The sequence below is a fragment of the Lissotriton helveticus genome, chromosome 5_1, assembly GCF_964261635.1.
Source record: "Lissotriton helveticus chromosome 5_1, aLisHel1.1, whole genome shotgun sequence".
NCBI classification, from domain to species: Eukaryota; Metazoa; Chordata; class Amphibia; order Caudata; family Salamandridae; genus Lissotriton; species Lissotriton helveticus.
This window is the reverse complement of record NC_136065.1, coordinates 1,209,968,040-1,210,256,397: the sequence shown is the minus strand read 5'-3', so window position 1 is coordinate 1,210,256,397 and position 288,358 is coordinate 1,209,968,040. Positions and strand designations below refer to the sequence as shown.

The 288,358-nt window shown below is 46.3% G+C and overlaps 2 long non-coding RNA genes across 2 annotated transcripts; one reads left to right on the top strand and one right to left on the bottom strand.

The window, feature by feature from the left end:
* Nucleotides 1-119,224: 119,224 nt before the first annotated feature.
* On the bottom strand, nt 119,225-153,253 carry LOC144753547 (uncharacterized). Its single transcript, XR_013594405.1, has 4 exons — nt 153,161-153,253; nt 141,839-142,211; nt 134,839-134,882; nt 119,225-120,714 (listed from the first exon to the last, which is right to left on the bottom strand). It is a non-coding gene; the product is annotated as an uncharacterized LOC144753547 (long non-coding RNA).
* Nucleotides 153,167-277,610, top strand: LOC144753546 (uncharacterized). Its single transcript, XR_013594404.1, has 3 exons — nt 153,167-153,569; nt 275,637-275,695; nt 276,569-277,610. It is a non-coding gene; the product is annotated as an uncharacterized LOC144753546 (long non-coding RNA).
* The last annotated feature ends 10,748 nt before the right edge of the window (nt 277,611-288,358 follow it).

Below are 288,358 nucleotides of genomic sequence, written 5' to 3'. Positions count from 1 at the left end.
GGAGGCGTTTTTCTCGTTCTCTGTGCAGCACACATGGAAAGAGGAAGAAATGAGGCGAAATGTAAACATTTCTCCTCGTTATGCCTGCTCTGGGAAGGCGTTAGTTTAGGCGCTGTCTCAGATTTAAGCTATGTTGTAAATCTGGGGTAGTGTCAAAAACCATGGGTGTTACGTGGGAACTCAGACAGCAACACCCATGGAACACCCCTTCTACGCTGAGTAAGGCATTGCCTTACTCCATAATTACCAGGCCATGAAAAGCCACGCAGGGTGGCTTTGCATTGCCTTGTAAACATGGGCTGGCATACTGCACCTCCAGAGCGTCACAAAAGTGACACTCCAGCGGCGTAAAAGTGCTGCAAGGGCATTGTGAATATGCCTGTAGATTTTCTATGCTTAACTGCACATGTATGTACCTGCACGGTACATATATCTTCAAGGTATTTAAATGCATTGTTAGGAATAGTAAATCTATACTTCCCTATGTGCGTATGTCTCGATATTGTTGGAGCGATAATTCAGTAGTACAATCCCTTTGGTTGTGGTGTACCCAGTGGCGTAGCAAGAGGGGGCCGTCCGCCCACGTTTTGGGGGCGGCGACTACCCTCCTTACTGGCGGCCATTGCAAGAATCGCCAGCACACCCTGCCCCCGCTCCTACATGGGTAGCAAACGCAGGGACCTCCATGAGCGACACAAGGTCTAGCTACGCTACTGGGCGTACCGTCCCGGATTGATGTATAATACTGTAGTGACAAGTGAAGTGGCTGGGTCCATCATACTGTGGCCATAAACTATATGCTCCAATTGGTGCCATTTCATCCGAAAAGTACTTGTGTCAGTTAAATTGATACAACCTGACAATGTAAAGGTGCTCTAGCCCGTCCTCTGTGCTTCTCAACAGGCTTGATGTTGCACGTATACCTTCCTGTTATTGAAACTGTTTGGTTTGGAGGCCCTCTGAACACCATTGCTGAGATTACATTTCCGATTACCGAGTTGGTTTACACTTTGGATTGCAGCAATTCAGGCTATTCCTCTTCATCCATGATATTAATGGTTACCCCACGAGGCTTCCGGGAACATAGTGGATTGCTCTTGCACTAACGTTTTTTCTTTTCTTTTTCAGATTGATGGATTGTGTTAGCCCAGCCCCACCTCTTAGTGTCCACGCAGGAGGAGGTCATTCCATCTCTTTGAAATGGTGTGCTTGTCTTTCTCCTCGGGAGGAGATGTCTTGTTGTTTTAGGTCATGAATAATGATTGATAGGTTATTGTGGACGTCTCTCCCTTATAAGAATACTCAGAATAATATTAGTAACCTGTTTATATTTCTCTTTATACTGCATTTATGACATTTCTTTTTTTATATATATATATATATATATTTATTTTTTTTTTAAATATAAACATTTTATTTTCAAGATATTACAGTTTCAGGGCGTGCAAGCACTATACAGGATAACAAGTGATCAATTCAAATATTGAAGTAGCAAGGACAATAGTCCAGGTCATCAAACCTCTCCCCCCACCTCCCACCCCTCACCCCCTCTCCAGACATCCGTTGGCATATACAATTGCAGATTCAGAATCAGCAAATCCAACCCAGCACCACAGGAACTATCCCTACATGCATAATAATATTAGCAATGCCTGGCTCTGTCCGCTACCCTCTTCCGGAACATCCAAAGAGTAGTATTGCACCCAGCTTTCACACTCTTTACGGAATTTTCTAGGGCAAGCCCTGCTAATATTGGTGGTTTTCTCGGCTACCTGTACATATGCATTCCGTCAAAGTTGGACTCCGGATCCCCCACGTTTAGCAACGTCTCTTTTGGCCCCAACAAGACCAAGGCTGCAGAAAAGCTTAGCTCGTGGTCGGTCAAGGTAATTAGGGCTCCCCAAAAGGATGAATTTAGGATCAAACAGGATCAATGCCAAGAGTATCTAGTTGAGTTCTTCAATAATGGCCACCCAGTATCCCTGGATCAGCGAGCAGGCCCAAAGCTATATACAACTTTTCAAATAAATAAATAAAGTAATTGAAAGAAGAGCCCATCTTCTCTGTAACATCTCAAACAGCTAGGGGGACTGCGCTCTCCCTATGGCATGCAGTCTCCTCCTATCATAGCACACTCTATGAGGTATTTTAAGTTGCACTTAGCGGAGCCGTGCCGTTTTAGACATTTCTACGCGCTGACACTGTAACTAACAGGTTTTTCCATAAATTAATAGCACCCACTTTTCCAAGCCTCAGAAGGATAGAAGGCTGAGTAGATCTTGCGAGGAAACAACTTAACGTCCGTGTTTTAGATGAACATTAGTCCACTGTAGGTTACATCAGATGGTTTTATTTTCTATTATTATTGGTTAACAAATCACTGAAATTGGCAATCCCTTTAAATAATAGCCAAATCACATATACCAAGCAGTGCATAACCGGTATGGAAAAAAAACCCAAGACGAAAGGCATCATTGCAGCACAAAAACAGATTAAAAATGCTCATCGTATCGGGATCATCACCCGGAATAAAGATATCCATAAACAGATAGCGGAGAGTCTCTGGAAGGGAAGAATCCCGCTTTAAAGATAATGCACATTAATCTCCTTACAGAGTGAATAGCCACTGGTAATGGCGTGTAATCTCCGAGAGCAAAGCTTTCCCGCCAACACCCCACGCAAGTGATGATGCTGCAATGATGGAAGAAACCGAAATGCCTTTTTAGAGGCGCTTAAGTCAATTTCCGTCAAGCGCCAATGGAAAGTGGTGGACTGGAGTACTGGATGAAAATAGTTAATTTTCGACAGACATTACAATTTCGTTCCATATCTGGTGCGAGCACCTCATCCCAGCGTGTTTTGCTTTGCATTATGGTACCCTTAGTGAATGATTTAAAATTGGGGAAAAAACGAGAAATACTAGGAAAGGGAGATACAAGATGAGCATCTTACCCAATATAAAACCTGATATTCCTTTCAAGAATTTACAGAGTGACTACTTTAAACTGCTAGGACAGTAGGGCAACACAAATGGTTTAGGATTGAGCCCTAAACTGTGCTGGGCTGTGTGTCACTCAGAGAGGGTGCACCTCCCAACTCGACCCAGGCTGAAGTGGGATCTGCTGATCTCACCCTGTGACGAATTGGGAAAGAGGGAAGAGGAGATGGCAGGAGGGTAAACCAGGGTGCATGTAAAAGGCATCATTAGTGGCATCTGGTGGTTGCACGTTTTAAACAGATTAGTATGCTGGTGATTGTCTTGCTGGCTTGGATTACTGGTCAAGATCACGTGACCTGCTCCTTGGGTGAGTAATGTAGCTGGTTCTCATGTTAAGTGCTCAATGCCTTCTGGTCGATGTCATGGTACATGAAAGTAAAAAACAATAAAATACCCCTCTGCAAATACCCTGATAACTGTAACTATTCTGAAAAGCTGGGGCTGGTGGGGGCTTGCAAAGAGGCCTCAGGACAGTGAATGGTGTTCTGAACAAGCTGTTACCAATGTGAGCCTTACACTTCACAAAGCACAGTGTTTGCTGTCCATGACCTGCTGCCTGCCACAGAAAGTGCTCTTTTGTTATGCTATTATGTCATTCAGGAAATCAAGCTCAAAACATAACTCATGAAAAGGTTTGAGTCAAGGCGATTTATAGAAGGAAGAGAAGATATTCTTGGTTCGCCGTGCAGTTTACTTTCTAGCATTGTAAAGCAGTGGCAAGATGATTTTTTTTCTGCTGCAGTTGTTCCCTGCAGTCTGGCAGCTGGATCATCCCAGGTGTAGGAGGAGAATCACAGTGAAAGAGACAAAGGGATGGAAGTAGGGAAGAAGTGGGAGAAGTAGACTGGAGGAGTGATGGGAACAGAAGGCAGGTACCTTGAGAAGGAAATGCATACATAGAAAAAAAGAGAAAGGTTAGAAAAAATTGGAGGTAAGGTGAGAAGGGATTCAAAGAAAGAGCCCGAAGGAATTTGTAGACAGCTGAGGGGCAGAGAGCTGAAGTTCTACCAATTGATGAGTGCAAGTAATTCACCTCGTTTTCCTTTGCATTCTGGTATTTGTAGTATTCATTATTCATTTGTAAACAGAATCCGAATGTAAACAGAACATGAATAGATGAACTGATTGCACCTCACACGTGGCCATTTGAAATCACAAAAGTGAGAGATCTAATGGAAAAGGGCAGAAGATTGTTGACAAGGGTAAGTAACTGAGTGGAAGAGGTACTAAGTGAAGGGAGAGAAAGATGGAGATGAAGTGGGACAATGAGGATAAGGGAATACAGAGGATGTACTGAAGGTCAGAAAGAAGGGAGGCAGAGGTAGGGATCTGAAGTTTTGTCAAACCTGGTGCGAGGAATTAAATTGCTACAATTTTTGTCTTTGCATTTTGGCATTTGTTTTTTTGCATTCTAAACTAAAATTCACTGCTAACTTAAAATTTTGAAGAAAAAGGATTGGAAAAATGGCAAGTAAAGGCAAGGCAGAGGGAGTGGGTGTGAAAGGGAACATACTGGGCAAGTAAAATGGAGGGAAGGTAGAGTCATGTGGATTGAGAGGAAAAGGAATGGAATTAAATAGTAGGGAGATGCATGGGAATATACAGAAAGAGAGGTATAGAGGAAGGGAAGGAACAAAAGAAAAGAGTGTAAGGGTCACAGAAGAGGGAGGGTGGCCCTGTCGCCTAAACCCTTTTCAATCACACAAGCATCAATCCCATAACTCCTTTCTCCTCTATACCATACCCCATGTCCATTTGTACCTGTCTGCTAATACCAGCCACTGAGTAGCATGGCAGAGGGAGGGTCACTGCACTACACACGGGCCATAATATGGGCACTGCACGTATGACCCAGGCATGGCCCCTCAAAAAGAAAGGACATTACGGGGATTTATGATAAATAGATTTCAGACATTATTGTAAAATATGCACTACTTTACTCCATTTAAAAAAAAGAACTATTCTCAGCAGGAGATTTCCCATGAACGTCTCTTGTGGCAGTCATGCTCACTTTCTCCACTTCCTCACACAGTATAATTCATGACTTGGGCTTACATGCCACCACTTTCAAAGTTCACCAACCGCCACTGCAGTTTTAGATCTTTGAAGTTTTAGGATTTCCAAAAGCTTACTATACAGAAGCATTTGCGTGACAGCTCACACTTTCTTGTTATGCCCTTTGCAGTGGCAGCATAAAGAATACTGATGAAATGAGGTAGACGCATGGTTTAGGGTAAAACGTAGGCTTATTAGCACCCACCGGGAGGCACAGCCAGCAGTCAGTCCAGAGCTTCTCACTCTGCCTGTTGCCAGGTTCCTTCCAAAGGTTCTAGTGATGCATCTAACATTCCCATGGATGCACCACTCTTAAAGGGCAAGTTACAACACATTCTAAACAAAAAGCTTTACAGCAGGACAAAGGCAACGCAAAACAATCAATATACATTTTAGGTTTGCAGGATAAATATAATTGCAAGATACAGGTGTAACTTGACAAGTTGAACAAAAATCCTAAATCTGATTTCTGATTGTACAGAAGACAAAACCATAAAGACTAGTTCCCTGCAAACGATAACCAAGCTGTAAAGTGTAGGAGAAGATAGAATATTAAACGCACCTACGTTTACCAAGCGATGTAGTGACAGCATTTTAGAGCATGTAAGTAAAATAAAACATTCTCTTGAGAATATGTCCTGCCAAAATACAAGGTGGATTCGCAGTATAAGAAAATGTTTTACGGCTGCAAAAGTAAAGAATATTTTACAAAAAAGCGTTGTAGAAGGAAAGTGGCCAGGGCAAAGACGTAATTATGTGTTCTCTTCCCACAGTTCCGTCCCGGTCTGTGGGATTAATAAGCAGAGAAAAAGTCTTACCTAAAATCATGAACACATTAATGGGAAGAAATATTTATGAAAGAGATCCAGTGGAAAAAAACATTGCCAATGTCAATAGGTCTAGCCTATGAACGCCTCTTCAGTCACTGGTGTGTATAGTTACTACATAAGTTGCGATATACGCACTCTGCCACTTATCCATGCACTTATGCCTCCATTCATTCATCCACTGACTCATGTTTGCTTTCACTGGTTTACCCACCCACAATAAAAGTCATGCATAAAGTTAACTATCATATGCAAGATAAATTGAAAGAATAAAGTATTTAAAAAAACCATGCCGCAACCTAAATGTGGCATTCAAATGCATGCAATCAAAATCAAATTGAAAATAACAGCGGTCAGTGTTTTTGAAATGGTACTGTACATAGTGTATCGTTTTACATTTCTAACAAAGATACCGTGTTTAGAGGCAATGTGTAGGTCATCTTGAAATGGTAAAACAGTGATACACAATGTATAATACCATTCCATGATGACTAGCTGGTTTAGTAGCAGTGGGCGCTCGAGATGCAGGATACTGCAAATGAAATGAGGGACACGCAAGCATCCCAAAAGCCCTTTCTGGGTAGTTGCAATAAGCTCTGAAAATCAAATACAATTAAAAAAACAAGCCCTAGCACAGCCTAAAGCTGTTGGTTGCTGACATTCGGGCTTTGCCAATGCTTATTTTATTTGGGAATGATTTTTGTATGAAGGCACACATTGCATGAAAGCAAGCATTCTCTACGTGTGTGTGTATGTGTGTATGTGTGAAAACACTCATTACACAGAATGGGACTATTTATTTATTTGGTCCTCATTTTCCACCATGGTTTCAAGTGTAAAGACCGAAAGAAGTCGATTTGCTGTCAAGACTGGGAGGGATCAATGTATAAGATTACGTCACCCCTCAGCAATGTCGGTAACTCTAAAAGCCAACACTGAAGAAACCAAAAAAAAACTAAAAACAAAGATGTGCTGCCACCAGAGTACCGCAAACCGGGAAGAGTTAAACCACAGCAGCCTAATAATTGGACCAGGGGGAAAAAAAAAAACCCCGGTCGACCTATTGGACCCAATTCAGCAAATACCAAAAAGCTCTTTTATTTTAGTTCCCTGCCCTAACCAGATCCAGCTTTGATACTTGTAGGGCCGAAGCAGGCCAATCCATCAGGGATGATGGTATAGGATCTTTCCATTTTTTGCAAATTTCCCTTCTGGCCAATAAGATGGAATAGAAAAGAAGGTTTTTAGCTGGGCTCCGGACCCCGTCGATAACTCCATAGATTGCAAGAGGGAGATCGATCCGAACTTGAAAGCCCAACGAGGAGGAAAGTAGATTGCTTAAAGAATCCCAAAACGGGGTCAAAAGGCGACATTCAAAAAACATATGAGCATCTGAGGCAGCTACCAAGCCACATCTGGCACATGCCACCGGGGCTCCTTGAGAGAATTTTGACAGTCTTTGTGGGGAATAATAAGCTCTCTGTAGAGTAAAAAGATGATTCCTGCGTAGCCAGGCCGGCTTAACAATATTCCACAATACCCTACATGAATTAAGCCACAGATCTTGCACATTATGACCGGCCAAAGTGGAACCCCACAACAACTCTGGCAGTTGAAAATCGCCATCAAGTTCTTCCTGGATCAGGTTGTACCACAGTGAGATCTCCTTTTTGGCCAGGGGCTTGTCTAAAAATAGGGACTCCAAGTGACACCCCCCCACCTAATAGATATCTACTACTACGATAGGGCTGTGAGGTGTAAGAGTGGGCCCAGATGGCTATCTGTATGTATTTAAATTTAGAAAAATTTGGCCCAATTAGATTTTTTTAAACTTCACATGGAAGCAAACACCCCTCCACAAACAGGTCCCCCCAAACCTCCAAACCTGCATCCTTTAAGGGCACAGCCAAACTATCTCTCAACCATCCAGGACTCCCAGGTCCGCCCCACAAAGGTGACCTACTAGAAAAGTACCCCAATTTTATTGAGTTCCTCAGTTTAGACCATGTTCTTGCCATTCCCTGCAAAATCATGGGACTATTTATTGCACACATTGTGCAAGAGTAGAATGCCCCCACTAACAATTACGGAAACCAGTGACTGAAGTGGGCTAACCCAGTGCTCCATGCTGTTTGCTCTGGTGTGCAGAAGCAAATATTGACTGACATTGCAGAAGAACTATGTACAAAAAGGGCTGAGGGAATGCTTAGTAAGTATATATACTATATATATTATCACTAAAAACAAAAGGTTTTGGCTAATGCCAGTCCTAATATAAGGGAGAAAATGGAAATATAAAGGACTGTCACTCCAGTGAGGGCACTGAAGCATTAGCGTGTGGAAATGCACATGATTAGACAAAATATTGTCACTCTCAGGGTATTAGAGCAATGGCTGAAGTGGGTTGATCCATTGGCCAGTGCTGTGTACTGTTATGGATGGAAGCGGAGTGTGAAAGACTCTCAAACAAACCAAATGGAGAAGAGGGCTGACCAATGCCCTTCTACAATTATATTTTATAACAAGAACCTGGCAGACGACAAAACCTACCAGGCCTTCCTTAGATGGCTTAGCAAGGATTATCTGAGTGCAAATCTTCTACCCCTTGTTAAAAGGGGGAACTCAGCACTAAACTCTCGTCTAATAAGGACATATGTGAAATGCTTTGTAACAAAATACATGTCTACATGCTTTCACAGTGTAATATCAATCTACCCATCAATGCTTATTGTCGTTTCACAATAAATAGGACAATAAACAGGTCAGGCCAACTACCCTTGTCGTAAGTATTCCTAATTAACAGATCAAACATATGTCCCTGAGATAACTTTTCCCAGTGAACCAATCTGGTTAAAGGATTTTAACTAGGCCCGGGCAGAGGTTTCAGATACGCCAGCAGAATCAGAGGAATGTTGGCAATTCCATGTTACTCTTGTAAAGCACGATTACTGAATAATTAAGAATTCCGGTGCTCTGCCGGCCAAATTAAATTATACGGTGGCTTCTAAAGTGTAGAAACCACGGTATACCACTTGGCGCCCTTGTATACTCTGCAGTGCAGTGGTTTCTAAACTTTAGAGACCGCTGCATACCACTCAACGCATTTACATACTCTGCAGTGATTATAGCTTTTAGCCACTACAGAGTACGCAAGGGCACTGAGCGGTTTTGGCCGCGATATTTCCATGGTGCAAAATGCACCCTTGCATCCACTTGTGGACACAAGTGTGCATTTTACACTATGAAAATAGCATCAAATGCCCATTTTGCAACGTCGCTGAATTTGGCAGAATTTTTATGCAATTCCACAGAATCAAATTCCGCCAATTCCACTAGCCCTTACTTTTAAAATCGCCTTGCCACAATAACCAACTTTGGTCTACAGTATCAGGCATAAACTTTCCCAGAATACAACCATCAAGCCGAAAGTTGAAATATTGAATGTGTGCAAAAAATAAGTCTGGAAAAATAATATACAACTCCAGCTGAGAGGAGTTATGGAGGTGGATGCAAAGCCCCGTTCTCAGTGGTACGTCTGAAAGCTGTTTTTCCCTTGATCGCATAAGACATAGAGACAGCCGAGCTGTCACGCAAGATGTAAAAATAGGGTGGTCTCTGAAGAATTAGAGCTGAAAACACTGAAAAGCCTCCCAAGAAGATCGCTCTCTTCAGAAAGAGGATGACTGCTCACGAGGCCCCCCCCGTAGAGCAGCAGGTTCAAAAGCACAAACAGACCACCAGGACCCCAGGGAAAGCAATGAATCAGAGGCCCAAACTAGGTCAGCAGCCAGAGAAGAGACGCCGTGCCTGACGGTGACCTGACAAAAAGAACAGTGCTCCAGCCACAGGTACTCCACAGACGCTCAGTGACTTGCCACTGGGGAAAGCTTGGAATATCAGTAGAGATACAGCCACCCGGGGCTGTATTACGCAAAGTGCCCTGGGGTGCAATGGGTATTTGTGTCCACTTTGCGTGCCCCTCGGGCAGACGCTTGTGTGGCCCTTTCTGTAATACCAATAGTGCTGGTACACATAAACCGCAAGCCCTATCGGCAGGGGGTGTTCCCTCATTTGCATGGGGGCTTGCCCCATTCAAATGAGGGGATCCCTTTGCCTCTGCGCCCAAGCCGTATTACAGACGCGGGCACAGAGGCAAAGGCTAAAAGGCAGCACACTGTCAGTGGGCCCCCTAAGAGGAGCCCTCAGGAAGGAAAATAAGGGGTCCTAAGGATCTCCCAGACATCCCCTTGCAGGAGGGTGCAGTCACTGACTGCACCCGGTTGCAAGTGGATCTCTAATCCCCCTTCAAAGTGCAGACGGGTTGCTGCCTGCACTGTGAAAACACGGAGTGGCTTCAAAGCATATGAATGCTCTGCCCCCAGGGCAGCGCGAGTTTGCGGCTGTACTGGGGGCAGCACCTTCATCATAACGAGGTGCATTTTCCTTCATTCTGCTGGGCGCACCTTTATAAAGGTGCGCCCAGCACAATGAAGGACAATGTGCCGCAGGTATAATGCGACCCCTGGTGTCCTCAACAGGAGGCACACATGCCTGAAGAGAGTTTTGCAATGAGAACGGAGTAAATCCTAAATGAAACTGTGTGAGCAATGCATACCCAAGAATCCCTATATCCTATCTTGAAGAGTTGCCGGTCGAATTTTGTTGACCATCACCTAGAGAGGAGGGCCAGAGCACACCATTTTGGGACTTGTCAGGACTTTGGGGGACAGGCGAAAACCCAAATTCAGAGACAGCAGGTTATACATTCTGGACAGTGTCTCAGTAGAAATTCTGGTGGCACAGCAGCAGTTGGTGGGCTGGAGACATATGGTAGTGTATACTGCCAGAATATCAAGTACTATACATTGTGCTATAAAACTGGAATATCAACTAAAACAAATTGTGAATGTAACTAGGGATTTATTCCACATAATTCCATCCATATATATAATATACCTTGCAGATTGCTATATCTTCAAGTTACAAAGATGTTGAACTAAGAATAGCAAATTTATACTTATCTTTATATGGTGATCACAATATTTTGGTATCAATATTCTGGCTGAAATATTTTTGTAGCACAATATTCTTTTGTCATTAATCTGACATATAACCATAATATATATATATATATGGTCCTAAATGTCCCCCAGATCATTAGATAAAATATCAAAAAGTAGATTACGTAATACCTTCAAAATAATTGTGTCATTAATTTGAATGTTATTTAATCAGTATTTTTATATTTTTCTAATGACTAAGGGCCTCGTTTAGAGTTTAGTGGACTAGTAGTGAAGTCAAAATGTTGTGTTTCTCCCACACCACGAAACTTGCACTTCCCCACGTCATTTCCAAGCAGGGTAATCCCTAGGTTTCCGAAGACAGATCCTCAGCTGGCTCTGCAGTTGGAAATCCTTGACCTGACAGCTCATCAACCACTGGACTATCAGGTCACAGTGGGGTCACCCAGCCCTGTTTAATGTGAGGGCACCATCAGTGCTGCTCTCTGTCGGATTTGCCATAAGACGTATGGTGGATCTGGGCACAGAAAATAAACAATGGTCCCCAAGTACATGGAAACAAATCCCTCAAGATAGGGTCAATGTTTTTTTTTGCTTTTACTCAAACAAGCTCCTACTTTGGAGTTTATTTCAGTTAAACAACAAACAAATTCTAATCAGGCAAAACACATATGGTGCTCACTCGCCATCCTGCTCGATCTTTGGTGCATCTGCTGCAAGGGTAAATGCGCTAAAGGCTTAGAAACCCCATCAGGGATTGCAAAATGTGGTGGGTAGCTCTCCTCCGTGGGATGGTATGCTTTCCCTGCTTGAGTACAAATATCACGAATTACAAAGTTTTGCTTTTCTTGACATTTTTAGCAACCAAACAAATCTAATCAGGTTCTTCTGCACCCCAAAAACACGGTTGTGGAAAAACCTCACAAGTAATAAGGAAAACATGAAACCACAGACTGCACTCCTCGCCACAACCAACGACATCTGCTCCCTCCCCGATGGGGCGAGACTGCAGCCCTCATTCTACTAGCCCTCTTGGGCGCCTTCAACACCTTCTCCCACCGCATCCTAATCACAAGACTCCACGACGCCGGCATCCGCGAGAAGACTTTGGACGTGATCTACTCCTTCCTCCCCGGCCGATCCCAGTGAGTCAGACTACCACCGTTACTCCCAGAACCCACAGAGATCAGTTTTCGAGAACTCCAGGGTCCGTCCCTGAGCCCCACCCTCTTCAACATCTACATGACCCATCTTGCAGCCATCGTCAGAAGCCACGGACGTAACATTGTCTCCTTCGCCAACAACACCCATCTGACCCTCTCCCTCACCAATGAACCCATGACCGCCAGAACCAACTTCCACAGTGGAATGAAGCATGTTGCTACCTGGATGAAAGACATCTGCCTCAAGCTCAACTTGGACAAGACCGAAGTACACATCCTGGGACCTACCCCTTCAGCCTAGGATGACTCCTGGTGGCCAGCAGCTCTGGGATCTCCCCCCACCAAGACGAACCATGCACGCAACCTCTGCATTGTACTGGACTCATCACTCACTATGTACCGTCAAATCAACACAGTTTTCTCAGCCGGCTTCCACACACTCCGCCTGCTTCGAAAGACATTCAGATGGATCCCCAAAAAATCCAGACAGATGGTCACCCACGTACTCATAACCGGCAGACTTGACTACGGCAATGCACTCTATGCCGGCGTCGCCCAGAAACAGCTCAGGAAACTACAGAATGTCCAAAACGCCGCAGTCAGACTTGTCCTCGACATCCCCTGCCATAGCCACATTATGCAACACCTCCGACAACTTCACTGGCTCCCTGTCAACAAGAGTCACTTTCAAGCTCCTCACTCACGCCTACAAAGCTCTACATAATGAGGGGCCAGCATACCTGAACCACAGCCTCACAGTCTACGTTCTGGCCAGACAACTATGATACTCCCAACTTGCCCTGTCCTCTGTCCCCAGGATCCACCAGACCAGAACTTGAGGAAGGTCCTTCTCCTACCTTGCCACCAAGACCTGGAACACCCTCCCCCTCCATCTCAGGCAATCTGCGTTTCTGACCCAATTCAAGAATTACCTCAAGACCAACCTCTTCTAGTGATCTTCCACGCAGTCCGACCAGCAGCCCCCCTCGCTCAGTGCCTTGAGACCCTCACGGGTGAGTAGCGGCGCTTTACAAGTCCCTCGTTGATTGACTGAATGATTGAACGCATGCATTAATTTCATTCTGCCTGACTCCTAATAGGGACCGAAGTCCATAGAAGAGGACAAAATCATAGAATTGGTGTGCCTCTAAAACTACTACAATATTTCCACGAGGTGTTGGGTTCCAAAGTCAGCATGACACAATCTGAAGCTATAAATCTAACAGTACTACAAGCAAACGTGACATTTCTGAAGTGACTGATACCTTTCAGATAGTACTGTAAACCCGTAAAATATCTGGGAAGATTCTTGACACTATTATTAAATAGAATTTACGAAGCTAAGTACTTTTAGCGAATTGGCAATTAGTTTCCGGCATGCAACAAAGTCTTAACTCATATATTTTCACAGTAGATAGAATAGCCACCATGAAAATGATGATATAAGCAAAAAACCTTTCCTATATCACAGTCTCCGAGAAAAAAGACAAGCTGTAATGAGAGATGAGTCAGGTGCAGCACTTTTATAGGGATGGGTAGGAAAAGACCTCGAAACAAAGTATATTTCATCCCGAAGAGGAGTGTTTGAGAATCCTAATCTTTTCTAAATCTTAACATATGGCTCAACTTCGCTGTCCCTCCACTTAATGAGATAGGATATAGAGAAATGTTGGTATTTCATAGACCACAAGATACCATGTAAGCCTCTCTGAGAAGTTTCTTGGACCAAATAAGAACATCGGACGGAGGCACCGAATGTTTCACCAAATACTACAACCACTCTCCAGATACAGAACAAGGTTTGGGAGAGGATGAGTGTCACTAGTTTTTTACCTTCTTTCACCCTATTTAGGTCTGGATTGGTAGGACAGCTGTCGCTGGATATAATGTTATCAACCTGAAAGAAAGGCAACATGTTGGTAGCCAGGAGTACATTTTTGATTGGGCAGAAGATGTGTGCTTCTGCAGTTCCACAGAAATAAATGCTTCCCCTCCATGCATCTATGACTATTTTGTTTTTTTATCCAGCTGCCTAAGCCAGCAGCAGTATAGCTGCCTGAGCGTGAATTTTCAGAGGCACTAATGACATTGTAATACTGTTATAATGTCTTGGATAAGTAGATCTTTTAAGGTGTTTGCTTTTCTCTGGCAGCAGCACAGTTGGGCGCAGGGCAGTCATGAGAAATGTATAACATTCCCAGCCCCTTTCTCATCACTCATTAACTTTAGACTTCAGAGTTCAGTTTTGTGTTTGAGAGCACTATGGAATACCCAGGGCTACAATAATCTACACAGATTTTTAGGTCTGGCTTAACAGTGAAACTGGCACTTACTTCTAGTGATCAACGAAAGGAGATTTTAGATTACTATTGAGAGAAGTGCATAGACTCACTCCACCTACATGTTGGTTCCTCTGAGTACATGATTTGATTGGGCTGAATTTGTGTGCTTCCACTAAAAAGATTGCTTGTATTACACTTTTTTCTTGTGACAAAGCTTTAAGCCTGATTGGTGCATTTGGAAACATTATGTGCGATACCATAGATCTAGTCTGCTTATTATGAAACGTTAAGACAAAGGTAGCTGTTCTAACTTATTAATTGTGAAAAGCATTTGTTAAAGCCAGTAAACCTTTGACAGTTGCTTGTTATCACATTACATAACAGGTATTCTGTTACCTGTAATCTCACAGATTACCATAGTAGGCAAGGGTTTTGGTGATGGCCACCCACGTTACAAGCTGTAGCGGGGTGTGGAGGAAAGGGCAAGAGGCGGGTTTTAGTGACAGCAGGTTTTATTTGACTATAGAGAAAGTCGGTACAAGTTTTCCTCAAAGGGGCCCTTCTGGGTGATCGGCTCCTGATCGTTCTCCTCCTTGGTCGAGTGCTGTCTTCTTCCCTGGTGTTGCGTCGGGGGTTCCTGCGTGAACGAGATGCCTCCGCCTCCGTGATGATAGCAGGAGATCCGTAAGGAAGGAAAGGAAGAAAGGACAGGTATCAGTCCAATGTCCTGACGTCGAGAATGCTGCAAGGGATGGGGAGTGCGGGAACACCACTCGTGCTACTATACAGGTTACGGTGAGGGGCAAGGGGTGCAATGGAAGGGATTACCGGGGAATTCAGGTCAGGGGACTGGTCTACCCCTTCTCTCCACCCAGCCCGCGATACGGCTCCGTACCTCTGAGAGCCACACACCTTCTGGCGTGCGGCTGGGCGGCTTGTGTTGCCGATGGCCTCCTGGCTCCCGCGCCGCCAACGGGTCTCTCCTCCTCTCTGCCGGGGATGTTACAACGGTTCTTCCGGTCTCGTCTGCTTCTCTCTCCTTTCTCTTCGCCTCCTTTCTCGACTCCACTCCGCTCTCGCCTCCAACGCCTCCGGTGAACAAGCACACCTGTGTGTTTTCAGCTGCCGTACTTGACGTCGTTGTAGGCTCCTCCCCTTCGCCTGGCGGGTGCCAGTTAAAGAAACCGCCATCTTCGTCTCCCTCGTCTCGGGAGCAGCATTGCTCCATAGAATACCCCCAATCGTTCGTCTGTGGAGACAAGAGGGGGGGTCACATAATGAATCCCCACATGGGGGTGACGAGTTCCTGGGCTGCTGGGGTGACGGCCTCTCCTCGCTACACAAGCCTTGTGGGTTTTCACAGTGATCATTCTTGTTAAGACCTGTTTCATTGGTTTGATCTGTTTATTATGAAACATTAAGAAAAAGTCAGTATGCCTAACCTACTTATTGTCAAAAGCATGTGTTAAAGACAAAAGGCTTTTAAGGATGGATTGTTTATTATATTTAAGCCTGGGTGGAGTCCGCGGAGTTCCGCAACCAAAAAACTGCGACTCGCTACACGGAGTTCCACAAGTGGCAGAATTTTTTTAGTTCTTGCGCGTTCGCAATGATTTTCCAGCCCGGGACAAACACCCGACGGTAAAAATCACTGCAAACTGCACCTTGCGCAGTGGAAGAGGGCGCTGCTTCTTTCTGCGTCTCTAGATTTTCTACTCGAGTGGCAGCTTCCCCAACACTAACGGATGGCTTCTCAATGCAAGCGGTCGTGACCACCGCAACCGCCCGCATTGAGAAATCTTGCTGGGAGGTGGTCTAGCATTGGATTCTCCTTGCTCGTGCTCGCAAATGTTGGTGAGCAAGGAAAAAATTCTGCTCTGCGAGTTTTTCACAACTCCATATGCTCCGCGGAACATAGAGTGCAGAAAACTCCACAAACTTCCTGAATGGCATGGAGTTCACCACACACCCCTAATTTCTTTGTGGTAAAGCCTGTAGGCAGACTTTTTTTACATGGAATTTCACAATTACAGTAGTAGGGAAGGGTTTTGGTGTTTGTGATCCACCCAAACCATTAGGATGCAATAATCCTTTTTAAGCTCATTGAAGAGAGGTAGTATTTTACTTTGCCAACTATAACTTTGTATACATTTGTACTTTTATGACTGTATGCCTGATGGTTGCCTTGTGTAAAGCTTAGGCTCAGTACAGTAGGCTTGAGTTGGTATGGTGACAAGCCAATGATAAAGACGGATCACTGACATAATATAGAATGACAAAATATAGACTTACCAAAATATAGTCACCAAAATATAGAATGCCAAAATATCAAATTCCTATCTACAAACAGGTAAGTACAAAAATATCGAATCCAAAATATAGTCTGTAAAAAATATAGTCAGTCAAAATATCGAATTTTTTTAAATGTCTTAAAAGTAATTTAAAATTAATGAAATAATAAATATAATTAACTAAAACATACTTAAAAATACTCAAATGACCTTAAAATTAAGATATAATTAATTTAAGTTATTAATAAAAAATGTACAATATTTTACTGTAGGATAGCAGGAGGGTAACATTTAATATTACCACTCCAGTGAGTGCAAAAGTAGGGAAAGCGTTGGATAGCGTAGGGGTAAAAAATACTATTCCCACTCCAGTGAGTGCAACAGTAGGGAAAGCGTTGGATAACGTAGGGGTAAAAAATACTATTCCCACTCCAGAGAGTGCAACTGTAGGGAAAGTGTTGGATAGCGTAGGGGTAAAAATTACTATTCCCACTCCAGTGAGTGCAACAGTAGGGAAAGCGTTGGATAGCGTAAGGGTAAAAATTACTATTCCCACTCCAGAGAGTGCAACAGTAGGGAAAGCGTTGGATAGCGGGAGGGTAAAAAATACTATTCCCACTCCAGTGAGTGCAACAGTAGGGAAAGCGTTGGATAGCGTAAGGGTAAAAATTACTATTCCCACTCCAGAGAGTGCAACAGTAGGGAAAGCGTTGGATAGCGGGAGGGTAAAAAATACTATTCCCACTCCAGTGAGTGCAACAGTAGGGAAAGCGTTGGATAGCGTAGGGGTAAAAAATACTATTCCCACTCCGGAGAGTGCAACAGTAGGGAAAGCGTTGGATAGCGTAGGGGTAAAAATGACTATTCCCATTCCAGAGAGTGCAACAGTAGGGAAAGTGTTGGATAGCGTAGGGGTAAAAAATACTATTCCCACTCCAGTGAGTGCAACAGTAGGGAAAGCGTTGGATAGCATAAGGGTAAAAATTACTATTCCCACTCCAGAGAGTGCAACAGTAGGGAAAGCGTTGGATAGCGGGCGGGTAAAAATTACTATTCCAACTCCAGAGCGTGCAACAGTAGGGAAAGCGTTGGATAGCGTAGGGGTAAAAATTACTATTCCCACTCCAGAGAGTGCAACAGTAGGGAAAGCGTTGGATATTGGAAGGGTAAAAATTACTATTTCCACTCCAGAGAGTACAACAGTAGGGAAAGCATTGGATAGCGTAGGGGTAAAAATTACTATTCCCACTCCAGAGAGTGCCACAGTAGGGAAAGCGTTGGATAGCGTAGGGGTAAAAAATACTATTCCCACTCCAGAGAGTGCAACAGTAGGGAAAGCGTTGGATAGCGGGAGGGTGAAAATTACTATTCCCACTCCAGTGAGTTTAACAGTAGGGAAAGTAATGATTTAATATATATTATTAAAAATAAATTAAATATCAATACCAATTAAACATTAATTGAAATTAATAACCAATTTAATAGTATGTAATAATTAATTAGAAATACAACTACATATTAGTTATTAAAAATTAATAACCTATTCATAATTATTTAACAACTAATTAATTTTCAATAACAAAAAATAATTAATAATAAAAATTAATACCAATTAAAAATTCACAGTAAATTAATTATCAATACACAAAACGTATTTTTAATATGTAATTAATTACAATTACATTACTTCCCACCCTATTCCCCTATAAACCCACATCCCACTACAGAAAATACATTAATACAATTATCATAATTATCAAATATTTAATTAATACAAAATAATTACCAATTAATACAAATTAATTGCCAATTAATACAAATTAATTGCCAATTAATAGAAATTAATTACCAATTAAAAAATAATTAACAATAAATTTAAAATCAATACCAATAAATGAAAAAAATATTTACTTAATTACAATTAAATTACTTCCCACCCTATTCCCCTATAAACCCACAACCCGCTACAGAAAATACATTTAGAAAATTAACATAATTAACAATTAATCAATTAATACAAATTAATTGGCAATTAATAAAAATTAATTACCAATTAAAAAATAACAATAAATTCAAAATGAATACCAATAAATAAATAAAAATATTTAATTAATTACAATTAAATTACTTCCCACCCTATTCCCCTATAAACGCACAACCCGCTACAGAACTAAAAAGCAAAATTTAATTAAAAATTAATAATAATTGCTAAAAATTCATATTTAATTTAATATAATTAAATTACTTCCCACCCTATTCCCCTATAAACCCACAACCCACTACAGAATTAAATTACGCAAAAATTAAATAACATAAAATTCATTACTTAAAATACATTAAACATACATTACAAAAATTAATATACACTTTTCACACATATACTAACATACAAAACACTTAAAACCTTGACTTGGGGGTACTTCCCTGTTCCATGCGGGAGTCAGTGATCGTCACCTTCCCCAAGCCCCACAGGGACCCCCGTTACATGGGTTCGTATCGCCCCATCACTCTCCTATCAGCGGACTGTAAGGTCCTCGGGAAGATATTGGCCGACAGATACGCTCAAGTCGTCTGTCCATTGATCCACCCCGACCAATGTGGATTCGTTCCTGGGAGAAGCACCTCACAGAACATCCGCCGGGTCTTCCATGTCCAGGACCAGGTGCGGGATAGATTCCCTTGCGCCGCTTGCTTCATTATGGACCTAGAGAAGGCATTCGACACCCTAGCCTGGCCGTACCTGTTTTCGGTCCTACGCCGTCTCAACGTTGGCCCGACGCTCACAGCATATACGCGCCTTCTGTATACCGATCTGAAGACGCGAGTCCGGATTGGGAAACACATTTCCCCTGCATTTGATGTCCGACGGGGCACCAGGCAGGGGTGCCCCCTCTCACCTCTTCTTTTCGCCCTAGCGGTCGAACCGCTGGCGATTAGACTGCGTCGGGAGGGACTACACTGGGGCATCCCGCTTGCAGACGTCACACACTGCGTCTCAATGTACGCGGATGACCTCCTCATCTATGTCCAGGACATTGAACTGGATCTCACCCCCATTGGAGTGGCGCTCGCTGAATTCGCAGAAGCATCGGGTCTTCGAGTGAATTGGGACAAATCTACGATCTACCCCTTCCACCCGGAATTGCCACCCCGAGTCGTTACACTGGGGACCCATAGCCTCGCATGGTCCGCGGAGGCCCCCCGGTACCTCGGTGTCCGTCTGTACCACTATCCGGCTGACATCTTCGATGGTAATCATCGCAGAACACTGGCCAGCCTCCGACCGGCCGTCGCCTTCTGGGCTAAGCTCCCGCTCGCCCCAATAGGGCGGATAGCCCTGGCTAAAATGATAATGTTACCCCGGCTCCTCTATCATTTTACCAACCTACCGGTTGTGCCCCCTGGATCCTTTTTCAGGGACCTCAACTCACTATTAGGCACCCTTATTTGGGGCCCGGGTCGACACAGAGTGGCCTTGAAAACCCTCCAACTCCCTACAACACAAGGTGGGTTGGGAGCCCCCTCCTTTGAATCCTACTTCCTGGCGGCACAGCTCCAATGGCTATCGTACTGGACGGCAGACAGATATACCCAGGAGACTGGCACCCAGACCGGTCGAATTACGACCCCGGAGTTGCTCCGTCTCCTCCTCCCGGGCACCCAGCCTCGCCGTACATACCCCCTCCAGGTCACGATGGCGCGCCGGTGTATGATGCGGATCCACCGGATTTCCCCCGGGAGGAATCCATACTCCCCGGCACTACCGCTGGTCGCTGCCCCAGGCGGGAACTCTACTTCTCGGCTCCTATGCTAACAGAATGGACGCACCGCGACGTCACGGACATGGAGTCGCTGTTTGAGGAGGGTCAACTGAAACCGTTTGACCGCCTAGTCGCGGAGTTCGAACTCCCCCCAGGTCAATTCCTCAGATATGGACAGCTGCTCGAGGGCTTCCGCCCTTACCATAACCTTCAAGCGGGCGAACCGGACACGCATCCAGTTATTCACGCTATTCTGCGCATGGGCGTGGGACGCCACTTGGTCACCTGGCTCTACAAAGCGATCAGGGAACTCTCGTACACCCCCTTGTTGGCCCTACGCGCCACCTGGGAGGAGGACATCAGGCGCGCGTTACACGACTCGGAATGGACCAAGGCGCTTGAGGCCCCGAAACGAGTCTCCAGAAACGCCCGCTTCAAAAACATCCAATATTACCTACTACACAGGGCTTACCTCACACCAGCGGGTCTGCAACGGTTTTTCCCCGCCACACAATTCCTGTGCCCCAGATGTCAATCCCCCGATGCAGACTTTCGCCACATGTTTTGGGACTGCCCTGGCCTCCAACCCCTATGGCGGAGGGTGCACGACACGCTGACAGACCTCACAGGCCTCACGACCCTAACCTCCTGGGAATCCAGCGCGCTAGGCGTTTTTCACATATCTAAGCGGGCCCCCACACACAAACGCTTTGTGTCCTTGGCGATGCTCCTGGCGAACAGATGTATAGCTATGCACTGGCGTGCTCCGGAAGGTCCCCCCATAGCGGCGTTGACAGGGGCAGTTTGTAAATGGGCGGCGGCCGAAGAGGACGCCATCCGAGAGGAGGAGGCCAAGGGAGCACGTAAACACCCCATCTCTATGGACTGGGCCTTGCTCCTACATGGCTTCCGGCAGGCCACACGCGCTGCTGTCCCACCCATGCCTACCCCCCTGCCCCCCCTGGCCCCCCTCCCCCCCTCCCGCCCGCCTGAGCACACCCGTAATCAATGGCTGTTACCGTCCCCCTCTATATCTGTGCCGGACCCGGTGTACCGCGCCTCCCATCAACTCAGCCCCCCCCATGCAGACCACTCCGCCACCCCCATGCTCGGACCGGTTCCACCCCCTGACCGCTCTACCTCACTGTGCATGAATATTGCGGACCCCCCGCTACCTGCTGCCCGACATCTTTTCCTCCTGCTATGCTCTTGCTACCGCCTACATTCTCCCCCCACAGTTTTGTCCCCCCAGTTTTCTGGCACCATCACCCTGCGAATTGCTCGGACCCCGACCCGACGTCCCCCCCAGCGGGGACCCAAATATCTCTTGTCCCTCTCCGTCCCCCGTACGGAGTTTAGTTTCTGTGTCCTAGCCTAAATATTTGTTTGAAGGATCTGTGATATTCAGTAGATGAAATGCCATATTGACCAGTTTATTGCAGAAAAGTTGCGTGAATTGCTGACCGCGGCTGAATGTTGACGCCACGCCAGCAGGTGATTCTTCCTGTTTTATCATGCTTGCTGATGCAACAATAAAAACATGTTTTAAAAAAAAAAATACAAAACACTTAAAAATCGATATATTTAATGCCCATATTGTATACTTCGATATTTTGACTTCTATATTTTGAAAATCGATATTACTTACCTTAAATTCGATATTTTTAACCACTATATTGTGTCCATTCGATATTTTGTCCATTCTATGTTTTTACTTCGATATTATGTCCATTCTATATTTTGGAATCGATATTATGACTGTTTACCGATAAAGACTATAGATCTGATTGTTTATTATAAAAAGTAATGATAAAGGCAGTAGGCCTAACATGGTTATTGTGAAAATAATATGGTAAAGTCAATAGACATGTAAGTGTGGATTGTTATTACTCTATATTAAAGGCTACAGATAGGTATTTTGGTACAAAGAATCTTACGGATTACCTTAGTAGGCAAGAGTTGTGGAGTTGGTTGATGCCTCTGACAAAACATAGGTATAGGAGATTTATAATTTGCACATTTTCAATTTCATGACAGCATGCCATGATTGTTGCCTTGTGGGAAGGCTTATGCTCAGTACAGTAGGCCGGAGTTGGGTATGGTGACAAATCAATAATAACATCTATATGCAGGGAAATGTTACACCAGATGTCATAGGTTTCGCCTGTTTATTATGAAAATGTACTGCAAAGGCAGTAGGCCTGGCTTAATTATTGTGAAAAGCATGTGGTAAAGTCAATAGGCCTCTAACACTAGATTTTAGCACCTTATGTTACAGGCCCTATAAAGGTATTTAGTTACATGTAATATCAAAGATTACCTTTGTAGATCAGGATTTTAGTATTGTCACTGCCTCTGACAAATCATAGGAAAAGAAGATTTGCACTGTGATCATTCTTGGTAGAATCTCTTCTAAGCTGTCTGCCAGTATCTTGGAATAAAAAAAAATCATTAACCGATATATGCATCAATTTATATAAATATATAACCATATAGATGCATAGAGGGCCTTTAGAACAGCTCTGTTTTGTCATTGCTCTGTCCGAGTGTCAGTTACACTCTACTTCCATTTATGAAAGAATATTGCATAGGATAATGATTTCGCCGGCATCACTTATTTTCTCATCACATGTGTACATCCACCTGAAAATCAATGTGCTTCAGTGTAAGAGCTGGTTGGCCAGTCCTTTAGTTTTCAATTTTCTCCTTTTATAGTTCCCACTTCATTTCTTCTCCTCTTTTTATTTAAATTTTTCTTAAGAGGATAACACAGCTCTAACGGGTCACGTGCCTGTTGCTTATTTCATCTGCGGTGTACTGCATCTCAGGTGGCCTTGTCCTCTAAACCCAGATTCCTTTATGAAATGCGGTTGTCCATAGTGTATCATTGTTTTACCTTTTCACGATGGCCAATTCTTTGGTAATTAATATGACTGCCATGCTGGAACTTTGAAACCATGATGGACTATTTACATTACCTTTGCAGGATGGACACCCGCTGCTAAGTTTTGTTTCACTATTAAAAGCAAATGGGTGCTATGTTTAGAGGGCAGAATGTTTTCTTGTTTCTACTTGTATTTTTTAAAATGTATCTTACATATGTTGTTGAGTTTGTGTGTGTTTTTTGTGTTTATTTCACAAGGTGAATGCAAAAATGAGTCAGTGGCTAGATGAATGGGTGCATGAGTACAAAGACGTGTTACAGAGTGTATATATGATGACTTGAGTGCCTAACCCCATCAATGACACAAAAGGCACTTTCATTCATAAGCCAGTCCTATTGGTATTGCCAGTACTTGTTTTGGTACGTGAGGTACTTTTGAGAGGTGGAAGCAGGGGAATTGACAAAGACAGTCGACCTCTTTCAAAGGGGAAGTATAAAATATTTCAATCAGATTAAATTAGAATTTGCTTTAATTGCAAATGAAAGATTTAGAAATGTGTAGCTCATGCAAGGGGCGCTATTTGTACTAACACCCTCTTTCAGGTCTCCCTGAACTCTGCTATTGCAATGTAAATGTCTGCCGGGGCTGCCTCCTTCTTGGAAACCCTATCAGACCCTGCATCCTTGTATTTTTTAGCCTCATCACTGTGATGGCCTCTTACTTAGCCTGAAGTAACATTGCAATTGGGTGTTGCAAGCCAAAGCCTCCCATTCTACAGAGAATTTGCCGGTAGTCCAAGGAGAGACGGATTCTGAACCCAAAAGGAACTCTCTCACTTCACTGTAACGGGCGGGGATGGTACTTTCATCTTTTGGTAGAATTCTTCAAGCCCCTCTACTGGAACAAATTACATCCACGTTTGAAGTAATGCAAAAGCAATGGTTGACAAGGAAGGATCAATCAAATGTTCCTCTTCTCCTCATAAACGAAAGGTGCTACCATGGAGTAGTCAAACCATATTTGTTGATATTATATCCCCGTCCGTTCAACAGCACAGCATAACAAGGTGCATTTTTTGGAACAGTGCTGGGCTTTGCTAAATACAGTTATGGCCACTGATACGCTGCTTCTTCTGAATAATTATGGATTTCACTATTTTGCTGTATAAATAATCCATCAGCTGACCCTCCCGCCGGGACTCCACCTGCCCGGGGAGGAGTGGATGACCGAAAGGCAGGGGGGCGGGGGGGAGGCCCTCTGTGACTACGGGCCGCCCTTCTGATGGCCACCGGGTGGCCTCGGGCAGCCGCAGATTAAATGGATCAAGTTGTTAAAACTGCACCACACTTAGCATTTTCTTGCAGCATGATTTGGTCAACCAGTTTCACTTTATTTGGCCCTCCACTGTCGCATATTCCAGTGACCGTGAATATAGTCCACCCAAACTAAGTTTCAGGACAAACATTTGCTTCATTCATTTTTAAATGAGCATAAAACAATTAGAGCTAAATACATTTGGTCCACTTTTTTCACAGTGCTTTGCAGTATATCATATACACTGTCTCTAGTCTGTTTTTCAACCATGTAACAAACTCATTTATCATACATTCCAACATTTAGTTATAGCTAATGGGCAGATTTAGAAAAAAAATCTAAGATTTTATTTTTTCCACAAACTAGTATATTTTTATACGTGAGGAAGCTAAAAAAGAAAAGCATCCTTTCTCTTGAAAAATATTGTCTGCCTTTTGTCTTACTCGGAAACGCTGACTTGAAGTTTAACACTCTTGCAGACAGGCACCACGCATGAGTCTCACTTCTGCCGCTGGCAGGCTTCTAGGGCGCGTTTCCCCAGGACACTTACGTCAGCCTGACACAGACGCTGCCGTCAGTGAGATTCCCGCGAGGAGCCGAGGAAATGGCTGACTGGCGGCACGTGCCAGGCCACCGGGACAAGGGCATCTATGGAAATCGAGCAAGTGGCGCTGCTTCGAACAATTGTCGCTCTCTTCAGCCAGGAGATGACACATTTGGACACAAACCGTGCCCACTTAGTTTTTTTACGTCTGTTGTCTTGTGTCCAGCAGTGACAGTGACAACCAGAGTTGTCAAAGTCCGTGGCCTTGAACTCGTAAGTGAGTTTTCCCTTTATCTTTTGGAATTTTGTTGTAGGTGTGTTTCCACCTTTCCAAGGCATATTGACTAACTTTATGAACAATGAATACACGTGAACGGGGTGGTTGGACAATTTTAGGTCCATACTGTATAAACCTTACATTAGTGTAAATAAAACGGAGGGCAAAATGATGCAAACGTATTTGCTTCTGTTTACTTACAAATGATAAACGTTGCAAATATGGCACCATAACTGAAAAATATCCCATGTGCGGATGTACTAAACTGCACTGTGTCAATTGCTGACTTTGTTGAAAAAATTGCAATAAGAAGAGTTATAACAAGCATTTGCAATGCAATAGGTCTCGCATTAGGAAAGTTTGAGCTATTGGCATTGTAAATGACACATTTTTTAGTAATGTGTTGGTTTTGAAAATAGCGAAATGAATAGCTTTGTCATTTACAATGCCAATAGTTTTAACTTTCGCAATTGTGACACATATAGCATTTGTAATGCAATATGTGTTGTATTTACATGACTTAGATGTATTGATATTACAAATAACAATGGCTTTTAATTTTTTTTAATAATTAATACTTAAATAAAAGTTATTGGAATTTATAATGGCAATAGCTCAAACTTTTGTAAATAACTTTTGTGAAAATTATGTTCAGTGTATATTATTGTGACGAAAATCCAAGAACAGAAGTGAAATATTAACATCTTTTTGTGACATTTGTTATAAAGCTTGAAACATTGAGAGAACATATTTGAACCAGTTGTTGTTAAATGGTTGCACAGATTGATGCTGTGGTGGGGCTGAGTGATGTTGTCGTGGCGACGAGTGATGCTGTGGCGTTCAGTGATGCTTTGGTAGCGCATAGTGATGTTGTGGTGCCCCTGAGTGATGCTATGGTGGTGCTGAGTGATGCTGTGGTGATGCAATTGCTAGATAGAGTGAGTGCGATAGATCGATAGAGTGAGGGCGATATATAGAGCGAGGGTGATAGATAGAGGGAGGGCGATAGATAGTTAGAGGGAGGGCGATAGATAGATAGATAGAGTGAGGGCGATAGATAGATAGATAGATAGATAGATAGATAGATAGATAGATAGATAGATAGATAGAGTGAGGGCGATAGATAGATAGATAGATAGATAGAGGGCAATAGATAGATAGACAGATAGAGTGAGGCGATAGATAGATAGATAGATAGATAGATAGATAGATAGATAGATAGATAGATAGATAGATAGATAGAGAGATAGATAGATAGATAGAGTGAGGGTGATAGATAGACAGATAGAGTGAGGGCGATCGATAGATAGACAGATAGATAGAGTGATGGCGTTAGATAGATTGAGTGCGATCGATAGACAGATAGAGTGAGGGCGATAGATAGATAGACACATAGATAGAGTGAGGGCAATAGATAGATAGATAGATAGATAGATAGATAGATAGATAGATAGATAGAGTGAGGGCGATCGATAGATAGACAGATAGATAGAGTGATGGCGATAGATAGAGTGAGTGCGATCGATAGACAGATAGAGTGAGGGCAATAGATAGATAGAGTAAGGGCGATAGATAGATAGATAGAGTGAAGGCGATAGATAGATAGATAGATAGATAGATAGAGTGAGGGCGATAGATAGATAGATATGTTATGTTATGTTATGTTATTAAATTTGTATAGCGCGCAGATGCCGCAGCCAAGAGGCGTCCCGGCGCTTTTGGAGATAGAAGACACAACACAACATGATGACCAAAACACAGGGCTATACAGCGGAGAACAGATGGGTTTTTAATTGTTTCCTAAAATGAAACAAGTCGTGGATGGAACGGAGTGAAGCAGGCAAAGAGTTCCACAGCGCAGCCGCCATCACCGAGAAAGAGCGTCCACCCATTCTGGACTTTTTAAAACGAGGAACAATGGCCAGATTAGACCCTGCAGACCGAAGAGCTCTTAAAGGGACATAGTGGCGGATGGTCTGAGTAAGAATAGGAGGGGAGGCCAAGTTGAGAATTTTAAAAGTAAGGCACAAAGCCTTAAACTTAATTCTTTGGCCCACTGGGAGCCAGTGAAGGTCATAGATAGTGCTACGAGCCGAAACAAATTTAGGGAGGCCGATAGATAGATAGATAGATAGATAGATAGATAGATAGATAGATAGAAAGAGTGAGGGCGATAGATAGATAGAGTGAGGACAATATAGAGATAGATAGAGTGAGGGCGATAGATAGATAGATAGATAGATAGATAGATAGATAGATAGATAGATAGATAGATAGATAGATAGATAGATAAATAGATAGAGTGAGGGAGATAGATAGATAGATAGATTGATAGATAGATAGATAGAGTGAGGGGGATAGATAGATAGAAAGATAGATAGATAGATAGATAGATAGATAGATAGATAGATAGATAGATAGATAGATAGATAGATAGATAGATAGATAGATAGATAGATAGATAGATAGATAGATAGATAGATAGATAGATAGACTGAGGGCGATAGGCTCTGTCGTCAGTTCTGGAAGGAGCAGATCACAATTCTAATCTTCACTTCCGTGCCAAAATTGTGGTCCTCTTAACAAAATGTGTCATCTCTCTGTGCTACACATTTTCATTTCATAGATAGAATGAGGGCGATAGATAGATAGATAGATAGATAGATAGATAGATAGATAGATAGATAGATAGATAGATAGATAGATAGATAGATAGAGTGAGGGTGATAGATAGACAGATAGAGTGAGGGCGATCGATAGATAGACAGATAGATAGAGTGATGCCGTTAGATAGATTGAGTGCGATCGATAGACAGATAGAGTGAGGGCGATAGATAGATAGACACATAGATAGAGTGAGGGCGATAGATAGATAGATAGATAGATAGATAGCGTGAGGGCGATCGATAGATAGACAGATAGATAGAGTGATGGCGATAGAGTGAGTGCGATCGATAGACAGATAGAGTGAGGGCGATAGATAGATAGAGTAAGGGCGATAGATAGATAGATAGATAGATAGATAGATAGATAGATAGAGTGAAGGCGATAGATAGATAGATAGATAGAGTGAGGGCGATAGATAGATAGATAGATAGATAGATAGATAGATAGATAGATAGATAGATAGATAGATAGATAGATAGATAGATAGATAGATAGATAGATAGAAAGAGTGAGGGCGATAGATAGATAGAGTGAGGACAATATAGAGATAGAAAGAGTGAGGGCGATAGATAGATAGATAGAGTGAGGGAGATAGATAGATAGATAGATAGATAGATAGATAGAGTGAGGGGGATAGATTGATAGATAGATAGAAAGATAGATAGATAGAGTGAGGGCGATAGGCTCTGTCGTCAGTTCTGGAAGGAGCAGATCACAATTCTAATCTTCACTTCCGTGCCAAAATTGTGGTCCTCTTAACAAAATGTGTCATCTCTCTGTGCTACACATTTTCATTTCTGAAGTGCCGAGATGTGGGTTAACACAAAGTATTAGAAACTATAAAAACTGGTCATTGGCATCCAAACCTTTCTAGTGGGTCGCACATTTAACCCAAAAGCAAAGAGTTCATTAGCAATAAATCTCCGCATGTTTCGTTACGAGTCCACAACAACGTCCATAAAGCAGAAATACCAGCAAGAGGCATTTCCCAATTAGTTGAGAGGAAACACACACAACATGTCACCCGACTTGTGTACTTTATTTGCCCATACTTCAGTTCTACTGTTAAACAGGAAGCAAACACCAGAGTTGCGTATGAAATGCAGTGATGCTATATGTAGCCTCGGAAGAAAACTAAACTTGTAACACATTGTTGTAAAGTCAAAGCACAAACATAACAAAAAGACACACACGGAGGAATAATCGAAGCATGCCTACTATTCACAAAACATTATATATCACACACTAGTTCACAAAAGCTACAGAGGCCTACAATAACTAGCAGGACCTACAAAGCAAGTAGACTGAAATATAATAATAATAATAATAAAGCCATTTTTAAAGCGCCTGGCTGCACTAAAAATAGTGTGTCCCCGCGCTAGAATGCAACTACATCTCAAGAGACAGAAAGTGGGGGAGAGTGAAGCGGGGGTCGGAGGGAGGGGGGAGAAATTAGGTGACTGGAAACAGATGAGTTTTGAGTTTGGCACGGAATCTAGTTTCTGAAGGTTCCATTCGAAGATCAAGTGTCAATCATTCCAGTGTTTAGGGGCCAAGTGTCTGAAGGAACAGCCACCCATCTTGACTCTGCGGGTGCGTGGGAGTTTGAACAGCATAGCTCCGGCCGACCTCAGGTTTTTGGTGGGGCGGTGGATTGTGAGGAGCTTTTGCAAATATCCGGGGCCTTTGCCCTGGGCGATGCGGTGCGTAAAGCATAAGGCTTTAAATTTGATACGATCCTTGACCGGGAGCCAGTGAAGCTTCGCTAGAGCATTCTTCCCAGATGCTCTACGAGGCAAGTTGAGTACCAGGCGGGCAGCAGCGTTTTGCACGTACTGTAGTTGGTGTAAGCCTTTTTTACTTAGACCTCGGAGTAGGAAATTGCCGTAGTCAAGATGGGGTGTGACTAGGGCATGGACAAGTGTCTTTCTGGCGTTGATGGGGAGGAGGTCAAGGACTTTGCGGAGGGTTTTTAATGTGCTAAAGCACCTTCCCGTGATTTTATTGACCTGGGACCTGAAAGAGAAATCTGAGTCAAGCATTACTCCAAGATTTCTGACTGAGTCTGCGGGGGAGGGACAATTGCCCAGTTCCGCCGGCCACCACATGTGCGACCAGGCAGAGGGTGATTTGCCGACAACTAAAAGTTCAGTTTTTTCGCCGTTCAGGCGTAGACAGTTATTATTCATCCATAATGCCACTGATGCCAGGCATTTGGAGAAGTTAATGGCATCTTCCGTATGGTCGAGCATAAGCTTGATCATCAGTTGGGTGTCGTCGGCATAGGTAACAATATCCACACCGAAGGCTTCAACTATATGAGCCAGGGGTTCCATATAAAGGTTGAACAGGGTAGGGCTTAAGCTGGAGCCCTGTGGAACCCCATATTTCAGCTTCCGGGGGGAGGATGTGAAAGGGGGACAGTACATCTGAAAGCTTCTGTTAGCCAGGAAAGATTTTAACCAGGCAAGGGCGGATCCCTCCACTCCCATGTTGGAGAGGCGAGACAGCAGCGTTGTGTGCAGCACGGTGTTGAATGCTGCACTGAGGTTTAATAAGACCAATGCTGCTGTCTGTCCTTCGTCCGCCATCTGTCTGAGGCACTCAGTGGAATAGAGGACGGCTGACTCAGTCGAGTAGCCGGCTCTGAACCCCGATTGAGTAGGGTGGAGGAGGGAGTTCTCTTCCAGGTATTTCATGAGCTGCCCGTTCACCACTTTTTCCATTATTTTAGCACAGAAGGGAAGAAGGGAGATGGGACGGAGATTTTGAAGTTGGGAGATGTGGACATTAGGTTTTTTTTCAGAGGGATGACCTGGGCTGTTTTCCATGTGTCTAGAACATGGCATTCTTGGAGAGAGAGAGTGATGATATGAGTGATCTGATCAATCATACTCTCCAAGACTTCCTTACAGCGGTTGGGGGGGCACACGTCACGGGGGGAGCCAGACTGTATGCTTTTAACAATGTTCAGCAGTTCCTGTCTCTCAGGTACTTTAAAGCATGTCAGACGGGGTTTGACAGTGGAGTTGTCTTTGATTGCCATTTGTGTGCTAGGGGAATCAGCCTCGTCTGTGAAGGTAGCATATATTTTGTCGACCTTGCCGACAAAATGATCAGCTATGGAGTCGCATAGCTCGCTGGAGTAGGTGTCTTGCGCTTCGAGTCTGGTCGGGACCGTTAACTCTTTATAGATGGCAAAGAGTTCTTTAGTGGGGTTGTCGGCAGATTCTATTCTGCCCTTAAAGTAGGTGCCTTTTGCTGCTCTTACTAGTTTGTGATACTTTTTTAGTTCTGTTCTATAGTGTGATTTGCTTTCTAGATTGTAGCTTTTCCTCCAATGCCTTTCCAGATTTTTGCATTTTGCTTTAGCTTCTTTGAGTTCTTGAGAGAACCAGGGGGCAGTTTTGGTCGATCTTGCGGGAGGTTTGAGTGTCCCGGGTGCTACCTTATCTAAAGCATTGGACATCCAACTTTCATAATTATTCCACGCCTCTTGCAAAGTGTTGCTGGGGGGCGGTGGTGTCTCAAGTAGGGCAAGCTTGAATGTCTCCTGCATGAACTTTTTCCAATCTCCACGTTTCTGGGGTAAGGGGTTGTTGGTTCTGTTATTAGGAGGAATATCTTCTATTTCAAACGGAATGATGAAGTGATCAGACCAGATAGTTCTGATCGGGGAGAGGACGTTGACACCCTCCCAGTTGGCAAAGATGGGGTCCAGAAGATGCCCTAATTGGTGCGAGGGGGATCTGGATTGAAGGTTGAGCTCTAGTGATTTTAGTGCTTCTGCCACAGCCTGAGCCTCCTTACAATCCGTATTATCGAAGTGAAGGTTTAGGTCACCTAAAATGAGAAATGTTTTGTACCGAAGTGCTGGCTGGGTTATCAGTTCTGTTAGATGTTCGCCGAACTGTACAGTCCCTCCAGGCGGACGGTATATAAGTAGTCCGTTAATGATGTTTTTGGATCCTGCTTTTATAGTAAAAAAGCCGCTTTCGCTATTAGGTAGTGTAGCTTTTAGTAAGGTGCACTCTAGCTCAGTTTTATAGATGAGAGCTAACCCTCCACCTTTCTGTTTCTGTCTATCTAATCTGAGTAGGCAATATCCATGAGGAGTGGCTTCGAGAGCTTCAGGCGATGAAGCATCGTCTAGCCACGTCTCGGTTAGAAATAGTACATCAGTACTTCTTTCCAATGGGAACTGGAAATGAGCAGATTCTAGTACTCTTAATGCCACCCTAGTATAATAATTAAGGCTTTGTTTAGTGAAGGCAGAGAACAGGACCAGTATAGTGAGAAGATGCAAATATAAAGTGGAGAGGGCAGGCTGGGAGGCAGAATCAAATGAGTTGTGATACTCTTACTGCCATTCAAGTGTCATTTTTTATTGCTTTGTTAGGGAGAATGGAGAGTAGATGCAGACATTAAAATATGGAGATTATAGTTCGAATCCAATTGCAAGTAGATTTGGCTCTATTTTCTGCTAAAAACACAGCACTAAGTAAAAGGTCACATACAAGTATTACGTTATATAAATAAACAAAGCTGAGTAAGATGACAGGAGGAGGAGCAGAAGAGACGCAACGATCGAGGCATGATGAAAGGACAGGTAACCAGAGATGATTGCCTGCCACCTCGTTTATTAAGTAATTGCCTCATGCATGTCCCGTGACTTCCGTCCTGCCTGCAGCCCGTTAAATAAACAATGCTAAGGAAGACGACATGGGATGGGGCAGGAGAGATGCAAGATCGGGGCAAGATGCAACGCGTAAATAAAAATTAAAAAATATTTTCTATCCAACCGGCTGTGAGCACTGTTTCTTATGGCACTTACATGAGGTAAAACCTCCATGTTCACAGTAGAGCGTTCGAGGAACTGGATGCGGCTTGCAGGACTTTGCATGCATGCAGCATGACAGCGTGACTGGGACATTATGAATACATTTTTTAGTCTAAATAACCACAAACAAGCCCATTGCCGCTTCCCCCCCCCCACCTCCATAAAAAGAACAGCACAAGCTGGTTGTGATAGTATAAAGAAACAGTCCTACCTGGTCCCAGTCCTGGCTACTTGCCAAGTGTGCACGGTTTCTGATGGCAGCACAGCATGGCGGGAACTGTGGTTTTACTTTGCGAGTGAAAGCTGCGTTAGATGCCGCCGAAGGACAGGGTCGTAATCAGTGGCTAAGACGCGTAGTGCTTTGCTCTTACTATAGTAGCCGTTAGTATTACTCGCTCGGCCATAATTGTTACCAGATACGATTGGCTGCCATGTTTATTTGTTTAATTAATAAACGCCTAATGTACGTTCGTCCTGCCTGCAGATAGTTATGTAAATCAGATAGATTACGAGGTCTCAGAGAATGGCAAAGTGGTAAAGAGGTGACAACAGTGAAGTAAATTATATCCCGCTCCGCCAAAAGTTTAACCAGAGATGAATGCTGCCATGTTCTATAGTAATTAATTGCCTCATGCACATCCCGTCCTGCCTGCAGCCTATTAAATAAATTAAGATTCCTGGGAAATTATATGGTGAGTAGCCCATCAGGCAGCGCAGTACACTAGTTACGGTGCTCGGGCACTTAAAGCTGCTTGTGACGGCGGACTCAGTGTTGCTCGCTGGTATGTTGTAGAAATAGAACAAGAATGGACAGGAAAGGAGACGCAAGAGAGGGTAAGGGCTGTCTCTTGAAACAAGTAGAAGAAAATAAAGCATCCGCTCTTTATTTTCCTGGGAGCTGGATCAAAATAGTCGGAGAGATAGACGGCGCTTGAAAGGTGCTGAGCGCTGCGATCTGCCAGACTTATTTTTTGGAGCATGGATAAAGAGTGCTAATGTGATAATCAGCTCCATTTACATTCTGCTATATAAAATAACCTTCTCAGTTCTCGAACTCGTACTGCGCTGCTCCGAGTCCGAGCCCAAAACACGAGACAGGGAACAGTTAGTTTATCAATTTCCAAACCTATATTTGTGTAAACAAAACCAAAAAGAGAACCAGCCTGATGTAGGCATAGGCATGAGGCATCTGTTTCTAGATGGCAAACCCCATTTGAATACTAAACCGAAATATAAAATGTATTCAAAAGCGCACAAAAGCTTTTTGTGAAAATGGGGCGGTTAAGCAGTAAATGCCGGTGAAGTTGCACACAAGAGAGAGCAAGAAATCAAAGAAAAAGAAGCAGGACGTGGGATAAGGGAGGGGGTGGCAGATGGTGAGCACTTTTGCGGCCGCTTTGATGTTCTCAGTAAGCCGCACATCAAAGCGGCCGCAAAAGTGATCACGAAGTCTGCAGGCGGACAAATGGTGCCCGCGCCCGGCGCACATGCACTGTACCTGATCCGCCTGCAGACTTTGGGAGCATTTTTTAAAGTTCCTACTTTATATCTCGCCAAAGCATTGCTAACACAATGGCTTAGGCGAGACCTAAAAATGGAGAGAATCTAGCTTTTCTCATCACTCTCCTGAACACAGAAGATGTGCCAAAACTGAGAAAAGACAAAGGAAGAAACGGCAAAGTATAGAGGACTGCGTCTGCAATGTGTTGTTGAAACAGGCTACAACAATTCAAATCCAGCTCAGCAATGTGGAAAACGCCTAATAAACTAAAACATAGGCTGACTCTTTGGGGTACTCACTGATTATCTGTTCAAATCCCTCAAATATCCCCTTCATCATTGACTTTAAGTATTGTGATATGGTTTCTATCATTCTTTACCCTTTTGCCACCCCTGCTATTCAACTGTCTGTGAACTTTGTCTCTTTCTCCAACTTACTCTTTTGACATCACTTTAGAAAGGGTTCTTTTTCGTCTCCATCTCCCTTTACAACCACGATAAATGACGAGCATTAATCAATCACCGCCTGATCTACCACCAACCCTCCAGACACCTGCGATCCGCCTCCCTTGCCCTCGCTCGCACTCCTCTCACCACCAAATCCTAGATCGACCTTCTCCTCCACCTCAGAACAGCATCCTTTCTCATAAAATTCAGAAAGGGACTCAAGACCTGGCTCTTTGACTAATTGCAACAGGATCCTAAAACCTGGATACCTTCACAGGTGATTAGCCGCGCTCTACAGATCCCGATTAATTAACTGATTTTTCTCTCTCCTTTTTTCTGTCCCACTCTCTCTTTCGTGAATTTTTCAGCTCGTCGCTTTTGCTATCCCTCACTCTGCTTATTGTATATGCATTACATATTATCACATGCTCTCTCCCACTTCAAGTGCCTAGTTCTGTACGCATTTAGCTTTCCCCTGCTGTCTATCACTTGGTATCAGTATTCATCTTTTTTTGTCAGTGCCTCTCATTCACTTTTTGACCACATTTGCGTCTTCTTTCCAGTGGCGGCTGGTGACATTTGAAAGTGGTAGGGCGTAAACTTTCTAATCTGAATGAGTGCCCGACCGCCATATCGAAGAGAAATTTACCAGTCCAGTGCCTGTAGTAAAAATGTAATAAGTGCAAGCAGCATAAGTGAAAATCTGCAGAATGCCTAGGTGATGCCTCCAAAAAATCTTCTATTGTGCATCTGCAGAGAACATGTACACATGTGCATGCATTGATTTACAACCTTCACAGGCACCAAAGTCAGGGGGATTGGAGTGGACGACTGTAAATGACTTCACATCTGGTTCATGTACAGATATTGTCCTAGACTAGAGCCTTAACACCCTAACCACATTCACCAGTGTGTCCTTCAGTGGTGTGTATGTACACCACAAAATTGCAAATGGTTTGTGTCGGACTAGCGGCAGCACCGTTATAAATATTTTTACCTATTGAAATAAGGAAAACGTAATTTCTATTATGTACAGTGCTTGATATGAGACCAGGATGTATAGCGCGCAGAATCCGTCATTGGTGTGGCCCCGTAGCGGGGTGTGTTTTTTGGAACGAGCATTTGCGCACTTGTCTGTGGGTTTGTGTTATAGGTGGAAACATTCTGAGCACTGCAGCCTGCCTGTGATGTCTGTGACGTTTGCAAGCTTCAGAGCGATGTCTGGGAGTGAAACAGACATAGTGCCAAATGGATGCAGCTTGCGTGTCTGTTTTAATAACATTAATCCATTGTATCTGGATAGAGACTGCGATGATACGTCCACATATAGTGCGTAGTTCTACGTTTGGCGGCTCTGTAAATATTGGGCTCTCCTTCAATAATTCAACTTTCATCAACGACAGAAGGATAAAAGGCACCTCATGCTATCAATTCATTCCAGGCCAGGGCATAAGCTGTACGAGTGGAAGCCGACAATGAACCTACACCAACTGTATAACCCTACGTTGACTACATACCACAGATGTTCCGGCATTGGGTCAGTGTCTTGACCGCCTCCTTGGCCAGCCCATGGAATCTCTCCCACTGCGAACGAGACAACGTGTCCGCAATGTCATTGTCCTCACCAGGTCTATGCAGTGCCCTGAACGCAATATCATGTCTAAGGCAGCCAAGAACAAACACCTGCAACAACTTCAAAATCTGCTCATCTCTTGCTGACTGCCTGTAGATGATTTCCACCACTGCCATGTTGTCAATCCTGAACAACACCTTCTTATGTGCCAGAGCCTCACCCACAGCGTCAGTGCCACTAGCACTGGAAAAAGCTCCAAAAAGGCAATGCTCCACCCACCATCCTTCCACTGCTCAGGCCACTTCGCCGCACACCACTGCCCTGTCAGTATATGCCAAAACCATCACTGCCTTCTGCATCTGAAAAATGTTTTGAACTTTCCACTAAAAATCATCCTCTCTCTTGCCAAATTGTATTCCATCAAAGAAATGTAGAAATGTTCTCCACATGCGCAGATCCTCCTTCATCCCAGCCGACAAGCGGATATGGTGGTGATGCTGATGGTGTCCTGACAATGCACGTCGCAGCCTCCTGCAAAAAGTCCTCCCTGCTCTTAGTACCCTGCAGGCGAAAATTGAGACGGCCCAACAAAACCTGGATGTCCTTCACCATTACCTTATGTTGTGCAAACATTTCTTCCAACATACACAACATTTTTGCTTTCATATCAACCGGCAACCATGCCTGCATTCCTACTGAATCAATTTCAGTGCCTAAGAATGACATGGTCGTACATGGACCCATTGTTTTTTCTGGTGCCAAGGGCACACCCAGCTCCCCAAGAGCTCATGGACGTGTCCAGCCCTACCTGGCACTCCATGGAGCCCGGGGAACCAACAAAAAAGAAGTCGTCTAAGTAGTGTGTTACCATCAAAAACCCCCAACAGTACCTGTTTTGCTTCCAAATCTCCATAATCCCTCCAACCTATCGCCAATGCTGCCAGTCTAAACTGGCGTAGGAGCTCTTGGGCCCAGGCCCCTGAGATCCCTTACCTCCCCTATAACTCTGGAATTGCTGTGATAGCCAGATCTGCTAGCACATGTCCGTTACCACTGCCGACTTCCTTGCGACTTGACTCCCCAACACCTAACCAAGGGGTGTTTCTTTCCACACTGAGATCACTTGTGCCTGAACAATACACCCTTGTGCACATGCCCTTATTAAACTCCCAAAACGCTCCCGATGCAGACTGTGTAGCTGTTCTACTCCACACCCCTCCCGGGGTGGGTTTCCCCTGAAGGGCCGGTACACTAAAGGTAAACCACTTGCGGTAAATATAGTCTTACCCCCTGCTGGTGCACCCATTGAGTGTTGCCAAAATCAGAGTCCAATTGCCCCCACTTTGCCTCCAGACCCCAAGCCATACGGGCCCAGAACTCCTCATCATATTGCGTCCATGCCTACCCACTACCCGTGATCTGCGCTTTCCGAATTACATCCATATATTCAAAAATAGCCACGCAGCGCTCGGGAAATTTTTCGGAATATACGCTGGCATATATCAAAACGCTGCCGTCCCATTTTTACTTGTCAACGGCACCTTAGGTCGCTTGGCCAGCTCATACTCCTCCTCCTTAGACCCTCCTTTGGACCGCACCTCCCTGTGAAGTAGCTTCAAAATGTCAACGTATTCCCTCTTCCAGATGCGCTCTTTAGTGGCTAACATCAAATGCGCACCCAGGGGCTTCGTCCCACCCATGTATGGCAGCTCTTTAACTTTTACTTTTACTCTGTAAATGCTCTATACCTGGCACTCTCCACTTTAGTGCCTGGTGCAACCACCTCACCAGTCCCCACACCTAGATCTTTAACATATTTACCCTTATGGAGCTTACCACCCAGCTCCTCCCGTACGTTTTCACCTTGTGATCTTTAACATATTTACCCTATGAAGCTTACCAACCAGCTCCTCCCGTACGTTCTCACCTTGTGATCTTTAACATATTTACCCATATGGAGATTACCACCCAGCACCTCTCGTACGTTCCCTGAAAATACTCCTGGCGGGGGAGCCGACTGTACTCACCGGTACTCCCTCCTGCGTTAACTGTCGTGAGCGTTCCATGTGCCGCTCAAGGCTCCACCCTCCCTTCTCCTTGGCGCAGTTGGGCCGCACCACGCCCTACGAAGTCTGCTGTCCCGCGACGTTCCCTACCCTGTGAAGGAAAGTTTTTGGACTGGTGTGCTGGGACCTCGTAACAACTGACTGGCCTACTCTCCTGCCCACCCAAAAAAGCACCCTCCCCTGCCCCCTCACTGCCCTGACCTGCGCACTGAGACCTAACCTTACTTACCCGGGAGCAAACGGGGGGAAGGGGTCCCCTCCATTTCGTCCCCCATTCCCTTCCAACATCGCCTGCGCCATTGGTGCAGAAGCCGCCGCAACCTGGCACCCCTCCTCGCCCCCCCCTACAGACCCCATGGCTTCAAACCCCGCCTGTCCCTACCCCCTGTGTTCCCAGCACCCCCTAATGCACCTTTGCTCCGAGGGGGGGGTTTGACAAATTCACCGTGTCCACCCACCACCATGCCCCGCATTCCCTCCGCCCAAGACGGGAAAACATCCAGGCCCTCTCACGCTTGACCCCCACTGCCGGGTCCAGTTCCACATCGGAAATCCCATAGGCCCTCGCATTACACTCTGCAACCCCAGTGACCTGACCTTGATCCACCCCGGGGGCTGTAACCCCCCCACCCACCAACCTGCACCCAATTCCCCTCCCCAGGCGAGCTGCCACCCACCGAAAAGCCTTCCCCTCTGAGCAAATAAGGAGGAGAGAAAAGAAGAGGGCTAACCCAAACCCTTCCCCCTACCACCTCCAAACCCAACCCAGCCCTTTCATGTCTTCCCCCTCGCTCTGATGAGGTGGGACCTGCCACTGGCGATGCCCTCACCCCTGTAGCCAACTCCCCCCCTCTAAAAAACTCAGGGACCTCCATTTCCCCCCCCACCACATGGAGGGGGGCAATCCGAACCTGTTGCACACCCACTCCCACCCTGTTCGATGTATCCGCCAACTGTATGCTGACCGAAGGAGCCAACAGCCAGGGCTGCTCCCTAAACCTTGCCTGACACAAAACAGGTGGCGCCGGGACCTACATCCTAAGCCCCCCCCGCCCACCCCTTGCTGCCGCCGACAGAGACGCTGAGCGCCTCTTGCTGCCTCGGCCCCCCCCAGCGCTTACCAACACGCGCGGGGTAGACAACGCCCCCTGCTCGCACACCACAGGGCAAAAGACTCCGAAGCCGACAACGCGAAGCACTCCCTCCAGCCGCACCACTCCCGCCCTTCCGCTCTCCAGGGCTTACCTCCGCTTCCATAACTTGCTCGCCGGACTGTAAATGCCGCACCGGGGCCGACTTCCGTGAACAAGGGCGGCCCCGTTCTACCGCCGCAGTCATTCTTGGCCTCTTGGGGGAAGTGCAGGCAGCCCCCGCTGGTGCCACCCCCGCTGACGCTTGCGGGGCCGGGCGCAGCGGCCCGGCCATATACCCCATCAAAGGACCATACACCCAGCTTCACTTATAAGCCTAAGGGCTTCAAGCACTCTAATATCCTCGGCAGACATTATAGAATCAAAACGCTACTTAAACACGCCACAAAAGAACAACAATACACCCACTTTTAAACTGAAAAAATTTCCCTGACTAAAGCTCCCAGCCACCAGGTCACCAAATACAAAATGGTGGCTGGGAGCAGTAGCCCAATGCATTTGTACGTTGGGCTACAATTGTGCTACAAAAAAGAAGCCCAATCACAAAATTCCCGCCTGCTTATCTGCGGACCCCCTCCCCCCTGCCCCTCCCAAGCAGCCCGGGGGGGGGACCTCCTTGCGGTCGTCCACCCCCCAATCTCCCCTTCTCCGTGGCTGACAGATTTGAATTCTAGAAAGAATGGTCCTGGTGGGAGCTCTCAGTTTATCTTAAACCATGTGCTGCTTCTCCCAGTCCTGTGTCCCCCTCTCTGGGCCTTTTAGCCCTTCTGGGGCCATTGTCAGACACAGTGGAGGTGAATTATGGGCAGGGTGGTCACCCTAAAGCCAAATCTAGAATTTCTGAACACATTCCATGGTCCCTGCATCTCTGCAGGGCTGGGTAAGGTTTGTTGCCTAACTCGATCCGTCGTATTCTTTTCAGAAGCATTGGGCTGGCTGCCTCAGATTCTCCATATTTCTGCCACCATGACAGTCTCCGGCAGCCCTCTTGCATGAGCACCAGTTATGTTACACAAAGACATTCATTTATGTTTAAGCACAGGGAGATTTCGATTAACTAAGTGATTTGCCCAGGATCACAGGAGGTTGAGCGGATGCGGAGACCCAAGCCTCGTTCCCCTGCTTGTAAATTATAAATAGTAGTCACAAACACTATTTATTATTAGCACCCTGAAAAATAAATAGCACTAGCTTACAGACACATATTCGAACACTGGCGATGGTGGCGGCATTGGCATACCATAGGAACACTGTCTTAAACAAAGAAAATCAACCAAACGGAGTTTACCTTTTACTCTGTGGCCCGCCGCTTCTGTGACTTGCTTGTAATTTTGTCCGTCCCGGGACATTTCCAGTGGCGAGGGGACTCACGAGGTGATGGAATGGGGGTCTTGCCTGCAGCACTCCCTCCTCATGTGCAAAACTGTTAACACTAGCTGATAAGTGATAAATCCCAGAATTAGGAAGAAGAGCTGAACTGAACCAACCCACGCCCCCTGCACGCTATCCAATGAAAAAGCCGCCTAACAGTGCGAAGGCGAAAGCAGTGCAGCAATCGTTGCCACCCACTGAACTGTGTTCCTGTTGGCCAGCCCTCACCCTATTCTCTGCTCCGAAGCTGGGAGGGCAACCCCCCTACGCCCGTTAATATCAGCCGCCACTGCTCCTTTCTAGTCTCCCGTTCACATTTTTTTTCTCTCCACCTTCTTTTCTTATATTGGCCTCATTCTCCATATCTTTCAGCTTCTTCCCATTTTTTTCTGTCTGTCACTTCCTGTTCTCCTTTATACGTTTGTCTTTCTTCTCTATTGTTTGTCTCTTTTTCTATCCCGATTATACATGTGTAAATTCTCTGCATCTTTGTTCAGCCTATCTTACCTCTTGCTTTGAACCTGTCTCATTATATCCCTATCCATTTACAGCAGGCTCATTCCCCCAGTCAATGGTTACACCATTGCCTTTGTTAATGCTCAAATGTTGGAGGCAATTTTGTGACCAATGTGGACCCAAGCACTTACAACAAAAGCCTCCTTTCTTTGGCTATTCCTCTTCTTCAAGCCAACACATCTTTTCCTTCGTTTCAGAATGGAGCTGTAACAAATTTCCTTGCAAATATAATCATCAACTTTCAGAAAACTTAAGGGCCTATTAGGATATCTGCCACCACTGGGCCGGCGGTGGTGATCCGCCCGCCAAATATCCTTTTTCACCCCGCCATATTAGCATGGCGAGGGGCACCGCGGCAGACGGAAAGACTGTCTGACACTTTTCCGCCGGTCGCATTGCCAGCTGGGCAGAAAAGGCAGCCAATATGGTGACATGCCGTTCCATGGCGGAGACTCCGCAATGGAAAGGCATGCGGAGAATGCCTTTGGGGGCCCCTTGCGGGCCCCCAAGGTGTGGAGGGGAGGATGCCTGCACTTGGGGGGTACCCATGGAACCCCCCTTCATTGGCATGCACAAGGTGGCAGGCACTGCGCGGTGCTTGTCATGTTGTGCATGCATGCCAATGCGCAACATGCATATTGTGCATTGCGGCGGTGCAGCTGAAAGCACCGCCCGCCGCAATGTAAAATGTGCTGGATGTGACCGCCATGGTGGCGGTTGCATCCAAATTGCCATAGCGGGACCACCCCACCACTGGCGGTCGGTCCCGTTTACCGTTACGGTGGCTGGCGGACAAAGTCCACCCGCCATCGTAATAGGCCCCTTAATGTTCAGTCAATGGTGAGAGGTTTGGAATAGTTTTCAAGGTTTTATGTTTCATTAAGAGGTTAGTATTATTTTTGTCATTTTATTCAGATTAGTAAATTTACAGAAATATCAAGAAAAAAGTTTCAGAATTCACATAATATAGACAGCGTGTTCCATAAAGGAAATAGTCCTTATCTTAATTTAAGAGTCCTAACCTAAATAAGAACCATAAAGAGTTCTCTTGGAAAATAGCAAGATTCTTGACCATTTATTTATTGATAAGGTTTTTTATAGCACAAACATGACCAGCTAAAGAAATAAACTTCCCATAAATAGTAATTCAGGAAACTCAGCCGAGTTTCCTAACAAGTCACAGTAGCAACTGGTTCAGTAGATCAAAGAGAAATAATCACAGCTGTAGCTATGAGCGGCTGTAGAGAAAGTCTCTCCACCCAGAGATCAGGATAATAGGAAATCGTTGTTAACAGTAGCACACAGCAATAAGGGCAAAAGTAAGGGGAAAAAGGTGCATAAAGCATCAAGGATAAGGTGGCATATCTAGGAAAACTCAATGCACCCTCATTATCAGTAATCCTACTTCACTGTCAAAGCCAAAGATGTGTTTAAACCATGTTCGGTAGTCATAATGTATACCAGAGTACCCTCGGGTGGTGCCTCCTCTCTCTTACATACTGGAATAGAAACAGCTCCTCTTACCAATTTCTTAGAATCCTTAAAACATTTCATGTTAACAATTTGGTTTTAGACAAATCAGTTATGCAAATGTTATGGCTTTTGTTCTGTATACGTAACATTTTGACAACCTGATAAAATTTCACCTGTTATTTCTCATGAAACAAATTACCAATTCAAAAACCATATTCACTTTTTAAAGATCCGATCCCAGCGCAAAACCACTCTAACCGACCAATCTCAGTGCGAAAAACAATGACATACAATCTCACTCCTCACAAAGCTCATCCTCCTCTACAGTTTTCCTCCACATTCACAAATCTCCGTCAGATAGCTCCTTAAATAACTTCTTCTTTGCCCTGCTAGAAGATTTGAAGTATTTCAACCACTCAAGAAATTTTCCACAATCGCAAGTGAATTTTCGATCACTGGGAAATCATCCAAATCAATGCAGTTTCCCCCGTTTGCACAATTAGGTTCCACTAACCTCAATTAATATTAGTCAATCACAAACAATTCCCGAACAACTACATTACTGATGTAGGTGATTGTACCTCACAGTCTACACCTAAATCCTACAAATAAGTTTGAATTGCATATTACCATCCCGGGATCTTTCGGCCATGACAAACCTGAAATCTTCAATCTCCTTCTTCTTCTTCAACCTCTTTTCTGACCATTCACTCCAAGAAAACAGAATACAACTCACTCACAACCACAACATTTGCCCTATTGATACTCACACTTTCTAAACTGCAATAGCCTCCGAGTACTGCTGAGTACCGCCTTGTCGCATCTTTAAGTTCTGGACGTTGGAATCAGGACTTTTAAATAAGATTTGGGATTTATTTGATAGTTCCTCTCAGGACATAACTCGTCCCTTTGCTACCAGATTGTTAAAACCCACATTTTGGAGGTAATTTTGTGACCAGTGCCGACCCAATCAATAGCAACAAAAGCCTCCTATCTTTGATACTTCTTTGTCTTCATGTCAACAGATCTCGGCCGTTTCAGAATGTAATAAATAATCATCAACTTTCAGAAAACGCAATGTTCAGTCAATGATGAATAGTTTTCAAAGTTTTCTTACTCATTAAGAGATTAGTATTATTTTTGTCGTTTTATTTATATTAGTATATTTTACAGAAATGTCAAGAAAAGGTTTAATTAGAATCAGCATAATATAGACAGTGTGCTCCATAAAGGAAATATCTTAATTTAATAGTTCTAACATAAATAGAACCCATAAAGAGTTATCTTGGAAATGAGCAAGATTCTGGAGCATTTAGTTAGCTAAAGAAATTAACTCCCCATAAAGAGTAGTTAAGGAAACTCAGCTGAGTTCCTAACAATTTGCAGTAGCAATTGGTTCAATAAACCAAAGAGTAATGATCACAGCAGTAGTTATGATTGATTGTAGAAAGTCTTTCTGCCAAGAGATCAGGATAATCGGAAATTGCTGTTAGCAGTTGCACATAGCAATTTGGGAAAAAGTAAGGGGGTAAAAAAGTGCATTAGCATCAAGGGTAAGGTGGCACAGAAAAGGTAGAAACATGTCTACTCCTCTCTAACTAGGAACACGTATATATGAAAACATAAAACATTTGTAACATTTAACATGGCGTTGTCCAATGAAAATGGGTATTTTGATGGTCTGTCGTCTCTTCTCCCATTTCCCACGGTAAACATTCACTCCGGTGAGCAGTTATCTAAAGATTTCGAATATGGATTCCATTAGATACATGAGGGAAGGTTCTCATGCACCACAGTCTCTTTCTTGGTGTACAAAGTCTGCTAAAACTTCTCACCAGGACTGTCATACGTGTAATGGGCAGTGTGGACCATTTTTTAACGAAAGGAACATACTTTTGAAGGTACACTACCAACACTTCTCTGCATAACAGCTGTCATTTAAATAGGACTGTGTAGCACTTTTGAACATCATTGCATGTATTTAGTAACATGACAATTGTATCCTCAGTTTCTAGCACTTGAAATGCTCAATATATACATATATAACACATTTTTACATTTTCAGAATGATAACGTATTAAAACTTCCCCATTTTTAGAACCTATCTGTGTTTGTTCATACTTCAGAGGTTTCACTCTGACCTACTCCTCTTTTAATTGCATTCTGTGGCTTGTAGACCTACATTTGCAATAGCTAAAGTGTACCTAAGCATACCCTAATGCAACGAATGTGATAAACTGCTCATGCCTGACAGGAGAGAATTTGATTATGATTTGTACACATGTTCCACATAGATTTGCAAAAAAGCCCTATGTTTTAGAAAGGCACTCATGAAGCATTTCATGGTGTACAGGGCTAGAAAAGACTTTTGTTCCACTGTCATTCACTGCTGGGCTCTGTAACAGCTGTAATTAACAACTGGTTGTCAGCAGGGCCTCTATATATAATTACTAGGAGCCCGTCCCGACGTTGTCCGGGTATGAAATAGAATGTGTGTTATGTGTGTATTCAGATACGCTCATTCGCGTGTTCCCCCGCTTGAGGCCCAGCTGCAGCCCTGGTTCATGTTAGCAGGCGCATGTAATTAGTGTAGTGATCCGCCGCCTGAGCCCGGCTACAGCCCTGGCTGATGTTAGCAGGCGCGTGTAATTTGGTTTAATGTGATAGTTCAGTAACAGTGCGCATGAGAGGCTACAGTAATTGTTCCCGTAGACACGCTCAGTCGTGTGTGCCCCCGCTTGAGGGCCAGCGGCGACCGTCTAACAATTAGAATTGTGTGAGTCTTGAATGATTGTTTCCCGCTGTTCTTATTTTTTTATGACCCACACCGACGCTCTTCGGCCCTGAGTGCTTTTTAGACACACCCAGGCCAAGCCACACACTGCGTTCGGCCCTTTCAGACGCACCCAGGCCAAGGCACACACTGCATTCGGCACCCCCAATATGTATGAGACAACGGGCAGTCCCCCAAGGGAGTCTTGCGAATGGTTACTTACCACTCTTCGAGGCGAATGCCTTTGTGACGCCCCCATCACATGGCCACAGCAGACGATCTTATTAATGTACGACCCAGATGGCATGAAGTGTGGAACGTAGCACACGCCCCCAGCGTTTGTCACGCCCCCAGCGTACCCCTTGATGCGGCGCAATTGCGTAATTGGCGCTTCACATGGCATGAAAGGTGGACACACGCCCACAGCGCGGACACACGCCCACAGCATTTGTCACGGCCCGAGCGTGTCACGCCCCCAGCGTGCCCCTTGATGCGGCGCAATTACGACTCACATGGCATGAAGGACGGAATGTACCACACGCCCCCAACACACGCCCACAGCAGAACGCAGACACGCCCACAAGGGACTACTTTGCTGGCACGGTTCTTTTACCTTTTAAATGTATATGGTGGCCGTCTGCATAGCCTATGTCATTCTGCTGCAACTGCCCTTTCCAACGCTGTAGTGGGTGTTGTGATTGGTGCTGTGGTTACTGAGATTACCCACCTCAAAGGTTTGGGCTCTCTCTTTATAATATTGGTATGGATATGGATATGGATGGATATGTATATATATATATATATCCACAACAAAGGTTACCCCATTTGGAAGAGCCAACAGGCAGAGAGGTAAGTAAATCTTCGTATTTATTTGCAAAACACAGCGCAGTTGAAAGAAACTCAGTCCAACAAATCACCATAGCCTGACGCGTTTCATGCTGCTTTCGCATTTCTTCAGAGGCTTCAGAAACACTGCCTCGAGCATCAGTAATTCATAACTCAGAACACCTGCCACAGTGGGCGTCGGCTCTCCCGGAGCCTGCTGGTATTCGTAGTGCCGCTTTAAACACTCCAGTGAGCTGCTCAATTACAGTGTACAATTCTTTCAAAATAAAACCCCAGTGGGTCTGGAAAGCGTCCTTTGCCCCTGGGCTGCTAGTAAAGTCTTGCAAACACGACCTGTCTGCCCTTGAGCGCTGCTAGCCGGTTGACTGCAGCTCTGTCCACTTTTAAGTGGCAGGGCTCCTCCACGACCGGGCTGGCCGTAAACAAATCCACAACAAAGGTTACCCCATTTGGAAGAGCCAACACGCAGAGAGGTAAGTAAATCTTCGTATTTATTTGCAAAACACAGCGCAGTTGAAAGAAACTTCCAAATGGGGTAACCTTTATTGTGGATATATATATATATATATGTATATATATATATATATCTATACTAATATAATAAAGAGAGAGCCCAAACCTTTGAGGCGGGTAATCTCAGGAACCACAGCACCAATCACAACACCCAATACAGCGTTGGAAAGGGCAGTTGCAGCAGAAGGACAGGCTATGCAGACGCCCACCATATACATTTAAAAGGTAAAAAAAACGTGCCAGCAAAGTAGTCCCTTGTGGGTGTGTCGGCGTTGTGCTGTGGGCGTGTGCTGGGGGGCGTGTGGTACATTCTGCCCTTCATGCCATGTCTCATATCGTGTGCTGTGGGCGTGTGCTGGGGGCGTGGGCGTGTGCGGGCGCGGGATTATGGGAACAAATAAAACCAGCATTGTGCCCAATATTTCATTGTTTTTTCTTCCCAGGTTCTGTACATTCCAGCTCCTGGTGTCCACCCTGCTCCCTTTAAGTACCCCTGCACCCCATTAACATAACCCACCCTTACTCCTTAAAATACCCCAACACCCTTAAACACTAACCCATCTTAACCCTATAAATATACCCTGTACCCCAAAACCCAAACCTATCCCTAAACACTAAAAATACCCCTGTACCCCAAAACCCAAACCTAGCCCTGAACCCTATAAATTCCCCTGTACCTCAAAACCCAAACCTACCCCTGGACCCTAAAAATACCCCTGTACTCCAAAACCCAAACCTAGCCCTGAACCCTAAAAATACCCCTGTACCCCAAAACCCAGACCTACCCCTGAACCCTAAAATACCCATGTATCCCAAAACCCAAACCTAGCCCTGAACCCTTAAAATACCCCTGTACCCCAAAACCCAAACCTACCCCTGAACCCTAAAATACCCCTGTACCCCAAAACCCAAACCTAGCCCTGAACCCTAAAAATACCCCTGTACCCCAAAACCCAAACCTAGCCCTGAACCCTTAAAATACCCCTGTACCCCAAAACCCAAACCTACCCCTGATCCCTAAAAATACCCCAAAACCCAAACCTAGCCCTGAACCCTAAAAATACCCCTGTACCCCAAAACCCATACCTATCCCTAAACCCTAAAACTACCCCTGTACCCCATAACCCAAAACTATATCTGAACCCTTAAAATACCAAAACACCCCAAAACATATACCTCAGTACCCCAAAACATATACCCCTATACCCATACTTACCTTATCCAAACATTAAAAAAACATGCTTTTACCATTCATGCATTTACAACGAATTTCGTTGTAAATGTATGTGTGGTAAAAGCATATAAAATGTAATGCCATGCGTTATAATGGCATTGTCGAGTCATGATACTTCCATAATGAAAGTATGCGAAGTGATGGTATTCGGAAAGAAAGTTGCGGAACAATGGGTGTTTACCCTCCCCCGGTAAGTACATTGGTGGCACGGCGGCCCACATCTCCAGCAACATACTCATATTTTTTCACCACCGATTTGAAAAATGCACAGGTCTCTCTCATTGATGGCCAGCACCGACATACACTTTTAGACACACCTCCCGCCACAACCTCTAGAATTGCGAACTTTGGAGCAGGGGAGCTACGTTTGAATCTCGGCATCAGCTCAACATCCTGTGATTCCAGGTAAATCGCTTTGTCTCCCCGTGCCTACCACAAATGAATGTGTTCTTCTGTAATGTAAATTGTGCTCATGCCATGTTGTCGAGTTTGCGCTATATAATATTGCAAGGAAAAATAAAGTAGGGAAACTCGAGTTCACACACTACTGAACGCGCACTCTTAAGTGCATCAGCAGTGCACTGTGAATCGGAGCGTTTCACGGGCCTGTCACAGATAAGAAAAGCTATCAAAACGAAATCCTACAAAACAATATACTACTGGCCGGCAGCAATTCATACCCGGACAACGTCGGGATGGGGTGCTAGTATATATATATATATTGATACCCCTCGGTTCCTTTTCGCCAGAATTTGCAGCGCTCTCTCGCCGGTTCGTAAATCCCCGCGGCAGAACCACGCCGCATTTAAATCCACAACCAATTCCCCCAGCTGGGAGAAAAACGGTACGAACTCGCGTTTGTCTTCACTTATGTGCTTTTTTATTTAATCCTCACAGCATAGAGTTTCTCAAGCAGGCAGGCACAAATCTACGCGTTTTGGGATAGCATATCCCTTGTTCACGATCAATTTGGCTCCAGGCTCTCAGTCTCAATATAGTGAGTCACATTATTACATAATTTCCTGTTTGATGTAATTTTGCCCTCGGCCTTCTGGATGATGTAGTTTTTTGCAATTTTTTTTATACATTTTTTTATCCTTCTGCATAGCCTATGTCCTTCTGCTGCAACTGCCCTTTCCAACGCTGTATTGGGTGTTGTGATTGGTGCTGTGGTTACTGAGATTACCCGCCTCAAAGGTTTGGGCTCTCTCTTTATAATATTAGTATGTATTCCGGACTCAGTTTACTGGTGCTCTTCCTTTGAAAGCTCTCCCCAACTGTACTGTATATATTCCACTTCCCTTCCACATTCTAACACGAACATTCCATTACATCACAGTGCATCATTACATTTCTCCTCCTTTTTAAAAAAGAGAAGAAAGAAGAGAGAAAGAAAAAGAATTTAAAAAAACAACAGAAAAATCAAATGGTTTCCTGATCAATGTGACATATTAGGTTCACTTGCTGTTTCTGGGGCAATTTTCTTTATCCTCCCTGGCTGCCATACCTGAAGCTGGGCATCGTGTTTGGACTGTCGTCCCCCCGCCTCCACACACACCAATCCCGCGGCCGCCGAGTGGAGGACTACCAGTCCCAGGGTGCTTAGCGGCAGAAGCCGCCCACGCCACTTCCCGCGCCCGGAGGCGCTTTAAATCGCGCTGCCTCCCGGTGGAGCGGGTGTTCACTTTCTGTTTCTGGGGCAATTTTCTTTATCATCCCTGGCTGCCATACCTGAAGCTGGACATCGTGTTGGGACTGTCGTCCCCCCGCCGCCGCACACACCAATCCCGCGGCCGCCGAGTGGAGGACTACCAGTCCCAGGGTGCTTAGCTGCAGAAGCCGCCCACGCCACTTCCCGCGCCCGGAGGCGCTTTAAATCGCGCTGCCTCCCGGTGGAGCGGGTGTTCACTTGCTGTTTCTGGGGCAATTTTCTTTATCCGCCCTGCCTGCCATACCTGAAGCTGGACATCGTGTTTGGACTGTCGTCCCCCCGCCGCCGCACACACCAATCCCGTGGCCGCAGAGTGGAGGACTACCAGTCCCAGGGTGCTTAGCGGCAGAAGCCGCCCACGCCACTTCCCGTGCCCTGAGGCGCTTTAAATCGCGCGGCCTCCCCGCATCGCGGGAACGCGCGCGGGACGCGCCGGGAGAAACCCGGGACAAGGGCGGGACCATCTGTGGCCGTCAGGGGCCGGGCTGGGCCACCCCTCTAAGCTCTCCCTTATCAGGCTATCTAACTGCTGGGCGAGCTCTAATGCGGCACCTTGTTTTAACGCCATTTATATTATGCAGTCGAAGTGATTTTTTAACACTTGGTGTTTTATTAGATATTTTTCTTTGGGCCACCTTGTCATAACTTCATATTGTTCCTGCATCTGGTTTAATTGTGTATTTTAAGTATTTTATTTTACCCCCCATTTGGTTGTAAGTGGCATTTAGTAGCAGTATGGGTAAAGTTGATAAGACGACTGCTCCTCGCCCCATGACTCGGCAATTAGCGGCATCAACCCAACCCCTTCCTAGCCTTACGGCCATTGATAAAATGCTTCAAAAACGATAGGGGTTGTGGCTAATGCAATAGAAAACACCGAAAGGTGCCTTTCAATCACCCCTGCTAGGCCCTTTTCTACCATCTTGGAAGACTGTTCTGTAGCCACAGCTTTCCCTGTTGACTTTATGTCTTCCCTCATGCCTTCATTCTCAGACCTACCTTGTGCCCAGATTGAGTCTGACTTGAATTTTGTAGCGGAGATTTCTCAATCTCCATCTCCTTCGGTCCTGGCACCTCCGAAGGAGCATTTATGCCGTGCCAGATCCAAGAAGTCAAAAAAAACTGGTAAACCAACTAAGACACCAGTATCTATTTCTGCTCGTGGTGATTGTGATCCTGGCCCCCGAGTTTCTAATCTGGGTCCCCCTCTCTGGGCTACCCACCTTTTGTCCGACCTCCAGGCGTATATGGAACTGGTGATCAACACTCATTTTAAATCTCTATCTTCTAAGATTGATAGACTGTTTCATTGATAAATAGCAAAGGCCCGGGGAAAGTACAGCCAGCCACTGCTCTGGGGAATACTACCTCGGCAGCAGCTTCAGCACTAATCCAGGTAGCTGCGAAGGGTCAACCTACGGGTGATAGTCTTGGCCCTAATTTCTCTACTTCTGCTCCGATTCCCCCTAACACGCTGATTTCTACACTAGCCACAAACAGCCCAGGCCCCATTGGTTGCCCTATCAAATCTACAGCTGTTCCTGGATCTAAAGCCCAGGAACTGTCACGGTACACAAAGGTAGCCGGGTCTTTACAGTGCCCGTCTAGGAATAACAACGTGCTAGGCTCTCCTAAACCCCCTCCCCTACCCCAGCTTCCTCCGGAAGCCTCGCCATATGTGGTGGTGCTCACAGGTGTTCCTCCCCTTTCTAGTGATCTAGGGGAATCCTTTCCGGAATTGAAGAACAAAGTTATTTTCTGGTTAAGTAGGCACAGACCCCTAATGGGTGTTGGGCAGGGGGAAATCCTGTTCGCACGTAGAGTTAGTTGGCTGGGGACGAGACCTAAGGATATTATTAGTGACTGTGTGATTGTACATTTTCGGGATCCAAGGGTCATGGGACATGTATTACGCAATGGAGAGTTTTCCCATGTGGATACCATTAATACTGCCCATTTGGGGTATTTTTACTCACAACCTTCTGTTATAGGTGGGCCCGAACCATTTCACCCCTTTCCTGCAGGATGTGCCTATGAATTTAACATCCCAGTGGGTAACAGAATCTCTGCATTAAGTTACATAGATTGACCACCACCAACATTGTGTCCAGCAGGAACTGTTTTGTTTGAATTGGCGAACAAGGGCGTGAGGAACTCTAGTAGAGAGGAGGGTTCTCCTGGCCAGACAGCTTGTTTGTACGGGGTAAATAAAAATACACCTCCATCCTCCCCTAATCGTGGGCTAGCCAATTTTGTAGAGGAAGTGGGTAGCCCCCTACATTCAGATTCTTCTTGCCTTATCGAGCCCCAATCGTTGGCAGACACTCCGGCCCATGTTCTATCTCATTTGCCACTTATTGGATCCTGGAACGTAGCAGGGTTGGGAACAAAGCTGTCATACCCGGAGTGGGGAGAGCTGATGGACTCCTATGATTTATGTCTCTTTCAAGAGACTTGGTTGCTGACCCTTCCAGTTAGGGAAGGTTATGCGTCCTTTCATGTCCCGGCAGTCCAGGGTTTAAGGGGCAGACCATCTGGGGGGCTATGTACCTGGGTTGCTGTCCACTTGGGATGCTCAGTAAAGGTCATAGATTTTCACTGCCCAGACATCCTTTGTGTGCTATTGAATTTTACAAATGGCACATCAATGGCAGTGTTCAATATTTACTTGCGCCCCCATCCGCTCCAGCTGGGCCTATCAGCTCTGGAAGCTTTGGAGGCCCTTTTTCAATCTCTTCCACCGTTGGCTCATGAAATCATAGGTGCAGACCTCAACTGTCATTTTGAACCACTTTCGGGGATCCCCTCTAAATCCTCGGATGAGGACGAAAGTTGGTTGATCCCGGACTGCACCATGTACCCTGAAACCTACAACCATTGGCCCTTGCGATCAATAAGATGTTTTTTTTATACTCACTAAGGGCTTGCAATGGTAGATTGGCCCCAGATGTTCCAGGTACTAGCACTTTTAATAGACCAGGGGGAAGCAGTAGAGTGGTAGAGTTCTGGGCCTGCCTTAGAGCTTTTTCTGTGATTCCAAGGGTTGACAGTGATCATAATTTACTGTCATTAGAATTATAAGCCCCCCTGGGTTGTCACGCGGAACTTGGGTGTGAGGAGACTGCCATCGATCCTAATTTAATTTTAGCAGCAGGAGGGAGACGTGTTAGATGGGAGAGGATTGCGTTGGTGCCCGACAAGCTGGCAGAACTTTACCAACTCGTTGTAAGCTCCTTTATAGAGGTTTTCAACCTCTTGGGTTCCCCCAGTGATCTTCCTCATCCCTACTCCCAGGGGCTGCAGTGCATTCATAATAAGCTTTTTGGCTCCCTGGCCAGTTATTTCTATTCTAGTGATCCCAAGTGCCGTAGGATAAAAAGCGAGATCACAGGTTTAACAAAACATGTAGACACACGAAGAGGTGCCTGATCAGGGAGGTAAAATCGGGCACAATCTCCAGTATTAGAAAGGCGAGGGAGACGTACAAATGCCTGACTAAGGAGGCTAGGTCTGAGTGGGAAGCCGCAAGGTGGGATAACATCAGGGCGGCACTGGGAGCCCGAGATTTCAGGTCATTCTGGAACCTTGTGCGAGTTGGGTCGGCCTAGGGGAAGACTGCCATTATCCCTAACCTCAGTGAAGATGTTTGGCTAGACCATTTCAAGCCCCTTTATTCACTTAGCCATAGTGATCACCATGGAGAGGCCGTAACCCAAACTTGCCTCACAGAACTGGCTCCTCTGGAGGCCTCGGTCCCAGTCTGCCCACCTTGCTCTATCCATGAAGTGCAGGTGGCCCTTGGAAGCTTGAAGTTAGGGAAAGCCCCGGGCCTTGACAGGATCCCTGGTGACCTCTACCGCAGTGAACAAAAGGTCTGGGCCCCCTACATTTGTGTCTATTTTAACGCCATCCTTCAGGGCCTGGAGATCCCTGGTACCTGGTTGGGAGCCGAAATAATCCCCATCCACAAGAAAGCCTCCCCCCTCGACCCGGCTAACTACCGCCCCATAAGTCTCCAGAAAATCTTTGATCGCCTGTTGTTATCAAGGTTGCAGAGTTGGATGGATGAACAACACATCCTAACCTCCCTTCAGGCGGGCTTTCGTACGAAGGTTTCCACCATAGACCAACTGTTTAGATCACAGTTGGTCTACTGGAAGACGGTCACCATTGGGGCGGGTAGTTTGTTCTTGACCTTTGTGGACCTTAGGTCCGCATTTGACCTGGTACACAGGGACAAGCTTTGGGTACTACTGCTGGAGATGGGCGCTCCAGCCTATCTGTGCCACTTACTCAAACACCTGCACCAGGGCACATACGCAAGGGTGAGGTATGGGAGGAGAGGGGAGTTGTCGGCCCCCTTCCCGGTCAAAAGGGGAGTAAGGCAGGGGTGTGTCTTGGCTCCTACCCTCTTCTCCCTTTTCCTTAATGGGCTAATAGATCATCTCTCGGGGGCAAAAGATCTGGACTCTCCCAGTCTAGCAGGGCGAAAGATACCTGCCCTAATGTTCGCTGACGATACTCTCCTGGTGTCAAAATCGTCAGGGGGTATACAGCGCACACTAGAGGCATTTTGTTCTTTCTGCCGACTGAGAAATTTGGAGATTAATATCTCCAAAACAATGTTTATGGTCTATAATAACAAATCGGCTAACTGCCCCGCCCACATATGAATGGAACGGTGTTGGACCGAGTGTCTACCTTCGAGTATTTGGGGGTCACACTCAATGATAAGGTGGACTGGGGGTCTCACAAGGCTAGGGCCAACCTAAAGCTGGCCCAATCATCGGGTGGTATTTTAAAGGTTTTTAATGACACCTCATTGAAATTGCTCAGCCCGCCCCTCGAGATTTATAAGGCTCAGGCAAGAGGGAGCGCGCTATATGGCGTAGAGCTATGGGGCCATACTAGCGCTGCCCCCCTGACGCTCACGGAAAACAGCTTTATCAGGCGCCTGCTCCGTTTGCCTGTGAGTTCTCCCCTGATTCCACTGCGGTTGGATCTGGGCCTGGTACCTATTCAGGAGATCGTAGAAAATCGCCCTCTCCTGTATTGGAGACGTCTCTGGGCGACTCCTGAGCTTTCGAGCTATAGGGAGGATCTGAGAGACATACTGCAGAGGGGGACCTCGGGGAAAATACCTTGCCTGAATTATATTAAGCACCTCTGCCATGCCCTAGGTAGAGGAGATCTGTGGTTGTCTCCCCAAGACACCTGTCCATTGCTTTCCAAGAAATTACTGAATGTGGCCTTAAGGAGTCACCGATCGGAGTCTACAACAAGCAATCTCTCCATGGACAGGTTGACTGACACTTTTTTGAATATTAAGGCCCATCCTCTTTTTGAAGTCTTCCTGGATGATATCCAGCCTCCCTTGGCTAAGAAACTTTTTACCCAGTTTAGACACGGCTCATTGCCACTGAGGGCTGTAACACACAAATGGCGGAATGCCCCCCCAACTGCGAGCACTTGCCCGGGGTGTTCGAGCTGCAGAGAGACAGATCTGCACGTTCTGCTCTTCTGCCCCTCCTACGCCAGGGCAAGGGAGAAATGGATTTTGCAGCTATGTAGGGCTATGGGCTTTAGGGACTACAGAGAGGTTTTTAGGATTCTTAAATATGATACCACCCCCTGATAGTGTTCGCCACAGTCAGATTTCTTCAGTCTATGTGGTATACGAGATGTGCAATATTAAAGTTGGAAGCTCATACTCCGCTCTAATGGTTACCTTCTGGGGGTGTCACACTTCTTTTATAATAATTTTATATATTGACATTCTGGTGTTTTAACTGATGTTTTTAACATTTGTAGGAACTGTTTATATGATATAAATTTAGTATCATTAGTTCTAATTGTTATTTTGATATGTATTCTTTGTATGGCCTTTTTATGGTATGTTTACCGAAATAAAGTTCTTTGACTGACTGACCATATTAATATTTAACTATGTTCTATTAGCTAGTCTGGTGTTCGTGAAACTCCCTCAGATTTCCTAAGTAACTGTTCCAGATGCTGATCATCTAACTGCATATGTTCTTGTTCACTAGCTCTTAGATTGCGTTAAAAAAAAAGTCTTTCTTGTTTTCATTCTGCAATCATTTTTTGCCGTAATTGCAGTCCCATGAATTTGTGTCACTTCAAAAGGAGCTTCATGAAATCTACTTTATGAGTCTCTTACTTGTTGTTGCTTTACTAATACTAAAACCCTTACATTGTAGTCTCGGTCTCGAATACCTTTCTTGCTATCAGCATAGTGCTTCATTTTCTCTTTAGCTTCTCCTTCTCTCTCCATTATCTCAGCAAGATCTTTTGCCGGAACTGGTGGAAGATGGGGCAAACGTGTTTGCCTCGAATGACCAAACATCAACTCAGAAGGACATTTGCCTACAGATCCTTGAGGAGTATTTCTATAATCTCTCAAACCTTGACATAATGCCTGCTTTATTGAAATCTGAGAAAGTTATCTTCTGTTTACAGCTTTTTTAATAGTAGCCATTAGCCTTTCCACCATTCCCTTTGCTTGGCGGCACATTGGTGTAACTCTTCTATGAGTAATTCGTAAGTAATTAATTAACTTTTTTAACTCATTTGCACTGAAAGGTGGCTCATTGTCTGTTTTCAACACATCTGGTATTCCCCAGGTAGAAAAAAGTTCATCAAGAACAGGAAGCACAGCTAACGTTGATGATACTAGTTTTACAATCAGAAAACTAGAGTATTCACCAATTAATGCCAGTAAGTAATGCCAAGAATCTAGTGGTCCATAAAAATCCGCTGCCACATTAGACCATACCATTTAGAGCTGGGCAATCGTTGTGTATTTATCTATCTCAAATGCATGCATTCAGCACTGTCTTCCTTCTGGTCACACTTGGCGTTGTTCTAATGTGATTTTGTGTTCATTAAACCATTTGAATATATATGCATATATTTTTTGTTTTGATTGTAGAATTTATTGTTCACCCAGTTCCACTGGTCCTGATGAGGCTTTGAACACATCTAAGGCCTAATTACGCCATCCAGCTCTCTTTTGGAGACCAACTCTCTTTTGGAGAAGCAAAATGAAAGCTGAACATTGCTAATTAATTGATGCTTTTGAAAAACACCAGTTGAAAGTTGTCCTTAGTGACTCCCTTTTTGGTGGATTGTATATTTCTATGTATGAATAATAGAACCACCCATTTTTAGTAGTCACAAAAGATGTGTCGGGAGAGTCCAAGATTGCTCTAATTTTTGTTTTGATGTCAAAATTATGTTTGTGCTTATATTTGTGATGTTTAAATGATGTGGTACGTAATTGTTTGTACTTGTGAGTTCACCAGATACAGATTAAAAAAAGAACTGTTTAAAAAACTTTCAGTTAAATAAACGGCAACAACTATTGGGCTTCTGGAAATATATGATTTCATTATCTGTTTTGTCTAATGATGATTGTCATAATTTAGTTAGCTAGCCTCCCAAACAAATTTGTAATGTTTGCATAATTTTGTAAATAAGTAATTTTTCCCTGCACCTATCTATTTTCTTATGGATATATAGTTAGCCCAAGAGCAGCAGTAAATTTGGGCATCCCCCTATTTTTGTAATAACATTAGACTATACAGCATCTGGTAATCTGGACACGTGTTGTTTTTCCATTACTCTTAGTAGGGCATTGACATAAATGACTTGTTCTTACAGTTTCCTCTACTTGACTATCCTGCCTTGGAAAACACATTTTCTCTCGCAATATTTTTTTTGTCTCTGACACACCTTTCATGTGCCAGATCAATCATACATCTTTGTAAACTTGTAGGATTGATTAGGTTATTCTTTCTTACAGGCACTGCAAAGGATGCTATTGATAATTCTGAGTATGTATTCTTGAATGCAGAAATGTTAATTTTTCTGATATTTGCTTTAAAATGCATTGAACCATTTATCAGGCTCCATTTGTTTTCAGGTATAATTTTTTTACTTCTTGAATTGTTTCATCATTTTCTGTCATTTCAACTAGTTCTTTTTCTGATCTAATGCCTGGCACTGTTGACCTGATAAACAAATGTATTCCTCTGCCTCCGACTGTTGTTTTATCTCAGCTTTAGATGAGTGTCTAGACAAATAGTCTGATGGATTAAACTCCTTTCCTGGTTTATGAATGATTTAAAAAACAGAATCCATCAGTCTCATTCCTTTCAATCTTTCAATGTGTGGTGGCATTTAATTTTTGGGTTTCCAAAAATAACAAGTGCTTGATTATCTGTTATTGTAACAAATGGCTTCCCATGTAGGAAATCATGATAATGGCTCTCAAGCCCAGACTACAGCAAGACATTCTTTTTCTGGCTGAGGGTATCTCTGCCCAACATCAGATAAGCTTTTACTGGCATGTGAAATCACATACTGAGGAGTTTCACTGCCAGGCTTATGTTGCACCAACATTGCTCCAAGTTCCACAGGACTAGCATCCACTACTACTTCAGTGCACAATTCTGGAACAAAATATTTTAAATTAGCTTTGTCACTATAAAAACTCTGTGACAAATCTTCCCCAATTTGGGATTTCCACACAAGGTCCAAGCTACCATCTCCCTTGTTCTGTCCAAACTTGATAACGCCAATAGCCTCTACCACGGATCACCTTTATCGACCATGAAAAGACTACAAGGGATTCAGAACTCGGCTGCCAGACTACTCTTGCATATCAGACCGTGAGACCACATCTCACCTCCCTTGAAAGCCCTGCATTGGTTACCAGATGCTAGAAGATCCACTTTCAAGCTGCTTTGTATCACCGACAAAGCAATACATGGAATGGGACCACTCTTCATCAGGAATCGCATCATCAAACACATTCAACAAAGGAATCTCTGCTCTAGAGTGGCATCTCGCCTCAAAATCCCAAGATGCAAGAAAATAACAATGGGGGGCCCATCATTCTCTGTTCAAGCAGCCAAACTATGGAACTCTTTACCCCAAAACTCTTTACCCCCCAACATAAGATCCATGGACAACCACCTTATCTTCATAATACTACTCAAGAATTGGCTTTTCCCCACATAAGCACCATACACAAACAGAAATATACAGCATTGCAGCGGGTTCGGGCGGAAGCGTTACCGGAGTGAAGGGCAACAGACGGGTTTTGGTTACTGTAGGTTTTATTGCTGCCAAAAGGAAATCAGAACAAGTTTTTCGGACAGGTGTTGGTCTCCGTGGGGATCGACTCCGTGAGGGCCTCTGATGCCTGTGCTTGTCGGGATCAATCCTCCGATAGCCTTCCGGGCTCCGTCGGGGTCCTCTGGTCCTCTGCGTCCGTCTTTGCTTTCAAGACTCGGGACCAAAACGAAAGAAAAGAAAACAATGGTGAGATCACTATCTCACGTCTGACTGTGATCGGGGAAGGGAGTGAGGGCACAACCACCCGTGACTTGATTCCTATGTACAAGTGCAAACTGCGGGGGATAGGTAGTGCTCGGGTAAAAGGGAACCGGGACTAGGGAATACCACTAGGATACTCTGGCACCGCCTTTCCGTCCCACCCAACCCCTGAGTTTATCACGCACCTGGAGAAGCCACACACCTCCCCCGGGTGAGTGGCTGGGCGGCTCGTGGTAACGTTGGCCTCCAGGATTTTCCTCCGTCTCAGGGGTCTCTCCGGCTTCCTCCGATCTTCTGGGCTCCTGCTCCGTAGTTCTTCGTTCGCTTTCTTCCTCCTTCTGACCTTCCACGCTCTTCTCCCTCCGGGTGTACAAACACAATGTCTCTTCCGGCTCTGCCGTATTTGACGTCAGTACGTTGTCCTGTAAGCCCGCCCACTCGTCCTCAGCTCCTTCGTTAAAGGGCCATACACACTCATCGTCCATATGAGTGTCCACCTCATAGTCGGTCCCTCGATAGTCCGCTTGCTGAGAATGACAAAAGGGTGATGTAGTGAGTGTGTGGTTCCTTAAGGTACTGCCGATTCGCACAGCACCATCATGGTTCTCATAGTAATCGGGGTGGGTCGGCGAGTCCGCCCCGTTACACACACCCCCCTTAGGACGCTCACGTTCGGTGAGTGGATGTCTCGATAGAAAGTCTGCTCCCACATTCTCGGATCCCTTTCTATGCTTCACTGTGAACGTGTATGGTTGCAAGGACAGGAACCATCGCATAACCCTGGCGTCGTTTGATTTATTCCTAGCCATCCAGAGTAGGGGGGCGTGGTTAGTGTACAGGGTAAACGGGTGTCCTTCCAGGTAGTAGGCAAGTTTGTCTACGGCCCATTTAACTGCCAGACATTCTTTTTCTATTGTGGCGTACTTGAGTTCCCTGGGGAATAACTTACGGCTGACGTATAAGATCGGGTGATCTTGCCCGTCAGATCCTTCTTGGCAAAGGACAGCCCCAATGCCATAGTCCGAGGTGTCTGTGTGCAGGATAAAGGGTTTGGAGAAGTCAGGGGAGGTAAGTATTGGGGTGGACGTGATGACGTGTTTAAGGTGTTGAAAGGCGGCTTGTCTGGCTACGGTGGGCACTATGGGAGAGGAGGACTTCCCGGGCATTTTTAAGGCATCCAAGAGGGGGGGCGGCTATGTTTGAAAAATGCGGAATGAAGCGCCGATAGTACCCCACTAGCCTCAGGAACGCCCTGACTTCTTTTCTATTTACTGGAAAGGGAGTGTCTGCTATAGCTCTTATTTTCTCTATCTGGGGTTCTATAAGCCCATGACCGAGAACGTATCCCAGATATTTCACCTTCTGATAAGCCACCTTCGATTTTTTTGAATTAATCTTCAAACCAGCTTTTTCCAGGGCTTCGAACACCTCTCGTAGGTGACGGATGTGGTCCGACCAAGAAGGACTGTGGATGACTATGTCGTCCAAGTATGCCGAGGCAAAAGACGATACGTCCCGCAAGACCGTGTTCATAAGGCGCTGGAAGGTGGCAGGGGCCCCGTGTAGCCCAAAAGGAAGGACGGTGAACTCATAATGCCCCTCACTGGTGCTAAACACGGCCTTTCATCTGTCTTCCTCCCTGAGGGGCACCTGCCAGTACCCCTTTGTGAGGTCCAGCGTTGTAATGTATTGGGCATCCCCTAGGTGCTCGATTAACTCATCCACTCGAGGAATGGGATACGCGTCGAATGTCGAGATGTCGTTTAGCGCCCTAAAATCCATTCAAAAGCGTCGTGATCCGTCCGGTTTAGGAATCATGACGATGGGGCTGGAGCAGTTGCTCTTGGAGGGGCGAATAACGCCCAGTTCCATCATGTCCTCCACTTCTTTCTTTATGGCCATACGTCGGGAGGCTGGTACACGATATGGCCGGATTTTGACAATTTTTCCTGGGACTGTGTCAATACAGTGCTCAGCGAAAGTGGTTCTTCCAGGGAGGTTGGAAAACAGTCTGTCATGTTGGAGCAACATGTCCTGTAGTTCCTGTTTCTGCTGATGGGTCAACTCGTCGTTGACCACTAATTGCTCGCGGGTGGACGTGGAGGTCATGGGAGTGGCTACATGCACTCCCGAGGGAAGGGGACCCAACCATTTCTTTAGTAGGTTAATATGGTATACTTGTGTTTTGTTGGGTCCTACCTGTAAACGATAGCTCGTCCGTCCGATGGACTCGAGCACTTTATGTGGTCCTACCCATTCAGCCTTGAACTTCTGGGACGATGGGGGGGAGAAGGATCAAGGCCCAGTCATTGATCTCAAGACGTCTCCACTTCTTGCCTTTATCATAGGTTGTTTTCTGTCTCTTCTGGTTTGCTTCAAGATGGGTATGGGGCCAGGTCTCGAAGCTTACCCAGCCGGGATTTCAGATTCTGTGCATATTCCAAGGTATGAGCCGTCTCTTCGGGTATTTCGTTTTCCCATGCATCTTTGGTCATCTCCAGCAGGGAGCGTGGCTGTCTACCGTATAATAATTCAAATGACGATACGCCCCAACTGCTTTGGCGTTGTCCCCTGATGACGTATAGGGATAGTGGTAAGATCTGGTCCCATTCAGACCCAGTAACCTCCAACATCTTTCGGAGTGTCGTTTTGAGAGTGCGGTTGTAGCGTTCCACGAGACCATCCGTCTGAGGATGGTACACCGCAGTGCGTATCTGATGAATGTCCAGGTTTTTACACACCTCTTTCATGAGTCTGGAGACAAAGGGCATTCCTTGGTCGGTGAGGATTTCTTTTGGGAACCCCACCCTGCTGAACAACTCAATCATCCGGTCCGCGACTTGTTTGGAGGTGGCTGACGTTAAGGGAAAGGCCTCCGGAAAACGGGTAGCGTAATCCACCACCACTAGAACATGTTGATAACCTTTACGGGTCTTGGGCTGTGGTCCAATGAGGTCCATCCCCACTCTCTCGAAGGGTTTCCCGATGATGGGTAGAGGTTGTAAGGGGACTGCTGGGGGTTTGGTCATATTTTTCCTCTGACACACACCACATTCCTTACAATACACTGATGTGTCTTTGTATATACCCGGCCAGTAGAAATGTCGGAGGATGTTCTGGGTGGTCTTCTCCGTTCCAATATGTCCGGCTATTAGGTGGCTATGAGCAAAAAACAACACTTGGTTCCGGAAGGATACGGGAACCAACAGCTGGGCTTCTTCCTCAGGGCTTCCTTGTCGGTACAGGAGCTCCTGTTTAATCAAGAACCGGGGATATCTGTCCGGGTTATATCCGTGTCCTTGATGGGCTTGTTCCCAGGCATTGAAAAGAGTATGGTCGTTGGCCTGGGCAAAGCGAAAACTCCTATCTAACACCCAGGGATCCGGTGATAGCATGGCAGAGCAGGGGCCTCTGGACGGGCTGTTATATGTGTTTGTCCCCCTATCTGTTCTACACTGTTTTTTAACATAGACAAGAACCTAGGATTATCTGTTCCTATAATTAGTTCTTCGGGTAGCGAACACAGGACCCCCACCCTCACCGTTTGGGTCTCTCCTGTCCTAAGCTGGATGGGCAAAGTCACCAGAGGATAAGGACGTACGTCCCCATGCACACATCTGATGTTGACCATTTGCTTTTGTAAGTATTGGGAAGGGGCTACATGTTTGCTCTGTATTACAGACTGCCTACACCCGAATCTAGTAAGGCCAGAACATTGCTCCCGTTTACCCCGACACTTACTCTGTAGGAGCCCCCCATCTCAGCCGAGAAGAGGACAGACTTGGGGAGGTACCCCACCTCCATGGGTTCTTCTTGGGGTCTTCTTTTGGGACAATGACGAGCGATGTGTCTCCAGTTGCCGCAGTCAAAACACTGCGGTCCAGCAGCTCTGGGATTCTCAGGTCTCCAGGGACGGGGCCTAGGGGGATCGGTTGGACGTAAAGGCCTTTTCTCGGTTTTGGGTGCCGGTTTATGCTTTTTTTTCAGAGTCCCACCCGGGGATTCGCGGTTGGGCCCGGGAGAAAGTAGCGGCCATGTCAATGGCCTGGGTGGTCGTTAAATTATGGTGCTGCCGGAGCCATTTTTGCGTGGGGTAGGGGAGGGCCTCGAGGTACTGCTCCAAGTAGATGTGGTCCATTATTTCTTCCTTGGTACTGCTGGAGGGAGTTAACCATTTATCAGCTGCCATTTTCAAACGCACAAAGAGCGTTTTGGGGTTCTCTCCGGGGGCCCCCCTTTCTTTACGGAACCTCAATCTATAGGCCTCCGCGTCCAGTCCGAGATGGTCCAATATGATCCGTTTAACCTCGGCATAAGGAGTGACACCCGTGGGATTCGCGACCTGGTAGGCCGCTTGTGCTTCTCCCACCAGGAGTGGGGCTAGGAAAAATGGCCACTTGCCTATGGGCCACCCACACGCTCTGGCAGCGCGTTCAAAGTTTAGTAGGAAGGAGTCAGGGTCCTCCCCTGGTTGGTATTTCTGCAGGGATATCGCGGCGGAACCATGGGGTATGGTGCGTTCCCCTCCGCTTCCCAGGGGGGTGGTATCCACCCATGGTTGTTGGGCTCTGGCCGCTAAGGCTTCTTTCAATAAATCACGATCTGCTTGGGCCGAACTCAACTGTTGTTCTGCAACCCACCCCAACCTTTCTTGTCCCTTCGTCAGTGGTTCAATGACTGTCTCCATCTTCTGTGTGCAGATGGCGCCTATGCCTGCATTCTCCACCACTATAGCGGGTTCGGGCAGAAGTGTTACCGGAGTGAAGGGCAACAGACGGGTTTTGGTTACTGTAGGCTTTATTGCTGCCAAAAGGAAATCTGAACAAGTTTTTCGGACAGGTGTTGGTCTCCGTGGGGATCGACTCCGTGAGGGCCTCTGATGCCTGTGCTTGTCGGGATCAATCCTCCGATAGCCTTCCGGGCTCCGTCGGGGTATTCGGTCCTCTGCGTCCGTCTTTGCTTTCAAGACTCGGGACCCAAAACGAAAGAAAAGAAAGCAATGGTGAGATCACTATCTCACGTCTGACTGTGATCGGGGAAGGGAGTGAGGGCACAACCAACCGTGACTTGATTCCTATGTACAAGTGCAAACTGCGGGGGATAGGTAGTGCTCGGGTAAAGGGAACCGGGACTAGGGAAAACCACTAGGATACTCTGGCACCGCCTTTCCGTCCCACGCAACCCCTGAGTTTATCACGCACCTGGAGAAGCCACACACCTCCCCCGGGTGAGTGGCTGGGCGGCTCGTGGTAACGTTGGCCTCCAGGCTTTTCCTCCGGCTCAGGGGTCTCTCCGGCTTCCTCCGATCTTCTGGGCTCCTGCTCCGTAGTTCTTTGTTCGCTTTCTTCCTCCTTCCGACCTTCCACGCTCTTCTCCCTCCGGGTGTACAAACACAATGTCTCTTCCGGCTCTGCCTTATTTGACGTCAGCACGTTGTCCTGTAAGCCCGCCCACTCGTCCTCAGCTCCTTCGTTAAAGGGCCATACACACTCATCGTCCATATGAGTGTCCACCTCGTAGTCGGTCCCTCGATAGTCCACCTGCTGAGAATGACAAGAGGGTGATGTAGTGAGTGTGTGGTTCCTTAAGGTACTGCCGATTCGCACGGCACCATCATGGTTCTCATAGTAATCGGGGTGGGTCGGCGAGTCCGCCCCGTTACAAGCATATCCCTCTGTATATAACCATTTATTTAAAAAAAAATTATATATATATATATATGTTTAAGTACAACAAGTACAACAACACTTGAAAACCAGAGTTTATTTAATGCATCTTTAATCTACATATACTTACTTCCTTTATGCATCTATATACCTTCCATGTACTTGGATATATACATGTATTACTTTTCTCCTAAAAAACATATTCAATGCACTACCCTATTTTTCATCCTTTACCTCTATCAATATCTTTAATCTACATATACTTACCTCCTTTAGGAGTCTATATACTTTCCATGTACTTATGGATCTATATATTTATTACTTTCTTCTAATTCAGCATATCCAATGCACTACCCTATTTCTCACCTTCTACCTTTCTCAATATATCTACTACCTCAACTCTCTGACGCATCTCAAACTTCTTTCTACTACTCTTTACAATGCACTATCTATTTCTCACCCTATATCGCTATCAATTTATCCTCTACATCCACTCTTTCATTCATCCCAAACCCCATACCACTACTATGATTCCCAAAATAACCCTTTCTAGACTCCCCTCTACTCTACCCCTCCTTGCATCATCTAACACCTCTTTCACTATACCGATCCCGTAAAACAAGCCTTTCCAAACTTTCTCCTCTGACTCTTCCCCTCCACATCCCTTTTTACTCATGCTACTCGCTGAAAAAGAGATTTGATGCCTCGTCAGGGGTAGTAAGCGCTATATAAATGCAATTACAATACGATAAATACAATGTCGTCTTTTATCTGTTTTAAAAGAATGCTCACAGTCCATACCCCAACTGAACTTTAGATTTTTTTGATAGTTCACTAAGAGGCGTACTTATAGTGGCTTATAGTTCTTTATGTAAATTAAACAGTATTTGTCCATTCCTTAGAATGAACGCAGTTCAGACCGATCTAGAGGGGGTAACTATTGAATTCAAAGTCAACACCTTTATTCTGTCAGGTCTCATTCCTTCTCGAGAAAATATATGATCATAGAATGTTTATTCAGATGCATTTATTTCACGTTTTCCTAAATTGAGCGTTATACCTGCTTTTATAGGTTAATGACAACACTTCATTTAGCTCTTGATCATGTTCTTTCTGTGTTTTTCCAAACAGCAAAATATAATCACTGTAGTTCATAGCATTCTTTAATGGCCTTTTTATATTCCTTATGTTTTCCTGAAACATATTTCAGCAACTGAGTGTATGGCAAAATTCAAACTTAAGTACCAAAATAATTCTAAATGTGTAGAAAATGTTGTTATATATCAGGACAGATCATCAATTTCCAATTCATAATATCCCTTATATAGATCCAATTTTGAAACGATAGTAGCGCCACTGATACTACTAACCATGTCATTTAAATGCGGTCTCGGATATCTCTCTCTTTCAGTCGCTGTATTGGGCACTCGCATATCCACACAAATGCTGATGCCCTCTGTATTTTCTTCAGAACTGCCACAATTGAAGATATTCATGGTGTCGGACCAGAAAGTGGTTCAATGATACCCTGCTGAAGAACTGAATTTATCTCTCTTTCTGCTTTAGTCTGAAAATGTATTGGAACTCTTCTGTGAACTTGCGATATGAACCGCTTCATGAATATGCTAAGTTATTGTCTTATCTTTCAGCTGTCCTAATCCTGTAAATAATTCTGGATACTGTTTTAGAACAGGATGATCTGTTGTGAAATAAAAATTCACTGCTAGTAGACCCATAATCTGAGCTGTGACTTTGCTTAACAAATATGGGTCACAAACTTCACCCTCCAACACATGTATTTCTTCTGTGCTGGATATCTCTCCACATTGCAAAACTTCATTACATTTCCCAAAACATGAAACTGGATGTTTGGCTCCCCATTGGAAAACACTGAGATGTGATGGACTTGGAGATGGCCGTTCTTCCATTTTCTGATACTCACTAACGCACATGATGTTGCAAGTTGCTCCACTATCCAGCACAATAGGAACTTTTTGAGAGCCAACTATCCACTGATGTTTTTTTGATATTATTTCCTCTGATCTTGTTAATCTGTTTAATTTCGCTTTCTTCACGCATCATGTATAATCTTTCAGATTGTTCAGCTCCATCCAGACACGTTACATCTGCCTTAATTATTTCACATTCCCTGTTTGCGTTTTAGCCTTCCATATTCTTTGTTTGTTCCAACTCTCCTTCTTATTCCAGGTTTCTTTTTGGTCTCTTTTGAACCTGCATCCACTTGCAAAATGATTAAATCTTCTGCATTCTCTACATTGTTGACCTAACGCAGGACAAACTTTTAAATGCGAGGATTGCAACCCACATCTATAGCATGACTTATTTTCTTTGTTTTGCCCATCTGCCTTTTCTGCACTATTATAATTTTTTAACATTTGTCGCACTTGGTTTACAGTTTTCATGCTGCCTTGTTCCATATTGCTATCATGATTTGAGCTTGCATCTCTGGTTTAGCCATGTGTAAAATCGTTTGTAAGTCAAATGTCTTTTCTAGCAGTTTTTTCCTAAATCTTACAGAACAGCATGCTTGAATTATCCTTAAGCTTATCGTTTCTTCGTTGTTAAACTTCTAGAATTCACAAAAACTGGCCAAATTCCTTAATCTTGTTATGTATTCATCCATGGACTCATCCTCTTTTTGCAAACATTATACCTTTCAAAATCTAAATTTATTTGCGGATCAAACCTGTCATTCAGACATTTCATGAGCCCTCTATATGTAGTCTTTTCTTGTTCGAGAAATGTGACTATTGAATCCTCCACATCATCACCTACCAGATTAAGCAGCAGGTCTTTTGCTTGTTCATCTGAGTACTTTTTGCATGTAGCCTTTAAAAAATTCTAAAATCTCCTCCATTTTCCTAATCTCTGTGAAATAGTTTGTTGATTCGAAAAATCTGTATATTTCTGTATCCTTATTTATTGTTGCTTCACTACTCGTGCCTGCACTTGACATTTTCCTACATTACTTCAGAAATATTTCTGGGAAAATCATTGTTGTTTTCTTCTTTTAAAATAAATAAATAATGTATACCATAAAATATTATGCTTGACTTTAAAATAAAATGTTACTGTATAATCCAGGCTCAATTCAGGTGTGCCTGACTTAAAAATGCTCACCATTATTTAATTCCAGCAATATGGTAATACTACTTGTATCAGAATTTCATTCACTTTTTTACAACGCACATGTCCCCACATATGCCAACACCTTGTTTCTGTTGCCGCTGGATTGGTAGAATTTGTTTCCTTGTGCATGCAACGCGAGTAGCATTTGTGTCTGTAACTGAATCTTGAGGGAACACGCACACCCAAGTCAGCGCCCTGCTTTTTAAACTTCTACTTTCAAGTTTATGCACTATCTGGAGAGTGCGATGCTTTTTAACGCACAGTTACTCACAGCGGGATGTTCACAGGCAACTCCAAATCATCACACGCTGGCTCCGGGTTTTCCTTTTTTTTCTTTTTTAAATTTTTTTTTATTGAGAGTTCATACCAGTAAATTACAAATTCACAAATACATACATACATACATAGAAATATACCATCAATAAAAAGGATAATAGACAGGTTAAATAGCTACAATACCAATGAGTCATTCATTTTACACTCTTGCTGCCCTCCAGGCAGCTACTGGGGCCCAAAGTCGCATACCCATTTCCCTTATCTTTGCTCCCTTTAATTCATATAGTGCTTCCTCAATATTATGGATACCCAACATTCTACACATCCACATTTGAAACGTAGGTGCTTCTATATCCTTCCGAGCTGCACTAATTAAAATCCTAAGGATTGCTACAGAGATAAAAACTAAAGCTTCGGCCTCAGTGCACATATTTAGTTTCACATCGCATCCAGTTATTATCAGGGTTGGGGATAGATTAATTTTGACATCAAGCAGCCCCTCTAAAAACCGCTCTATTTCAGTTTTAATGCTTTTTAGTTTTTTGCAGCCATAGAACATGTGTATGATATCAGCTGGGCCATTTCCACATCTGGGACAATTGCTATCTGCCGCTTTCCCCCAAGAGAATATTTTTTCTGGCGTATAGTATAGATTGAATAAAGTTTTATAGTGTTGGGCCCTGAGATTCGAGGAACGCAGAAATCTTTTATCCATAGCTAGAGCCTTATCAAGATCTACTTCCGGATCCCCCAATTTTTTGGACCAGGCAGCTTCCATTTTACCCATATCATCCATTGATGCTTCACTAAATATTTTATATATATCCCTAATTCTATGCCCCCCCGACTTCAGATACTCGAATAATTCATATCTCCTTGTCAAAGTGATACATGGCCTAATTGACTTAATTCTGTTGACAAGCTGTAAGTATTTAAACTCTTGATAACCTTGTAATGAATAATGTTGCGTAAGTTCTTCAAGTGTTCTACATTGATCTCTAATCATTATTTGCCCCAACTCTACAATACCCTGACTCTCTGGGAGGCGGGTAATCTCAGTAACCACAGCACCAATCACAACACCCAATACAGCGTTGGAAAGGGCAGTTGCAGCACAAGGACATAGGCTATGCAAACGGCCACCATATTTTATTTTATTTTTTATTTTTTTTGCAGAGTTTTATATAGCGCGAACTTGACCCGAACTGAATCTGGTATCAGAGCGCTTTACATAGCACCAGTTACGTTACATGAGGACACACATTCATTTTTGTTAGGCACGGGGAGATCAACCCCCAGATTCATCAAAATCATGTTTTGCGAGTCCTTAATAGCGAATTTTAAGGATTCGCTATTAAAGACTCGCAAAACAGGATGCATGTAGGAATGGCAATAATTTTTGCGATTTCTACTGATTCCTTATTTGCGATTCGCTAATCGCAAATAAGGTATGGCTTTCCCATTCATTCCTATGGGCCTAAAGGCCCATAGAAATGAATTTAGGAGTCATTCCTTATTTGCGATTAGCAATTAGCGAATCGCAAATAAGGAAGCAATTTCAAGGGTGCCAGGGTATCCAAAGGACACCCTGTTGCACCCCTGAAATGGTAATGTTGACTGGTGTTGCGCACACACATGTCCCAAGGACATGTGTGTGTGTAACATACAACTTAGAAAAATGCACTAAAGTGCATTTTTCTAAGTTTTTGCTATTTACCACGTAGTTTGACTTCGCGGTAAATAGCTGCCCCAGATTGCGAATTCGCAATCTAGGAATGGGTTATGCATTGCATTTAAGGAATCGCAAATTGCGATTCCTTAAATGCAAATAATCGCAATTTAGCGATTTCTACAATTGCGATTTTTGCATTTGGGATGATGCATCCCAAATGCAAAAATACCGCTCGCAAAGGGCCAGATTCTCAGAATCTGGCCCTTTGCGAGCGGATTTTTGTTTGATAAATCTGGCCCCAAGTGATTTGCCCAGAATCACAGGATGTTTGGCGTTGTTACCAAGACTCGAACCCAGATCCCCAGGTCCGAGGTCGAGCGCCTTAGCCGTTAGGCCAACTCCTGTATAGATTTAAAAGGTAAAAGAACCGTGCCAGCAAAGTAGTCCCTTGTGGGCGTGTCTGCGTTGTGCTGTGGGCGTGGGCTGGGGGCGTGACTAACGCTGGGGGCGTGTGGTACGGCCATCACATCGTGGGCTGTGGGCGTGTGCTGGGGGCGTGACAAACGCTGGGGGCGTGACACACGCTGGGGGCGTGTGTCCGCCCTTCATGCCATGTGAGTCGTACATACAAACGCCAATTAGGTTGCTGCGCAGCATCAAGGGACACGCTGGGGGCATGACACGATGGGGGCGTGAGAAACGCTGGGGGCGTGTGTTCGGCCTTCATGCCATGTGAACGCAATTGGGCTGCATCAAGGGGCACGCTGGGGGCATGAGAAACGCTGGGGGCGTGTGCTACGTTCCGCCCTTCATGCCATTTGAGTCGTGTATTAATCAGAAGATCGTCTGCTGTGGCCATGTGCTGGGGGCGTGACAAACGCGTTCACCTGGAGGCCTGGTAAGTAACGTTACTGCAGCCTCTCCTGCGCGCTGTTACTGAACTCTCTCATTCAACGAAATTACACGCGTCTGCTACCATCAACCAGGGCTCTAGCCGGGCTCAGGCGGCGGATCAGTATACTAATTACACGCGCCTGATAACATCAACCAGGGCTGCAGCTGGGCCTCAAGGGGGGGAACACGCGCCTGCTAACATCAAACAGGCCTGCATCTGAGCCTCAAGCGGGGGAACACGCAAATGAGCGTGTCTGCGGGGACAATTACTGCAGCCTCTCCTACTTGCTGTCACTCAACTCTCTCATTAAACGGATTTACCCGCGGCTGATAACTCTTTCATTCAACGACATTACACCCGCATGCTAACATCAACCAGGGCTGTAGCCGGGCTCAGGCATGAAATAGAATGTGTGTAATGTGTGTATTTGGCAAGGGCAATTTATTTTAAAATCTCGCGGTAGACAACATTTTTGGTTTCATTAGAATAGGGACGGAGAAGGCCCAGCTGCAGCCCTGGTTGATGTTAGCAGGCGCGTGTAATTGGTGTAGTGATCCGCCTCACTTCTGTTTGGAACAGAATTCCATGCTGCTGGTTCTCATTGTTATCATTGGCGATAGTTCAGGGCGGTGGCAGCGCCTGGAGCATTGCTTTAGTGGCGAGCCGACTGCGAGGGTCTCTCCTCTGCTTTTTAACCCAGTGTATTGTTCTTAAAACTTTTTAAAACTTTAACTGTGACTGTGTATTTACCTGTATTTCCACTGCATCCTTATTAACTTGCTCAGACGCCTTCTGCCCCGTTCCACCGCGGCTCCTCTGTGCCGATTGTTGTGGAGGGCAGGTTCGGACCCCATCTTTTCCGAAGTCCCGGTTCCCCGCCTGACCGTAGGCAGCGGTCTAGCCGGGGGAGGGGCATGGGCTTCAAATAGCAATGCTCTCGCGGACGCGCAGCGGGCGCGCCGACTGCGCGCCGAAGGAGCGCCAAAGGAGCGCCAAAGGAGGGCCCGTCTGTACCCGTCCGTGCTCCGGACGTGCCTAGTGCCAGACCCCCTGCCTGTCCACATTGGAAGCAACAGCCCACTAGATTAAGGTACTCACGTGATGATCTCACCGCACTTAATGTTCTTAGATGTGGATACGAAAACCCCTGGGGGGTGGCTGATAGCTTATCTCGGGTGTGCTTGGCGTGTAACTTTCACTTTCATCCCACGATTAGTTGTTCTAAACAAGTAAGCACTGACCCTATGCTGATTAGAGCGGGGTTAATTAATGCTAGGTCCCTGGTGAAGCATGCCGCCGACGTTTTTGAAATCTTGGCGGAGAACCAACTTGATCTTTTTTTTATAACCGAGACCTGGTTAAATGATACTTGCGCCCCGGTGGTGGAGCTAGCTATCCCGCGGGGTTTTAAGATCTCGAGGGCGGACCGCCCGCTCGGCAGAGGGGGTGGAGTCGCAGTGATTTATAGGGACAAATGGGTCTTCTCCTGTGGACCCCAGGGCGAGCTGGGGGATGCGGAGTTGCTCCATTTTTCGCTTGTGCTTAACCCACATTTTACTCTGGGAGGCACTCTGGTATATCGGCCTCCGGGTAATGCTGGGCATTTTATTGAGGCTTTGGAGGAGGTTATTGTACCGCGTGCCCTGAGATTTTCAAAGTTTTTGCTCCTAGGGGATTTCAACATTCATGTTGATGTGTTGGATTCTATTGAGTCTAACCGCCTAGGTGAAGCCTTAACTATGGCCCACCTCATACAATGGGTCAAAGCTCCAACCCATGTGGGTGGCCACCTCTTAGATCTGGTATGCTCTAATTTTGATATTGTGATGACTTGCCCCGAGAGCGTGACATGGTCGGACCATGAGCTGATTAGGTTCTCCTGGTCCTTGGAAAGAGCTGCGGGGGTTGAGAGTACTCTCCCATTCGCGCATTTCCAGAGGATCAATCTAGTGTCTCTGGCCGAATCCTTACCCCGAGACTGTCCTATATTGACCTCGGAGATTTATGAGGCGGTCAGTGCTTTTAACACATGGGTGGAACAGGGGTCAGCTGCCTCTATCAACCAAGCTTGTTTCCGGTCCAGGGAAGGCATGGCTTGGCAGTTCGGGCTGGACTGTTCCCATGAGGCACAGGGTCAGACAGATTTGCATATAGCCATGTCTGAACTGGGGTGGCAGAGTGGGCTAAAGAACGGTGATGGGTCAAACCTAGATCTTTTGACTGGGTGTAAGTGTTTGATTGGTTCAGATGCTCCGTCCATCACCACCCCCTTTTGTACCGCTTTTGGCCGCCATAAGTGTGGCAGAGTATGCTCAGACGTGAGTCCCTTGCTCACTTTGCCACTGGATTCAAGCAAGCCGGGCAGAAGACGGCTGTAATGCCAGAAACCGGTCCTCGGAAGCTTGTTTCCGGTCCAGGGAAGGCATGGCTTGGCAGATCGGGCTGGACTGTTCCCATGAGGCACAGGGTCAGACTGATTTGCATATAGCCATGTCTGAACTGGGGTGGCAGAGTGGGCTAAAGAACGGTGATGGGTCAAACCCAGATCTTTTGACTGGGTGCGAGTGTTTGATTGGTTCAGATGATCCGTCCATCACCACCCCCTATTGTACCGCTTTTGGCCGCCATAAGTGTGACAGGGTATGCTCAGACGTGAGTCCCTTGCTCACTTTGCCACTGGATTCAAGCAAGCCGGGCTGAAGACGGCTGTAATGCCAGAAAGCGGTCCTCGGAAGCTTGTTTCCGGTCCAGGGAAGGCATGGCTTGGCAGTTCGGGCTGGACTGTTCCCATGAGGCACAGGGTGAGACTGATTTGAATATAGCCATGTCTGAACTGGGGTGGCAGAGTGGGCTAAAGAACGGTGATGGGTCAAACCCAGATCTTTTGACTGGGTGTGAGTGTTTGATTGGTTCAGATGCTCCGTCCATCACCACCCCCTTTTGTACCGCTTTTGGCCGCCATAAGTGTGGCAGGGTATGCTCAGACGTGAGTCCCTTGCTCACTTTGCCACTGGATTCAAGCAAGCCGGGCTGAAGACGGCTGTAATGCCAGAAACCGGTCCTCGGAAGCTTGTTTCCGGTCCAGGGAAGGCATGGCTTGGCAGTTCGGGCTGGACTGTTTTCATGAGGCACAGGGTCAGACTGATTTGCATATAGCCATGTCTGAACTGGGGTGGCAGAGTGGGCTAAAGAACGGTGATGGGTCAAACCCAGATCTTTTGACTGGGTGTGAGTGTTTGATTGGTTCAGATGCTCCGTCCATCACCACCCCCTTTTGTACCGCTATCAACCAGGGAGGCATTCGTAGGATGCGGTCTTCCCCTTCTAAACAATGGTTTTCCCACACCCTACGGGAATTGAAACTTGGATGTAAGAAACTCGAACGGGTGTAGAGACAAGCCTACCTGCCTGTGGCAAAGAGTGATCTGCGAGCCGCACAAAAGGATTACTATGCGGCGATTAGAACAGCCAAGAGTAGCTACTATGCAGGGAGAATTGAAAAGGCAAACAATAATAGCAAGGAAACTTTTTTTCCGGCTTCCGGTGGCTCACCGGATTATGTTTAAAACTCTGGTTCTCTCTTTCCGAGCTATCCATCAGCTCGGACCTGGGTACCTGAGGAAACGGTTCGCTCTTTATGTTCCGAATCGTTGCCTTCGATCGGCTAATCAATGCAAAATGATTATGCCTAGATTTAAGTACTCCAGACTAGGAGGCCAGTCTATCTCTGTCAGGGCCGCCAGGGCCTGGAATGCTCTTCCTTTGTGTCTTAGGGCAGCTCAGTCCATTACCGCCTTTAAGAAAAGATTGAAAACTCATCTGTTTAATAAGATCATGTAACTGTCTTCTCCATCTCGCTATTTGTGCCACTTCTTTTTCCGTGCCAGGATACTTGTTAGTAATAGAGCGCGTTATAAAAGTCTTTATAACATAACATAACATAACATAACATAACATATTCACAATACGCCTGGTCTGTTTTGCCTATTTATTTCCAATTTATTGCTTAAGTTAAACTTGGGAACTAGACTCCAGTGGAAAGTACTGGCACATTTAAATAAAAAGCTATACGTTACTTAGGCCAGACCTTTCACACTGCCACTCTCCTGGTCAAACACATGACTGAAAATCCAATGCAAACTAAAACTAACTTTTTTTAAATGTCATGCTCATGTCCAGAGGCTGATGATGAATATGGAACCTGGCTTGAAATTAACTTTGAAACCTACATGCATGCACCTGCCTCTTACAAGCTTTTAAGGGACCTTCAGATGCTACTTCGGTCTCTACTGAGCAGTAAAGGCACCGGCACTCCTGTCTACGGACCATGTCTCTCGCCAAGGGTCCTAGAAAGGGATAGCAGTTCATGGGATAAGACTTTCTATTTGCTTAAACAAAATGCCAACAATGCGGCGTTTGCCCACTTGCACCATGCAAGATACAAAGATCAGTGTTTACAGCGTGTTTAAGGGGGAGACTACGTCAACGACAATCATCTGGTATAGTGTTGTGTTTAAGTCTGTCGGTGTGTTTAACCAAACATAAAACACAGATATTGCACTGCTGGCATTTCTATATCGCTATTTGGTCAAAGTTGGTAATACCAAGGGGTAGACGATACAACATTTCGGAGAGGGACACAAACAGACTTGGGGAGACCCCAGCCAGGGTCTGACTTGGCCCTGAAAGCCAAAGCACGATGAGAGACATCAAAAGATGTAAATCTGGCACTAAAGGTCATGAAAAATGTGCAAATAGGCTATTGAAAATGAAAAAAATGCATTTTGTTTTTACATTTCTCAGTGTTCGATTAAGTACGTACGAATATACACTTAAGTGATTGACAGTTATTAAAAGTACTTTTTTTAATGAAACATTCAAGAATACCTCCCTGCCCTGACTACGTTGCCACAAGTTATGCAAATGTATCAGTTTGTCATATGCTTTATTTATATGGCCAATATTTGTATTAAATGTGGAGTAAGATTATTTTATACTAGCAGCCCGTCCCGACGTTGTCCGGGAGCAATCAGGCTTCTGGGCCCCCGCCTGCCCCGACGTTGTCTCAGGTTGCAGGGCCCCCGCCCGCCCCGACGTTGTCCGTGGGTCCCCCGGAGCGCACCCGCCACTTTCAAGGCCCCCAATGAGCCGCACACGGGCCGCTTCACCTACCTCAGCCGCCGCTCCTCCCCGCTTGTCCGCCGCTCCTCACAGCCTGTCCGCCGCTCCTCACCGCTCCTCCCCACCTGTCCGCCGCTCCTCCCCGCTTCCATGTCCGCCGCTCCTCCCCGCGCTCCAGATGTCAGCACGCACGTCGCGGCCGGCGCTACTTCCAAGGGACTACTTTTTTTTTAATCGTAAATATTTTAAAGAACGTATATTGTATTTTTTTATATAGCCTATGTCCATCTGCAGACCCTGACAATTACAACGATGTATCGGGTGTTTGGATTGGTGCTGTGGTTCCTGAGTTTACCCGCCTCAAAGGTTCAAAGTTCTCTCTTTATAATAGTAGTATAGATTAACCGTACACAAGTGTGGTTTTTGTAGAGCACAAAACCTGTCTGAATTATTTCAATGTGCCCTCAAACTAGGTGGTTAAGAAAATGTATGGTGATGTAAAGAATGGCTGATGGAGCACACCATTTGGTCAAGTGGGAAAGCAGGGGTTTAAGGCCAGGTTTCCTGTTTGCAGATTGTGACATTCAGATACCGTAGTGTTACATCCTTCTCTCATCCGTCTAACATCAAAGATCAGTGCTTTGTGTTCAGTAATTTCATGAATTAGTGTTAGTACAAGGAGTTCAATAGATACCCTTATCACACCTTGAATCAAACTGACACTATACACACATATACATGTGTGTGGTCATAACATTTAAAAATAATGTTTTGGTTTGGAACGTTTCCACAGACAGTGAAGATCAACCGTAGTGTCTGAAATCATGCTGCACGTCATATGTGTCTCTTTGAAGCGCTGCAACCTATGGAATACATTCTGTGGGGACTCTAAGACCTATTCGTTTTTGGTAATAATTTAACTGCTGATTGTTGAGCAATTCCTAAAATCGTTCTTCTTCTCCAGAAGTCGAAGTGGGCAGGGGAACAGGGAACTACAGTCCAAAGCTTTATTAATTTGATCGCAGCTTCAGTGCCGTATGGTGTAAATGGAGAATGCACTCAGCACTTTAGTTTGAAGAGAGGGATTCACCTTTCTTGTTATCCTTCCTATTAATCGGCTGGAATTTTTTTTTAATGAACAAGGGATGGACGTACTGAGGGGGGACGCTCGCTGCCTGCCTTTTTATTAGGTCTTGCCTTCGCAGTGGGCATGCGCTGCAAAGGCAAATTACCTTTTGCCGTTGCTCTGGCTTTTAAGCCAAGCACGTGCACGCGTTCCATTGCCTTCAGTGGCAACGCGTGCACGTCAGGAGATTTACTTGCGGAAGCGCGCGGCCCATCTGGTTGCAATTATCGCTCCCGGGAGTGAATCGCACCCGCCCCTCCTCCCTTCCCCCCGCCGTGCGAGGCCAAAGGATGCCAGCAACGCCTTGATCTTCTTGTTAGTTTAATGGATGTCAAATCCCATGTTTTTTTTATTTGAATCTGTTTATTGTCATTTTGATTATTACATTATAAATTGCAGCGAAACAAAACAGCTCACACGTTTAACAGAACATCTAATATGTACCTGACATGTGAGTACGATAATGTTGTCCATAAAGGTGATCATACATGTTAAATAAGCATGCCATAATCAGAATAATTGAATAGAAGTATGGGTACATTGTATATCACAAAGGTAGGATTCAAACAGTACTTAATTGAAGGAAAAAAAGGAAAACAGGGTGAGTAGTTAACCATTTAAACTCTAACTTGTGAGATCCACACTTGCTATTTCTCAGTCCAGTTACATGCTACTGGGTACGACAATGATTCAATTAAGGGTGGTTTTGTGATCTGTGTGAGTGGTCTGATGATGGGGGGGGGTATGCATCGCACGGGGTGCAGAGGACAAAGTGTCTCTTGTGTGTCCACCTGGCTGTGCTGGGGTCCGGTGAGTGGACCAGTGTATTGTTTATGAGATTTAAAATCGACTAATATGGTGTCCCAATGGGATATTTGCAAATGCCTTTGGTATCTTCGTTGTGCAAGGCTGTACTATCCGTTTGTGCCCATGTAATGGTGGATAGGACCCAGACTGTTAGTGCAGGGGCCATAGGTGATTTCCATTTTCTGGTAAGCAGATGCTTGGCCAACAGTAACCCCAAGTCTATGAAGCGGGAGGTAGCTCTGTACTTTTTGTCCCTGTGTTGCATCCCCAGGAGGCATGCCTCTCAGGTGTTCCGTGAGGGACATTCCGTGCATTTGGATAGATGTGTGATGACTCCTTGCTAGTACTGGTCTAGGAACGGGAATGACCATAGCATATGTAGTAAGTCTGCATCCAGTAGGTTATACATTTATAATGGAGAAGAGCAGTGTCCACACGGTGGAAATATTGGTTAATCTTGTCGGCGTAAGGCAATCTCTGTGGATAATGTAGAATTGGCTAAGCCAGAAGTGAGCATTCCATGGGACACAAAAAGGGCTTTTTAGTATGGTGGACCATGCCTTGTCTGTGCAGGGGCAGGTCATGTCTGTTTCCCATCGCCAGCGCAGGGTTGTGAGCTCTGGAAGTGCATGTGTGCGCAAAGAATTAGCAAGCCAATGGGTTAGCTGTCTGCCTGTCACCATCACGTGTAAGTATTGCAGTGTAAGGTGTGTTGGTTGTTCCTGTGTCAGGTCACCCCACTTGCACCCCAGACCACCAATTAGTGAGTTATATAGGAGGAAGTGGAAGTGACCTGGAGGGAGCCCCTCAGTATCCACCAGGGAGTCAAATGGGATGTGTGTCCCGTCTCAGTACAACTCCCCTAAGGTGTGGAGACACATCTCGTGCCAGAGGACTAGCTCTGTGGCTGAGGTAACAAAGTTTTCCCTAGGTGTGCCCAATAGGGCCATCGCTGGAGCATATGGAATGGTGGTCCTGGTGACAGAAAGGCTTCAGCTATCACATCGATGTGTTACCCATTGGAGCGTGAGTGTAGGCAACGATACCTTTGAGCAAGTATGGCATAGTGGAAGGATGGTGGTTAGGGACCAGCAGGCCGATTTGTTTGAGGTGTTGTCAACGATCTGTTGGCCCACAAGCCATCTGGCCACCCACTGGAGCTGGGATGCCAGATAGTAGCCTTCTAAGTTCGGGACCACTACACCGGCTACGTCTGTGGGTAAATAAAGTTTCAAGAGTGCAACCCTGCAGTCATAGTTATGCCAGATGAAGTCTCTCAACAATGATTCTAATCAATGGAAAAGGGGTGTGAAATGTAAAGGGGGATTTTGGCAAAATAATATAAGAGGCGAGCGGACATGACCATTTTAATGAGAGCCACCTGACCAGCGACCGGCAATAGCAATGTTTCCAGAAGGTGACTTGTGATCGTAAAAACGTCATTGTGCGAGCGAGTTTACCATCGAATAGGTCCTCGGATTAATGATATATTCGAATGCCCTGGTACCAGAACTTGGTGGGCTTCCAGGTCATCGTGACTCCACTAAGGCTGAGAGCGGGGTTCTGAGTCGCAGGTGTGAATGCAAAAAGACATGTTTTCATCCAGTTCACCTTTAGGCCGGAGAAGTTGGTGAACGTGTTCAGTGACAGGGCCACTGCCTCTGGGTTTGAGCTCACATCCCTGAAATACAGGAGTAGATCATCGGCGTATAGGGAGACTCTGTGGACTCCGCTCCCAAAGGTACTTCATAGCACCCCTTCTGCCAGCCAAGTGTGAGTTGTTCTATTGCCAGTGAGAAGATTAGTGGGGAAAATGGGTAGCCCTGACAGTACCTCTGTGTATCTGAATCGGGTCAGAGATGAGGGCACCATTTTTGACCCTGGCAAGTGGTAGGGTGTACAGAAGTTTTATAAATTTGATAAAGCAACACCCCAGGCGTGTTGTGGCAGTGTCTCTAATAGAACGGCCCATTCTAGTGAATCAAAGGCCTTCTCCAGGTCCAGTACCAGGCATCCACTGGCAAAGAGCATACTCCAAGACTTGGAAGAACCTCTGTAGATTGAGGGAGGTGCTACGGGCTGGTAAAAACTCATTTTGGTCCGGGTGGACCAGTGTCTGTACCAATGGTGCCGGTCCGTCAGTCAGTATCTTGGCCAATACCTTATAGTCCTTGTGAAGTATTGCCAAGGGCCTATATGAGCCAAGTGGGGTAGGGTTTCTGTCTGGTTTCAGGAGGGACATGAGTAGTGCTTCCCAAAGGAAGGAGGGGGCATGAGGCAATTAGAGACTCGTCCTATAGGTTTTTGCAAATGGGGGGCCAACAATGATGCTACACTTTGTAGAATTTGAGCCCAGGGGTCTTACCTGTTGGGAGTGCATGCATGGCCTCTTGGATCTCGAAGGGTGTTATAGGATCATTAAGCTCCGCTCTCTGTTCTGTAGTGACCTGGGGTAAATTAACAGCGGAGAGGGAGGAACCTATATACTTCAGCGGCAGTGAAATAGCATGTCAGTTTGTTTTGTATTTCATGCTGGGTGTGGAGTAGTTAACAACAAGGGGTGGTGATGGACAGAGTTTCTGAATTAATCAGAATACTCTCACCCAGTCAAGAGATCAGGGCTAGATCCAACACCGTTTTTTAGCTCACTGCACCATCCCAGTTCAGAACCTGGCTATATGCAAATTAGTCTGTTCCTGTCCCAGTGCATGATGGGAACAGGGCAAACCAAACTACCAAGCCAATTCTTACACTGGGAAGGAAACAAGCTTCCGGGGACCGGTTTCTGGCATTTCAGCCGTCGTCGGCCCGGCTTGCTTGAATCCTGATGGTGCAATGAGCAAGGGACTCACATCTGAGTATACCCTTCCACGCTTAGGGTGGACAAAATATTTAACAACAAGGGGTGGTGATGGACAGAGTTTCTGAATTAAGCAGAATACTCTCACCCAGTCAAGAGATCAGGGCTAGATCCAACACCGTTTTTTAGCTCACTGCACCATCCCAGTTCAGGACCTGGCTATATGCAAATTAGTCTGTTCCTGTCCCAGTGCATGATGGGAACAGGGCAAACCAAACTACCAAGCCAATTCTTACACTGGGAAGGAAACAAGCTTCCGGGGACCGGTTTCTGGCATTTCAGCCGTCGTCGGCCCGGCTTGCTTGAATCCTGATGGTGCAATGAGCAAGGGACTCACATCTGAGTATACCCTTCCACGCTTAGGGTGGACAAAATATTTAACAACAAGGGGTGGTGATGGACAGAGTTTCTGAATTAAGCAGAATACTCTCACCCAGTCAAGAGATCAGGGCTAGATCCAACACCGTTTTTTAGCTCACTGCACCATCCCAGTTCAGAACCTGGCTATATGCAAATTAGTCTGTTCCTGTCCCAGTGCATGATGGGAACAGGGCAAACCAAACTACCAAGCCAATTCTTACACTGGGAAGGAAACAAGCTTCCGGGGACCGGTTTCTGGCATTTCAGCCGTCGTCGGCCCGGCTTGCTTGAATCCTGATGGTGCAATGAGCAAGGGACTCACATCTGAGTATACCCTTCCACGCTTAGGGTGGACAAAATATTTAACAACAAGGGGTGGTGATGGACAGAGTTTCTGAATTAAGCAGAATACTCTCACCCAGTCAAGAGATCAGGGCTAGATCCAACACCGTTTTTTAGCTCACTGCACCATCCCAGTTCAGAACCTGGCTATATGCAAATTAGTCTGTTCCTGTCCCAGTGCATGATGGGAACAGGGCAAACCAAACTACCAAGCCAATTCTTACACTGGGAAGGAAACAAGCTTCCGGGGACCGGTTTCTGGCATTTCAGCCGTCGTCGGCCCGGCTTGCTTGAATCCTGATGGTGCAATGAGCAAGGGACTCACATCTGAGTATACCCTTCCACGCTTAGGGTGGACAAAATATTTAACAACAAGGGGTGGTGATGGACAGAGTATCTGAATTAAGCAGAATACTCTCACCCAGTCAAGAGATCAGGGCTAGATCCAACACCGTTTTTTAGCTCACTGCACCATCCCAGTTCAGAACCTGGCTATATGCAAATTAGTCTGTTCCTGTCCCAGTGCATGATGGGAACAGGGCAAACCAAACTACCAAGCCAATTCTTACACTGGGAAGGAAACAAGCTTCCGGGGACCGGTTTCTGGCATTTCAGCCGTCGTCGGCCCGGCTTGCTTGAATCCTGATGGTGCAATGAGCAAGGGACTCACATCTGAGTATACCCTTCCACGCTTAGGGTGGACAAAATATTTAACAACAAGGGGTGGTGATGGACAGAGTTTCTGAATTAAGCAGAATACTCTCACCGAGTCAAGAGATCAGGGCTAGATCCAACACCGTTTTTTAGCTCACTGCACCATCCCAGTTCAGAACCTGGCTATATGCAAATTAGTCTGTTCCTGTCCCAGTGCATGATGGGAACAGGGCAAACCAAACTACCAAGCCAATTCTTGTAGTGGTGTGGCAGGGTATACTCAGACATGAGTCCCTTGCTCACTGCTCCATCAGGATTCAAGCAAGCCGGGCCGACGACGCCTGAAATGGCAGAAACCGGTCCCCGGAAGCTTGTCTCCTTTCTGGTGAAGAATTGGCTTGGTAGTTTGGTCTGCCCTGTTCCCATGATGCACTGGGCCAGGGACAGACTAATTTGCATATAGCCAGGTTCTGAGCTGGGATGGGGCAGTGAGCTAAATAACGGTGATGGATCAAGCCCTGATCTTTGGACTGGGTAAGAGTGGTCTGCTTAATTCAGACACTCTGTTCATCACCACCCCCTTTTCTGAATCGTTTTTGGCCACTTTAGGTGTGGCAGGGTATACTCAGACATGAGTCCCTTGCTCACTGCTCCATCAGGATTCAAGCAAGCCGGGCCGAAGACGCCTGAAATGGCAGAAACCGGTCCCCGGAAGCTTGTCTCCTTCCTGGTGAAGAATTGGCTTGGTAGTTTGGTCTGCCCTGTTCCCATGATGCACTGGGCCAGGGACAGACTAATTTGCATATAGCCAGGTTCTGAGCTGGGATGGGGCTGTGAGCTAAATAACGGTGATGGATCAAGCCCTGATCTTTGGACTGGGTAAGAGTGGTCTGCTTAATTCAGACACTCTGTTCATCACCACCCCCTTTTCTGAATCGTTTTTGGCCACTATAGGTGTGGCAGGGTATACTCAGACATGAGTCCCTTGCTCACTGCTCCATCAGGATTCAAGCAAGCCGGGCCGACGACGCCTGAAATGGCAGAAACCGGTCCCCGGAAGCTTGTCTCCTTTCTGGTGAAGAATTGGCTTGGTAGTTTGGTCTGCCCTGTTCCCATGATGCACTGGGCCAGGGACAGACTAATTTGCATATAGCCAGGTTCTGAGCTGGGATGGGGCAGTGAGCTAAATAACGGTGATGGATCAAGCCCTGATCTTTGGACTGGGTAAGAGTGGCCTGCTTAATTCAGACACTCTGTTCATCACCACCCCCTTTTCTGAATCGTTTTTGGCCACTATAGGTGTGGCAGGGTATACTCAGACATGAGTCCCTTGCTCACTGCTCCATCAGGATTCAAGCAAGCCGGGCCGACGACGCCTGAAATGGCAGAAACCGGTCCCCGGAAGCTTGTCTCCTTTCTGGTGAAGAATTGGCTTGGTAGTTTGGTCTGCCCTGTTCCCATGATGCACTGGGCCAGGGACAGACTAATTTGCATAAAGCCAGGTTCTGAGCTGGGATGGGGCAGTGAGCTAAATAACGGTGATGGATCAAGCCCTGATCTTTCGACTGGGTAAGAGTGGTCTGCTTAATTCAGACACTCTGTTCATCACCACCCCCTTTTCTGAATCGGGTGTGGAGTAGGGCACCCAACTTGGCGTGCAGTTTCAAAATAAATGTCTCGGCTGGTCCTGGTGTATGGGCCATGTCAATAGTAAATAGGTCTTGTCAGCTCTGGCGTGTTTTTCTAGCAGACTACACCTCGTAATTGAGGCATCGCAGCCTCTTCATCAATTCAGCGTGTTAATGCTGTGCTGCTGTGAATAGGGGGTGGCTTGTTGGCTTGTGCATTGCCTGAGCCTCATGATGCAGGAGTTTACTCTCGATGCGCGGAATGCCCCCGTCTAGTTGGCAGCGCGTTTTCCAGTTGATGCCCAGACAGTGGCCTCTAAAGGACATCTTGAAAACATACCATCAAATTAGCCTAGATGTTTCCATTTCCGAGTTGATTCAAAAATAGTCGGTAATGGTAGTATCAACGACAACCGGAATGGTGAATCTTCCACTTCTCCAGGTTGCTGCTTCCAGGTGGAAATGGTGGAGGGGGCCGTGTCCCAGTTGAGTTGTAGGTGTTGAGGCTTATGGTCAGAGTGGGTGCGGCCTAGAAAGTTGACTTGCATGACTAAAAGTATCAGGTTGGTGGTTCCAACTATTGTGTCGATGTGGACTTGCAGGTTGTGTGGGGCAGGTAAGAAGATGTACACCCTCGTAGTGGCATTGCACAGGCACCAGATATCCGCCAGGTGCCAGTGTTGCAGAAAGTCTGCTAGTGCCTCAGCGTTGGGTGTAGCAGGAGTATGAGGCAGTGGGGGAAATGATTGATCTAATTTTGTATTCAGTACGCTATTGTAATCCCTTCCGAGGATCCAAGGGATCCAGCTCCATTCAGAGAATGCTCTGGACAGTTTTTACAGGAACAATCTTTGTTCTCTGTTGGGAGCATACCTGCTTACAATCTATATATGTCTGCTGTCCAATCAACCCTTAACAATGATGTTATTACCATCTGGGTCTGTCAAGGCAGAGTCTTCAGTGAAGGGGGTGCCAGGTTTGATCCAATATTAGCACCCCGCATGCGTATGAGGAGTATTGGGTAGTCTGTACCTGACCCTTCCTGCGTCTCTGAGGATTTTGTGATTTGGCATGTATTAAATGAGCTATGTGTCTACTACAGTGTTTGAGGTAACAGTAGACAGCGTATCGGTGGGATGGGGTATGCAAGCCCCAAACATTCCAGGTGATAAAATTAGTGTGTATCATGTTGTATGGGTATTTCTGCATGCATGGGGTGGGCATAGCGAGGGGGCTACTCACAGGGCCAAATATGATAGAACTAAAAACTATAACAAGAACATCTAAAACAATAAATACTTTCAGAACAGAGTGACATGTGCCAGGTGAGGAATGACAAATTTGGGGTGGGTGGGTTAGGATAGTGTGCAAGTACCAAGTGTGCATTAAACCCCAGGTGTCAAGTGTGGTCACCTTGTGGCAGCGCTCGGCGTATTAGTGCCTGTGACCATCTATAGGAAAGGGCCCCTGGCCAGATGCTGAGGGGAAGGGGAAGAGAGAGGGAGCGACCCACCCAGTCCAGTTCGTAGCCCCTTGCCCAGCTTTCTAACTGTAGGGAAAGATGAGGTGGAGTGATTAAGCATAAGATCAATAATTATTAGCAAAGGAATACAATAGGCAGCCTGGACGTCCACCCAGGAGAGGCCAGGGACAAAATTCAAGTCCGTTCAACGGTCGTCTGCTGGGTCACTCAAGGGAGAGCCAGCAAGTCCAGTGTGGAAGGCCAGGTCGTGGAGGAGACGTCATCGCTGGTGGATTTAGCTGAGTCATTGTCTGCATCTGAGTGTGAGACACTGTCCCTTAAAATGGCAGCCATTTGCAGGACCTGACGATGCTCTTGTACGATCTGTTCCAGGTTGGGTGTGGTCTGCGTGGGGCGCTTCGTCCTGCGCCACCATCCCCTCTGTCTGCCATTGCCAGGTGCATGAGAGGCAGTCGATCCCAGTTGGGTGGGGGGGGGGCGGCAGTTCTGTATCCGGACTCCTCCAGTCAGTCCCATGCATACTTGGGCTTGTCAAAGAAGTGCGTCTTCCCATTTGCAATGTCTCGGAGGCTTGTGGGGAATAAGAGATAATATCTCATGTCTGTCCCTCTGAGTTACACTTTAGAGCCAAGGTGTAGTCCAGAAAGAACATTATACATGCATTGTTTACCATCATGTCGCCCAGTATAAGTGATGGGGTCATGATCACTGTAGTGTAGTTGGTGGAACACTAGCAGTCTAGGGTTGGTGCCTGGTAGGGCCCTCCATGCTGGGACCCAGTTGGCCCTTTTTTTTTTTTATAACTAATTTTATTGATTTTAAATCGCTACAAAGATAACAGCACCAATCAGGATTACGATGTATAAGACAAGGCAAGGCAGAAAACACATCACAGAGGCATACAAAGGTAGACATATATAGGGAAGATATCGGCATTCCCATTCCAGTCCTGGACAGCACATTAAACCCATTTAGTCCTCCATCACTCCGACCCATTTGCCCCACATGCAACAAAACTTCTTGGGGCAACCTCTGGCCGCATATAGAGGCCGTTCCTGTGTGGCACACCAGTCCACTCCCCTGCGCCAGCGCACCAATGTAGATGTAGTTGCGTTCAGCCAGTGAGCTGAAATGTCCCTCTTGGCCACCGCCAGTGCTGTGTTAAGAAAGAGCTTCTCAGCCCTGGTACCATCCAGCCCCTCGGTGATGCCCAAAAGTACGTTCAGAGGGTTAAGGGGAATTTCCTAGCCCAGGACCTCAGCGGGCTCTCCGGTCACGGATTCCCAATACCTCTTGATCGCAGAACAAAGCCATACCATGTGATAAAAATCCTCCTGGGGTAAGGGCAGTGGGGACAGGAAGCATCGGGCCGAAGCCCGTGCAGTGGAGGCGCAGTGGTGTGGTGTAAGGAAGTATATTTGGACTAGTAGAAGCCTCGCTGAGACTGCAATTATTTTGGGAGCCATAAATGCGTCCCTCCAGTCAGCGTCCTCCAGGGCCCCAAGCCAAACCTCCCACTTGTCCCGGAGTCGAGATAGTGAGTTGGGGGTGTTGTTTGTAAGAGAACAATAGATGCAGGAGATTCCTCCTTTACCCCACATTACCAGTCATGACCTGACCTTCAGGTGGGCTATATTCAGGTAAGGACGTGCCCTCTGAGATATGAGAGCGGAGAGGCGTAGCTGCAGATATCTGACGAACTGGGAAGAGTGGAGAGAGTACCAGGCCTGTAAGTCCTGGAAGGGAGCGTAAGTGGGTTCCAATCCAGACATCACCCAATTGGGAAATCCCAATGAGATCCCAAGGTCGGAATCCTGAAAGAGTAGCAACCTCCGGAGTCTGGTGCCGCACCACAAGGGAGTATACTGGGTTAATTTGTCCGACCAGCATACATGGTGCAAGGAGGCCTGCCAGGCCAAGAGTACTCTGCGTGTGACCTCCGGGAGAGCTTGGGAAACTGCACAGCATCCCCTGAATATTAGACGGACCCAGGGTGTGCAGTTCCAGATGGTACACCGGGTCAGTCCAGTCGCCATTAAACCAGTCGTGCATGGTAAGGAGCTGAGTCACTAAATAATAAAGATATAGGCTCATCATAGCCTCCGCCCTCCCCATAAAAACTTGATGGCTAAGCTGTCCATCTCACAAAACCAGGATCTGGAGAAGGAGAGGTGCGTATTCTGGAGCATGTATAGAAATCTGGGCAGAATCATCATTTTAAATAGGGCTATTCTCCCCAGAGGGTTCAGTGGTAGCATTCACCATTTGAGGAGGTCAGCGCTGGCTCGCTTAACCAGCGGGGTGACATTAAGTGACCAGGCGAGGTCGGGAAGAAGGGCCACCCAGATCCCCAAGTATCTGAAGGACTGCAGCCGAAGAGGGATTGTCGACTGCCAATACAAGCACTCCCATGAAAGGTGAAGGGGAACCAGGACGGACTTGGTCGGGTTTAACCGGAGGCCCGAGGTGCGCTCAAAGAGATCCAAGACCCGAAGGCATCGGTATCCCGACTGAGCAGGGTCCTCCAAAAATAACAGCACGTCGTCCGCATATAGCACGATCTTGTCTTCCTTGAAGCCGGGCCATCTCCACCCCGTGAGAGACTGGTCAGAATGGACAAATCAAGCAAAGAGCTCCTTTGCCAAAGCAAATAGAAGCAGTGAGAGGGGGCACCCCTGCCTCATGCCCCTTCTGATAGGAAAGGGATGGGACAGAGCTCCGTTGACAAGGACATGAGCCCGTGGCTGACAATACAACGTATTAACCAGGTTGTGGAAGGGGATTCCAAAACCCATCTCTACCAACACGCCTCCAGGTAACCCCAATCCACCGAATCGAAGGCCTTCTCAAAGTCTACGAGAAGGAGAAACAAATAGGGGAGAGCAGGTGTCGATTCGCGAGGGCAAGGTGAAGGCGTCTGAGGCAAAGCCTGGTCCCTCTGAGAGGCACCTGTTCGCCCCTTCTATTGGGAAGAATTGCAACAGTGTGGCCTGCGGGAAGATGTCACTAATACATTGTTTAACGTAGGCAACAGCGTTTTGCCCTTCAACTCCCTCTGGAAGACCTACCATGCAGACATTATTTCACCTGAAGGGGCCCTCCAAGTACACAACTCTGTCCTCCAGCACGTGGACGTGGTCCATGAGGGCGCGTATGGAAGCATCTAGTTCTTGGGTTTGGTGTTGGAGTGAGACAAGATTTTGTTCCACAGTGCGGACTTTCTCGGATATTTTCCGGTGGTCCCTGTGTAGTAGTGATAGATCTACCACTACAGTGTCAATTTTATTCACTAGAGAGATGCAGAATTCTTTATAGCTATCAGGACCATTTTGAGTTTGTTTTCAAGGTTTGACTGGTGTCTGGGTTGTTCAGACAGATCCAAGTTGCCGTCATTAGGTCTTGAAGTAGTGGTGGAGCATGAAAGCTTGTTTTGAGTGCCTGAACATAGGCAGCCCATTGTGACTCAGGGACCAGGGCTGGTGTGCGTGAGAGACCTGGAATGTCTGATCAGAAGGCCCGCTTGCTGGTGCTGGTATCATGAGTAAGGCACCACAGTATGTGCAGCCCAATTCATGTGGATTGGTGTCCGGCAGCCTCCACCACCGTAGGGATAGACACTATCCCAGGGCATTTCATTATGCCCATGGGGACACATTTGATGTGAGAGCTTAGGCACCCTATTTTGGTGTGTGTCCAGTTGATGCTGCCTGTGAGTGCAGGTGCATGCTCCTCGACCTAAAACTGACAAGGTGCCCTGAACAAAGCTGGACAGGCTTCACGAGTGAACCCCAGTGCGTGCTAAATTCACAATGGTGAAAAATAAAGGCTCAAAAGCAGAGCAAGTCAATACCATTACCTAGTATACTGTGCCTGGACTGCAACCACAGGAAAAGGGACAAGGGAGCAAGAACGTACACTAGACACAACTGAGATACTGTCTATTATACAGGGATCCAGGCCGGCATTGGAATCCAAAATGGACGCCATGTCCATGGACATAAATCACCTGAGGCAAGACCTTCGTAAGGTGGCCGAAAGAGTCAAAATCACTGAGGAGGACTCACTAATCTCAAAAAAGATGTCAAAGAATAACAGGCTGCTGTTGGAGGACCTAAGTGTGGTGGACCACATATGGAGGAATGCATTGAGGATGCAGAGGAGAGCTCAAAAAGGAACAAATTGCACTTCCTTGGATTCCAGGAATGTGTGGAGGGCCCCCACACAGAACTTTTCCTTGAGGACCGGATTGTTAACACGCTCAAAACCAGAGGCTCTCTAAATTCTTCTCTATAGAGCAAGCACACAGAGCACAAGCTGCAGTCCCATGCCCAGGAGCTCCCACAAGAGCAATTATAGTTCACCTGTTTAATTACAGGGATCCCAACATAATCCTCCTACATGTCCGTGCACATAGCCCTCCGCACTATGAGGATAAGCAGATACAGATCTACCCTGACTTTACAAAGACCTTCAGAAGGCTTTCTTGCCAGTTAAGAAACAGCTGTGAGATAACATAAAATACAGCCAAATGTTTTGGGCTAGGCTCTGTGTCCAGTATGATGTCAGGGTCCATATTCATGAATCTCCACAGGAAGCTAGGACCTGGCTCGAGTCACTGGGCCTGGGTAGAGGACAATGTGTATCCGAATGGCGTGAACCACGATATCACGGAATGCGGCGCTCAGCACGGAATCGTACACAGGCAAAGAATCAATCTGGCTCTCCTGAATTGGCGCAGCAAGAACGTATCCTGGTTGGCCTGGATGGCACATTACAGTCTGCGCTAGTTTGGCTAGAAATACAGAATCCCTTTTTGCAGCTAAGTCCTGTTCCTGAGACTAAGATCGATAGTGCAGGGGGCTATTTGGTGGGGCTCAATGACAACAATCAGGTAACGCCTTATGCACGGGGGCAGGTGTCCTGTTTCGGCGGGTTGAGGTCTGCAGTTCCGGCCGGTAGGCGATGAGAAGCCGCTCCGTACTGTTTCAAAGTCGGCTTCTCACACACTTACGGTCCATCAGGAGTCAGTAGTCTAGCTGTTCTCAGAAGGCTGCCGTCGATGATAGCGCTTCCGGGGGAAACCACTTAAAGATCTGTGGTTTCCACCCGCTGAGCGCTTCGAATTCCGGATTGGCGTTCCTTCCCCAAGCCTGCCTGCTTTCCCTCGGAACGTCCGCTGACTTCAGGTACGACTCGCGTTGTAACGCGCCCCTGTTCCATTCTATTGCTCACATCAGCGTGAGGGCTCTACCGGTCTAGACTTACTGGGGACGCTCTGCCGGTAAGCTGCTCTCTTACTCCCTTCATGCGCTTATGCGCACAGTTGGATCTCCTTCACGCCAGTAAGCGTCTTAGTGGTATTGTAGGGGTACCTATACGCTCCGTTTTACACCACGCAGGAGCGCATTTGCTTTGTTTTCCTGTTCCCCGCCAGCCGGCGCTTTGCTGATTTTGTGGGGGTTATTCCGCACCGCGCAGGAGCGCATTCTGTTTGTTTCCTTTCCGCGCCAGACGGCGCTTTGCTGATTTTATGGGGTTTATTCCGCACCCGCAGGAGCGCATTCTTTTTGTTTTCCTTTCCGCGCCAGACGGCGCTTTGCTTATTTTGTGGAGGTTATTCCGCACCGCGCAGGAGCGCGTTCTGTTTTGTTTTCCTTTCCCCGCCAGACTGCGCTTTGCTGATTTTACACGCCACGCTGGGACTAACTTACGTACTTCTTTCCAACTCCTGCAGGAGAACTGATTCCTAAATTACGCCTGATGACTTCCTCCACAGGTACATTCCTTGCATGATCTTCGAGGGAGGAATAAGGAAGGGGCTAGGCCATGGGCTAGGTCATGTGCTTGTGTTTGTTGTAACAAGGGTTCTTATTTCTTCTTTTATAGTGACCCATATACACGGTAGTTTCCAAACGGAGGGAGGTTCCTTACCAGTACGTCCCAGCATTCTTTTTGGCTTCCTTCCCCGTGCCTATCAACATCCTAAACCACGGGTACTCATAGTACGGCCCGCGGGCCAGGGGCGGCCCGGCAAGCCTTCCCTTGCGGCCCGCGGACCGTGCTGTGAGTACCCTGTTTGTTAGTTTTTTATAAGATTCTCAGCAAACACCCCTGCTGCAGCGCGATTCAGAGACTCTGTGTGGGCCGGGCGATTTCCGTCAGAGTGGGGCTGCAGGGGCCTAAGAGGTGAACAAAGCCTCATTAGCATGCGAATGGTCTTTTAAAGACCTGTTAAGTGCTCGGGTGCGGCTGGCTGGCTTGCTGAGTGTGTGTGTGCCCAGAAGCTGTCTCAGCCCGGGCACACACAGGCAGGGTGAGATGAAGAGGGAGAGGGAGGGAAAGGGAAGGAGACAGAGATAGACAGACAGAGGGAGAGCAAGGGAGGGAGACAGGCAGACAGAGGGAGAGAGAGAGCGAGGGAGACAGAGCTAGACAGAGGGAGAGCGAGGGAGAGCGAGGGAGGGAGACAGGCAGACAGAGGAAGAGGGAGGGAGAAAGAGGCAGAGGGAGAGCGAGGGAGGGAGACAGGCAGACAGAGGAAGAGTGAGGGAGTGAGACAGGCAGACAGAGGGAGAGCGAGGGAGGGAGGGAGAGGCAGACAGAGGGAGAGCGAGGGAGGCAGCGCCAGGGAGAGCGAGGGAGACTGAGGCAGACAGGAAGAGCGAGGGAGGGAGACAGGCAGACAGAGGGAGAGCGAGAGAGGGAGACAGGCAGACAGAGGGAGAGGGAGGGAGAAAGAGGCAGAGGGAGAGCGAGGGAGGGAGACAGCCAGACAGAGGAAGAGTGAGGGAGTGAGACAGGCAGACAGAGGGAGAGCGAGGGAGGGAGGGAGAGGCAGACAGAGGGAGAGCGAGGGAGGCAGCGCGAGGGAGAGCGAGGGAGACTGAGGCTGACAGGGAGAGCGAGGGAGGGAGACAGGCAGACAGAGGGAGAGCGAGAGAGGGAGACAGGCAGACAGAGGGAGAGCGAGGGAGGGAGACAGAGGCAGACAGAGGGAGAGCGAGGGAGGCAGCGCGGGGGAGAATGAGGCAGACAGGGAGAGCGAGGGAGAGTGAGGGAGGGAGACAGGCAGACAGAGGGAGAGTGAGGGAGGGAGACAGGCAGACAGAGGGAGAGCGAGGGAGGGAGACAGAGGCAGAGGGAGAGCGAGGGAGGGAGACAGGCAGACAGAGGAAGAGTGAGGGAGTGAGACAGGCAGACAGAGTGAGACAGAGGGAGAGAGGGAGTGAGAGGGAGTGAGGCAGTCAGAGTGAGTGAGACAGAGGGAGGCAGAGAGACAGAGGGAAAGAGAGGTAGAGATAGGGAGGGAGAGAGAGAGGGAAGGAGGGAGACAGAGAGAGAGAGAGAGAGAGAAATGTGTGTATGCCGGGTCTGGTGGCTCAGTGGACGAAGGCGTCCGCTGCAGGGACCTGTGATCAACTTCATGGTCACTTTTTTTTTCTAGCCCCGCCCCCTCCCCCACTGACCCCGCCCTCACCGGTGCGGCCCTCGGACACAAACCTCACTGTAAATTTGGCCCCCGAGAGAAAGTTTGTGAGTACCCATGTCCTAAACTGTGTTTAGCCAGCTTGGGGGGTAAGAGAGGTTTGGTGGTGGTGGCTCATGTTGTCTCTGCAAGATAACTTCGCAAGTCACAGGTAAGACTTGTGAATTCCTTGACAACAGAAAGCACCACAGACACTTAAAGTACATGTCACCCTTCTTTTATGGAGACTCAAACTGATACTCTAGGACTATTGAACTGGATGCTTTTGTACACACTGTACCCTAGTGTTAGGAGGGACCGGGGATGGGACAGCCGTGGGTTGCTGTGTGCCATATTGGGGATTGCGAGTCATGGAGGTCTAGGAACTCGGACTGTTTCTACACCTAGTGCTTATAGTTAGTTTGTTGGGAGGGGGAAGGTAGGGGAACTAGGGTGGGATTTGAGGTCCCCTTCGGCCCTTGATTGAGTTGGGGGGGCATAGATTCTGCCTGTGGGAGGGAAGGAGAGGTAAGTTAGCTGTTGGGGAGTGTTGCTCCTTTAAAATTTTATTTTGCTGTGACCATGGTTTTAAAAGGTTTTTTATTTGTGGGGGTAGCTTCAATCGATGATTGGCACCTAGGACTGGGGTGCGGGCTGAATGAATGGGTGGTAAGCTACGGGACACTAACACAAGTTGAGTATCCCGGGCCCGGGAACCAAATATAAATTGTTGACCTGGAATGTGAGGGATCTGCAGGGTCCGGTAAAATGAAACAGAGTTTATGCCTACCTACGGAGATATGGTGGATTGGTGGCATTTCTCCAGGAGAACCACCTATGGGGGGACTGTATTAAATAACTAAAGAGAAGATTGAGGAGAGAGGTATTTGCTACATCATATTCTATAGTATGCACGAGGAGCCTTAATATGGATGGCCCTGGGTGCCCCATTTAAATCCATGCAGGTATAGACTGACTGTGACGGATGATATGTTATTCTTCAGGACACACTGGATGCACACGAGTTGTGTTTTATAAATGTTTATGCTCCAAACAAAGGCAACGGTCCTTTTTTGGTACTCTATTAGCTGCCTCACAGGTGTCCCTGATGGGGAAGGTAGTCATCGCAGGTGACTTTAATGGTGTTCTAGATGGAAAGTTAGACAGATTGCCAGCTCGACTAACCCTTACATGACATCAGCATTATTGCAGGCACTGACAGGTTTGGGGCATATTGACATATGGTGGCGTTGACACCCGCACACAAGAGCATATTCATATTATACCCTAGCAGCATAGCAGGCTTGACTATTTTTTATCCACTTGACCGCTATATATAGGGTGGTAGATGTGCACTATTTGGCCCGTTACCTATCAGACCACTCTGCTCTGCTGCTCACATACTCACTGGAATGGCAAACGCCGAGGGTGCCACTGTGGATACTCTGTGCAGACACAATGACTGATCAAGTATTTCGAGAAACGCTATTGGAAGTCCTGATTAAATATTTTCACCAAAAATGGAAAAGTATGAGTAGCAAGGTGACAGAGTGGGACGCCATGAAAATGGTACTTCGTCGGGTGGGCATGGTGACCACTGTCTGCATACGGTGCACCTTAGAAGACGACTTGAGGTAGGGACCCTCGAACTGGCACTGTCTGGTAATCCAATGGCCTTGCAGGACTGGGACAGACAAAAACATAGGGTCTGTGAATTGGGGGACAGCCTGGAGAAACATATTCGACATATTGGATGTAGGAGGTGCTACATAGAGGGTGATGTGCCTCTTGGCAAGTTTAATCAGATCTCAAACTGCAAAGCAACTAGTTTTTGCAAACAGAGATAAATGAGGATGTGTGGTATGGTACTCACCCAGCAAGCGATAAATGAAGTCTTTGCGGGCCATTTCTGCGAAATATATACAGAGCTCGGGGGGGGGGGGGGTTAGAGGCACATCAGCTTCCAGGGTATTTGGTGTAGTTGTCATTGCCGTCTCTCTCTATGGGGGACTGTGACCAGCAGGGGGCGCAGTTGACTTGACAGGAATTGATGGGGGTGATGGATGCCTTGAAAACAGCTAAATCGCCCTGGAGGGGATGGGTTCCTTGCAGAAATGTATAAGGCCTTTTCAGGAAATCTCGTGTATAGACTGTTACCGGGCATATGCTAAAGCGTTAGAGAAGGTGCTCCAGGACTCTATGAGGGAAGTGCATATAGTCTTAATGCTGAAACCTGGCAAGGACCCCCTTGAGAAGGACTCCTATCAACAGCTTTCCATGTTAAATGTGGATCAGAAACTCCTTAGGCATGTTTTGGCAACCAGAATGTTTCCCTGTCTCCCCCTCTTTGTCCATACGGATCAATCAGGGTTTATACCGCATCAGAATATGCTAAGAAACCTGCATCAGCTGTCGCATGACTTAGATGCAATTGAACTGGATGCCGATCCCTATGTACTTGGCTTTTTAGACGTAGAACAAGCATTCAACCCAGTACGATGAAATTATATATGGCAGGGCTTAGACAGGATCGGACTGGTTCTAAACATCATCCAGTGGGTTAAATTGCTTTATATCCTCAACTGCGAGGGTACGAACTGGGCACTAAGTGTCGGCAGAGATCCTATTACAGAGGGGTACACATCAGGGATGCCCATTATACCCATTGATCTTTGCTCCTGCAATGGAGCCACTGGCTTATCGCCTCCGGTAGGCATTACATGACTGGGGGTGCAGGTCAGCCATACTGTGCATGTAGTATCACTGTATGCAAACAACGCCATGGATTATCTATGCCAGCCTGAAATATCGGCCCGGTCCTGCTCAATGTCCAATGTGAGTTCTGGGAATTCTTGGGACTGAGGGTTAACAGACCTAAATCGTCTCTCTTCCCACTGGGGCAACTGAAAGGGCTGCCAATGGACCACCTACCAGCTGAGGGACAGCCATAGAAGACGGATAGCGTCAAATACCTTGGGATGCATATCACCCATTGGAAACAACGGGCGCACGAACTGAATATGGGACATGTGATCTCTAATCTGGGCCTAATCATTGCTTTCTGGGACACACTGAAATATCACTAATGAGTAAGATAGCACTTGTAAAAAATGGTGGTCCTACTCGATGTTTCTATGACATGCAGGGAGCCATGTCACAGATCCCATACAGGATGTCCCGTGACCTCAGTCGCTTATTGTTAGAAATTCTTTGGGCGGGTAAATGCTAAAGAATAAGCCTACATACCCTTAAGAGGCAATGGGGCAAGGTGGAATGGGGGTTCCAGACCTGGAACTTTGTTATTTGGCAGGCCACTTGTAGCATGCTATACTCTGGCTGGACGGGGAGTCTTACTTGGAAAGGGCACTGCTGGATGGTACACATGATGAATACAAATGTGGAGCACTGCTGATGAGAGAGAGGGATATACCTAACACATTTCCACACCTGATATGCCTCCTGGCTCATCTCTGGGAGAGAGCAGTGTGGAGGGTGTTGGGCATGCGCCGTATGCCCCGGACTTGGACCTACGGATTGTGAGACCCTTTGAACAAATAACTCAGGCAGTGGCAATCGACTGCTGGGAGGCGGGGGGCTATATCCAGGCCCATAGCCAGGAATATTTGTTTGGGGGGGAGATGGCCCCCAGCAATGACATCAACATAAGAGTGGTTCAGTGAATGGGAAAATAAGCTTTCTCATAGAATTTTATATAATGGTTACATGTTGGTAAGATTGTAAAGACTGCTGGATAGTGTAGGAAGGGCCCACAGAATGTTTTTGGTTTGAATAGTGAACACAAGGACCATTTCTTTATTAACCATCACAGAAACACTAGATTACCAAGCACTCCCTTGCCAAATCACAAATAAGGGTTTAGAAATGCATACCAAATCGAAATTTGGATGGGGTGGGTCCAGCATCCCTGTTGCTTTTAAAAATGCTATGTAACAATTGTTTGCGCACATAATTGGATCGCAAACCATTCTTAGGTTACCAACTCTTCAAAGGTGGTTGCAACCCATTCACAAAGGTGAAGTGGTCATCTTAAGACACTTTCCTGTTGTGAATGTAAAAGAAAAGTTTGGAGTTGGAAGTGGTCCAGTGGAACTTTAATAAACAAGATTTTAAATGCAGCACTGTTTCTTTCAAGACAAAGGGGCTACATTTAAAACAAAGAAATAATGAAAAAAAGATCAGACATGGTAATCTGCTGACAGCAGGCAACCATTCCTCTAATGGCCATCCACTGGAGTAAATTTTTTCTACCGAATTCATTAAGAGTAATGGGGTAGGTAGGATTGTGCCTCACTCCAAATCCTTATTGTGCAAACCAACCTATTAATACATAGGTCAGTTCACCCAATAATTTATCTGCCACAAAAATATATGTTGCAAATTATGTACTTCTGGCCATACATTTCTGTTATGAATTGCTACTAATAATTGCATAGTAAATGTCCTTTGCAGAGGGTTATAAAAAAGAACAGATTTCTATTATTATCACTCTTCTTTTTGTTATTCATTCAAAGAGATAGGGAAACTGTTCCTTCCCCCCTTAGATCTCAACATAACATACACAAAGAACAGGGGCAGGGTATTTTGCAATGCTCGCTGTTGTTCCTTGGGGGGTCTCTCTCCTTGGGACGAACATTTTTATATTTCCAGCACCAGAAAACAAATAGGCCTGATGCAATGGCCTTTTATCTGCAACTAAGTGAGGAGGTGGTCAGGACTGCCAACTGGCCCCAAAATGCAGTGCTGACTTCCTTTAGTTGTTCTTTTCAGCCAACACCTTTTTGGTATTCTGGAATTTGCAGTCTCACTTTTCCAAACAATGTATGAGTTGCGTATTGAAAACTGTTGTTGGCTATAAGGTGGTCTGGCTCAAGATGTCAATGGTGACAGTTGACAAGTGTTTGTGAGAAAGTGTGAAATAGATAGGCTAGCTTATTCTAATTAGACAACTTCAATCCATGTAATGAACTAATCTCATAGAGTCCTCAGGTTTTGCTTTTGACTTGTGCACTCTTGGTGTTATGTGTGAGTGGTCTTAGGTACCCCCACCTATGTTCGAGAAAGTCGGAATGTTTAAAGGCATCCTTTAGTTGCGATTGTGCATCTACAGTACTTTAAGTTCAAAATGTTTCCTCCTCTGTTTTGTGCTGTTTTTCCACCCATGTGTATAACATTGTGTTCAGGTTAATGGGTTATGTTCATACCCTGTAGCCCCTTGCTTTCTCCCTGCCTTACGCTGACTACCTCCACCTTAAGAGCTGGTCTCTTAATATCTCTATTGACCTGCAGGTGAAGTAGTTGAGCCTGCTGCAGACCAGCCCTTCCTTGCTCCCCCTGGTAAATGTTGCTCAGCTCACTTATTTTGTCTCTCCCTTCAATGTGTCCATCTCGGCATCCAACTAATAGGAAGATGGATACAATTGTCTGTCTGTAGTGTATTCCCAGTTTGTGCCTGATAGATGCGAGGGCTTAAGCCAGGGTTTGGTTCCCTTCCATCTTTGTTCTCTTATTCTTTGGGTCCCTCCCCACGCCACCCTGGGTGAACTCCATACACTACTGTTTTGGTGGTTGATTCCATGTCACACATTGACAGACTCCTTTGTAATTTAACAATCCCTACAATGGATTACTCCTTTCTTTCTACTGAGTGAACATTATACAGCAATCTGTTGATCTTTTAGCTGCACCTCCAATTAGTTGCTCTTCTGTTTCTCCCTGATGCTTCTAGACAGACTTCACCTAATACTCTGAAACCTCCAATCCCTGTATAAATGCCCATGCCACATTTCTTTATAACCATTGAGTTGGTACACATCTAGCCATTTATAATAAAGAAACAATATAGCTGCTCAACTATATGTTACTACAGTTGAGCTCAGACATAAGAATGCCTGCTGCCAGACCCGAGTATAAAAGGCAGTTTAACCAATGAAAATGGTAGCTGGCTATTCCTTTTAATATATTTTTCTAAAAAGAAAAGGTGAACAGCAATGAAGAGCTATTCATGCAAAGGTGTTTATCTTTTTCCACACTGTAGGTAATTGCATGAAAGTAGGAATCTCTACAATTTTCTACACAATATGATCCACAGCCTTTTTAACCTGACTTGCATTAAACTGATTCTATTATATTTTTGAAAAAAATTAGTATGTGCATTTGATATGCTTAATTTCGCACTACAAATTCTGCTTTCATATTTCTTATCTGTATTGAACATGAAAGAGCATGAAACAAGGCACGGATAACCAAACATTTTGTGCTGCTTTTGTGTCACAAAAGTGATGCAACCTTGTGCAATTAGTTTTTTTTTAATTTACTTTCCAGCACAAAAGTTTAGTTCCCTCAAAATAACCCATGGAAGCCCTTAGTTTTGTATTACTCTGCAAAGAGGGAGTTGCATGGGTTGTAGGCATTAAAAAGGAGAAATTATTTTATTTCACCTAACTGTTCCCACTTGGCATGTGTGTTACACTGCAAAGGGATTATTGCATGGGTTGTATATGTGCATTCTCATGCAACCACCCATGTTTTTTTAATGGAAACCCCCTATTTACTTACAATAGAAGGCAGGGTTTTGTGCTACGGATAATGCCATTTTGAAACAGGCATTAAAAGGAGAAATACTTTCATATCTCCTAACATTTCCCACTTTGGATATGAACTCTACTGCACAGCATACATCCGAAGTGGGACAAGTTTTAAAGTTAGTCTATGCATAGTATTTTGTACTGAAAATGTGCCCTTCCAGTACATAACATATGCAAGGCTCATGCAGATGCCCTTGCAAAATGATGCAAATGTGTGTGCATGGCCCTCAGCAGCCTGATTGTGCATTGCCACTAGGAAGAGAGGAAGAGAGTCCAATATCTCCTTAGATATTTTGCTTTTCTCGTCTCTCCTTGTCACGTGACACGGTGCAACAAATTTGGTTGCTGTGCTGCATTTTGTAACATCTCTGATTATCTAGGGCCAAGGTTTTAAGTTGTTTTCAGGAAGGGGGATGTTATACTTGTCCTTCGGCTTTGTTCCTCCATGTAGTCTGGGAACTCCTCGGAGACTTGCAATATCTTTATAATGTAAGGCAGGGAAAACGTTATCCTATTATTAACACTACTTGTGATTTAACAATGCCTCCAATATACTTATGGTCTCTGGTTGGTAGTCGGCCAGCGCTGTATTCCATGTCCATTCTGATGGACATGAACAGTTATGTTATGTTATGTTATTATGGATTTCTTAAGCGCACTGTCACCGGAGGTTTCCTGGCGCTGATTGGATTGGAAAAGAAGGGAAGAAGAAAGGGAGCGGAGATTTTATTGAGGGAAGAGAGTTGTTTTTAAGGATTTCCTGAAAGAAGGGAGAGAACAAGATGATTTGAGTGCGAGAGGGAGGGAGTTCCATAGCTTAGGAGCTAAGCAGGAAAAGCTGCGGCCACCAGATCTTGCGAGTTTGAAACGGGGAACAACAAGAAGCGAGAGATGGGTAGACCTCAAGGTGCGGGAAGGGCAATAAGGGGTGATGAGAGATTTAAGGAAAGCAGGGGCAGGGCCAGTGAGAGCTTTAAAAATCAGACAGTGGACCTTGAACGTAATTCTTTCATTCACAGGTAACCAGTGAAGATGGCGTAATAAAGGTTGGGCCGACTGCCATTTGGGGATTTTGAAGACCAACCGGGCGGCCTGGTTTTGGATGATCTGCAACCTCGATAGTAGAGATTGAGGGAGACCGTGATAGATTGAGTTCGAGAAGTCCAGCCGGGACATCACCAGGGCTATTAGGACTTGCAGCAAGGCTTCAGGTGAGAGGAGGTGAGCGACTTTCCGGATCCTGTAGAGTTGAAACATACAGGAAGATGTTACTGCGCTCACCTGTGCCTTGAGGGTGAGTCCAGAGTCGATCAGAATTCCGAGACTCTTAACACATCCAGCAGGAGAAGGTGGTGTTCCAAGCTCAATCGGCCAGTACTGAGGGCCCCAAAACTGTGCGCTTCTCCCCGGGAGGAGGAGCTCAGTCTTGCCTGGATTGAGCTTGAGCTGATTTTGATTCATCCAAAGCTGGATGTGTGTCATGGCAGTCTGAAAATTGGTGACAGCGTCAGGGGAAGTGAGGGGAAAAATAAGTTGTAGATCATCCGCGTAATTAAACACGGTGATATCCCATTTACCCAGGGAGTGAAGGAGGGGTTGAAGGTACAAATTAAAAAGGAGGGGAGACAAAGATGATCCTTGAGGAACTCCGCAGGACAGTGGGTACCGTCTGGAGTGCATGGGCTGAGTGTTTCCTATACCCTCTGCAACACTTATGTGCAGCTAAACCCCATGTGACGGGCCCACTATGTCATCATATTTGAATTCATTTTTTAATATTTTTTAATTTTCACATTTTTATATCTCGCAAACTCAACCCGAAGGTATTGGAGTGCTTTACAAGAGCACCAGTTGCTTTAAACAATGTCACATTTATTTATTCATTTTAGGCACAGAGAGATTAAGGGCTAGATGTAGGTAATCTCCTTTTACCGATTCCTAAATACAGAATTTTACCGATTCGGTATTTAGGAATCGGTAAATATGATGTAGGTAATAAATCGGTAAAATTTACCGATTCGGTAATATTTCTTATGACCGATTCGGTAATACCGATTCGGTAATACCGATTCGGTAATAAGAAATACCTTCGCATTCATTCCTATGGGCCTGGAGGCCCATAGGAATGAATGGGGAGCCATTCACTATTACCAATTCGCTATTTGACCAAATCGATAATAGCAGGAGCATATTCAAGGGTGGCAAGGTGTCACATTGACACCCTGTTGCACCCCTGAATCGTGCATGTGTGCACATGTGGCACACATCCATGCCCTAAGGGCATGTATGTCTGCCACATGGCACCTTGAAAAAAGCAAATTATTGCTTTTTTTAAGGTATTCGGTATTTACCACCAACTTGTAGTGGTAAATAACTAATCCTTAAAGCAAAAATACACTCACTTGAGTGCTACCTACATAGGTTTTAAGGATTCAGTAATTTACCGATTCCTTAAAATAAGGAATCGTTATTTTACTGATTCCTTAAAATAAGGATTCGGTAAATTACCGAATCCTTAAAACCAGCCTCCTACATTAGAAAGGGCTAAATTAACGGGAAAATTACCGACCGGTATTTAGCTACCTACATCTGGCCCTAAATGATTTGCCCCGAATCACAGGATGTTGAGCCGATGCCGAGACTCGCGTCTACAGCACATCCTCTACTATTATACCTCACACTCTTCTTCACCTAACATGTCCAATAAAGGTCAAACCACAAAACCACCCTTTCAACCATGCACCAAGCAGCCGATGCAAATTGAGTGCTTCAATATCTTTCTCACTGGTATGGAGCAGTATATAAAGAATTACACTTGATATAGACATTGCGAGGGACAGGCTCCTTGATACGTAAAAAAAAAGTACAATTCGTTTTCTAGGTTCTAATTTACATTTTATGAATTCTAACATTGTGTTCCAAACTACGATTGTTTTCATGCTTTCATTTATCTTGTTTCTTGATTTATTTATATTTAATGTAGCCCTGCCTTGCATTTTTATGTTTAAAGTATTTTATTCAGCACAACATACAAGTACAAACACACATCATCATGAAGCGTCTCGTTAGGGCGGGCAAAGCCTCATCCCCGGCGAAGATCTATCAGGTGCAGTTCGTGTGTGCCAGTCCAGCACCACAGCGGGTAATATGCATTGTTGCAGCATGAAGTGACATTTCCATTGCAAACACCCCACCAAAACCCCAACTCCCCAACTCCCCGGCCTGACACCTCCCCCCCCCGTTCCCCCCCCCCCCCATCGTCCAGTGCACAGACCCATCCAGAGCATACACCAAAGTTGCCTCCTACAGGGAAAGGGAACCTCACATCAATTCAAGGGCCTGGCGCAGCTGGGCACGTGAGTCGCAATAGGCGGAGGTATTTGGGACAGGTAAGTTCTTTAAATTCCGTAAGCAGCAAGGAATGAAACGGTTGCCAAATCTCATTAAACTGCTCAATATCCCCCGCCACTGTGAGCGACAACTTCTCCATGCCCAACACATGCCACAATCTATGGAGCCAGCCTGTGATAGAGGGTGTCGTGGTAGTGTGCCAATGAATCAGAATGTTTTGGACCGCTGACCCTAGTGCGATGGCTATCTGCCTACCCCTACGGGAGCGGAGCGGGTACATCAGTCCATTCGGGAGCCCCAGCAGGGTGTATGCGGGAAAGCGTGGCAGTTCAATGCCAAAGTGGGAATCAATTTCATCCAGCACTTCCCTCCAATAGGTTTCCAAGAGCGGACAATCCCATAGAATGTGTGTAAGTGTACCCCGGTGCCCGCACCCCCGCCAACATGTGTCCTCTCTGCTATGGTCCAATTCGTGAACCCGCTCCGGCGTGTAGTACCAATAGGTGGAGACCTTAGTCAGCGTGTCTGTGAGGCCCATGTGGTACGCTGAATGTCTCGCTCTATAAGCTATGTGCTCCCTTTCTTTGGAGCTCAGTGTCCTACCCAGCTCCCGTTCCCAGTGTTCTCTCCCCGGGTTATAAAGATGTGTAGAAGGCAGTTGTAAGAGCCTATAAAGATCCGTAATCAATTTGGAATCCGACGTACGCGACATAAGCCATTTTTCATAGGGTAGGAAGTGCCTATCGGCCGTCTCCCGCACCTGCGGTTGAAGAGCCCAGTGGCGAGCCTGCATATAGTGGTGCCTCTCGGTTTCAGGCAGTGAAAAATCTTGACGAAACTGTGAGAAGGGGACAACTCCTTCTGGGCCATACATGTGACACAGGGCTCTGCACCCCGCTTGCCTCCAGTGAGTGAAAGCTCCCCTTTCCATACCTGGGGTGAAGTCTGGGTTGTCCACCAACGGTGTGAGTGGCGACGGGAACGAGTTAAGGCTGTACATGGCGTTAGTGGCGTCCCAGACTCGCATGGGCACTCTTGTAACAAAGGAAGCGTACAAGTTCTTGGGCCGGTGAGTCCGGCGCAGAAATGGGATTTCTTGTAAAGGTCTGCCCGCCACCGCCTGGTCCTGGAAGAGCCAATGCTTGTCGGACTCCCACCTACTCCATTCCACCAGGTAACGCAACTGCACTGCGTGGAAATACTTACAGAAGTCCGGTATTCCCAATCCTCCCGCCTCCGGGGCCAACAGTGAGAGGGCCCTGCGCATTCTGGGTTTTTTCCCCTGCCAGATAAAGCGCGAGACGTCCGCCTGCAGTTGCGGGTTCCACCCGACCAGTGGCTGGAGCGGCAGGGTCCGGAACAAGTAAAGCGCCTGAGGCAGGACCGTCATTTTGACGGCGGCTATCCTACCCAACCAGGAGAGGGTGCCCTGATTCCAGCGGCCCAGTTCCTCCCTGATCTTCGCACCCAGGGCTGTGTAGTTGGCCGACACCATAGCCGGTAAAGTGGGAGCTATCTGGATCCCCAGGTACGGTACCGCCTCTGACGACCAAAGCATGGGGAATTGGTTTTGTAGGTAGGTCCTAGTAGCCGGGGCGAGGGAGATATCCAGAGCCACCGACTTTCCCATGTTCATTTTAAAACCCGCGACCGCGCCAAAGGAGGCCAGCTCCTCGACGCAGGCCGGCAGGGCCGTCCGGGGTTCATCAAGTGATAATATGACGTCGTCCGCGTAGAGGCTTATAGCGTGCGTGAAACCTCCCATCCGCACCCCCGTCACCGCCGGGTTGTCACGGACCCGTTGGGCAAACGGCTCCATATAAAGGGCAAAGAGCAAGGGCGAGAGCAGGCACCCCTGCCTAGTACCTCTCTCGATGTCAAACTCCTTAGAGTTATACCCATAAACCCGAACCACGGTAGTTGGCCGTCTGTAGCAATTAAGGATCATGGAGCGGAACTTGTCCCCTATGCCCGCCTTCACCAGAACCAGTTCCAGGTAAGGCCAGGGCTCCCAGTCGAACACTTTCTTCGCGTCCACCCCCAGCATCATTCTTTCCCCCGGAACCCGGGAGGCCTTCTCTAACAGGTGGACGGTCCTTTTAGTGTTGTCAACCGTCTGTCTCCCCGGGACAAAACCAGCCTGATCGGGGTCTATAAGACCTGGTAAGTGAGGGGCTAGTCGAGCGGCTAGGATCCCCGTGTACAATTTTAAGTCGACATTCAGAAGAGATATCGGTCTATAAGAACCGCATTGCTTCCGATCCTTCCCGGGTTTGGGGAGAACTGTAATGGAAGCCCGTAGAAGATCAGGCGGAATGGCCCCCGGTTCAGCAAATGAGTTGAAAAGACGAGTAAGGACAGGGGCCAGCGATGTACAGAACGTTTTATAAAAAAGCGTAGTGTACCCATCCGGGCCCGGCGCTTTGCCATGTTTAAGCCTGGCGATAGCAGAGACCACCTCCTCCACCCTGATATCCCGACTCAAGTGCTCTACCTGCAAGGGATCCAGGGAGGGAAGGGCGACCGAGTCCAGATATGCGGCCATGGCCGTCTCGTCCGGCGGCTCACCAGTATAGAGATCTGCATAAAACCTGCGGAATACGTCTGCAATGTGTGCGTCGTCCGTCGCCACCGACCCTGAAGGGTCAGAGACCTCCTTCACCAGCTGACTCTGGCGTGCCACTCGGAGTCTGTTGGCCAGCAATTTGCCACAACGATCCCCCCCTGTATAAAAGGTATGGCGCAGCCGGAGTGCAGCGTATTCCGCTCTGTCCAGGTCCAGGGCCGCCAGGAGCTTCCTCGCTTCCTTAAGCTGCCGCCAAATTCTGGGGGCCCCTGTCCTGCGATGTATCTGTTCAAGCTCGCGGACCCTGTCTGTGAGTTCATCCCTCTTGGCCTGTCGCTCTCTGTTTTCAGCAGAGGAGATCGCTAAGAATTCCCCCCGGAGGACTGCCTTCAAGGCCGCCCACTGTGTGGCCCGGGTGGTGTCAGAATTGTCGTTGTGAGTCAGATATTCCCGGATCGCATCCTCAATGCGGTCCACCACCACCTTCCTGTGCAGCAGGGTATCGCGGAGGCGCCATGTCCTGGGAGGACAAGCTTCCGGGGGCAAACACAACGTAGCCTCAACCAGGGCATGATCCGACAGAGACAGCACTCCCATGTCCGACCCCGACACCAACGCTTGCACTGGGGATGTAACCAGAAGGTGATCTAGCCTCGCATACGTTTTATGTGCGTGGGAGTAATACGAATAGCCCCTGTCAGTAGGATGCATGTGTCGCCAAAGATCAAGGAGGCCTACCTCCGCCAGTCGTGCCCTACAGCCGGCGGAAAACTCCCCGACCTGCGGGGAGCGCTGCGCCGACCTATCTAAAGCGGCATCAAAAACCATGTTAAAATCTCCTCCGAGAATAATGTGCCTGTCCTGCGAGGCGGTAACATCTTCAATCGCTGAATGCAGGAAATGTTCATACCGTTCATTAGGGCTATACAGAGACCCGATCGTAAAAATGGGACCCCCAATCCTAAACCGATACGCCAGCAGTCTGCCTTTCTGTTCGGCGAATTTGTGGAGGACTTCCCCTTTAAAGTGTCTGGCCACCAGTATTGCCACCCCCGCCATCTTAGTGGTACAGGAAGAGAAGAATTGTGATGGGAACTTATGGGAGCGCAGCCTGTGTGTGTCCTGTGGCAGCAGATGCGTCTCCTGAAGGAGACATATGTCCGCACGTGTATTCTCCAGGAGAGAAAGCAATGCCCGCCGTTTAACCGGATTATTCAAACCCCGGACATTCAGGGTCACCACCCTAAAAGCAGCAGGAGGCATAGGGAAAGATGTGGATTAAAGCGTGAAAACCCCGCTCAAAAGAGGCGGAGTGCATGAGCGCCCGTGCCGTGACCAGGAGCTGCAAGGTAGAGAAGAAAGTGCAAGTGATCGCGCAGCTTCCCCGCCTGGGCAAACTAAGGTGTGTGAATATCGCCATAGTATCTAGTAGCCGCACAGTGCACTGGACCACCCTCCCCCCCTTCCCAACTCCGGGTTCCCCTCCCCGTACCCCCATCCCAACTCCCCAACTGTCCCCGACCCCACCCCACAACTGGAACAACCACAACAACCCCTTCCCCTCCCCCCTTGCTCCCTCAACTGTCCCCAAGATCCCATTGTCCCAGTCTGGTCCTCAGCGGACAAGTCTGCGGAAAGTTACTCAAGTGGACGTCCAGCCACTGCCCACCCCCCGCCACCCCCCCTCCCCCAAACCCCCAAACCTGCATCGCCAGACTGGCTATGTCGATCTCCCCCCGGAGTACATTCAGGCCGTCAGAGTGACCTCAACAGGCACCGTGTCTCTAGCCACTTCTTGAACTGCATTGGCCATGTCCATTCGAATAGTGGGTGAGTCTGGACGAGCCAACGAAGCAGAGGATCTGCCGCTGGGATCGATTGCCAGCCATCTCTGGTAGCACGCCGTCTGCGGGGGGTGGGGGCCGCGTCGTCCGTTGCGGTAATTCCTAGTACCCCGCAAGTGTCCTGGAGGGAGCGAAGTTGATGCAAAGTCCCGTTCCAACAAAAGATCAGGCGAAAGGGATGGCCCCACGAGTACTGCGTGTTGTGCTCCCTCAGGAAGTCCGTAGCGATTTTGAAGCCCTTACGTTTCTGGAGAGTTATCATCGAAAGATCCTGGTATAGAGCAACCTGGTGCCCCCGGAAGCACAGGGACTGCTGCTGACGTGCTTCACGAAGAATCCGCTCCTTCAAGGGAAAGTCCGACAGGAAAGCCAAGATATCCGGGGGGGGTGCAGAGGCCCTGCGAGCCGGGCCCACCCTGTGGGCCCGGTCTATTCTGATGACAAAATCCTCCGGCACTCCCAGTATCCCTCTGAAGAGTTCTCCGAGATACCCTGCAACGTCCTCGTCCTCGTCTCCAGGTGGAATTCCCCGGACCCGTATGTTGTTGCGACGGGCCCGGTTCTCGAGGTCTTCGGTGTGCGATTGGAGATCGATTTGCTGATCCCGTAAGCGGATCACCTCCTGCTGCAGTTGTGCAATCTCTTCGTCCCGGGAGTGACCCGCTTCCTCCACACTGGCCACCCGTTCACCAAGGCCATCGACCTCTCTCCGCACCTCCCGGACTTCCCCTGCTACTTCCTGCTTGAGCGCTTGGAAATCTTCCCTGAGCGAGCTAAAGAGGGATTCGAGGAAAGATCTAGTCACTGGGGGTTCCCCTCCTGCTGCCCCTTGGGAGCCGCTCGAGTGGCGCGGTGATTGTTGCCCCCTGTCCTGCCTCGCCGGACCCCTGGCCAGCAGTTCAGGCAATGTCTGGTCTCCTTTCTTGCTCCCCCTGTTGCCGGCCATGCTGCCGGTGAGGACCCCTAGGGGGTGCACCGTCGTCCTCCGAGCTCCGCAGGTAGCCTTGCTCCGGGCACCGGTTACCACAAACACGGCTTGCAGTGTAGACTGGTGGCTGGGCGAGGAGACTTCGCGTCGGGGGAGCCCCGGACCAGGCCCCAACCCTGATATCTCAATTGGGGCTGCGCCAGCGCTCTGTACCAGAGTCCGTCGTGTCCGAACGCCAGGCAAACGTTCCCCCCAACCAATGGCGGAGTCCGCCCTATTCCTGCGACGGGCCACCAAAACTGGCAGGGGATCGCTGCAGTGCAGTCTCTGCCAGGCCTCACTCCCGGCCTCGCGTTGCGATCCACTCTAGCACTCCGGGCCAAATCTCTCACCTCCGGTCGCACCTCCTCAGTCAGCGCTGTAGTCAGCTACGAGGATACCAATTCCAGTCGTCCGGCCAGCAGTCGCCGCCGGAAGGGGTCAGCCACAAGGGAGCCAGCCGTTAGGCCCCAACCCCGGCCTCTCGTAGTGGTCCACTGCGGTCTCCACCAGGCCTCATTCCCGGCCGCGCGTAGCGATCCACGCCAGCACTCCGGGCCAAATCTCTCACCCCTGGGTCCCGGGTAGTCGCCCCTCCCAGTCGGCGCTGTAGTCAGGGTATGAGAACTACAAAGCCAGTCGTCCGGCCAGCCGCCGCCGTCGGAAGGAGTCAGCCGCAAGGGAGCCAGCCACTAGGCCCCAACCCCGGCCTCGCGTAGTGGTCTGCGCCCGTGGCGGGGTCTGGCCTCCCACCTCTGCACTTCACCACCCGGTGCTGTATACTGTCGCGTGGAATGCCGTTCTGATTCCACGACAACCTCCGCCTCCCGATGAAGTCTGCCTCAAAGGCGCCTGCTGCTAGGCCTCATCTCCGGCATTGCGTAGCCTCCTGCGTCAGCGCTATGGGCCCCAGTCACAAACCTCCGGGCCTCGGGCGCCTGCACTCAACTGCTCCGAGCCGCGGCCAGCTACAGGGACTCCCCCTCCGGGCCCCCCGCGTACCTCCGCCTCCGGTGCAAGTTCACTTCAGGAGGGCCTGCTGCTGGGCTGCATCTCGCGTGACGATCCTCCCCGGGGTTCCGGGGTAGTAGTCCTTCAACTCCGAGCGCCGGGTACGCACACCCCTCCGTGTGGGACCGGGGATCGCCGGGGCAGTCCCGCCGCAGCACCCCAGCTGGCTGTTCCACCACAGGACGGCCCCGGCCGGCACCGGCCTCGTGATCGCTGCCCTCAGTCCTCTCACGGCGCCGGCTCGGCCTCCGGACGCTCACTTCGGGTTCTAGGGCAGCGGCCCGGGAGCTGATAACGCCACCGGAGTCTTCGCTGGGAGATCCCGTAACAGATCCCCGGCCTTTGGGGGGGAGATCTGCAAATAAAAGGGGTAAAGGGGCTCGGGATCACGGGAGCTCGCAGAGAGTGCGACCGCTCACTCCGCCATCTTGGCCACGCCCCCTGCCTTGCATTTTTAATTCTAATCTGCTGTATATTCATTGCTGAAAGTGATTCCCAGCAACACACCTGCATTTTAATTTCCAGATGCAATACCAATTTGAACTTCTTACTTTTACTCTAGTCCAGGTTGCATATGCTATACTGGTGAATTGTACAGTTCCCCAGCCACTTATTGGAACACAAACACAAATCATCATGTTCTGAAGTTGGAGTGTATAAATGGAAGAGGAAGTTGAATTAATCACTCTCATAACAAAAATGCTAATTATTTTTCTTAAAAAATATTTATTCTTAATTGGAGCACACTTTAACTTACATTCTGGGTTTCTCCCGAGACAAGAAATGCATGGATTGTACTAATCATTTCTTTTAAGATCTCCTTTTCACCTGCATACTCCCAAGGATGTTTGCGGGGCCAAGTATCAAGATGGGGGTGCCGGGCAATGCTGGGCCCCCCGTTGCTATAGCCCTGGTTGTTATATGCTGTCAGATCAATATCTTGCAGGCTGCTTTATAACGCTGCAGGTTGCGATAGAGACGTACGACCTGGGGAAAGGACAATTTATCCAATATTTCTCCAATTTTCCAAAATAGCAGCCACGGCAAAACGGTTGTGGCCATCCTTTCTGCAGTCCCCTGAGCCCACACAAACACCAGTGACCATGCTCTCAATGGAATCCCAGATTCATAACGCATATATATTTATAATTTATTTCTCTATTAAATTTCTAAGGCGCCGGAGACCGGTTTCAAGTACTTGGGGATTTATGTTTCCTTGGACCCCTCCAGGCGTTATGAGCTTAATTTATTACCCCCCCTTCAGCGGCTCACGCTTGATGTGGCTCGCTGGCGTAGGTTGCCGCTGTCGCCCCTCGGTAGAGCGGCGCTTTTCAAAATGATGTCTCTGCCTCGATTTTTGTACGCACTTCAGAATTCCTTTGACCCGATTGCCTCGGGCTATTTTCGTGAAGTGGAGAGCCTACAGAGACAACTGGTCTGGGACGTGCGTGCTCGCATTGCTCTTTCTAAACTCACTCTTCCGTGGTATGACGGCGGTATAGCCCTCCCGGACATCAGACGTTATTACTGGGGTTCCCAGTTAAGTGCGATTAATCATGCGACCTACGCACCAGGCCCTGCCCCGGCGTTCTCCATGGATAGATTTATTTTGCCAGGGGGGACCTTTAGCAGAGCGTTGTACTCTGGTGGTCTCCGTGGAACACTGACCGGTCCCACTAAGATTGCAGTGAGAGTGTGGCGTGATGCGAATGCGGCCTTGGGTTGGTGTGGCAGGCTTACTCGGGCCACCCCTTTGTATGATTTGGAATGCTTGGGTCATCTGTGGAACACGAAAGGCTCTGATAAATGGGATATGATTGGTATCAGCAGAGTGGGCGATCTGTGGTCGAAGGGTACTGTCAAGTCCTTTGATGTGCTGCGAGTGGAGTATGAGCTTGGTGACAATGAATTCTTTAGGTACGCCCAGATCCGTCATGCTCTGTTGTCTGTGTTTGCTTCGGGTGCTGATATTTCTGAGTCTTCCCCTCTGGAGGACCGCATTTTGGATGGTCATGCGCCCGACAGCACGATCTCATTGATTCATAAGAAACTCATCAATAACAGAGCTGACTTGCTGGTCCGCCTCCGGGCTGTGTGGTGTGCGGACGGACTTGAATTGGACGATGAGGACTGGCAATCTGCTTTGTCCTCGTCCAAGGAAGTCGCCATTCCTGCTCGTCTGAGGTTCGTCCAGCTTAAGATACTTCACCGAGTGTATGTAACTGGGCCTTGTCTGGTTCGAATGGGTATTTCCTTGGATGGATTATGTAAGCGTGGCTGTGGGATGTCTGGTTCCTTTTTTCCACATATTGTGGGAATGCCCGGAGATGGTTCGGTTCTGGTCCCGAGTACATGATGTCATGGAAAGTGTCACGGGTGTGTCCCTGCTGCCCGAGGCCAGGCGTTGTTTGCTGAATGTTTGGGAGCCTAATGACTACAGCTCTGCACAGATCATATGGGCGACCCTCGGAAATATGGTCGCGAAGAGGGACATTGCCCAGCTCTGGGGTTCACATAGACCACCTACCTTATCCAAATGGAAAGAAAACATGGACTGGTGCATGTTCCGGGAGAAGACTGTGTACCTTTCCCGGGGTCGGCCCAGGAAATGGGGTAGAATATGGTCCCAATGGAACGCCTATCGTGGTAATATATGTACTCCCCCACAGGATGTAACCATTGATGTGTCTTCGTCCCCCTAACTGGCATTCTTTTTTTTTTTTTTTTAAATCTTTATTTCGGCACGAGTGCCATAAAAGAGCAATGCATATATTACATTACATCATTATGTTAAAACATTACAATAGATAAAAACATTAGTTTAAAAGAAAAACAAAAATACAAGAAACTTATGCAATAATTGGAGCGGAAACATTACATTCATAGGACAAGTTAAGCAACATCTTTCAATTCCAAGCAGATCAATTCCATTACAATCGATGCCCCAATTTTTTCCTTAAATAGAATATAGAAAGTAAGAATCTACTAACACTAAATATTATTTGTTGGGATGTGTTAGTTGTTAGGATTCTCAGAGCCTGTGAACTTGACCTCAAGCCTAAAAGAAGGCAAATGGGTTTAATCCATCTCTTTCTTGCCTGAATATAGCAAGGACAAAAAAGGAGGATATGTTGCTCGTTTTCAATCTGGTTATGGTTACACATAGAGCAATTTACATCCATTGACGAGGTTCCTGCATCACGGTTCCTAGCCCAGCGAGCCAAAGTGGCTTTTATTTGTAAGTTCCCATATCTGAACTTTAAAAATAAAGTTTTGGCAAGCGGGGGCTCTATTTCATCCATGAAGGTCTCATACAAAGGTTCGTCCTTGAAATTTAAGAACCTTGATACCAAGGTCCCACTACTTCTATTACTTATGGTCCTGTTTAATATGAAGCTCCAAAAGGCCCTTTTCAGTATTAGTTTGGGGTTGACGGGTAATTGTTCAGGGTTCTCCCAGAAGTGTTTCAGCCCTATATTACTCAACCAAATCTTGATATGCCTTAACCATGGGATGTCAACCTGACTATCAAGTATCATAACTTCTTTTAGCCCGTCTCTATAATCTTGAAGTTCAGGAACATGCCATAGTCTGACCCACAGCATCAGAGGTCGAATCAAAACTTGGTGATCAGTTCTTTTGAAGTTTAGGTCAAGCTCCAGGGGCACTAGTGGAGTACCTCTCGGAACCCTTGCCAAACTTCGCATGAAGTTGTTATCTAGGAGACTAAAAGTTTCCTTTGAGCCGGGACCCCATATTTCTGCCCCATAAAGGACCGCTGATTGGACCTTGGCCTTAAATAATTCCATCACAGGAGAAGCTGCTTTACTTGTACTTAAACTTTGTTCCCTGAGAATAGGTTTGATGTTCTGAGCAAAGATTAGTTTGCTTTTATCCATTTGGGCTTTCCAGGTAAAGTTTGAATCCAAAGTCACCCCCAAGTATGAAAAATGAGGGACGGATTCCAGCTTTTCGCCGTTTAATGTTAGACAGCCTCTGTCTGGTTTTATAGGATTTAGAGCCATGTATTTGGTCTTCTTCACGTTGATTTCCAACCCCTTCTGGCTACAGTATTCATTAAAAGTATCTATTATTGTCTGCAAGCCATTTTTCGTTTGGGAAATCAAAATGGTATCATCAGCAAATAGTAGCGATGTCACCTTCTCACCATTCAATTTAGGAGAATCATTCTTGCATCTCTCCAAAAATAGGGGAATATCATTTACAAAAAGAGAGAATAGCGTGGGGGCCAGGACACAGCCCTGGCGAACTCCACGCTCAATGGGTATCTTCTGGGTTAATTCACCATTTGGACCCCATCTGATTCTCGCAAAATTCCCTGCATGTAGCTCCTTAATCTGAGTGACAAGGTTATTTGGCATACCTGCTGCACTCAAGGTTTTCCATAGGAGATTACGAGGCACCAAGTCGAATGCTGCCCTTAGATCGACAAAGGCAACATATAAGTGGCACCTCCTAATCACCACGTACTTCCAATAGAGGCAGCAGAATCTGAAAATCTGATCTATTGTGCTGATTTTAGATCTAAATCCTGCTTGGAATTTGGTCAGTATTGCATTTTCATCAAGCCAATTGTTCACGCGTAATAAGATATGGCGTGAATACATTTTTTGTAAAATATCCATTAAACTTATTGGCCGGTAATTACAAGGGTCCATCCTATCGCCCTTTTTAAAAATTAAAACAATTTCCGCTCCCTTCCAGCTCTCAGGAAATTCTAAAGTGCAGGAAAATACATTGCACAAAAAATTAATATAGGGTGCCCATACAGCTAAATCATGCTTGTATAGGTCCCCCGGGATTTTATCCAAGCCTGGAGCTTTTCCTGATTTAATCTGGGTTATTGCCAGCTCTGTTTCGCCTAAAGTAAAAGACAGCTGGTCTACCGGGGATTCACAGTTTATTCCATGCATATCCAAACCTGGGTCATCGTATTTTTTATATAAATTCGTAAAATGGGTGACCCAAGTTTGTTCGTCTAGGAAAACATCCTTGACCACCCTGCCCACGTTGTTCCCATTTGCCACCAGCCTCCAGAAAGTGACATTATCACGCGCCCTGGCGGCTAGCAGCAGATCGGCCCATTTATCTTCCTCCCATGTCATCTTTGCTGTCCTTTGGACAGATTTGTATTTATTCCTTGCCTGTTTTACACCTAACTGGCATTCACTTGTCATCTATGGTCAATAATTCCGCTTGTTTCCTTGTCCGCCCCTGTCCCCGTCATCTCCGATTGCATTGTATTCATCTAGCCTTTGAGCTCTGCCCACACGGACCCACGACAATGTATTACTATGTTTCTGCCTTGTGAGGTTTGGTTTGTTTTTCTGTATGTCTGTTTCTTTTCAATAAAAATAAAAAATAAAAATAAAAAAAATAAAAATTCTAAGGTGCAACAGCTACCTAAGAAGGGTTTCCCGGCGCCAGAGCAGATCAGAAGGATGTATAGCAGCTGATTGGCTACTGGCTGAAAAGGCAAGTCTTAAGGGATTTGCGGAAAAGTGTGTAGACCGCTTCGTTCCATATGGCTGTGGGAAGTGCATTCCATAGTAAGGGACCAAGATGTGCAAACGATCTGCCTCCAGGGGCGGCTCTAGAGTCATGGCGGCCCTGGGCAGGGTGCGTAGGTAGGGGGCCCCCGGAGGAACGCAGGCCCAGAGGGCAGTGAAGTGGGGTGGGTCAGGGTGTTTGGAAGTGGAACAGAGCCGGGGGCCGCCAAATCCCTGCCAGGGGCCGCCACGCAAATATGTATCCATCCTCAGAGGATTATTATGTTAAGGATATATATTGGCGTGGCGGCCCCTGGGGTTTCTCCAGGTGCACAGCTTGCACATGCCTAAGGCCGACCCTGCTGCCACCCATCCGAGATAATTTAATTCTCGGCACAGAAAATTTCTCTTGAGTGGAAGAGCGAAGGCACCGGGATAGTACGTAGGGGCTGACCAGAGACTGCAGATATTGAGGGGCAGTTCTATTTTTGATTTTGAACATGTAGCTGAGGTCTTTGGACTTGATTCTGTTCTCCACCCTGGGTCAAGGAAGGTCCCACAGATGACTTGAGACAGAGTAGTCTTGCCACAGAGTTCTGCACCATCTGCAGTCTGCGACTCACTCTCTTGTTAGATCCGAGGTAGAGATCGTGTCCGTAATCCAGTCTCGAGGTGATAAGAGCCTGGGCTACTGTTCTTGGAGTAGACTCAGGCAACATCCAGATGATCTTTTTCAGCCACTTCAGATGGTAAAGCAAGTGGAGGTTACTTTGACTGCCTGATTGTGCATAGTGAGCGAGTCGTCAACGATGACACCTAGGTTGCGGACTTGACTGGAGGGTTGAGGAAGTGTTCCCATTTCACTGGGCCAATGTTGTGGGCCCCAGAGATCTTTATTTTTGCCAAGGATCAGGATCTCCGTCTTCTCTCCGTTGAGCTTAAGGCGGTTGACCCTGATCCATGATGCAATTTTACCCAGGCCTAGCTGATGGAGGGATGGCCCGGCTACCGCGCATTGCGTGCAGATAGGCAACTAGCTTTGCTCCAAATAGAGGACACTTGGCATCACGTGTGTGAAGAGCCCCTTGGGCCCACAGACTGGCTCTAAATACCTGTAGGAATGTGCACGATGGTGTTTAGATTTAAGTTGACCCAATACTATATGTTACATATGGTGCATCTCTCCCCTAAAATACTCCACACCATATATCCAAGAAGAGGTTAGAGCTCGGCCAGGTGTGGTGCACCTGTGGCAGACTTTCTTCACATAGTATGGCACTGCCCGGATAAAGCGGGTGACTGGAAGACTACATTGCACCTCATTAGGCACACGAAGGTCTGGGAGGTACAATATACGATTTAACAGTGTGTGCTAGGACTCCCTTCAGATAACCCAAAGAGGAAACTAAGTAGCCACTTTGTGATGTTAGGGTTTATAGTGGCTAAACAGCGGACTGCAATAAACTGGCTGAGTGCTATACCCCCTGCACAGAGAGACTAGAGAAAAGACATGCTAGAGTGGGCTGGTGCTAAAGAGGCCCATATGTGGAGAACCCACAGGGACGAGAGGGTGGCAGATGACCAGTAATCTTGGTGTACTATGATGACCAGTTATCTTGGAATACTATGATGCTGGTGCTATTCCTCAGATGGAGACCAGACTGAAACATCTAAATAGTTGCGCAATGAGCTGGCAGAGTCGGGAGAGGAGAAGAAGGGAGACAAGTGATACCCAAGGACTCCCCATGATACGAAGGATGAAAGAGAACCCTAGACAGTTCCTAATACTGTTTATTTCACTTCGGCCTGCTAGGAGACTGGAAGCTGCAGCGGGAGTATGTGTGAGAGAAATTACGATGGGCATGCCATTGACTATATGTGGTGTTGTTAATAATGTTGGATGTAGAGCTATCCAGTATCGTGTTTCTTATTTTCTTCAACACTTTTAGACCTGGACTGAAAAGAACTGCAACACATACCTGTTGTATTGATGATAGCTATAACTTGGCCGATAGGGTGAAAATGTGTCCCATACTTGGGGAAATAAAGTCATGATCTGTGGAATGTATATTGGGTAGCAATGCTACTGTCATAACATGTCCATTGCTGTTGGTCACCCGAAATGTTAATAAAGAAATTCAAAAAATAAAGTGTACTCCCAGTGAGATTGCTTATGAAGAACTGGGGCGGGATATATATCAGATTTTAATTGTCTTCGCCCCATTCTTTTATGGTTTTTCCTCCGACTAAAGGGTGAATTAAATCTTAGTAAACACGTTGTGCGAGACTGCATGAGTCTGGACAATATGTCCCGAATTCAGTGGCTGCTATACATCAGGAAAAATCTCAAAGAGTTGGGCAGACCTGAACTTTTTTCTCACCCTGACCGCCTAATGAAGGGAAATATTGCTTGGCTGAGGCAGGCTTTTTACTGTAGAGTGACAGCGGAGCCAGAGGCTTCTGCTTTGACTAAGTACTCGATGCGCCAATTTATCTTGGTAAAATCAGTAAGTGGTATAGAACCATATTTGAACTTGGCCATGTCTGGTTATCATCGCAGGTTGCTCACTTTAAGTTTAATTTGTTCCATCTTTGCATGTTTTCTATAGGGGGTTGGATAAACGAATCGGAAAAGCAAGCACGTTCCTGTGACTAAATCTCCATCCCCGACACCCTGCATATTGTGATGATCTGCCCCAGATTTGATACCTTAGGTTACGCTATTAATATATGCGCCCGCGGCTTTTACCTATTATTTTGGACAGGTGAGACCTGCGTTTTTGTTTTTACATTTCTTACCCACTCTAAATGTCTGTTTTTTTCTGTCATGTTTTTATCTGGGATATTACATTGGCGATGAGTATGTTAATTTGGGTTTTATATTTCTGTTTATATTTATATTTCTGATTTGAATGTTCTTTTTTTTTGGAGTCTTCAGCTTGTTTTAAGAAACGTTTTTCCATATGCACTTTAAATATTTCTACCTGGGAGGATATTATTAATAAGTTAGAGGTTAAGCTGCGGTGGCTTTATGTACTATTTCTCAGCCTTGGTGGAACAGAAAGCTTTCCGTACAAGTACTGTAATTTCCATATTTTTGTGGATGCATCTTGTTTTTATGCAACGAGTTGTTATCTTTTTTTTATGATTATTTTTATTTCAGTGTGTACTTTTATGATTTTGTGAAAAAATCGAGTCAATTTATACTACTACTACTACTATTAATTTTATCAAAAGTGTTCGCATACTTTTTATTTAAAAAACAACCATGCCTGAACGTTCGAGTTGCTGCAGGTTAAAAGGGAGGAAGGAGGGTCTCCTCTCCTGAAGGGAGAGGCAGCTAAAGAAGAAGCAAGCTACAGGGCCCGTGCTCTTGATAGAAACATAAATATGTGCAAAGATTAGGAAGCAAATGTAGAGGATGTTTGGCAGTCAGTTTAGGCTTTAATTAATAGAATCTGGAATTTGTCCTTTTGATGGAAACCTTTAAAAACTATTTGCACTAGGTATAGTCAGCATATTACTAAAACATAACCTTTGAAAGCACTGTAAACATTTAAACAATCTTTTTGCAACCGCTCATATATACCGTGTACATTCTTTGTTATACTTTGTGTAATAAATATTTTTTTAAATATGGACTTACATATTCACAGTGCTTTCTCCCACAGGTGTGAACCGCTTAGTACTATACATACACGCCACTGTTTCCCCAGTGCACCAACCAGGATTCAAGTCAGTGACTGTTTGATTGCACCCTCAGACATTTGAAGTAATCACATTAACCAACCGAGCTTTCCTGCCAGAAGAATGCATTTCCCACAAATACATTTAAATTGCATTTACTTTTTCATTTGAGGTCTGTGCATTATGTTTTATATGCAGTTACCTGTAGGTGAAAGGCCAACAAAATAGTTATTGAATATTTTGTGCTTTTTAGCCACGCCAGTAACCCCCACCCCTACACTCGCAGACCCCACCCTCATTGTACTCAGAATCACAGGTCCCATACTTGCTTTATGCACTTCAAACGATGGTCGAGCCAGAATAACATTACCATAAACTAGCATCTCCTGCCTTCCCTTGCTCTGCTGGCTTGACAAACAGACTGATTTTAGGAGAGGCTGAACAAATCAGTGAGCTAAATTATATAATTAAGAAATAAAGATGTCATAAAGCCCCCACGGGGTTTGTTCCTCAGTTTAAAAGGCTTCAAGTAGAGATGCTTTGTCTAGGGCTGTTTAATCTGCAGATTCTACTTCTAAATCTGGGGGGATATTGTCATTTGCATCTCCCCACTAAAGAATCTGGGGGGATGAATAGTACCCCTTCCCACCTGAACGGTTCTTGAACCCATGTGTAATATGCGGGTTGCAATATTTTCTACTTTGTACATATATCGCTTGTGTGTGTCAGTGTCTCTTATTATTTCTCCCCATTGTCACCTTTTGGATGTTTTGGGGTACTTCGTGATTCGATTCCCACTGCCCTGCCCCTTTGATTGGCATGCCAGTCTATATCTATTGTTTCTGTATGTCTCCTTTTCTGTATGTCTCTGGTTCCTCTCCTCGCTGCTCACTGCCTGTCCTGACCCTCTGTTCATTCTCCTTGCCCTCGCACCCCTTCTGATCTATCTTACCTTTCTCAGCTTCTAACAGGCCCTTCGTTGTGGAATAAGTTTGCTGAAGTGGTGCCGGGGTTCCTATGTAACTCAGTGACACTTGATAAGCAAGACGTCTAATGGGAGTATCATGACTTCCCTGCTTCTGAATCATGCAGAACCTCATGCGTGCATACCCAGATAATAATGACGTGTGAATTATATAGTGCTTGTCGCCACTGATGCTGTTTTAAAGCACTGGAACCAATGAAATACCTAAGTTAGCAGACCTAGGAAGGCTGTGATTGCAACTATATGTCTGAGGCAGACTGCAGTGCTACAGGCTATTCCAGCTGCCTCTATCTCTCCCTGCCCATACACCTTTAACGCTTACCCTCCATCCATTAATCCCTTAGCTACTTAACCCCCTCGCGCCCAAGGATATTAAGCAAGTGCCTAAAAACCTACGGTTTTGGGTGCTATAACTATAAAGACTGATCATCTGCAGATGAGATACCACAAAGGAAACATGTGTGACTGGACCCTAAGAGTTGTGGGAGTAAGCCAGTTAGGGGGTAGGGAGGAGCAATAGGGAGTTGGGGAAGGTTACAGTGTTCCCAGTTGGACTTCTTTGCTACAGAGTCATCAAGATTGTATTTAGACACAACATCCATAATTATGGAAATACACATACATGCAAATTTTGGTAGATTACAGCGCCTAAAACGAGCAATTGTATAACTATGAACATATTATTGGAAGACAAAATGTGTATACTAGATGACCTCTGAAATGTAAGATAATGTCACAATAGATTGTAATGCATATACCTAGAAAATCAATAAGACTGTGTTTAAAAAAAAGACTGATCATCTGCAAACATTTACTGGTTCTTTAATCTTCTTCACCCTCCTGCTCTCCCCTCTCCTCCAAGTCTACCTCCCATAACCTAGGTCACCTTCCCACTCTTCCTCCAAACTGACAATGCAAAACCCTAGGGAATGTGCCCAGCAGCTCACTCGTATTGTCCACAGGCCCAGAGATCCAATAGAATCAGAGCCCTTGAGCTGCTGGAGGGACAATCCCTCATCCCCAAACACGCACATGTCATTATTGGGCCCAAGTAAACCCATCTCTAAACACCATCGCAGAATCAGCACACAGAAGAACGAGAGGGCATAGTAGCCAGAGCTCTGGCCGGCATCCACAGGTCCATCTTTCATGACCCATGAGGGTCGTTGGGAAGTCTTGAGTATGGGCTGTGATGTAAATCCACCCTTCTCCACCAGAAGAGACCTGCAGGCGGAGAGATGAGTGAACGCATGTCAATGGGCTCTCATAAGGGGGGATGGGGTTTGGGAGGAGAAAGAGGAAACACATGGGATCGTGTTTTTGGTTCTCGAATGTTGCGGGTTCATGCTTGCCATTTGAATAAGAAGGGGTACCATTTATGCTAACCCTCACACAGGCAGTACAGCAGATATATCCTGTAAAGCAAGCACACACAGAGTACATATACTAAGAAATGCTCCTCGAATGTGATAATATTGCAAGCCAAATAACCACTGCGTCTCACCTGATGCTCCAATTGGAAAGGATGGTAACTAATACAGGAAATACCCACAGGTGCATAACTTCGTCAGTGACAATTGAGTGACAGCAGGAGTCTTAGATTTCCCAGCCATCTCCGCAGTGAACTACAAAATAAATGGTGTGCCAAGCAGAGGTTGGGGGGCTGATGATGGGCTTTGGGAAAGTGGAGGTTTTGGCTGTTAAGGGTTTTGAAAACAGGTACAGCAATACTCTTAAAACTAGCAAACATTCTTGAAGCTCTTAAAGTCTATGCAACTATTGTGTGGTGTATAGGAAGGGCGTTGATATAAGATGGCCAAGATGGGTGAGTTGGGCACATGCTAAGAACTCGCTTCTGCTAAATAGGGTGTCACGCATAGTATACAAGTTCTGATGCCAATGATGGTTGACTGCCTGCAGTGATCTTGAGTGTAACAACTTTAAGGTCATAGATTCTAATGCCGGTGAGATAATGAACCAACTGAACAATGTTTGTGTTGTGTGTTGGTGCATGCATGGATGTGTGTGAGACATCAAGGCAGTTTTATTTTTCATGAAGTATTTGCTATTTAGGATGAATATGAAATATTTTAGAAGAGTGAAGTGCAACATAGAAGACATTTTTGTAACAGAAGGAGTATCTCAAGCCTCAAGAGGTGCTGTTCAAAAACAGTGTACTCTGGCTGTGGACCAACAGATTGACATGAGAAGGTGGGAAACAGTTACATCACAAGAATCAGAGGGTAATTAGCATGACACATGTTCCAGCACTCAACTTTCCAGCAATAGAAGGGGCTGTTCATTATTTGCAGAATTACTTTTATGTGCATCCAGATTTAGAGTCCTGAATGTCAGCCTTGCCTTGTTTAAATAACACTGCTTGGAATTATTAACACAAGTTTGGCAGGGATCTAATTCTAGCACATTTGCTATTTCCTGCTGTTAAACAAAAAGGTAAAAGGAGAGATGTTGTACACTTTTTCCCTGCTGTCCCACTCCACAGCACTGTCCTTTCATAAAAACAGAAACAGAAGAGATACTAAATAAAGGACCCTTTCCTTCATGGCAAACGTGTTTTGACATAGTCTATAAGACCCCGAATACCCCATCAAAAAATAAACAAGTGAAAACTTCTTCAGTTAGGGGTAAAAAAGTGAGAAGCACAGTTTTACCCATGAAAATGTTTTCTGAATCAGATAATTTTAGACTCATCAGCCTAATAATTGCTTTTGTTTATCTATGCCATGTGGTGTGTGGGAGGAAGAAAGCGGGCTAGTCAAAACAAGTTCTTCACAAGCAAGAGGGACATTTGCTTGTGCTGTTAGTGTTTATGAGCCCAATGGAAATCCAACACAGACACTGCCAAACCCTGTTTATAGTCCCTGGACCCAACTAGCAGCCGGATGATGCATTTATTTGGGGGGGTGTTACCCCAAACATCCCCGCCTGAAGCTTCGCCCCTGTGTACCTGGAGACCTTCCCGGTGCTCGGGAGCATCAAGCACCACTGGGGACAGGAGAGTGGCCACAGGTAGCATTAAACTGCCGATGGCCTAACGTTGACACAGGAGCTGCCGTCAAAGTAAGCATCAATGAGAGGATGGAAACACAAGAGAGGCATATAAAAGAAACAAAGGTGCAGGAATCACACAATGGTGAATGAATTGAACAAACAGTAACCGCACAGCTAAGCAGTTGCAAGGTAACTTGTTCCCTCTTCTCTGCTGTCTAAATTATTCCTGCTACTCTGATTGGTCCTTCATGTCTGCCTGACCTGGAAGATCCTGCCTTGTATCTCTATCTCATTGACTACTGTCCGGCCTTCCATAGCCTCCAGGTATCAGTGTGTGTGTCGGCCATGACTGCACCAGGATCAAAGCACATGGCAGAAAGAGAAAAAACTCTGAAGGTCTGGCATGCCATACCTCTACTTCCACCCTGTCTCGTCACTGGTTTGAGACATCACACTTTGTCCATTCCCAGGCTTTCTCAGGCTCCCAGAACTACACCTCAAGAATGCCACCAATCACACAGAGAAAGAACTCCTGCCCCTAAGTTTTGCACAGAGACCCCATGTTAGTTCAGCATAACCCAATTCCTACTTTCTAGTTCAGGCAGTGGGTGTGGCAAACGGCATTTCCTGTACCACTATTTTGCTGCCCCCTACCAACCAACCGCATTCTCACGGCAGTGGAGGGAAAAAGCTGGGTGTGAAAATAACTGCTTCATCTCACCATCCTCTTCAAGGCCTCATCTGAAGCAGCAGCAAGATCCCAATCAGCTCTGGGTTACCACTGCAGCCCGGGTGACTCCCTAAGGACGCCTTCGAGTCCCAGAGGATCTCCTTTGAGAATGGATCCTGCTGTCATCACAACATTTTTCAACACAATTGTTTTTTTTGCTTTGTCCTGAAAAGCGCTCTGTCACCTGAAAGGGTCTTGTTCGTGCTATAAAAAACTCTAAAAATAAAACAAAACAAAAATGAAGAAGAGCCTGCAGGCTGGGACAGGCCGGGTAGGTGAAGGCTGGGAAGGACAGACCCGGAAATACTGCTTGTGCACTGCTTACTGGGCCGTGAGAAGTACATTGGACACACAGGGAATGTGTGAGCAGACATGAAGCACCAGATTAGAGCAGTAGGAAGCAGTTAGCTGGTGGTAAGATCTTAAGAATTTAACAAATCTGCTCCTGTTTCCACCTGGGGACAAGGATCTTGGGTGAACTGCTGCAACAGAAAGAGTGAGTCATTGATACATCTGATGGGGCACCAGTTGCCCATGAAAGTGCTGCTTTACTGCCACAGCCATAAGTAAATAAGCATTTGCAATGCAATAGGCCTCACATTTACAAGAGTTTGAGCTATTGGCGTTGTAAATGATAATGCCTTTTATTCATGTGTTTTTTTTAAAACAGATGAACAAAAGGTATTGTCGTTTACAATGCCAATAGCTTGAACTCTCTCAAATGGAGACCTATTGCATTAAAAATGCATTAGGAGAGAGTGTGTCCTGCCTTTTCCAGCCGGCAAGAGCAGGCAGGACAAAGCTGTCTGAGAAAATAGTGCCCGGATGCTGTAATTAAACCTACCAAGCAACAACACATGTAACAGGAGGTGTCCTCATGGGAGGTTACAAAATGGGAAAAGGTGGTCCTAAGGAGGGAATACCAAGCCTATTGACCAATGAAAAGCCACAGTTTACAATGGACAATGGCACTAGCCAATGAAAAAACTGGGCGGAGAGTAGGCAAAGCTTCACGTCCCCCGATGACCATCCACACAAATTACCACTGAATGTACTAATGTTATCATATGCATTGATAACACTAAATATGAGTGTACATTGATTGGGAAAATTAAATTAAGAACCAAAGATACATCATTATTATTTCACTAATCCTAAAACAATCATGTATAAACGTAAATAAAATGGGCAAATAATAAATATCGATGCAGATGAAGATGTCAAAAAAAATAAATGCTATAAAACCGGGAGTCCAAATCATACCGTACTTGGACAGTTGTGAAAGGCAGCGAGTCTTCTAAGACCCTCATTGCTGCCCGGTGCAGGGTTCCACCTCTAATTCACTTAGGGTTCACTTTCAAAATAATGTGGCAGGCGCTGGAACTGGAAGACAAGAAAAAGGTTTATTTCTCATGAGGAGATCACGTCAACTGCAGACACCGGGATGTCGGAGGGAGGTGCTCTGCTGATAACTCCTTTGGCTCTTCCTTTTATACAGGTTTTACATAATGCATTTGTTTCATCAACATGGCTACACAAGCTTGGAGTCCCCACCCCGGGCAGGTTGCCACACAAGCCCAACAGTAATTCTCTTCCCACCCAGGTCAAACAGACAATCTTATCTTGCAGCTGGACCTTGCTTCACTGTCTAAAACATGTGAGACCGGCCAGATCTAAGAGTCCGTTCTGTTGATAAAAACACGTCCCATTGTTGGTAAAAACAAGTCCTGCTGTTTGCAGTGCAATAAATCATGTTTGCAAGAGTCTTTTTGGTATTTGGAACCTATTTGTGTAACTAGTTGCAGTGAAGGATAGAGTGTCCAAGGGTTTGCCTGTAAACAGAGATGAGAGGAAAAACGAGTTTGTGGCAGCAAGTGGCGCTGAGTTTGTCGTGGCAATAGAGTTTATAGCCCCTAGCATACATACCCGGTCGGTCAGAGGATCAGAGGGATGCTAGTAAGGGCAGGGTAAAACAAAGGTGACCAACAGAGTACAAATTGACTGCGATAGATTAAAATGACGGCAGCTTATGTGCACATAGAAATTTCCACCAGACAACATGCGCAGGTAATGTTCACGATTGTAATTTTGCTTTTAACAGTCGCCCCTTTGAACATAACTAGCCAGCTTGTCAGTCTATTTCGATCTCCATAATGTCCTGTATCTCTTGATCATACATTACTCTCATTTTTGTTTGCTGAGTGTCCATAGTCTTAGGGTGCAAGGTAGTTATGCAAAGAGAACACAAAGGTGGTATACAGTGTATACCTAAACAACAACCACATATTGCCAATACTGGGACCAAGAGAATCATTGATATTTTCCAACCCCACTCCTTCAAGATGCCCCAAAGCCAACTTCCACTTATCCAAGTCCCTGATCCTTGATGAATTTCTGTAGATAGCCTATGGAGATGTTCGATTGCTTCATAGACAGAAGGTGAATTATAAGGAATGTATACACAGCAGCTGGCACTGATGATGCGGCATGCTCCTCCACGGTCCGCTAGTACCACGCCCAGGACCATGCGATTTAGCAGGGCAACCAGACGGACCGCTTGGAGCTCAGCAGTGTTGTTGGTGAGGATGCCAGCTGTGACATTCAGGGTGGTCTCTACCGCTTGAGACAGATGTCTGATGGCTCGGCTGTTTGCCATCGGTCCCCATAGCGGGACGAGCCCTTTTGCTGTGTCGAAGAACTGTGATGAGGCAGAGTCTGCTTGATCAGTGTCTTTAGAACGCTTTTCTCGATGATGCTCTGCAGGGGCTGTGTAGGTTGGTGGCAAAACAAAGGCAATGTAGCACGTGCCCCCCCCCCCGAAGTTTCTTGGGAGCCAGGTGTAGGCTTTGGTTCTACAAACAAAGTACATATTGGGTGATGCAACAAGTGCTGGAGGGTTGGCAGTGTTCAAAGCCCTTACAATGCTACAGGTGCTGTGACCCACATTCTTAGTCCCACGGCCTTCAATGCATACAAGGCCAGAGACATTCACCACAGATAGGGCCACAGTCAGCGTTGCAGCAGTTCTTTTCTTCAGGTAAGAAAATGTGGCTCTGTTAGGATTATTGAACACTTGCATTTCCACTCGTTCTTTGGAGGGCACATACATCGGGAATGTCGCATTGGGGGTGTTAGGGCAGAAGGGGGTGGCTGTTCTTCCTGTTTTATTTCACCAGAACTCGGTGTAGAACTGGGCGATTGTTCTGTCGGAAGTGGCATTGTCTTTGTAACTTTCCTGTAGGAGCATCATCCAGGCAAGGCAAGATCCGTGAATAGAAAAGGGTGAAGGGATGAAAGGGATGGAATGTTCAGTGGCATGTGGTAACAGCCCACAGACCCAACAGTTGGTAGCATTGGTAGCAAGATGGTGCTGCTGCAACATCTGCACGAAAGAATTATTCCAGAATTCTTTGAGTCGTTCTCGGAGATGTAGCGGTAGTGATACAAGGTAGTGTTCTTTCTTGGGGGTTGGTTGCATGGTGGGTGACATTGTTCTGTATGCGGGTGCATTCTCTTCAATTGCGACCATTTGCAGGAGACAGGTGAGAAATGCAGCTACAAGTGCAATTGTCTTTGTGCTGTGCAGGTTAGCAGTCTTGGTGTTTTTGCTGTGGCTTTGCAGATGTTCAGTTTCTTCCATCATCTTCGAGGAGCTCAACAACTGTTAGGACCACAGACTTTTGTCTGGTGCTTTCCTGGTAGCGTTGTGTGACTGTGCTACCGATCTGAGACCTTGACTCAGTTATTGGCCTGGTCATTGGAGCTCCCTTCTTTCGTCGATCTTAGGTTGTATCCTTTCTTGGATGGCAATGTGGGGTCGGGAAATTTTGATAGTTCGAGGGAGTCTTCTTGTGGGTAGCAAGTCAGAGCTGGTCGGTCCTTCGCGAGTACTTCCTCTTGCACCTCGCCCCCTTCACAGGTTGCCAGGGTTGGAGGAACTCGCTTGCAATGATGAGCGTGCAGCCAGTTTCATTTTCCTTCCACTCGGAGGGCAGTTCAGGTGGTGATCAGGACTTGCCGGGGGCCCGTCCACCTAGGCTCCAGATTCTTCGTTCTTTGGAAGTTGCGAATCAATACATGGTCGCCTGGCTTTATTTCATGTCCCAGGCCCCTGATACGTCAGGCAAGGCTTGCTGCACCTGTTGGTGGATAATTGTTAGCTCGTTTGTCAATTCATGCAAATAATCTGACATTAATATGTTCGGGACATCGTTAATGGAGGTGGGTCTTGGTGCCGCCCAAATGCTCATAGGCCTGCCGAAGACCACCTCATACGGGGTAAGTCTGTGTTTGGTTGGGGTGGAGCGCATCGATAGCAATGCCAATGGGAGGGCGTCGGGCCATTTCAACCCGGTTGTGGCAACTATTTTGGCTAGTTTTAGTTTCAATGTTGCATTGTGCCTCTCTACCAGGCCCGCTGATTGGGGCTGGAAGACGGCATGGAACTTTTGTTTTACCCCCAACCCTCTCAGTATGCTCTGTATCACCTCGGCTACGAAGTGGGGGCCGTTGTCGCTCCATAAAATTCTGCAAAGGCCATATCGGGGGAAGAATTCTTTCAGCAATACTTTTGCAGTGGCTAAGGCGGTATTGTCACGGGTGGGATATGCCTCCACCCATTTGCTAAAAGCGCATACAACTACCAGGACATATTTTAGACCACAGCATCTTTCTAGTTGGATGTAATCCATTTGAAGGACTTCAAAGGGGTGATCAGGGATTCCAAACCCTCCCTGTGGTACTACTGTCCCCTTCCCTGGGTTGTGTTGTAGGCAGACTATACATTGTTGTACTAGGCGTTTTGCACATTCTGCTATCTTGACATTATGCCATACTCTGGTGATTAGTCTAATCATGGGGGTGGAGCCTATGTGTGCTGGTAAATGTGCCATGGACAATATGGGGATGAGGTAGGCATTGGGTAACAGCCATTTATTTCCATCTTTAGTTCTCCAGCAATCTTCTTCGTCTTTTAGTCCCGGCTTTTCCCTCTCGGTCAATTCGTCTTGTGTGCCTGTAGTCTGTATGTCCCTTACAGTGGTCCTAGCGTCAGTCCATTGTTCAGCTTGTGACTTGGTCACATACATTCGTGTCGTAGTTCTGTCTCCTGCCGTGGCTCGGGCAGTAACTTCTGCTAGTGCATTTCCCTGTCCAATGAGATCAGTCACTTTCCTATGTGCTTGGCATTTTATCACTGCTAACTTCTTGGAGAGGAGGACTGCTTGCGTCAAGGCGGAGACTAAATCTCCATGCAGGATGGGTATACCGTGTGAAGTCAGGAACCCTCTTTCCTTCCATAAGATCCCAAAAAGGTGAACCACCCCGAAGGCATATTGGCTGTCGGTGTATATGTTAACTGTTGTGTCAGTCGCTAAGATACATGCTTGTGTAAGGGCAATGAGTTCTGCAGCCTGGGCTGAACGTTGGGGAATACGGGCTGTTTCCAGAACGGTTCGGGCTGTGGTGACAGCGTATGCAGCTGAGGTGGTGCGGTCGGGGAGTTTGATGCACGAACCATCCACCCATAGTTCCCCATCTGGTTCTAGAAAGGCGGTGTCTCTGAGATCTATTCTACTCTTTGTTTGTTCATCGGTTAGTGTCACACAGTCGTGTAGTGGAGTCACGGTAGGATCATTTTTGGGTAGGGGTAACAGTGTGGCTGGATTGAGGGTGGTGCATCGCTTTAGGGTAATGTGTGGTGCTAGCAGGGTCAACTCATATCCTGTCAGTTGGGCGCTAGTCAAATGTTGGGTTTTGGTCTGGTTTCGTAGTGTGTCAACTGCATGGGGTACTAAAACAGTGACTGGATTGGAGAGCACTATTCCTTCGCTCTGATGTATCGATACTGCTGCAGCTGCCACAGCGCGCAGGCACGCTGGCAGTGCTCTGGCTACTGGATCGAGGGTGGCAGAGAAATATGCACAAGGGCGTTGTTTGTGACCAATTGATTGTGTTAGGACAGACAATGCATATCCTTCCCTCTCGTGCGTGTAGAGGAAGAATGGTTTGGAGTAATCTGGGGTTCCTAGGACAGGCGCTGAACAAAGGGCATTGCATAGTTCTTTGAAGGCTGACTGGCATTCGGGGGTCCAGGGGAGAGGTGAGGGGATGTCTTTAGCTAGGAGGGAGAGAAGGGGTTTGACAATGAGGCTAAAGTTCGGTAACCACTGTCGGCAAAATGAGGTGAGACCTATCAAAGAGCGGACTTGCTTCTGATCTTTGGGGACAGGGGTGTCTAGAATTGTCTGGATCCTGTCAGGCGTGAGTTTCCTCCCTTCGTTTGATAAAAGGTGACCCAAATAGGTCACTTGTGATTTACAGAACTGCAATTTCTTTCGGGAGACCTTGTGACCATGTTCAGCAAGGCAATGGAGTAGTTTGATGGTGGCTGTGACGGCTATTGGTATGGTGTCTGCTGCTAGAAGGATGTCGTCTACATATTGTATTAGTGCCACTCCATCTGGCAATTGTATGGCGTCCAACTGTCTTTTAAGCGCCTGGCTATAGATGCTTGGGCTCTCAGTGTACCCCTGAGGTGCTCTGCAAAATCTGTACGAACGGGAGTTCAGGGTGAATCCAAATAGATAGCGGCTGTCCTTCTGTATAGGTATGGAAAAGAATGCGTTTTTGAGGTCAATTACCGTGAAGGTGGTGGCAGTGAAAGGGATTGAAGTCAAAATGATCGTGATGTCGGAAACCACTGGGTATTGTGGCACTACGATTTTGTTTATCTCCCGCAGGTCAATGATGAAGCGGTAGGGCTTTCGGTCTCCCTCCCCCTGTCTCTTTACAATCGGTAGTATGGGACTGTTACAAACGTTGCTCACTACTTCCTCTACCACCCCTGCCTCTACCAAAGAGTGTATGATCTCTGTCATTGCCTTCTCGCTTCTGGCGATATTTTGTACTGCTGTACTTTCGGTAGGGTTGCGTCCTGTTGTATTGTTACGTGTACTGGGTCAATCATCATTCGTCCTACGTCTCAATCAGCCCTAGCCCATAAGTGTGATGGCAAAGTGTCCAGTAGGGGTGCGTCAGTCTCAGAGATGGGAAACATGTGCTGAGAAGGGTTCTTTCTATGGTGCTGGGGATTGTCATACAGGATGACACGCACTCCATCTGGTGAGCATCTGATAGTCGCAAGGAAGTGTTTCAAAAGGTCAAGACCCATAATGGCATCTGGGGTGTTAGAAGAGTGGAGGAATGTTATTTTGATGCTATTGTTGTCAAGGTTAAAAGGGTTCTGTCGGGACAAAGGGTTGGTGGAGGGCGTACCGTCAAATCCTATTGAGGTCACATGTGAGCCTGACAAGGGTGCCCTTGGAATTAGTCGTTTGGATAGTGCACTACGTATTGCTCCCGTGTCTACCAAAAATGGCGACTTTGTGCCCAGGACCTCAGCAGTAACATAAGGGCCTTGCTGATCAACATAGAGCTCGACTGGATCCCTCCCTTGCCCCTGGCTGTCCTATGCAAAGTTGTACGTATGGTCATAGTCTGTTGGTACTGATTCTGTTTGGGATGGTCAAATGCGTTCACTCTTCCTGGCCTTTCCTCTCTTGCCTCACTCGCGAACCCTCTCCCACGTCCTCTTCCTCTCTGTCCACTTGCAATTTCCCTCGCCCCTCTGCCCCTACCAGCTCCTAACAAAGCCGGGCATTGGGTTTTCCAGTGTCGATATTCTTTGCAAAATGCACATTGATCCTGTCCTAGGTCTTGGCGTCCTACATATGGTGTTGATGAATTGTTTCTAGGTGGCTGTACTCTAGAGGTATTCTGCTGGTATCCTCCCCTATATTGCTCCCTTCCTGTATTCGCCCCCTGGAGTTGTGCTACCATTACCCTTTCCTTCAAGTCCTTCTTTTTCCTTTCGGTAGCCCTGTCATTTTCGTTTCTCTGGTGCTCATAGTTCTGGGCCATTTGGAGAATGGCCGCTGGTTTAGATGCTGCCCAACTACGTTCGCTGGCTTGTAATTTCTGGGATACATCTGGCAGTAGTCCTTTGACATAGTTCTTCACAAATAAGTGGTGTCCGGTTGCGATGGACATGTCTTGTCCACTGTAATCAAAGAACACCGTTTCAAATCTGGAGAAATACTCTGAGACATCCTCTTGTGGTTTCTGGCGGCACGCAGTTACTATGGACCAGTCTATCTTTTTCACTAGGATCGGTGGCACCCCTAAAACCTGTTAAAACGCGGCGAAATCATGACGCCCATAGGTGGTTCACCGAGGAACTTAAGGCACTGAAACTGAGCCTCCGTCAGGCCGAAAGGCGCTGGCGTCGAGATTATTCCTCACAGTCCAAGGCTGCCTTCTCCTCCCAGCTGAGAGAATACAAGTCTGCTATAGCCAGGGCTAAATCTTGTTATTTCTCCAATAAGATCTTGAACTCCACCAATAAGTCCAAAGACATCTTTTCGATTGTTGAGGAATTATCGAACCCGGCGAGAGTCACCATTGCCCCTCTTCCTTCCCAGCTATTGTGTGATTCTCTGAATCAATTTTTTGTGGACAAAATCATTAAAATTAAAACCAGCATTGTCCACGCATCTTCTGTTTCCACCCTTCCCACTCTCCCCCCTTTCCATCGCACCGATACCCTCACCCAGTTCCCACTCATTTCCAGAGACAAATTCCGTTCCCTTCTGTTTAAAGTTTCCTCTGGATCTCCCAGTGACTGTTGCCCCCCGTCGGCCCTACGAGAAGCCTTCACTTCATGCCCGGACCCCCCTTTAGCTCTTTTAAACAGCTCTTTGACTACGGGGGTGGTCCCAGGTTCTTTTAAACGGGCAGAAGTGGTTGCTATCTTGAAAAAACCCACGGCCGACCAGTCCAACATGAGCAACTACCATCCAATTTCCCTCCTCCCCTTCCTTAGTAAGGTCCTGGAGTCTCACGTCACCCAGACCCTTACTTCTTTTGTGGAGGACTCCTGTGTTTTGGACCCCCAGCAGGCTGGATTCAGACCAGCACACTCCACAGAAGCAGTCATCCTCTCTGTGATGGACGAACTCCGCAGGGGCGCTGACACCAACACCTGTCAGGCCCTGGTCCTTTTGGATCTGTCAGCCGCCTTTGACACGGTCGACCATGACATCTTGGTCGACCGTGTCGGAGAGGCCGGCATCCAGGGCATTGCCCTGGACTGGGTGCGCTCCTTTCTGACCCACCGCCACCAGGCCGTCAGATTGTCTCAGTTTTCTGCCTCTCAAGTCGAGCTGACCTGCGGTGTCCCTCAGGGCTCCTCCCTATCCCCTCTTCTTTTTAATTTGTATTTGGCCCCATTAATCCGTTCCCTCCACTGTTTTAATGTCTCCGCATTTAATTATGCGGACGACATTCAATTGGTTTTCACCATTGACTCTGGGCCCGAATCTATCTCTACCTTTCAAAATGCCCTTTGTTTCATCAGTGATTGGATGGGTGCAAACCACCTGAAACTTAACCCCGACAAGACCGAGTTGGTGCTTGTCGGGGGACCCTCCAATCCTTGGCATCCTTCCTTCTGGCCGGCCAGCCTGGGCTCCCCGCCTTGTCCGGTCAACTCAGCAAAAAGTCTGGGTGTTGTCATCAGCAACGATCTATCGATGACACCCCAGATTAGTGCTGTAGTCTCCTCTAGTCATTTCCAGCTCAGGAAGATACGTAAGATCTCGCGCCTACTTACCACCGATGCCCTTATTTTGGCTCTACTCGCGTTAGTCATGTCTAGGCTTGACTACGCGAATGCATTATATGTAGGCATTCCTGCTTATCAACTTAGGAGACTACAGCTGATCCAAAATCAGGCTGCCCGTCTGATTTATCACCAGCCGAGAGACCAACATGTCCAACCGCTTCTAAAGGACCTTCACTGGCTTCCGGTCTCTGCCCGTTGCAAATTTAAGCTGGGCTGTATCACCTTTAAATCTCTCTCTGGTCAGGGCCCCGCTTTCATTTCTTCCCTGCTACATCATTACGTCCCCTCCCGTACCCTCCGGTCCTCCCACATGGCTCTTTTATCTATCCCCAGATTCAAGCGGAAGAAACACGGTGGTCTTAGGTTCTCTTTCCTAGCCCCGTCCTTTTGGAATTCTTTACCTCTCCCGCTTAGGTTAGCCTCTCCCTATTCTAGTTTCAGATCTTCCCTTAAAACTCATCTTTTCACTGAGGCCTATTATTAACTTTTGCTTTTCTGTTATGTTAGTTCTGTCTCTCTCTGCTCTCTCCGAACAGCGCCAAGAAACCTAATGGTGTTAGCGCGCTCAACAAATTAATTTAACATAACATAACATAACATAACATCAGCATTTTCACTTTCTGTACTATTTTGTCAGGGAGGTCCAATATTGCTTTAACCGTTTTTTGACCAGGGTTTCGCTGTTTATCTAGTGTGTTGAGTTGTTCCCAGGTATGGCCAAGCAGTTCGGTATGGTCTACTTTCCTAATCTGTTTCCACACATCTGCTGGCAAACATAACCTGAAGAACAAGTCTATGTCGGCAAGTGTCATTATTGTTGATCCCAGAGCGATACCTAGCTCGGAGGAAAAAGGCGGTGGGGTTCTTTCGTAAATTCTGTAAAGATTTACGGAAAGTCAAAATGTCCTGTCTGTCCCATGGCTGATACACCCAATTGTTGCGTTATGTAGCGCTATTCCAAACGTGGGTAGCGTCACCAAATGCACTCGATGAATAAAGTTTCAAAAAAAGTTGTTATGCATTTTTGTATCACTAAAGATTTATTGAAAAAAAGGGTTTTTGGTCTTGACGTTGTATTCACATCTTACAGTTCATAAAGTTTCAAAAAATCATCATTCAATTCTTAAGATTCATTTATGATTTCCCAATGCATTTCGGGCCGAAGGAGCTTCATCAGGGGATTAGCGGTACTGTTAATAAAGAAAAATACACAAAAATGAATATATGTCAGGATCCTTCCTAATGAACGGTCAGCAAGAGTTCTCAAAATGAAGCAACAGAACTGGAGTTTGGCTTCTTCCTGGTCCAAGGCGTGGAATTCACGGAATTCCAAGATGGCGGGCGAGCAGGACAACTGCCAGCCTAAGTTGCCAGTCTAGTTTTCTGAACATTCCAGAACGGAGTTCAGGTGAGGCGCGCGCTCTATCAGAGCTGCGCACTTCACCGAGAATTCAGCCCGAGTCAGTTAGAGAATTCCTGTCAGAGTAGAAACGTTTGTAGAGAAAAGTTATTTTCAGAATTTCAGAGTGGCAAGAGATATATTCCTAGTAGCAACTCAGTATAATAGTTTCCCTGCAGAAATTGCCACGTAGGTGTCTAGCAGCGAAAAGAAAAGAGACATTCAGAGAGACTCCGTCAAGACAACGTGTCGCCGCTTCAGGAGCAGTGCAAGCTGTCATCACGTTAAGGAAAACAGTTTTCATAGAGCTAAGTGACAATTAAATCTAGACTGTATTCGGCAGAAATTGTATTACGCTTACAGCCTGTGACATTTATAATTCAAGAGATAACAGTAGCGTTAATGAAGCAGGTGTTTCAAGACACAGCAACAAGAAATTAAACACGTCCTACAGAGAAATGTAAATAGTTTGTTTAAATGCAATTTAGACAATTACTTGAAGTAAAAAAGGAAAGAAAACCTTACCTGAATCTAGTGAGGCGAATAACTCGAGCAGGAAAGCAACAGTCCTAAAAGAAGAAGAAATACAAGAACAGAACACATTATAAGGATAGCGGAATACAGTACTGGTAGGTCAAAAGAGATAAAGGAAGATAACAGATAATAGGAAGAGATAGAGCAGGAAATTAATCGATTGACTGTTTTGCAGATGAGGTATTCACAAGCCAACATACAACACAAGAGGAAGAATAAAAGACACAGAGTTGCATAGCGTGGTAGGTTTTATAGTCTAGAAAACACATATTCTAAGAGAATAGCTAGAGTGGAATATTAAGAGAGTCATTTCATTTTAGTGAGATTGAACACAAGGCAACTCCAGTTAACGAAACCTCACAGTAGAAAGAAGAGCTACAGGTCTATGCAGTCCCATGGGTATGTAGGTTTAATACCAATAGAAGCAGGTAGAACAGAGTTAAGATTTATAGGCTAAAAAATATTGTATGTGTTTAGTATTCACAGGAACCTAGTTTGGCTGATAAAGTCAGAGGAGGATTTGCTGGAGTACCGAGGGACCGGACCAGTCTCTTCTGTGCCTTTCTTTTCTTATGGTTATTTTTTCCACTTTTCCCCTTCTCTTTTTCTGATTGCTTGGAGTTATGATTTTAATCTGACTCCGACTGATTGGAGAGAGGGAGTTGGAAAGCAAGCATCTTCTGTTCCTGTGCAAGTCGAAATAGAGACAAGAATTGAAAATTCGTGGAGCCCTGACAATATATGCAATAATTTGTTGCGAATGTTAAGAAACATATCAAGATAGAACAATCCTGTCATTATCTGTATTATTCTAAAGGTCATTGCTGTTTCTGCATTGAACATTGTGACCCACGTGTAATACGAAATTTTTTCAAATGAATACACACATAAGCGATATTAGCAAAAAACAGAACATTCAACAGCGTGAATTGGGTTGGATGGTGCCGGGAGCAATAAATATTTTGTGTGACTGGTAACACAAAGCTTGGGAGCAGTGTGTAACTGGGTTCGAAGAGGGAGTGTAGATCCTACCTTAAGGATCACAAAAGTTAAGCTGGAAATTCGGCTTTTTCCAAAACGATCAGTCCTAAGAAACGAAAATGTAAAATTACTCTACAGCGTAATACAGTGCGAAACGTGATCGAGGTGTCAAGCCCTTACTACTAAGGTAGGTGGTGGGTTGAAAGAATGGTACCTTCTAAACGTGGATCGGCATTCAGTTACGCAGCGAGGCATAAGATGAATCTGTAAAAGAAAGGTGCGATCTATGTAACCGTGGGCGTTTTAAAGCGAGTCGCCCTGCCGGTCTAATTTCTGGTCTCATGGTGCTATCGGGGTTACTCACCACGTAAATCGCGAGTGCTCGGCTCGCTGTATTCGGAGAAGGCTGGCGGGATGGAATGCAGAAATCCCGGTTACCTATATGGGTTGAAAAATCACGTGACAAGACGTGACTGAAAGTGAAAAATCGAATACGCGAGAAGCGTGGGGCAAAGGACAGACTTAAAACGATTAAAAATCCATCGTTCTTAAAACGTGATATCTCTGTGTGAAAGTTGACAGGATAAGAAAAAAGCGTAAATGACTCCGTATCCAAAAGGAAATGTGGAATGCAAAGATTGTGGTGACGGGGCTGAATATCCGTGGGTCAAAGTGGGGTGGGGCAGGGACGTTAGGCACTACGAACATGTCCAAGGGGTGTATGCCAGTGTGGGCTATTGATTATTAGATAACGGACTGTGGGGTGGCGTGGCCAGGGTGTTATGAAACGGTGGTGTCGTACAAAAACATCAATTGATCCTCTATAAGAAATATACTGCAGTTGGTAATATATGTACATCATCACATCAATGGGTAATAATATCATGTTATAAGTTTTATAGAAAACAATTCAGGTCCAACCGATCATTGAGTCCTTTCGGTTGAATCGTGGTTAGGCGGTTGATCCAAAATATTTCCCGTCTCAAAAAATGTTGGCCATTGTCTCTTCCGGGTAAGATGGTGGGTTGCTCCAGCACAAGAATCCTGAGTTGACTGGGAGCATGGTTATGAGTGTTGAAATGGGTCGCCAAAGGTGATTTTGCGCTCTTGGTGCGAATGTTAATTTTGTGTTCCGTCAGTCTTGTTTTATTTTGCGTTCGGTTTTACCAACATAGGCCAGGCCACAAGGGCATTTAAGCATGTAGATTACGTTGCGGCTGTCACACGTGGCCGATACTTTTAATTTGATGGTTGTTCCTTGGCTGGGGTGACGAACTTCATTGCCTTTGATAATTGCGTTGCAATTGCCACAGTTGTGGCATGGTATGGTACCTTTGTATGCGAGAGATTTTACTTCGCTTCTTGTATTGAGTATTTCTTTTATGTTTCTTGTCCACTGATATGCAAACCTGGGTGGAATAGAAAAGATGCCATTAAAATCTTCTTCCATTGACAATAGTGGCCAGTGTTTGAGTATTATTTTTTTGATGCGATGGCTTTCCGTTGAGTACTTAGATATAAAAGCTGTTCTTTCTTGTTGTTTGATACTCTCTTTGGCTTTTAACAGGGATGACCTGTGAATGGTCGATGCCTTGGCCGTTGCTTGGTTGAGGATATCAGTCGGATAGCCTCGCTCCCGAAATTTATTGATGGTGTTCTGCATGTTTTCATTGTATATTTGATCCGAGGACGAAATCCTCTTGACTCGTAATAATTGAGAATACGGAAGATATTGTTTGAGTGAGGGCTGATGAAAACTTTGAAAGTGTAGTAAATTATTTCTGTCTGTGGGTTTGGTAAATACTGTAGTTTCAAGTTTGCCTTGTTTGTTTTCAATCATGACATCCAAAAAGGGTTGTGTTGCGTTTGTATGTTGTGGGTGAATTGAATTCTGTCATTGACCTTGTTCAGATCCAAGATTGCCTCAGTTAGAGTTTGTTTTGATCCTTTCCAGAGGATGAATATGTCATCTATGTACCTTTTGAATAAAATTAAGTTGTCTGTCCATGTGTTGTTATTCAGTATATGGTCCAGTTCATATCTGTGCATGAACAGGTTCGCGTACGCCGGCACCGCGCAATTTCCCATTGCTGTACCTGAGAATTGGATGAAATACTCCTGGTTCCACTGAAAGTAACTGTGGTACAACGTGAAATTTAACAATTCTAAAAGGAATATCTTGAAGTTTTCTTCCATTTCAGTTGACATGAGAAATGATGCAACTGCTTCCGTACCAAGGTTGTGGGGGATTGAGGTGTACAAGGATTGTACATCTATGGTACAGAGTAGCATCTCCTTAGTGTATGTGGTGGTGTGCTCTTCCAGGATGTTGAGAAAATCGGTTGTATCCTTAATATATGTGGACATTCTTTGCACTATGGGTTGCAAATGTTTGTCAAGGTACCTTCCTACAGTTTCGTGAATCGAATTCACGGTGGAAACAATCCTTGTACACCTCAATCCCCCACAACCTTGGTACGGAAGCAGTTGCATCATTTCTCATGTCAACTGAAATGGAAGAAAACTTCAAGATATTCCTTTTAGAATTGTTAAATTTCACGTTGTACCACAGTTACTTTCAGTGGAACCAGGAGTATTTCATCCAATCCTCAGGTACAGCAATGGGAAATTGCGCGGCGCCGGCGTACGCGAACCTGTTCATGCACAGATATGAACTGGACCATATACTGAATAACAACACATGGACAGACAACTTAATTTTATTCAAAAGGTACATAGATGACATATTCTTCCTCTGGAAAGGATCAAAACAAACTCTAACTGAGGCAATCTTGGATCTGAACAAGGTCAATGACAGAATTCAATTCACCCACAACATACAAACGCAACGCATACACTTTTTGGATGTCATGATTGAAAACAAACAAGGCAAACTTGAAACTACAGTATTTACCAAACCCACAGACAGAAATAATTTACTACACTTTCAAAGTTTTCATCAGCCCTCACTCAAACAATATCTTCCGTATTCTCAATTATTACGAGTCAAGAGGATTTCATCCTCGGATCAAATATACAATGAAAACATGCAGAACACCATCAATAAATTTCGGGAGCGAGGCTATCCGACTGATATCCTCAACCAAGCAACGGCCAAGGCATCGACCATTAACAGGTCATCCCTGTTAAAAGCCAAAGAGAGTATCAAACAACAAGAAAGAACAGCTTTTATATCTAAGTACTCAACGGAAAGCCATCGCATCAAAAAAATAATACTCAAACACTGGCCACTATTGTCAATGGAAGAAGATTTTAATGGCAACTTTTCTATTCCACCCAGGTTTGCATATCAGCGGACAAGAAACATACATTTACGCTTTTTTCTTATCCTGTCAACTTTCACACAGCGATATCACGTTTTAAGAAGGATGGATTTTTAATCGTTTTAAGTTTGTCCTTTGCCCCACGCTTCTCGCGTATTAGATTTCTTCACTTTCAGTCACGTCTTGTCACGTGATTTTTCAACCCATTTAGGTAACCGGGATTTCCGCATTCCATCCCGCCAGCCTTCTCCGAATACAGCTAGCCGAGCACTCGCGATTTACGTGGTGAGTAACCCCGATAGCACCATGAGACCAGAAATTAGACCGGCAGGGCGACTCGCTTTAAAACGCCCACGGTTACATAGATCGCACCTTTCTTTTACAGATTCATCTTATGCCTCGCTGCGTAACTGAATGCCGATCGACGTTTAGAAGGTACCATTCTTTCAACCCACCACCTACCTTAGTAGTAAGGGCTTGACACCTCGATCACGTTTCGTACTGTATTACGCTGTAGAGTAATTTTACATTTTCGTTTCTTAGGACTGATCGTTTTGGAAAAAGCCGAATTTCCAGCTTAACTTTTGTGATCCTTAAGGTAGGATCTACACTCCCTCTTCGCACCCAGTTACACACTGCTCCCAAGCTTTGTGTTACCAGTCACACAAAATATTTATTGCTCCCGGCACCATCCAACCCAATTCACACTGTTAGGATTTTTCCTACTCTTGAATGTTCTGTTTTTTGCTAATATCGCTTATGTGTGTATTAATTTGAAAAAATGTCGTATTACACGTGGGTCAAAATGTTCAATGCAGAAACAGCAATGACCTTTAGAATGCTACAGATAATGACAGGATTGTTCTATCTTGATATGTTTCTTAACATTCGCAACAAATTATTGCATATATTAATTTTTGTGTATTTTTCTTTATTAACAGTACAGCTAATCCCCTGATGAAGGGCCTTCGGCCCGAAATGCATTGGGAAATCATAAATGAATCTTAAGAATTGAATGATGATTTTTTGAAACTTTATGAAATGTAAGATGTGAAAACAACGTCAAGACTAAAAAACCTTTTTTTCAATAAATCTTTATTGATATAAAAAGCCATAACAACTTTTTTTGAAACTTTATTTATCGAGTGCATTTGGTGACGCTACCCACGTTTGGAATAGCGTTACATAACGCATTGACTGTTCCTTCAGCCCTCAAAGGATTACCAAATAGCACCTACTGACCTCAAGTTACAAGACTTACCTTCTCTCTGAATCAGGAGTGCGATTATTCTACTACCACACCATTATTACACCCAATTGTTGGCCACCCTTCATCTAGCGTCTTGATGGTTCATATCGTCATGAGCCCCTTGTCCTCTAGGAGGTACCCAATAAGCGGCAGCTTCTTTTATCGGCATCATGCTATCTGGTTTTTCCACTGGGGGTCCTGCTATTTTAGATGTCCGGTCCTTATCTATACGTCCTTGTTCCACGAGGTGACGGAATACTTCCAGTGTGGATAAAAAGAGTTCTGTAACATCGTTGTCGCCTTCATCTCCGGTGTCTACCTTCCTATAGAGAGCCACTAGTCGCTCGTGCCCTACCACTTGGTACTTCTTTTCATATGCAGTAAGAGTGTGGTAACAGAGACGTACAATAAAGTATTGTTTGTGGTTTTCAACATAGGAGTTGCACATGTCAGTTACATACTCTTCTGTCTCCTTCCTATCTATGAGGGATTTAACTATTTTATCAATGCCTGCTCGCTCATTTTTACTTAATTGCGGGACCCTGGGCACTCCTTTTTCTTTTGATCCTACCTCTACTACTGTATCCTTTGATGAGGCATTTGGTGTGAGTGACTCGGTGGGAGCAGAGGCGGTGGAGACTGAGGCGATCGTGCCATCTCCGGCTATACTTTGGTGGTCCTGGTGTAGTACCACGGGATGAGTAGGGGTTTAAGGGGGTGGCATGTATATGATTGGGGGACCTAACAATAAATCATCATCTACCCTTTGTTTTGCTGGTAACTCGGGGTAAAGAGTCGAGGACGTTCTAACAGGGCATTGACCTGATATTTTTGATTCCTGTTCCTTTTTATCGATTTCCTTTTCTTTTAGTTTTTCTTCTAACCTTTTACAGGCTTGGTAAGCTGATTTTCGTGTTTCTTTATCTTGTCTAGCTTCGTCTCTTTTCTTTCTTTGAGCTGCCTCTTTTCGTCGTAAACCAAAACTGTCAAGCATGGCTGGTCTAGTTTTTTTTTTGTGGAGAGCTAATTCTAACGTTTCTATTTTAGCGGGATCGAAAGATCCCATCAGTGGCCACTGATTTACCCGGTCCTTCCTAGTATATTTATGCCATAGTTTGCTATAAGCTATGGTGGCTAATCCATACTTTACGTACATGTCCTTGTTAGGGGTGCCTTCCTACAGCGCCGGCTGACTGACCTCTAACAAGCGGTCCGGTCCAAAACAATTACAGTCAAACAATCTAGGAAAACAGGCATGACGTCTTTATCGGTCAAAAATGAATATCTCAATCAATAAATTTAGACAAAAAGTCTGCACTACCTGTCCTTCGCTGTCTGCAAAGAGAGAGAATATTCCTATTCTTCGTTGTTTGCAAGCAGGAAATGTCTCAAATAACTCAATATAAAAAGGAATACTAGTACTTCAATCAAACTATTAATCAATCAATCAATTCAAGTCGTTCTTTCAAGACCTTACCCGGACTGATGGACAGTTCTTCGTCTTCCCCTTCTAGCGCGTGGTTGTCCTCTCACTCCAACAATCAATGCGGCGTTCCTCTAAAGTCCCAGTCAGGACCGCAGGTCACTCGAGAGAGGTCCGTTCAGAACCCGTGAAGTTCAGTCGATCGGCAGCCAGACGAGGGTCTTCTCAGGCAGGTATACCTCAATTGTTTAGTCGTTCACTCCGTCGTCAGGACCTCTCTACCGGACCCACGCGTCGCTGATGGGCCCCAATGTTTGGGCGCCGATTTGTGAAAGGCAGCGAGTCTTCTAAGACCCTCATTGCTGCCCGGTGCAGGGTTCCACCTCTAATTCACTTAGGGTTCACTATCAAAATAATGAGGCAGGCGCTGGAAGACAAGAAAAAGGTTTATTTCTCATGAGGCGATCACGTCAACTGCAGACACCGGGATGTTTGAGGGAGGTGCTCTGCTGATAACTCCTTTGGCTCTTGCTTTTTTACAGGTTTTACACAATGCATTTGTTTCATCAACATGGTTACACAAGCTTGGAGTCCCCGCCCCGGGCAGGTTGCCACACAAGCCCAACAGTAATTCTCTTCCCACCCAGGTCAAAAAGACAATCTTATCTTGCAGCTGGACCTTGCTTCAGGGTCTAAAACATGTGAGACCGGCCAGATCTAAGAGTCCGCTCTGTTGATAAAAACAGGTCCCATTGTTGGTAAAAACAAGTCTTGCTGTTTGCAGTGCAATAGATCATGTTTGCAAGAGTCTTTTTGGTATTTGGAACCTGTTTGTGTAAAATGGATGTAGAGAGAGGTAGAGTGTCCAAGGGTTTGCCTGTAAACAGAGATAAGAGGAAAAACGAGTTTGTGGCAGCAAGTGGCACTGAGGTTTGTCATGCCAATAGAGTTTATAGCCAAAAAAACAAAAGAGGGGCCCTGAATCTAAAAATGAATACAAAGAGGGAAACAACCCGCCAGGGCGAGAACACTAGAGAACAACATGGAAGGGGGTGTTCCCTAAATATCAAAAGAGCAAACAATCTGATCATGCATTCAGCTTACCCACAACACCACAAAGAGAAAAAAGATATTTATTCAGAAAAAGCTTTTTATTATTAATTTTTTATATATATATAATTTTCATAGAACATTAATTTCATTTAGTCTGTAAAAAAGTATCTGTTGAGTTTTTTATACAAACAAACAGTACAAAAACTAGGACACGCAGAAATAATTTCAAAAAAGGGGGCACAGAATCCATTCACTCAAACACTCAAACAACCTTTTGTACAATCAGATTCATACACAAACATTCACATACATATCGTCACACACAGAAAAGCGCCGACGCGCGTTTCGGACAAGTGCCATAAAAGGCTTCCTTCATCAGGGCGCACTTGTAATGGAAACAAGACAGACGCAATGAAGGACGTCTGACACAGTATGCTGGAAGGCGGTCCTAGTAGCATCAGAGACTGAAGGTAGGTGTTCTAAGGGCCCTTAGCGGCAGGACCAGTGGACGAATTTCACATACTTGATAGGAAATAGACTTTCCGGAAAACATTTTTTTTATTAAAAAGCAGTGTCCAGTGTGTGAGAGCGCTCAATAGACGATCATAATTTGGAGCATCACATTTTAAAGGGCCTGTAGAGTATCCAAACAACGTTTCATGGGGGGAACTTGACCACCAATATAGGTCAAAGGGGCAGAGCATACCATCCAGGTGTCTTTTTAACTGTTCCACGCCAAGTCTGATAAAACCTCTCCCAGTGGATAAGAATATGATCTGAGGGACCAGGAATCTGTATTCGGGTGACCTTAATAACAGGGTCGGGTCGTGTCCGTAAAAGATACCAGGACAGCGTTGATGTTCTCACAGTTTAGGCAAGGTAACAGATGCAAAGGCAATGTGCCTGATATTAGCCCGTAGGTCCGAACTCGATGGAATCCACGATGGACTCGGCAGAACGTGCTCCTTCCCCCTGTGACTGAAAAAATGCGCCGTTTTTCTCTTTGTGGTGTTGTGGGTAAGCTGAATGCATGATCAGATTTTTTGCTCTTTTGATATTTAGGGAACACCCCCTTCCATGTTGTTCTCTAATAGAGTTTATAGCCCCTAGCACACATACCAGGTCGGTCAGAGGATCAGAGGGTTGCTAGTAAGGGCAGGGTGAAACAAAGGTGACCAACAGAGTACAAAATGGCTGCAATAGATTAAAATGACTGCAGCTTATGTGCACATAGAAATTTCCACCAGACAAGATGTCGCAGGTAATGTTCACGATTGTCATTTTGTTTTTAACACAGTGGTGGTTCCACCATTCCCCAGGTGGAATGCCATAACTCTGTCCGATCCTGTCCATAAGTTCATTCTTCTCTTGCTCCCTTGCACATATCACTTTCTGATTCTTAGTTTACACTTCCTGTGTTCTCGCTACTAATACAAATCTCTTTCTCTTCCTCTCCATTTATACTTGCCTCTTTCTCTAGCTTTTTTTTGCAACAGTGCTTCAACCGGGCAGGTACTCAGTACCTACATTTTTTTTGTTTGAAAGGGAGAGTACAGGAACTTCTCAGCACTGATGCAATATTTTTCATGGGAGAGTACAAGCACTTCCCAATAACAAATAGGTACTGTGGGACAATGAATACCGTCACTTCTATATTTCAATTTCAGACACTGGGTTATACCTGTCCCTCCCTCTCTTAACATGTTTATTTATTAGCCTTTGTTTCCAGCTTTCACTTTCTTCATCATTTCATGTTTCTTTCTTTCGTCTGATTATACTTGCCCTCTGCATATACTTGTTTTTTTTCTTCCTCCTGATGACTAGGCCTGTCAATTTTCCAGTATACAGAAGTCCTGCATCCTCTTCTCTCTATTACCGCTATCTAGTCCTCCCAAGTGTCACTCATCAGGGGTTACACTAATTCATTCTGGGAATTTCCCATCATTACCACAAGGTTCCAAGATGCTCATGCAAATCAGATGAGCTGTGGCATATGTCCCCACCTCTGATTCATCTGTTCTGAGTTTGCATTATTCCCATCCCTTTTTGCCATGGGCAGTCAAAGGGCAGAGGGTATTTTGAATCCTCGTATGATGACAGTTGAGCCCATGAGGTTATCCTAATTGGATCTCACTGTCATGCAATTTGATTGTTGCTTGCTGCGTGGGGCTGGGAGTACATCCTGTGTTACGTGTGGCGCTACCTAACTCTTCTTGACTGTCCTCGGACTTTTACTGGGCTATAGCTGTGCTCCAATGAGCTATGTTACCCTCACACTGTGAGGGGGCAGAACAGCAGCACCACCGGGCTGGCACTCACAGGCATAGTTGCTGAGACTGCTTGGGCACTCCAACCTCTCCCTAATAATGTTCGTCTCACAGTGCTAAGGCCTGCTGATAGCTGCACCAAACCTGGCCACCTGAACAGTCAGACATCAGCATTGAGCTTGCTCTGCCCTTGGCATAGTGCTCTGCACCCTGAGCTCGTAGTGCTTCTCAACTCCTAACCATCAGTGCATGCCCCCTGATCACCTGTAGGGTGTGACTGTGACTGACTGGGCGCAGACAGATCCATTGATGCTCAGCTGATACTGACGAGCCAGTCCAGTCAAGGGCTTGGCTCCGGGAACATGAGCCGTTCTCCTAAATGCCATAAAGTCACTGAGGCAAATTGCTAGTGTGTGTTAAAACACACACTTCATGATAGAGGCGTGGCACCTCTGCACGCTGGACCCTGGAAGAGCCCTACTGTGGAGGCCATGTATAGGCCTGTGCAAAGGTTGTGTATAAAGTATTGTACAATTATTGTTTACTCGACTAGAGTGCACAGACATTGAATATGCCCTTTTTAGGTCTTGCCTGGTGTTGGAGCGCACATGCGCTCTTCGCCTGCGAGAGCTATAGTAAACAATATGAAGAAGAGAACTTTAATCCATGCCCCTCTGTCACAACCTTTTTCCATTGGCTTAGGTAGTGATTAATGTATTTTCTGTACATCTGGTTTGCTGGCTGTCGCTTTTGTTGACGCCCTTGCAGTTTTCGGATGCCTCCCGTGACGAGCACATCTGTTTTCACTCAGCCCTACGGCAATGCAAATAGAAGCGGCTGAATGAAAACAGATGGCGAGCGTGAAGGCAGCATTTTGCGCCTGCACCACTCGTTTTGTTTTACAATCGCGATCGCTTTCACTGACGCTTGTTTTTCTCTTGCCTGACCCTCAGTCTCCAGATCCACCCAAAAGGCGCATCAGTTTGTCGCGAATCAACATGAATATTGTTAAGAGAGTGCAGGGCGAAATGCGTGGTCATCGCATTGTTAATAGCATTTTGAAGCATAGAAAACACGGTTTTGGTTTATTCATTGTAAGAAGTATAACTCGCTGCTCGGCTGTGTGGTGATACCTGCTAGGATGCCAGGGAGAGGGGAGAGCGGGTTGAGGGTGATGCTTTAAGTGGGCACGAGATAAGTTGACAGAACAAAATGTGTGCGTCTGAGCAAAACAGCTTATTTTTCTGTGGCGCAGTTCATTTCTTTGCCAAACTTGGTAGCTTTGAAAACGAGATACGAAAGCACTGGGTGGGTTTAACAGTGTTACATAAAGACCGAGAGATCCTGGTTTTGCTTTAAAAAACAGCTTTTCTGTTGGCACATTGGCACCGTTTGAGGGCAGCTGTTTTCGTGCAGCTACAATCAGCTTTTTTGTGTACTCTAGTCAGCATTCCGTACTGTGTAGCTCGCTACATGTCTGATAACACGCCTCGGTGCCTCTCCGGGGCATGACGAGCTGCATGTACCAATGCAGTCTCAATTACGGAAGCCAGCAGATAAGTGAGTTAACTTCAGGGCCCTCGCTCATGGCGAGGCTTCGAAGCGCTGTGGTTTGGAGATTCTCATAATTAATACACGTGAAATGTGAAACTCTTGGTAACAGCATTACTCTTTTATGCTAAAGCTAACAGGCAGGGCTGCCCAGGGCTCCCTTTTTGGGTCATCGCCGTCGGTTACATAACTTTTGTGGCTTGGGGGAGGACTTTGTGTTTGTTTGAGGCCTCGACAAAGATGTGTTTGTGAACAAGGGACGTTTTGTGGGATGAATGAGGGGCCAGCCAGGGAGCAGCTTTTCACTGGGGCGCCCTCCGTGACCACTCATCTGAAGGTGCCGGACCGCAGGGCATGGCTCGGAAGGACTCATCTGCATGTAAAAACATGTGAATAAACTTGATTTTTTCGTGTGTTGGAACAGTTGGCCCCTTGATTGTGCCCCCTTTGCGGGCGTTGAGGGTGATTTCAGGGATCAAATTGAAAAGACACAGTTACACCTCCCATCCCATTTCCAAACCGTTGACGGTAACTAGAATGATTCAAAGGCTTTTGCATGGCCCTTCCTGGGTATAAATGTGCTGTTTCATATCATTACACCCCCTAGCGCCTGGAGTCCTCTTGTATATATTCAGCATACAAGATATCTGATGATATTGAAAAATAAATCAATGGGGCCTCTCAATTTAAATGCTAGTTAGGGTTATTTATGTTCAATCCATGTAATCAGCAGAACCAAATGAGTTCCACCCATCTGGTCAAGACTGATTTACATACGGCTGGATCTGAACTGAGGTGGCGAATTGAGCTAAAGAACGATGATGGATTCAACCCAGATCTGTGACTGGAGTGAGTGTCTGAAAAGTTTCAGCGCTCCGTCCATCATCTCCTTGTGTTTGCCTTGTTCACCCATCTGGCAAAGCCAGAATATCTGGGCTTCTATTGCAATATGTTTTTTTGGTGTTTCAGAGCTCATTTATTTACCATAATTTTTCCATCCAACATCACCATTAAGGGCACTCCTGTTCAAGGCGGAGCAGTCGCAAGGCCTACCTTTTAGTCAGGATTCAACCTGTCTCTGAAAGGATTCAGGGGGCGGCATTGACTTTAACTCAAGGTCATGCTCTAGTGACCCGAGGAATGACTTTGTAAACACCGGCAATTACTCTTTCTGGGGTATCTTTTTTTCTTCAGGGGTGCTTGGAATCTCCCTGTAAATTTGTATTGCAATGTTTAGTTTGAGCCTGGGCAGCGCATGCGCTGCTCTGCGAGCCATGCTGTATTGGAGAATACACCGGAAGCCCCGCCCACTCTCACCCATATTTGTCATTCGCTTGTGTCATTGTCTTTCATAAATGCTGGCTTCTGATTCGTGTATAGGCTTGTTAGTTCCTCCTTAGTACCGCCTTGTCTTCATTTGTAACCTCACATTGGGACTGGCCCTTTTACTTTGGTTGTTACACAACACTATTTGCTTTAATAGTTTCTCCTACTGCAGGCACTACATGCTTTCCTGCAACATTGCGGTACAAAAGGGGGTGTGGCAGGGTATGCTCAGACGTGAGTCCCTTGCTCACTTTGCCACTGGATTCTAGCAAGCCGGGCTGAAGATGGCTGGAATGCCAGAAACCGGTCCTCGGAAGCTTGTTTCCGGTCCAGGGAAGGCATGTCTTGGCAGTTCGGGCTGGACTGTTCCCATGAGGCACTGGGTCAGACTGATTTGCATATAGCCATGTCTGAACTGAGGTGGCAGAGTGGGCTAAAGAACGGTGATGGATCAAACCCAGATCTTTTGACTGGGTGTGAGTGTTTGATTGGTTCAGATGCTCCGTCCATCAGCACCCCCTTTTGTATCGTTCCTGCAACATTGAGCACATTCAGCACGCTTCCACTGGGCGATTTTACAAAAAAAAGCATTTGTTTGTCAACATGACAAACAAATGCTTTTTTGGGGAAAAGCGCTGACCTTTCTTTAGACATGGCTCGTCTAAAGAAAGGGGCGTGGCCTCTAGTGAAAGCGCAGCATGGGGCGCTTTTAAACAACAAGCATTTGCAATGCAATAGGTCTCGCATTAAAGAAAGTTTGACCTATTGGTATTGTAAATGACAATGCCTTTTATTAATGCAGGGTTTTTAAACACAAATAAAAGGCATTGTCATTTACAATGCCAATAGCTCAAAATCTCGCAATTGCGAGACCTATTGCATTGCAAATGCTTGTTATTTGTATTGGAGTAATTTACAATATCCATGTGTCTCTCTTTGTAAAGAAGAAATGCAGCAAGCAAGATTGTTTGTCCTGCAGTGCAAGTGAAATACTAGAACATTAACAAATGTTTTAATGTTTATCGTTTTATTATTGCATCCTCTTTTTGATACCTGTGGTTCTGATTAAAGCCATCATGACCTTTAAGAACCAGAACACAAAGTAAATAAAAACGGACTGGACACATATGGCAGATTGACAGCTCAAGGGATGGCAGTGGAAGGGAAGAGAGGTTGTATCACTGATCCTCTTAGAGGCGGTGGATCATAGGATGCCATGACTGGGACTCAGAAGTTTACTGAGCACTTTAGCTCAGCACATGCATCCTTCAGTGTGGTATAGTCAGACTCACACTCACATGCAGTCAGCAGGAGGAACACAGGGGCAGCTGCACTGATGACAATCTCCTATTGTGCGACCTTGCCAGGTTATCCTCTTTCATGGCGCGATTTTGCCCGCGTACCCATCTCCTGTGCCTTACTGTGCCAGGGTGCTAAGACTGGCTGTGATACGCTGCTCCATCAGACCTGTCAATTGCGTACCTTAACTAAGCACTTCGAAACGCCACAAAATGTTCTTTGTAGACCAAACTGGAGAGCGATTATTTAGACACATATCTTTTTTGCTGCTCGTGACAATGTGACATTCAAAGTATCGCATGTAAGGCATGTAAATGTCATACAGAGGGCAGGCACACTCCAAGCTTGGACATGTCACACATAAGCAGCCTTAAAAGGTGGCAGCGATGGGCATCTCCCTCACGTCTGCTCTCGATGGTGTCTTTCACCTTTGTTTACACCTTTTTTTATTTTTACACCTATCTTTCCTTGAACTCGCCACATGATGCTCCTCTCTCGTTCTGTTTCCGCCTTTCTCCCACTTATGCTTCTCTCTTTCCCTGTTTACACCCCCATCCCTTTACCTCTCTCTCGATTTGCACACTGTTCCATCTGCTCTTTTCTTGCTTCTCCACTGCACATGCTCCACCCGGGCCTCCCCGACAGTTTTACGTTTAAAACATGCGTGTGTCATTCCCTACTTGCTTCTATCCCTGCATTTTCCTCCCTTCTTATCCCTTTGCCGCCCCTCCCCCACGTGCCTTCCCCTCCCCGCCTCTCCTTGTAAAGCTGCATAGCATGAGGATAAATAAAAGATAAGGGTATCGAAGCAGAGCCGAGAGTGCTGCTGCTGGGTGAGTCATCAACAGCTATGACTCACCGGGGTGGGCTCCGCCGCTGCACAGTCCCGGGGCTCCCTCCCCGCCAGGCCTCGGCCGAGCAGGCAGTGCGATGCAACACGATTTACTTGCTTGGCATGCCACGTCAGACATAGTAGCGTAACAAGGGTGCCAGGGGCCCTGTGCAAAAAATGAAAAGCAACCCCAGCCCCGATCCAGTGTTTTGGTAGTAAAATAGTGTCAGCATTTCATCATTTGGGTGAATTGGGTCCCTTAAACACCTGGGCCTCGGTGCCACTGCGCCTGTAGCACAATTGATAGTAATACCTCTGGTCAGACAGGTAATATCCGTCGTGCTTGTAAGAAGTACTCATCCACCAAACCCTAAACCAGGTCCTTAGTTTGCACTCCATGTTATTATACACAGTCTTTCTTGCGGTGACGCGCACACTCTGCTATCTGTGAGGTTCTTCTATGCCCAGACGTGGGACCAGGCTCGCTTTGATACTGGATTCAGGCTAGCCTGGCTGATGAGGCTTGATACCCCCAAAACCAGTCCCAGGATGCTTGTTTTGGGTCCAGGGAAAACCTGGCTTGGCAGTTTATGCTGAACTGCCCCAATGAGGAACAGTGTTAAGACTGATTTGCATATGGCTGGGTCTAAACTGGGGTGATGAAGTGAGCACAATAACGATTGATTAAACCCAGATCTGTGACTGGGGGTGAATGTTTGATTTGTTCTGCATTCCGTTCATCATTTGTGTGTCTTTTTAGCTTTCTCTCCTATGAGAAGGCAGAGTTTTCCTTTGGTGTCACCGCTACCATTTTAAGGATAAAGGATTCATATTTGGAAAGATGAAGTCGTATAAAATTTGTATCTCCATGACGCTATATTTCATAATGATTCTGGGACATGGAACGAGGACTCCAGTTTACAAGAGTCCCTGAGGTAAACACATACATATGCAGGTCGACAGATATAAGAGATACACTGGCAGTGTCTCCTTCAGTACTGATATTGGCTCAAAAATGAAATAAAACACACGAACGAGTACAAGAACGCAAAGAAAGTAATCAGGGCTCTATTACCAACTCAAGCTTGAAATGGGACACTGGCGCTCTCTCAATGATAAAAACATTTATGTTGTTCATCAACTAAAATAGATACAAGACTAAGGGCCCCATTAGGATGTCGCGCGGTTCGCCACCGCCATGCGGGCGGTGGCGATCCGCCGGACATCGTTCCCCGCCCGCCACCCATTTCCCCCCGCCATATTACTATGGCGGGGGGGACCGCGGCGGCAGAAAGACCGTCCTCTGCTTTCCGCACGGTAAAGGAGTTGACCAGGCGAAAAAGGGTTTCATATGGTGGCGGTGTCTGTTAGACACCGCCATCCATATTAGGGTATGTACGGGGACATGCTTTGCCGCCACGGAAAGGCATGCGGGAATGTCTTGTGGGGGCCCGTTGCGGGGCCCCAGGGACTCCGGGGGTTTGGGGGGTGCACATGGGGGGTACCTATGGTACCCCCCTGCACTTCACTGTACAACGTGGCAGGCACCACGTGGTGCCTGTCACGTTGTGCATTGAAGTGCACAATGTGTATTTTTAGCATTGCGGTGGGCGGTGCTTTCAGCACCGCCTGCCGCAATGTTAAAAATGCGGGATGCGCCCGCCAGTGTGGCTGGCGCATCCTAATGGCCCCCACGGGACCGCCACCCTTATGGCGGGCGGTCGCGTTTTACGTTGGGAGGGCGGGCTACGGTAGAATTTCAAGAGTTTAGTTTAATTCATTTTTGAAAAATGTGGGTAATAGCTCAGCATTGAGGGAGCATTCTAACTGTAACCTGTTTTTCAATTGCATCTAGTTTGGGTCAACACAGATGTCACCCGCTCAGATTGGAGAAAGATTACAGGAGATAGAAGCAAATTTGATACACCAGCATAGTGATGCGCTCCTCCAGAAAGGTCTTTTGATCTTAGAGGAAGAGAGATGGAGGGTCAGCTGAACGTTTGAGACTACTGTCTGCCCAGTCCGTTCCGTGGCAATGAAAGCATCTAAACACGCCTGCAGGAAGCATGCTCACCGCTCAACTCATAATGGCAGTAGAATAAAGGGGGGTAGCCACATGGATTTAAAAGTGTTATTAGGAATTGATGTTAGGGAGAGACTAAAAGAACAGGTGAACATTTGAGCATCTGATGCTCAAGAGCTCTGAAACTGCAAGGGTGTGCCCCTATTAAGGTGTAAAGTGGATGAACAAGGAAGGCCTATTCATACAAATCAGGGATCTTAAAGATCTAGAACCAATCTGGCCAGACAAAGTGCCTGCAGCAAAATGATAACTTACCTTTAAAAACTCACATTTGCGTTTGTTGATTATTTTTTTTATTTCACTCCTTAGTTGAAATAAAGAGAAAGTGCTACCTTATGGGGTACACTGGTCAGAACCATGGGAAAGAAAAATAATTCAGGCACGTTTGGATTGTGGGCAATTTAAACACAAAACGTTATTCTAAGATTATTAAATTTGAAAGTAGGCAGTCAGTTACCTAGTCTGGTACGTGGCACATTATAAGGGGGTTTAAACTAGAAAGTCCACCATCCACCGGCACAGCTATCATTGGCGCAATAGGTGCAATGGCACTAGAGCCAAAGGTTGTGAGGGGCCGATTGTGCCCCAATTTTTATATATATAATAAATGCATGTTAGGCATTAAGAAGAGATCGGAATGGAAAAAGGCCGGTATTCCTGCCAATAAACTGCAGTGGCGTGCGTCCTTGCTAGTGGATACAAATGAAATCATATTTTACACGGCAGGCCAGCCATGGAGGGCAGCACCACCCTTGGATCAAATATGGGGCTGTAGAGGTATGAACTATGCACACCTCATTGCGGGGCAACAGTTATGGAATTATACCAGGCATTCTTCTTTTCTGAGGCCCACTGGAGGGTTTTTAAATGTGTGTAAAATAAACTGATTTTGCAGCAGAACCCCCCGAAGGGAAAGAATGTTCCCAAACACTACAAGATCCAGCACGCCTAATAAATACACTCACCTGCGAGAGGGAAATGATGTCATCAGTAAAGTTAAAGGTGCTTGGGGAAGTCTGCGCATTCTCAGAAACAGCCTATGATTAAGGAGCAAGCTTGCTCCGAAACGCGTCAGGCATTAAGAAGAGATCAGAATGGAGAAAGGCCGGTTTTCCAGACTATAAATATTTGGAGGAATCAACTGCTGTGGAGTGCGTCCTTATATATAGCACAACATCCTCAGTTTACCGGGGGGCACCGACTCTGCAGGGCGGGCTCAAAGGTTGCAGGAGCAGAGAATCTTGCATGTTCAACACTTCAGGAAAATAGAACCCCACTCCGACTTCTGTGCAAACAAGAAACTTTATTCGTCTGAGGCAGCAGTAAATAACTAAAATCCTGACCGGTTTCGGCGTCACCACGCCTTGCTCACAGGTGAGTTCAATATTTCCCATGTGGTCACGGGGCCATAGGATCAACTACAAGCCCCAGCATGCATCATCATTTCTTTGTAATCACGAGGCATTGCATAATATTTATGTTGACATGAATATTATGCAATGCCTCGTGATTACAAGGTAATGATGATGCATGCTGGGGCTTGTAGTTCCCTCATTTTCAGTTCCACCATTCTGCTCCTGCACAATATGCACATATGTGCAAAAAGAAGTCCGCTTCATTGCCAGTGTATACTGTGCCAATGTATGCATCTAATTTTAAAACATTGCCTTTTACATGTTTATAAATGTATTTTTACTTTGAGGCGCGCCTCGCAGCCCCTCCCCAACACAGCTTGCATGTCTTCATATGCAGGCATCACATGCCTACTTAATTAGCTTTAAAAAGGGCCACACATGTGTGCTCATGTGTGAACATGCATCCACACGCATGTGAGGCCCTTTTCATATTATTTTTACGTTTGTAAAAACATTCACATGCTCATAAGTAGCCAGCCATCTTTTAATGTTTTTTGTAAAACTATATCACAAAATGTATTCCATGTAAGTGCACATCTATGTGCTTGAACATACATACACAGGATGCAATTTTGAATGTGTTTTGTAATAAAGTGTTAAAAAAATCAAAAACAAAAAGTGCATTATCAAGGCCAAAATGTCTGCACCCAATGCCAGAACCATTAGCTTTTCCAGTGGTTGTTACTTTATCAGAGAGCGTGGAATGGGGTTTGTTTTACAAATTGATTGCCACAGATTGGGTCAGATTTATAATATAATACATGGTATTCTGCAATTCGTGTATAAAAACCTGTCTCTAATTTCTTTAAAATAGGCAACTTGTGATGCACCCAGTTGCTTATTATAAAGAAATGACATAGCCGTTCAACTCTACTAACTTATTACAGTTACGTTCTGAAGTCACAATGCCGGCTGCCAGATCCAGTAGTTGAGGAGAAAGGCAGGCCAGGTCATGAATCATAATTAAAGCAGCTGTTTTAAAAATGAAAATGAAATGTAGGATTTCTTGTTCTGCTCAGTTTTTCTAGATTTACAGTGACCAGAAAGGAGATATTTATGGAAACATGTTTATTTTCTGCACTCCTTAGGTGATTACAGTGGCGTTGCTAGGAAAGAGAGGGAGCAGTCCGCTGTGGGTAACACTCTTTTTGGGGGCAGCATAGGTGAGCAAGTCATGTCTGCCAACTATCACCATCCCACCGCCTCTGAGAACAAGTCACCCGTCGGCCCCACCCCCTCCCTGGAACAAGTTGTCCCCGTCGGCCGCCACCCCTCCCCCGCTCCTACCTGCACTGGGTGGCAAACGTAGGGCCTGCCCTGGGTGGCAGTAGGCCTAGCTACGCCACTCGGTAATAATATATATAAGTTAGAATTGTTCTGCAAGTTTCCACTAATTCCGAGCTACTGCACTTTTATTTTTAACTGACTTGTATTAAACTGATTCTAACATCATTTTGTAACTAATATCTGACAGCTTTTTTCATGTGTATAATTTTGCACTAGAGATTCTATATTCTCTATGTTTTGTAATATGCTGTCTCTTTCATATGAAAGAGCTACGCACCAAGAATATATGACGTTACAACGCAAACAATTGCAATGCATGCCTTTATAATGTGGTTTTTACATCACAACTCCCATTACATCGTATGATTTTACAACGAATGCTATTACAACGCATTTTTAGAAAATACCATTACAGCGCATAATACTTTTAGGGCAACAGCGGGGTAAGTGTTGGATAGTGTAGGGTTAAAAAGTACTATTCCCACTCCAGTGAGTGCAACAGTAGGGTAAGTGTTGGCTAGTGTAGTGGTAAAAATTACTATTCCCACTCCAGTGAATGCAACAGTAGGGTAAGTGTTGGATAGTGTAGGGGTAAAAATTACTATTCCCATCCACCCCAAAACCCATACCCACCCTAAAACTAAAAAATCTCCATTACTTACCTTATAATGCGTTGTAATGGCATGCGTTGTAATGGTATGCGTTATAATGGCATGCGTTGTAGTGACATGCATTGTAATGGCATGCATTGTAATGGCATGCGATGTAAAGGCAGTTGTGCTGTAACAGCTGCATTGTAAAAGTAGTGCGTTGTAATGACTGCGTTGGATTGGTTGTTTCCCACGTACCAAGGATTTGAGTTGTTTGTGGGAAAGGTGATGGCGTGATATGTGTTATAATGGATAAAGTACCCTCTGCCATACATTAAAAGGGTATTGCAAGTCACCTCGGGGTGCCATGATCTTATAAAGGAACTTGGTTGTCAGCTTTGTTCCTGTATATGGTCATGGAACTCCTCTGTGACTTGTAATATCTTTATAATGTACAACAGTGAGTACTTTATCTCATATATATTGCATTATATAACGTCCCCAGATGCTCTTTTGGCCATGCAAATTGTCTTCTCTATTTGTTTAAGGACCCACAACATTCTATTGATGTGTCTGCATCATGGACACAGGAAGACGTTGCTTCTGGTAACTAGTCGAGTATGAACAACATTAATTTCAGCAACTAGGCAGTTGAACTGTTTATTTGATGCTCAAAGGAAAATTAAATCTGTGCGGAAATATGCATCTCAAGACACGAAAGGTTTATACTACAATGTTCTAGTACGTTTTAATCTTGCATTTCAAGGGACAAAGACGCTAAACACAGAGCTCGAGTTTAGAAAACGTTTGTGCACACTTTACTGTGACAAAGAACACAGACCACAACTCTTCTCTGTAATGTTTCTACAACCGAGCTTAATAAATGCCTACCTTCTAATGATAGAAAAAAGCGTAAGAAAACGAAATCTATGCTTACTTCAAAGTTGACCTTGCTACATAAGAATGGCAGCATTATGGCCGGGGATACGACAGTCAGGTGAGGAAAGTCCACACAGGGACAGGGGTCTAGAAAAGCCGTGGCCCTGTATCACACCTCACTTTGAGCATTTCATAAAACGTCACCTGCTGCTCTTTGGCCATGCAAATCATTTTCTCCATTTGCTCAACAGCCCATGATATTCTTATGTCATAATCACATTTTAACCACTGTGTATATTTTTCGATTTTTACTGAACGTGTATGAGCATTGCCATCGGCATGGATCTGGGGTGGTGAGGCAGGCGGGGAAAAGTGTTGTGAAGGTAAGGGAGTCTAAAAAAAGAAAAATACCCTTACCTTCTACCTACCATGTCTCTCCCACGTCAGGCCGAAGTTGCAGAACTGGAAGCACATCCAGGGTCCCCCGAGCTAATCACAAAGCTGCAATGGAGCATTTTGATTGGCTCCCCTAAGCCAATCACAATGCTGCAATGCAGTGTTGTGATTGGTCTGAGTGCCATAGTTCAGTGCTCAGACGGGGACTGGGAGAATGAGCATGTTCTCCACCCAGTCTGTAATGCAGCCTGGGTGGAGAACCTGCTAGTGCACATGATTGTTTGGCCGGACTTCTGAGGCCCACTGGGGCCGACCAAAGTGTCATGCGTACTTCAGTGTGCCCACCACTCCTCCCCCTGCTATGATTTGTGAACAGAGCAGCCCGACCCACCCGCCAACCTGATGCAGCAGGACAAAATAAAATGACAATAACATCAAGTTATTATCATTGTATTTATTCTTTCTTTCACTGCTTCAAATCAGTGGGGTAACGCTCCTCCGCCTTAGCGATAGAGCCATCACTTTGTATAAGTGTCTACCGTTTCAGTTATTACTTGTCGGCAACCACGTTCCAAGGCAGAGACAAAGTCACCTCTTTTTGCTCAATGGCTGACGGCTGACCTTCTCGACCTTGTGCAGACGCTGCACTTTAAGTGGCCACCGTGCATCACTATTGCACTGGTGTCTAACGTCTTTCTTGAAGGCCTCAGAGGAGTGATACTCAAAGTATATCAGGTTATATCAGTGCATTGAGAAGTATTTTTTTATAAAGTGATAGTTTCCAAACATGAAATCAGAAACATTTATTCTTCTCCCCACCCTGACAATAATGCCAATATTAAACTACGAGGCAATTCAGTTGCTTTGTGCACTCTTTGGGTGGCTGGGGTTCCTATCATACATGAATAACATTATAGTCAGGGCTCCCTGTTTTCCGTTTTGACTGATTTTTACAGATAAATACAGACAGAAAACACTGTCTTTCCTATCTGTATTTATTTTTAAAAGTGGAAAAATACAGATAATTAGGCTTCTTTTGAGTGACTCTCCATGATGAGATTAATGACTGTCAGGCCAATGGCTGTACATATTGGCAGCATGGGGAGTTCTTTTTTTTTTTTTCTTGTCAGTCAAACCACTTTATTCGGTTAAGTTAAAACCATAAAAGTACAAACACAGAAGGACAAACATATATGTGCAAAAATACAATATAAAGTGTCCACAGTATAATACAATCCGGCAATAACAGTCTATGTGCAAGAAAACCCGATACAGTACTGATCAGGTAAAGTGCATTCCAGGACAAAAAGTGACAGTGCATCCAAGAAATTTGATATGAACCTCATTAAAAATATCAATCATAAAAGCAGTTTTCAAAAGATAAATTCAAATAGTCTAAAACCTCGTTAATTATGGGCTCTCATCGCGGCTATTTCTCAACCGCACAGCTGCCATAAGGAAGCTTGCTATATAGAAAATCTCATTGGGATCATTTAATAGCTGTAAATACAATAAGGCTGGCTTGACTTGGATAAAACCCTTTCTTTTTAGTAAGGGGAAAAGAAACCTCTTTCTGATGTCACTATACAAATCACAGAACATTATTAGGTGCATTGTATCCTGGACTGAGAAGTTATCGCAAGTGCATGGCCCTAGCTCTTTCAGCCTGCACCACCCCTTAGAATTCCCTAGCGAATGGTGAATTAAATTAAAACGGAAACGTGTAAGGAGTATACGATGAAAAGCTCTAGTCACAATTTTCAGATAAGGTTCCATCGACGGTGTCGTTTTTAAAAGATAATGTGCTTTTACCGTTACTTTTGTCAACTCCAGTTCTTCACGTTGTACTGCCCATAAATTTAAAAGCTGTTTCTTCACCCCGCTGGGATCCGTTCTTGTGATCGCCCCGGGATCATCAAAGACATCCTGTCGACCAACTGTTGTCAGTGTTTCCCTTACATAAACAAGCCACCTGATTTTGTGTACATAATCCAAACTGAGACAATCCCTGATCAGTCTATGATTTAGATCTAATTCGGGATTTATCCATAATTTAAACCAAAAAATACCTGGGGCCAGCCTGAGTGTGTCAGTTATATTATCCGCCCCCAATTCCTGATGTACGGCATAGGTGGGTGTTGATTGGGGAACCGATAATATACCCCGTAAAAATGTATTCTCCTCTAGCTGTATCCCCTCCATGGGTCTATACCCCCAAATAGAGGAGCCATATGTGGCAATTGCAATACATTTAGCTTTATAAATGTTCATCATTGCCTCAACAGGTTTGGTTCCCAACCGTTTTGCAAACCCATTTACAGCCGCAATTGCCCTAGCCATGCTATTAACCTTAAGTTTATGTTGAGCAGCCCATGTGCCATTCTCATCAAAGAGAACCCCCAGGTACATAAAAGAAGTTACCCTGGTAACTTCAGAGCCTTCACAATAAAAAACCCGGCAATTTCGTTTGCTCTGGCGACCTATACTCATCACATGTGATTTGGCTATATTTACCTTTAGATCCAGGGATTTCATAAAGTTACCAAATCCCACCAGCAGCTTCTGTAAGCTGACTGCTGTGCGCGATAACAGAACAGCATCGTCGGCGTACAGAAGCACCGGGCAACGCTCCTGACCAATTTTGGGGACATCTAAGCTGGCTATATCTAAAAAACTTGCCTAAATTATTAATATAAAGAGTAAAAAGCAAAGATGCTAAAATACAGCACTGTCGGACTCCACAACACTTTGTATAAGTGTCTACCGTTTCAGTTATTACTTGTCGGCAACCACGTTCCAAGGCAGAGACAAAGTCACCTCTTTTTGCTCAATGGCTGACTGCTGACCTTCTCGACCTTGTGCAGACGCTGCACTTTAAGTGGCCACCGTGCATCACTATTGCACTGGTGTCTAACGTCTTTCTTGAAGGCCTCAGAGGAGTGATGCTCAAAGTATATCAGGTTATATCAGTGCATTGAGAAGTATTTTTTTATAAAGTGATAGTTTCCAAACATGAAATCAGAAACATTTATTCTTCTCCCCACCCTGACAATATTGCCAATATTAAACTACGAGGCAAGTCAGTTGCTTTGTGCACTCTTTGGGTGGCTGGGGTTCCTATCATACATGAATAACATTATAGTCAGGGCTCCCTGTTTTCCGTTTTGACTGATTTTTACAGATAAATACAGACAGAAAACACTGTCTTTCCTATCTGTATTTATTTTTAAAAGTGGAAAAATACAGATAATTAGTCTTCTTTTGAGTGACTCTCCATGCTGAGAATAATGACTGTCAGGCCAATGGCTGTACATATTGGCAGCATGGGGAGTTAAAAAGCTCTCTGAGATTTGCTTAAATTACTGCATATCTCAACATGGATATGTGCTGTTATACTATTTATTATAATGTGGGATCATTATTTTATTATTTTTGGCTGTGTAATGTGCAAAAACATGACAGGCATCAATGTATGGGTGCACGTTTATCCGTTAAACAAATGCAAAAATATACAAGTGATCACCTTATCTGTTCACAAAACACAAAATAAATATGGATAAATACCAATTAGATGGCCGAAAAATAAACATGGATAAATACACACAGAAAGCGGACTACAACAGGCGCACACAACAGACAGCAGCTGAAATAAGACACCGGGCTGAGTCCCAAAATACCCGGGGCTGCAGTATAAAGCGTATAGGAGAGAACGGGCGGGTGAAAGGCACGGGGGTTTCCAATACTGGTTAAGAAGTATGATAAATAACCAGTCTGGAGTGCTAAGCAGAAGACAATGGGACCGATTCACAGAACTAACTTAAGACAAAATCCTAAACTTACTACTTTTGGTATTCACAGAAGTTAGAATTTTGTCTTAAGTTTGTCTTAGGACAGACTTAAGACAGACTTGAGACAAAATTCTAACTTCTGTAAATACCAAAAGTAGTAAGTTTAGGATTTTGGCTTAAGTTAGTTCTGTGAATCGGGCCCAGTGTCAACTAAGCACTGTTGCAGCCTGCTTGTTTTCAAATATATATACAGATTTTATTTTTTTACAGTTATCTGAGCACTCTCATTGGTCACCCAAGCTGAAAGGCAAGTAGTTCCAAAAGAATCAAAATTCTATGTATAAGATATAGTTCCTCCTGATGGTTGCACGAAACAGAGTACGCAATGGTCCATTGTTAATATCGGACAGTTCCTTTAATGATAGAAATGAGCTGTCTCAGAATGAGGTATAACACGCATTAGCACTGATAACAAAGGAGTAGACATACACATTCCAAAAAGTAAGCCGTCTCAGAATGTGATATAAATGTTGCGAAATAGTACTTTAATTAGATAGGAGTAGTGGATGTGCTGCGTTCCCATGTTGATGGCGATAAAGCGGGCACCCTCCTGGCATGGCTCTCGAACCCCACAAGACGCTGCGCTCCCATACTTCAACTGAGGGATGCGGCGGGCGTGCTACAACACACTCAACTGGGCATAGTCGACGGCTTCCGGGAATATTACGAGGGCCTGTATAAGAGTGCCCCAGGGGACAGGATGGGGCTGGTAGAACCCTTCCTGGCTGACCTACCCCTACACCGGCTGGGAGATGAGCAGGCGAAAGACTTAGGGTCGGACATTGCTGTGGGGGAGATACGATCGGCGGTGCGGCGCATGGCAAGGAACAAATCGCCGGGAATAGACGGGCTCCCCATAGAATTCTATAGCAAATATCTGGACGCACTGGCACCACGACTCCTGACCGTCTACAAGGAGGCCAAGGCGACGGGCCGACTACCACAGTCGATGAGGGAGGCGTTGGTGGTCCCGCTACTGAAGCCCGGCAGGGAGGGTAGCGACCCAGCGTCCTATCGACCACTCTCTATGCTCACCGCGGACTATAAGATCCTCAGCTCCATACTAGCGGCGAGGCTCCTACCTCACATGGCGGGGCTTGTGCACGACGACCAGAACGGTTTTATACCAAAGCGCAACACCACAATAAACATCAGAAGGCTTGTCCGTCTCATGAACGGGCTGGACGGCGGGGCAGGGACGGAACTGGTGCTCTCGGTCGACATTGAAAAGGCCTTCGACAGCCTCGAGTGGGACTACCTCTATGCTGTCATGGAGCACTTTGGGCTGGGAGCTGGCTACATTCATTGGACGAAGGTCCTATATGCGGGGGCGATAGCAAGGGTGAGGGTGGGACCGACGGTGTCCATACGCTACTCGGTGGAGCGAGGCACTCGACAGGGCTGCTCCCTCTCGCCGCTTCTATTTGCGCTGGCTATTGAGCCGCTGGCGGCTGCGGCCCGTACGGGGCGGCACATCCGCGGAGTGCGGGCCCGAGACGGGCAACATTTCATCTCGCTATATGCCGATGATTTACTACTATTCCTCTGCGACGGTGTTGAGGACTTGCAGAGAGCGGAGGCCCTACTGGAGAGCTTCGGGGAGATGTCGGGCCTACGGGTCAACTGGCCCAAGACGAGTTTGTTCCCACTGCTGGAGGGCGCTGCCCAGCCGCTGCACCGGTCGGAGGTGGCCTGGAACCCCACCTGTATTAAATACCTGGGGGTCCATATTTACCATAGGCAGGAGGACTTGCTTGAGGGCAACCTGGGGCGCTGCGTACGCGGATTGAAGGGCTGCATGGCCTTCTGGGCCACGTTGCCACTGTCGGTAGCGGGCCGGATCTCCCTATTGAAGATGGTTGCCCTACCGAGATTATTGTACTATTTTCGGACGCTCCCAATTTGGCTACCTAGCTCCTTCTTTAGATTATTTAAATCTCAAATTACGACGTTCATTTGGGGTGCGGGACGGTGCAGAGTGGCGCTGGCCACGCTTTCTCGCCCGAAAGATGAGGGGGGTCTGGCGGTGCCGGACTTTGAGCTTTATTACCTAGCGGCCCAACTGCAGGCTTTCACGCAGGAGGTAGCGAGGGTGTTTCGGGGCCCAGAGGATGCCAGCCTGCGGGGGACGCCCAGACACGTCCTGGCATATATAGTCCTCCGGCAGCGGTTGGACAGTCGGGATCTGTCGCTGGAGCAGCGCACGTACCGTCAATGTTGGAACCGGGCCCACAGGAGGGCGGGTGTCCAGCGCCCATATGCGCCTGAGATCCCCCTGGGCATGCTAACGGCCTTACCACATGGCGGCGACTGGTCGCGCCTACTGGAGTGGGAGGAAGCAGGTATACAGATGGTGGGAGACCTCTTTGAGAACGGCGCATTGCTCCCGTTCCAGGAGCTAACGGAACGCTTCGGCATCCCGAGAGGGGGATTTCTGCTTCATGCAGCAGTAACCAGGGCGATGCAGGCCCACTGGGGTGCGGGACTTGAGGAACCTGGGACGGCAGCGGTGTGCCAGTACACCATGATGGCGGCGGGCACGATCAAGGCGGTAACGTGCCTCTATGGTCGAATGATTAGAGAGAATATCCCTCCTCTCACATCCCTAAAAGCCAAGTGGGAGGCGGACCTGGGAAGGGACGTACCTGACACGACGTGGGCACAGCTCGTCCGTCGGGCTCGCAACAGCACGAGAAACGCTAGGTTTCAGTTGATCCACTACTATGTGTTGCATAGGGCGTACATGACCCCGGGAAGGATTAGGCGGTATTTTGGCGATGAGACGGCGACCTGTCCCCGGTGCCCGGCAGAGGGGGCCGAGCTAGTGCACATGTTGTGGGCATGCCCAGCCCTGCGGAATTATTGGCAAGAAGTTGGGGAGGTGCTGAATGAGGTGACTGACAGATCCGTAGACTATGGTCCGGCGGAATGTCTTTTGCACTGGTTTCCTCATACCCCTAAAAACAAACTTACGAGTAAGTTTATCGACATGGGCCTGATGGTGGCTAAGAGGGAGATCACTAGAAACTGGAAGTCGACAGTGGGGCCAACTCCGCGGAGGTGGCGGCAGGAATTTCTAAAATGGGCTACGGCTGACAGCACGCATAGGTACCAGCTTGCGCGCAGGACCCCTAGCCAGACAGCAGCTGACGCCGCGACCTCATGGGAAGTAATGGTGCAGGCGCTCAGGGACAGCGAGGCTGAGGACGAGGAGGGGACCCCCGGGGCGGCTGGGGCAGAGGAAACAGACTGAGGCCCGAGGAGCAACAGGTATGCAGGGGGGCTGGCACCAGCAATCCAGTAATGACAGTAACGTGGCCTTAGGCGGGGGGTGGTGCAAGGGGCGGGATAGGGAGGGGAGTTTTAGGTTTTGCGCAGGGGATGGGAGTTGGGGATTAGCGCGTAGTTTGGTAGGACTCTAAAAGTAGTTATGCACACATTCCGGACACTAACCACTCCTCATTCTGGAACGTCCGGCATGGAAGAGCTGAGACAACATCGCCGCCCAACCCCCGGGTTGTGGGCATGACGGCTGTGTACTGGTTGACGAAGTATATTGTGTATCTGCTCGATTTTATGAAGCAACTACTACATGTATCGACCTGTACATGCGTAACTACAATAAAAATTCTTTCAAAAAAAAAAAAAAATAGATAGGAGTAGTGGAAAGTTATTGTGAAAGCGCGAGGCGCTATGAATGCCTGAAACTCACGGGTAACAAACAGTGAGATTAGCCTGGGCCACAATTGCCTCATCTTTGGAATCTGCTGTTTGTACATCCCAGGGTGATGTGTAAGGAGGGAAATCGGTGAAAAACAGGAAATCGGCCTGCCTGGGGGGGCCCCAGCATATAAGTACAGAGGTGCTGGTGGATTGTAGCGCCCAGCCACCACATAGCGCTTACAAACTAAGTAGGTCAAAGGTCTAGTCTAGACTCCTATTTATAAAGTTATGTAGCTCTCCACAACTACACAAACTGGCACCAGGGCTGAGCACACAAAGCAGCATGTTGAAGACACCCTACTATAATTTTCCGCCCCTACCCCCACAAAAAAACTGTTTACCGTTCTTCAGTTATACACTTGAGAATTAACAGCGACATAAATATGAACCTTTTTTCTGCCATCCTCGGTGCTTGGAGGTTATTGGCAGTCACCTCAGGTATGTATGCCAGAGCTCACTCTGGCTTCTAAACCGGACAGGACCAGCAGGGCCCGGCTAGAGACACACCAGGTCCAGTGGAGAGTTCATCGCTCAACAACTTCAGAGGCCCAACGGTGCCACTTGTAGGTAACAGCACAGCATCTTTATAGCACTTAGAATGGCCTGAAGGTCGGTGGAAGACGCTATGAGAAAAGGTAAAGACGTCAGATCGTGCTGGTATCCGTAACCCATGGACACAGACCGACGGTAGGATGACTGTCTATGCATCACAGATTGAGGCAAAATGTAATATGAAAGGGCTGTGTGGGTGCCTAGAGAGACCATTGGAAGGGTGTTACTACTAGCCCTGCATTACACAGAGCAACAACCTGAGCCCCTCCGACCCTGTGCATAGATGTAGGGGGCATGGAGACAAACTACGGCGTTTCATATATACGGACTACAAAGCCCGGGTTTTACCTGGCGCTGAACAGCAGACGTTTATTGTTACCCGCCTCAATGGTACTTATTTTACACCATACTTGATGCAGTCACGTCACTATGCTGATAAAAAGACTGGAATAAATCATCGCGGGTGCAACGCTGTAACTCCTTATCGTGTGTCCAAGGCCGAGAGAGGCTAAGAGTAGTGCTGTTTCACTGACACCGGTACTGCGCGTCGGTGGGTGAGTGTGAGTCAGTGATCTGCTGACGTCACAGGTGTGATGGAACGCGGCTCCTCCGTACACATTGCTCACTGCCCGGTATCACTGCTCTGAGGTCTCGTGGCTCACTATCGCCTTCTGCCAGGCGCTCTTCCGGGCCCAGCGCGCTCCAAGGTAAAGTGTACACTCCGCAGTCTGCCCGAGTTTCGTTCCATGCAGCATGCGGACACCACTCATAAATAAAAGCATGATACAAGTACGATTTTCCTCCCGAACACACAGCGTAACTCTTGTAAGTAATTTAAAGCCAAGCCTCTGATTCAGCTTCCGCCTTCAGTCTAAGTGAGACATCGAGAGAGCCCGGAGCCTGCTGCGCGGTGGTGACAAAGTGCCGGCCAGCACGCGCTGCCCCGAGCCTCCTCCGGGACTCGGACTGCGGCCTCCTTACTTGGTGGTAGTAGAGAGCGTCCCGTCTGCCCCACTTTACATTTATTATCTGAAGTGCTTCAAAGACTCATCAAGGGACGTTACCGCTATATGAAAACAAGCCGGGGAAAAGAGTAAATGCTTACCGGTCGTATGAAGTCCCGGCAACAAAAAACGCCCAGAAAGGCATGACGACAAAAGGGGCGGGACTTAAAAAAAGACCGAGAAACGCCCCCAAATCGCGTCGTGACGGGGGAAAGAGTAATTGACAACGATGTCTTCCAATGGCTAGCCTCCATTTATGGAGCTAGCCAATGGAAGAAGGGGCGGGTTCAAGTCCCCAATACTGAGATAACATTAAATTTCGCCTGCGCGAGCACTGCTGCGCAGTGCTACGGCCAGGCGAAACCTAAAAAGGGGAGAATGGATAGAGTGAAATGATCGCTCGGGTAAAGGGTGATGAAAGATGACGAATAGGCAGATAGGGAAGAGTGAAAAAATGGACGATAAAAAGGATGATACACTGACAGAGGTATTTACAGGTAATTGAATGGCAGGGTGGATGTATATGTGAAAGGGTGAATAGATGGATAGGTGACAGATGAATCAGATGAATGCAAAGGTTAAAGTCTGGACAATGAATGGATGAATACATAAAAGGGGGAGGGAGGGTGGAAAGAGGATGAAAGGGTGAAGGGAACATTCCTGAGGGTTGGGTCTGCTCACTTCACATGCTCTGTGTGATTAGTGGTATATGGTTCAAGTTGGGGTGGGGTGATTTGAAGTTTCTGGCTACTCCTCAGCTTAATATATTCAAAAATAAAAGTATCCTTCGTGTTTCTGATCCCCGAGGGTCGGGACCGATTGCGCCATAATACCTGCAGTTTCTATTAACAGGTTCTGCGGTTTCCCAAAATCCAATTCGCAGTGAAAATGTCTGAGGACATGGTGTATCTTTTTCGAATATGGACTTGTTCTGACAAATAGAAAAGTGGGTGAGGGGCTACCGTCCAATTTCACACGAAACCTATTAAAGGCTTGAAAACATGAGATGCTAAATTCGCAGGGGGGGGCGGGGGAAGGGGGGGTGTTTACAACTATAGCCAGGACGAGCCAATGAAGGGTTGCGAGACGATTGTACCGTTTGATGTCCAGCGAGCAGCGGATTTTTTAAAAGGCTGAAAGACACGAAGATGGAGGGAAACATGCAATCAGAGCCGCGTGCAGCATGTCCGAGAGTCATGACTGCACAACGGGCGCTCTTCATGAAGGACAACAAAAAAGAACGGAAAAGCTCATTTCGTTTCGGCGGCGAGATAAAGCGCGACAAACCCCCACTTTTGCAGAGGCGCTCGGAGGAAGACAAAGCCCACAATGGGGCTCTCAGTGGACGAAGCGGAAAGGTCGCGCCGGCGCCCAGCGCGGACAGATACGCCATTGTTTGGTTACTGTCCCAATCTACATAGTTCGGATGCTAAAGGTTGCCGCACACTGGAGAGCGCTTTCAGCCCTGGCCCCTGGGGCCACGGCTCGGCGTCAAGCACTGTCCCCATCCGCGTCACCGAAGGTTAATAAAGTTTCCGAACTCGTCGTCTGCGGACTGTGGCCTTTCAACTACAACATGGATGCTTGGCTTCTACCTGAAAAAGCTGTCGGCGATGAGCGTGTCAGTCTGTCAGCAACATCCCGCGGCTGGTCAACACACTCCGACCGAGTGTGGCGCATTCATTCATGGATGAAATAACAAAAGCTAGCCACACCTAAAAATAAAGCCACAATGTGCAGCAGTCGGAGGAAAACAGAATACGCTAGATAAGAAGGTCACTCTGGCCACTGGCACGACACGGAAACGATTTCCACAGACTCGCCGCTAAGACAGCATTCATCCAACCACTCAGTCTCACAAAGCAGTGCTAGTCCAGGGAGGCACCTCAGCGGCCCACATAGGGGTATGAAACACATTATTAACATCCATCAATGACATAGCCAGAAGGGCTCACTTTATGTTCACAGTTAAAAAAAAAAACAAGCAAACAAATCCCCCCGGCCCTCACTTACCACATGCCGTCTACCTCCGGCCACAGAAACGCTGGAGCACGCACACCGCAAGTCGGCCTGGAGCGCGCCTCGGAAGAGACACGGGAGGACAGGAGCGTGACGCCGTGAGCGTGCACGTTGGCGTTCCCGCGCGTTCACAGACCTGAGTCGGCTCGTGCCCAGGGCTGGATCGGCTCGTGCACAGCTCTGTCTCCCTTGGGAGAGAGCAAGGCGACTATAAGTCTCGTTGGCGACAGCGCTTCGCGCTGCAACGCCAGAGAGACCTAAAAATGGAGGCCCCTGGGATAATGTTTACGAGTACCCATGTCTTAGGTCATTGCCATTCTATGAATAGACGCTAGATGTCCCTGCTGCATCAGCACTCGTCCTTGCTTGCAGACCTCGGCCAGCGCACTCTGTCACGGGCTCTTCGGGCCGCTGCTGCATCCATGCCTGTCTTTTCCCTTCAAGCCCAGTCCGTTCTATTCTTATTTGTTTAACACTGGGGGTGGACCCTATGAGCTACTTCCAGGACCTCCGCCGATTACATACTGATACCGGTCACTGGATGTCGCTTCTGTTTGCTGACTTCAGAATTTCAGCCAATGCAAGGCCATACTGTGGCTGGTCGCAGGGGGTCACCGCAGAAATGTAGTCTCCTTGCTCCCTCAAGGGCCGTGGTTAATTTAATTTACTTTATTTCTGTAGCACGAGATTATCTGAATGTTTATTTGCGACGATGCCATGACGTGATGTATTTCCCCGAGATACTTCCCCTAGATGTCATAAGGGCTGAGGAGATGAAAACTAGATGTTCTCCACTGTAATGATGCCTCTCCTTCATGCCCTTCCATTTACAATTTTGGGATAGAGCTCTATCTAGTGGACAGAATCAGAAAGTGTGACAAAGCAGTCTGTAGGTAGAGCAAAGAGGATACACCACTGCCGCTTCGCGTATACCTCCTGTCTGCCTCATCTCTCAGTTATTTTATGCATTTATTTATTTGTACGACTTTATATAACGCCGACTTGGCCTAAAGGCATTGGGACGCTTCACAAGAGAGCAGGAACTGCATCTTGGATAACAAACATGATAAAATAAACGATTAGCACCAAAGAAGGACCAGGAACACATACTTCCAGTTTAGGCCAAGGGGTATTTGAATTCCAGTCACAACAGAACCACTACACATTACCAAGAAAACATGAAGAACAAACAGGTAGTTCTCAGAGTAGACAAGCCAAGTGAAGAGGGGAGATGTGAAGTGTCACTATAATAAGAGGAATCTAATTTCCCTTTTAAACGTGTTCATAGAGGAGGTTGTGCATGGCTGGTGGAAGGGAGATTCAGAGTCTTGCTAACCAACCTGAGACTGCCTGCTCCATATAGTGTTCTTGCCTGAAAGCAGAGGCGTCTCTACAAGTCAATTTTAGGGGGGCACACAATGGGCCACAGATAGAACTTGTGGGCCACCTATACAAGATCTATATGTGTGTGTGTGTGTGTCTGTGTGTGCATGTGCGTGTATGTATATATATATATATCTATATGTGTATATTTATATAATATACACTAATCGAAATCAAAGCCACATACTTCACAGGGCTTCCATTAAAAGACCTCAAAATGGATTTCGTCAAAAGCAGCAGGGTTGCCTATCAGATGTGATGGGCATCTCTGTGCTTATGGACTGCACCATACAGATGCATTCACTACTGTATGCGTGCTTCCTAGATTTCGAGCATATCTCAAGGAAGCTCCTCTGGGGAAATCTGTGATCTTGGGGCATTCCACCAGGGCTCCTGAGAGTGATAGAACTCCTATTCAGAAACCTAGCTATGGATAAATGTGGGCGATGGCAGCTCCCTCTGCAGAAAAATTCAAACTATTGAAGCCTTAAAGTAAGGTTGCATTTTGGGCTATCTGCTTTATAATTAGGGCTCCCGGTTTTATGGTATCTGTATGTATCCATATTTATTTATTGCCTAACTTATTGGTATTTATCCATATTTATTTTATAGAATAAAGGGAGTCGCACCCAAGAACCCCAATTTTCAGTATTTTCCGCTTTTAAAAATAATACAGACAAGAAACACATTGTTTTCGGTCTGAATTTATCTGTAAAAATCAGTAAAAACAGAAAACTTGGAGCCTTATTTTTAATCTGTTCATCTCTGACCGGGATGCTGGATAAAGTCAATCCGCATTCACCGATATTGAGGAATACTTATGCGGGTTGACCTGGTGCGGCTGAGTTGAACAAGAGTGGGCCTGGAAAGACTGCTAACTGCCCTTTCTGAATACATGGAGCTGAACAGGTTGGAGATGAACCTAAAAAAGACTAAAATAATCACCCTATAGAAAAAGTTTGAGTAAGCCGGGTTCATGTCGGATGGGTGGCGATTACATTGAGAAAGTCCCAAAATACAAATATCTGAGGGTCTGGCTAGACTCCAGAGGGTCCTTTCAAAAACAAAATGATTTTATCAAAAATAAGGCCCACGTCCTTCAGGCTGCCTTTCTGAGCTAAGCAAAAATGTTTTGGGACCCCAGTATGGAACTGATTCTTCAAGTCATGCAGGCAAAGTTCGTCCAGGCTCTACCATATGGAAGTAAAATCATACTGGGAAAAGATGCAGAGCTGGTAGGTGCCTTGACCATAAAAATGTACTATTGTATCCTCTGACTACTGAAATCTGCCTCACCAGTCCAGCTTTGTTTGGAGTTTTGACTTCTCAAGCAACCTGTGGACAGTAAAACTAGATTCATCAATCTGTGTCATATGAATAGAGCAGTAAGCCCAAACACACTGAATGGTGTATTATGGAAGGAGCTAAAGAGAGTTGGGGTAAGACTGCTCATGTGCGATATATGGAAATCTGCTTGGATGTCCTACATATCTGGGAGTTAAGGTCCTTTGGCATTAGTTAGAATAAACAAAAAAAGTGGTTAATAAGAATGCCTGGTTAGCAGACTTCTGGATAAAGAAACACTGGTCCAGCGGTCTCATGCATGGATGGCTGTACCATTCTACTCCCCAGGGAATGAATTACTCAAGACAAGCAAAGAGTCGACTAATTGCTTTCCACCTGAGGACCTTGCCATACTGGACCTCATCCCTAAGTGGCAGAATTGACTGCCTGAGGCTAATTGTAGACTCTGTTGAAAGGCCCTGGATACAATCGTACATGTAATATGCCTGTGCCCTAGTGGTGTAACCCAGGCCCCCTCAGCCCCTTCGGTGCGGGAGGGGGGCCCGAGCAGCAGGGCCCCCCCTCAGCACAGTACTCTGGCCTGAGAGCTCCTGATTAAATCCGTGGCAGGGTCCCCTCCATAACTTTCATGCGGAAATGTGGATGATATTGGTTATATTTTATAACTTACATCGTGAAAGCAATTGCTAGGATTATAGGCACTAGACCTTGAAATCAAGTCGCTTTCACGCTAAGCTAGAGACAACTTGTTTGACAGACGGTAGAACAATAATGTGACGGATGTACAAACATTGTTAATGTTAATGTTATTTGGTATTTGTTGAGCGCTCGTACGCCCGGAGGCTTCATGGCGCTATAGTAAGGAACAGGCGTAGCCATCGGAGGGTGGAGATAAGGCAGCTTAGTGATGCGCCTGACAGAAGAGCCAGGTCTTCAGAGAATGTCTGAAGCTGAGGATGTTATCACTAAGTTTCAGGTGAAGAGGAAAAGAGTTCCAGAGGACAGCGGCAAGGTGGTCGAAGCAGCTGCCTCCGAGACGCTTTTTCTTGTACGGAGGGATAGTCAGAAGGGCTTTGTGAGCAGACCGGAGGTTACGAGGGGGGCTGTATTTTTTAAATAGGTCTCTAATGAAAATGGGACCAATGTCGTGTAAAGATTTAAAAAGGATACACCCAGCTTTGAAGGCCACGCGTTGCTCGACCGGGAGCCAATGCAGCTGTTTCAAGCCAGGTCTGACTGATTGCCTTCTAGGAATGTTCAAGAGGAGTCTGGCTGCCTGGTTTTGAACCAGCTGGAGGCGTTTAAGCTCTCCAGTTTGGAGCCCAAGGTATAGACTGTTGGAAAAGTCCAATCTGGACAAAACCAGGGAAATGACAATCTGAGTGAGGGCAGTTTGGGAGAAGAAGCGGGCAATTTTTTTTATTTTCTTTAACTGAAAAAAACTGGAGGAAACAACAGCTCCAACTTGTTTTTTCAGAGAGAGGTCCTCACTAATGAAAATGCCGAGGCTCTTGACCGAGGATGATTTGGATGGGGGGGTGCCCATGCATGAAGGCCAGAAACTGGGGTTCCAGCTGAGGGTGCTCTGTCCTGGCAAGACCAGTTCGGTCTTGCCTGGGTTAAGTTTCAGATGATTGCAGCTCATCCAACTCAGAATGTGGGACATGGTGTTTTGGAGTTCTACCACAGAGTCCTTGGTGTTTAAAGGAAAGATGAGCTGCAAATCATCGGCGTAATTGAAAATGGTGACCTTAGCGTGCCTGAGGGAGTACAGAAGTGGGCGCAGATACAGATTAAAAAGCAGGGGAGACAGCGAAGAGCCTTGGGGTACTCCACAGATGGTAGATATGGTAGGGGCCGTGAAGGGGCCTAGTCTGACCGATTGAGTTCGGTCAGTGATAAATGAACGGATCCAGCTCAGTGCAGGGCCCCTGAGACCTGCCTGTTCGACACGGTCGACCAAGATGGTATAGTCGACCGTGTCGAAGGCAGCAGAGAGGTCTAAAAGCACCAGAGCCTGATGGATCCCTTCATCCGCATTCCGCCTCAGGGTGTTCTGCACCGAGAGGATGACCGCCTCCGTAGAATGGCAAGGACGGAAACCGGCCTGATTAGGTGCAAGATATTCCGATTTTTCAAGGAATGTGGAGATGCTGTCGCATACATGAGACTCCAGAAGTTTGGCGCAGTATGGCAGCAGAGATATGGGCCTGTAATTGAGTGGGTCTAGTGGATTGGCTCCTGCCTTTTTTATGAGTGGAATAAGGAGGGCTTTTTTAAAGTTGTTTGGAACTTTACCCTGAGCAAGTGAACCATTCAGCATGGGAAGTAGACCCCCAGGGATGCTGGTACCTACTTCTTTCAGGATGTAAGGGGGGCAGATGTCATCAGGGGAGCCGGGTTTGATCTTAGAGAGAAGTTTAGATAAGTTGGTGTTTTCGATGGGGGGGTAGGAGTCCAGGGTGACAGGGTTATAAAAGATGTCTGAAAATAAAAAGGGAGGCTGAGTAGTGGGAATGTTTTGTTTAATGGCACAGATTTTGTCAAAGAAAAAAGAGTTTAAAGAATTGCAAAGTTCCTGAGTGGGTACTGTCGGGAGGGAGGTTCTGTCACTGGTGCTAAGATCTTCCACAATGTTGAACAGTTCTTTAGATTGGTTCTGAGCTTTAAGAATTTTTTCCGAGAAATAGTCAGTTTTGTGTTTTAAAATCAGCTTTTGATAGTTTTTGCGAGCCTTGCAGTAATTAGCCCTGTCCTGTTCTGAATAGGCTATGCGCCATTTTCGCTCCAATTGACGGACTTCAAGTTTGTGAGTTTTCAGAAGGGGTGTAAACCACCTATGGGCGTCATTGGGGCGGGAGCGAGGAAAGCAGGTACAGGGGGCGTGAGCGTCCGCAGCCTGGAGAAGCCACCCTGAGAAAGCCTCTTCCATCTTTTCAATGTCCTGATCAAACGGAGGAAGGGAGGAAGTAAGTGAGCCAATAAGAGCGGGGACATCAACGTTCTTCCACCTTCTGGTTTTTCCTCCTGGCATGGGCAGGGGATTTTTATTTCTCACGATGGTCATAGTAAAGTTGATCAGATAATGATCCGACCAAACACAGGGCATGATGGACTTAATAGCCAAAGGAATGTTTTGAGACCAGATTTGGTCTAGGCTATGCCCTTTTTCATGAGTGGGAAGGTGAATATGTTGGGAAAGATTCATATCGAGGTCATTGGTCTGTCGTTGTCCTTTTTAGCTTTCTGAGCCCAGCGTACTATGAAATATTATGATATTAATATGTTTCTGGTGGCGTACGCATGACAATGGTGTATTTCAAACAATTATAAATGTACATGAACATGAAATTTATTGACTAATACACCAGTCCAAAATGGCGGATCCATTAACCTTAAGCAGGAACGAGCCAAAACATGTGTATGTTTTCACTGTCTATCACACCTTTCCTTTGTTTGTGTTTACTTAAGCAAGCAAAATGTCGTGTTGGGTAACGTGTGAACAAGACACATTTTGGTGTCGAAACGCGTAACGTTTTCTGAGAATAAAGAAACCTGAGCATCTGTACTACCGAGTGCGCGTGATGCTTTTGAGCACACTGTGCATTTATAATTAATCTTTTCGGCTCTTGGGTTCGCCGAAAACGCGCCACCTGACTATGGGAGCAGGATCCCAGAAGGACCCTTTTGTTTGTAAGATTGATATATATATATATATATATATATATATAAATTTTAGTTAATAAAATCCTACGTTATAGATAGGCTGTGATTTCACAAATACAAAACCATAGAAATTCAGCAGTTATAGTTGCCTGAGCTAACAATAACGTATGCCCTGCAATGCACTGCTCATGATCTCACATATTACATCCCTCATGACATGGTCAGTGACATCACTGATAACATCTCAAATTATATCACTGATGATATCACTGATCACATCATCCACAGAACCACTCACTCACCCACTTACACCCCTATACAACCTCATACATCCACTCATACAACCACACAACCATTCACATATCCATTCACAGACCCATACAAGTACTCACACAACAATTCACTCATCCATACAGGCACTCACACACCCAATCACTTAAACAGCTACTCACACAACCACTCACTCACTCAAACAGCTACTCATATTATAACGTATAACGTAGGATTTTATTAACTAAACACATCTAATGGAAAACATGTTCATCATGGGAATTTGAATTGCAACCACACACTCACCCATACAGCAACTCACACACCCACATGTTCACCTATACAGCCACTCACACGGCCATTATTTCATCAGTCATTTGAGATGTCATCAGTGATGCCACTGACCATGTCATGAGGGATGTAATAGGTGAGGTCATAAGCAGTGCATTGAGAGGGTGTAAGTTATAGTTTGCTCAGGTAACTATAGCTGCTGAATGTTTATGGTTTTGTATGATTGAAATCTCAGCTTAACTATAACGTACCTGTAACCTTTGTTTTTTCAGTGAATTTCTAATGTTTTTTTTCTATTCCCTAACTATAACCTATAAACTTTGAGACTGAGTGTGTGAGTGAGTGCATGAGTGACTCAGTGAGTGAGTGAATGAGTGTGTGAGTGTTTCAATGGGTGTTTGAATGGGTCTGTGAGTGGCCATGAGAGAGTATGAGTGGGTCTGTAAGTGTCTGCATGAGCCTCTGAGTGCATCTATGAGTGAATGCATTAGTGTCGGTGTATGTCTCTGAATGTATTTATTTTCTTCTTTTTATCACAGATATTAACGAATTTGTCATAAAGTTACATGGTGGGCTGCGCTGATGGTCTCAGCAAATACGCACATATTAGACGTAGAAAAAAAACCTGTTTTTCAACATATTAAAAACAGGAGATTTGTGAGTGGGTGTGTGAGTCTCTGAGTGGGTCTGTGAGTGGGTACATGACTCTCTGAGTGGCTCTATGAGTTAATGTGTGGCTGTCTGAATGGGTCTGTAAGTGTGTGCGTCAAGTGTGTGAGTGGGTCTAGAAGTGTGTGTGTTAAGTGTCTTGGTGTGTAAGTGGATGCACGAGTCTCTGAGTGGGTCTGTAACTGGGCCTGAGTCTCTGAGTGGGTCTGTGAGTGGGTGTGTGAGTGGCACCCACTCAAACACCCACGTGTCTGTGACTGGGTGCATGACTGTTTGTATCTGTGAGTGGGTGCATGAGACTCTGAGTGGGTCTGTGAGTGGGTACATAACTCTGTGAGTGGGTGTATGAATGGGTACATGAGTCTCTGAGTGGGTCTGTGAGTAGGTGCTTGAGTGTGTGAGTGGGTATGTGAGTGGGTGCATGAGTCTATAATTAGGTCTGCGAGTGGGTGCAATAGTCTCTAAGGAGATCTATTAGTGGGTGCATGATTATGTGAGTGGGTCTGTAAGTGAGTGTATGAATGTCAAAGGGGGATCTGATTAGATGACTGTATGTCTGAGTGGGTCTGTGAGTGGGCGCATGCATGTCTAAGTGCATTTATGAGTGGGTGTGTGGATCTCTGAGTGGGACGGTAATTGGGTGCATAAGTCTCTGAGTGGTCTGTGTGTGGGTGCATGAGTCTCTGAGTGGGTCTGTGAGTGGGTGCATAGGTCTCTGAGTAGATATGTGAGTGGGTCTGTAACTGTGTGTATGAGTGTCAAAGGTTGGCTCTGATTAGGTGTCTGTACATTTGAGTGGGTGCGTGTTTCTCGGAGTATCTCTCTGAGTGGACGCATGCATCTGTGAGTGGGTGCATGAGCCTGAGTGGGTGCATGGGTCTTTGAGTTAGTTTGTGACTGGGTGCATGGGTTTCTGATTGAGACTGTGATTGGGTGCATGAGTCTCTAAGTGGGACTGTGGGTGGGTGCATAAGTGTCTGAGTACGTGTTTGAGAGGGTGCATGAGCCTGTAGGTGGGGGTGGGTATGTGGGTCTCTGAGTGGGATTATGAGTAGGTTCGTGAGTCTCTGAGGGGGACTGTGAGTTGGCATATGAGTCAAAAAACGCTTTTCCTATGGAAACATGGTCCTAACTGTAACTACCTACTGGTGACTGCCAGAAACCAATTTATATATAAGGCGACGTGAGGCTGTCGAAACGTGTTGATGTGATCCTCACTGCAAATAAAGAGATCGAGTGACCTTTACCCCTTGGGGTGCTGGATAATTATTACTGAACTGTGATCATTTTATGCCGATATATATATATATATATATATATATATATTGACTACGGCAGCACGAACCTCTGTGGTCTTCCCAAATACTCCCTGGCTCCATTAAGAGCATTCTCTCACACAATGGAGGGGAGAGGGTCAAGCAACTACTCTACCACCCCGAACACCCTAGAGTCAACATGATACACACATGAAGGGGTGGAGAGGAAAAAAACACAAATACTGAAGTGTACAAACAGTGACAAATTTGTATGTTTGAAAAAACTGCCCTCACTCACACACAAATGTGTGTGACATGCTTCATCATCGGGTCAGCTACGATGCCCTGGCGTAGCCACGCACAGAGCGGAGCATAGGGAAGGGGAACATAAAACATAAAGACAGCACAAAAACTCGACGTGACAAACGGTGTTCAAAACAGAATGTGTCAGTCCAAGACAGGGTACAGTGATAGAACAGAAAGTGCAGTCAAAGTGATGAATTTAAAACTGGCTCATGGATACCTAATGTACCTTTATTCGTAAGTTCCAAGGTTAGGATTAAAAAATGAATAACGGATGGTGGTGTTAAGGAAGGAAATTTAGGAACCTATAACACCCCTCCTAAACTCCTGGAGTCAACATGTTTCGACCTGGGCATGCCCCCAATCAGTAGGTCACATTGGTCTTCTTCAGGACGTCTATCCGTCCCAGTCCCATAAGAAACCTCCTTACCGTAATCAGTTGTCAAGGAGATGGTGGTAGATCTAATTGATCTTGACCATGGGGATGGAATTCCGCCAACACGGAGTACACATACTGCGGAGAGATAAACAACATTCTAGGAAGTGTGATCAAGGCACGTATTACCCATATCACGATGTTCAAATTAATTTACCCTCCAGAGTTAAGTACTGTCATTGTATGAAGAATACTAATCTCTTGTCCCCATAGGTGACTGCTAAATAGTCAGTCTGTTCCATCTTAACTTAATGGTTCCAAAAAGGTTAAAACATAGAGGTGTGTCCATAAATTCATTGTAGGTGCAAGCGTATTTAATGCATGGTTGAGATTGACGTAGAAAATTATTAACTGACATGAAGTTCATAACCTAATAAAATATTCATACTCATAATCATAATCAAGAGCATATTTCCGACCCAGTGAATCCTCGACCTTCATCATATTTAGTATGAACTCACTGAGTTTATTGGCAGATTAAACTCGAAATGACGTCAGTGGGATGGAGTTCCAAAGAGCACAACCTGTGTTATAAAGGGTACAAGAACAAGAAATGCGGAAAAACATGTATAGTTGTACCCATAACCAGAAGAGAGAGGTTGTGCAAGAGTCTGACCGTCCCGGGTTTCAATAAAGGGCAGAATATGACCCTGCAAGTTCTATCAGAGTCGTGGTTGGCCTTACGTATTTCAAGATGCCCCCGTGCTGGATGGTAAATCCCAGTGTTAAACCCTGCTTCAATATCGCGTATGGGAGTTATTAATAAGTTCATACAGCGTGGCATCTTTCTCAATTATGCTCACGTAGTTGTTATCAGTCTTGAACTGACACATTCTGCTTTGAACACCGTTTGTCATGTCGAGTTTTTGTGCTGGCTTTATGTTTTATGTTCCCCTTCCCTATGCTCCGCTCTGTGCCTGGCTACACCAGGGCGTCGTAGCAGACCCGATGATGAAGCATGTCACACACATTTGTGTGTGAGTGAGGGCAGTTTTTTCAAACATACGAGTTTGTCACTGTTTGTACACTTCAGTATCCATTAAGAGCATCACTGAATACAGCAGCTAGACTGGTGACAGGCTCCAAGCGAAATGAGCACATATCCTAAAATCTCTCAAATGGTTGCCTTATGAAGCACCTATTCAGTTAAAGATCACTGTTCTGGTGCACAAAGCCCTTCACCTCAATACTCCCATGTACCTTGCTCAAAAACTTGAGCTTTCTTGTGGTGTAAGAGCCTCAAGAAGCGCCAATACTTTCCTCTTGAAACCATTCATCCTTAGGAAAAAGAGAACTTGTCACAGAGCCTACTCCGGCGCAGCCCCAAAGATATGGAACTCTCTTCCACCGGAAGTATGCCGAATCTCTTCAACGATGGCGTTCAAATTGGAAGCCAAAAAATTCTTTATGAATAAATTCTTACCCTAATGGGGCTAGACTCACCTGCTCGAAGACATTGTTCTTACTTCCATTGTACTATCATTTGTTATTGCTCTTTTTTTTGTGCAACTGTCCCTGAATCTGCGATCATTCCAGTTTTTTACTCCTACTTGATGTCAATTTTGCATTCATGTCCTTCCTCCCATCCTACTGTAAAGTGCTCTGATATCCCTTGGGATCTTGTTCACTCTATATAAAAATGTATAAATAAATAAAATTAAAATAAATAAATATATATAAAAAAATATATGGGAGAAATTCTAGCTCCAGTTGTACCTGGATGGGTGCAGGCAAGGGAGCCAGTGGTGCTAGAGGGGCCTTGGCCCTCCCCCACAGCTCCCAACGAGGGACCAGATGTGGGGTGCCCTGGGTGAGCAAATCCAAAAAGAACAATTGAAGGACAGAATGCTGCACAATGTCAATCATTCACCCCAGTACAGAGATCTAGGCCTAAATCAATCATTGTTTTTCTCCCCATGCCTTTCCAGTTCAGACCCAGCCATATGCAAATCAGACGTGACCCTGTTCCCCATGGGAACAATCCAGCCCGAACTGCCAGGCCAGGTCCTCCCTGGACTGCAAACAAGCGTCCTGGGACCGGTTTTGGGGCATCACCCCTCATCAGCCAGGCTAGCTTGACTCCAGTGGTATGCCCATCCCACTCAGGGTGACAAATGCAAAAAGTACAATTGGTGGACAGAATGCTGCACAATGTCAAACATTCACACCAATACAGAGATCTGGGCCTCAATCCATCGTTTTTTTGCACCCCATGCCTTTCCAGTTCAGACCCAGCCATATGCAAATCAGCCTTGACCCTGTTCCCCATGGGAACAGTCCAGCCAGAACTGCCAGGCCAGGTCCTCCCTGGACTGGAAACAAGCATCCTGGGATCGGTTTTGGGACATCAGCTCTCATCAGCCAGGCTAGCTTGACTCCAGTGGCATGGAGAGCTTGGGACCCACTCTCCATGGTGGGCACTGGGGCACCCCACTTAAAAAATAAGAATATGAGAGAGGCTCCTGCAGGAGCAGGGATTCAGCGGGCTGTAGTGGTCCTGGGGCTTCCCCTGCATCCCCAAAGAAGAATAACGGTCTGGGGTGCCAATGGTGGGCACAGGGGCACCTCATAAATAAAAACAAAATGCAGGCACCTGTGAGGCTCCAAGAAATGGGGCTTCTGGAGGTAGCCGGCAGCGCCAAAAAATTAATAATAAATGTCCAGACATAACTGCTCATTTTATATTCACTGCTATTTCTTAATTCCCTACGAGGGCTATTTGCATAGTTTTGATTTAAGTGATCTCCCTAGAAAGGTCAGGGGAACCACTCAATTTTTGTAATGTTGTTGTTGGGGCTGCAGCTCCCAGCAACATTACAACAAAAAAAACAGTAAGACTCCTGGGTCGCAAAATTACAAAAATAGGGCCCTCGGATTGACAGAGGGAGCTTTTCTCCTATTGGCCTTTTGGTACTATGGAACAGGACCAGTTTCGAGGTCAGACCTACCTGATTCACTCACCTCAACCCAGAGAAAAATGTTGTGACCACCATTACTTGACATGGTAACTATGTCCCCTTGTCCTAAGTTTGTAAAAAAAAAAAAGGTCCAACTGAGTCCAGCGGAACACCCCCTTCCCCATGCCACCGAACAAAATGGAGAAAACTTTTTTACAAGCATTGGTACCTCAGCACTCCTGATGGACCCAATGTGGCCCTCTTGTGATGTACCCCATACTCCTGCAGGAGCTGTCACTCAAGCTTCACCCCCATGATACTGTGGAACCGTAGGAGTGATGTATGAGCAGTAGGTACCATGAGAATATTGCGATACTGGCCAAATAATAAATGAAATATGGGTTGGGGTCCAAGGGGGGCAGGGGGGCGGGTTGGCCACACGCAGGGGTTGGGCGCAGGGTTTTTGTGAGTAAACCCCCCACTGAAAACAACCTGGTTGGAGGCCAGGCCTTGCTGCCAACCCCTTGCTTCACTCAGCTAAAGACAGCAGGCAGCAGCAGGCCGACCGACCACGGGTTGCTTCACATGGCCAAAAGGCTATGATCACTTATGGGGGGTGGGAGGACTGGGTGTAGGTCCAGGCCAGAGGGCAGGCTCTGCAGCCACCCCCTCCCCCCACACCCCCAGCTGTACAAAGGACATGCACAGCAGGTGGTTCGTGGGTCTAGTGGGATTGGCCACAAGGGGGGTGGACGCAGGTCTGGCTAAAGGCCAGGCCCTATGGTCAACTCCCTGCTGAGCATGACTTAAACATACATTATATTAGAATATATTTTGCTGTTCATATTGTTTTTATAGATTACTATTATTTTCTATTTCTTTTTCTTGTAGTTACAATTCATATAATGTGCACTAGGATTAGATTTTCATTTTAAAATACATGTTTAAAATCTATCCATTGTTTCCTAGCCTTTTTGAGTGTGTGTTTTCATCATGAAAGATGGTTTGGGTTCTACTAATCATCCTTGTGATATTTCATGGAATTGATTGTTCCCTGAAACACATCTCACTCAAGTACTGCTCAGTAAGTTGCGCGGTAGTTGCATCCCACCAGGCTTTCTGTCTCGGGTTGGCACATTGACAAAATGCTTACTGCCATGGGGTCTAGAAAGCCTACTTTCAAGTGCCTGCATTATAGAACATCTAGAAACACCTCACTGGACCCCTAAAAGCATATTTACCTGTGCTCGAACGGATTTCCTATTCAATGAAATACCATTTGCTGACGTTACTTTCTTAGATATATCAAAGGTAGAGAACAGCTTGAGGATGGCATTGGATAATGGTATCTGGCATGCTGGAGGTGACCCTGTTAGTTAGTGGGGCTGGAGGTAGTACTCTCTGCCTAGCATAGTCTGAGTGTGAGAAAGCAGTGCTTTCAAGCCACTCAGGCTGAGAGCCTTTCAGTGCCAGAAAGGCTTGTGGTGACAGGATTTAGACTGTACGCATGTGGGGATGTACTGCACAACGGTGAGCTATGAGTCCCATCAGTACACAAACTCTTACATTTTTACAAAGACATGGATATCTCTGCTCCCCAGGTGTAAAGTTCATCATGGTTCATTGTGTCCTTTTCTAGGCAATTGTGCTACAGTGTTGCTGTTGCCAGGACCTCACTACATGGATTTTGGCTTTCAAGTGGCAAGACTTAATCCGTACTACAGGGTTTTTCAATTTAAATTTTGGATTGCAGAGAAATATTCTAAAGTCATTCGTTGTGAAAACAAACTTTTGAAATATTACGTGCAAATCTTTTGAACTCATCAGAATGGGTTAGAATTATCTGCAATCTTAGGATTGGGTTGTGTGTTCAGCTAAATACCCCTGTGATGGAACAGAATTATTTCTTAAGAGGACAATTGCATATGCTTATATATTTTCATGAACGTTTTGTATAAGGTATTAGATTTCCTGTCTGTGCACATATTATAAAGAGTAGTGAACGGTAGGATATTTATGGTATTGCTTATTTTTAAGTTCTACCGATGTCACATAGAAATTATAACTGCCAGGCCAGGTCCTCCCTGGACTGCAAACAAGCGTCCTGGGACCGGTTTTGGGGCATCACCCCTCATCAGCCAGGCTAGCTTGACTCCAGTGGTATGCCCATCCCACTCAGGGTGACAAATGCAAAAAGTACAATTGGTGGACAGAATGCTGCACAATGTCAAACATTCACACCAATACAGAGATCTGGGCCAGGTCCTCCCTGGACTGCAAACAAGCGTCCTGGGACCGGTTTTGGGGCATCACCCCTCATCAGCCAGGCTAGCTTGACTCCAGTCGTATGCCCATCCCACTCAGGGTGACAAATGCAAAAAGTACAATTGGTGGACAGAATGCTGCACAATGTCAAACATTCACACCAATACAGAGATCTGGGCCTCAATCCATCGTTTGTTTGCTCCCCATGCCTTTCCAGTTCAGACCCAGCCATATCCAAATCAGCCTTGACCCTGTTCCCCATGGGAACAGTCCAGCCAGAACTGCCAGGCCAGGTCCTCCCTGGACTGGAAACAAGCATCCTGGGATCGGTTTTGGGACATCAGCTCTCATCAGCCAGGCTAGCTTGACTCCAGTGGCATGGAGAGCTTGGGACCCACTCTCCATGGTGGGCACTGGGGCACCCCACTTAAAAAATAAGAATATGAGAGAGGCTCCTGCAGGAGCGAGGATTCAGCGGGCTGTAGTGGTCCTGGGGCTTCCCCTGCATCCCCAAAGAAGAATAACGGTCTGGGGTGCCAATGGTGGGCACAGGGGCACCTCATAAATAAAAACAAAATGCAGGCACCTGTGAGGCTCCAAGAAATGGGGCTTCTGGAGGTAGCCGGCAGCGCCAAAAAATTAATAATAAATGTCCAGACATAACTGCTCATTTTATATTCACTGCTATTTCTTAATTCCCTACGAGGGCTATTTGCATAGTTTTGATTTAAGTGATCTCCCTAGAAAGGTCAGGGGAACCACTCAATTTTTTTAATGTTGTTGTTGGGGCTGCAGCTCCCAGCAACATTACAACAAAAAAAACAGTAAGACTCCTGGGTCGCAAAATTACAAAAATAGGGCCCTCGGATTGACAGAGGGAGCTTTTCTCCTATTGGCCTTTTGGTACTATGGAACAGGACCAGTTTCGAGGTCAGACCTACCTGATTCACTCACCTCAACCCAGAGAAAAATGTTGTGACCACCATTACTTGACATGGTGACTATGTCCCCTTGTCCTAAGTTTGTAAAAAAAAAAAAGGTCCAACTGAGTCCAGCGGAACACCCCCTTCCCCATGCCACCGAACAAAATGGAAAAAAAAATTACAAGCATTGGTACCTCAGCACTCCTGATGGACCCAATGTGGCCCTCTTGTGAAGTACCCCATACTCCTGCAGGAGCTGTCACTCAAGCTTCACCCCCATGATACTGTGGAACCGTAGGAGTGATGTATGAGCAGTAGGTACCATGAGAATATTGCGATACTGGCCAAATAATAAAAATAATAAATGAAATATGGGTTGGGGTCCAAGGGGGGCAGGGGGGCGGGTTGGCCACACACAGGGGTTGGGCGCAGGGTTTTTGTGAGTAAACCCCCCACTGAAAACAACCTGGTTGGAGGCCAGGCCTTGCTGCCAACCCCTTGCTTCACTCAGCTAAAGACAGCAGGCAGCAGCAGGCCGACCGACCACGGGTTGCTTCACATGGCCAAAAGGCTATGATCACTTATGGGGGGTGGGAGGACTGGGTGTAGGTCCAGGCCAGAGGGCAGGCTCTGCAGCCACCCCCTCCCCCCACACCCCCAGCTGTACAAAGGACATGCACAGCAGGTGGTTGGTGGGTCTAGTGGGATTGGCCACAAGGGGGGTGGACGCAGGTCTGGCTAAAGGCCAGGCCCTATGGTCAACTCCCTGCTGAGCATGACTTAAACATAGAATATATTTTGCTGTTCATATTGTTTTTATAGATTACTATTGGATGTGAGAGGTCATAACTCGCCTCTTACATCCCCCTGCCTTATTTTTAACCGCTGACGGAGGCCCAGGTATTAAAGTCTAATTTTACCCTCGGGTACTGGGACCACCGGCCAGCCGTTTTAACATCACTCCCTTAACTATCATCACTGCACACTCAGCAATATACCAGCTCCGCTGTAGTCAGGCGTTGAAGCACACCCGGAGCACGCTAGGTGCTACTGGGTGGGCCCGATGATGAAGCATGCCACCAACTAGGTTGGTGGGTGAGGGCTTTATGAACGCACTTGCCAGGTGTTCACACTCCGTGACAAAAACATACCAGAGTCTTCCCCCTCCCTTAATTATTTGTTGCAAATAATTTGAGCTAGTCTCTTTTTTGATTAAACCTCACATAGAAATTATAGTCATCTTTCATAAATGAGCACATTGTGACCAAGCTTGAGGTAGTTATTCAATACATAGGGAGAGAGGTTAGTGCATATGTATTTTTGATATATATATATATATTTACTTATATTTAGCTTTCAGAATTACCAAACTTCCATCGAAGAATAGAGGTAATTATATACAACTATTGATAAGGCACAGCTATTCACAATAACAGTTGCATTCAGTATTCTAATGATAAATACATAAGTCATTTCTTTATCTGTAACCTGTAACCCTCCTTTACCGTAGTGGTGACAAGGATGTGCCTTTGTTTTCTCTCTTATCCAATCATCCATTCCCCCCTTCTACTGCTGGTCTCATATCTTAGTCCATGCTGTGATAGTTGGGAATGGTGAAAGATGGAAAAAACATAGCTTGCATTGGATCCTGTGGACAGGGTTAGTGCAACCTGACAGGCCATTACTTCAGGAAATCTTGAGTAATTATCAATATTAGTGAAAAGGTGTGCTTTCATTCATTTGTTTTTTTTTATTGTTATTATAACCATGAAGCACTTATGCCTCAGCATTGTGGTAAATAAATAAATAATACCTCTATTTTTGACTAGATATACAATAACAGATAGCTCAATAAATAAGAGTCAAGATTCGAGGTAGCTGGAGTTTGCAGGTTTAATACAGCATAAAGGACAGGAACAGGACAACCTGCACGGGGAAGATCTGGGATGGCTAGCCTGGCAGGGGGGCCCCGACAGCTGTCGGGCAGGATCTGGGATGAGCGCGCTAACTTTAATAACAGTACACAAGTATATATACTAAAACAATTGCATTACAGTACATACAGTAGGCGTAGCAGTGGGTGGGGTTTGTAGCAGTCGCGAAAGATAAGGCAGAAAGTAGGTGTAACAAGAGGCGTGTACATAGACATGTGATGTAAACGTAACAGAATATGTCATAAATGGGGCGGAAACATGGAGGGGGCTACCTAAGGAGCCGGGACCTCTGACCTAGTGGTGCGCGCAAACTGGCAATGACGTGTTACTAGGAGAAGCTGGGGGCTATGACTTCTGCGCTAGAAGAGGAGACGAAAGTCTGGAGAGTCAGAGCGACATGTACCTAAACACTATCTAGTATCTGATGTTTAGAGAACATGTTGATAGAATCCAAAAGTTATCAGGGCAAAAGGCTAACAGACTCTAAGACTGGTGCATGCATTATTCTACATGTAGTGCGTGTTGAGGAATATTAAATGATCATTAATACAGTATTTCTCTTACATGGAGACGTAAAGGCTAGACGATGACTGAAATTATTGATGCGATTCAGTAGCTTTAGGAATGCAGAGAAGGAGAGCTGGACTGATAACTAGAATCATAACATACTCTTGGCAGACTGGCAGGCAGAGCCAGGCCGTGCCGGGCACTGTGAGGTAGGAAGTAAGTGAAGGGTCAGGAATACAGGTGGGGGCTGTATCGCTCCTCAGCGAGGGTTCAGGAGACAGGAGCTGAATCTGGTGTCCGGGCCCTTTTGAGGCCTAGAAACGGGGACTTTTACTGAATTAACGTGCACACTGTAAAACGTGGTAACATAACTTTACATAGGCCTAATATTCGTTGTATTCACGAAAACTGGAAGTCGGCATACTAGAGTTGGACACAACTAGAATTGCGTCTTTAATTGATCATAGGGGAATACATATGCATATTAATCATGCACATATAGCATAAGATGGGGAACACGTAGGGACACAGAACATGGCAAAATTTACTTTTCCACATTCCCTCCTTGTCACTACGTTTCCATCAGGAAACATCAATATTCATGATACCATCTATCATTTCATATAGCATCATTTGCTCGTCTCGAATTGTCTTGGAACGGGATTTAGGACTAGGACTTGGGATACAGGATGTAGCACAAATGCCGCAAATCGCAGGGCCACATTGTATACAGAGGCAGCAACTGAATATGATCATTACTGCTATACCTAGAAATGACAATACTTTCCATCCCCAGGCAGATATGATACTCCAGAGCCAACCGGACCATGTCCAGGTGCCTGGATTCTGGTGTAACTGATGGGCAATTTTATGAAGTCTGGTTATAGCTGAATAAACAGACGGCGCGTTATTAGGAATGAAAATGCAGCAACTAGATCCGATGACTCTACATGCTCCTCCTCTATCGGCCAGTATGACGTCAAGAACGAGACGATTTTGGAGCACGACAAATCTCATAGCAGATTGCTCTTCAGTTAAGTTACCTAGAGCAGAAGTAGTTTCATTCACTACTGCTTCAAGGGTTCTGGTTAACCTACGGATTAACTTACTATTCTGGATAGGTCCTATAAAGAAGAAGAAACCTCTATTGAAGTCTGTATACTGTTCTAGAGCAGTTTCAGTTTGATCGACAATCGGGGACTCGATCTCTCTTCTATGTCTAACGTGTACTAGATGTGTGTTCCTATGATAATCGGATGGGGCTAGAAAAACTGGTGGCAGTAGGAAGGCAATGTAACATGTTCCATCCCAATCGGGGGGCAGACGAACATATGCGGTCTGGCCACAAACAAAATATGAATGACGTGAGGCTTTGAAAATAGATTTCCCACTGTCACTATACTTGACAATAGTAGTACAATCACTATGTCCTACATGTGCGGAACCATTCTTTCGGACACATAATTCGCCTTTGACTGGTAATACCGAAATAGCAGGTAAATCTGGAGTAGTATCAGACTGAACATTCAGGACCATAAAATTCGAAGAATAATTACCTAAATTATAAACTTCATTTTCTAGATCTAACCCGGTTCTATGGGAGAGACCTTGCTTGTCTGGAAAACATGTACTGTTCAGAAGGGACATATCAGTTGAGGATGACGTTAACGTGGACCATGCTCCACACGAACCATTATGTGAAAACGGATAAGGAAAGAGTGGCAGAACTCCCTTCGGTGTCTGGAAAGGGGGGAGTCGACCACACACCCAACAATTAGTGGCATTGCTGGTCTGGTGTGAATAGTGTAGCATTCTGATAAATGTATTATTGTGCATAGCAAGACGATAGGATAGCTCGTGAGGAGGCAGATCACTAAATGTGTGCTCTACTGTAGCATTAGAAAACTTATTTACATGAGAAATTGAAAAACATAAATGCAATGCATAACTTATGCAGGTAACCATCAAACTCAAAAACAGAAGAAAACATAGAATAATGATACATCTGATAGAGTTTTGACTAACTCTCTCACTATGGGGGTCTATCTCATACATGTCAGAAACCTGTCTAACCGTTTCACCTAGGGGAGGACTTAGACAATTAAACTGGCTGACTTATTTTACTAGACCGGAGCTTCTTTTTATACTCCTGTTGCGGAGTTTCCTCTAACAGGGGAGGCTTGGTATCAATGTCATTTGCGGGACAGTCCTTAAGAATAGTATCTTGGCAGTCTTTGAAATCTTGACAATCCTTGGAAATGTTCTTGGAAACAGTTTTTAGTCGGAGTCCGTGAAATTTCTTGACATGTGACAGGTGCACCCACCCCTTCCTGCCTTCCAACTTGACGGCAGTACGGGTGGTCAGAAGGACTAACTTCGGTTCCTTCCAGCGAGGCTCCAGCGGACTTGAACGATCAAAATTCCAGACAAGAACCAGACATCCTGGAACGATTTCATGCGGTTTCACCTCGGTATTGTCTGGAAATGCGGCGGCAACCTGTGAACGACAAGAGTGTAGGGCAGACATCAAGGAAGCTAGGTAATCTGTCAGCATGTTACTGGAAACATCTGTAATACTTCGGGGTCTAGGTGTACCCCACATGTTAGGGGGGCGGCCGAATACGACCTCGTAAGGGGACAGACCTGATCTGGAATGTGCGACCATGCGCATATAGAACAGGGCGACTGGCAGAGCTACTAGCCAGTCTACACCTTTCTCTTTACAGACTTTGGCGATGCGGATTTTCAGGTTCTGATTATGTCTCTCTACGAGACCTGCTGCTTCAGGATGGCGTACACAATGGAACTTCCACTGGTACCCTAACAGAAGGGAAACGTGCTTCATGAGTTCAGATGAGAATGGCTGGCCGTTGTCTGAATACACGACCCTAGGGAGTCCATAACGGGGGAAAAATTCACGAACCAACTGCTTGGCAGTGGTCGCGGCTGTGTAATCTGGGACTGGATATGCCTCTGTCCACCTGGACAAAGCGCATACAACTACAAGGACATACTTGAAACCTCGACATCGCTCCATCTGAATATAATCCATTTGGAGGACTTCAAAAGGGTGGTCAGGAGGCTGGAATCCCCCTTGTTCCACCGGGACACTTTTACCTGGATTGAACTGACAACATATCATACAGGTACGGACTTTCTGCTTGGCTGCAGCTCGTAAATGCTTGTTGAACCAAATGTTCTGGATACTGTCTAACATAGCTTTTTCTCCTAAATGTGCAGGACTATGTGCGGTATTAATAATGACTTGAACCATTGAGTCGGGGAGAAACCATGTGGCTTTTCCTTTCGTCAACCATCCCTGATCTGTCTGGACCCCTCCTTGTTCGGACCATTTCTTGATTTCATCGGGAGTGGCATGTGACTGGATATCTATGACATCTTGTGTGGGGTCCTTAACTGTCATACATGTAGTCGGATCTGGAGTGTGTGTCTGTGTCATGTTAACTGGAATGTCTGGAGTCTGAGCTGTGAGCTTGGCTGTTTGGTCTGCTAGATCATTACCTTGGGAAATAATGTCAGTAACTTTCGTATGTGCTTTGCACTTCATGATAGCGATAGCTGTCGGTAAATGTATTGCTTCTAACAGAGCTTGAATGAGGAGACCATGCTGAATCTTGGTTCCATGAGAAGTCATGAAACCTCTCTCCTGCCAGAGCACTCCAAAGTCGTGTACGACTCCGAATGCATAACGTGAATCTGTGTAAATGTTAACTTTCAGGTTCTTGGCACGTATGCAGGCTTGGGTCAGAGCGACTAGCTCTGCTGCTTGAGCGGACAGAGTGTCAATACGGTGTGTCTCTATAACTTCAGTGTCAGTAGTCACTGCATACGCGGCTACTAGTTCTCCTGTACTGGTTCTCATACATGAACCATCCACATAAAGTGTCAGGTCGGGATCTGGTAATGGAATATCTGTCAAGTCTTGTCTTGGCTTTGTCATGGTGTTAACTACTTCCACACAGTCATGTGTGGCAGGATTTGAAATAACTGACGGTAACAGTGTAGCAGGATTTAAAACGTTGCAGCGTCTGATTTCTATGTGTGGCTGGAACAGTGTCAATTCATAACCTGTTAAACGTGCAATTGTCAAGTGCTGGGTCTGTGTTCGGTTTAAAAGAACTTCCACGGAGTGTGGAACTTGTACTGTCAGGGAATGTCCTAATACTATGGAATCACTTTGTCTGATAGCTAGTGCTGTGGCTGCAACTGACTTGAGGCACGCAGGCAGAGCCTGGGCTACTGGATCTAGTGTGCTTGAAAAATAAGCACAAGGCTTGTATTGTCCTGCTTGATCTTGTGTGAGAACAGATAATGCTGTACCTTCACGTTCTGTGACAAAAAGTGTAAAAGGCTTACTGTAGTTCGGTGTAGCTAGAACAGGTGCTTGGCATAAGGCTTTCTTTAATTCATTAAAAGCAAGTGTATGTTCAGATGTCCAAGGGAGGACAGTCGATACGGCTGCCTCCTGTGTCGTTAACTGTATCAGTGGCTTGGCTAAAAATGCATACTGGGGAATCCATTGTCTGCAATAAGAAGTGAGGCCGATAAAAGCTCGTACCTCCTTCTGGGTCTTGGGCTGAGGAAGACTCGCTATTAACTGGATACGGTCAGGTGTCAACTGCCTACCCCTCTTGGACAGTAAGTGGCCTAAATAGATCACTTGCTGGACACAGAATTGAAGCTTCGAAGGGGACACCTTATGCCCCATCTCGGCTAGGAAATACAGAACTGTAAGTGACGCTCGCTCGCAGTCACGTTCAGAACGGGCTGTGATCAGTAGATCATCGACATACTGGAGCAGGGCAGTGTCAGTTGGCATGTGAATATTGTCTAGTTGTCTCTTAAGTGCTTGACTGTAAATACTAGGACTTTCTGTGAAACCTTGAGGAGCTCGTGTAAATTTATAGCTCCTTCCATTTAAACAGAATCCGAAAAGGAACTGGCTGTCTGGATGAATGGGGACACTGAAAAATGCGTTCTTGAGGTCTATGACGGTGAAAAACGTGGCTTCAGAATCAATGGCTGTCAATAGGGAAGAAATATCTGGAACAACTGGGTACTGGGGAATGATACATTTATTAAGTTCCCGAAGGTCAATCACTAATCGATATACTGGAGGTGCATTTGGATCAGTACGTTTCATGACTGGAATGATAGGAGAATTACATACATTGGAGTCAGTTTCTACAACCACTCCTTGAGCAATAAGCTCATCAATAATTTTGGATAAGGCTGCTACAGCCTCAGGTGGCAATCTGTACTGTCTGATTCGTGGTAACACTACACCTGGCTTAAGAGTCACACGATGGGGTGTGATTTGCATAAAACCAACATCAGTTGGGCCTTGCGCCCATAGATGCTGCGGGACATTCAGTAATCTTGGATCAAAATCACGTAATACATAGTGACCCTTAAAGTCACGTAAAAACAAACGTATTCCTTCTGGGGAGCAGCAAATAACTGCACCTAATTCTTTCAATGTCTTAATACCTAACAAATTTTCTGGACATGACTTCGTAAGTAACAGGTCAGTAGTTCGGGACAATGGACCTACTTCTAGAGAAACTGGCTTTGATATCTCGTTTACAATAGGCTTTCCTGAAAATCCAAGGGAAACATTTCTAGAGCCTGAGAGCGGAGCCCCTGGAACCTCGTCATGACTTATAGTAGTCCTACTTGCCCCTGTATCAATCAGAAACTTTCTGTCTTTCCCTAATACTTGACTGTGAACATAGGGACCCTCTTGATCTACAGGTATCTCGATGAAAGGCAAGCCTACCTCCCTCTCTAGGCTGTTTTATGAATACTGCTGGTACTCTGGATACTCGGACTGTGCATACTGGTACATCTGCTGTGTAACATGCTGTGTTGCAGCAATAGGCTGCGGTACTGTAACTGTCTGTTGTGCATTCTGTGGTGTCTGAGAAGTCTGTGAAACTTGTTCTTGTCTAGGCGGACGTGGTCTTTCTTTAGTCTTACCAGTAGCTATATTGTGTTTCAGAACTGCACACTCGTTTATAAAATGACCAGGCTGTTTACAATAATTGCAGGTCCCTTTAACAGGAACTGCAGGATGACTGGCTTGATTCGGACCCCTCTTCTGACTGTCTTGAGGAACAGATTGTGCAACTAATACTTTCATTTTCGTGTCTTTCATACGTTTCCTTTCATGATCTTGCTCTTCTCTGATTCTATTCTGGTGATACTGGAGCATCTGAAGCATTTGGGACGGAGTATTAGCTTGCCAGGTACTTTCGACTTTCAAAACTCGGTTTTTAACTTGTGGACTTGAATTCTCGACTAGTTTAGTAACAAAAAGATGAGGGTATGACTCACTACTCGTCTTGAGACCACTGTTAATGCTAAAACATTTCTCAAATCTAGAATGAAAATCACTAGTATCTTCGTCTGGTTTTTGTTTACAGGCTGAGATTGCATCCCAATCTTCCTTTTTCGTGGCTAGTAATCTTGGTAAAACTTGTATTAACAGTTCGGGTAATTCTTTACATTTATCTCCTAGACCAGTACCTGGTACTCGTATATTATCTTCAGCTTCTAGAGCTGCCCAATCTATCTTTTTCTCTCCCACCTCCCATTCTTTCTCCTTGAGTTTTTCATATATGCCCGCAGGCAACAGGACCTTTAACATTTTAATGATATCTGGATACGTATATTCTCCCATACGGAGCATGTCTTTTAATTCACGGTGGAACCCTGCTGGATCTTTATCGTGACAGGGAATTAATTTCTTCATCTCTAAGAGTTCCATCTTTGTAATCGGGGTGTAAACAAATACTCGTTGCATTTCACCAGCTGGTGTCCTGACTGGGTGTACTTCTCGTAACGGATGCTGTCTGTCTATGTAAAACGGTTTACTTTCTGGGAGTGAGACATGAACAAAATGCGGATTCAGAAACGTTCTATATTTGTGGCGCTGTTCTAGAATGATACTAATTAAATCGGTACCTAGACCTTTCCATCTATACTGGAGTAATTCGTTCAGAACATCATGTAACGGACCTGGATCAGAATGCTGACCCTCATACAGTGTAATGAGGTGCTGGATCATATACATACCCACCAGTCGCTGCTCGGCTGGGGGCAGTTTCAGAAACATTTGTGCCACTATTTCGTCTGGAAAAGTGGTAGAATCAGTAGCCCATCGGACTGCTGATCGGGCTAGTTCCTGTTCGTGCATGGTACTAAGTTCACTATAACCGATTCGTGATTTCAGAATGTGATCGGTAGCTTGAAATACTTGTTCTAGAGAACCTTGTTCTGGTGCTGGATGAGGAACAGTTTTCTTGTAGTCTAGACGTGAATGTCGGTCGGGAAGTCTAGTTCTACCTACATACGCTATTCTGGAAGGATTCTCGTCGTCTACCTCTTCAGTAGAAGAGTCATTTTCTTTCTCGCTTACTTGTGCTGCTTTGCCTTTCTCGTGTAACCTTATTATTTCTTTACGGATTTTCTTGTACATACTCTCTATACTACTGATGGTCCTGTGTTTACCCTCAGCTATATTATCACTCCACCTTGTCAGAACTTTCATTTCGATCGGATCTTTAGTCGGGGAATCTTGTTCCCTTATTAAACAATTAATCAGAAACTTTAATAGTATGAGCTGGGTCTCAGCTTTCCTTAGAGAAATAACTTCTCCAACACTTTCTGGGTCTGTTCCTGTACGAATGAAACGATATATTCTGGCTAGATCTTCTTTCATATTCGGTAGGGTGTCCAAATACTCGGTCACCCGTCTTACACGTAATGAATATATAACCATACTATCATCACCTGGGACTGGATCATAACGGCATTCGGTAAGAGCTCGTCTGATATCTGCAACGGACTGATATTTGGGCGTACGCTGTAACGCACGTTCATGTAACTCGACTAACGTTACACGTTTGTGTGGCGGCGGGGTTCCCGGAGGACCTCCTCCCGCGGCCCCTAAACTGGAATCGTCGACTGATACTCTTCGTGCTGGCAGAGTGACTGATGTAGCGGGTACTTGTACTGTAGGCTGGACCGGGGGTACCGTAGCGGGTGCCCCGGTGGCTGGAGGAACATGAATTACATTATTTACAGGAGCTGGCGGAGCAGGATTTGCATATTCGGGGACTGTGTCGTCCAAATAGGACGAGAGAAAAATATCAGCTGCGGTCGGTTTGTGACGTAGCTTGGTCGGAACTAATGGTGGCGGAAAATTACTGGATGCCTCCGGGGTTGCTTTTGGCAAGCCCTCGGCAAGAAGAGGGTACATACCCTTAATAAGGGCATTCCTCTGTCTGTCTGACTGTTCGGCTTTAACTCGTTCACCTATTTCGATTAATTCCCTTTCTTGGGCTCTTTCTGAGGATTCTCTACTTAATTCTGACTTTCTGATTTCTTTTTCGGTTCTTTTATGAGATTCTTTGCGCCATAACTCGATGGCATCTTTCTGTGACTGTCTGGCTTTCTTTTTCCATAATACTTCTTCTACTCGCATGATGCACTCGGCATCCCATGTGCCTGATGCAGGCCATCTATACTTTTCTTCTAATTCCTTGGTATACTCGACCCATAAATCTAGATATAATATGGCACTTATGCCATGCTTTTGATACATAAAATGACCTGGACTGTCCCTAGGCGGGACAGGAACTGCTTCTTCGAGCAGACCTTTTCTAGTTTTTAACTGACGTAATTTGGAAAACAGAGGCATGACTATACTGAGATCTGGACACAATACAATACACAATGAACACAATAATGACTTAAGACTGATCACTCATACCACGACATTAAAAACACATTGAAATGACATTTAAAATAACAGTTCGAACAGAAACATTACCTGGAATACTTGAAAATAGAAACACGTGAATTTCTCGAGAACAGAACTTACTAGAATTACTAGATGCACTGCTGAAACAGTACGAAACATACCGGTCCCATAAAGAGACACGTCAGGACCCGCATCCACCTAAGTGGACACTTCGTGTTGGATTTGCGTACCCAAACCCACGGACCAGAGACAATTAGATTGCCCCTGTCTAGATACTACCCCAGCAACGGTACTCACCGGGCAGCAAGAACGGAAGGCCTCGGACTGGACTGGCGACGGACGGACGAACTTCGGACTTCAGTTACGGGTGGGCCTCCGGATACCTCGGACCTTGGACTCTCGGCTTGGGCTCTGGTCGGGACTCGCCGCGTTCCTCCACCGCCTCGTCTGGATGCTGGACCGCAACCTCCGTCTCCTCCGTGGGCCTGAGGGATACTTGAAGCAGAAATATCTGCACGTGCACGGTATGGTTCCGTCACGGCTGCAGAGGGTCAGGGGGCTGGCGTGGCTTCTCCGGCGCGTGGGGAAAGGGCAAGTCCCTATTCGGGCGCCATTATGTGGTAAATAAATAAATAATACCTCTATTTTTGACTAGATATACAATAACAGATAGCTCAATAAATAAGAGTCAAGATTCGAGGTAGCTGGAGTTTGCAGGTTTAATACAGCATAAAGGACAGGAACAGGACAACCTGCACGGGGAAGATCTGGGATGGCTAGCCTGGCAGGGGGGCCCGACAGCTGTCGGGCAGGATCTGGGATGAGCGCGCTAACTTTAATAACAGTACACAAGTATATATACTAAAACAATTGCATTACAGTACATACAGTAGGCGTAGCAGTGGGTGGGGTTTGTAGCAGTCGCGAAAGATAAGGCAGAAAGTAGGTGTAACAAGAGGCGTGTACATAGACATGTGATGTAAACGTAACAGAATATGTCATAAATGGGGCGGAAACATGGAGGGGGCTACCTAAGGAGCCGGGACCTCTGACCTAGTGGTGCGCGCAAACTGGCAATGACGTGTTACTAGGAGAAGCTGGGGGCTATGACTTCTGCGCTAGAAGAGGAGACGAAAGTCTGGAGAGTCAGAGCGACATGTACCTAAACACTATCTAGTATCTGATGTTTAGAGAACATGTTGATAGAATCCAAAAGTTATCAGGGCAAAAGGCTAACAGACTCTAAGACTGGTGCATGCATTATTCTACATGTAGTGCGTGTTGAGGAATATTAAATGACCATTAATACAGTATTTCTCTTACATGGAGACGTAAAGGCTAGACGATGACTGAAATTATTGATGCGATTCAGTAGCTTTAGGAATGCAGAGAAGGAGAGCTGGACTGATAACTAGAATCATAACATACTCTTGGCAGACTGGCAGGCAGAGCCAGGCCGTGCCGGGCACTGTGAGGTAGGAAGTAAGTGAAGGGTCAGGAATACAGGTGGGGGCTGTATCGCTCCTCAGCGAGGGTTCAGGAGACAGGAGCTGAATCTGGTGTCCGGGCCCTTTTGAGGCCTAGAAACGGGGACTTTTACTGAATTAACGTGCACACTGTAAAACGTGGTAACATAACTTTACATAGGCCTAATATTCGTTGTATTCACGAAAACTGGAAGTCGGCATACTAGAGTTGGACACAACTAGAATTGCGTCTTTAATTGATCATAGGGGAATACATATGCATATTAATCATGCACATATAGCATAAGATGGGGAACACGTAGGGACACAGAACATGGCAAAATTTACTTTTCCACAGCATGTCAACAGCTACTACTTCCTGTTGGACTTGGCCCGTCTGGCAGGTCCATCCCTGAAGTTGTGCTTAGTATATGTGACCGGGGGATGGTGAGTCCCCTCCTGAGTGTGTGCGTGGTGAGAGAGACCTGCCGCCCATAGGAATGCATGGGGGATGTATGTGGCTCTGGCAGTTCCCGATGCGTGGGGCGTGCCGGGCCGTGTTTGGTATGTGTGCGCTCGTGAGGTTGAATGCTACAAGATGACATATGTGGCATGCGTGTGGCTAGAAGGGAAGGGCCCCTTCTAGACCTTGGTGTGTGTGTGCAGTAGGTGTGCTGGCGCGTGAGTGGCTGAAGCCGGCTGGGCCTTCCCCCACCAGGCTGGCCCCACCCCCCCGGGGGTGCGTCCAGTGTCCCTGGCCTGGCCAGCACCAAGAAATTCCTTATAACCAGTTCCAGCTGGTTCTCTCCCTGCCTGCCCCTTTTGGAGACAAAGGGAGCTCCTGTATAAAAGGAGGGTGGGCCCTTTTCTCTCTCTCTTCTTCTTCCTGCTTGGGACCCTACCTGGGTCGTGCTGCTGCTTGGGCTCAGGGAAGGGCGTGCCTCCCTGGGCCCTGCTCTGTTCCTGATCTGCTGGGCTCCTGGGCCTCCTGGGGTCTCTGCTAGCTATGGCCCTAGCGCTTGAGAGCGCTTTCCTGCTAACCTAGCGCCTTGGGGCGCTCATTCCCGCTTCTAGCGCTTGGGAGCGCTTCCCTCTGACCCTAGCGCTTAGAGCGCTGCCTTCTGTCCTGTTGGCGCTTTTGGAGCGCATCCTTCGTGGCACTAGCGCTGTGCGCGCTACCTTCACCAGCCGGTGCTACCCGGCCTTTGCCCTGTGCTGCGGGGTTCTACACCCCCAGCGAGTGCCTACCTCGCGACTGCCCCATTCCCGAGGGGGCCTGACCCTCGTCAATTCCCCCTAAGTCACCGCCGCCGGCCCGGGACCCCTCCGTGAAGCCCTCCCCCGGGCCGCGCTGTGATTGGATGGCGGCCCGGGCTTGGCTCCTGACGTCTCCCCGGGCCGCGCTGTGATTGGACGCCGGCCCGGGGAGCTGGGGAGGCGAGGACCGAAGAGCCGAGTAATGCAGGGGGCAGCGGGAGCCTACTCCGCGCCCCTGCTTGACCCCAGGACCGCTGCGACTCCCCCCCGGGGCCCCCAGGAGCGAGAGGGAGCCCCGGAGAGCGGAGAGAGACCGGCGCGCTCGGCGACCGGTGAGTAATGCCGGAGGGGAGGCGGGGCATCGGGCCACATTGCCGGTGGCCGCCCCTCCCCTCCAGCGCGAGCCGAGTGTGCCCAGAGGCCCCCGGGGCCCCCAGTAACGCCGGGTCCCCCGAGGGGGGACCCCGCCTGGCCATACCTTGCCCCCCTGAGCCCCGAGAGGCTCCCTCTACCTGTTTGGTCCCCCGAGCCCGCGAGGCTCCACCCAGATAGTCCCTGAGCCCGAGGAGGCTCCACCACGTGCCCCTGACCCTGCCTGGGCCCCGAGAGGCTCCCTCATGGCCCGAGGGGCCGCCATTGATGTCGGGTCCCCCGAGGGGGGGCCCCGCCTGCCCACAGTTGTCCCCCTGAGCCCCGCGAGGCTCCACCACGTGCTCCCCTGTTTCCCTGAGCCCCGAGAGGCTCCCCCACGTGCTCCCCTGTTTCTCTGAGCCCCGAGAGGCTCCACCATCGCCCTCCTGTCCCCCTGAGCCGGCAAGGCTCCGCCAAGTCCCTCAGCGGCCCAGCACTTCGTGGGCCGCTGCCACGTTTAGGTTTGCCCGGGCCCTTTCAGGCCCCTTTGGACACCGAGACTCTAAGGCGCCCCTGCCCCAGGATGGTCATCTGGCCTAGGGGGTGCTACGGACTAATATGCATGTGATGCTGAGGATTACTATGTGTAGCCCTGCTGATGGGGGCCTCTGTTGTGTTATGTACCTTGTCCCTTCCAGCCTGAGTACCCAATGTCTCATGTATGTGATCCCTGGTCAGAGTGAGTCTACTGCTAGTTCTAGGAAGCTCCCAGGAGATATGTGTTCTAATGCCAGTTCCATCAGATGCGTACCACTGGCAGTGGTCCCTTGGCCCTGCCCTGTACCTTTTCCCTGGTAACCCCTGCCGTGCCTTGAACCCCTTGTAAAGTGTATGTTCCCATGTGTCCTGTCTAATACAAAGACTATTTTCATATATACTTCGTGTGGAGTTCCTTTTGTGGGAGGCCTGGGATGTTGCTGTTGGTGGGTGCGTGCGCAAATGCTTCACACATGTCCTCCGAGATAGGCCTGACTGCCCGCGCCACGTTACCTAGAGGGCGAGCAGGGGTCGACTTTATATAGGAGTGGCGGTCTCTGACTGGCTGTGGCGCAAGCCCTGGCCGGCCGGGGGTCCCATTTCTTACACTGGCGGCTAGCGGTGGGATCCGGACTGGTGTTTGCGCAAGTACCACAACGATAACTGGCCTCCCTACAAAAACTCTGTATTGTAACTGGTCGCAAAGAAAGGAGATTATTGTTTTTAGGAGGTTACTTAAATGTCCGTTCTGTGAAAAATGTGTTCTGGTTAGGTGACCCTAGCCCGGGAGGGTAGATCAACCCCCTAGTGCGATGTGTTTTCTGGATTCACCAGAAGGGTGGGATCCAGTGGTGGCAGCGTAATTGTGTTCAATGTGTATGGTCCCTGTCCCTCCCCTAGAGTAATGGTACCTGTGCCACCAGGGTCAGGTTGAGGAATCTGGGCGGTAGAAAACTGTCTTACCAGTCTAAGGGACGATGTGTGGATGAATGTTGAGGTGTGCTGAGTAATGGGGTGTAAGTTCCCTGGGAGGAGGAGCTTGCTGAATCAACGATAATAATGTCCTTCCTTACCCCGCTGAATGTGTTGGATGCATCAAGTCCCCTTACCCCGCTGGTTATGTTTTAGATGTCAGGTGTCGCCCTGGCTGAATTTATGTTGCGTTGTACTGAGACCTGCTGGCGCTGCCGCGGCTCATCGTGTTGTGTTCTAGGTGTCAGGTGTCGCCCTGGCTGAATTTAGGTTGCGTTGTACTGAGACCTGCTGGCGCTGCCGCGGCTCATCTTGTTGTGTTCTAGGTGTCAGGTGTCGCCCTGGCTGAATTTAGGTTGCGTTGTACTGAGACCTGCTGGCGCTGCCGCGGCTCATCGTGTTGTGTTCTAGGTGTCAGGTGTCGCCCTGGCTGAATTTAGGTTGCGTTGTACTGAGACCTGCTGGCGCTGCCGCGGCTCATCTTGCTGTGTTCGTTGTACTGAGACCTGCTGGCGCTGCCGCGGCTCATCTTGTTGTGTTCATTGTACTGAGACCTGCTGGCGCTGCCGCGGCTCATCTTGTTGTGTTCATTGTACTGAGACCTGCTGGCGCTGCCGCGGCTCATCTTGTGTTGTGTTGTACTGAGACCTGCTGGCGCTGCCGCGGCTCATCTTGTGGTGTTTTAGGTGTCAGGTGTCGCCCTGGCGGAATTCATGTTAAGTTGTATCCCGGACAAGGAAGACCTGCTGGCTCGGCCGCGGCTTGCCTTGGGGAGAGCTGAACGCTTAGTTCCCAGGTGGAAGACCAGTGGAGGGAGGAAGTTCCAAGACTGGTAGGAAGGTGTGTTCTGAGGGTGTTTCTCCTGGGAGAACGCGGAACCTCAGAAGTAGAGGTAGGGTGGGGCATTCTTGCCCGTGACCTCTGGTAAACCTGAGGGTGCGGACCCTAGGTGGAAGGAACCGTGGTAGTCGTGGCTACACTGAGAAAGGGAGTGGAGAATGGCTGTTGGGGGCCAGGGGTACCGCCCCCCCACTTCGGATTAGCAGGGACCAGTGGTATCTGGAGGGCTTAGGGCCTGGTCCTAGTCATGGGCAACTAAGGAGTACCAGGTGGGTAGCCTGGTTGGACCTATGTCTTCATTTTTTTTATTTTTTTTTGTTTGTTTTTGTTTTAACTTTTATTATTTTTAATATGGATATGTTTATTGGTCCGGCACTGCGGGCCGCGTCCACGTCCTACCGCCCTGCAGCAGGGAAGTCCATCCCGGTAGTGATTGGTCTCCCCTGCGTTTGGGCTGGGGGGGACATGTGTTGGACTTGGCCCGTCTGGCAGGTCCATCCCTGAAGTTGTGCTCAGTATATGTGACCGGGGGATGGTGAGTCCCCTCCTGAGTGTGTGCGTGGTGAGAGAGACCTGCCGCCCATAGGAATGCATGGGGGATGTATGTGGCTCTGGCAGTTCCCGATGCGTGGGGCGTACCGGGCCGTGTTTGGTATGTGTGCGCTCGTGAGGTTGAATGCTACAAGATGACATATGTGGCATGCGTGTGGCTAGAAGGGAAGGGCCCCTTCTAGACCTTGGTGTGTGTGTGCAGTAGGTGTGCTGGCGCGTGAGTGGCTGAAGCCGGCTGGGCCTTCCCCCACCAGGCTGGCCCCACCCCCCCGGGGGTGCGTCCAGTGTCCCTGGCCTGGCCAGCACCAAGAAATTCCTTATAACCAGTTCCAGCTGGTTCTCTCCCTGCCTGCCCCTTTTGGAGACAAAGGGAGCTCCTGTATAAAAGGAGGGTGGGCCCTTTTCTCTCTCTCTTCTTCTTCCTGCTTGGGACCCTACCTGGGTCGTGCTGCTGCTTGGGCTCAGGGAAGGGCGTGCCTCCCTGGGCCCTGCTCTGTTCCTGATCTGCTGGGCTCCTGGGCCTCCTGGGGTCTCTGCTAGCTATGGCCCTAGCGCTTGAGAGCGCTTTCCTGCTAACCTAGCGCCTTGGGGCGCTCATTCCCGCTTCTAGCGCTTGGGAGCGCTTCCCTCTGACCCTAGCGCTTAGAGCGCTGCCTTCTGTCCTGTTGGCGCTTTTGGAGCGCATCCTTCGTGGCACTAGCGCTGTGCGCGCTACCTTCACCAGCCGGTGCTACCCGGCCTTTGCCCTGTGCTGCGGGGTTCTACACCCCCAGCGAGTGCCTACCTCGCGACTGCCCCATTCCCGAGGGGGCCTGACCCTCGTCAATTCCCCCTAAGTCACCGCCGCCGGCCCGGGACCCCTCCGTGAAGCCCTCCCCCGGGCCGCGCTGTGATTGGATGGCGGCCCGGGCTTGGCTCCTGACGTCTCCCCGGGCCGCGCTGTGATTGGACGCCGGCCCGGGGAGCTGGGGAGGCGAGGACCGAAGAGCCGAGTAATGCAGGGGGCAGCGGGAGCCTACTCCGCGCCCCTGCTTGACCCCAGGACCGCTGCGACTCCCCCCCGGGGCCCCCAGGAGCGAGAGGGAGCCCCGGAGAGCGGAGAGAGACCGGCGCGCTCGGCGACCGGTGAGTAATGCCGGAGGGGAGGCGGGGCATCGGGCCACATTGCCGGTGGCCGCCCCTCCCCTCCAGCGCGAGCCGAGTGTGCCCAGAGGCCCCCGGGGCCCCCAGTAACGCCGGGTCCCCCGAGGGGGGACCCCGCCTGGCCATACCTTGCCCCCCTGAGCCCCGAGAGGCTCCCTCTACCTGTTTGGTCCCCCGAGCCCGCGAGGCTCCACCCAGATAGTCCCTGAGCCCGAGGAGGCTCCACCACGTGCCCCTGACCCTGCCTGGGCCCCGAGAGGCTCCCTCATGGCCCGAGGGGCCGCCATTGATGTCGGGTCCCCCGAGGGGGGGCCCCGCCTGCCCACAGTTGTCCCCCTGAGCCCCGCGAGGCTCCACCACGTGCTCCCCTGTTTCCCTGAGCCCCGAGAGGCTCCCCCACGTGCTCCCCTGTTTCTCTGAGCCCCGAGAGGCTCCACCATCGCCCTCCTGTCCCCCTGAGCCGGCAAGGCTCCGCCAAGTCCCTCAGCGGCCCAGCACTTCGTGGGCCGCTGCCACGTTTAGGTTTGCCCGGGCCCTTTCAGGCCCCTTTGGACACCGAGACTCTAAGGCGCCCCTGCCCCAGGATGGTCATCTGGCCTAGGGGGTGCTACGGACTAATATGCATGTGATGCTGAGGATTACTATGTGTAGCCCTGCTGATGGGGGCCTCTGTTGTGTTATGTACCTTGTCCCTTCCAGCCTGAGTACCCAATGTCTCATGTATGTGATCCCTGGTCAGAGTGAGTCTACTGCTAGTTCTAGGAAGCTCCCAGGAGATATGTGTTCTAATGCCAGTTCCATCAGATGCGTACCACTGGCAGTGGTCCCTTGGCCCTGCCCTGTACCTTTTCCCTGGTAACCCCTGCCGTGCCTTGAACCCCTTGTAAAGTGTATGTTCCCATGTGTCCTGTCTAATACAAAGACTATTTTCATATATACTTCGTGTGGAGTTCCTTTTGTGGGAGGCCTGGGATGTTGCTGTTGGTGGGTGCGTGCGCAAATGCTTCACACATGTCCTCCGAGATAGGCCTGACTGCCCGCGCCACGTTACCTAGAGGGCGAGCAGGGGTCGACTTTATATAGGAGTGGCGGTCTCTGACTGGCTGTGGCGCAAGCCCTGGCCGGCCGGGGGTCCCATTTCTTACACTTCCCATATGCCTTACAGTAGGAATGATGCCGGTAACGGCAGAGGATTCTTTGTTTACACAGCCTCTGACACGGGTGACAGGCATTGATCTTTTTTTCACAAACTCATCTACAATCCGAATCCATAACACTGTCCTAGGAGTTGTTTTGTCGCACTAACTCTTCTGTGCCCTTAAGTGTTAGATCTACCACTCTGCCCTGCAAGCACCCGGGAATGACTGGTCGAGCACCGCTGTGCAGCAGCCTGTCCCTATGACCATCTGCTTCACCCTGAACATGCCTGAAGTCCTTCAACGCCTTGAATTCTCTATGCCTGTGTGTCCTCTTGACAGTGTCATCATCCCTCCAGCTTTAGGTCCGAATCAAGTTCATTCCTTAAGCTAATGTGGTGACCATCAGGGTGCATTGACAATGTCTGCTTGTTAATGGTTGGCAGGTATGCTTGCTTTCCCACGTGCCTGATGTATTGGTTCACAATGAAGGGTTGAGTCATCACACTTGGAAATGAGAAACGTGAGAGAAATGTGCTCTACAATGAAGGTGTTTCGAGACACCTGATGTCTGTGGTGGATATGCTGGCCTTCTGGCTACCTCTGGGACTCGGGAGGTTGTATTTCAGCATACCCTTCGCCCCACTGTTTGGCTGCTTCGGATGACTGGCCTTTGGCCAAGGCAAATTAATATTACATCAGGAAAAAACTTAGACTTTACATTTACTTTCCTTTTGCTTTCCTGAGCGCCTTTAAAGAATAATGTGCAAGCCTCCAGCACTTTTCCCTCTGCCTCGCATGAAAATATTGATACTTATACAGCCATAGCTTTATACTTTGTTTCTAGCTTCTGTTCTTGTAGTTTTCTATTTCCCTTTATAAATGAAGGACTTCTATCCACAGGATGCACGAAACATAGATTGAATGAACTTCTCGTGTGACGTGGGACAACTTTCAATCTCAGTAATCTCTTTCTTGGCTAATCACAACTTTCTGAAATAGAACAAATCACACAACCTTTGAAACACTACTGTTTTTCTCCTTTTATCTATCTACAGGAATGTGACAGTTTAGTCCTTCCTTATACCTGTCAACATACAAAATATTTTCACAGTGTGAGGAGGGGGCGGGGTCTTGGAGAGGGCGTGACCGGGTGAATAGAGCTAACTAAGAGGCACTCTGCCTCTCACCAAGCCCCCCACTCCCTCCCAATAAACAAAAAAAAAGCAAAGGGTCATCGAGGCTGTTCATGTCCTGGGGTGTTTTCACACCTTTTAGGGATTTTGGCTTCTTACAGCCTGTGAAAACGAGATGGAAACTCACTGTTTACAGTGGTTTTCAGTTCATATTCCCTGCTACTGTGTAACTTCGGCTCCTCATTGGGTGACCGTCCGTGTGAAGGGAGCCGAAATTGTGTGACACACGGTGGCACCGTGTGACTTGTCAGGCCTGCTTCCGTGCCGGTGGGTGCACTGTTGTCCTCTGCCTCTTCCACTGTTGGTGCCAGCAGAGTCCTACTTACATATGTGTGACTTGTCTCAGCTTTTAAATATGGCCAAACAGAGCAGCTGTCTCCATAGTGTCAATATCGGCCCACTCACTCACCCGCTCCCAGCAACATGCATGTCACAGAAATAAACAGCCAAGACAACTTGTTGTTGGGAAAAAGTAGCTGCAGGTTTATTAGCATATACACATGCCAACAAGGTGGGTTATCTTACAGACGATCCAAAGGCAAGCCGCCCCTCGCGACCTACCACCTGATGGGCCAGTTTGCAACGTGACCTTAGCCAAACGTTGCTTAGCGGTTATGGGAGGAGATAGCCCCTCCCATTATCCGGTGAACCATTGGTCCACCCTCTTGCTCACGCCCCCCCCCTACGAGGGGCGGAGCGTTCAAGCAACCCCCGGTTGTACAGGCTTCCAACCGCCCGTAGGATAGCGGGGCGCCGTCGCACCCCCAGGGTCCACCGCACAGACTACCTGGGGATACTAGGCCTCAGCATCCTTTGTGCTCCTGAAGAGGGTACTCCCGTGTACCTTTCCGCCTCTGGATCGCCCTGTAACTCCGCCTGCAACACAAATGAGACAAGATTAGAAAACATTACCCCCCCACCCTGAGAAAGCCGGGTATGCGGTAGGGAGGGAAACGGCGTCAGGGTGAGGGGATGGCGGCCAAAGAGGCCGCTAGGTGGGCGGGGGAGGAATATATACTCTCCCCCGCCCCCAACGGCCGGATGTGACGCTCGGGACCCTCCGAGCCTAAAAGAGCTGGGCTGCCCCCGTGTGCCATCCTGTGACACTATGGGGGCCGCCCTCTTATGTGTGTCCCCTGCGGGGACGTGTCGGACGGCCCGTCTAGTGTCAATATCGGCCCACTCACTCGCCCGCTCCCAGCAACATGCATGTCACAGAAATAAACAGCCAAGACAACTTGTTGTTGGGAAAAAGTAGCTGCAGGTTTATTAGCATATACACATGCCAACAAGGTGGGTTATCTTACAGACGATCCAAAGGCAAGCCGCCCCTCGCGACCTACCACCTGATGGGCCAGTTTGCAACGTGACCTTAGCCAAACGTTGCTTAGCGGTTATGGGAGGAGATAGCCCCTCCCATTATCCGGTGAACCATTGGTCCACCCTCTTGTTCACGCCCCCCCTACGAGGGGCGGAGCGTTCAAGCAACCCCCGGTTGTACAGGTTTCCAACCGCCCGTAGGATAGCGGGGCGCCGTCGCACCCCCAGGGTCCACCGCACAGACTACCTGGGGATATTAGGCCTCAGCATCCTTTGTGCTCCTGAAGAGGGTACTCCCGGGTACCTTTCCGCCTCTGGATCGCCCTGTAACTCCGCCACAGCCCTGGGTGTGGCGACCGTCGCAGCCAGGGCCCCCCACCAAGGCCGGCATTCCTCCTACTATTTCTAGCTCGTTGTTCCTAGGGCCTCTCCCCTACCCCGCCTGGACCCGACCAAGTTTAAATCGGGCAGGAGTGCCAAATTAACCTCCCAAAGCCCATTGCGCTTGGCGTAATGTCTCCCAGGTCTAATGACGTCCTATCTCCTCCGCACTTTGAATTACACACAGCACAGGACTTTCTAGACGAGAGCCTTGCCTACAGAGATAGAAACATGTCTGACCACTGAATTTACTTGACCCCCACTGGTGGCAGAAACCCCACCGTGAGTTAAATGTGGTCATTCTATCAGGTGCAAAGCATGCCGTGATGGCCAGCGCAAAATTCGTAAAAAGATCCTTGGTGCACACACCGGTGTCACGTTCAGGATTGGGGGATTAAGAGAATAGGGCCCGAACCTTAAACACTGCGAACATTTTGCAAAGTGTGAACCTACCCTGCTTGCTGAACCAGGGACTGGTCACTGATGCTTGGACCCTGCTAACCGCTTGAGACCCTGATGTATACACCAAGGAGGTGTAGACTAGAAAGATAGTGTGTCGACAAGGTTCCCTGTATGGTGGACAAGGGGCATCCGTAGGAACCAGTCTCTGAACGTGACATTCAGTGACACGCACCTCAGTCCGGAAAAACCCATGCCTGATCCTAAAAAGGCACATAGCGCCAGCTGCCCCCGCAGCGCATGGCGAGGTAAGACTGGCCCAGAACTCCCAGACTGCGCTTCGCACACTATCGCCACCACAGGATCTAGCTAAAGATTGGCTACCCCTGACCTGGCAAGGCCTGTCTGCGGCCAGCCCCCCCCCCCTTAGTTGACTACCTAACCCTGGGGAAGTGAACTTGCAGCAAACCCGTAGGGGGGGTCAATGACCGAAAACATGCCAGATAAGAGCGCAGAGAGATGCCCCACAAGCCTACTACCAGCAAAATGTGCCAAAATAAGTTCTCCCCCCATGCTCCTCTCCACATAAAGCACCCCAACTAAGCAAGACAGTTGGTCGCGTTTGCCAACACCTGTCTAAAGGGCAGGACTTTCAGACTGTCTAGGATGATCTAGAAGGACCCCCTCATGGTGCATGCCTGCCCTTCCTTCAGCCCATCTGTTGACATAGTCAATGCTTTTTAGTTGCACAAAATAAAGAAGTCACACTTAAAGCTTTCTTGCATAGCTGACCACGAACTAGCCACCCTTTGACAAGGCTACACGTGTTAAACTGCTATGTGTGACATTTCCATTAGATCAGTGCCCAACGAAAGACATAGGTTTTTCCCCTGCAGTTGTATAAAACCTGATAGTGCCTGCCCCCTCCGGGCCCTACAATTCATAAAATACACAATACATCAAAATACGAAGCACCACATTAAGGTGCCTGGTGCCCAATACATTAGTTGGACAATTCACTTTGTGACCGCAAGCTTCTCAATCATACGTATAAGGCTGCTTCGAGTTTTGCTTAGGCAACATCTCTTTCACACCATGTAGAGTATCTCCTCATGTTTGTCATGTACAAATCGTCCCCCTTTGCCTGTCCTTTGATGGACCCTATGAAGCATTTAACAAGCAGCCTATACAACTGTGTATACATGTGGTGCAGCTAGGGGAACTCTTACTTCCTCACTAATACTTCCTGGCCTGTGAATACTGTCAGGTAACAGCCTACCTGTGGACTCAGCCAAGGGCCCTCCAAGCGTGTGAATCCTAGTTGTTGAAATTTGACTGTTAAAATTTTTGCACCACCTCGGGACCCTTCAAGTAAAATCCGCCAACCAGGCGCCTACATGGCCACAAACACACTAACCTGTGTCCAGGGAAGTGGAGCCAGCTAGAGGCTTGTTGAATCAGCCAGACCCGGCGCAGGGCCAGCCTTGAAAGTCACCGTGGGGTTAGACTGTAGGAGGTAGGTGCGGCAAGAGCCGGCCCAAGAACAGTGCGAATTTGCTCACGCATCACCTTAGTGACAATGGGCCACAGTACAGAAACTGGTGATTCAGTGATCCGACTGAACAGAATTTTACAATGTGGGCCAGAAAACCGGAGGGAATACGAATGGCTTATGCAGGTCCAACTAATAAACAGGGCTACCCAGCGTGCACAGGCCATGTGCTGAATATTGCCTGAAAGTTCCCAACTATACCAATGCCTCACTATAATTACTACAAAAGGAGCCCCACTTCTACAACCAGCGCCTCTGCTGGCTTGGTCCATGCTGACTCTCCCCTTGTGGTGTAAAAAGTTACCAGTTTGACAAGCGAGTACCCGCCACTAACTGGGCAGGAAAGGAAAAATTGAGGCCCCTCCCCCTTGTGCAACCAGGTGGGCTCCCTTACAGAAATTATAAATAAATAATGTAGTGTGTCTACGTTAAGAAAGGCACCTGTGTAGTGCAACTGTAAAGTGTGTCACTGGAACCCTATTAGGCTGGTGAAAGTTGAAAGAGTCCTTCCCCTAGCAGTTCAAAACACTTCTTGTATGCCGGTAAGCATCAATAACCAGGGATGATGAGTTGTGTTTCCAAACGTTGGAAACAGCAGCTGCTCACTGTTGTTACTGTTACTCGTATCTGGGACACCTGCCCCTGCTCATAGGGGTCCTCTTGTAATCCAATATGTTGGTTAAGTGGTTGCATGGACCAACACAAAGCTTCCGCAATTAACAAGGGGCCTAATGATTCAGATGACGAATTCCTGCTATGCAACATGAACTTGTTAGCCCTGAAAACTAGATAACCAGGTGTTTGTGAAGTCTCATGGTACTGACCGGTGCTGAGCAGTACGGTGAATACCCACTGTGCTGCCGCTGGCCAAGAGTTTATGAAGATATCAAGATATCCCCCGTACAAGGTCGCCATGCCATCAGCCTTACAGAGGCTCCAGTTCGAGAAAAGCGGGTGTCGCTGTTCTTGCAAGGCACCCGGAAACAAGGTCACACTCTCGCCCCACAGCGTAAAGGTGACCGAGCTAGTGTGTATCCCTGCAGAGCTGCACGCTGCGCCACCAGGGCAATGAGTTTTACTCTTTAAACAAATAAAAGGTTTCTTAAAAGAAACTAAACCTCCAAAGCAAGTTGGAAAAGTCACCCAATATATAGTCACAACGATTAGAAGACCCCCCCCCCCTTCATGTAACCATAAGAAATCGTACAATGAGACTGGGGCAGAAGCCCCCTTCCTACCAGGCAAAGCCTGTCAGTCAGTTGAGAGAACTGAAAATCCCAATTACATTGTTGCGGAGTTGGGCGGGGCAAACCATAGAGAAACTACAGCCACACAGGTATTAGTGCAGGGAAGCGTCATGTTACTAGGCCATATCCCACATGCTAAGTTTAGGCACAGGGGATGCAAGCACTGGCCACATACTGCCACTGCTACCGAGAAACCCGAGCAATCCTAGACAGAAAATCAATCAATTGCCCAGGCTCATCAGTGGTAACCGGCGAACCGCCAATTATTGCATAGGGAAAGGGAAGGACATGGAAACCAACTAATGAAATGTGCAGTCAAAAGATGACAGGTGCACATAGGAGTGAGTGAAGAAATTCACCCTTTCCTTGTCCCCTTCCATTCTTCCCAGAACATCTCATCACAGGCCTTCAGATGACCTCAACCCCATACAAATATGCCCCCTGATAAAAGAAGGGGAACAAAACATAAAGCTAGTGATTATCCCTATGGCTAAGTGAGTGTCTTACCAGTGAGTTCATATGCCTGGGAGTCCGTCGTATAGTGCCGTAAAATGTAAAGCTGGGCATGGTACTATATGTAACCTGCACATGACGTATCTATAGTAACATACATGGAGATCCCTCTTAACGTGCCTAGCTTCCAGTGATAGCACACGTGTCACCATGTTCTGCTGAACCCTTAGCACATGAGATTGATTGCCTATAAGGCATTCCAGAAATAATCCCTACCAGAACAAAGAACGCTTCTGAACTTGTATTCATGCCACATTACGCTTGTAATGTCCCTTTTGCTACATCTGGTGTAGCATAAAAACTTCAAGCACAGTCCGACTGGTACTTCACAATGTACACACATTCGTACGCAGGTGGCATAAATTCCCGATATATCTATAAGATACTTGGGATGTGTTCCTCTAATATGAATATAGAAGCATTACGCGTATGGCATCCTAATGCGTGCTGGCTCCGCAGAATAGCCCGCCACACTAGCAGACCGGAGTCTGTCACCCAAAGACCTAATTTGTGAGACATGCTAGTGAAAACTGAAGTGGGGAGAACCCAAAGCACCGTCCAAGCTGGGGAAGAGGTATAACGGCCTGAAGAAAATTCCGGGAGAAAATTAATACACCCTAACCTCCCAGAGCTACTGAAAGGTAACCCAGATTCACCAAACGAATTTTTACCAAATAGGACGATATCTGAATATGAAACAGTTAAATAATTAAAATTATAAAGCCATCCCGCCACGCGATGGCGGGAATCGAACCCATGCCGCAGCTGTAGCGACCCCGGCACTAACCACCGTGCCAATGGCCTAGCTCTCCTGAGGAACCCGGGAGAGGAAGGAATCTAGCGTGCCGGCACTGCATGGACTCACTAATTCAGCCCAAGCAATAGAACTGCTAAAGCTAATCGAACCTTGCCCATAAGCACGACACAACTGTCTACGCCAAGACGGCGAAATCGGGAGATGAAAGAAACGTAGAAAATGCAGGGAGGAACTCCATGGCACAACGGAGGAAGAGTGGATAACGGTGCGGAAGCGGTGCATCCCCGCAACACTCCACCCTCAGCAATACATGGTGGGCATGAAAGAACGCTGCCCAAAAAATGGCCACACACCCACGCCCTTCCCCCGTAGCACCGAAGGGACAGACTGCCCCCTAAAATGGCCCCTTGGGCGTCCAGACCCATATGGCCGGACCATGGCGCCCCTAAAGATGGCCACCGCCATACCCCCAAGAATTGCAAAAGAGCGTGCGTGGCACTCCTAGGCCCGGAGGGTCTGAGGAGAGGCCACCTAGTCAAGAGCGCGGGCAGCCAAGCCGCTCCTGTGGTGTGCCCGCCGGCTGGCAGACTAACGCAGAGCCCCCCCCCCCGCCAACTGGGAAGAATTAAACGCTTTTACTCATGACCCACCCGGGAGTCTACCCAGCTCGACCGAAACGTAACTGGAGCATTAGCGTGCTATGCTAATCCAACTCAAATTCACCTAGGAATTAATTTGAGATGTTGAGGGGGTGGAAAGGCCCCTCCTAACGCAACTGCATCCTGGCGTCCGAGTGGCACCTAGCTACGGTAAAGCATGACTTATTATAACGGTAAAACTGTGGCCAGTACGGGGAACTTAACACAGAGGAACCACCTTCTGGAAACCCATCCTGCTGCACAGCCCGGTCCAGTACGGCGAACAAACACGCGATCTAGGCGTCGCTAGCGCCACACTCAATACAAGTGAACTAACCGGCCAGCACATGCACCCTCCAAGCTATCTTTGCCGACAAGATGTACACAAATGGAGGGGTAGTTACGGGCACGTACAACCCTACAATTTTCCGCACCGCATCTACTGGAAAAGGTAACGAAAAGGAAAAGCAATAAGAAGCTCAGAATAACATATCACAATAAGCTAAAACATTAGGCCAGAACAACTTCGACCTAACCTCTTACTGCCACAGCGTGCTAAAGCCAGACCAAAATAAAATTAGTCGCGTTGCTCGTCCAAACAATTGGACGCTTATATTGGAGCACATTAGCATGGGGACTGAACCAAACGACGGACCCGAACAAAACTCTTTAAAGTCGGACACGGGGAAATAAAGGTGAATTGCCCAGAATCCCCGGCATCGACCCTTCCGCCGGGATTTGAGCAGCTTACATCCGCCTAGTGGTTCGGGTGGGCCGTCCCGATAGTTAAAACATAACTCACCTTATACAGCCACTAGCAACTTCTGGAGATGCCAGCAATAACAGGAAGTGTGTTAAAGTTGCGACCCTAGGGGCCTAGCGAACTGCGCACCTCGTCGAGGATGGTACGGGCAGAGTAATCAGCTGTTGAATGCTGATTAGTTAAATGACAAAGGCTAAAACGAAAATAATAGCGCTCCTAGGGACACAAAGCCCACTATTGCAATCTGGAAAAAACCCGCTGCCACAAAGACACCCCGGGTTTAATGTGGGCATTCTTTAAAATTTGGCACCCGTGATAACACTCTCGTGGCCCCGAGGAGGAGGCGGGCCGCGATGTGGGCGCCAAATTCAAAATGGCATGGCCTCCTGTGTTGGGGGCTCGGGTACGAGGGAGTCATCTTCGCAAACAAAAGTCACCTGCTGATACCCGGGATCGAACCAGGGACCTACAGCTCCACAGACTAACGCTCCCACCAAAGAGCTATGACGGCTCCATAACGTAGTACCCCACAAAATAGCCCTCAACAACAGCATTATGGTGCACCAACTCCGTAACAAAACCATCACAAGCCAAAAAATTCTCAACTGTCGATCACATTCGCATAGCACAAATCTGGTAAAAGCGGGGTGCGATAACCATGTCCAAGCAAAAGGGGAGCTTTTAAGCCAGGCCCATTCACGGGCATCTGAATTATATTAACATACTGTCGAACGAGCACCAAAATGAGACTGGTTTAAAAACCTAGCGCAATCCCAGTCAGGCCCCCGCTTAGATCAGCAAACTACCATCCCCCCACCGCCAGACCACAGGGTCCAACCACCGTCCGAAACGAGACCCTTGCAACCGCTTAAAATGATCCATTCACAAATAAACGTCCCGTCCAGCGAACTAACTTCAGGCGGGCATACCGTTGGCGGTGAATCACGAAACCTTGTGAGCCTGTGAAAGTCTCGGGGGAAATCCTAACCACCCCTCTTAGGCATCACAAATACAGCAACGACCGGACTGCTCCTTCCCCACGAGGGTTAGAAGGGGGGTGGGGGCCTAACAGTCGACTCCCCTCCCTTACCGCTCCATCAGGCGATGGCGAGAGTCTCCGCGTGAGTAAAGACTGCGCTCAAAGTAATCGAATACTTTTGATACACTCCTGATGCAACTTCTTCGCACCCATCTCTAAAGCAAGGAAAAGTTATTAACTCGGTATGACTCCTTAATCCGAAATTAATGGCACACTAGACTTCTGCTCACGAAATCACAAAGCACAGTCTGCACCTTCATGAAGAAACTACTCACCAAACTCGCACGATCGGGCAAGCCGCATAACCATCTATGGCCTCACCGTGGACTCCAGCATCACTGCCCCCTCAAATCAATACACGGGCCCCCACAAGCGACCCCACATAAGCCCGCAATTACCGAGGCCATGCACCGGTGTACCTCCCAGGGTGCAGGGCAGCAGGGGCATCCCACACGCGACCCGCGGCTTCGCCTCTGCACCCCCACTGTCCCCTCACCTCAACGGCGATAACATCAAAACGATTAATAAACCTACTCACCGCAAAGGTGAAGCCAAGCCGACGCCCGGCAGCAACCGAAAACAGCACGACCACGCTAGACCAAGGACTCTGGACTGCGTGACCAGAGGGCGACCAAAATGGCGTCAGGGTGAGGGGATGGCGGCCAAAGAGGCCGCTAGGTGGGCGGGGGAGGAATATATACTCTCCCCCGCCCCCAACGGCCGGATGTGACGCTCGGGACCCTCCGAGCCTAAAAGAGCTGGGCTGCCCCCGTGTGCCATCCTGTGACACTATGGGGGCCGCCCTCTTATGTGTGTCCCCTGCGGGGACGTGTCGGACGGCCCGTCAAGTATATTGTTACCAATTCTTTCAAATATACGTAGAGGGACCTTTGGCTCCACCCAGAAGGGTATTACATCACACCATGCTACTGGCTGTCTAGTGCTTTTGTGCTTGCCACTTGCCAGTATATGCATTGTTGAGTGTTTGTTTTGGAAATCCGGTCACCTGACCCTACTTTAGTTAACACTGGGAGAGTCAGAGTTAGCAGGCTTCGAATCAGTGGCGTCCCTAGGAGGGTGCGGGGGGTGCGGACCGCACCGGGTGTCACCCCTCACATGGGGTGACACCATCTGGTTACGCTGTGTAACACAGCCCTGCTCGAAGGTGAGGGCGAGTGTGTCTTCTGTATTTATTTAAAAGTATGCTTTACCTTGCAAACACCAGATGCACTATTAGAAAGCACTCTGGGCCCTCATGCGAAGTGGTGTGCTTTTCCTGCATCGGCTATTACATACCCGAAAATACTGATGAAGGAACAGAATTACACGGTGATTATGAATTGTCATCTGAGAAACGGAAATATCTACGCGAATTAGTGTTTCTTTGAACACAGATATTTGCAGGTTTTTCCCATATTTTGATTTCCCTACACGTATTTCTCTTGGTTTTTCACCACAAAATATAAGGCAGAAATCAGTTCCCCCACAACATGAAATACTGATTCTGCCTTCACTACATTTTACGTCGAATCGGGATTACCATACTGCTTGTAAATACAGGCAACACGAAGTCAAAGCTTGTTACCTCGCTGTTTATTACTGAAAGAGGAATCTCCGACAGCGAGCTCAGATCTTGGCACAGATTGATCTCATGGAGTTTTATCTAAGTTCGGTCAGCAGAATGTGCCAAGTACAAGTATCACTATAACCACTTACGTTCAGATAGCATCACGACATCCTCACCAACAGTTCGGAGGGAAACGAGAAAAGTAAACCATGGTGGTTCGGGCCTTTCTGGGGTTTAGGTTTTCTTTTTGAAAGTTATTTTCATTTGTTGAAAGATGCGATTTTCAAATTTAGAGGTAGCTTTTAGAACCTTCACAGTTTCTACTATAACTCAACATAATTGACCTCATTAATAATGTTGTATTTTACAAAAGGACATCCTACATGCTTACCATATCTAATTACTTTCTTAAAAAACCATTTCACTCTCTATTGACCAACAAATTTGAGAATGCCGAATTTACGTTTATTTATTCATCAATGCCCTGAAAGCATCCTTCTGGGATATCCATGCCATGGTACAATATTTACTCTATGCCATTTCAGAGATACAGGGTTTTATTCCGATTTGACAGACAGGGTACTCTGCCACAAACTGTTCACCAAACTGTTGATATGCCCACTTTATTACGAGTTGAGTGGCCTGGCAGGCTTCAACCCCAAATTCTCCACTGACTCTGACGCGGGAAATGATCGACCGATAGCTTATTATTGGTCCTTCAATCAGTCAACACATGTCAGACCATCCTTCCTGTTAGGGTGAGCATTCTAATGTCATTTTTTTCCTGTCGAGGAACAAAATGATAAGCCTGATGCAGGGTCAAACTGCCTTATAGAGCAATCAGTCAGTCAGTTCCTGATGGCTGGCCTGACAGGACATTGTGTGGCCCATTTTTATTTTTTACTGTTTTTGGGACTGTTATATGGTCTCCTGGGCTGTTTTTTTTTATTGTTGATTACCTGGTATTAAAACAAACATTGCCTGCAGTAAGCATGCCTTACAAAACACTTATAGAACATCTTTACACGTTTAAAACTGCCTGGATTTGCAAACATGGGCCACTTTTTAAAGTTTCTAACACGCTAATTGGGGTCACTTTTTCTTTGGTGCCTGGGCCTGGTGCAAACGAAACAAGAGCAACACAAAATGACTACCTGAACTTAGGTATAAACGTGGCAACTAAGAACAGGTGTTCACTTGGAATAATCTGTCCAAAATAAGTTAAAATAGGGCAGACATGTGTAGTGTCGCACGCACGAATCATGCGTTCATACTCATGAACACATCTCTCTTATTAAAAATACAACACATTTTTGACATCTTAGAAATGCATAAATGAGCATATAAAATGGAGGAATGACGCACCATTTGTTATCTGCGTGCAAGGGAATGTGCGCAGATGAGTAGGAAATATTTGTTTGGAAAAATATAATATAGCGCAACAGAGCATGCATTTTATTCGGCAAAAAAATGCACTCTCTGCTAAATACATTCTTCATAAGTGCCACAACTCACTGAAGCCTGACTCAAGTGGAGCACAGAACCAACCCGGTTCATGTCGGTGTGTTGGCTAAGGATTAGTGTAGGACGCATTCTGTAAGTCTGCTTAATTATCTCATATACAAGAAAAAGTCCCCAAAATAACTGCCATGTTGACAAAAAAATGTTAATATATATGAAAGTTGAGGGTACTAATATATTTTGCGAGTCAGGCAAAGTGATGTTCGTTTTTAACATTCACTCCACTGCCAATGAGTCAAGACTGAAAACTTGTAAGGGCAATCTTGTCCGTTCTGCCTGTGAGAACGTAGGCAGCAGTTTCATATTGACTGGTTTTACTGCCACTGCACGCATGCAAAGCACATTTAATGAGTTTATTTCAGTCACTTTGTTAAGAGCCGAGAACTGTGAGGGGGAAACCATGGGGGGGTGGAGAAGGGGACGAAGAAAGGGTTAAAAGAGCTACAGGCGGGGGAGGTGGGGTGCAGGCAGAGGGGGAGGGATGGGGCAGGTAGAGGGTGAGATGGTGCAGGCAGAGGGAGAGATGGTGCAGGCAGAGGGGGAGATGGTGCAGGCAGAGGGGGAGATTGTGCAGGCAGAGGGGGTAGCTGGTGCAGGCAGAGAGAGGGATGGTGCAGGCAGAGGGTGAGAATGGTGCAGGCAGAGGGAGAGATAGTACAGGCAGAGGGGAGATGGTGCAGGCAGAAGGGAGATGGTACAGGCAGAGGGGAGAGATGGCGGAGGGGAGATGGTGCAGGCAGGGGGGAGATGGTGCAGGCAGAGGGAGAGATGGCGTAGGCGGAGGGAGAGATGGCACAGGCGGAGGGAGAGATGGTGGAGGCAGAGGGAGAGATGGTGCAGGCAGAGGTAGAGATGGTGCAGGTGGAGGGGAGATGGTGCAGGCAGAGGGAGAGATGGTGCAGTAGGAGGGGAGATGGTGCAGGCAGAGGGGGAGATGGTGCAGGTGGAGGGGAGATGGTGCAGGCAGAGGGAGAGATGGTGCAGGTGGAGGGGAGATGGTGCAGGCAGAGGGAGAGATGGTGCGAGCAGAGGGGAGATGGTGCAGGCAGAAGGTGAGATGGTGCAGGCTAAGGGAGAGATGGTGCAGGCAGGGGGTGAGATGGTGCAGCCGGAGGGGAGATGGTGCAGGCAGAGGGGACATAGTGCAGGCAGAGGGTGAGATGGTCCATCAGGTAAGTTGTAAGGGGGTGACACCATGAGTTTCCCGCACCGGGTGACACCAACCCTAGTGACGCCACTGCTTCGAATGCATTTCGGAATTTGTGTACTTTGGTACCGGAAAGAAGTACTGAGGTGGATTGTTATTTAATCAATCGGTCTTTTCACGGCGGAGCAATGCTGCCATCTTGTGGTAGAGTATATGTAAAGCGTTTTGATTCTTGCTCATCCGCTTTCATTCCCGCGAAGTAAATAAATACATTTTGCCAGTCTTAAATTCTGTGAGGTAGAATGTATTTTGTTATCCTTGTAATTGTATAGCGCTTCATACACCCGAAGTTGAAATGTTTTTTAATGAGAATAATACTAGAAGAGTTCTCAGCTGTATTATATCTATTTTTATTGTCAATAGACAGTATATAAATGGGATGGAGAGCGAAAGAGAAAGAGAATGTTTCGCTGGTAACTGGTATGGTGCAATATTGCCATCGAGAAGTTGTGGTGACTTCATCAACAATGAGGCTGAAGTCCGAGTGGTTTGTAACTATCACTAGAACCCTGAGATGGCAATATAAATGCACGTTACAGGGGGAACCTTTTATGTATTTTTATATAAAATATTACATAGTTATTTTGGGGTAGTTTGCTTGAAAATTATTTTTCTTTAGAATGCAGCTAACAATTAGTACTGAAAAGAATTACAATATTTAGGCTTTACCTTTCTTGAATACATTGTTAGTAAAACAATGGACAATCGTGAGGGACAGTGGATTTAGGCAGTTCTGTGGTTACAGCTTTTTCCATATAATTATAGATTTACTGCATTTGCATGTAATTTGCCACATTATTTACAAAATTTGCAGATTTCACCAAAAAATGTCTCTATCTTAAATCGATACACATAATACTGATAGAGAATGCACTGCGTAATTTGTATTTTTGCACATATTTTAGATAACCATGTCTCTAACAGAGGCACTTTGTTTTCCAATGATGACCCAATATTGGAGCACTTGCTGTAGTAGGTTACCATATTGGTATATGTAGGGTTGACATCAGTCTGCCTCTCCAGTGTCTCCTGGTTGCAGAGAGGGTCCAGCAGAAGATCACGATGCCACAAGCTAGATGTCTGCTTTGACTCACTATTGAGTGCTTTTTCATTCAGAAGTACCATAGTAGTACTTCATGCCAGTACCACTGCTAAACTCATTCTGCCAGAGTTGCACATCACTATCTTGGCACATACCTTCTTCTCTCTTGGAGGGATTGAAAAAAACTGCCACACGTTGGACTCTGGCAAAGTCCTTGTTGGTTCCACCTACTCCTCATCCAGCTCCTCAGGTCTCTGCTCACCAGATGCCACTTGTTTATTGTTAAGATCCCCAAATGCAAGTGGAAGTCTAAAAAAAGAAGAAAGATCAAGGAGCACAGCACTGAATGTTAACACACCCAAGATCTAAATCCAAATGAGGTTAAAAGGGTGGGAGCTTCCTGTAAATGTAGAAAGACTCTTAGTTCAACCCATTAGATGTCTTTCCTTTAAGTCAAAGGTACCACAGTACTATACTTAGGTACCACAGTACAGTCACACCCAATGCCCAAACTGCCGGCCAGGTCCTCCCTGGACTGGAAACAAGCATCCAAGGACCGTTTCTTGGGCTTTCAGCCAGGATAGCTTGACGCCAGTGGCATGAAGAGCACGGGACCCACGTCTGGGCATACCTAGCCTCTCAGGGTGACAAATGCAAAAAATTGATGGACAGAATGCAGAACAATGTCCTACATTCACCCCAGTACAGAGATCTGAACCTAAATCCATTGTTTTTCTGCTCATCATGCCATTCCAGATTGGACCCAGCCATATGCAAATCAGTCTTGACCCTGCGCCAAATGGGAACAGTCCAGCCCGAACGGCCAGACCAGGTCCTCCCTGGACTGGAAACAAGCATCCTAGGACCGGTTTCGGGCTTTCAGCCCTCATCAGCCGGGATAGCTTGACTCAGTACAGAGATCTGGGCCTAAATCCATAGCGTGACAATATAGTTGTGTATAGTCTGGCCTGGCAGTTCGGGCTGGACTGTTCCCATTGTGCGCAGGGTCAAGACTGATTTGCATATGCACTGCACCTATCACTCATATACATATTTCTGGCTCACATCTATAGGATCTAACATTGCGTCTTATATCGCTCTTGTTGAAATATCAAAAAAACATCCGTGAGCTCCCCTTCCTTTTTGGAAGGGTTGCAGCCCTTGGTGACACTAGTGTGTCACTAGGAGGAGACCCAGATGATGAAGCTTGTCACCATTGGTGAGTGATGGGAACCCGTCCTTTTTATTAAAGATATGTATGTGTCTGTAAAGAGGTTGATAATTCCTAGGGGGCCTAGTGGGGTTCTTAGACATTTAAATAGTGTTCTCTTGTTGAGTAGACCAGTGGATATTTTGTCGTGGATGTAGCATTGAATTGGGGAATTTATCCATGCTAGGTCTGTAAATGTTCCCTTAGACCCTTTCTCTATCATTTTGTTTTTTCGGGCTCAGAACTTTCTCGTGGTGAACAGCCCAATAATTACAATTAAATATATGCTACTTCCACTGGCAAATCACACTTTAACATGTGACAATTGATGACAACTATAATCCCGTGGACTAACGCTTGAAACAAATACACATTTTTTTGTGCTCTGCCATATCTAAAGCCATATCTATTACAAAAAAATGAAGCCCTGTTTTCATGAAACTGGTTTTCAGATTGTGCCATTCAATTCTGAGGCCTCTTGCAAGAGGCTGCTGCTTCCTACCGGTGGGTAGAGGATGCAAATGTTTATGAACTTTAAGTTTAAAGCAGGGATATCGTAAGGATTTTGGGGGCTCGTGCCAAACATAATTTGGGGCCTTCTACTTAGAAAAACTTTGAATTTATCATCCACCTTCAGTTCATTCACGACCTCGACAGCTCTGGTGGGATCATGGCAACCCTTTTTGTTGGCCAGCCTGCATCTGGGCCTTAACCTGGAACAAGCAGTCTTTCTCTGGCTGGCCGACACCAGAGAAACAGAAAAACGAGCGGCTTGAACATGCCCGCTCCATGTGGTGCACTGGATACGTGCCTCACCTTTTGAGGCTGAGCATATGGAGGGTGCTTTTTTTGTTCATGGTACTACTTTCCCTGCTCTCTGAGGAACAGGGATTCTGTGTCAGGAGGCACTAGGCTGTGATCGCGCCGGCCAGAAGCAGTCTACATGGACAGTGCAATCTTGGTGGTACCATATAATACCACTCAGTGCTGTACATTGACACGTGGCCTAGCATCAGGCCCAACCTCACCTCAAAGGGTCTCCAGGTGGACTGCGCTAGAAAATTTGAAAGACTAGTGGTCCGGCCAAGCATTCTATCCGCAATATGGGTGTAGCTAGCCTGTCAGCACCATTCGGGCATACAGTGATGGTGGGTTCTTTTTGTTTATTGCACTGCCTGGACTGGTATTCAGATACAAGTAGCAGTGGGCTATTATAGTCTGACAGCAGCTCCAAAAGGACGATACAGTCATAGAAGGAGTATACTCTGCCAATCTTTACTACACCGTAAGTGGCAGATGCTACATGAAGGCAAAGGCCTGTGCAGTTGGGCTTGGCCTATGCACTTTAAAATGTTAAAGAGCTTGCTGAATCTAGTGAGTGTTTTTCTCTGTCCCTCACTATCTCTCAGGTAAGGCTGTGCTGGCAGACAGCCTTAGTTGGCGCAAAATAAAAAGTAAGTAATTAAACTGGTTATTTTAACATTATAAACAGCCTGGGACCGTCCTGCAAACTTAATGATGGGTCCCCTAGAAAGGTGGGGTCCCTGGGCCACAGCCCAGTATTCTCATGCTTTAAAAAGTTTCTGCTTTACCATATCAGGGAATGTTGACTTCTGTTTCACTTAAATGAATGGTCCCCTTTTGACAACATTTTGCTACATGTGCATTGCTATTCCTGTAATCCGACCTCTTGGGCATTTTTAAACCCTTGCAATAATATTTTGAACAATTATACTGTAGTGTTGTTATAATTGTGTGAGAAAGTGAAATGAAAAACTAACTGCCCAGGTGTGACTTGTTGTTGAGGTAGATGATAATCTAAATACCGAAATTAACAAAAGGAGTAATGAAAAATTAAGAAAATCTGGAAAATATCTTCCTAATCGCCTTCTTTGCTTTCTAGGCAGGTATTTATTTATGTATTTATTTTACTATATTGATAACCCTCTAGAGGTGTGGCCTTGCGGCATGCACTCAGCGCTCGTCCCAGGTGTCTACATTATTTATATTTAAGGCTCCCTGCTTTCCGTTTTTACAGATTTTTATAGATAAATACAGCGAGGAAACCTATTTGCTTAAAAAACAATGTTTTGAACTTTAAAGGCCAGCTATACTTACAACTCTCTGGTGTAGCCATGGGGTGCAGCTTTTCGCCCGAAATTGCCAATCTAGTGATGGCGGAATTTGAAAAAAAGTGGTTATATAGCGACACCAATCCTTTTAAGAACGAGGTAAATTTTTGGTGTCGCTATATCGATGATATCTTTATGGTGTGGCATGGAAATGACACACTATTGCAAGAATTTTACAACTGGTTGAACTCAAGAACTTTGGAATTGAATTTTACAATGTCCAGTAACCAAAAAAAACCTGAACTTTTTGGATGTTTACATCCAAGATGATAATGGCCACCTTGAAGTAAGTCTATACACTAAAATACAGATCGTAATACACTACTACATTTTACGATTTGTCATCCCCGTACTCTTAAAGAGAATTTACTGTACGGGCAATTTCTCCGCATAAGGAGAAACTGTAGTAAAAAAGAGGAATACTTTAAAAATACAGAAATTCTGAGGGACAAACCAGTAGCCAGAGGTTACCCAAAAAGGCTAGTTAAGATCGCTTTAAAAAGAGCTTGGTTTAACCCTAGAGAAGTTCTGTTGGTGCCCAAAATTAAAGAAAAAGATACACCTCTGACATGCGTCCTAACGTACGACCCCAAAGCCAATAAAGTTAAAAAAGTTATCCAAAAACATTGGAAACTTATTGAACATTTAGGAATAAAAAAAACCTCTCTTTGCTTTTAAAAAAGGTAAAAAACATAAGACAATCCCTGGTTAGAGCAATGAGAAAAGTGGACTCTCCACCTCAAGACTTGAGAGGGCTTCTAAATCTACCCCCTATAATAGGACACTATAGGTGCCAAAACTGTGTGGCCTGTAACCAAACTTTAGATACAAAAGATTTTGAAATAAATGGATACAAACATCACCCAAAAAGTTTTTCAAACTGTAACACAAAAAATACGGTATACTGTATTAAATGTCCGTGCAACAAATTCTACTTCGGACAAACGACCCAAGCAGTGAAGAAACGCATTCTCCAGCATAAATCCAGGGTCAAATGTAAGGTACAGGGAGCACCACTGGTACACCATTATGAAACCCATCATCACACAGAAAATGATATGACGTGGACAGTCCTATGTGTTTTGGGTAAAACCAAACAGGAGGAGAATAAAACAAAGTTAGACAGGCAAGAGGCGAGATTAATAGAAAAATATAAGACTGCTACTATTGGTTTAAATGACAGAGATGAGATCTGGGCGTTGATTTGAGTAAATAAGCTTGTGAAGCTAAGACTGGTTTACTATGTTGTATAGAATGCCCCGATTGTGAATATTCCATTCACCTGATTGAGTATATTGTATATGTATTTGTTTTTAAATTTTTTTATAGATCATGTATTTTGTATTATTTAAGCGCTAGAATGTAAGGAGTGGCAGACGGAGGTTTCTATCCTCTTTTCTGGTGGGAACATGGTTGTTTGCACTTAGCACCTTATGCACTTTCATTTTATTTTATTCTTTATTCCATTATTATTATTATTTGTTGCCACTTAATATAGGTACAGTGATTTATGCTGGGGCCGAATAGAGAGTCTTTTGCTAAATACGGTGAAATATAGGCTCTCCTTTCTATATATACCATGGAGGTAGTCCTCTCTCTATGTCTAGTGCAGAGAAGGTATTTCCGCGTCATTTGAGCGGCCACCGAAGCCGGTTTGCTGTGTGACAGAGCGGGAGCGATTGGGAAAAGCTATGCAGTTATAGCTCGCCGGTGGAATTAAGTAAGTCCCCGTACTTTGCAAAGTTGCGGGAATATGAAAATATAGCTAGTATGCGTGGTGACGGTCTAGTCTGTGACTAGCGCCGGAACCGGAAGCCCGGGAGAGGAACCGGAAGGCGGCCATTTTGTGTGGCGCTGGACGGCTCTGAAAGAGAGTCACGTAATCCCGGCGCTCCGGGTAATAAAGAGAATAGTTACCTCAATTTGGAGTCCGAGCATTATTCGGGTGTAACCACCTTCTTACAATGGCGACGAGGCGGGACCAGGACTGAAAGCAAGCAGATTGGGGAAAAAAAAGCGGAAAAAAAAACAGAAAACGGCAGGAGGTAACGCCGCACGAACAAGGGGTGCTGGACCGAGAGTCCACCCGAGCAAGGCGACTTTGGCGCCATTCCCGGAGCGCGGCAGAGGACGAAGCATAGTACAGCGGCCCCCCCCGCAACGACGGTAACCGTGACGCTCCGTAGCAGAGGAGTGGAGTAACCCCACGCAGTCAGGATCCCTGGAACTGTACCCACCCAAGAGGGGTGGCCGACGACCGAAAGGCGGGAAGCGGCAAGACAAGGACAACGCGACTGGCAGGGGTGAGCACTGCCCAACACACACACACCCCGGAGCCAAGGCACGCTGGCGGAGCAGCAGGAGCGGGGTGAAGGGCAAAGCAAGGCGGAGAGGGGCAGACCACGAGTGAGCACAGCCACAGAAGGGGCTACAGGAGGCGTAAGCAGCAGAGAGGAGAGCGAGGAAGACAGAGACACCAGACAGGCACCAGGCAGCCCACCCAACAACGCGGTCCCCGCCCGGTCAGGCCCAAGGGGCGCTGGCAAGATGGCGACCCCCGTCCGCTTCTCCCACTCACATGGTGCCCTTCCTTCCCAAACGAGGAGAACCCACAATATCTTGGGAAGATTGGAAGCGGTACTTCAAAAACTATTTAGAGGCATTAGAAGAAGAAAGTGAAGTAGCTTATACAGACCAGAGAAGAAGGAAAATACTGTTGCGCAATCTGGGTTCATAGGGGCTGAGGGTGTACGACACCATCGTCAAGGAACCAAGAGATGCAAATGACACGGAGGTGTTCAGACACGCCATAGAGGACTTAGATACGCACTACAGGCCAGTGGTATGTGTGGCTATTGACAGACACAATTTTTTCCAGAGGAAACAAGAGAGCGGAGAGACGGTCGATGAGTATGTGGCCGCACTGCAGAAATTGGCACTGACGTGCAAGTTCGGCGTTCTCCACGACGAGCTAGTAAGGGATCAAATTATAATGCACACCACAAGTACGCACATTCAGGAAAAACTCTGGGTCAACGGAGACGCCCCTCTGAAGGAGGTGTGGGCCTTGGTGAAGAAGGCAGAGATGTCCAAACGATGCGCACAAGCAGCCAGGAGGGACACTGGAGGAACACAAACAGTATGCAGAGTCATGCTACACAACAAAGGAGACAATCCCAGGCAACGGGATATCCCCAGGTCCCAAGAATCCAGAAGAAGCCAACAGCCAGGCGGAGCGACCCCGAAGACAGGAAGAGGGGGGAGACCGAGTTGCTACAGATGTGGGAGTGTTTTTTGTAATGTTATTATAACCATGAAGCACTATGCCTCAGCATGTCAACAGCTACTACTTCCCAGATGCCTTACAGTGGGAATGATACCAGTAACGGCAGAGGATTCTTTGTTTACACAGCCTCTGACACGGGTGACAGGCATTGATCTTTTTTCACAAACTCATCTAGAATTGGAATCCATAACACTGTCCTAGGAGTGGTTTTGTGGCCTTAACTCTTCTGTGTCCTTATGTGTTAGATCTACTACTCTTCCCTGCAAGCCCCTAGGAATGACTGGCTGAGCACCGCTGTGCAGCAGCCTGTCCCTATGACCATCTACTTCACCCTGAACATGCCTGAAGTCCTTCAACGCCTTGAATTCTCTATGCCTGTGTGTCCTCCTTTTTTTTTTTTTTTTTTTTTTAAACCTTTATTTTGCAAAAAGAGTACAAATACAGACCTACAACCATCAAGGCCGGTCAGTCATACAAAATAGCAAGAACAGATCAGTACACAGCTCATGAGCCGACAACCCGAGGGTCCGGCAGCGTATAGGCACAATGTAATTCGAAGCGTATGGCAGGCGAGGATAAATAAAAGGTTCTTTTTTAATTATATAGAAACAACAAAAAGAAGACACAAAAAAAAGAAAGAAATCGAGACAAACCAGCAGTCTAAGGACTGTTACGTGTGGCAGGGGGGACAAATGAAAAGCAAGCATCAAAAAATCATGTAAGAGGGGAGTGGGGACCGAGAGTGAGCAGCATATCACAGTAACCGGAAATCGGAGTACTGGAGCGTACAGTCAGGGAGACCGTGGAGTGTCAGGGGGCTCCGCAAGGGGAGGATCACAGATCTCTCCACGGTACGAGTTCCACTGACCCCATATCCTTCCCCACTTCTTGGGCCTACCTCGGGAGATGTACACAATTTTTTCTCTAAACATGCACCAGTCCATGTTCTCCTCCCAGGTCGAGACCAATGGTGCCCTATGAGACCCCCACAGTTGAGCGATATCTCTCTTTGCAATCATGTTGCCCAGCGTGACCCATTGAGTCTGCCTGTGTGTCCTCTTGACAGTGTCATCATCCCACCAGCTTTAGGTCCGAATCAAGTTCATTCCTTCAGCTAATGTGGTGACCATCAGGGTGCATTGACAATGTCTGCTTGTTAATGACCGGTTACTCAACGGTAATATTCATTACTCCGAGTCGTAGCCCTCCCCGTCCCAGTACTAACTACATGAGCATAGCTCCTCCCACCAGAAACTCCAAAGCAACTTGAAACCCATCCCTTCCCTCCAGGCCACACCCATGCCCTGAGGGCATCTGTTTGATGTGTACTGAGCCGTTTCGTAAGGTGGAGTCCCTTTTTGTGACCATGGGACTGGCTGGTCAGGGTCTTAAGCCTTCTGGGGCTACCTTCAGTCGTTGGCTGCGATGGGCTGTGGGTGCTGCGTATGAGGCCTGTGGTGTGTTGGCTCCGGGGTCTGTTCAGGGAAGATCGACTTGGGAGGTGGCGGCTTCCTGGACTTGTTTTCAGGGGGCTTCCATGGCTGAAATCTGCAGGGCTGCTACCTGGAGTTCTCCACACACCTTTATGTCCCATTATCGTTTGGTGGTTGGAGGGACTGATTCTGCTGGGTTTGGAGACGCCGTGTTGCGTTCTACTCCGGTGGTGTGGCTGTTATGTGCTTTAATAAAGTCTGCTTTTTGCTACTGAGTGAAGCCGATTATTGCTTTGGTATCTGCTCATGTAGTTAGGACTGGGACGGGGAGGGCTGGCGAGGAGGAAATGACCGGTTACTCACCGGTAATATTCATTACTCCAAGTCGTAGCCCTCCCCGTCCCAGCCCAGGTTCCCATCCCTCCCTCCCTGTTTCGGCTTCTTGTGCTTGTTAAGTACAGGTTGTTCATTGGCAGGTCACTGGGTTATATGCCTCAGGGTATGGGTGTGGCCTGGAGGGAAGGGATGGGTTTCAAGTTGCTTGGGAGTTTCTTGTGGGAGGAGCTATGCTCATGTAGTTAGGACTGGGGGGCTGACGAGGAGGTAATGGTTGGCAGGTATGCTTGCTTTCCCACGTGTCTGATACATTGGTTCACAATGAAGGGTTGAGTCATCACACTTGGAAATGAGATACGTGAGAGAAATGTGCTCCACAATGAAGGTGTCTTGAGACACCTGATGTCTGTGGTGGATATGCTGGCCATCTGGGTACCTCTGGGACTTGGCAGGTTGTTTTTCAGCATACCCTTCGCCCCACTGTTTGGCTTCTTCGGATGACTGGCCTTTGGCCAAGGCAAATTAATATTACATCAGGGAAAAAATTAGGCTTTACTTTTGCTTTCCTAAGCGCCTTTAAAGAATAATGTGCAAGCCTCCAGCACTTTTCCCTCTGCCTCGCATGAAAATATTGATACTTATACAGCCATAGCTTTATACTTTGTTTCTAGCTTCTGTTCTTGTAGTTTTGTATTTCCCTTTATAAATGAAGGACTTCTATCGGGAAACATCCTTTACAACGTAACTGGTACAACGCGGTACCGTTACGACCCAGATTTAACAACGAAAGTCGTTACAACGACTTTCGCTGGAGGGCTATAGGATAGGGGATAGTTTAATTTACTATCCAACACCTTCCCTACTATCCACGGGGACTGGTATTGGAATAGTAAATTAAACTATTCACTATCAGCGCCCCCCAACGCAAGTCGTTGTAACGACTTGCGTTGTTAAAACTGCGTCGTAAAGGGACGCGTTGTAACGGTACGCGTTGTACCGTCATACATCCCTTCTATCCCCTGGATGCACGAAACATAGATTGAATGAACTTCTCGTGTGACGTGGGACAACTTTCAATCTCAGTAATCTCTTTCTTGGCTAGTCAAAACTTTAGTCCTTCCTCATACCTGTCAACATACAAAATATTTTCACAGTGTGAGGAGGGGGCGGGGTCTTAGAGAGGGCGTGACCAGGTGACTAGCGCTAACTAAGAGGCACTCTGCCTCTCACAAAGCCCCCACTCCCTCCCAATAAACCAAAAAAAAGCAAAGGGTCATCGAGGCTGTTCATGTCCTGGGGTGTTTTCAGACCTTTTAGGGACTTTGGCTTCTTACAGCCTGTGAAAACGAGCATGAAACTCACTGTTAACAGTGGTTTTCAGTTCATATTCCCTGCAACCGTGTAACTTCGGCTCCTCATTAGGTGACCGTGTGAAGGGAGCCGAAATTGTGACACACGGAGGCACCGTGTGCAGATCTGCTTCCGTGCCGGTGGGTGCTTTTACTGTTGCCCTCTGCCTCTTCCACTTTTGGTGCCAGCAGAGTCCTACTGTAGTAAACAACCACTACTCGATGAAGGTTCAAAACGGGTTTTATTAGTCTTGAATATAACAAGTGCTCCCAGCTTGGCGGCAGACTCTCTAATCAACATTCTATCTTGCGCTCCGCTCTCAAAGGCAGAGCGGACCATACCAAGAGGGAAGAGGGTAAAGGGGTGTGTGACGGGGAGGGAAACTAGAGAGGTTACAACACACCTTCCCCCCTAAAGGGAACAGATGGGAAAGAGGAACAGAACTCCCCAGGGAAAGGCAGGGGAGGGTGGGGAAAGAGCATGGAGAGGGAGAGAGAGAGAGAGAGAGAAAGATTGCGGGCTGGACCGCGAAAGCAGAGGCCCGAGGGAGAGAGAAAGGAGATGGGGAAAAGAACACACCATGGGGTAGGGAAAAGTGAAGAACACGAGCCCCCGCTAGGTGACTCCAAACAAGCAACTATAGAGGAAAGGGTGTGCCTACCACCCCAGACCCAAGAAATAAATCCCCAAGAGGTGTATCTGAATAGGTGGGGCAACTGTAACAGAATAACCGTGACCCACAATGGTCTCCAATGGGCCCAGCAGGGGGCTGGGACGGAAGCGTCCAGTTCCACATGGTCCTGCCCCAAAAGCTGGCTGTGGTCGCAAAGGGGAAGAGTAGGTTTGGAGTGGCAGAATCTTCGCAATACTAGGACTCCTCCTGTGCCACCCCACTTTACACTTCGGCAGTCTAAATGACGAACCTATGGCAGCGAGTCCCACTCTTCTCCTACTAGACTTTCCAAACATCCTCGGGGGGGGATGAAGCTGGAGGTGTAATTCAAATTTACTATTACGAGCCGTACTTGGGCCAGGATCCAGAACGGCCACTCCATCAGGTACACTATGTCTTTCTTACCACGTCATCAATGGTGGCTGGTCTGGGACCTCTTTTGTCTTTTTTCCCTTGGCCCTTACCCGACTCCCAGGCTTTATCGGATTTTTTGTCAATCTGCTCCCTTTGATCCGCATGGGCCTCTTCAGCCTTGAGTCCGTCCCCTTGTTTCTTCACACACCTACCATAGGGGAACTCAGTAGGGATTTCTGGGACCCTAAACCGGTGCTCACTCCTACAATCATATAGTGTGCCCTTCTGACCTGACTGAACCATATGTGGGAAACCTTTTATTATTTTATGCAACTCCTTGCTTTCTCTCTCCAACTTCCCACTGTAGTATTTTGCTGTGTATTTATCTTTTCTCTCATTTTTCGGTCCAGTCCCACTAGTGTCTCCTTCTCTTCCTTGTACACCTTTGGCCACGTACTCCTCTCTCATTTTTGTCTTGATTTCGCGCGACGTGGTTCTTGAACCTGTCTCTTTGCAAATGGATATGTTCTTCTTACCTATTAACCTTTCCCACTCTTTAACTGTGGACCTGATGCCTACTCCTTTTCTTTCGAAATCTCCTTCTTACACACGTTTACAGGACCGGACTTCCCGTCGACAACTCTGTGTTTATTCGTGCCAAGACCCGCTCCGTCTTCTTCTCACGAGAGTTCCCTGCTTTTCTTAGACAGCATGACAGTCCTCACAAACCACGGAGGGGACTAAGCATGGTGCTGAGGGGCACCTCCTCAAAACCAGAAGCGGAACACAGCTGCCAAGAGTCGTCACCTCACATCGACTTCGACAGTTTCACTTCTTGTCTCACGCTCGTTACCGGCAACTCCTTTAGCCGAACTTCATTCCTTATCCTGGTGAGTCTTTCTTGTAAACTTGTCTCCGCTCAAGCCTCCAATTTATCCAGGGGGGAGGCACCACACTGACCCTGGCTCAGCATCCCGTCCTCGTCGCCATAAATGTAGTAAACAACCACTACTCGATGAAGGTTCAAAACGGGTTTTATTAGTCTTGAATATAACAAGTGCTCCCAGCTTGGCGGCAGACTCTCTAATCAACATTCTATCTTGCGCTCCGCTCTCAAAGGCAGAGCGGACCATACCAAGAGGGAAGAGGGTAAAGGGGTGTGTGACGGGGAGGGAAACTAGAGAGGTTACATATGTGTGACTTGTCTCCGCTTTTAAATGTGGCCAAACAGAGCAGCTGTCTACAAAGTATATTGTTACCAATTCTTTCAAATATACGTAGAGTGACCTTTGGCTCCACCCAGAAGAGTATTACATCACACCATGCTACTGGCTGTCTAGTGCTTTTGTGCTTGCCAGTATATGCATTGTTGCGTGTTTGTTTTGGAAATCCGGTCACCCTACTTTAGTTCACATTGATAGAGTCAGAGTTAGCAGGCTTCGCATGAATTTCGGAATTTGTGTACATCGGTACCGGAAAGAAGTTCTGAGTTGGATTGTTATTTAATCAATCGGTCTTTTCACGGTGGAGCAATGCTGTCATCTTGTGGTAGAGTATATGTTAAGCGTCTGTAAAGGAATGATTTTGACATGGTCTGGGACTACCGGCCACCCCCCTCCTTAACACACTGACAGCATTACCTAATTCAACCATTCAACACATGGGTCTTTGGAAGTCAGGGGGTCAGGGCCCCCCCTGGCCGTATATATTAAAATATAAAAACAAAATTAAAATTTTAATAAAATAAACATTTAGACAATTATTAAATGCACATTTCAGAACATTAGATTTACATCCATTTTTGACATGGTATGATGGGCTAACCTTAACAAATATCTAGTGCAGCGTGTTTCCTAACCGAATCTAACATCCTGAAAATTAAAATGCATTCTAATAATTTAAGTCGTACGGCAAGGTCGCTAACCGGTGTCAGATCCTTTTACAGCTACGCTCTCACGTTCGAGATGCGCATGCGCAACCCAGGGCACGTTTCACCCACGTGCGCGCGCAACCCAGGGCACGTTTCACCCACGTGCGCTCCCTGAACTCCATTTAACCATAACAGGAGGGCCCGTACACTCGCGCACCTTGATGACGTCATAGTGTCTGTGAGGGGTGGCTACCAGCCTGAGGAAAGCGTAGACTCCCTCCCCCTTCTAAGTAATGGATATCATATCCTGCCCCTGAAGTTCTGGGAGAGACCAGTGGCCCCTCCCCCTGGGCGGCCCCTTTCGTGAATGGGACCGCCCCCCCCTAAGGACCTTAAATTGCTGCTCACCGATTATGACCGACTATCTGGCCCCCCCCCAACAGCCTACCCTGAAAGGTCATATCTTCCTAATAAAAAACCACCTACCCCTGCTAGTAGGTTCCATATCAATAGGGCCTTCCCGACCGTCAAATGTGCCCCATCCTGTAAGTAGAAGCGACCCTCCCCCCATGGCCCAACTACTCTTTGTCTGCAGCTCACTGCTTGACTCTACTGCAATTGAGGTGTTCGAAATAGTTTCTCAATCCACGTGTTGGTCCTCTTTACCGAGTGGTTCTTTACTGCGTGATTCAGCGCACTAACCGAGTCCCCCCCCTTTACTGTAACCTAGGAAACAACTGAGACCCCCCCTGGTGCCGTCTGAGTTTATTTTTGCTAACCTGCTTACCACTGAGATTATCCTTTCCACCAGAAACCACCTGCCCAGTTGAACCAAATTGTCACTACCCGCAGTTAAACAAACTGAGGGTGGAGGGGTGTGCCTCTCGAGTACTTCTCACTCCCCACTCTGGACAGCCAAACCCCATCTTTTGGGTCCCTGTAGTTGTTGTGACCCGGGGTATCCTGGCCCTATACGTGTACACCCCACCTAACTCAGTAGCCTGCCCAAGTTGCAGGGGCGAAAGCCGGGGCTGGCCTACGCATAGGCACCTAACGCCCCTTCTCGGTGACGCTACCTGGCCTCCGCCGTCCGGGTGCAGAGGTGTTGCATTCGCCTACTACTCCTGGGGTTGCCCAGGCTAGCACTATGCATTGCCACCTCCCCATCGCTGGCCCTACCAATTGGCAACCTATGAATAGACCATGCTGACCCTGTTGGCCTCTGCGAGCATGGGCGCCGTTACTGTAGAAATAAGTTTTCCAGATAAGCCATGCCATTTTATGTGATGCAGCCTCCTGCTACATTACTGGGGCCCTGCCACTTTATGCGATGCAACATCCTGCTACATTACGGGGGCCCTGCCCCTGGCAACACCAATGCGTGACCATCACACATTACAATTACGATACATGGGTAGCACCTTTACCAGCCGGCACCGATTTCACCGTTGAAATGGCCGCTCTTCACACTTGATGCTTTTCTTCGACACTCCCGATGCCGGTGTACTGATCCTCTTGGCTGTCCACCTCCTGTAATTGTGGTGTGGGGTCTTCCCGGGTGTCAACCATGGGTCCAGTCAGACATAAAATAAAACAGACACAGAACGATTAGTGCTTCTGGTTTCCGTACGAAAATACAGTACACATGCCCGTACTATGTTTTGTAACACGATAAGCCATGGCTAAAGTCTGCCCCCAGATGCATTTCAAATCGCCCTGCAACCGCCAGTGTGTCCCATAGCATCCGTCTTGTGCCACCTGCGGGGCGTTTACATCATGGCAACCGTGAGGGTGCCCGGTAGTATGATCTTCGTGAAAGCCTAGACCTATAATCCACCGTAAATGCAATAGCCCATCCCTTATTCTTTCCTGACAATACCCAGTGCGAAGTGCTGTGCAGTAGCGCTGTATGATGGGTATGGTTCCTGGCTTCCCAACTAAAGCTGCCCCACCCGTGTCTGGTAGGCCCTGGCTGGCATTAACCCCATATGTATTCCCTTCCTTACTCGTCACTTGCGAGTGGTCAGCATAGCATCAGCTTGTGTCACTTGAGTCACATGTAGCGCACTTAACTCAATGCTACCGTGGTGTGCCTATTAGTTGTTGTTGTTGAAAGCTTTATTTCGATATAAAAACATATCATAAAAGCAACACATTGCAACAATAGTAAAAACAGTTTAAGAATACAATACACAGTAAAAAAGCCTTCAGAATCAGAGTGGCATTAAAAGAATGAATTATTGGCCGAATTTTACGAGCCGATGCAGGCAAAAGCACATTACTGTATCAACAGTTTCTTTGCAGTTCTTATCCGCCAAGCCCAGCCCAGGAATTTTGCCATACAGCAGGCAAAGAAGGGTCGGGCATCTGAACGCAATATACATAAGGCTTCCACATGTGATCTAGTGCCCAAGCTCCTACATAAAGGCTTCAACCATCTCAACCTGGGCACCGCGTAAGCATAGCACTCAAACAACAGATGAGCAATAGTCTCAACCCTTGAGTCACAGAATGGGCAATATGGTACAGTTTGAAATGGTGGTTTCCAGGTGGAAGTGAACAACCCTAAGGGAAGTACTCCCACCCTAAATTTAAAGTACAATGATCTGTCGCCCGAGTTATGAATTACGTCCAGATACGGTTCTCTATAGGGAAGCTCCTTAACTAGCCTATCAGTATACCCTTGCCTAATAATAAACCTGTATACCCCAGTGACTGCCATAGCCCTTTCATGACTACTTGCCGTTGCTACCAGAGCGCACTCCCAGCACATGTAGCCCCGGGGTTTAGACACCGATCCCCCACTGCCTAATTGATGCTGCAACGGAGCACCAGGATACCTTTGAAGGTATAACAACCAGGGCCAGGGTGTCGGAATATCAAGACCACAGGAAAAAAGTCATTAGCGTGTAGAGCTTCCCACTGTTGATGTGCCCATCAGTTCGGTTGATGCCATTTCTACAGGCTCTAGGCCCTGTCTCTATGCCATTCGTGGTTCCCCTACCACTTTATTGATATATGGCTTTGGTACACCCCTAGAGCTCAACGTATATGGTGCTAAATTACTGTGTGCTATATAGGTTTACAGACTGTAATTATTTGCCTCTAATCTCATCATAGGCTCAACGTATATTGTGCCAATTTACTTGTGTGTTAAATAAGTTTACTGACTGTAATTTCTTGCCTTTAGCCTCGTAAAGGAACTCGAGGGATGTGTTTAGAACAAATACATATATTTGTTATACACCTGTTCTCTTTTCATTTACTCATTCATGAGATTATAGACTGGTAAAACAAGCTGCTCTACATTCCTTCAAGACTTAGCCTGAAGGCTGCTCCCTACAGCTACCACTAGGATAGCTTTCTAATAAGGTTGACTTTAACCTACCATCAATGAAGGGTCGTTTGGACTGGTGCAATGTCCCCCCTAGAATAGTGAACAGCACCTCAGATGTTGATTACCTTCACAATTAAATAAGTCCCTTGTTTGGCTTTCTGCTTTGGCTTGCAAAGGAATGTGGGACCTGGGAAACTGGCTTTCACAGCCTCGTCAAGCCCTACCCTTAGATGTGCGTTAATCACCAGGAGGACCCCAAGAAAAGGGGGTATACCCTATTCGTGAATGGTTCCACGATTGTTCTAACTATCACCTCAGCAGATACCAATGATAGTAATTCTAGAGTGTCAAAATTTGACTTATGTCAATGGCTGTTCCTTGCGTAAGATAAATAAGCAGCAACCATGGCTTGGATAAAATATTGCAAGTGCCTGGAGGACATCAATAAAGAAGCCCAGGATGAACACAAAAAGGCATATATAGCCCGGGCATCACGGCGATTAAGGAATGTGTTTAACGCCCGCACCCGGGTGATCTAAGGAAACTTGTAATCACAGTGCCAAAGTTACAAACATGGTACACAATGAAACCGCACCATGCCGTAATACAACACGTTTAACCACTGCAGAAAAGTGGTAACACGGAGCAAACTAAAGCACCGGCCTCGCTCACTGTTTTGCACTGAAACTCCTGGCCGGTGCGTGCAGCGGCTTGGTCCACAAAGGTAAAACTATAACCATTACCGTGCACTATTCCCAACTCTGGACTGTCACAGTCCGTGTGTGCCCCCTACGCATGTGCATCTATGCTCTGTTTACACCAAACGTGTCACTGTATTTGAGCGTGTGTACCATATTCACCCATGTGATAGTGCAGATCCCTACATTTTTGTTTGTACGTCCTTGTAAACCGCTCTGAATTCCATGGCACTCCTTCTGCACACTCATCCTCCGTAGGTGTACGCTACATACGCAGACAAGTCAGTAATCCAGCGCAATGTGTCTGAATACCTACAGATGTACGACTAATTCTATCTTATTGTATTCTATGCGCTTTTATAAAGCGCTGATTTTACCCGAAGGTGTCAGAGCACTGTAACATAGGACCCGTTACATGAATAAACTGTTGCAGGAATAGAGCAAACAAAGTGTAGCATGAACCGACTGGCCAAGCAAAGTCAACCAATCTGACCAATGTTGATGACTCACGAACTTCCTGGGAACAATAGCAGGCCAGATAATCACACAACACATGCGAAAAGAACACCATTTCAAACCCAGCACGCACATGATGTACTCCCTGCCAAGCAGAATTAAACCCAATGCGACCAATTTACAAAGAACAACACGGATTTCCAGGCAGGGTCTGAGAAGGGGGAGAATTATTTTGAAAGTGTCCCTAGCACCAAACATTTGCAAGTGCGCTCTGCTATGCTATATTAATGCATCATACGCTCGCTGCACAGGGGAATCCTTTTACAGGCCCACTGCCCGAGACGACTAATACTGATGACCCAGGTCACGGGGCATAATCAGTAATTAGATACTGACAATTATAACAGAAAGCGTGAGGGAAACCGTCCCGCTGGGGAAGAGAAACTGCCCTTACAGCTGTATAAATATCTCGAAATATCTCGAATTATTATGCTCTGGAATAAAGTACCTTATGTTGTACATTATAAGGTTATAAAGGTTGGCAAGCCAATACACTTGCGGGGAGAGCCGAGCCAAGGGTCTGGCTCAGATAGCTGAGCACGTGCCGAGCCCTGAAAATGTTTGCTAGGCAAGTGCAAGGAGCCCACGTCCACATCCAACTATAAACCTTGATCCTGGATTAATTGATACTGAAGCCCATAACCCCTAGTAGTTGCAATATCCCAGCAGGAGTTATAGTGTGTTCTGTAGGTGATCGAAAAGGGAAACAATTTAATCGGTTAAGTACTCTGTACACCTTTTACGGCTGCAGGGTTTCAGTATTCCACTATTTGTACCGGATCCCACTGGCAGTGTTAAATTAAATCAGCAAGGGAGCTATGGGCACTCAGCCAACAAGAACAGGCTCTTTAGCTATGGCTTGGATAGTAAAAGAAAGCCACATTTGAGGTTCAGTGGGACCCGTACATTCACGAGTCCCGATGCAACTGCACCTGCTGCACTAACAATAGTTACAACAGCGCGCTGTTCTACTGGAGTAACATTGCCGTTTTCTACTTACTTATCCTGAACAAAACTCACATTATAAATTCGGACGGGTTAATGTGCCCAGGCTGGACGTGTGTCTGACGGGTAGGTGAGGACACACTGAAAGTACATGCATGGACCAACGGATACGTTCTCAGTTCTGAAATCTAGTCTATTTTAAAATCGTGCTACATGTTCAACGTCCCAATCTACTCCAACAGCAGCTTGGCGCTCACTGTCAAACAGTTTCAAACTAACGTATTGCTTCCGGCTTTCGATGAGTCAGGCCGTGTTTTGAAATTCGGAGCACTCTGTGGACAACAGGGAGTCATTCTGACATTTAATGTTCCGCAGTAAAATCCTATAAAAGTTTTGTGAAAAAACTCTATCATATGCAGTAATGCACAGTTAAACCATATTTACAGCACTGCCTCTATTTTTATTACGTGGCAAGTCCATTAATAAAGCTAGCAAGGACTTTCCTGTTCTCATCGCTGTCAACAGATAACACTCACTTTGTGCAGTGACTCGGTGCAACCTTTGGGTAGACTGTTCTTGTGCTGAAACACACCAATGCCACCCTGTGTTTCCCCCTGCCTGCCCAACACACCCGCGCTGAAAGAACATGGACACACGCGGCCCCAATGCTCACCATAGGGATGCAATCTTCGCTTTACTTCCTCTGCGGGAAACGCATCGCCGTCCTTGCACTGCTTAAGGGTTGACCAGTCTTCTCCCGGCCATGGACGGAGGCCACGCCAACCGACCGTTCCCAGCGCTCAGTTGCGCCGCTCCATCAGCCACTGGAATCTTGCATGATACCACTACACTACTGGCGCGGCTAAAATTACACAGCCCCACGGTGGGGCGAGGAGCGAGCCTGGGAGCGTGGGCACAAAGAGGCCGCTTCCCGCGCTCCCCAGGCTCTTAACCCCTTCGCCGTCGCGGCCCCGCCCCCTCGCCCCGGAAGTGCACAACTACTTCCGGGGCGAGGGCGGGGGGCAAGCCACCACGAAGGAACCGGGATATGGGAGGGGCCGGGCCCCGCCATGCCTGCGTGGGGGCCGATTGGCCCCCCCTTTTCTTTCTTGCTCATCAGCTATCATTCCCGCGAAGTAAATAAATACATGTTGCCAATCTTAAATTCTGTGAGGTAGAATGAATGTTGTTGTCCTTGTAATTATATAGCGCTTCATACACCTGAAGTTGAAATGTTTTTTAATAATACTAGAAGAGTTCTCAGCTGTATTATATCTATTTTTATTGTCAATAGACAGTATATAAATGGTATGGAGAGCGAAAGAGAAAGAGAATGTTTCGCTGGTAACTGATATGGTGCAATATTGCCATCGAGAAGTTGTGGTGACTTCATCAACAATGAGGCTGAAGTCCGAGTGGTTTGTAACTATCACTAGAACCCTGAGATGGCAATATAAATGCACGTTACAGGGGGAACCTTTTATGTATTTTATATAAAATATTACATAGTTATTTTGGGGTAGTTTGCTTGAAAATTATTTTTTTTAGAATGCAGCTAACAATTAGTACTGAAAAGAATTACAATATTTAGGCTTTATCTTTCTTGAATAAATTGTTAGTAAAACAATGGACAAACGTGAGGGACAGTGGATTTAGGCAGTTCTGTGGTTACAGCTTTTTCCATATAATTATAGATTTACTGCATTTGCATGTAATTTGCCACATTATTTACAAAATTTGCAGATTTCACCAAAAAATGTCTCTATCTTAAATCGATACACATAATACTGATAGAGAATGCACTGCGTAATTTGTATTTTTGCACATGTTTTAGATAACCATGGGGCATATTATCAAGGGGGTTTATCTCCGCTTTTTTGGCTTTAAAAGCCAAGAAAGCGGAGATAAAATTATCTCCCTATTACCTAGCTGTGGCTAACACCAGTTAGCGACAGCTAGTAGGAGATAGCGACCATCTTGGGCCCCACTTTGCATGTCAGTGATATTTATCACTAATGACATGCAAAGTGGGCGTGCCAAGATGTTAGCGACTGGAAACAGTCGCTAACATCGCTATCTCCTATTACCAACTTTTGGAGATATTCGCGCTAAGCGCGAATATCTCCAAAAACTAACACCTGCCCTGAGCAGTTCTTAGCCATGTTATCCAATGGGAGGTGGATAACATGGCTAAGAGCATTAGCTCGGTAATGCATGAATATCGCGGACTTTTCAGCGATATTCATGCATTGCGGCCGTTTTTTATCGCATTTGCGATAAACATTGATAATAGCAAGGTTTATCTGCGATAATTTCTGACGATGCTTAGCGTTAAAAAATTCGTTGCTAAGCATCGTTAGCGATAAATATCGCTTAACGTTGGTAATATGCCCCCATGTCTCTAATAGAGGCACTTTGTTTTCCAATGATGATCCAATACTGGAGCACTTGCTGTAGTAGGTTACCATACTGGTATATGTAGGGTTGACATCAGTCTGCCTCTCCAGTGTCTCCTGGTTGCAGAGAGGGTCCAGCAGAAGATCACGATGCCACAAGCTAGATGTCTGCTTTGACTCACTATTGAGTGATTTTTCATTCAGAAGTACCATAGTAGTACTTCTTGCCAGTACCACTGCTAAACTCATTCTGCCAGAGTTGCACATCACTATCTTGGCACATACCTTCTTCTCTCTTGGAGGGATTAAAAAAAACTGCCACACGTTGGACTCTGGCATAGTCCTTGTTGGCTCCACCTGCTCCTCATCCAGCTCCTCGGGTCTCTGCTCACCAGATGCCGCTTGTTTATGTTAAGATCCCCAAATGCAAGTGGAAGTCTAAAAAAAGAAGAAAGATCAAGGGGCACAGCACTGAATGTGAACACACCCAAGATCTAAATCCAAATGAGGTTAAAAGGGTGGGAGCTTCCTGTAAATGTAGAAAGACTCTTAGTTCAACCCATTAGATGTCTTTCCTTTCAGTCAAAGGTACCACAGTACTATACTTAGGTACCACAGTACAGTCACACCCAATGCCCGAACTGCCGGGCCAGGTCCTCCCTGGACTGGAAACAAGCATCCTAGGACCGGTTTTGGGCTTTCAGCCCTCATCAGCCGGGATAGCTTGACTCCAGTGGCATGTAGAGCATGGGACCCACGTCTGGGCATACCTGTCCCTCTCGGGGTGACAAATGCAAAAGAACAATTGATGGACAGAATGCAGAACAATGTCATACATTCACCTCAGTACAGAGAGCTGGGCCTAAATCCATAGCGTGACAATATAGTTGTGTATAGTCTGGCCTGCAGTTCGGGCTGGACTGTTCCCATTGTGTGCAGGGTCAAGACTTGATTTGCATATGCACTGCACCTATCACTCATATACATATTTCTGGCTCACATCTATAGGATCTAACATTGCGTCTTATATCGCTCCTGTTGAAATATCAAAAAAACATCCGTGAGCTCCCCTTTCTTTTTGGAAGGGTCGCAGCCCTTGGTGACACTAGTGTGTCACTAGGAGGAGACCCAGATGATGAAGCTTGTCACCATTGGTGAGTGATGGGAACCCGTCCTTTTTATTAAAGATATGTATGTGTCTGTAAAGAGGTTGATACTTCCTAGGGGCCTAGTGGGGTTCTTAGACATTTAAATAGTGTTCTCTTGTTGAGTAGACCAGTGGATATTTTGTCGTGGATGTAGCATTGAATTGGGGAATTTATCCATGCTAGGTCTGTAAATGTTCCCTTAGACCCTTTCTCTATCATTTTGTTTTTTCGGGCTCAGAACTTTCTCGTGGTGAACAGCCCAATAATTACAATTACATATATGCTACTTCCACTGGCAAATCACACTTTAACATGGGACAATTGATGACAACTATAATCCCGTGGACAGAAAAACGAGCGGCTTGAACATGCCCGCTCCATGTGGTGCACTGGATACGTGCCTCTCCTTTTGAGGCTGAGCATATGGAGGGTGCTTTTTTTGTTCATGGTACTACTTTCCCTGCTCTCTGAGGAATAGGGATTCTGTGTCAGGAGGCGCTAGGCTGTGATCGCGCCGGCCAGAAGCAGTCTACATGGACAGTGCAATCTTGGTGGTACCATATAATACCACTCAGTGCTGTACATTGACATGTGGCCTAGCATCAGGCCCAACCTCACCTCAAAGGGTCTCCAGGTGGACTGCGCTAGAAAATTTGAAAGACTAGTGGTCCGGCCAAGCATTCTATCCGCAATATGGGTGTAGCTAGCCTGTCAGCACCATTCGGGCATACAGTGATGGTAGGTTCTTTTTGTTTATTGCACTGCCTGGACTGGTATTCAGATACAAGTAGCAGTGGGCTATTATCGTCTGACAGCAGCTCCAAAAGGACGATACAGTCATAGAAGGAGTATACTCTGCCAATCTTTACTACACCGTAAGTGGCAGATGCTACATGAAGGCAAAGGCCTGTGCAGTTGGGCTTGGCCTATGCACTTTAAAATGTTAAAGAGCTTGCTGAATCTATTGAGTATTTTTCTCTGTCCCTCACTATCTCTCAGGTAAGGCTGTGCTGGCAGACAGCCTTAGTTGGCGCAAAATAAAAAGTAAGTAATTAAACTGGTTATTTTAACATTATAAACAGCCTGGGACCGTCCTGCAAACTTAATGATGGATCCCCTAGAAAGGTGGGGGCCCTGGCCTACAGCCCAGTATTCTCATGCTTTAAAAAGTCTCTGCTTTACCATATCAGGGAATGTTGACTTCTGTTTCACTTAAATGAATGGTCCCCTTTTGACAACATTTTGCTACATGTGCATTGCTATTCCTGTAATCCGACCTCTTGGGCATTTTTAAACCCTTGCAATAATATTTTGAAAAATTATACTCTAGTGTTGTTATAATTGTGTGAGAAAGTGAAATGAAAAACTAACTGACCATGTGTGACTTGTTGATGAGGTAGATGATAATCTAAATACCGAAATTAACAAAAGGAGTAATGAAAAATTAAGAAAATCTGGAGAATATCTTCCTAATCGCCTTCTTGCTTTCTAGGCAGGTATTTATTTATGTATTTATTTTACTATATTGATAACCCACTAGAGGTGTGGCCTTGCAGCATGCACTCAGCGCTCGTCCCAGGTGTCTACATTATTTATATTTAAGGCTCCCTGTTTTCCGTTTTTACAGATTTTTATAGATAAATACAGCGAGGAAACCTATTTGCTTAAAAAACAATTTTTTCAACTTTAAAGGTCAGCTATACTTACAACTCTCTGGTGTAGCCATGGGGTGCAGCTTTTCGCCCGAAATCGCCAATCTAGTGATGGCGGAATTTGAAAAAAAGTGGTTATATAGCAACACCAATCCTTTTAAGAACGAGGTAAATTTTTGGTGTCGCTATATCGATGATATCTTTATGGTGTGGCATGGAAATGACACACTATTGCAAGAATTTTACAACTGGTTGAACTCAAGAACTTTGGAATTTAATTTTACAATGTCCAGTAACCAAAAAAAAATGAACTTTTTGGATGTTTACATCCAAGATGATAATGGCCACCTTGAAGTAAGTCTATACACTAAAATACAGATCGTAATACACTACTACATTTTACGAGTTGTCATCCCCGTACTCTTAAAGAGAATTTACTGTACGGGCAATTTCTCCGCATAAGGAGAAACTGTAGTAAAAAAGAGGAATACTTTAAAAATACAGAAATTCTGAGGGACTAACCAGTAGCCAGAGGTTACCCAAAAAGGCTAGTTAAGATTGCTTTAAAAAGAGCTTGGTTTAACCCTAGAGAAGTTCTGTTGGTGCCCAAAATTAAAGAAAAAGATACACCTCTGACATGCGTCTTAACGTACGACCCCAAAGCCAATAAAGTAAAAAAAGTTATCCAAAAACATTGGAAACTTATTGAACACTTAGGAATAAAAAAAAAAACTCTCTTTGCTTTTAAAAAAGGAAAAAACATAAGACAATCCCTGGTTAGAGCAATGAGAAAAGTGGACTCTCCACCTCAAGACTTGAGAGGGCTTCTAAATCTACCCCCTATAATAGGACACTATAGGTGCCAAAACTGTGTGGCCTGTAACCAAACTTTAGATACAAAAGATTTTGAAATAAATGGATACAAACATCACCCAAAAAGTTTTTCAAACTGTAACACAAAAAATATGGTATACTGTATTAAATGTCCGTGCAACAAATTCTACATCGGACAAACGACCCAAGCAGTGAAGAAATGCATTCTCCAGCATAAATCCAGGGTCAAATGTAAGGTACAGGGAGCACCACTGGTACACCATTATGAAACCCATCATCACACAGAAAATGATATGACGTGGACAGTCCTATGTGTTTTGGGTAAAACCAAACAGGAGGAGAATAAAACAAAGTTAGACAGGCTAGAGGCGAGATTAATAGAAAAATATAAGACTGCTAGTATTGGTTTAAATGACAGAGATGAGATCTGGGCGTTGATTTGAGTAAATAAGCTTGTGAAGCTAAGACTGGTTTACTATGTTGTATAGAATGCCCCGATTGTGAATATTCCATTCAGCTGATTGAGTATATTGTATATGTATTTGTTTTTAATTTTTTTTATAGATCATGTATTTTGTATTATTTAAGCGCTAGAATGTAAGGAGTGGCAGACGGAGGTTTCTATCCTCTTTTCTGGTGGGAACATGGTTGTTTGCACTTAGCACCTCGTGCACTTTCATTTAATTTTATTCTTTATTCCATTATTATTACTATTTGTTGCCACTTAATATAGGTACAGTGATGTATGCTGGGGCCAAATATAGAGTCTTTTGCTAAATTCGGTGAAATATAGGCTCTCCTTTCTATATTTACCATGGAGGTAGTCCTCTCTCTATGTCTAGTGCAGAGAAGGTATTTCCGCCTCACTTGAGCGGCCGCCGAAGCCGGTTTGCTGTGTGACAGAGCTGGAGCGATTGGGAAAAGCTATGCAGTTAGAGCTCGCCGGTGGAATTAAGTAAGTCCCCGTACTTTGCAAAGTTGCGGGAATATGAAAATATAGCTAGTATGTGTGGTGACGGTCTAGTCGATGTGACTAGCGCCGGAACCGGAAGCCCGGGAGGGGAACCGGAAGGCGGCCATTTTGTGTGGCGCTGGACGGCTCCGAAAGAGAGTCACGTAATTCCGGCGCTCCGGGTAATAAAGAGAATAGTTACCTCAATTTGGAGTCCGAGCATTATTCGGGTGTAACCACCTTCTTACAATGGCGATGAGGCGGGACCAGGACTGAAAGCAAGCAGATTGGAAAAAAAAGCGGAAAAAAAAAACGGAAAACGGCAGGAGGTAACGCCGCACGAACAAGGAGTGCTGGACCGAGAGTGCACCCGAGCAAGGCGACTTTGGCGCCATTCCCGGAGCGCGGCAGAGGACGAAGCATAGTACAGCGGCCCCCCCGCAACGACGGTAACCGTGACGCTCATAGCAGAGGAGTGGAGTAACCCCACACAGTCAGGATCCCTGGAACTGTACCCACCCAAGAGGGGTGGCCGACGACCGAAAGGCGGGAAGCGGCAAGACAAGGACAACGCGACTGGCAGGGGTGAGCACTGCCCAACACACACACACCCCGGAGCCAAGGCACGCTGGCGGAGCAGCAGAAGCGGGGTGAAGGGCCAAGCAAGGCGGAGAGGGGCAGACCACGAGTGAGCACAGCCACAGAAAGGGCTACAGGAGGCGTAAGCAGCAGAGAGGAGAGCGAGGAAGACAGAGACACCAGACAGGCACCAGGCAGCCCACCCAACAACGCGGTCCCCGCTCGGTCAGGCCCAAGGGGCGCTCGCAAGATGGCGACCCCGCCCGCTTCTCTCACTCACATGGTGCCCTTCCTTCCCAAACGAGGAGAACCCACAATGCCTTGGGAAGATTGGAAGCGGTACTTCAAAAACTATTTAGAGGCATTAGAAGAAGAAAGTGAAGTAGCTTATACAGACCAGAGGAGAAGGAAAATACTGTTGCACAATCTGGATCCGGAGGGGCTGAGGGTGTACGACACCATCGTCAAGGAACCAAGAGATGCAAATGACACGGAGGTGTTCAGACACGCCATAGAGGACTTAGATACGCACTACAGGCCAGTGGTATGTGTGGCTATTGACAGACACAATTTTTTCGAGAGGAAACAAGAGAGCGGAGAGACGGTCGATGAGTATGTGGCAGCACTGCAGAAATTGGCACTGACGTGCAAGTTCGGCGTTCTCCACGACGAGCTAGTAAGGGATCAAATTATAATGCACACCACAAGTACGCACATTCAGGAAAAACTCTGGGTCAATGGAGACGCCCCTCTGAAGGAGGTGTGGGCCTTGGTGAAGAAGGCAGAGATGTCCAAACGATGCGCACAAGCAGCCAGGAGGGACACTGGAGGAACACAAACAGTATGCAGAGTCATGCTACACAACAAAGGAGACAATCCCAGGCAACGGGATATCCCCAGGTCCCAAGAATCCAGAAGAAGCCAACAGCCTGGCAGAGCGACCCCGAAGACAGGAAGAGGGGGGAGACCGAGTTGCTACAGATGTGGGAGCGCATCGCACTTGGGCAACGACAAAGCATGCCCAGCGTTTAGGGCCAAGTGTGCGTTCTGCGGAGTGTTTGGACATTATGAGAAGGTGTGCCGTCGGAAACCCAAAGGAACCACCGTCAAATACATAGACCAAGGAGGTCGGGAAGAGGAAGAAACACGGGCGGAGGAAGAAGATCTCCAGGAGATCATCTACATAGATGCCCAAGTCCTGGAAGTTGGAGGCAAGGATTCAGACAAACCGAGGCTCGACATGCACATTGGAGGAGTACCGATCGAAATGATAGCAGACTATGGAGCCCCCATTACGATTGTTCAAAGGCAGATATGGGAAGAGAAATTTAAGTCGAAAGTGAAGGTGGAGCTACGTCCCATGGATGTGAGATCCGTCACGTACATCAGACAGAGGATACCCATGCTAGGATATTGCCCGTTGCCTTTTGAATTCAAGGGACGCCAAGCCACCTGCAAACTCTATGTGGCAGAAAAGGGGCCCTCAGTACTCAGCTGGAAGGATCAGGGTGAGTTGGGGATCATGCTGAATCCAGGAGGTATTGAGAAAGTGTTGCTGATGGAAATGAAGGAAGAACAAGGGGAGGTGGCCTGGCGTAGAGAATATCCAGAAGTGTTCAGCGGACAGATAGGTGAATTGACAAAGTTCAAACACATGATACGGCTGAAGGAAGGTGCACAACCACAAGGTCCGAAACATTCCTTTTCGCTGCAGAGAAGCGGTACAGGAAGAACTCGACCGATTCGAAAAAAGTGGAGTGATCCAGGCCATAGAGAGTGCAGAATGGTTGTCGCCCTTAGTGGTCGCTCAAAAGCCCAACAGGAAAGTGAGGCTGTGTGTGGACCTCAGGGAACTTAATAAAAACATCCTCATAGACAAATTTCCACTCCCACGCATAAATGAGATGCTTACCAAAACGAAAGGAGTTAAGTGGTTCTCGACAGTGGACCTGTCATCAGCCTACCATCAGGTAAAACTCCATCCCTCCAGCAGCCACCTTACATCCTTCATAACACCGTTTGGGTGTTACAAATTCGTCAGGATGCCCTTCGGCTTGGCATCGGCGGCAGCTGTATTTCAAAAGCTGATGCACAGACTCTTTTGCAAGGTGGAAGGAGTCCAGTTTTTTCAAGACGACATCCTCGTGATAGGGAAGTCCAAACAGGAACACAATGAGAAACTGCACGTGGTGCTACGCACGTTGCAAGAAAACGGGCTCACCGCAGAATGGTCAAAGTGCAAATTTGGTGTGTCATCAGTTACCTACCTGGGCCATGAAGTTAGCGAGAAAGGAATAGAGCCGAAGAGGACAAACATGGAGGTGATACAAAACGCGCCCCCCCCAGGGAAGAAAGAAGATGTACGGTCATTCTTGGGCATGGCCGAATTCTATAGCAAGTTCATCCCCAACTTTGCCACCAAGACGCACAGTCTGCGCCAATTATTGTAGGAGAGGAATGGATTCAAGTGGAGTAAGGATGAGCAGGAGGAGTTCGAGGCCTTAAAACAGGAGATGAGCAGAGCCATTCCACTCAAAGGATTTGACACAGCGGTGCAATCCATACTCACCACCGATGCAAGCGACCAAGGCCTTGGGGCTGTGTTAATGCAAAGGGCCGACAATGGTGAACTGTCGACGATCAGCTTCGCGTCCAGAGCCCTAGCACCAACTGAAGAAAGATTCAGTGTCATCGAAAAGGAGATGCTAGCGGTGGTGTGGGCGATGGAACGCTTTAGACAGTACCTGTGGGGAGCCAAGTTTTTGGTCCGTACAGACCATAAACCTCTGATAAAAGTCCTAACATCCAACGGTCACGCGCATGCTACACCAAGAATAGCTAAGATGACACTAAGGCTATTGGACTTCGTGTACGAGGTGGAGTACATACCGGGCCCTCAGAACAAAGTGGCTGACTTCCTGAGTAGAGCGGCAGCCATGGAAGGGGTGCACGAGCAGGAGGCACCAGGATGGGAGGGCTACATGGTAGCGACAGTGCAGGACATTGAGAAAGTGATAAGCGCGCAGGAATGGGTGGAGGCCTACAAACTGGATGAAGATTTGGAAGTGATCAGAGGATACGTCATGCATGGATGGCCGGAAAAGAGGCACCTAAAGGAGGCATTGAGGAGATACTGGGAAGTGAGAGACGAACTGTCACTGGGGGAGGACCCCCTGTTCCTGCTCAGGGGTGACAAAATTATTCCCCCTCAGGGACTCAGAGAACACCTGATGGCACTATTACATGAAGGACACCAGGGGATCACGAAGACCAAGGCCCTGGCCAGACAAGTGTACTGGTGGCCGGCTATCGACGCCCAGGTGGAGAGGTATGTGAGACAGTGTGATTCCTGTTCCAAAGCGGACAAATCCCAGAGTATGCTGAGGCCACAGTTGGGGAAGTTCCCTGTGCCAGGAGGACCGTGGGAGATGGTGTCCATCGACATCATTGGACCCATCCTGAACATTGAAGGAATACAGAAATACGCCATAGTCTTGATCGACAGGTAGTCCAAGTGGCCGAAAGTGGAAGTAAAGGACACGGTGGACACCGAGGCGGTGGTATCGTTCTTGAACACCATATTCATAAAGGAAGGCATTCCCAAGGTCATTACGTGCAACAATGGGCCACAGTTTGTTTCCACCAAGTGGGAGGCCTTCACATCCAGGAACGGGATAAAGGTCAAGCACACTCCCATATACCATCCTGCAGGAAATGGACAAGTGGAACGTTTTAATCGAGTGATTATGGGGACAATCCAAGCAGCTAAAAATGATGGGCAAGATTGGGAGAAGGAGTTACCCAAGATGCTATGGGCCTACCGCATCACGCCAGGCAGCACAGGTTACAGCCCCTTCAAAGTACTGAGAGGCAGAGAACCGTTCACCAAAGATAACATTGCGTGGAGACAGATGGTGGTACAGAGTAAATGGTCGCCAGCAGTGGTAAGAAGGAATCTGGAGAAGGCACAAGAGACATACACAGAACATTTCAACAAGAGGCGGAATGTGCAAGAAGTGTCACTAGAGAAGGGTGACTGGGTGAGAGTGAAGGTAGCGACCATGAAGAGGAAAGGAGAGAGCAAGTTCACACCGCCTCTGCAAGTTTTAGACCAATACGCCAGATCAGCCTTGCTCAGCGATGGCAAGGTATGGTCTCAGGATAGAATGGCGAAATGCAGCAAAATCCTGCGATGGGGAGCGGAAGCAGACGAAAGTGTGGAAAGGAATGAAGAGACAGTGGAAGAGGAATGTCGAGAAGAAAGACAAGAGCATGTTGAAGATGGGGCACGACAGGTAGAGGAGAAAGAGAACGAACATGGCGGGGGCAACAGATAGAGTGGTGTAGGAGGGGTCACAAGCAAGAAGGGAAGTGAAGAAGAGAGACTTGAAAGGAAAGGAAAGGGAACTGAAACACGAGGAGCTATCGCCAGACTTGATGCACGAGTAGGCGAACAGGTCGAAGGACTGGTGAGAACGAGAGCAGGAAGAATCGTGAGAACTCCTAAGAAGTTCCAGGATTTCGATATGGACAATAAGTAAGAGTGTTCAACCATGTTGGTATTTGTCAGATGCATAAAGGGGGGAGATATGTGGTGACGATCTAGTCGATGTGACTAGCGCCCGAACCGGAAGCCCGGGAGAGGAACCGGAAGGCGGCCATTTTGTGTGGCGCTGGACGGCTCCGAAAGAGAGTCACGTAATCCCGGCGCTCCGGGTAATAAAGAGAATAGTTACCTCAATTTGGAGTCCGAGCATTATTCGGGTGTAACCACCTTCTTACAGTATGGCTTTATAAACAGACGCGATAGTAGCTTACTGGCTCCTCCTTCCTTTATACAGAGTCTATCGAGAATAAGAGCCTTGCCAGTTATTGACCAAGGATCGCTTGATACAGTGGGCTGCACGCGAGGGGTAAGTGTAGCAGAGGACATATCGCTTCAGCGTGGGTGGGTGTTTTTTTACATAGAGGGTGGTTATTTAGTCATCTCTCCCCCCATTGTATTTTAGATAGAAGAAGCAGCCATTTACATTTGGACGGCTGCGCTTGAATTATAAGTAGTGACCCCCGCCTGCACATTAGGTAAGCTAAGTGTATTAGTTTTCGGTAGGAATTGGATCACAGAGACACGTGGAGTTTACAAAAAGTGTTCCTGTGTATTTTTTGTATTTTTTGGCTCTGTAGCTCATTATGATGAACATCGAGTTGAATCTGGATAATTCATTCTAGAAGACTTATACAATTATTGAAGGCCATAGACTACGGTAACTAGGTTTCATTTAGACATCTATAGGTTTGTGCAGGTGGCGTTTTTCGTGGTCTCCTCCTTTTAAGCACGACACGTGGTGTCTGATTGTCTCACAGAAATAGCATATTTCTAAAGGTTTACTTTCCGGTGAAATACACTGTTCACTCGTTTGTATGGTTAATTCACTAATGGTGTGATTTTTTTACATCTAGTCTGACCACTTCGAGTTAATTTAGTATGCGGATATGTATATTATGTATATATTTAATATAGAACCCTGTGCTCCAAACTTATTTAGTATTGGATTTATATAGTTACAAATGATTTTTTGATTCCATAGACGGATTTTCATTTAGCCCGAGTCCTGATGAGGCCCGTACTCAGAGGGCTGAAACGCGTCGACATTTTGTTTAAAGAAGACTCCAGCCAAAGTATTTTAAGTTGTGGAAATATATGTAATTTTTACAAGGAGTAAAGGATTTAAGGTTTAAATGACATAGACCATTTACACTCCTTGTTTGAGGTCTGGGTGATCTTACTTTGGAGGAATGCTGAGGCTTTACATGTAGTGAGCATCCTTTTTGAAAAAAATGTGGGCTACATTTGAAAAGAAATACCAATGGATCAATATATGTATATTTGTTTGTATATATCTGTGTAAAAAGTGATGTGTGTATATATATTCATTCATTTAATCTTTATTTCGGCTCATACGGCCATAAAAGATACATAAACAACAATAATACATTTTGCACAGTGGATACAACATACTAGTGGGAAGCAGAAAATATACAATTCATCAATTAATATGACAAAATCATCCAGAGTAAAATGAACATAAAAGAAAGGATTATATTAAGCAATAAATAACTATAAAACAGGTATTTTGAATAGTAGCACCACCAGCCAAGATCAGGGCAACCTAACCTACATATAAAGTGCACCCATTTTGTATCTACAAATCAAGGGCCAAGTATTTGCGGGTGTGACTAACACTCAATAGGAATCTACTGACACAAAATACTGTAAGGCGACCTGTGTCTGTTTAATGATCCTATAAGCTTCCAAGTATGATCGTATACCTAGAGCTTTGCACAAGGGTTTGATCCATCTTCTCCTTGCTAGATCATAGGCAGTACAAAAGAACAGTATGTGGTTGTCATCCTCTCTTTGGTTTAACTGACAACATGTACAGTTTGTGCTTTTTGTTTGCCCTATTGTCTTATCCCATCTAGCCAATACTGAATTTGATTTGAGTATACCGTATCTAAATTTTAAGTATAAGCTTTTTGCAAGGGGTGGTTGAATCTCATTTAAGAAATCTTCAAAACGTGGAGAGTCCTTAAAATCTAGAAGCTACGTGTAATGGATCCACATGGCTGATCGTTTGGGTAATTATGTGTTATATAAAACCAAAATCTAGCCTTGACCAGAATCTTGCATCTTTGTCTCAAGCACGCTGGATCATCCCAGAAATGAGCAAGGCCTATCCGGTGGAACCAATTCTTAACATGCTTCAGCCAAGGGTTGGTATTATAAACATCAAGGTTCCTAACTTCTAAGATTCCTTGTTTGTAATCTGTAAGTTCAAGGGTACTCCAAAGCCTAACCCAAAACAAAAGAGGCCTAAGTAATGCAATATGATCCGTTCGTTTCATGTTTAAGTCCAAAAATAATGGTACAAGTGGGGTACGTTTGGGCAACCTCAAAAGCCTTCTATAGAAGATGTTTTCACTAGTCTTAAAAATATTACCCGCATTTGTTCCCCAGATTTCTGCTCCGTATAAAGCACCAGATTGTACCTTAAATTTAAAAGCTTCTAGTGCTTGCGAGATGGACTTGCTTAAACTTGCCCCATGACGCTTTAAAATAGGTAGGGTACTCTGATTAAAGATGGTTTTACTTTTTTCAATTTGCGTTCTCCATGAGGTTGTTGAGTCTAAGGAGACACCAAGATACGAATAATTTTAAACAAGTTCAAGTCTTTGGCTATTTAGGAAGAATTGCCCCTTAAAGGATTTATGGGGGTTTATTGACATGCATTTAGTTTTTTTCGTATTTATTTCTAGGCCTTTTGAATCACAGTACATTTTGGAGGAATTTAAAAGGTTTTGTAGACCAGCGGGCGTTTGTGAGATCAGGATCGTATCGTCCGCAAATAGGAGTGAAGGGACCCTCACACCATTCAGCTTTGGGGAATCATTATTGCACTCCTCTAAATAGTCTGGGATGTCGTTGACAAATAAAGAAAAAAGTGTGGGGGCCAACACACATCCTTGATGGACTCCCCGTATATATATATATATATGTTTGTTTGTTCACACTTTTGAGAAAGGTTTAAAAATTATATAAGCCTGAATCTAATCCTGTTCCAATTAAATTGAAAAATAAATAAGGAAAATAGTACGGTGTGTGCTCTGTTTGGAGGTGGGAAATTTTTACAAAAACAAATAAATATTAGAATGGACTCTGTTTAGGGGAATATATTTTTCTTGGGAGGAGACAATTGAGTTATCTCACCCAGTACGAAGAATGTGTTAATTGGGTCCTAGGCATCATTTGCTTTACATGTGACTTTACTTACCCAGATGCCATTGGTTTACCGGGTTCTCCCTTGTTTTGAGAGAATATCGTCTGACAGCAGCTCCAAAAGGACGATACAGTCATAGAAGGAGTATACACTGCCAATCTTTACTACACCGTAAGTGGCAGATGCTACATGAAGGTAAAGGCCTGTGCAATTGGGCTTGGCCTATGCACTTTAAAATGTTAAAGAGCTTGCTGAATCTAGTGAGTATTTTTCTCTGTCCCTCACTATCTCTCAGGTAAGGCTGTGCTGGCAGACAGCCTTAGTTGGCGCAAAATAAAAAGTAAGTAAACAAACTGGTTATTTTAACATTATAAACAGTCTGGGACCGTCCTGAAAACTTAATGATAGGTCCCCTAGAAAGGTGGGGGCCCTGGCCCATAGCCCAGTATTCCCTTGCTTTAAAAAGTCTCTGCTTTACCATATCAGGGAATGTTGACTTCTGTTTCACTTAAATGAATGGTCCCCCCTTTATTTTTTTGCAGAGTTTTATACAGCGCGAACTAGACCCGAACCGAATCAGGTATCAGAGCGCTTTACATATTTTCCAGTTACGTTATATGAGGACACACTTTCATTTTAGGCACTGGGGAGATTGAGTGATTTGCCCAGAATCACAGGAGGTTTTGGCGTCGTTACCGAGACTCGAACCCAGATCCCCAGGTCCGAGGTCGAGCGTCCTAGCCGTTAGGCCAACTCCTATTGACAACATTTTGCTACATGTGCATTGCTATTCCTGTAATCCGACCTCTTGGGCATTTTTAAACCCTTGCAATAATATTTTGAAAAATTATACTGTAGCGTTGTTATAATTGTGTTAGAAAGTGAAATGAAAAACTAACTGCCCAGGTGTGACTTGTTGATGAGGTAGATGATAATCTAAATACCGAACTTAACAAAAGGAGAAATGAAAAATTAAGAAAATCTGGAGAATATCTTCCTAATCGCCTTCTTGCTTTCTAGGCAGGTATTTATTTATGTATTTATTTTACTATATTGATAACCCTCTAGAGGTGTGGCCTTGCGGCGTGCCCTGAGCACTCGTCCCAGGTGTCTACATTATTTATATTTAAGGCTCCGTGTTTTCCGTTTTTACAGATTTTTATAGATAAATACAGCGAGGAAACCATTTATTTTATTGTCTGTATTTATTTTTAGATGTGGGTAAAAATGGAAATTGGGTGCTTTTTGAGTGATTCTCAATAATCTTTGCCGTGAGTGCCAGGCAATTAACTGTGTGGATTGCTAGATTAGGGGGTTAAAAAGAAAGGAATTTTAGTAAAGAGACTTAAACATCAGTAGATATGCTCAAGGCTGATACTGAAATGTGCATATTTTCATGTAAGTGCATTGAATTATCTTCTGTGTGTGTTCATATCACTGAAACCTGGCAGGCATTCAAGCATGACTGCATATTTATCGGTTAAATATTTGTGGAAATATACCAGTTTCAACGTAATTTCTTTTCACAAAACCCATAATAATTATGGATAAATACAGATAAAGTCTTCAAAAAAAATATATGGATCAATACAGATGGAAATTTCAACAACAAAAAATATCATAAAACCGGGAGCCCTATTTATATTGCAGTATTTCTGCGCAAAGCATCACTGTAGAAAACAACAAGATGAAAAAGACACCAGAGGAGAGCCAGACCTGCGTTGAGGAAGAATCCTCAATCAAGTTTGCGGAGCTGCAGTGGCCAATGCCCCACCCCACAGCTACTTCCCGAGAAAGGCAAGATGACAAGTGAGAAGTATCAGGGGTGGGGGGCTATTCTTTCCTTGGCTAATGGTATATGATAAACTAAGGTGATCACTGACCATTACTGCACATCTGTATAGCCAGCACATACTGCTGTTACCACTGAGTAGCAAGTTTCTCTTAATTCTGTAAAGCTTCCTACACTAATGGCAGAATCTAGAAAGACCACGCAGGTTGGTGTTACTGAAAAGAAGATGGCTATAGCCATTGCATTGCTGCACAGTAATACATCCACAACCCAGATGGCTTAACACTTCTTTTTTACAAGACGTTTGTCATGTCCCAAAACCCACCAGCGTGACTGTATAACCAATCCCAAAACACTAACGCAATTACCCTCACTGCTTGAAAAGCCTTGGAGTGGTCTTACTGAATGTACATCTTGCCACCATATTACCTTATTTTTTTATGGCAACAGTACCGAAAGTGTTGAACTTTAGAGGGATTAGATTTACTATTCCCACTGCAGCGTAAGTAAAATCAGGGAAAGTGTTAGACTTTGGAGGCATCACATTTACTATCCCCACACCAATCTAAGTGATAGTAGAGAAAGTGTTGGCCTTTGGAGGGGTTAAGTTCCTTATCAAACATAAGCAAAATTTAGGCTGTTGTACTTTAGAGTGGCTATGTTTACTATTTCCACTTCAATGGAAGCAAAAGCAACGGAAGTGTTGGACTTTGTAGGGGTTTGCAATACATTCCAGTTCTAATATTTTAATTGAAAAATGCATTATAAATCAAATTAAATGTAATTAAAAAAAGAAACTTTAATAATACAAAAATAATCTAACAAATATAAAACAAAATAAATAAATTTAAAATAAATACGCTTCCCTCCCATAATATATAATACAACTATGTGAAACAATATTATATCTAACACTATTTAAAAAAACAAAATTATATTCTTAAATGCTAACATTATCTTCTATATTCTGTGGCACAATGTTTTAGACTTGATGATATTTTTGACACACTATTGTTTCACCAAATATTTTGAAAACAATATTTTGGTCATTCACCGTGATGGCAGGCCACCCCATAGGGAAACATCCTGTGGTTACCAAACTCCTCAGGAGGATTAGATTTGTTTAATCTACTGAGCTCAAATATTCACGGGCTTATTTATGAGCCCATGCGTCACTTTTGTGCTGCCGGTGAGTCACTTTTTGTGATGCACCAGCAGCGTAAAAAATGCGCCATGTTGCGTCATATTTACAAAGTGACGCATCTAGGTAGATGCGTCACTTTGTAACCCCCTGCGCCACATTATACCTGCGCCAGGTATAATGTATGCAGGGTGGGCGTTCTGATGTAAGTAAGTCTTGCAGAAGTGACGCAGTGAAATCTATGAGATTTCACTGCGTCACTTCTAGGACCCAAATGCGTCAATATCTTACGCCTGCCTTACAGCAGGCGTAAGACTGACGCAGGCCCTTTCACATTGGGCTTGCCACATGTGAAAGGGCACATTGCTGGAGTTGCGTCACTTTCGTGACACACTCCGGCAATGCGTCATTTTTGCTCCTACAGGTACATCAAAAATACTGACGTATCTGTAACTCTTTGCGACATGATGCGTCATACTGTAAACATGATGCATCCAGCATGTTGCAAGGAGGGTGCAATGAAAAGTGACACGGTTCAGTTTTCACGCAGCAATGCGTCACTTTTCATAAATGAGGCCCTTTGTCCTTTGGGCCATTTCCATCATTCTTCACTTTCGTTAAGCCTAGCTTGATAACTATCTATTAGCCATGAAACAATTGTCAGCCAAACTCACCACATAATTGTGCCTTGCATGTCATCAGAGAGTCTCTGATATGAAAACCTTGTACCTAGTTTTGGATCTAGCTCTCCAGAAGGGGTCACATTTTAAAAACCCCCTTAAGAATAAAAACAGATTCAAACTATATCCCATACCTTTCCCACAGATTCCACATTTTTTGTTGTGAGTTGTCTAAGCTTTCACGAAAACGCCACAAAAGACCTCAGATTATCACCTTCCGGCCAGCTCTTCATTTCCCTCCTACAGCCTCACAGCCCAGCTGTAGTACTCACTTTAGCCAGATGGGTTTGTAGGAGTTTGTCTCAGGCTGATATTGATTTGTCCAAGGCCTTTGCATTAGGTGAAAGCCTAGAAGACATCACACTCATGGCTGAATGAACATCAGAATCTACTTTAAAAACATTCTACTATAAAACAGTAAGTAATCCCTTTTCGAATTTTATAAATCAGCTCTAAACTTGCATAATCTAAAGCCTTTGGTCCTGCGATAGAATCAAACATTTTCCTAGCTTTAGTGAACAAGAATTTTCAATTCTATTAAGGATGCAGAGGAAAGGATTATCCCACGCTGTGATTTATTATACATATTGAAATGATTCATATTATGCATAATATGTTTGATTACTGCTTATTACCCATCCATTGTTCAAATAGGATCATATGACGGCTTCGGTGATTGTTCTTACTTTTATCCACGGATCAGAAGCAATAATGAAAGTCTTACAGGATACAGCAGGATGCCCTCACATCAATAAAGAGTTTGTGATAGATTTTACAAGATGGTTTATATGTTACACTGGACTATGATTAGTGGATGAGCTCCTATCTTGGCAGTAGTAGTTTTTCCTCTAAGAACTATGGGTGTGGTAGTTCTGTTTTGTTTTCTGTGTTTAATGTTTCAATATCATTGCTATTTGAATAAAGCTGGAAGGACAATAAATAATGCTCGCCTCTTTGCTCCAAATAAAACTGGAGATTCTTGTTCACGAACGGAGAAAATTTTAATTCTATGTGAGTTGAACTACATCACTATCAATATGTTTTAAAACAATTTTAGAAGGTGGAGTGACACTTTTAAAAAGGTGGTGGAATATAAATCTACTAACCTACTGATTACTAAAAAGCCTGAAATAACATGCCACACAATCAATCAAGTTTTACTAAAACTTCCAGGATCTACCTAGACTACTGATGTCCCCATAAAAACAGCACTCAACACCTAACAATGTTGTGTAGTTCCTATGTATCATAGACAGGATCTGTGCGTTCGGAAAACATAAACTGTGGGTTTGGTGGCAGACTGGTTCTGAGCACCCCCATCGGATATGTTATTAACCTGTTTGCATTAGCTAGCTCATGGTGGCACTATCTTATCGGGGAGAGAATAGTTTCTGGCAACCCCAGAACATGACAACCCTGATCCCTCAGAATCGTGGAAACAATATATTACTTTTCGCTCAGTCACTTGTGCTCACTTAGTTTCTCTCAGAGATAGACAAGATAAACCGTCTGGGTGTTTCAATAAGGATTTTTTGAACAGTTGTTATTCTCGCGTAAAATAGATGTGCTGTAACAATCATTAGATAGTAGCAGAGATATATGATTAGCAGTACTACGAAAGTGAAGGGATGGTACAGTTCTACCATTTTGCAATAATCATTAATATATATACAAGTACATAAAACACATGATAAGAAAGTGCGTACTCCTGTGATGCCTCCCTAACTAGATTAACCTAAATGTACCTAGCATCAGTGTAGGTGTTATGCCAAGAATCCCTCTAAGGTCTAGTCGACCCCATTACCAGAGAAAGTAGAGAATATGGGACCCCCATCCTGGTCTCAAGTCCGTGTGTCAGCCGGGAAGTCACGGTCTCCTTTATCTCTCTAAGCAAGACTTGATGTATATATACCCATAGGTCTCCCCAGGGGTCCTACCTTGCTGTGTTACTGTGTCGGCCTAAAGGATGACGTTGGGCCTGAACTTTATACAGAGATATTATACAGGAGATGTTCGTCCTGCTGTCAGTCCTGCTGTACTTCCAAGAAGCCTCATGCATAATGTATGAGTTTCAAACTAGGGAAAAACCTGCATTCTGAATGCAGTGTCGTATCTAGGTAAAGGGTCAGTCCCTATGAACCATTATGTATGTAATGTAGGAAAGGATATAGGTGAAAGGTTGCAGTGTTACCTACACCTATATAGCATACCTATATGGAATATAACAATAACTTTGTCAAACAAACAAAAAACAAAACTGTCCTTGTTAGACCTGATGTGCTCCATCATTTGCAGGGGTCGTCTGTGTCAGCTACAAACCAAATCCTTCTAATTACGCCCATTCAGTAATGTCCTCATTAGGTATGTTTGATAATTGAATACTGATACAAAACCTCCAACATTTCATGTGTTACACCCTTCATGATCACTGCATACCACCAAGCATCCAAATGGTGGCAACGAGGTCGCTTTTGTTCTTGCTCCACATGTGCGGCCACCCCAGTCTGGACCAAGCCATATGCAAATAAGTCTTGACCCTGCTCCACATGAGAACAGTCCAGCCTGAAATGCCAAGCTGAGTCCTCCCTGGACCGAAAACAAGCATCCTGGGACAGGCTTTGGAGTATCACCCCCTCATCAGCCAGGCTAGCTTGAATCAAGTTGCACAGCGAGGAAGGGACCCACGTCTGGGTGGGGTAGAGGCTGCAGGCGAGAAGCAGAAAGATTGGGTCTGCGCAGTGGTTTAAAGACGCAATCCGCAGACTCGAGCTATCTGCTTCCCGCTTAGATTTAGTGAGGGACAGACACAGAAGACAGCGAGCATGCTGCTGCAGGTTTAAGAAAGGAGCTTAGCTTGAGCTGCCTAAAGTGCCCTCCACCCACCTCTGTGTAAGGTAAACAAAATCAGAGAGCATCGACAGCAACAAGAACCTTTTGTATGACATTTCTCCCTCCTTAGGCACCCATGTATCTTTCACGCGGCATGCCAAATTCCCATCATTCCTAATAAGGCGAAAGGCCTGGGGGTTCCACTATGCCAAAAACTGCAAGTGACAGTACGGAGGTGGAGGTGCCGAGGGTTGGTCCAAGCGAGGGTACACATGGCATGTGCAGAGAGCTGCAGAGGGACATCCGACTGTGAATTAACTATCACACCTGGACCCAACAGTCCTACACCGTACAGTGTCGAGAAATAGAAGCATCACCGGGCATTCTTGGAAAAAGAGTTGTGCTGCGTGTGCATGCTGTGAACCTGTGTTCACGAGTTCTGGGTGTATTTAGAGCAAAATACAGGCACAGCACGGTGCAGGCAGGTTTTTTTCTCCTTTCTTTGCCTGGAGACTGACGTCACGAGCGCCTTTGCCCTGCTTATTCCCCATTATCAACTCTCCTTGCTGCCAGTTGTGCAGTAGCAACCCTCAACCTGCACCGATGATGCCTGCTCGGGACCCTGGAGTCAGCAGCAGAGAACTAGTGTCTAAGAGTCTGAACAGATGTATTTTCGTAACACATAGCAGTAGAAAGAACAAAATGCTCTTTTGACTGGCCGTTGCGTTTTCTGGGTAGGCCTTAGATTAATTCATGTTCCTCACACCCGCATTCCTTTGAGACTGCTGACTGGTTGATGACTCGCCTATCTTGGAGTTCCTCTGACTGTAAAGGAAAGACCGTGGCCTCAGACACTGTGAAGCCAAGGACGTGGAAGTCAGGAAGGGTGTGGTTGGTCTGTAGAAATCAGGAAAAGGCTGCTTGGAGCCAGCAAAGGCTTTAATTTGTGTAATCATTGTTTAATCATTTGACACTCCATTCTTTAATCGTTTTTATGAGGAAATGTGAGTGTGATACTGACTGAGTTGTGCAGTGATGTCTTCTAATGCAAAATGCATAATTTATTAAAAACAATTGAATGGGGAAATTGACAAAACTACAAAATGACGCTGCACCCGAGAAACGTATATTCTATTTATATAGCTATCGTAGTACAACTTAATTAGATGTATAAAGAAATATATCACAAACAGAATGACTTCCCAGACGAAAATATCAAACAGTCGTATGTCTTGATTGTAGTCACAGTAAATCTTTTATTGTGAATCACTTGTCCTTTTTTATAAAATCACCACACAATTGCTTTGCCAACGTGTTTCCGCCCTCTTGGGACTTCTTCAGGGCTTATTCATGTGCTGTTTCTGATGTCGATGGTAAGTATGGCTCCAAGTCAACCTTGACAGCAACGTTGGTGAACATTGTATATTGGTGTTGGCCTTGATGTTATCGCTATTACATTGGGTTATTTCTCCGTAGACGCCAAAAGGTCGATCTATATAGAAGTGATTTCGGAAATGAGCATTTACTTCTCATTTCATATTAGTGGTCCAAGGTAAATGACCAGATGTATCTTATGGACTCGCAATTACGAAAAAATGGTGAGGTTCATCCCTGTCATTCGTGATAGGTCCGTATGGTGGGTAGCCTTTCTCAGATAATAATATCGCCCTGTGGCCAAGTGTGTTCAATTCTCTTTAAAGTTTCAATAATTGACCTTCTGAGGGTTCTCAGACCTGCCACTACAGTGTCTGAGGGCAGTTTTTACTGCAATGTCGACCTGACAAATTCACCAACTTGCCCGGCCTTAATCTACCCTTTTACAGGTATAGCCCAAGGTACCCCCATGAGCAGGGTGCAGTGTATGTTAAAAGTAGGACATGTACTGGTATGTTTTACAAGTCCTGATAGTGAACTATTGTGTATTTCGTTTTTCACTCTTGAAAGGCTATCTGTCCCATAGGTTAACATAGGAGCTACCTTGTACCTCTTACAAGTGTAACTTTCCATTGGGAAAACATAGAGAAATGGAGTTTTGGTTTACTGAACTCATAATTTAATCATCCTGTGTGGCTCTGCCATTTGTGTATTCACTGTCTGGGTTTGGAGTGATAGGAGCTGGGGGTGTGCATTCACACTAGACAGATACAAGAGGGTGGTTGAAGTATGTCCTGCCTTTCCTGGGTGACTCATAGCCAGGCTGAATAGACCTGGTTGCATTTAGAGTAGTGGGAGGAGTTATCACTTGAACCTGAATGGACTGTGGCTGCCTTCCACAAAGCTGTCTCCACCTCCTGTAGTGAAACTGGCCTGCACCAGGAAGAACTGGTTTATGTGTGCTGGAGGAACTTCAAAGGAAAATGTGGTATAAATAGTGGGGCCCTGACCCCCGAACTTTAGATTACTGCTGGACTAAGGAACCTGCCAGGAAGAACGCTGCAAAAACTGCCAGGACGAGTACTGCCCCTTTTCTGTTGTTGCTTTGTTAGGTTGGCCTGCAGTTGCTACTCCTGTCTTGGGCAGGGAAAAGACTGGACTGTTCTTTCTACATACTAAGAATCTCCAAGAGCTTGATGTAGAGCTGAACTCCCTTTTGGAAGTCTTGTCTCACCGAAGACACTTTCTGACGATGCCACCGAGCCATTGCTTGCAGCATGAGCTGTGGGCACCGCACTCTGCACAGCCTAGACTCATAATGCTGCCATGGTATCCTCAACGATGACGTAATGCGGTCACCGATGCTGCTGCCTGCACCGTGACTAATGGACAAAGCTCTTGGAGAACACGGAGCACCGTCCCGCTTCGCACTGCAACCCTAGTCTCACTGACGACAATACCCCAAGCTGACATCAACGTCACTGCTTGCACCGTGGTTTGGGGTCATCGCTCATAAGTTACAAGATGCACCGTCCCATCACACATCGCAGCCTTGGCTCACAGACCCCAGCGCCATCGACTCCAGTTCGTCAACCGACACCGATGCCTGCATCGTGACCTGTAGGCTCCGCATTGCCCCGTCTCCAACCGCAGCCTTGGGTCTACCGACTACAGCGCTTCAGAAACAATGACACTGCTGCCTGCACTGTGACATGTCAGCACTCCAACGAGCACCACCCGCTTCCCACCACAGACCTGGTCTCACTGATGCCGCTGGACGACTGTCACCGAGCCACTGCCTGCACCACAACCTGAGGGCACCACACATCACACCACTTGGCTTCACCCCGCAGTCCTGACACCGGCTCTCCTAACATCAAACTCACAGAGTTTGCCCTGCAACATGTGTGACTTCAAGGGCTAAACAACTCATGCAGCAACTTCCTGGACCGACACCTGCCGACACCATTCCTCTCGAGCTCACTGCAAGGTCTGACACCCTGCATCTCCAAAGATACTATTTTACGGGTCTTTCCGAGACCGTAGCTGGCCCAAAACGGGAAACATCCTTTACAGCGCAACTTTTACCACGCAGTGCCTTTACGACGCAACTATTACAATGCATGTCATTACAACGCATTGCACTGGGGGGCGCTCTAGGATAGGGAATGGATTTAATTTACTATCCAACACCTTCCCTACTATCCACGGGGACTGGAGTTGGAATAGTAAATTAAACTATTCACTATCCAGCACCCCTTAACGCTATGCGTTGTAACAACATGCGTTGTAAAAACTGCGATGTAAAGGCATGCGTTGTAATGTCATACAACCTCCAAAACACCACAACCAGCTGGAACTGTTGGATTTATTTGTTTATGACGCCATGATAGCCTTGGACGGGGCTATCAAATTCAAGGACCTATATATAAAGCCAAATTTTGCATTATTCATATAACTGTTTATGGGATTTTTACCATTTTGGTCTTGTTTTACACAGATAAATATCGGGGATTTTTCTAAAACTGGTGTGGTGTCCTTTTGTAATGTTTTCACTGTATTACTATTTTGTTATGTGCAAATGCTTTACACAGTGCCTCTGAGATAAGCCTGACTGCCCGTGCCAAGATACCAAGGGGATGAGCAGGGCTTATTTTAGACATGTAATCCCCTTATCCTGACTAGAGTGGTGGATTCTGCTTGAATTAGGTGCATACCCTAGCCAACCAGAAAACCCATTTATTTAACAGGAAGTAACAGGAGGAAAGGTGTTTTTTAATAATGTAGTGAGGAAGAGTTTACCCTCTGGTGTGCAGGTTAATCTTGATAATATAGTGCCATTGGAAGTCAAACCCTGGACAGAGATACAGGAGGCACATATAACACAGTTTTGTGAAATGAAACGGAGAGAGGAACAAGTAGGAGGTAACAGAGAAAGCAGCAGCCAAGTTGGTGTAGCAAACATTGGCACACAAGAGAGCAAAGGAAGGAGCTGTGCTTGCATCTACCACCCACATAACTGCAATGCCTTGGGATCAGTCCCAGGGACTGCCCAACAACAGTACTCACAACAGCGGGATAATGTAAGGGCACAAGGGAGCAGCAGAGGAGGACAAGGAGGAGTAGGAAGGGGCAGAATAGGTCCCCAGAGGATGGATCAAACATGTTTCTATTGTCCCAGATGTGGACATTTGATTAAAGATTATAGGACTAAGAGATAGGATGAACAAAATGGAAGGACAAAAGTTTACAGACAGCCAGGGAATACAGTTGTGCAGCCACAGCCAAACCCATAAATAATATATGTACCGCAGACATCAACACAAAATGTGCAACAACCAGTAATGCCTCGAGTGCAACAAATGCCACCACAGCAAGTTACCAAGCACCCTCAATGGTAAATTCACCTTAAAGTAGACAAGGAGATGTGATTGTGAGAAGAAATAATCCCTTCTAAACAAATTATTGGGAGGATATGCGCAATGAAGGTGCCCACAGAGTAGTTTGTTGTATTGTCGGTGATGCACAGGCCAGAAGAGGCCAGATGAGGAACCCACTGTGACAGTAGCTATCAATAACAAGAGGTATGCATTCCTCAAAGGAACGGGAGCAACCCGATCTTGAATTAGAGAGGGAGATCTTCCAATTTTGAATAGACCAATGGACACACAAGGCGTCTCTCGAATGGTGATGAGGGTTCTGTTTACTAAACAAGTAGAGAGGGAAATAGGAGGGAAGTACATTGAGGGGTTATTTACTATTCTCTCCGGCTGCCCCTGCTAATCTACTGGGGAGAGATCTTATGGCTAAGTTAAACATGACTATTCATTTTGAGCCTGATGGTACTATGGTTTGTTCTAGCCCTGGAGTTCCACCTTCCAGGATCTTGGCTGTGACAGTAGATTCTTCTACTGGAAATCAAATTAGAGCTCGACCGACTGATATGTTATGTTATGTTATGTTATGTTATGTTACGGATATTTATTAAGCGCAGCGATTACCCAAGGGTGTCCTGGCGCTAGTTACCTATTCTGCGTGCAAGAGCTGTGAAAGGAGTTGTTTATCAAAAAGCCATGTTTTCAACCTCTTCCTGAAAGCTAACAAATCTTTAGCTGGACAGCGGCGAAACTGCGGCCCTCATCCTCCTGGACCTATCAGCCGCCTTCGACACTGTCTCCCACCGCACCCTACACACACGCCTTCACAACGCTGGGATCTGAGGCAAGGCACTGGAATGGACCACCTCCTTCCTCTTCGGCAGAACGCAGAGCGTCCGCCTCCCCCCTTTCCGATCCAAAGCCACCGAGATCACCTGCGGCGTACCCCAAGGCTCATCTCTCAGCCCGACACTGTTCAACATCTACATGGCACCGCTTGCTCACGTCGCCCGACTGCACGACCTCAACATCATCTCCTACGCCGATGACACCCAGCTGATCCTCTCCCTCACCAAGGACCCCCTCACCGCCAAAACCAACCTCCACGAAGGAATGAAGGCCATACCTGAATGGATGAAGAACAGTCGTCTGAAGCTGAACTCGGATAAGACGGAAATCCTCATCCTTGGCTCCACCCCCTCAGCCTGGGACAACTCCTGGTGGCCGACCGCACTGGAAGCAGCACCAACACCCACTGACCACGCACGCAACCTAGGGTTCATCCTTGACACTACACTCGCCATGACCAAGCAAGTCAACGACATCTCGTCCTCCTGCTTCAACACCCTCCGTGTGCTCCGCAAAATCTACAGGTGGATCCCCACCGAAACAAGAAGAACGGTCACCCAGGCCCTCGTCAGTCGTTAGACTACGGAAATGCCCTCTATGCAGGAACATCGGCCAAACTCCTGAGACGACTACAAGGCATACACAACGCCTCTGCATGGTTGATTCTCGACATCCCTCGCTGTAGCCACATCACACCACACCTGAGAGACCTGCACTGGCTTCCCGTCAACAAAAGGATCACCTTCAAGCTCCTCACCCACGCACACAGAGTACTTCACAACACCAGACCGGCATACCTCAACAGACGACTCACCTTCTAAGCCCCGAACTGCCAGCTCCGCTTCGCCGCCCTCGCCACCGTCCCCCGCATCCGAAGAACGACAACCGATGGCAGATCGTTCTCCCACCTCGCCGCCAAGACCTGGAACACCCTCCCAATCCTCTTTCGGCAGACCCAGAACCTACTAACCTGCAGGAGGCTACTCAAGACCTGGCTATTCGAGCAGTAGCAGCACTCCTACCCCCAGCGCCTTGAGACCCTCACGGGTGAGTAGCGTGCTTTACAAATGTTCTGATTGATTGATTGATTTAGCTTTTCTAAGGTGGACCGGGAGGTCGTTCCATGCTTTGGCTGCCCCAAAAACTAAGCCTCGTTCACCCCACTTTTTGTGGCTGGGACAGTAACCAGCTTAGCTCCTAGCGAACGTAGATTTATTTTCGGTATGTACCATTTGAACTGTTTTTGTAGGTAGCCGGGTCCTGTTCCTTGGAGTGCTTTAAAAACAGTACAAAGGGATTTGAAACACACTCGATTCCTCACCGGGAGCCAGTGTAGTTTTTTTATTCCTTTAGAAAGAGAGGCAAACTTAGGCGTTCCCGTGAGTAGCCTGGCTGCCGCATTTTGCAATCTTTGAAGTTTGTTCATAAGACATTCCTGGGTGTTTAAATAAAGACTGATGCAATAATCCAGCCTCAATAGTACTAGTGTGTTAACCACTGTATGCCTACTATCAACTGGTAAAAACTGTGGTATTTTTTTCACTGTTTTAAGAACATACGCTGTTGAGGAGGAGACTGAATTTACTTGGTCCCCAAAATTCAGTCTCTCGTCTACTATTAATACCAAGTTTCTCACTCTTCTCACGGGTATAAGGAGAGGGCCGATAGAAGATGGCCACCAATTTGGGTTCCAAAAATTGGCATCATTCCCAAATAGTAGAACTTCCGTCTTGGCTGCATTCAGTTTTAGGCAATTTTTTGCCATCTGCCCACAGATTGCAAGCAGTCCTGGAAGCGCCTGTCTATGCCCACCTCCTGTCCTGGAAGTAGAGACACCACAATTTGGGTGTCATCTGCATAGGAGGTGAGACCAAAACCAAACACACTGATGATGGTAGCCAAAGATGAAACATATACACTGCACTGGCTTCCTATAAAGGAACGTATACTTTTCAAGGCCATGTGCATTTCCCATCGAATTGCACAAGGGAAAGGACCTCCTTATCTGAACAAGCTCCTCAACATCTACCGCCCAAAACGTCACTTAAGGTCACTGGGCAGCATGCTGTTTTCAGTTCCTCACATTTTTAAAGCCAAAATGGGCGGGCGTTCATTTTGTTACTTAGTGGCCTCCTATTGGAATAGACTGCCCCTTGAATTACGGATGGAACCCTCCGAGAGGAGATTCCATATGAAACTTAAGACGCATCTCTTCCCTATAGATTAGTGGTCTGTGTCGTGTTAGAGATTCTACTGGTTTGGCTGGTCTGATGGTTTAATGATGGGGTTCTATAGCGCAGGGACACACTGTTCAGTGTAACCAGGCGCTCAATAAATGGTTTTATTATTATTATTATTATACATTAAACAATGTGGGGCTCAACAATGACCCTTGAGGGACTCCACATCGCAAGGCAAATGGTTTTGATTGGAAATCTCTCAGAGATACAATTTTTACTCTGTGTGTTAAGAAAGATTGTAGGAGTTTCCATGCTTTCTCCTGGATCCCACATGCCCTTAACCGGTCCATCAAAAGATCATGGTGGACCTTATCAAAAGCCGCGGAGAGATCCAGTAGGATCAAGGCGGCCTTGCTACCTTGATCCACTGCCTTCCTGATCTCATGCTTGGCCTTGATGAAGGCTGACTCTGTGCTATGTCCCTCTCTGAAGTCATACTGTGTGGGGTCCAAGGATTGGGACTCACGGAGAAAAGTACTACGTTGTATGTTCATAGCTTTTTCTATCTTTTTGGCAGGTAGAGGGAGCCTTGAGATTCGACGGAAACTATTTGGGTCCTTGGGGTCCAGACTGGGTTTTTTCAGGAGGGGCAGAATCGACGCCACCTTACATAATTTTAGGAAGTATCCTGTTTCAACCATTGCATTGAAGATAGGCAAAAGTGCAAGGATTACTGGTTCCACCGCTAATTTGGCCACTTCAACTGGGCATGGGTCATAGGGTGACCCTGACTTACTGCCATGAGCAGGCTACGAGTTTTGTCCACAGTGGTAGGGAGCACTTAGTGTTTTTTAAAATACCCCTCACACACCAAAAGGACCCTGGTGTCATGCTTCATTATTGGGTTCTACGCACCCCTCTACGGGATGCGGCGTGCTGTGACCTACAACTACGCGGGAGCACTTTATTCAATGACTATGTGTGGTGCATGTGAGGGTTTTTTATTTTAAAAGTGAGTGGTGGGGTAAGTGAAAAAGATAAAAAGTGCCTGGCTCGTGGGGTAGGACTAAAAAATGTTTAATTAGGCCCCCGGGCTGGTACTATTAAAAATGTAAAGTGCGAGGAGTTTATGTAGTGTTTATGTACATCACCTCATGTGTGCGTCGATATGTTTCGGAGATCAACTCCTTCTTCAGGACGGGGTGCACAAATTCCCCACCTTACTCACGTTTCACTATGTAGAATATGTGATTGATATTTACAAAAAAGTGAAAACTATATGTAAACAATAGGCTACAATGTACCTACAGCGGTAAATCCAAAGTAATTTGCTATTTGCATTACTTGTCTTAACAGATTTGTGAACTTCATGAGCCTTCTGAACGTCTGGGGTTATCTTGCCAATCTGCAACGGACTCGATGGGAGTCGATATCGATGTGTCCCCACACGCGGCTCTGCTGGAAATCAGATAGTGGCTCAAACCTATTGAGAATACAGGGGAACAGATTAAGAGAGTTATGTTCCTTTTTAGCTGAGGCCCTCCCCACTGCATTTGGATCATTAAACACCGAAAAGATGGTTTCTACTTTATTTAGGAAGAATTTAGCTAAATCATCGCAGAGTTCCTGACTCGATGGAACTTTGGCTGGCTGTGGTGCTGCCAGGCTCGAAACTGTTCTAAAGAGTTCTTTTGTCAAGTTTTTTGCCAGGTCAATTTGGTTTGTGGTACACAAGATAAAGTGACAGTGGGAAGTATTCACAATACATCAAGTGACAAAACATGATCTAAAATAGATAAAGTATGACAACACCAAATAACTCATTCGGCAAATGATTGTGATTTAATAAATATCACATGGATTGACAAAAAATCTAAACTATAGAATATGATGTATATCACATGTATGCATTTATAAAAAAAACAGGTGCACACAATGTGAAGTGACAGGTGTGCGATAGGGATAAGTGCAGGTGATGTGCCAGGGGAAGGTAGTGCGTATATATACATCCACAATCAGTAATGACGACCTATCCTGCCAGTTTTATGGCAAACACAAACATAAAAAATAGAAACAGGAAGATGCAGATATATGTTCTCTGTCATCTAAGTTTTACACAAACAAAGGAATGAAAGCAGTGTCGACGTTTCGACCCCTATGAGAACCAGCAGACTTTGCGCCTTGAAAGTGGGGTCTTCATCATGACCAAAGTAGGGGGAGGTGGCACCGTAGCAGCGAGAAAGCTTCAGGCTGAGATGTAATGGTGTGGGCCTTGAGGGCTCTCACGGTTAGCACAGGTATTCGTGGAGAGTAGGCCAAGGTTTCTCAGTAACCAGTGGTCAGAGGTAGCGAAGATATCCGTAATAGGTGAGCCAAGGTTGATTAGTAACCTATAGCTTGTGGTTGCATTGATAACTCTGACAGCTAACAGTTAGCTGTCAGAGTTTTCGATGCAACCACAAGATATAGGTTACTAATCAACCTTGGCTCACCTATTATGGATATCTTCGCTACCTCTGACCACTGGTTACTGAGAAACAACCACATCTCAGCCTGAAGCTTTCTCGCTGCTACTGGTACAGAGCTAACAAGAGGACGACGCCCACTGACTTGGCTCAAGCCCTACAGGCCTGTCTCCCCTCGAACCTGCTCCTGCGAAACCCCGGCTTGTCCAGCGGTCAGCCACCTCACAAACCCTGGAGGACCTGCCTGCCTTCACTTTCAAGACTGTTTCTCCCGTGAACACCGGACGTGTTTTAACTGCAGCCTCTGGTGCCAGCCAGAAACGGTGAATCCAGCCCACTCTGCATCCGCCAAACCCGGCCTGAGCTTGGGTGGAAAAACACCACAAGGGGGTCCCACCGGCGATCCTGACCTGAGATCCAGCGGCCCCTGACCTGCCTCAAGCCTCCAGACGACGCCTGCAGCCTCAATCCAGAGGACCCCCCTACCGTGACCAGAGCGGGTAAGAAAATCCGACGTCCCTAGGCACCCCTGCACCCGACGCCCCACGGCCTTGTGTGCCCAACCCAGGGGTGCCTAACCAACCCTCAACATTCAAACTTACTCCTCGAAGTAGTGATCGCTCCAAGAAGATCCTCGTTCCCGAGCCTGCAGTGCTTCTTTGTCCCGGAGAATCTCCATTGAAAACAACAGGGCACCCGACCTCAAACACGCACCCTACACCCGGCCGTCCTAGTGCCTCGTGGCCTGCTTGCCAGCTGCCACTAACTGGAGCTCCCCTATCCTCCATAGGATAACATTGGGCCTCAACACTCTGCACCCGACCGCCCTAGTGCCACGGTGTGTGCAATCACAGTGCATCACTGACCTTGCGGGACCCCTGAGTCTAACCCCAGAACCTAAGGTCCCGATTCACAGAATTAACTTAAGACAAAATCCTAAACTTACTACTTTTGGTATTCACAGAATGCACTTACTACTTTTGGTATTCACAGAATGCACTTACTACTTTTGGTATTCACAGAATGGATTTACGACTACTAACTTTACGTCCGCACTCTGTGAATACCAAAAGTAGTATGTGCATTCTGTGAATACCAAAAGTAGTAAGTTTAGGATTTTGTCTTAAGTTAATTCTGTGAATCGGGCCCTTAGTTCCCACACTCGTTTACTTACCTGCAAGCCGATAACCTGTTTTTCTTCATAGGATAACATTGACAATTCTCTTTCAAAAAACGACCAAGTGTGGAGTTTTGAAAACTTGAAATATTCTTTAAAAATCGTAACAATATCCTAAACACATTTTCTCAACTGTTTTCCGGAAATGTCCCAGTGCTGAATATAGGCATCTAGCACTGAGTTAGGAAAAGTAACGTAAAAGTAACTTACCTGCAATTTGTTGACAAAGCCTATTCATTTCAATGCACAGCTCCAAAAAGTTTCCAAGTGTGGAGTTTTGAAATCTGAAAATATTCTTTAAAAATCGCACGAATAACAAAAACGCATGTACTCACCTGTTTACAGGAAATGTCCCAGTGCTGAATCTAGGCATCCAGCACTGAGTTAGAAAAAGTAATGTTAAAGAACTTACCTGCAATTTATTGAAAAAGCCTATTCATTCCAATGTACTGTATTTTCTAAGTGTTGCATACTACTGCTCCCCTGTAAATCAAACAAAGTACCATTCCTATTGCATTTTCAAACAGTTCTATATCCAGTAACGTATTACTGAAACATATGTAATGCTTACCTGTTCCAGGCTTGCTTGGTTCTAAAAATAAACAACAGTATATATTTTTATACAAAACAATTGGCCTAAAGTTCAGTTCTTGAGTGTGTGAATTCATTTGATGACTGAGTGTGTACATCAAATGCTTAACACTGTCCTCTGATACTGCCTTACTGCTCGACCAAGCTACCACTATTAGAGAGTAAGGTTCTATCTAACTTTAACCTCTGCCTACCTCTGGGTTCACTTGGACTCTATACACACTATACCTCATGTTGGTGTAGTATATATAGTGCCAGTTTCTTACAGTGTGACAGTACGTTGTTGCAATATGTTGATGACATTAATTTGCAGTCCTACAGAACAACAGTATAGGAAAGATACTATATTCTCTTTTGGTTAATCTCACACAGAGAGGATACAAGGTAGAGAAAGGCAAAGTTCAGTTTTGTCAGGAGGAGGTCCATTACCTAGGACAGTTACTATCAGCTTCTGATTGACAAGTAACTCCTGAAAGAGCAGCATCTACACGTCAAATGACTGAGACAGAAACTGTTATGGGAATGCAGAAGCTTCTTGACCTCTGTAACTATGTGAGACAATTGGTCTTTAATTATGGCAGTTTAATAGAACATTTGCTGGTTTCTAAAAGATAATGTGGATAATGTGGAGATCAGAAATGAGGGAAACATTTTACAAATTAAAAACTAAGATAACAAATGCCCCAGTTTTGGGGACTCCTGACTACACTAATGAGTTTTAGCTGTTCTGTCATTGCAATGGTCAAGTGAGGACAGCTGTCCTTACTCAAAAATATCCCCTAGGACATAAACCCATTGCATGTTTTAGTGGACAGATGGATTCAGTGTTGATGAGAGGACATTATCCTCTCATCACTGCAGCTTTTGCAGAATGGGAGAGCACCCCCATTGTAATGGGGGCACCTTTGACATTCTTTGCTGAGCATGTAGTATTTGCTATTATTCAGAAGGCTAAAAGTACTTTCACTACACAGAGAGTATCAGGATATGAAGTGATGATGTCACTGCCATCTTTGAAGGTTGTGAAGTGTCATACGGGGAATCCTGTGACTTTTTTGTCATCCTATATTAGACTCTGAAGATGATGCGTATGAGTTTGCTAACAACAAAAAGGGTGGGGGAGGGTCTAAGGGGCAATATTTAAAGACCAGATTTACTCCATACCCCTAAATGCAAACCTGACTGACTACAAGGACGAAACCGGTCTATTAGGTGTGACAGAAAGACCACCAATGTAGGAGCAACCACAGTTCACCAAATTCAAATTCAAAAGAACTTTATTCGGTTTTCATGATGAAAGCCATAAAAGTACAAATATGCACAATAAAAAGGGATAAAAGTTATAAACAACATTAAATTCATAATATATTAAAAATTGATCTCTCACAGAGAACCCTATACTGTCTTTGAAGTCTGTGTTTGGTGTAGCCATATGGTTTTCATAAGTTTGTGCGATGCCTGAGGCACAGTTTTAAATAATGTGCGACAGATTTCGTCGCTAAGGTGTTTTCCAAAAACTGCAGCGCCATGTACGCTGGGCGGCATCTACGGATCTTCATGACTTTTAAAATTGGTATGATCCACCTTTTGCGTTGTTGCGTGTAAAAATTGCAAAAGAAAAGAACGTGGATCGTAGACTGAGATGAAATAGCGTCACAGGGGCACGGTGTCATATAGGGTGTCCAAATATTCTGTGACGGAAATGAAACCATAATGTGAAAAAGATTGAACCTGAAGCGGGTAAGAAGAAACCTTTCAAATTGCGTCAGGTCATACTGCAGATACGGTTGAATAGATGGAGTCAGTTGTATCATAAGGCAGTGTTGGACTGATGGCTTTCCTATTTCGGACATCAATCGCAGTTGAGTTAAATGAGATAGGCATAGCTTTTTTAAGTCTTTCTTTGCTATGTCTGTTACTGATTGTGGTTCTTCATAGAACCTCGAGAGACCGATATCCACGAGGAAGGATTTTACATAGCTTAGCCACTTAATCTTATTCATACAGTCTAATTTCATACAGTCCTCAATGATTGCTCTGGTGAGATGACATTCATCTGTTGCCCAAATTCTGCGCCACAGCATGATCGGTTGAATCTTGATGAGATCTGAAACGTGCTCCAGTCCAAGTTCTAAGTGGCACCCGAAAGTGGTTGTGGTTTTAGGGACTGCTAGTAAAAATTTTAGAAAGAGGTTTTCAACTTTCTGTATTTGTTCAGCATTGGCTGTTCCCCAGACTCCTGCACCAAAGATGGCCGTGCTGATGCATTTTGCATTATAAATTTTTAACATCTCTGATATGGGTCTTTTTCCTAGACGGAGGGAGAACGCTTTTAAGGCACCAATTGTTTTTATGAGAGACAGTTTACGTGACGTAATTGCTTGTTTCCAGTTAAACTCTTCGTCAATGGTGATGCCGAGGTATGAGTAAGTTTTAGTTCTTTCAAGAGGGATTTTATCCACAAATATTGACTTTACTCTTTTCCTTTTGGTACCAGAATGCATCACAAAGGTTTTTTTTATATTGACTTTTAGGTTGAGGCTTGCCATAAAAGTACAATAGTTATTTAATGCTTTTTGTAACTGGATCGGGGTTCGTGCGAGGATCACCGCATCGTCAGCGTATAACAATGCTGGGATCGGTCGCCGGCCCACTTCTGGCAGATCTTTCACGCCCTGTAGCATAGCAACTTCGAGTCCATTGGTATAGAGCGTAAATAGGAAGGGGGCCAGTACACACCCTTGCCTGACCCCCTTCTGTATTGGGAAGCTGTCTGTAAGTTGGCCCTCCAATCCATATCGAACCTTTCCCGTGGCTCCAGAGTATAACTCACGCAGAAAATCTATGATTGCGGGCTCAATCCCCATTTGCAGCATTAATGCCCAAAGTTTTGAATGTTCTACACAGTCAAACGCTGCCGTAAGGTCAACGTAGACCATGTGAAGTGTTGATTTTTTTGCTGAGGTGTATTTTCCAGCCAGTAGTGTTAAATTCAAAACTTGGTTAAAGGTCCATTGGGACTGAATCTGGTCCTGGGGCTTTGCCATTTTTTGCAGTCTTTATCGCTTTCGCTACTTCGTTCATAGTGAAGTGAATTTCTATTGGGTAGTTCACCGGAGGAAGGAACGAGGGTGTAGAGACCAAGTCTCCGGTTTTATCCTCACCGAAGACCCCTGAAAAGTGTTTCACCCAATCCTCGGCATTTATTGCAACGTCCAGCGAAGGACCGTCGTTATTTCCATTTAAAAATGGCGATTTTACGATTTTCCAAAAGGCTAGATTGTCCTTTTGTGTGCTGCTGATTAAAAGTTGGGTCCAGAGATTGCGTTGTATCCCATGTGTGTGTAGTTTAAGAGCTACCTCTTCATCCCCAGCTTTATGTGGGAGTAAGCCTCACCTCACATTGCTCGTAGATCACGACGAGGTACCGACGGATAGAGCGGGGTCTCAGCCACCAAGCAGTTGCCGGGTGAGGTGAGGCTTACTCCCACATAAAGCTGGGGATGAAGAGGTAGCTCTTAAACTACACACACATGGGATACATGTCTGGTAGGGTGGTAACACACCACTGATCTATTTCTCTTCTGTTGAATGAATTAATGCTGAAATACCTTGCACTTATGATTTTTTGCAGTAGCACTTCTCACTTATAAGGTCCTGAGGAAAGCCGAGCCAATGAGCTAAACGGCTGAAACATGTCGACCTCACTCCTAGCCAAAAGATAGTCAAAATGATCCTACACTATCAGGCGGTTTTTATCAGATGGCATTAGGACAATTCCTAATAAACATATTTTTTGTCCTTTTAGTCATTTTTATTACACACACGTTTATCACTTGCACTGCACTCCATCAGTCCTCACATACCTTGAACAAACATAGTGGCTGAGATTTTTGAGAGTAGGAGGTCTAGTACTAATGTACATCAGCCTTTGAACCACCTTGGCTAGAGGTGACCCCTCTCTCTTGGTTTTCCAGATGACGAAGTTCCGCCAAATGTGTGGGCTGATGGAAACTATTCTCAGGCCTGGGATTGGACAAGCTATGTAAAATTAGTGAACTGTGGTTGCTCCTACATTGGTGGTCTTTCTGTCACACCTAATAGACCGGTTTCCTCCTTGTAGTCAGTCGCGTATGAGTATGCAACATATGCTCCTTATGAATCTAGTCAAGCAACAGAATATCCTATTCCCGGTAGCATTGTCTCTTTTGTTGCTGGTTCCTTTACTATTGACCAGGAAATGGGAGTAAAAAACACTGTTGCTCCTCTAGTCAGAGCACAATGGCATGATTCTTTAGACATACTCCACATAGTAGAGCAGTTAACACTACCAGCACATTATTCTGCACAAGCCGCAAAATTGATAGCTTTGATAGCGGCTCTTAAGAAAACAATAGGAAAAATCATCACAATCTATTCAGATTCGGCTTATGTAACTACCACTGTACATTCTAGCATTATGGGATGGAGCAGAAGAGGCTTCCTTAAGTCAGACAGGAGTCCTGTTATTCATAGTAATATCTTAGAGGCTTTAATAGAGGGACTTGCTTTCCCATGGCATTAGCAGTTGTGAAATGTGAGGCACATACAAATGGACAGGATTTTGTGTCACATGATAATGCATTTGCAGATTGGGCAGCTAAAGAGACAGCTAAAGACACGGCTAGGCGCAGACCCCCATCTGTGCCATCAAGTTCACAACATGTCCCGGTTTTAGTGGCCCAGACTGCCTCACCATCTGAGTATGAACCAAATGCTACAACAGATAATGTTACACCACAATATGCTCAGGCAGCTCATTTACATCTTCGAGAATTACAGGAAGCTGCTCCATTGCATGAGAAACGGGTATGGGAGACTAGAGGGTACTCCCAGTCAGGGGACAATTTAATCTATAGACAAATATCTACAGGTAAACCAGTGATACCTCAGGCTGTACTTATGATAGCTCTTGATTAACTTCATTTACTAGCCCATATCTCAAGAGATCATGTGTCTATGTAAATGCAACAAGATTGTTTGTGTTCCCAATTTGCATGATATGTTTACCATGTACCTTCATAATTGTACTGTTTGTCAACAGTTCTCTTCAATTCCCACACCGAAGGTGATAAATTCTACAATACCACGACCACTGGGTCCTTTTAAAGCTCTCCATCTTGACTTTGTAGATAGGATAGACATGTGCAACGCTATCAGTAGCTTATATTTGTGGTTTGTAATGCTGAGTCAGCTGCTATGATAAGATCTGATAAAGACATGCACTTTGTCAATGCAGTTTTCACACATCTCACAACAGTGTTAGGGATAAAGCATAAACTATTTTCTGTTTATCATCCCCAGAGCAATGGCATTGTTGAGTGCTGGAGGAGGGTTGGGCGGGAAAACAGATGCGGAGGCTGAATATACTTCTTAATGATGATGGTTTAATGGAATATTTTGATAAACAGAAATGCAATGTCAGGATGTTAATGTCCCCTTTTCTCTTTCTTCTTCCTCTTCTAGGATCATCCGCTCTCGAATGGCACCTCCCGGAGGAACGAAGAAGGAAAGATAAAGGAGCTGTAAGTATGGGCATTCTCACTCCTTATAGGGGTTTTGATCTACCCATCACCACACTGACTGTGAGACTGTATTACAGCCATGGAGGGTTTAAAAACAAATAAAATAAAATAAACAAACAGGTTAAGACCCAGACAGGAGTGCTTCAAATAATATTTGGGTCTTCCTTCTTTTTATAATAAACAAATCCAAAAGAAAATCCCAATCAATTTATGGGTAGGGTTTACGAATTTCCAATTTGAGTGATTCCTAGGTTCTCTTCACCTGAAGGAGATCAAGCCATTTCCTTACAGGAAATCCTACTTTTGTGTTTCCACACGTACCGGTTCTTCCCTCTGTCTCTATTGTAGTACCCTCAATGGGTTAATGTGACTTTAGAGCAATTATGGGGGGTTCCCTTTAAAATTGATCTGTGCTCCCGTCCACCACTGTGCCCTACCTCCCTTCCACCCCTAAAGGCTGCCCACCCATCCCATACTGACTTACCCGCTCTGCCGCAACTCTCCATAGTTGCGGCTGCACTTTAGCGTCCTCTGGTGGGATCCACCATTCCTTGCTCCACCTCTCTGGAGTTTCCTCCATCTCTGTGTTTTCCCGTGCCCTATCCACAGGCTCGGGATCAGTCTGACTGGTTTGCGGGATTTCTGCAGCTTTTTCCTGCTGCTCCGGGCGGGTGAGGAGTTTCTCCTTTCTTCTGTTCTAGTCCTTCCGCTCTCTCTGGGCTTATACTTCCTGCTTCCTGATCATCTCCTCCTTCTGAGTTCCTCCGTGATTGGTTTCTGTCGCTTGAGTCCCTGTCCTCCTGCGGTAACATGTGATATGTTGAGGTTACGATCGGAGCAGTAGTGAGTTTCCTATCTCTTTTTTTTTCACAGATGGAATCCGAGTTCCGGTCACCAGAAACTCACCATCGTAACCTGAGATAAGAAAAGGGGGTAGGGCTCATCTTCCTCACAAGCACCCAAATGACTTACTGAAGAATAAGATCAGCAAGCAATGTGCCACATTGCAAAAAACCATTAGCACTATTCTCCCTTAAGAACACACCTAGTTCTGATCATCACCTGACACCTCATCAGATAGTGACAGGGAGACTCGTGAATACGCAGGTACCTGTCACTAGAAGTAAGGTATAGGGAGAAAGAACAGCTGAAGTTTTGAAATATGAAATGAATGTTTGTTTTCTGAGCTAACAAAAGCTGCAAAGTGAATTTCTAAACAGGTAACCAAAGTAAAGGAAAAGTGTGCCATACCTGAGGTTGACCTTCCAGTTGTGCCTATGGACGATGGGGTGTATGTGAGGAACTTTGTCCGAAAATGTAAGGGCCTGAAATTCGATGATTTTTTTACTGTGATGATGGCCACCTCCACTGCCCTCAAGGTAGATGGCAGGAAGCCATGGATCCATCTGGAGGGTGTTTGGATGAATCCTGCATAATGTCAAATACCACCAGCGATGCAAATGGATCAAGAGGGGGGGAGAAAATTGTGAACATAAAAATACCCCCCTCCAACTCTGCCTTTGGACAATTTTTTTAATCAGCAAAATAAAAGTTATGTATTCTTGTTTTCTTTTTCCCTTTTTGTCTTTAGACACTATTGTTTCTACTATTTCTTCCTTATAGTAATGCATATTTTAGTTCTAATACCAAACACCTGTGAAGAGAGTTGTCTACTCATACCAATGTGTCTCATAGTATTCATACTAGCCTGTCGGATAACAGGTGGTTTCAACGGGAAAAGGCCTTAATAACGAAATTGTAACAACGAGTGGGCTTAACAACGAATCCTAAACAACTACCTTGTGCCTAAACCACAACCTCCTAAACCACTACTGGACCTGAGCCACAACCTCCTAAACCAATAATTATATATATATTTTTTTTAATGTTTTTTGCTTTCTGTGTTCAATTTTGTAAAAAGGTTAAAGATATTATTTTTATTAAATTGATTTATACATTTCCATATTATATTTTATATTTGTGTTATAATAGACTTTGTTTTAATTTACCTTGTGAGGCCAGTAGATGGGGGGGCGTGGCTAGCGAGCCACGATGGCGGACGGAGTCTGCTAGTGCTCCGGAGCCGCCGGGGAGTTGGAATCCTGCCGAGTGCTTCTGGCAGGCCCAGAGCCTGCTGTAATGAGCGGATCCTGACCCGCTAGGTCCCCTGGAAGATCCGGGACGATTTTGAGGTCTCGACGGCCAGCGACTGGCAGCGGCCGGACCTGTTGCTGATGCGGCCTTTCCTCCTGGGGGCAGCCGCGGACTAAAGTTGGGAGCATGCCCGAAAGGCCCCGGACGCCTGGAACCGGAAGTGCCGGTATTTGACCTTGGAACGCCGACGGGGACACCCTGCCCATAGGCTGCCCTCGGAGAGTGGTGAGACGCCGGGGGTGCCCTGCTGACTGCCGGTCCACGCGCAGAAGAACCCGGAGGAGCCGCGCCCACTAGCCGACGAGAAACATGGCCGGCGGGCCCTGAGGAGTGAAGTGGTTCGCAGGTCCTACGCGCTGGAGCGCAGATCCTGAGACGCAGATCGGAAGGTAGGGGGCTAGGCTGGTGAGACCCGGGGGGATGGTTGGTGGCCCTCTTTCTCACCTTCCTCCCCCTCCTTCCCCCTTCGGCTAGAAGGCCGTGACTGATGAGGAATACTGAGACCAGCCGCCATCAATACCAGTGGATGCCTATATAGCGGGGCCCCGAGACACTGAGGAGACACCGCTGCCGCCCCGAACTGAATTGGGGTCACCTGGTACACCCGTATGTCACACCCTGAGGAGGCACGCCCGACTTGCCTGGCACCCTGAATGGTGCTCCCCCCTGGCCACGGATGATGACCTGGAGATGCCGGTAGGCAGGAGGGTGTGGATCCCCTGACCACTCAACTGCGCTGTGGGGGCACCCAGCCGACCCCTGCATAACCGTGCGGGGCCCAACCTAAAGAGGGTGGCACCGCGACGCAGAATACGTAACCAACAGGGGCCGCCCTGAACCGCGGGATATTTTTTGGGACAGTGCTTCCTCACGGAGTGCCGGACGCTCCCGGCTTGCGATAGCCATGGTCCGGAAAGGGGTCAAGACAATGGAAGGCCGGGATGGCCCCGCTGCTACGGTGCCCGCTCAGGGGAATGCACCAGAGGAGACCCTACCCGGGGCGACTGAACTGAATCCTGCAGGGGACCAACACATGGACAAACTGGACCTGATTTTAAAAGAGATTAAGGATTCTATATCAGCAATGGAGGTACAGATGTGGGCCCTCACTACCAACCTCTCCTTACTAAAAGCAGACCATAATAAACTGTCCGACAAAGTTAAAGACCAGGGCATTGTGATAGCGGATTTGACCCAGACGGTGGCGGAGCATACTACCTCCGTCCAACAACTACAGCAGCAGGTGGCATCTCTGATGGACCGCGTGGAGGATGCGGAAGGCCGCAACCGGCGCAATAACATCCGCGTTATTGGCCTTCCGGAGCGCAGTGAGGGGACCCATGCGGCGGACTATATGGAACAGTGGTTCCAAGATCATGTGACCACGGAAGGCCTGTCATCGCTCTTTTGTGTGGAAAGGGCACACCGCATTCCCACTGGACGGCCTAAACCTGGCCAACCCCCGCGCCCATTGATCGTCCGGATACTTAACTACCGGGATAGAGATATCCTACTGCAAAAGGGCCGGGAAAAATCTCTCATAGAATACGAAAACCGGCGCTTCTCTCTGTACCCGGACTACACCAATGTGGTACAAAAACAACGATCCTCTTATTTTGAGGTCAAGAAGAGACTCCAGAAGGCCAAGCTACGTTACGCTTTACTATTCCCAGCCCGCCTCAAGATAATGTACGATAAAAAAACACACTTCTTTGAAAGCCCTACTGATGTGGAGGAGTGGCTGGAGGTGATGGACATCGAGGGTAGCCAAGTGACGACTAAGGGTGCGCAGGCCAGTAGTTCCCGGACAGGCTCGGAATGTAATGATGGCACATCTCTCACCTCGAAGACAGGGCCAAGCCGGCGGAGACCCTCCCGGGAACAACAGAAGGATGACCAGCTAGAAGCCGTCGCCTTGGTGGGCAACTTCAGAGAGGAGCGGGAAACAATCAATACGGACACAGACGACAGCACGATACACTCGGACTCGGAGCACAGTATGGTCCTATTCCCGACTGTAACACCCAGAGCAGCAGATGAAATACTGGACAATGGACATGGGTAACCTTCTAATGGGATGTGAACTGCATATCCTAGGGACCACTGATATCCTTTTTCTGTTACTTGTCTGCTGCTAGTACTTGCATAGTGTGGGAGGGCAGTGGGGTGGCCGGGAGGTTATCCTTACAATGTACTGTATGTGATGGGCCCTGGCACGGACTACGCGCACTTCCCTAAAGAGTAACCACAGAGGGTAGACCTTATACGAATACAGGATCCTAATGGAATCTGACATCCCTTGGTTGGGATTCCCCAGAAGCTATATGGAATTAACCTCCTGATAATGACTTCCTTGGCGGCACTGTTGAGCCGGCAGCGCAGAAGCGAATGATTAAGTTGACTCGAACTACGCTTAGCCACCCCCCCAATGGCGCATGCACTAGTACTTGGTTGGTTATGTTTAAGGTTTTCTTGTTCGGCACAGCAATGTTCTCAAGCTGCGCCAAAATTGTTCTGGTTTTGGGTGGGAAGAAGTACGTCTCCGGGCTGTTATTGTCATTATATGCTGCGAAGAGCAGGGCACTATTTTGCTGCTTCTACTGGGTCTGATTATGGCTGACACAGGGAAGTATAGGCTGGCTACCTGGAATGTACTAGGGCTGGGGGCCATACAGAAGAGGCACAGGATCCACGCATTCTTACGACGCCATCACGCCCAAATAACGTTCATACAGGAATCCCACTTAACAGTGTCCGAAGTACACACTTTGCGGAAGAGATGGAGGGGGACCATATTCTCTACTTCTTATTCCGCCTTCTCCAGAGGGGCTACCATCTGGGTGCGCCATGGCACTCCCTTTGTAGAACTGTAGAGGAGGGTTGACGACCAAGGGAGATATGTCCTGGTGAAAGGCACACTTGATGGTACACTGCTTGTTCTTGGTAGTATTTATGCCCCGAATTTCGAACACGATGCATTCCTTGCCCGGTTGGGACGGGCCTTGGCTGACTGGGTGGATATCCCCTGGATACTGGGAGGAAACTGGAATATGGTATTGGAGGTAGACCTAGATAGGTCGCACCCTCCCCTTCAAGGGGCTGGAGTGCATAGACTGGCGGAATCGTTCCAGACCTGGCTTGTGGGATGGGGAATGGTGGACGTATGGCGCGCATTAAACCCGACTCATAAAGAACACTCTTACTACTCCCCGGTACACAACCTACATACACGACTTGACAGGTTTTTGTGCACGCGGTCTCTACTGTCCCAGTGTCATTCATCATAATACTTAGCTAAAACCTTTTCCGACCATAGGCCACTGACACTCGACCTGCAGTGGGGTAGGGTGCCGTCCCCGGTGCCCACTTGGAGACTTAACCCTTTGTTACTGGAGGATGGTCCCTTCCGCGCGTCACTGTCGGATGCCCTGGACAACTACTTTCAAGAGAATTGGGACACGGCAACGTCCAATTTGGTGGTGTGGGACGCCATGAAGGTTGTAATTCGGGGGGCTGCCATAGGACGGTTAGTGGGGGCCCGGCAGCAGATACACAAGAAGCTTTGTGAGGTCGAAGAACTGCGGAAAATCTTGGAGAGGGAGGGGAGCGTGGACCCCGGGCGGAAGGGGGAGCTGCAGACCGGCAATATAGAACACGCGGAGCTGTTGGAAACACTAAGGGTCATAGACCATAAAGAATATTTGCGACGTCAGCAAGCCGAAGCGGACAGGTCGGGAGCCCTACTGGCCCGCCTAGTACGGGATAGCCCTGAACCCCCGGTAATTACACGGATCCGAGATGGGTCCGGGAGAGTCGTGCATACGCAGTCTGAAATTAACAGTGCATTCCGGGAACACCTGAGAACATTATACACCCCTTTTCCCACGGACAACACGAGCGGGATACTAGACTTCTTACAGGACTTACCTTTTCCAGTCCTGACTCGAGACGAGTAGGCTGGGATGGATGGGCCCATCACGCAACAGGAAATCCGGACGGCTATCCGATCCCTTAACCACGGTAAGACATGGACGGATTGCCAGTGAAGTTTTACCAGGCCTACTCCGCAACCCTGGTGCCTATTTTAGAGAAAATCTACAGGACATCGTATGATTCAGGTCATTTACCTGTCTCGACGATGCAGGCCCTAGTTACATCTATACAGCCGCGGGCCGTGGAGGGAGTTACGGTGGGGCAGGGAGGCGGGGAGGGGGAGGGGCAGGGTGGAGAGAGCTAAAAACCGGCACCTGGATAATTACAGGTAAGTAAACAATTTAATTAATAAAACGAATTTCATAGCGCGCACTGCATCGCATTTTGCAATGCAGGGCGCGCTACGAAATTTGTTTTATTATTGAAATTGTTTACTTACCTGTAATTATCCATATGCCGGTTTTTAGCCCTCTCCACCCTGCCCCTCCCCGCCTCCCTGCCCCACCGTAACTCCCTCCACGGCCCGCGGCTGCATCTATACCCAAACCTGGCAGGGATACCCTTGAGCTGACTAACTATAGAATCCTGCTATCCACAGAGTACAAGATACTCAGCAAGGCCATTGCTCTGAGGATACAGACCCAGCTCCCTGCCCTGATACACCTGGATCAATGCGGATTCCTCCCGGGTAGGAGTACTTCCCAAAATACGCGGAGACTCCATGCCCTCATGTCCGCCACACCGCACGACCTTCCCCGGGCAGGCTGTATCGCACTGGACCTCCGGCAGGCGTTCGACTCCCTGTCATGGACGTTCATGTTCGAAGTGTTGCGACGTTTTGGATTCCCTGAGTCACTGCTAAAATGGGTACGGCTCTTATATACGGACCCTTCAGCCAGGGCACGTACTGGCAGATATATCTCGGACAGTTACTCCGTTCATAGGGGTACCCGACAGGGCTGTCCGCTGTCGCCCCTCTTATTTGTCCTGACACTGGAACCCTTAGCTACAGCCCTTCGAGCTCGGGCGGATAGGGTGGGTATCTCCATTAGAGGGACACATAATCTGATATCGATCTATGCGGACGATATCTTATTGTACTTCCGGGACCTGGACGGAGACCATTCGACCACGGTGGACATTTTTGATCGTTCTGAAACCGTGTCTAGCCTGGCCGTTAACCCTGCAAAATCTATCGGCTTTTACTTTAGGGAATTACAACAACCCTCCCACATTCAATTTGGTGGGTACCAGATCCCAATAGTGCAGACCACATTCAAGTATCTAGGCATTAATGTTTATAGACTGCCCGAGGATCAGATCGAGGGCAATGTACGCAGGGCCATTAATAGTCTCCATAGCAGTGTGGGTTTTTGGACGTCCTTGCCCCTGTCCATCATGGGTAGAATCGCCGTCTCCATGATGGTCCTGCTCCCCCGCATATTATATTATTTCGTTAATCTACCGGTTCTCCTTCCACAACAAATCTTTACTACACTAAATACGATCCTGGTCAACCTCATTTGGGGTTCTGGACGGAGGAGAATCAGTCTCCGAAAATTACAACTAAGCACTAGACTAGGAGGCCTTGGAGTACCGGACCTACGTGGCTACTATTATGCCAGCCAGCTCCAATGGTTAGCGCGATGAGCGGCGGGCAGGAATCTCCATGAGATTGACTTCACAACTGATCGATTGGCGCCCGGGGAACTACATTCCCTACTATTGCCCAAGACCAAGATCCCTCAGGATTGCCACCCTCTTTTACACACTGCCCTGATATGCTGGCGGAAAGCGCTGGCGTACACGTCTGAGACCAAGCCTTACGCAGACAATGTCCCTCTGTTAGGTATCCCAACGCCACAAGGACGACTGACACAACGTAGACTGCAGCCCTGGACAGAAGTGGGGGTAGACACGGTGGGAGGCCTTTTTGGAGACGTGACACTGCTCGACCATGACTCCTTTTTGCACCTTACTGGGGCCCCCCGCGATTGTACATGCTACATGCCACAGTATCACACTTCGTACGAAATACATGGGCCCCACAACGGATTAAACCCACACAACACAAACTAATACACCTACTCTATCACATGGGAACCGGTGGACACTTAGTGCGATGGATCTACACTGGGATCAGGGAACATGCCGCCATATCTCTTAAGGCACTCAGAGACACCTGGACACTGGGCACGGGGGAAGGTCTGACAGATGGTGCCTGGAAGATTATCCTTGAACATCCCAGGAAGGTGTCCCGGAATGTTAAGTTCAAATTTATACAGGTTATGGTATTACATAGGGCGTACCTCACCCCTCAGAGGCGGCATAGAATGTTCCCTGACTCTCCCCATTGCTGTCTCCGTTGCAAGGCAGACGAGGCCAGCCTCCTTCACATGATATGGGCATGCCCACATTTACGCAGATACTGGGGGGATATTTGTCACATATTACGTACAATCACAGCCCTGCAGGTACCGGAGGAGGCGTGCTATTGCCTGATAGGGCACAGGAAACGCCCCAAACGCCATAAAGCCCAGTTGAAACTCCTCGATTTATCACTGCTGTTGGCAATCCGAGCCTTGACAATGAGGTGGAAGTCCGCTAGGCCTCCAAACCTAGAGGTATGGCGATCCGATCTACTGCGGTGGGGCAGAGCGGAGGGTGCTATTTTACGTAGGGAAGAAGAGAAGGGGCAACGTACATACCCAATTGCGCAGGATTGGGAGCGGATGCTGCTTGCCCTGGAGGAAATGGAGCTGATACCATCACAGGCAGACAACCCATAGCTACGAACATAAGGGGGAGAGAAGTGAGGATGCCTGTAGGTAATAGGCCCAGAGAGTGCACAGGTTAGTCAGTCGAGCACGAGCACACTATCCCAGGTGAGATTGTTTTCCGTATCTGGAAAGGTTGACCTGTAGACGGAGAGACCAGGAGACGTACGAGATGGGGTGGGTGAGTTGGTAGGGATGGGAAAATGTTAAGACTTAAGTTCTCTAAGAACAATGCTATACAATTTGGGTGTAATATACGGCAGTACACTGAAAGTTCTCCTCATAGATAATTTTTGCACCTCTTTTATATTGATTAAGACTAAATGTTTTCTGGTACTTTTCGGAAGTAATATTGTGAAGTCGTTCTCAAATAAGTCTGTTGAAGTTTGATGTGGGTGAAAAGAGAAAAGACTGTACACTATTGGAAATGCCTGATTGTACATTGTGATAAGACATGCAGTCACAAATAAAGAGTTTAAAAAAAAAAAAAGTGAGGCCAGTAGATGGCACTGTAGGGTTGTTTTTAACTGATGCGATGCTGACCTGTGCTCAATACGAATGTTCTATGTGGGTGGTTGGCCGCTTTTTATATGTTTTATTCGAGTCAATTCTTATTGAAAATGAAAATTTGTTCTGAAATCCGATTTTTTCAAATTTTTATTTTATGTGAAAACGTGTTTTTTTAGTAATCGCTTTAAATAGTGCATTTTGTGTAATTTCTACTTTTGTCACACAGCCATTTTAGTAAGAATTCTAATATGTCAATAATGTAACAACAGATGATGGACTTATATTTCACAGTTTTCTACCGTTCATTACTGTCTCTTTGTAAGTTCATCTGTATTTTAACTAAACAATTATTTGATTGATAATTTCAAGATTATTTACTAAAAATACTTTTCATTAGAAGTGTTGTTCAATTTAATTCCTTTTTTTTGTTTGTGTTTCAATCGTGCATTGTTTTGAACATAGTGGTAGATTCCGGATATATGGCAATAGATTAATTTTCGTGGTTCAGTAAGTTGTGCTTGAATACATACTGGTTAGGCTTTTTTCATCGTTTAGCCTTCGTGGTTTAGGCACTCGTTATTAAAGTGGTAGTTGTTTAATCATACATTCGGTTTCAACACATCAGACATAGGATTAGAAAGTACCAATGAATGGTGTTTTGTGTGCTAATTAAATCCTCATGCCACAGGATCAGATAGGTTACACTCAACTAAACAAGTACCCCCAAGCACAGCTTTGTGTCTTTTACATCTCTACGTGTGTAGGATTAAGGCCCGAATGCAACCAACACATATTAGGGTAGTACAATTTCTAGTTAATGCTACAAAATATTACTCTTTAGCATAAGTTTTATATATCCTTACAGACAGGCAGGACATTAGGGAGGAGCTAGCACGAATGAAGAAAACAGGTCGTCCTAACACTGCACAATGGATACAAATGGTCTTAGGTTTAGGGATTTTAAGAGTGAGATGCCGGCCCACTGGAGGAATAATTACTTAGTGTAGGAAGCTGGTTCTGTAAATACTATACCGAAATGAGGTATAGTGTGCACAGAGTCCAGTGGAACCCCAAAGGTAGGTAGAGGTCAAAGTAGAGAGCGCCTTTATCTCTATTTGTTTTAGTGTGGGCGAGCAGCAAGGCTTTATCATAGGGGAGTGTTACGCATTTGTTGTACACACTCAGGTAGCAAATGATGTCAGATACTCAAAGACTGAACTCAGACCAATTTGTTTGTATAAAAATATTATTAAGTCATTTTATTTCTAGAACCAAGCTAAGCCTGGGGCAGGTAAGTGAAATAAATGCTTTGCAAAATCATATGCAATGTTTTACAGTTCAATGCAGGTACAAATGCAGTTGATTGAATTACAGGTAAGTCAATGTTCCAAAATTACTTTTCAGTTACTTTACAGATTACTTAGTACGTTACTTTTTAGATTATTTTTAAGTTACTTTTTCTACTCAGTGTGGTATGCCTAGATATCACAGTGGGACGTGTCCTAGAGAAAAGGTAAGTAAATCAGTTTTAGTACATTTCCAGTTTTTCAGTGTTTCATACAAACCAACTCCACACTTGGAACAATTTTCAAGGAAAAACAGTCAATGAATTCCTATGGAAAAAAATGAAGGTAACAGTTTGTAGGTAAGTACTTGTTTGTGGGAGTTGGTATTCTGGGGTTTGAACCAAGGTTCCCCCAGGGTCAAGGATGCACTCTTGAAACACCCTCAGTGTTTTGTGTGCTAATTAAATCCTCATGCCACAGGATCAGATAGGTTACACTCAACTAAACAAGTACCCCCAAGCACAGCTTTGTGTCTTTTACATCTCTACGTGTGTAGGATTAAGGCCCGAATGCAACCAACACATATTAGGGTAGTACAATTTCTAGTTAATGCTACAAAATATTACTCTTTAGCATAAGTTTTATATATCCTTACAGACAGGCAGGACATTAGCGAGGAGCTAGCACAAATGAAGAAAACAGGTCGTCCTAACACTGCACAATGGATACAAATGGTCTTAGGTTTAGGGATTTTAAGAGTGAGATGCCGGCCCACTGGAGGAATAATTACTTAGTGTAGGAAGCTGGTTCTGTAAATACTATACCGAAATGAGGTATAGTGTGCACAGAGTCCAGTGGAACCCCAAAGGTAGGTAGAGGTAAAAGTAGAGAGCGCCTTTATCTCTATTTGTTTTAGTGTGGGCGAGCAGCAAGGCTTTATCATAGGGGAGTGTTACGCATTTGTTGTACACACTCAGGTAGCAAATGATGTCAGATACTCAAAGACTGAACTCAGACCAATTTGTTTGTATAAAAATATTATTAAGTCATTCTATTTCTAGAACCAAGCTAAGCCTGGGGCAGGTAAGTGAAATAAATGCTTTGCAAAATCGTATGCAATGTTTTACAGTTGAATGCAGGTACAAATGCAGTTGATTGAATTACAGGTAAGTCAATGTTCCAAAATTACTTTTCAGTTACTTTACAGATTACTTAGTACGTTACTTTTTAGATTATTTTTAAGTTACTTTTTCTACTCAGTGTGGTATGCCTAGATATCACAGTGGGACGTTCCCTAGAGAAAAGGTAAGTAAATCAGTTTTAGTACATTTCCAGTTTTTCAGTGTTTCATACAAACCAACTCCACACTTGGAACAATTTTCAAGGAAAAACAGTCAATTAACTCCTATGGAAAAAAATGAAGGTAACAGTTTGTAGGTAAGTACTTCTTTGTGGGAGGTGGTATTCTGGGGTTTGAACCAAGGTTCCCCCAGGGTCAAGGATGCACTCTTGAAACACCCTCAGTGTTTTGTGTGCTAATTAAATCCTCATGCCACAGGATCAGATAGGTTACACTCAACTAAACAAGTACCCCCAAGCATAGCTTTGTGTCTTTTACATCTCTACGTGTGTAGGATTAAGGCCCGAATGCAACCAACACATATTAGGGTAGTACAATTTCTAGTTAATGCTACAAAATATTACTCTTTAGCATAAGTTTTATATATCCTTACAGACAGGCAGGACATTAGGGAGGAGCTAGCACGAATGAAGAAAACAGGTCGTCCTAACACTGCACAATGGATACAAATGGTCTTAGGTTTAGGGATTTTAAGAGTGAGATGCCGGCCCATTGGAGGAATAATTACTTAGTGTAGGAAGCTGGTTCTGTATATACTATACCGAAATGAGGTATAGTGTGCACAGAGTCCAGTGGAACCCCAAAGGTAGGTAGAGGTAAAAGTAGAGAGCACCTTTATCTCTATTTGTGGTAGTGTGGGCGA